The following is a 227,270-nucleotide window of genomic DNA, read 5'->3' on the forward strand; positions in this document are numbered from 1 at the left end:
TTTGAAACGCAGTTAATTTATTTTGCAAATGTTGTTTGGCTTAGGAATATTTGTTTTGCTTTTTCAAAAGATATAGATATACACATATTCTCACAGATGTACACGTGTAACAAATATACGAACAGAACTGCTAGTCCATTGTTTTATGTGCATAATACAATGTGAAAATATAAAAAGGTCAGTACAGAGGAGTTCAATCAGACCCGTCAATGTCACTCGAGGTATGACAATCCCACACTTTGATGCAATCTATGCCTCTCAAAATGACTACTGCTCAATAAATTTCAACTGTTTTGTTGATAACCTGCGTCACTCTTCAGGTTAAAACTCGGCACAGTTTCCCCCTGATGCTGACAGCTGTGAATGACCAGACATGCGGTATGCGCATGTTCTATGTGTATGTGTGTGCACCGCGCTGCGAGCTCCCCGGGTTATTGACAAGCTGAGCAGCTGCGCGTGTCCGCAGATCTCGTTTTTGTTGTGAGAAGAGGGGGAGGGAGGGGGTTGAGTTCTCGCGATATTGGGCTGCCGAGTGACCTGCGCACTGAGGGTATCGGCCGCCATAGAGCCGGACTGGTATTTTCCAACAGATTTTTTTTTATTAAAAACAGTTTCATGGTCGAAGGTCCTGCCGCCTCTCTGCTGAAGGGGTCGGATCGACCCGAACCATCGGCCGGAGATCCAATCTAATAGAGACGTTTAATTGTAGCTTATTCTTTTATCAGAACCTTTCCCCCTTCCCCCCTTTTTTTTTTCTTTTTCTCTTCCCCTGTAAGTGACTCTCCTATGTGAAAGAAGCCATCAGCCAACATGTCAAACCTGGGCAAAGCTGGGACGAAGAAAGACACCAAGATGAGGATACGAGCGTTTCCCGTAAGTAAGGACCCGGCAGCCGCAGCGCAACCACAGTTTTAACAAGAGAGAGAGAAAAAAAAAACAACCCTCCCCACACAGACACAGAGAGGCTGAGAATGCTTCAAATCGAGGGCCCGGGCTTCTGCGGATGTCAACACAGGACCAGGCCCCTTAGCGTTTGATTAATATTCATGGTGCTCCGTGGAAGCCAAACAGGGAGGGTGTTTAATCCTTGGCTGTTTGTTGTGATGCCCTCCCCATTTGGGAGCACGGTGCGCGCTCTTTTGGATACTTTTGTCATTATTTAATTTACTTCCTCCGTCCTCTCAAAATAAAGATTTCAAGTCATTTTATTGGGAGGCCTTGTTCGTGACAGATTCCTGAGACAATAGGATATTGCTAGTTGTGACAGGACATTGAAACACAAGGGCACAAGTTATAAGGCGCGGCTTTAATTTGCTTATTTTCTGTTCAAAATAATTTCATAACTTCGTGTATTTTCGATTTGCATGTGAAGGTGGTGGGATGGGAGTGAGGTGTTGTCTATTTACTGCGTTTTCAGTCCAGTTGAAATGCTCTTAACTTTAACAGATGGTCCGTAACATGAACCATGTCGCTACTGAATATTCCAACTTGCTGCCACACTTATGAATTTTGGTTATAGTCTAAGAATTTAAATGGTAGTGTCTTCTTTGAGACCGGAACTCGTGTCCCCGCTGGATACTTGGTTCTCGAGGCTTTGCACTGTAAACGATTTGAAAGGTGCGAAGAATATTTTTGATTGTCTCCTATGGACCTGACGATAGTAAGCAAGAAACCACAATAGACATGCCCGAATCATTTGCATCAGCTTTGCTCTGTATATTAGGAAATATGTATTTTGTAAATTTAAATACATTTTTGTAGCTAACATTGAAAATTTTTGTATTTTGACACAGCACATTACTTGAAAATAATATTTTACCAAGATTAACAGTAATTAATATATTTTAAAACTAATTTTAAACAGTACGGACTATGCAGCAAGCTGTCTATCTCCTAATCACATGAATTTGAAATCGTGCAGTTTTCTTTGTGCTGTTTTTGTCTTCTACCTGGAAAAATAACTACTTTATTTTGAATGCTCAATTTACAATGTTCAGAGGAACTGTTCCGAGCTCTGCTTGTATAGTAGTAGTTGCAGTTGATGTTCCATTCACTTACATAAAATTCTATACGCACAAGCGTACTCCTATAACATTTGTTTACAGCAATAAGTTTAATAGTGGAATGTGTTTTTGGAAGGAATTCTTGTCGAATTATTTCTGTCACAACTTTTTGTAACATTTCAACACTGCTGATCTTGCACACTATCTCTAAAATCGGTGGTGTTTGATGGATGTTCTTTGACGTGTATGTGCTCAAAGACAATTTTAACTTTAATTACTAAAAAGGGAGTGGAAATAAACATTAGCAACCAAATAATTGGATTTCTCACAGATGATTCTGCTAAGCCAACTGAAGTTATGCCTTAACTTAAATAGTGTAAACGATCACAGTTCATCATTTAGATTATTAAAAAGGAAGAATAGTGTGATGTATTTTCAATGAAAATTACTTGTACTCCTTTGTTACTTAATCTAAAGAAGTTTCACTTTTCAGGAGTAAATGTCCTGTGAAAAGTTCCTAAGTAAAGCCTCCCAGCTGACATTTGTGAAAATGGGCAGTAGTGGCATTGGACAGGGAGTCCACTCATTGAGTTTTGCACAACCACCAGCAGGTGCTTCCCACAGGCTCCCTTTCTGATGTGCTTTGGGATGCCCAAATGCAAATAAGCTGGGTTTGTGGGGAGCACAAATGAAAGGAAGGACTGTAAAATTATATGAGAAGCATAAAGGTAAAGTTTTTTCTCTTGGCTTTTGACATCTTCTATATTTAAAAGGAAATTACCTGCACTGCACACTCTTCAGACAAGGATGATTACGCAACCTGCCTCAAGGCTTCTGCCTATGTTTTTGGGCACAGCAGTTATTGCAGTCTACATTGACTGTCCCTTTTCCCACAGTAAAGCTTGGGATTTTGTATGTGGGAATTGGTGGTGCATACTCGCAAATCTACCACTTTGTGGGTACGAAGTTGAAGTACCATCCATTGTGCCAGCAAGGTATTTTCTTAACAAAACTATAGCTCCAATATCATATATGTTTAAAAAGTAAATGTTAGTCAATGGTAGTTATTTTGAAATACCAAAACAAAATAGCACAACATTGATATTGCTTTACCTATTCAATTGAGTGTTTCTTAAATATACTGCCGTACTATCTAGTCTGCAAAAGCACAGTTACCCAAGTTTTAAAGTAGTTATATGCTGGAAATATGGGTCCTCAGCAGAACATTTGTACACTCGGTGAAAACAGCTGTTGGCCAATTTGTGCATCAGTTTTCATGTGATTCTGATTTTATTGTGGAACATGCATTTTAATGGGGCACAAAAATACATTGTGTGAAAACAAATTGTTTGGCTGCATTGATCCATTTGAACTTGGCTTTAAAGAGAAATCTAGAAAATTGCATTCGTAGCAATAAAGTTATCCAAACCATTCAGTTAGGCATTTCAGTACTGTTGTTGATAAATGACTAGAGTCTAGTACAAGCTGAATAATTTACAGTATGGCCATGCTTATTAGCATTTATATAAAATGGTGGAAAACTTAGTAGTTAGTAAGACCATTTTTAGATTTCTTAGCAGTGTTGGCACTGACCAGGATGATAAATGTGTTAATATACATAAGAACATAAGAAATAGGAACAGGAGTAGGCCATACGGCCCCTCGGGCTGCTCTGCCATTCACGAAGATCATGGCTGATCTTCGACCTCAACTCCACTTTCCCACCCTATCTCCTTATCCCTTGACTCCCTTAGGGTCCAAAAATCTATCTATCTCAGCCTTGAATATACTCAATGACTCAGCATCCACAGCCCTCTGGGGTAGAGAATTCCAAAGATTCACAACCTTCTGAGTGAAGAAATTTCCCCTCGTCTCAGTCTATATGGCCGATCCCTTATCCTGAGACTATGTCCCCGAGTTCTAGACTCTCCAGCCAGGGAAAACAGCTTCCCAGCATCTACCCTGTCAAGCCCTCTCAGAATCTTTTATATTTCAATGCGATCATCCCTTATGCTTCTAAACTCCAGAGAGTAAAGGCCCATTCTACTCAATCTCTCCTCATAGGACAACCTTCTCATCCTGGGAATTAATCTAGTGAACCCTCGTTGCACTGCCTCTAAGGTAAACATATCCTTCCTTAGGTAAGGAGACCAAAACTGTACACAGTATTCCAGGTGTGGTCTCGCCAAAGCCCTGTACAATTGCAACAAGATTTCTTTACTCTTTTTACTCCAACTCCCTTGCAATAATGGCCAACATACCATTTGCTTTCCTAATTGCTGCTTGTACCTGCAAGTTAACTTTGTGTTTCATGTACAAGGACACCCAAATCCCTCTGAACATCAACATTTAATAGTTTCTCACCATTTAAAAAATATTCTGTTTTTCTATTCTTTCGATCAAAAGGAATAACCTCACATTTTCCCACATTATACTCCATCTGCTACCATCTTGCCCACTCACCTAACCTGTCTATATCCTTTTGCAGACTCTTTGTATCCTCCTCACAGCTTAATTTCCCACCTAGATTTGTATCATCAGCAAGCTTGGATACATTACACTTGGTCCCTTCATCTAAGTCATTAATATAGATTGTAAATAGCTGAGGCCCAAGCACTGATCCTTGCAGCACCCCACTAGTTACAGCCTGCCAACCTGAAAATTACCCATTTTTTCCGACTCTGTTTTCTGTTTGTTAACCAATCGTCTATCCATACTAATATATTACACCCAACACCATAAGTCCTTATCTTGTGTAACAACTTTTCTTGTGTCACCTTATTGATTTCTTTTTTGAAAATCCATATATACTACATCCACTGGTAGTTACATCCTCAAAAAACTAATAGATTTGTAAAACACGATTTCCCTTTCATAAAACCATGTTGACTCTGCCTAATCATATTATGATTTTCTAAGTGCCCAGTTAGCACATCGTTAATAATGGATTCCAGCATTTTCCTGACGACTGATGTCAGGCTAACTGGCCGATAGTTCCCTATTTTCTCTCTCCTTCCTTTCTTGAATAGTGGTGTTAGATTTGCTACCTTCCAATCCACTGGGACCGTTCTAGAATCCAGGGAATTTTGGAAGATAACAACCAATGCATCCACTATTCCTGCAGCCACCTCTTTTAGAACCCTAGGATGTAGGCCATCAGGTCCAGGGGATTTGTTGGCTTTTTGTCCCATTAATTTTTCCAGTACTTTTTCTTAATAATTACTTCAAGTTCCTCACTCTCATTAGACCCTTGGTTCCTCCCTATTTCTGGTATGTTTTTTGTGTCTTCTACTGTGAAGACAGATACAAAATATTTGTTTAACGTCTCTGCCATTTCCTTATTCCCTATTATAATTTCTCCTGTCTCGGCCTCTAAGGGATCCACGTTTATTTTTGCTACTCCCTTTTTACATACTTGTAGAAGCTCTTACCATCTGTTTTTATATTTCTTGCTACTTTACTTGCATATTCTATTGGAGTGGAGTTCTTATTTCTCAATGGAATGTATATTCATTGAGAATTATGAAATATTTCTTTAAATTTTTGCCATTGCTTTTCTACTGTTATATCTTTTAATCTAATTTCCCAATCAATCTTAGCCATCTCGCCCCTTATATCTATGTAATTGGCTTTGTTTAAGTTTAGGACTCTAGTTTCGTACTTAAGTTTGTCATGCTCGAACTCAATGTGAAATTCTATCATATTATGATCACTCTTGCCCAGAGGATCCTTTACTATAAAATTACTAATTAACCCTGTCTCATTACTCAAGGCAATATCAAAAACAGCTTGTTCCTTGATTGGTTCCACGGCATATTGTTCTAGGAAACTGTCTCAAATGCATTCCATGAACTCGTCCTCCAAACTATTTATGCCAGTTTGATTTGCCCAGTCTTTATGAAGAGTAAAGTCCTCCATGATTATTGCAAGCTCTTCTTAATTCTTGATTAATTCTCTGTCCAACAGTATAACTACCGTTAAGGGGCCTATAAATTACTGCCACCAGTGTTTTCTGCCCCTTGTTATTTCTGATCTCCACCCATACTGATCCTACTTCCTAATCTTCTGAGCCAAGATCCTTCCTCACTACTGTCCTTATGTCATCCTTTATTATCGGGACTACCCCCACCCCCCGCCTTTCCATTTTGTTTGTCTTCTAAAAGTCAAGTGCCCTGGAATATTTCGTTCCCAACCTTGGTCACCTTGCAACCACGTATCAGTAGTGGTAATAGTGTCTGTAAGCTGCTGGTAACATAACATTCACATGCATCAAGCCCCGTTTATTCAATCAGACTTCATTAGTATAAACTCATGAGAATGAAGAGAGTATTTGGATAAGGGATTCATCTCATCAAGGGTTGAGCTCTAGTAATTATAACTGGTGCTTCTGGTATCAAAAGTAGGAAGTTTGAATTTCCACTGTAGCTGACAGCTGAATTGTTTAATAGTACACAAATAATTTTATCTTCAGTATTTTGCATGATCCAAGATGGGAATTGTTTTTCACTGATTCAAGCCTTGCACACGTGTAAATTTTAGCAACTATGTAGTTTGTGTAGTTTTACTACGTATTTTCAGGAATTTTATTACGATTACTTGCTTTGACTAGTGCCAGCTTGGCTCAGTTGGTAGCATGCTCACCTCCTGAGTTAGAAGATCATGTATTCAAGCCCACTCCAGGACGTGAGCTTGGACCAAAGTCTGTTCGGGTGGATTTAAAACATCCCATGATATTACTCGGAGAGGAACAGGGAATTCTCCAGTGCCCTTCCCTCAACCAGTACCACCAAAAAAAAAAGTAACTGGTCCTGCATCTCATTTGCTAATTATGGAACCTTGCTGTTGCATTCGCCTATACAATAGTGATTTCAAAAGTAGTTCATAGGATGTAAAACACTGAGATTCCTGAAGACGTAAGGTGCAATATTAGTGCAAATTCTTTATTTGGATTCAATAGTTAATTTATTTGACACAAACCAAACAACTAAACCTTGACTTTTGTATGGAGATTAACTCTCCTTTAGTGTTGCGGGAAGAAAACCTACCGGATGCGCACATTAAGTTTTTATTTTGACGTTTTTGAAAAAATTAAATTTCAGTTTTTAAGGAGAGAAAGGCATGCTGCACTTTACTGATCTGGCAATCTAGTAATCTGTAAACTTTCCTCATCAAAGAATAACTAAACTCTATTTAGATCACTTCTCTTCAAGTAATACCTGAGCAGTTGTCTTAAAAGAATCAAGCCAGACTACGCATGAGCAATACCATGGGGACATCAGTTAGTCTCTCAAAGGTTGTTCATTGAGTGCAGAAGATCAGTTTTGCTGAGAATGCCATTTTGCTGTTGCTGTGTGTTCCTGATTTGGCCCAGGTTGAATGCTTTGGTTATACCAATTTTGGGATTTTGTTTTTGAATAATTGTGAACTGGACTTTCTTGCTCTTTTTGGGATTCTCTTCATGCAGTTTTCTGGGATTGTTACTTACTTCCACCAATGGTGATCAGTCAAGCTGAGTTTCATAACTGCTTAGACCATTTATGGTCTACATCCATTCTAGAGTCATAGAGTTATACAGCACGGATAGAGGCCCTTCGGCCCATCGTGTCCGCGCCGGCCATCAGCCCTGTCTACTCTAATCCCATATTCCAGCATTTGGTCCGTAGCCTTGTATGCTATGGCATTTCAAGTGCTCATCCAAATGCTTCTTGAATGTTGTGAGGGTTCCTGCCTCCACAACCCTTTCAGGCAGTGAGTTCCAGACTCCAACCACCCTCTGGGTGAAAAAGTTCTTTCTCAAATCCCCTCTAAACCTCCCGCCTTTTACCTTGAATCTATGTCCCCTTGTTATAGAACCCTCAACGAAGGGAAAAAGCTCCTTAGTATCCATCCTATCTGTGCCCCTCATAATTTTGTACACCTCAATCATGTCCCCCCTCAGCCTCCTCTGCTCCAAGGAAAACAAACCCAATCTTCCCAGTCTCTCTTCGTAGCTGAAGCGCTCCAGCCCTGGTAACATCCTGGTGAATCTCCTCTGCACCCTCTCCAAAGCGATCACATCCTTCCTGTAGTGTGGCGACCAGAACTGCACACAGTACTCCAGCTGTGGCCTAACCAGTGTTTTATACAGCTCCATCATAACCTCCTTGCTCTTATATTCTATGCCTCGGCTAATAAAGGCAAGTATCCCATATGCCTTCTTTACCACCTTATCTACCTGTTCCGCCGCCTTCAGGGATCTGTGAACTTGCACACCAAGATCCCTCTGACCCTCTGTCTTGCCTAGGGTCCTCCCATTCATTGTGTATTCCCTTGCCTTGTTAGTCCCTCCAAAGTGCATCACCTCGCACTTTTCCTGGTTAAATTCCATTTGCCACTGTTCCGCCCATCTGACCAACCCATCTATATCGTCCTGCAGACTGAGGCTATCCTCCTCGCTATTTACCACCCTACCAATTTTTGTATCATCAGCGAACTTACTGATCATACCTTTTACATTCATATCCAAGTCATTAATGTAGACCACAAACAGCAAGGGACCCAGCACCGATCCCTGTGGTACCCCACTGGCCACAGGCTTCCAGTCACAAAAACAACCTTCGACCTCTGCCTTCTGCCACTAAGCCAGTTTTGTATCCAAAGTGCCAAGGCACCCTGGATTCCAAGGGCTCGTACCTTCTTGACCAGTCTCCTGTGGGGACTTTATCGAAGGCCTTACTGAAATCCATGTATACCACATCCACTGCGTTACTCTCATCCACACGCCTAGTCACCCCCTCAAAAAATTCAATCAAATTAGTCAGACATGATCTTCCCTTGACAAAGCCATGTTGACTATCCCTGATTAATCCTTGCTTCTCCAAGTGGAGACTAATTTTGTCCTTCAGAATTTTTTCCAATAATTTTCCTACCACTGATGTTAGGCTCACTGGCCTGTAGTTCCCCGGTTTTTCCCTACTCCCCTTCTTGAATAATGGTATTACATTAGCGGTTCTCCAGTCCTCTGGCACATCCCCTGTGGCCAGAGAGGTTCTGAATATATGTGTCAGAGCCCCCGCAATCTCCTCCTTTGCCTCACACAGTAGCCTGGGATACATTTCGTCCGGGCCTGGGGATTTATCCATTTTTAGGCCTGCTAAAACCGCCAATACCTCCTCCCGCTCGATGTTAATATGTTCGAGTATATCACAGTCCCCCTGCCGTATTTCTATGTCTACATCGTCCTTCTCCATAGTGAAAACAGATGCAAAAAATTCATTTAGAACCCCTCCTACATCTGCTGGCTCTACATGGATGACCAGTTTAAAAAAAAAACTAGGCCCTCTAAAGTTTGGCTAAGTTTGACTCTTAATTCTTGTCTGTAGTGTAGGGTTTAATATGAAGAAACTGTTACACAAAAAGTACCAAATATGCAATGCTGGACAAAGTTTTATAAGTAGCAACTTAAGGAGCTATTTTTCTTCTACTTCAAAGGCACCTAACATTTATACATGTTTAATTATATGTATTAAACTCTTGGGTAGGGCATGCACTTCCTGTTGTCATAATTTCTGGCCATGCTTTTGAATCAACATTTAACATTATAAATTGCTACATCAACATTCCTATTCAACTTTGCTACATCAACAGTCACAGTATATTTGCAACCTCTTGGCCACTAGGTCGTTCTGTATAGGCGAGTTTCTAAAGTCTTTTCCAGCTCCATTATCTTGATTATAGAAGAAACATATAGTCATCAACTGACCGTGGGTAATGCCATGGTCAATTTACTGGTCTTTCCATAAAAACAATGGATCAAAGCATGTTTCCATAATGTTCTTGCGTATGTAAAATAATTTTTTTCAAAAAAGTACCACCAAATGCTAAGTGTTTCCGATCTACAGCCTGAAACTTGGATAAATTATCCAATCTGCACCGTTTCCTCACCAACAATAATTAAACTCTTGACCTGAAGCTGTGTTTACTGAACAGCAATTAGATTTTGTGGCCTAAAAGCATACATATCCGAGCTGCTGGGTTCTCGTGTCAAAACTCATGAGTGGATCATTTGATTTTACAGAAATGAGAGCATTGATACGTAAACAAAATTTGTAAGATCCCATACACACAAGAAATAGGAGTGCCTACATACAAAAGAGCTGCACTGTACGCACATAAAAATTGTGAAGTTTTATACACACAAAAGCCAAGCTCCCCATACACAAAAGATCAAGATCACCCCGCCCCCCCCCGCAACAAAAAGAAGCAAAACCCTACATACAAAAATCCAAACAGACAAAATTCAAGCCCTCCCCACTGTCCTCGCCCCCTTTCTCTTCTCCGCCGCCATCCTCATTTCCAACCACTCTCCCTCACAGACATCCTAACCCTCCTGCAGCAAAAAAAAAACCGGTTTAAAAAAATATCAGCTGTATTTCTTTAAACTTTCTGGGCTTGGTAGACTGGATTTAGACCAATCAGGGGACAGTTTTTTAAATTCTCTAGGCCTGTGACCTGAAGCTAAGTGTTAATTAGATCTCAACCAGGCTACCCAACTGAGACACCTCTGTGGAAAGATGCATGGAGTCAGCCTGAAAACTTCCTTCAGACACTACAAACCTAGTCCGAGATTATAGTCATCTAGCCTGGTGCAGTGAGCCAGCTACAGATCAAGACAGATATTCCAAAATCGAGCAATGGGGGAAGCATGTCACTTCCTGCACTTGATTTGCTCAGCCTACCTCATAGCATCAGGGAATTCCAAATAATGTAAGAAAGGCTTTTTAGACTCAGCCAGAAGTATCTTCACAAGACAAGCACTAATCCATCGCTTTGGATGCTAATAGCGGAAGAAGGGCAGAACTTATCCTAGCATATTTGCAGCACTGCTATTTGTAGGCCAGTAGCAGATGGCAGGCGTTTAGCAACATCCAATTACGGGAAGCTCTGCAAGAGTTAATTGAGTTAGTGCCACTGAAATGCACACATTACAAATACCAGAAAGTCTGATAGAAAAAGGATATGTAAAGGGTAACAAACCCTGGGCCATCCTTGACAAGCTCCAATATTAGTATTAGTTCATCCAGTCCCTGCTTGTATAAAACACACAGCACTGATTTCAACAATGGTTATTTTCAGTTCTCAACAAAACTGACAGTAGTTGTAACTACTTTTGTGTCTTTTTCTGAGAAGTGGGGCTGGCTTTGGCCCTATTGTACACTGCAGCAAAATAGGGACATAGGTTCACTGTAACAGAAGAAGAATATATTGCACATTTGGTGTTTTAACACTCAAGTCCTTTATAAAACAGCTCACCAAGAGCAGTGTCACCTGTGATCTATTAATGTTTTAATAAAACTCTTAACTGGGATTGAAACCAACTTTTCCCTGGTGCTTTTTCTGCTGCACTGCTGTGAGACTGATAGCTACAGTATATGTGAGTCATACTGTATAAATTAGGTATCTCTTTTAGACTGCCCAACAAGAACTGCAGTTCTCCAGCTTAGGAGAGTAGCCTTCTCCATTCAGTTTAAAATTTAAATTTTTGGAGAGTGCAGGCAACTGTTCCACACCAGCTAGGCACTTAAACTAATTCCAAGATGAGATTTAGAAAGTACTCTGAAAAATTAAGGGACTTTATAAACTTTTACTATAAAGCAGTTTTTATGCCCTGTTTGGCACCACATTGGGTAATACTCCATGCAGTGTTTAATCCAAGCAAAGTGGAACTGCTTCATCCATGAGTGTTGCCACTTATTCGGTTCAGGTTGAGCTCAACTCTAGATTTATACTGCAAGTTTAGTGCTGCTGCTGCTAAATGATTTTTAAAAAAACTTTCTTGCTCTTTTTTAGTTTTAAAATGATTTCCCTTGCCATGTGCCCTTCGTCGGTTGAGAGTGGGCAGGCAGCCTGCTTCTAACTGCCATTCTAGGATGTTCACAGAAATGGCACAGGGTAGCTTGGCTTTTTTTTCCCTTCACTGCAGTGTGGTGGAGATTGGTACCTCGCCAAAAGTGAAATCATGTTTGTTAACCCACATCTTGCTACTTCATGACATTGTATGTTGCAATGCTAACTACTGAGCCTCGAAAGCAGAATCTGTGATTTTTAAATTGTCAACCAGTTAGCTCTTACCTGAGTAAATATGCCGCAGCTTAGTTACACTTAAGGAAATTTTCCTGAAAGTATTTTCTGCTATGCTTGTGTATCAGTACAGAGTACAAGCATCCTCCCAATGATTATTTTGGGGCAATTAAAGTTCAACATTTGGATCATGTAATCTTCCTGACAGTTTACATCTTTTAAGTACATGCTGAACAAACTACTGTTTTTTAAAAGCCGATAGCCTACCAGTTGATTTTGATTAGTAGTAGGGCCTTTGGAATTCTGGAACTGAAGTTAAAATTCTACAGTAACTAAAGAATTTGAACATGTTGAAAGAACGCCAGCAGTTATACTGTGATATTTGGTGCAGCCACATTGATATCATCAGTTGCAGTCAGAAATTTGAGTTTTAATTTCCCCCCACCCCCCAATTATGCTGTGTCTGGTTGCTCACTGACTCTGACCACCATGCCTGTCCTTGCTCCTTCCATCCATTGCAAAAGAATGGAAATAATCTAGTGAGACATGTCTCATATTGAAAGGAGTTTTTCCTGTACCACTACCACTGTGCACCACCTACCTGTATCCATGGGTGTCATTCTGGACAGAAGTAGGTACTTTTCAGCAATCCAGGGAGATTTTTTCCCCCCTTTTTCTTTAATTTTTGTGCTCATCAAGGAAGGGGTTGTCTGTGCTGGGTAATGGAATTCTTCTCATTTCAGTCATCAATCAAGTAGGTTTTCCTCGAGCACCCCAATCCTCACTAGTATGACATTTTTTCCATGTTCCCCATCAGCCATCCTTTGTCCACTTTTGATTGAGATTGCCAATTAGAGTGGTGTCCTTAATTCACCGCTATCAATGCAGAAAAATGTGTATGTTCTGTGGTGGGGGGGGGGGGTTGGTTATGAAAAGAAATATACCACAAATGCCAAGATTCTTAAGGGTGGGGCAACAGAGAGATATTGGGGTGTAGATACATAGATCTTTAAAAGTGGGAATGAAGGTGGTAAAGGCAGATGGGAATCTGTTTTTTACATCTAGGAGCACTGAATACAAAAAGATGGAATTTCTACAAGACATTGGTTGGAGTTTTGAGTGCAATTCTGGATCCCTTATTACAGGAAGAATGAGGGAGTAGTGGAAAGGTTCCAGCATATATTTGCCTGGAATGAGAGGTTATAGTTTTGAAGAAAGACTCAAACAATTCTGGCTCTTTCCGCTGGAACAGAGAAGGTTAAGGAGTTTCTGATATTAAGAAAGATTTGAGAGGGTAAATAGTGAAGGATTGTTTTCATTGGATGATGAATCTGTAATGGTGGCATAAACAAAGGAAGAATGAAGGGAGAAGTTACAAGAGATTTTTTCACAGAAGGGTATTCGAATATGAAATGCTTTAAACAAGTAGCTATTGAGGCAGATATTATAACATCATTTAAAAGGGAATTGGGTAACTCTTTGAAAAGGAAAAAAATAAAAGGGTGCGGGGAAAGGGTAGATAGTTGCAGTTGAAGAGCTTGCAGTGGCACAGGCAGAATTGAACAAAAGGCCTCCACCTGTCCTGTAATTTCTGTGAAACTACACCTAATACCTCAAAAGTTAAAATTGACTGTTCTCAATTCAGATTTAAAGATGGCATAAAGTAACTTGCTGCTTGTGTGGTTTTAAAGCACCTTGGAATATGTAATATAGTGCTTTCTTTACTGCTTTTGGTTTTCAAAGCAAAACTCTGCAGTATTTTAAGAGTAATTGTTCTTTCAGTACATTTGATTTTTTTTCCTCGTGTTTTGAAGTAAAACTTGGTTACAGAAATGCAATTCCTGTTGCTAAAATGGTGTTGCCTGGCCCAATTCTTGTTCTTTCTGCCTCAGATACTGGAAGTTTGTACTCTTACTACACATCTAACCCCAATCAGGTTTGGTGTAGGGCAGTTTATCATATCTTAGTTACAAACAGAATTTTCATGACAAAACATTTAGTCTTTCACTATATACAATTGATATCCTTCTGAGATTACTGAAATATTGTTTGATGTTTCACGTAGAATAAAATTTATGTGATTTGTGATATTGAAATGTATTGCCACCTGTTAAGGGTCTGCTTTGAGAGCAGCCTGTGTCAAAGATTTGATTTTTCTATATTTGTCATGTAGAAGTTGTATCGGAATATAGACCATTCTTCACTTTAACTGAGCTTCAAAGCAAGTTTTTTCTGCTTCCTTCTGTCATTTTTTTTACTCTCCTGAAGGGCATATCACCTTTTTAATTATTTGCTCACCACGCTGAAATTAAATTTGTATAATGGTATGCATAGGCTATATAAGTTTTTTGAATTTTTTTTAAGCATCCTCCACTTCAATTGCACAGCTCTTGGGAATGGGAAGTGGTGGTGGGGGGGGTGTAACTTCAGGGACGTAGGAGAATCCTGAGTGTCTTTTTTTTCAGCTGACCTGAAATTACTGCATGTATTGTAAACAAATAGATGTTGCATCTCTAATTTGACATGTTCATGCATATAGTATATACATGTAGCTAGCAACTGCCTAACTCTTAGCTTCTGGGTGGCTTCCAAAAACACTTGACAGCTGAGAGCATGTGCTGATCTTCGTGTTTGAGTTTTCTGGAAATGTACTAAATATATTGCTGCCCTGTATAACCTCTAGCAGTCAGCATTTTAAAATGTGTATTGGACGGTAGACTGTAACCTTTATCGTACTATATTCCATTACAATATATCTGTTTTAATATAATTGAGTGTTCTTATTTTATCAGAGTGAGAGCAAGTGTTTGATTTTGAAACTCATTAGGTCTATACCACCTTTCAGTTTTGTAATGTTCAAGTGGACTTGATGGAAAACTAAAATTGACAATGAAAATTCCACTTCATATGTATTATTGCATCAAATGGTCCACTGAGATGCCTTTTTCTGTGTAGAAGTTGTAGCTTAAAATGGAACGTAGACTGTTTTTCAGTTTAACTGATCTTTGCAAACACTTTTCTTGCTTCCTTTTTGACAATTTTCTCCTCTCCCTTTCTCTCTTGAAGACATTTGCTCTTTGCTGAGTATGGTTCCAGAGGCACCAGTCACTCTATTGTGCGTCCCCCAAATGGCTAAGTCCGCACCCAACATTTGCACTGCCAGCAAAGGTTGTTAGATAGCAAGCAGGGGCAGGAAGCCTGGATGACTTTCCCTCCCTAACCTAGGAGAGCTGAGTTATATTTTAGCACCTTTACTGCTACTGGGGAAATATTAGCAAGCTCAGCAGAGACCAGTGATCAAATCTTTGACCTTTTGGTTTAAATATCTGAGCTAAGAGGGGGAGCGAGTTCTAGATTTCGACTACTCTTTGTGTGAAAAGGTGTTTCCTGCTTTCACTTCAAAATAGCTGAGCTCTAATTTTAAGATTATACCCTCTTGTTCTGGAATCCCCTCCACCAGAGGAAATCCCTTAACCATTTTAAATACCTTTATTAGATCACCCCCAACCTTCTTTCCACACTGTTTCCACTGCCCGAGCAGCCATACTGAAATCCCTTCTTTCTACTGTGGTAATTGTCTTTTATCAATATTGCAAATCCCCCTTTCCTAATTTCCCTGTCCTTCCTAAAGATTCTATAGCCTGGAATATTTAGCTCCCACTCATGCTCTGGTTGTAGCCAAGTCCCTGTGATGACGATGACATCATACCCTCTAAGCTGCATTTGTGCTTCTGCACATTTCCTATGCTACATGCAATTATGTACAGACCTCTCATCTGGGTAACTGCCCCCACCCCGTTGTCCATATGTCTTGCTGTTCTTTTTCTCATACTTTTTAACTTTGTGGATTTTCTTGCATGTCACATGTCTGATTGCAGAGATCAAATTGCCAGTTTAGTGCTGCATTGTGGGGAATTCTGTGCTTTGAATCCACCTATACAAGAAAGTGGGTTGTAATTGCCTAACTATTAGTCTCACACCCCCTGCTCTTTCCCCATAGCCCTGCAAATTTCCCTTTTGAAAGTTACTATTGAATCTGCTTCCAGCACCCTTTCAGGCAGTGCATTCCAGATTGTAACAACTCGGTGTTTTTAAAAAAAAATTCTCATCACCCCCAGGAGCTTTTTGCCAGTTATCTTAAATATGTGTCCTCTGGTTACTGACCCTCATACCAGTGGAAACAGTTTCTTTTTATTTACTCTCTTAAAACCCCTCATAATTTTGAATTTGTTTTTCTGTGTTTGTGTTTGAATGCTAGTTTGTGATGACCTCATAACTTTTATAAATAATCTTCATGGATTCCAATCAGACTTGCCCTTATAATCTCCAGAAGCTATATTTAATCAAACCTATTATTTTAATATTAGACATAGCAAGACTTTTGTGGGTGTAATTTACTCCCGAACATTGTTAAGCTTTATCATTGTTATATAATTCAAATCTGTGTAAATGAACACCGAGCATTCAGTAATGCCATCTTTTCAGCATATTAGCGGTAATGAAGAATTTCCCTGCTACTTGTCAAGGCCAGGGAGTGATTTCGGAAAAGTTTTTTTTTATTCGTTCACGGGATGTGGGTGTCGCTAGCGAGGCCGGCATTTATTGCCCATCTCTAATTGCCCTTGAGAAGGTGGTGATGAGCCGCCTCCTTGAACCGCTGCAGTCCGTGTGGTGAAGGTTCTCCCACAGTGCTCTTAGGAAGGGAGTTCCAGGATTTTGACCCAGTGACGATGAAGGAACGGCAATATATTTCCAAGTCGGGATGCTGTGTGACTTGGAGGGGAACGTGCAGGTGGTGTTGTTCCCATGTACCTGCTGCCCTTGTCCTTCCAGGTGGTAGAGGTCGCGGGTTGGGGGGGGGTGCTGTCGAAGAAGCCTTGGCGAGTTGCTGCAGTGCATCCTGTGAATGGTACACACTGCAGCCACAGCATGCTGGTGGTGAAGGGAGAGAATGTTTAGGGTGGTGGATGGGGTGCCAATCAAGTGGGCTGCTTTGTCCTGGATGGTGTTGAACTTCTCGAGTGTTGTTGGAGCTGCACTCATCCAGGCAAGTGGAGAGTATTCCATCACACTCCTGACTTGTGCCTTGTAGATGGTGGAAAGGCTTTGGGAAGTCAGGAGGTGAGTCACTCGCTGCAGAATACCCAGCCTCTGACCTGCTCTTGTAGCCACAGTATTTATGTGGCTGGTCCAGTTAAGTTTCTGGTCAGTGGTGACCCCCAGGATGTTGATGGTGTGGGATTCAGCGATGGTAATGCCATTGAATGTCAAGAGGAGGTGGTTAGACTCCCTCTTGTTAGAGATGGTCATTGCCTGGCACTTGTCTGGCATGAATGTTACTTGCCACTTATCAGCCCAAGCCTGGATGTTGTCCGGGTCTTGCTGCATCCGGGCACAGAATGCTTCATTATCTGAGGGGTTGCGAATGGAACTGAACACTGTGCAATCATCAGCGAACATCCCCATTTCTGACCTTATGATGGAGGGAAGGTCATTGATGAAGCAGCTGAAGATGGTTAGGCCTAGGACACTGCCCTGAGGAACACCTGCAGCAACCTCCTGGGGCTGAGATGATCGGCCTCCAACAACCACTGTCATCTTCCTTTGTGCTCGGTATGACTCCAGCCACGAGAGAGTTTTCCCCCTGATTCCCATTGACTTCAATTTTACTAGGGCTCCTTGGTGCCACACTCTGTCAAATGCTGCCTTGATGTCAAGGGCAGTCACTCTCACCTCACCTCTGGAATTCAGCTCTTTTGTCCCTGTTTGGACCAAGGCTGTAATAAGGTCTGGAGCCGAGTGGTCCTGGTGGAACCCAAACCGAGCATCGGTGAGCAGGTTATTGGTGAGCAAGTGCCGTTTGATAGCACTGTCGACGACACCTTCCATCACTTTGCTGATGATTGAGAGTAGACTGATGGGGCGGTAATTGGCCGGATTGGATTTGTCCTGCTTTTTGTGGACAGGACATACCTGGGCAATTTTCCACATTGTCGGGTAGATGCTAGTGTTGTAGCTGTACTGGAACAGTTTGGCTAGAGGCCCGGCGAGTTCTGGCGCACGAGTCTTCAGCACCACAGCTGGGTGCTGTCGGGGCCCATAGCCTTTGCTGTATCCAGTGCACTCAGCCGTTTCTTGATATCACGTGGAGTGAATCGAATTGGCTGAAAACTGGCTTCTGTGATGGTGGGGATATCGGGAGAAGGCCAAGATGAATCATCCGTTCGGCACTTCTGGCTGAAGATGGTTGCAAACACTTCAGCCTTGTCTTTTGCACTCACGTGCAGGACTCTGCCATCATTAAGGAAGGGGATGTTTACAGAGCCGCCTCCTCCCGTTAATTTAATTGTCCACCACCATTCACGACTGGATGTGGCAGGACTGCAGAGCTTTGATCTGATCCGTTGGTTGTGTAAATGCTTAGCTCTGTCTATAGCATGCATGACCAGGAACAACAAGGTTTTGAAAGTGGAATCTGTGAATAGCAGTGACTGATGACTGCTATATGTTATTACTGTCTGTTATTACTGTCTAGGAGTTGAGGATAACTCTATTAATCTTTTGGAATGATTTGATTAACATTGATTTGCTAATGCTGTACAAGTGATGCTACATCATTATTCATTTGCAATGTTCTCTCTTTTCCTGAAATGTACTGTGTACTGGCTGTGATCATGTTTGAGAATACATTGTCTCAAATTTCTCAACTCGTAAAATTGATCAACACAAAATGAGGATAACAGAACTTCATAATTCCCAGCAATATGGTGATATTTGAAATACTAAACGTTAAACATTTTCACAGTTAATTTATTTCTTACTGCTAGGTTAGTACTGTAGAATTTGTGTCCTTTATTTAGAGGAACCTAAATTGTATGTGTGGCTGATAGTTTTATTCAGATAGTAAAATGGAAGTTGCAATTGAAATGTAATCTTGTTGCTCCAATTATTAACGGAAAAGAATAAACTCTGTAAATTATGAAGATAAATAGACAACACTGCATCATTTTATCATGGAAACTTGAAATTACTTTAGGGCTTGTTAGGTCTGCGCAATGCAGAATTTTTATAACTAGTTGATGGTTTTTACAAAACGAAAAAGTAGCGATTAATTAGGTCACTGCAGATGTTCAAGAGTCACACAAATTCAACAAACGAAGAGTTGTGACAGTTAATATTTTACATTTCTCAGTTTATCTTTTGGATTTAGTTTTCATATCGTGTCAATCTGGTGGTGCGTGAGCTGAGAAAAGTTAGCCGAAGCTTAGCGAACAGCAATACCCAGGTGGCGCAAATTGGTTAGATGTAATATTTAATGACTTGTGATGTCAAGATACTTCATAGAATATTGATGCCTATTTATTTGTATAAGTTATTTAAATGTGCAAGGCACTTTAATACCTCTAGTATTTAAATGAAGTTTTGACCCCACCCCCCCCCAAACCTTTCAGTCCAGCTTGCACTCTGTTGAGCCTGCCCTGGTCAAAGTCACCAACAATATCCTCCATGGAATTGTGCAGTGCTATCCCTCATCATCCTCAACTTTTCCACGGCAACCATTCCATTCCATTCACCTCCTCTGCCTCTCCTTTGTGAGCCGTGGCTCAGTGGGTAGCACTCTCGCCTTTGAGTCAGAAGATTGTGGGTTCAAGTCCCACTCCGGGGACTTGAGCACATAATCTCGGCTGACACTCCAGTGCAGTACTGAGGGACTGCTGCACTGTTGGAGGTGCCGTTTTTTGGATGAGACGCTAAATCGAGGCCCTGTGTGTCCTCTCAGGAGACGCTATTTCGAAGAAGAGATGGGGAATTCTCCCTGGTGTCCTGGTCAATATTTATCCCTCAACCAACGCTACTAAAATAAATAATCTGGTTATTATCACATTGCTGTTTGTGGGCGCTTGCTGTGCCCATATAGGCTGCCACGTTTCCTACATTACAACAGTGACTACGCTTCAGAAAAGTACTATATTGGCTGTAAAGTGTTTTGAGATGGTCCTGAGGCCATGAAAGGCACTATATAAATGCAAGTCTTTTTTCTATATGCCCTCTTGCATGTTCCAACATAGCTGCTCCTGCATGGACATTTGGCCTCTTCCTTTTCCCTGCATACATGTTGACCTTCAGGGACATCATCCACAGGCAGCTTCTTTGTGTGCTAATCACACCCAGCTTCTCTTGTTCACCACCATTTTTGATTCTCAAGACCATCTACATATTATGCATGTCTGACATAAAGTTGTGGATGAGTTTTAACTTTCTCCAAATGAACATTGGGAATACCGGCCATCTTATTTGGCTCCCACCAAAACTTTCTGTACCCCTGTCTCAGATTTCTACCCCCAACCCAACTGCTTGCTTATGTTGAACTAGACAGTGTACAATTCGTGCCAGGCAATGACCATCTCCAACAAGAGAGAGTCTAACCACCTCCCCTTGATGTTCAACGGCATTACCATCACCGAATCCCCCACCATCAACATCCTGGGGGTCACCATTGACCAGAAACTTAACTGGACCAGCCACATAAATACTGTGGCTACAAGAGCAGGTCAGAGGCTGGGTATTCTGCAGCGAGTGACTCCCCTCCTGACTTCCCAAAGCCTTTCCACCATCTACAAGGCACAAGTCAGGAGTATGATGGAATACTCTCCACTTGCCTGGATGAGTGCAGCTCCAACAACACTCGAGAAGCTCGACACCATCCAGGACAAAGCAACCCGCTTGATTGGCACCCCATCCACCACCCTAAACATTCACTCCCTCTACCACCGGCGCACCGTGGCTGCAGTGTGTACCATCTACAAGATGCACTGCAGCAACTCGCCAAGGCTTCTTCGATAGCACCTCCGAAACCTGCGACCTCTACCACCTGGAAGGACAAGGACAGCAGGCACATGGGAACAACAACACCTACACCTTCCCCTCCGAGTCACACACCATCCTGACTTGGAACAATATCGTTGCTGGGTCAAAATCCTGGAACTCCCTACCTAACAGCACTGTGGGAGAACCTTCACCACACGGAATGCAGCGGTTCAAGAAGGCGGCTCACCACCACCTTCTCCAGGGCAATTAGGGATGAGCAATAAATGCTGGCCTTGCCAGCGATGGCCACACCCCATGAACGAATAATAAAAAAAAATCTGTTTCTTGTTTAACCTGAGATGAGCTTCAAACCTCATATACTGTCCATCACCAAGATAATTTACTTAGACATTCCGTGACATTACCCGCCTCTACTCTTACCTTTCCCCTGCTGCTGTTGAAACTCTTTTCAGATTTTCATTACCTCAAGACTGTTCCAACACCTTCCTCCCCAGTTTCCTGAGCTGAATCTCATACAAACCATAACTCTTCAAAATCTTTACCATCCGCATATTCGTCCATCACCCCAGTTCTTGACCATCTCTGTTTTGTTCCTTATCACTCAGTGCATTGAATTGAAAATGTTCTTCTTTTACAGAACTTGTCATGCCATGCCCCATCCCATTTCTGCAATCGCCTTCAGATTGTGCCCTTCGATCATTTGATTCTGCTGTGCATCCAACCCCCCTCCCCTCAGTTCCACCGTAGGTATAATTAAGCCTTCAGTCATCTTGGTTCTACAATGAAATTCCATCCCCGAACCTCTTGCGAGCTACTCCCTAAATGATGGTACTTTGGTTAAATCAGCGGGCACTGTTTGGTTTCTGTATTGGATGTTCTAACTTCAGGTGTGTTTTGGTATTTGGTGCAGCATACTGTTACCAGAGCTCGGATTTGTAAGATGTTCCATTTACACCGCATGTCTGACTGAATGTGAATCGATTGTTTGCAGTGAGTTTGACGCCTCCTTTTTTACCACGTTTTCAGTGCCCAGCCTACTGTTATTTGCCTCCTGTTTCTCCTGGGTGAAGCATCTTAAGGTGCTACAATGTTGAAGGTGTTTTTTAATTGTTACTTTGTCCTTTTAAAATGTCTTTATTAGGGACTCAAGTAAAAATAATTAGCATATTAAGTCTGAACGTCATGCTTCAACTTGCCATTTGGCACTTTAATCAGCAGTTGCATGCAGTGTCTTATTCTGCATAATTGAACAGTTATCCATAGTTCAAAGTGAAGGATGCAGTGCTGGTGAATGGACCGTTTTCCTTTTGGCGTTCTCTGATCAGGTATAGTACAGGCACGTGAATAGTAAAACTCCTCTGCTCTAACACAGTGCTTGAAATGCCAACATCAGAACAGCTTCCCAGTGTAAGTTGTTCTTGTATCAGCGATCCTTGTGGACTCAATGAGGCTGCCCGTTTCTGTTGAAGTATTTGCAGTTTTGTGGTGCAGTTTCCTACCATGTAAAATCATTTTTAGACACCCAAACTGAATTCACTTTGCACCTTTTATGTCCAACAGAGATGAGACTTTTGTCCTAGTAATTTGGCCTAGATTTGAACTCTGGTCGCAGAGGAGGAAGGACAGTGTTGTGTGGCACTACCACCGTGCTAAATGGGATAGATTCAGAACAGATCTAGCAGCTCAACACTGGGCATCCATGAGGCACTGTGGGCCATCAGCAGCAGAATTGTATTCCAGCACTATCTGTAACCTCATGGCCCGGCATATTCCTCACTCTACCATTACCAACAAGCTAGGGGATCAACCCTGGTTCAATGAGGAGTGTAGAAGAGCATGCCAGGAGCAGCACCAAGCATACCTAAAAATGAGGTGCCAACCTGGTGAAACTACAACTCAGGACTACATGCATGCTAAACAGCGGAAGCAACATGCTACAGACAGAGCTAAGCGATTCCACAACCAACGGATCAGATCAAAGCTCTGCATTCCTGCCACATCCAGTCGTGAATGGTGGTGGACAATTAAACAACTAACGGGAGGAGGAGGCTCTGCAAACATCCCCATCCTCAATGATGGCGGAGTCCAGCACGTGAGTGCAAAAGACAAGGCTGAAGCGTTTGCAACCATCTTCAGCCAGAAGTGCCGAGTGGATGATCCATCTCGGCATCCTCCCGCTAACCCCACCATCACAGAAGCCAGTCTTCAGCCAATTTGATTCAATCCACATGATATCAAGAAACGGCTGAGTGCACTGGATACAGCAACGGTTATGGGCCCCGACAACATCCCGGCTGTAGTGCTGAAGTCTTGTGCTCTAGAACTAGCTGCGCCTCTAGCCAAGCTGTTCCAGTACAGCTACAACACTGGCATCTACCCGACAATGTGGAAAATTGCCCAGGTATGTCCTGTCCACAAAAAGCAGGACAAATCCAATCCGGCCAATTACTGCCCCATCAGTCTACTTTCAGTCATCAGCAAAGTGATGGAAGGTGTCGTCAACAGTGCTATCAAGCGGCACTTACTCACCAATAACCTGCTCACCGATGCTCAGTTTGGGTTCCGCCATGACCACTCAGCTCCAGACCTCATTACAGCCTTGGTCCAAACATGGACAGAAGAGCTGAATTCCAGAGGTGAGGTGAGAGTGACTGCCCTTGACATCAAGGCAGCATTTGACCGAGTGTGGCACCAAGGAGCACCAGTAAAATTGAAGTCAATGGGAATCATGGGGCAAACTCTCCAGTGGCTGGAGTCATACCTAGCACAAAGGAAGATGGTAGTGGTTATTGGAGGCCAATCATCTCATCCACAGGGCATTGCTGCAGGAGTTCCTCAGGGCAGTGTCCTCGGCTCAACCATCTTCAGCTGCTTCATCAATGACCTTCCCTCCATCATGAGGTCAGAAATGGGGATGTTCGCTGATGATTGCACAGTGTTCAGTTCCATTCGCAACCCCTCAAATAATGAAGCAGTCCGAGCCCGGATGCAGCAAGACCTGGACAACATCCAGGCTTGGGCTGATAAGTGGCAAGTAACATTCGCGCCAGGCAATGACCATCTCCCATGAGAGAGAGAGTCTCACCACCTCCTCTTGAAATTCAATGGCATTACCATCGCCGAATCCCACACCATCAACATCCTGGGGGTCACCATTGACCAGAAACTTAACTGGACCAGCGATATAAATACTGTGGCTACAAGAACAGGTCGGAGGCTGGGTATTCTGCGACGAGTGACTCACCTCCTGACTCCCCAAAGCCTTTCCACCATCTACAAGGCACAAGTCAGGAGTGTGATGGAATGCTCTACTTGCCTGGATGAGTGCAGCTCCAACAACACTCAAGAAGCTCGACACCATCCAAGACAAAGCAACCCGCTTGATTGGCACCCCATCCACCACCCTAAACATTCTCTCCCTTTAACACCGGCGCACCGTGGCTGCAGTGTGTACCATCCACAGGATGCACTGCAGCAACTCGCCAAGGCTTCTTCGACAGCACCTCCCAAATGGGACTGAGCAAAGGAAAATAGGCATTTTTTTCCTCCAGGTATAACAATTTAAGCGTGTCAGTGACCTGTACCACCTCGAAGGACAAAAGCAGCAGGTCAATGGGAACAACACCACCTGCACGTTCCCGTCCAAGTCACACACCATCCCGACTTGGAAATATATCGCCGTTCCTTCATCGTCACTGGGTCAAAATCCTGGAACTCCCTTCCAAACAACACCACACGGACTGCAGCGGTTCAAGAAGGCGGCTCACTACCTCCTTCTCAAGGGCAATTAGGGATGGGCAATAAATGTCGGCCTCGCCAGCGACACCCACATCCCATGAACGACTATTTAAAAAAAAGTGTGTTCATTGACTGCACCATTCAGTTCCTCATAGTTATGCGCAATTGTGAAAAAGAAATATGACTCCAGATTGCTGTGAGGGGCACTTGTTGCTTTAATGTTTTAATGGAATTGAATAATACTATTGAACCTTGTAGTAGTTTATATTTTGTCAAAGCATGCTGTGTTCTTGTTACCAGAACACAATATTGTGCAGTCAATGATGATTCTCGTCAAACTCATTTATTCACACTTCTTGTCACAGAAAAATGTTGGATTCTCAAGTCAGCTGTTTGGGAGAATTTCTTCATGGAAGGAGTCTGCCTGCCTCTCTTTTGGAGTCCTTACTGTTCAGTGATAGCTGCTTTAACAAGGCTGTTTCTCCCCTGCCCCTCTGATTCCATTCAATTGCTTCCCTTTCCCCTGCAGACCCAGCATGGGACTGAGCAAAGGAAAATAGGCATTTTTTCCTCCAGGTATAACAATTTAAGCGTTTCAGCTTCCCCTAGAGCAGTGGTATTTTCACAGTCTTAAAACTTAATCTGCTTTCTAAAACACATTCATGGTACCTGGGAGATGCATGTGCAAAACTATTGGGGGAGAAACGACTTTGAATAACGACAATTGCAGCATTCCAGAAATTCAATAAACCACTTTTAAAAGGGGATTAATTACTGTTTGTACATTTTCTAAAACTAGTGAATTCATAATTCAGTTTTTAGAATAAAGTAAAGAAAAAAGGTTCTAAATGCTGGACATCTGAAATATAACAAGTGAAAATGCTGGAAGTGCACAGCAGGTCAGTCAGCTGGGTAAAGAGAAAAGACAATTTATGATGTTTCAGGTGTGTACACTGCATCAGAATTTTTTTTTAAACTTTGAGTTGTTAACACCATCTTCACTATGGGGTTGAACAGTAACATCATAAAGCTGAGAAGATACTATAAACATTAGCTGCTGCATTATCCATTGGTTGTTTTGTTTCCTCCAGAAAAGTAAGCAAAATGCAGGCACTGGAGTATAACTTTTTTTATATATTGGTAGAATTTCCATGGTGTTGCTCATAGTGAGTCAGCGGTTACGCTGTTCGGGTGGTGGGGGTGGAGTTCATATCTCCAGTGACAGTACTTGGAAGGGCGCCTATAAGAGATCTCCCCATGGGCACTAAAATATGTTCTTGATTAGAAAATAAATAGTGTTTTCCTTACATAGTGCAGGTAGATAAATATATAAATAATCCTCTGCATGTAGTATGAGGGGGCAGCTCTTTATTATCAGTCTGTTTCAAGTGTGGCTTTTTGTAGCAAAGATGAAGAAAAAAATCAAACTTCAGTTTAATCTTGTATACATTTTTTTACAAAAATGCAGTGCATTTAAGTACAATCTTTGGGTAAAACATCTGAAATTTAGGACATTTATTCAGCACTCTCCTCCAAACTTAGAATAATATTATAAACCTTCTAATTGTTATTTCCTATTAAGTGAACAATTGTTTCTGAGCACTCAATATAGATAAATAGCAGGAACAGCTGCTTAACCATTTGGAATGATGTGGAGATGCCGGTGTTGGACTGGGGTGGACAAATGTAAGGAATCTTACAACACCAGGTTATAGTCCAACAGTTTTATTTGAAAATCACAAGCTTTCGGAGGCTTCCTCCTTCGTCAGGTGAGTGTGGGATTCCATGAAAGGGTACCGCATATATAGTCAGAGAACAATGCCTGGTGATTACAGATAATCTTTCCAACTGCCCGCTATCAAGGCAATCAAAGGAGTTGAATAGTGTTCAGACAGAGAGACATTACATACCAGACTACTGAATATACAAACGGTCAGAACCCAAAGACAGAGACAGAGACAGAGAGAGAGAGAAACATCCAAAAGGAAGAGAAAGAGAGAGAATGACCAGTTGTATTAAAAACAGATAACTTTTTTTTTGCTGGTGTAGTTTGCCAAGTTCCGCACCCATGAGGACGGCCTCAACCGGGATCTTGGGTTCATGTCACGCTACACGTAACCCCACCAGCAAAAAAAAAAGTTATCTGTTTTTAATACAACTGGTCATTCTCTCTCTCTTCCTTTCGGATGTTTCTCTCTCTCTCTGTCTTTGGGTTCTGACTGTTTGTATATTCAGTAGTCTGGTATGTAATGTCTCTCTGTCTGAACACTATTTAACTCCTTTGATTGCCTTGATAACGGGCAGTTGGAAAGATTATCTGTAATCACCAGGCATTGTTCTCTGACTATATATGCGGTACCCTTTCATGGAATCCCACACTCACCTGACGAAGGAGGAAGCCTCCGAAAGCTTGTGATTTTCAAATAAAACTGTTGGACTATAACCTGGTGTTGTAAGATTCCTTACATTTAACCATTTGGAAGGCATTACAAAATATAACCGCCCAGAAATTGCTGGAAAAAGTATGGTAACAGAGCTCGCCATTACTGGTTCGGAGAAAATCCAGCATTTTGTGGCGAAGAAGCAATACACATTGAGTTCCGATTCTCCACAAATGGCGAAATGCTCCACCATTAGCTTAACAAAAAATGAAAAAATTGTAACCTCGCTGTGAGCCCCCCCCCCCCCCCCATTGAAATTAACTGCATGACATGAAATTACTGGATTTACACCGTTAAAGCAAATGAATCTTGCCGCAGCCATTTAGGGCTGGTAGTTCATATCGTAAGGACCCTGTTAATGACATGACACTCAACCTTGGAAGCCCAGAAAGGGAACAAAGAAGCAGTGGAGTCTCACTCCAGCAGGTAGTGAATTGTTCCTGTAGGCATTTTAAACTTTTTATCTGCCATGTCAGTATTGTTGTGCCAGTCTTGCCATCCACATTGCTGTGAGTGTCGGAAGGCAATAATTTTCAGGATGCAAAGCTGCCTCAATGCTCAAATGCAAATTAGATAGATTTCTTTCAGAAAATAATTTTGGGATACAGTATGAGTGATTTTGAGACATGACGTGGTAAGTGCAGTGTGCTTGGGAGGAACCAGTGACTTCGAACCTATGATTCCCAAAGCTGTCCATCATTGGAGTTTCCTTGTGTCATTTCTGGGTCTGTTGCAGATTAATTGATAAGGATTGTGATGATTATTCAACAACTCCATTAACATTGTATCATGTGACGACCAGGATAGTAGAAGGCAAACTAGATGAACCTTAGTCTATTTTCATCTAGCAGTTCCTATGAAAGCAGTTCTACTGTTCCTGATCATGGTGGACGGGGCTGCTAGTTCCATACTTAATGGATTAAGAATGTTTGTACATTTTGCACACCTACCCTGCCATCCACTCATTAACTTCTCAATTCCCAAACACAGCTGGGTTATAATGTCCTCTTCTGCTTGTTCTCTTTTTTTTTCCTTTTTCTTTTTTCTCGCTCTCTTTCCCTCTCTCTTTCTCTTTCTGTATCTGATTTTACTCTAATTCACCCTATTTGCTTCTCTGTCATTAGCGCTGTTTCTTTATCCTTTTCTTTCATTGGTTAAGGAGATAGACCACTGGGCACGATGTTGGAGATCCCAGATGCGACATTGACATCACTACGCCATTATCAATTCGCATTTCCAGCAATTTGCGGCGCAAGTATAGTGTGAGCTGAAGGGTGAGGTAAAATGTCCAATTAAGATTGCTTGCCATTTGTGCCATTCCAGCAATTTCTGACCAAATAATTTTACTTTACAATTTGGCATTTTCACATCACACGTAACAAAATACTGTGAAGAATACCTTAAATGCAGTCTACTCTTAATTTGAAGTTGCTTAATTTGAATTGTTAATTTATTGCTGAAAAAAATTCAAATAATCACTTTATTGTTTACATTGCATAATTTGAATTACTACAGTAGTTTAGTATTTAAGCTATTGAACTTGCAACCCAGAGCTTGTGAGTACAATAAATCTGGTCATTTGTGAGCTAGCACCAGAAAAATGATGATGAAAGTTGTTGGAGTGTCATAAAAACCCAACTGGTTCATTAATGTCCTTTGAAGCGGGACCTCTCGCCCCCTAACTGGTCTGGTCTATATGCTGTTAAGTAAACCTTGGTTGAGATCATTGAAGGTTTAATTACTATTTCAGCTATAGGTCAGAACTTTGGCTTTGTGTTTTTTAGTATGATTGGTAAGATGAATTAAGAGACTGATTCTTGATTTGGACCCTGGCATTCTCTGTTCCTGGAGAGTTTCCCAATATAACTGCCTTTGCTCTTTTTTAAAAAAGAAGTGTGATGCTTTAAGTGTGAAGGAGAAATGTAACAGGAAATTTACACTAGATGCGCAGATTTTATTATATTACTAGTAAATCTGTGTACTGCTCACAAGAATTTCAAAAGGTGTGCTGCTTTGTAAGGACAGAAGCATTATGCCATCTAAAAAAGAATGTGTCTGTGTCCCTTTTAAGTTGTAATTTCTCTGTATTCACTCACATCCAATTTACTGGTCAATTAAGTTAGAGATAGTGTAAAACCAGTATGTTCTTGAAGAGAGGGAGCTAAAACACAAAACATTTTAAATTGCTTTATATGTGTAAGAAAAAGCAGGAGGTAGACGGTGTACAATGTCCTAATCGTAAGAATTATTACTTAAAAGTTAAAACTATCTAGTGTTTGCATCTAGATTGGAACTATTCAATTATTTTTAGTTTGTTTTAACTTAGTTGGCCATGCTCATCTACTGTTCCTGGAAAAAGTGGAATTTGGGGCTAGGAGTTCATTATATAGGAAGAATAACCAATCAGGTGAAGTAGAATGAAGTTGGTTAGAATAAATTTGAGTATTTCAGGAAAGTGTGTGACTGCACACACTATGCAACATTTTCTATATTTTGTAGGAATAATGGTATGTCTCACAAGCACTTCATATCAAAGACATCAGGTGCTACATAATGCAAATTTAAGTCACACCTTTTTTTTAAGAAAATGTATAATAGAAAGGCAGTCATTTGGAGCATAGAGGTAAAACTGAAGGAGGAGAAAATATTGGAGCAGTAGTTTCTTAATTGAACTTCTCACCAGCTAAGACTGTGATTTGACCTCCAGCCTAGATAGCAATTAACCTTTAGTACCGTGGAGATTTACAGCACAGAAGGCGGCCATTTGGCCCATCACGTCTGTGCCGGTTCTTTGCTAAAGCAATTCACAACTAATCCCACTGCCTCACTTTCTCCCCACAGCTTTGTATCTTCCTCTGCTTCAAAGCTTTTCCTTGAAAGATGCAATGGTCTCTACCTCAGCCACTCCCTGTGGCAAAGTATCTTGTACACCTGCAATTTATTAACCATGCTCTTAAGAGATTTTGTCAAGTGCCACTTCAAAATTCATACACTAAATTCCCTTTATCCAATCTATCACTTCCTCAAAAAAAGTCAATTAAATTTGTTAAACACTTTTTTTCAGCAACTGTGTGTTGGTTGTCTTTGTATGAAGTCACCCAGTACCCTCTTACCAATTAGACTTTGCAACCTATAAGGAAGACGGCTTGACCGTAGTAGCAGAATGATATATAGTGGGTCACATGGTTTAATGCTATGCTCCTCATAAAGCATCATATCATCCCATTGATCATGAACGATAACATAGGATCTTGGGTTATGATATAAAAAATGGTACTTCTAGCACCCTTGTACCGTACCTACACTTCAAATGTCACCACTCAAATTTCTTTACCACACTTCAATAAAATTAGTGTAAAGCAGCAAAGAAACTCTTGAGGAACACAGAAAACTGGAGCCAGAATGTCTTTAGCCTCTTGGTTGACCTCTATAAACTCACTCGCTGTTTACCTTTGAAGAAACGCATGCTCTACACTTCAACAGAAGATTAATACTTTGTGTTCCACACGGTATAATGTTCTTCTCCTTATGCGGTGTCATAATTTTCCAATGTGCTCTTGATTCGGAAATTGTGCTGCTGGATGGTAAAATTGCAAATGTCACTCCATTATTTAAGGAGGGAGAGAGCAACCAAGGTACTATAGACCTATCAGTCTAACATCAATTGTGGGTAAGTTACTGGAATCTGTCATCAGGGACAGAATGATTGATACCTGTCCAAATGCTCAGTCAGTTGATCAGAGTCAGCATGAATTTGTAATGGGTAGATCATGACTGACTAACCTAGTTGAATTTTTTTTGACGAGGTCACTAACATGGTGGATAAGGGATTGTGTATGGAGGTTCCTATGTTCCTATGTTATCTGTATGGAATTCCAGAAGACATTTAATAAGGTTCTGCACATAAGATTATTAGCAGTAATGAAAACACAGAATTGGAGGCAGCCTTATGACATGGATTAGAAATTGGTTGGGAGGTAGCAGACCGAGGGTAGGGATTAAGGGAATGTACTCTGATTGGCGAGATGTGACCAGTAGTGTTCCCCAGGGATCTGTAATGGGTTCTCAGTCTTTCACCATATATATCAATGACTTGGACGAAGGAGTAGAGTTGTATATCCAAATTTGCAGATGACACTAAGCTAGGAGGCACAGTAAGTTGTACAGATGGGAGCAGGAAGTTACAAAAGGACATTGACTGATTACTTGAGTGTGCAAAACTGTGGCAAATGGAGTTCAATGTGGGGAAGTGTGAGGTCATCAGCTTTGGATCCAAGAAAGACAAATTGGAATATTTTCTTCACTGTGAGAAACTAGGAACTGTGGAGGAACAAAATGATTTGGGTGTCCATGCACACATCACTATAAAGCTAGTGGACAGGTACAAAAATAATCAAAAAGGCTGATGAAATGTTGGCCTTTACCTCAAGGGGAGGAAATTGTACTTCAGTTGTACAGAGCATTGGTCAGGCCCCATCTGAGGTGCTGCCTTCAGTTTTGGGCACTGCACCTCAGGAAGGATATATTGGCCTTGGAGTGGGTGCAGCATAGATTCACCAGAATGACACCAGGGCTTAAATGATTAAGTTATGAGGGCAGGTTGCATAAACTTAGCTTGTGTTTCCTTGAGTTTAGAAGGTTGAGGGTGATCTAATCAAGGTATTTAAAATGACAAAAGGATTCGATAGGGTAGATACAGAGGAACTATTTCCTCTGGTGGGGGAATCAAGAATCTTAAAATTAGAGTCAGGCGATTTAGGAGTGAAAACGGGAAGCAGTTTTTCACTGAGGGCTGTGTAAATATGGAACTCTTTTTCCCCCCCCCCCCCCCCCCCCCCCAAAAAAAGGCTGTGGGCTGCTGGGTCAACTGAGATCGGTAAATATTTGTTAGATAAGAGTATCAAGGGATATGGATCAAAGGCAGGTAAATGGAGTTGAGGTACAAATCGGCCATAATCTAATTGACCGGCTCGCGGTTCTGAATGACCCATACCTGTTCCTACGTTCATTCTTTAACATATGGTAAGAAATGCTATAGGAGATTTGATAAACTAGTACTCCTGCATTTATGATTTGTAAGTCACTCAATATAGTGATCACTAATTATACTGCTAGGTTGTGGGCTTTCATGCTGCTGATTGGATTATGACTGGGTTTTTCTCCTCTCCCCTCTTCCAATACTCTCCGAGCCGTCGTCCCACCTTGCATCCTCCATAAACTTGAGCTCAGCCAAAACTCTGCTGCCTGTATCCTAATTTGCACCAAGAGCCATTCACCCATCACCCCTGTGCTTGCTGACCTACATTGGCTCCCGGTCCGACATCGCCTCGATTTTAAAATTCTCATCCTTGTTTTCAAATCCATCCATGGCCTCACCCCTCCCTATCTCTGTAACCTCCTCCAGCCCTACAACCCTCCGAGATCTCTGCACTCCTTCAATTCTGACCTTTTGCATATCCCTGATTTGCATCACACCACCATTGGCCGTATCTTCAGCTGCCTCGGCCCTAAGCTCTGGAATTCCTTCGTTAAGCCTTGCCGCCTCTCTACCTCTCCTCCTTTAAGACGTGTCTTAAAACCTACCTCTTTCACCAAGCCTTTGGTTACCTGTACTAATACCTCTCTAGCTCAGTGTCAAATATTGGTTTGAGAACAAAAGCAAGTTACTGTGGGTGCTGGAAATCTGAAATAAAAGTAGAAAATGTTGGAAATACTTTGCAAGTCAGGCAGCATCTATGCTGAGACAGAAACAAAGTTAACGTTTCAGATCGATGACCTTTCATCAGAACTGGAAGAAGTTAGAGATTAACAGTTTTTAAGCAAGTACAGAGCCAGGGAGGGGAGTGGAGGGGAAGAACAAAAGGGAAAATCTGTGATAGGGTGGCGGGCAGAAGTGAATAAATGACAAAAGGGATGATGGTGCAAGGCGAAAGGGGGTGTTAATGTGGTTAATGGGACAAGTAAAGAAACAAAAGATAGGTAACAGCAATAACAGAACTATTACCAGCACCAGCTGTCCAAAAAAAATGGAAGCAGTTGTTACAATCTGAAGTTATTGAAATCTATGTTGAATCCAGAAGATTGTAGAGTACCTAAATGGAAAGATGCAGCGCTGTTCCTCGAGCTTCCGTTGAGCTTCATTGGAACAGTGTAGGAGGCAAGGTGGGAGTGGGACATAGAATTAAAATGGTAAGCGACCAGAAGCTCAGGGTCACACTTGCAGACTGAATGGAGGTGTTCGGAAAAGCAATCACCCAATCTGCATTTAGTCTCCCCAATGTAGAGAAGAACACATTGTGACCAGTGAATATAGTATACTAAATTGAAAGTAGTACAAGTAAACCACTGTTTCACCTGGAAGGTGTGTTTAGGGCCCTGGAGCGGAGGAGGTGAAAGGGTAGGTGTTGCACCTCCTGCATTTGCACGGGAAGGTGCTGTGGGAAAGGGAGTGGGTGATGGAAGAGTGAACCAGGGTGTCACAAAGGGAACAGTCCGTGGAGGGGAGGGGAAGCTGTGTTTGGTGTTGGCATTGTGCTGGAGTAGGTGGAAATGGAGGAGGATGATCCGTTGATTGTGGAGGCTGCTGGGGTGCAAGGTGAGGACAAGGGGAATCCTATCGTGGTTCTGGGAGGGAGGGGAAGGAGTGAGGGCATAAGTGCGGGAAATGGAACAGACACAGTCGAAGGCCCTGTCAACCACAGTGGCAGGGAATCCTCGGTTGAGGACAAAGGAAGACGTATTGGAAGCACTGGTGTGGAAGGTGGCATCTTTAGAGTAGAGGTGAAGGAGACAGAAAAACTGGGAGAATGGAATAGAGTCCGTACAGGAATTGAGGTGGGAGGAAGTATGATCAAGATAGCTGTGGGAGTCGGTGGGCTTATAGTTGGTGTTGGTTGACAGCCTGTCCCCAGAAATGGAGACAGAGAAGTCGAGGAAGGGAAGAGTTGGAAATGGATAATGTGAAGGCGAGAGATGGATGGAAATTGGAAGCCAAGTTGATGAAATTTTCCAGTTCGGAGCGAGAGCAGGAAGCGGCACCGATAGTTGTCTATGTACCTGAGTAGGACTGGAACAAAGAATGTTCCATGAAAAGGCAGGCATAGCTAGGACCCATACGGGTTCCCATAGCAACACCTTTTATTTGGAAGAAGTGAGTGGAATCAAAGAGGGGCATAGTCTCGGAATAAGGGGCCGCCCGTTTAAGATGGAAATGAGGAGGAATTTCTTCTCCCAGAGGGTCGTGAATCTTTGTAATTCTTTACCCCAAAAAGCTGTAGATGCTGAGTCATTGAATACATTCAAGGCTGAGCTAGACAAATTTTTGATCAGCAAGGGAGTCAAAGGATATGGGGAAAGGGCGGGAAAGTGGAGTTGAAGTAAAAATCAGATCAGCCATGATCTCATTGAATGGCGGAGCAGGCTCGAGGGGCTGAATGGTCGACTCCTGCTCCTATCTTTTTTATGGTCTAAGAAGTAGTTGTTCAATGCAAGAACAAGTTCAGCCAGATGGAGGAGGAGGGTAGTGGTGGATGGGGACTGGTTGGGCCTCCATTCAAGGAAGAAATGGAGGGCCTGCAAGCCCAGGTGAGGGATGGAGGTGCAGAGGGACTCGCCATCCATGGTGAAAAGGAGATGATTAAGGCCAGGAAACTGTTAAGTGGCGGAGGGTGTTGGAAGAGTCGCGGATGTAGGTTGGAAGATACTGGACAAGGAGAGAAAACGAGTCAAGGTAGGAAGAAATAAGTTCCGTGGGGCAAGAACTGGCTAAAACGATGGGTCTATCAGGTCAGTCCTGTTTATGGATCTTGGGAAAGAGGTAGAAGTCGGTTATGGGGTTGGGGGATTGTGGTTGGAGGCCACTGGGAGGAAGGATCCCCAGAGGGGATGAGATTAGTGAATTATTATAGTTTGATAACGCTGCTGTGAAGTGCTTTGGGACGTTTTACTACATTAAAGAGGCTTTTTAATTGCAAGTTGTTTCGGGAGTTAGAAAATGGTGTGTATATTATATACAAACATCAGAACGATCTTAAAGTTTAGACTACTGTTGCTGTTTCTGCTGGCAGTATCTCTGTAAAGTTTTTGAGTGTTGTCCAAAAAAATGCAGCTTTTATGTGTTTTAAGAAAAGTCAGTTCCCACTTTCGTAAGTTCCTCCAAGCTTCTAATTGATTTTTAATAGAAGACTCCTGCTTCCACTACAGGCGGCCAGCATAGCCACAAGTGAGGTGGTAGAGTAGAAGTTGCAATGACATCTGCCTAACCAGTGCCATTGAAGGATTATATAATGACTTTAGTTCACATATTTAGCAAGCAAATGTTTTATGAACTGTGCTAAAGATATGGCATGCTGGGACGGACACCACAGTTACTCCTGTCCAACCACCTTTCTGATTGGCAGTTTGGATTTGTGGCTATTTGTACAGATTGCTGATGGTACATTAAGTTTTGTTGCTTTTGATGATGGCCTTAGAGATGGATTGCCTTTATGCAACATGAACAGTTCTTCTACAGATGATGGATTGACTTGCTTCCAAATCTCTGCCATGAGAGCTGGCTGCTCGGAGTGCACATGAACTGTATGAGGACAATTTCCACCCCTCCCTCCCTCGCCCCCCCCCCCCCCCCCCCCCACATTCCATTCTGACAAAGTAGCTGAGATTAGAAAAAAATTTTGGAAAGGAGCTAACAAACAGCCCAGTTACACATAATTCGATATGTTGAAATTTCAAATTAATAGTAATTTTATGTGCATTTTGTCTTGCAGATGACTATGGATGAAAAGTATGTAAATAGTATCTGGGACCTACTGAAGAATGCCATCCAAGAGATTCAGCGCAAAAATAATAGTGGACTCAGCTTTGAGGAACTCTACAGAAATGCATATACAATGGTATTGCATAAACATGGTGAGAAACTATATACTGGACTGAGAGAAGTTGTAACTGAACATCTGATCAATAAGGTACGTGTGTCTGATTTCTAAAAAAAATAAGTAATTCAGTGTGGGTGTTTTGGAAGAAAAGTTTAGGTTCACTTTGACTGGATTAAATTTATAAACCCCACTATCAAAATTTGAGTAGAACAATGATTGTCTATAGCATGATATTGTTCGGTAGAACATTACGGTAAAGTTGCTTCATCAATGAAAAACTCTGAGGTGTGAGCTCACTGCCATTATTCTCCTTCATTTAATAGTAAACATGGGATGGCAAAAGCAGATGTCTTTGACCCAGTATGCCTGCAGAATCCAAATTTGAATTGATTGCATTTGTATGGTTAGTTTTCAGTAGTTCTGCTAATGGATACTAGTATAAAATGATTACCCATAAAATGTGTGTTTTTACAGGTACGAGAAGATGTGTTGAACTCATTAAATAATAACTTCCTGCAGACCTTAAATCAAGCGTGGAATGACCACCAGACAGCAATGGTGATGATAAGAGACATCCTTATGTACATGGTGAGTAGGCTTGATGGACTTAACCTAAACTAATAAAATGCTACCTTCTTCAATATGCTTAATTCACTTTTACAATTTGTAGATTTGGTGGATATTTTTGCTTCCTAAAAACCACCAGTCACTGAGGTGGTCTAATGGGAATTATTTGGCAACCAAATGCATATAATTTGACATTTGCTGTATAAAAATACAACACTACGTGTTGGTAATGCTTCCATTTAGAAGTTAAAGATGTAAAGGGTCAGAGTAAAATTAATGAGATTTTAATTAAGTATAATGGTATATTCTTTTTGAATGACTTCATTGACATTGCAGTCTCATTGTGCTTCCTTTATCATTACACATCCAGAAAGTAAGCTACTATCTGAACTTAAGTCTTCTGTGCGTGGTGAAATCTGGTTGTGTGGCACTTGCAGAAATTGTTAGACACTTTTGAAAAGTGAAAACTATTGAAATTAGTTGTGATTATCATATGGAAAACAAATAATACAGTAGAATATAGATAATAGATATGTATGTGTTTAAACTCTACCCAGGGTGTTGCCATATAGGCGTTGTGTTCTACGATTAGCCATATGCTAATTCTTCACGTAGTGATACTAATCTGTGGAATTGAGGAATGTAAAATCATAGAATCATAGAAGCTTACAACATGGAAACAGGCCCTTCGGCCCAACATGTCCATGTCGCCCAGTTTATACCACTAAGCTAGTCCCAATTGCCTGCACTTGGCCCATATCCCTCCATACCCATCTTACCCATGTAACTGTCCAAATGCTTTTTAAAAGACAAAATTGTACCCGCCTCTACTACTGCCTCTGGCAGCTCGTTCCAGACACTCACCACCCTTTGAGTGAAAAAATTGCCCCTCTGGACCCTTTTGTATCTCTCCCCTCTCACCTTAAATCTATGCCCCCTCGTTATAGACTCCCCTACCTTTGGGGAAAGATTTTGACTATCTACCTTATCTATGCCCCTCATTATTTTATAGACTTCTATAAGATCACCCCTCAACCTCCTACTCTCCAGGGAAAAAAGTCCCAGTCTATCTAGCCTCTCCCTATAAGTCAAACCATCAAGTCCCGGCAGCATCCTAGTAAATCTTTTCTGCACTCTTTCTAGTTTAATAATATCCTTTCTATAATAGGGTGACCAGAACTGTACACAGTATTCCAAGTGTGGCCTAACTAATGTCTTGTACAACTTCAACCAGACATCCCAACTCCTGTATTCAATGTTCTGACCAATGAAACCAAGCAAGCTGAATGCCTTCTTCACCACCCTATCCACCTGTGACTCCACTTTCAAGGAGCTATGAACCTGTACTCCAAGATCTCTTTGTTCTATAACTCTCCCCAGCGCCCTACCATTAACGGAGTAGGTCCTGGCCCGATTCGATCTCCCAAAATGCATCACCTCCCATTTATCTAAATTAAACTCCATCTGCCATTCATCGGCCCACTGGCCCAATTTATCAAGATCCTGTTGCAATCCTAGATAACCTTCTTCACTGTCCACGATGCCACCAATCTTGGTGTCATCTGCAAACTTACTAACCATGCCTCCTAAATTCTCATCCAAATCATTAATATAAATAACAAATAAGAGCGGACCCAGCACCGATCCCTGAGGCACACCGCTGGTCACAGGCCTCCAATTTGAAAAACAACCCTCTACACCCACCCTCTGTCTTCTGTCGTCAAGCCAATGTTGTATCCAATTGGCTACCTCACCTTGGATCCCGTGAGATTTAACCTTATGTAACAACCTACCATGCGGTACCTTGTCAAAGGCTTTGCTGAAGTCCATGTAGACCACGTCTACTGCACAGCCCTCATCTATCTTCTTGGTTACCCCTTCAAAAAACTCAATCAAATTCGTGAGACATGATTTTCCTCTCTCAAAACCATGCTGACTGTTCCTAATCAGTCCCTGCCTCTCCAAATTCCCGTAGATCCTGTCTCTCAGAATACTCTCTAACAACTTACCCACTACAGATGTCAGGCTCACCGGTCTGTAGTTCCCAGGCTTTTCCCTGCCGCCCTTCTTAAACAAAAGCACAACTTTGCTACCCTCCAATCTTCAGGCACCTCACCTGTAGTTGTCGATGATTCAAATATCTCTGCTAGGGGACCCGCAATTTCCTCCCTAACCTCCCATAACGTCCTGGGATACATTTCATCAGGTCCCGGAGATTTATCTACCTTGATGCGCGTTAAGACTTCCAGCACCTCCCTCTCTGTAATATGTACACTCCTCAAGACATCACTATTTATTTCCCCAAGTTCCCTAACATCCATTCCTTTCTCAACCGTAAATACCGATGCGAAATATTCATTTAGGATCTCACCCATCTCTTGTGGTTCCGCACATAGATGACCTTGTTGATCCTTCAGAGGCCCTACTTTCTCCCTCGTTACTCTTTTGCCCTTTATGTATTTGTAGAAATGTGAATTGAATAGATTTACACAAACACTGCTTCAGACCTTTTGGGAGCTTGTGTGAAGAAGCAGCAGCAGCTTTCACTTGTTGAGAAGTAGCATCACCATAATTTAACACATTTCATCGTATTTTTAATCAAATCTCGTAAGTTACAAGCTACTAATAATGGGTCCCTGTTGAAAATGTGGTTGCTGGAAAGTGGCTTTGAGTCTTGAATATCTGTGTACTACTAATTGTTGCCCCATATATATGGATTGTAGATTTTTTTAATAAGATTTTTATCCAATTCATCAGCTTCTAACTTTATTCCAGAAGTATAAAATGTTGTGAATTATTACCTGTCCAGCAGTGAGCAGTCTATTTTATACATTACAGGTTTTTCCTTCTCGAAATTATATTTTCCTAAACTTTGCAACTTTGTACTTTGTGATTTAAGAATTTTTCGTGGAATCCTTGTAACCAACGCTACTGATTAACGGTTTTCATGGAAAAATGAACGGAAATTAGAAATTTGATCCCCAGTGCACTAGTAAAAAAAAAATTTGGAATCCTGTGGGATAAAAACAAAATTTGATTTACCTGATCAAGAACATGGCCCTAATTGTAAAAGGATAGAATTGCAGAATATGATCTTCAAAACACTGGTAAAAAATCTCTGACTCCCGTCAAGTAAAAACTGAATTTAACACACTCCGTAAATCAGTGGCACTACTTATAACAATAGGGGGCAAATAGTCACTTTGGTCGGTTTGAAAGAATTGTAAAACATAGAAGTGATTGTGTAACTGAAAAAAAAAAGTTAAATGAATATATTTTCAGAAAATAATTACCAAAATGTATATGATATGGCTAACCAATTTAAATACACCCAATATCCTTCAGGATTTTTCAAGTTAGTTTGGGAATGATACTTGATAAGTTAAAGGGACTCAAGACTAACAGATCTCATGGGCCAGGTGGCATTTACCTGAAGCACTGAAAGGTATGAGAGAATAAATTTGCATGGCACTGACTATTGTTACAAAAGGATGGTTGGGCTCTAGTGTGTTCTAAAGGACTGGAAGCAGCAAACCTCGCCAAGTTTTAAAACGGTGACTAATTTCACTCCTATCTACAAGCACTTTAGCCTAATCTCAATAACAAAGATAATGGTGGGAGCTATTCTAAGGGGGATGCTGGAGGACTAAAGCAATAACTTGGTAAACAGCTAGAATAGGTTTGGAAGGGAAATATTCTGCTTGACAGTCTCAACTTTTTTTTTAAGAGCACTACAGATAATAGATAATAGATAAGGTCCTCATGGTGATAGAAATTGGGACTGAAATGGAATTGGTTTACAAAATACAAAGTTGAGAGTACTCGTGAGATGTGTAATGTCAAACGAGAGGCATTATGTTGTGTGCAGTTCTAGAGTGGCCATTGATTGGACCATTGTTTCTAATCTACATTAATGACCTGGGTACTGAAGCCAAATGTAAGCTTGTTAAATTTGTTGACAGCACTAAAATAGGTACAGCAGTAGAGACAGATGTTGTAGCTAAAAATTTACAGAAGGATTGTGATTAGTTGAGAAATTGAATGGACAAATGGCAAATGAAATTTAACATGTTGGACAAAAAAATGTTCATGTGCATGATGAATTACAATGATTTCCACATGGCACAGAGAGGCTTAAAAGTAACTATAAACTCATTTCTTAATAAATTTGTCACATTGAAAGTAAACGAATAGAATGCTGGCTTATGTAGCCAGTACTGCAGAATGCAAGTCTGCAGAGGTTTAGTTTTAGCTCGACAATGCATTGATGAGACCACATGTTAAGTAATGTGTTCAGATCTGGTTGTTATGTCACCAAAAATGTATACCATGCAAAAGGTACAAAGAGGAGAAAGAAAACTGAACCCAATTGTGAAGAGGACGAATTATGAAGAAAGCATAAGCTCCAAAGAAAGTGGTTAAGTGAGGACGTCTCTGAAGTCAGTGCAACCTGTCTGTCAGCTATAATACACAGGTGGCTGTTCTTCGCAGGAACTTATAAAATACGAGCAAATTTGGGCTACAATGCTTAACTGTTTCCTGTAGTGTTAAATTAAGAGCAGGCCTTTTCAGTGCGTTCTCAACAGCAGTTGAGTTGGAGTCGGAGGGCTAAACTGGTTGGATAAAATTGTGGAAGCTCTTAAGCAAAATCTCGCTAAAAATGCATGGCATTAAAATATGCACGCAGTTTCAAATTTTCTACACATTGCATGGAGTGCCATGGTGACCTTTCGACACTAGATTTTCTCCGCTGTCTGCCTCAATTACAATGTACAGGTTGAATACGGTAGAACATAATATATATGGGCAGAGTTGAATGCTGCAATTTGCAGTACATAGGTAAGCGATTTACAAAAGAAATGTGCTATTGATTTCTATTGGAAGTTATTCTGGATTACAAAAAAAAAATCTATAAAGGTGGCTGTATATATCACATGATTATTATCTATTAAAAATCTTGTGTCTGCACACACGTCAAATTTTTCCATTATACATTCCTGTGTCTACATTAATAATGGAAACTATGTAAGCTTGTCATATTGTAATAACACTCCCTCTAATTAATTGATACAGTGCAGTGCCACCACTAGTGGGATGGTATAATTATAGCATGACAAGATGACACCGTCATTTTCTATTGTAAATGTGGACGTGGGAATTTAAAACAAATATTAAAAGAAAGGATATATATTACTTGAAAATGTGGACTCAATTATGTCTGAGTGCCCTGGTCCAATTATCACCCACCCTCTAGCGCCACTTCAGCTGAAGGCTGCACTTGGTCTTGATTCCCCATGTGCAACATCACGGCAGATTGACTAGTATATAAAGAAAAATATTATCTACCTCACTGATACTGAAAGATACACCCCTAACGGATTATATTTATAATACTCTAACCTTCAAAACTTGCATAATATGCCAGTAACTTCATTCCTTTCCTTCTCCCAAACCACCACCTTTCCACTTAGTTGCATCAGATTGATTTTTTTCTCTCTCTGCTTTTCTCCCAGAGTGAATTTTTAGTTTTTGCTTAAGCTGTAATTGATCGAGCTCTGTCCATGGATCTTGTTTTTTGAATTGTTTTCTGTCACTGATTCCTCACAGCAGTTTCTAAACTTTTGGCCTGTTTGTCACTGTACACTGGTAGTTCCATCGGAAAGGAACAAAAATTGCAACTCCTATGATGCATCTCTCATATGTCATATTCCGATTCAAACCCAAAGCTCTGAACAGACTGGCAAGCCTATTTGGGGAAAATTGATTGCGGGCATTTCTAACACGAAGCCATTTTATTATTATACTTATTGATATATTCTCAAAATTGTGTAATTCAGTCACTAGTGCATCACCCATAGCATTGCTCATAGCATGCCAGAGTTGCTCACATGTAGATTCCTTTAGTGTTTGTTTTTGTTTTTCTCGCGTGTGTGTGTGTGTGTGTGTGTGTGTGTGTGTGTCTTTTTTATTCGTTCATGGGATGTAGGCATCGCTGGCAAGGCCAGCATTTAGTGCCCATCCCTAATTGTCCTTGAGAAGGTGGTGATGAGCCGCTGCCGTGAACTGCTGCAGTCCGTGTGGTGAAGGTTCTCCCACAGTGCTGTTAGGAAGGGAGTTCCAGGATTTTGACCCAGCGGCCATGAAGGAACAACGATATAGTTCCAAGTCGGGATGGTGTGTGACTTGGAGGGGAACGTGCAGGTGGTGTTGTTCCCAAGTGCCTGCTGCCCTTGTCCTTCTAGGTGGTAGAGGTCGTGAGTTTGGGAGGTGCTGTCGAAGAAACCTTGGTGAGTTGCTGCAGTGCATCCTGTAGATGGTACGCACTCCAGCCACGGTGCGCCAGTGATGAAGGGAGTGAATGTTTAGGGTGGTGGATGGGGTGCCAATCAAGTGGGCTGCTTTGTCCTGGATGGTGTCGAGCTTCTTGAGTGTTGTTGGAGCTGCACTCATCCAGGCAAGTGAAGAGTATTCCATCACGCTCCTGACTTGTGCCTTTATAGATGGTGGAAAGGCTTTGGGGAGTCGGGGTGAGTCATTCACCACACAATACCCAGCCTCCGACCTGCTCTTGTAGCCACAGTATTTATATGGCTGGTCCAGTTAAGTTTCTGGTCAATGGTGACCCCCAGGATGTTGATGGTGGGGGATTTGGCGATGGTAATGCCGTTGAATGTCGAGGGGAGGTGGTTAGACTCTCTATGGTTGGAGATGGTCATTGCCTGGCACTTATCTGGCGTGAATGTTACTTGCCATTTGTCAGCCCAAGCTGGATGTTGTCCAGTTGCTGCTGCATTTGGACACGGACTGCTTCATTATCTGAGGGGTTGCGAATGGAACTGAACACTGTGCAATCATCAGCGAACATTCCCATTTCTGATCTTATGATGGAGGGAAGGTCATTGATGAAGCAGCTGAAGATGGTTGGGCCTAGGACGCTGCCCTGAGGAACTCCTGTGGCTGCGATGATCGGCCTCCAACAACCACTACCATCTTCCTTTGTGCTAGGTATGACTCTAGCCACTGGAGAGTTTCCCCCCGATTCCCATTGACTTCAATTTTACTAGGGCTCCTTGGTGCCACACTCGGTCAAATGCTGCTTTGATGTCAAGGGCAGTCACTCTCACCTCACCTCTGGAATTCAGCTCTTCTGTCCATGTTTGGACCAAGGCTTAATGAGGTTTGGAGCCGAGTGGCCCTGGCGGACCCAAACTGAGCATAGGTAAGCAGGTCATTGGTGAGTAAGTGCTGTTTGATAGCACTGTCGACGACACCTTCCATCACTTCGAGGGTGAGAAGGTTGGTTCTCAAACAAGCGTACTGAGCTTGAATAAAGGAGACTATGATGGTATGAGAGCGGAATTGATTAAAGTGGACTGGGAAAATAGATCAAAGGGTAAGACGGTACATGAGCAGTAGTGTTCATTCAAGGAGTTATTTTACAACTTTCAAAAAATATATATTCCACTGAGGAAAAAAGGGTGTAAAAGAAATGACAGCCATCCGTGGCTAAGTAAAGAAATTAAGGATGGTATCCGACTAAAAACAAGGACATATATGGTAGCCAAACTTAGTGGGAGGATAGAATGTTGGGAAGTCTTCAAAAGACAGCAAAAAGTAACTAAAGGATTCATTTCGAAAGGGAAGATAGATTATGAAAATAAATTAGCAAAAAATATAAGAACAGATAGCAAGAGATTCTATAGTTATATAAAAAGAAAAAGGGTGGCTAAGGCAAACGTAGGTCCCTTAGAGGATGAGACCGGGAAATTAATGGTGGGAAACATGGAGATGGCAAAAATGCTGAACAAATATTTTGTTTCAGTCTTTACGGTAGAGGACACTAAGAATATCCCAACACTGGACAAACAGGGGGCTCGAGGGGGGGAGGAGCTAAATACGATTAAAATCACTAAGGAATTGGTACTCAGTAAATTAATGGGACTCAAGGCGGATAAATCCCCTGGACCTGATGGCTTACATCCTAGGGTCTTGAGGGAAGTGGCAGTGGGGATTGTGGATGCTTTGGTAATAATTTTCCAAAATTCTCTGGACTCGGCAAAGGTCCCGGCAGATTGGAAAGCTGCTAATGTAACACCCTTATTTAAAAAGGTTAGTAGGCAGAAGGCTGGAAATTATAGACCAGTTAGCCTAACCTCTGTGGTGGGTAAAATTTTGGAGTCTATTATTAAGGAGACAGTAGCGGAACATTTGGATAAGCATAATTTAATTGGACAAAGTCAGCATGGCTTTACGAAGGGGAAGTCATGTCTGACAAATTTGCTTGAGTTCTTTGAGGACATAACGTACAGGGTGGATAAAGGGGAACCAGTGGACGTAGTGTATTTAGACTTCCAGAAGGCATTCGACAAGGTGCCACATAAAAGATTATTGCTCAAGATAAAGAATCACTGGATTGGGGGTAATATTCTGGCATGGGTGGAGGATTGGTTATCTAACAGGAAGCAGAGAGTTGGGATAAATGGTTCATTCTCGGACTGGCAACCAGTAGCCAGTGGTGTTCCGCAGGGGTCGGTGCTGGGTCCTCAACTCTTTACAATCTATATTAACGATTTGGAGGAGGGGACCGAGTGTAACATATCAAAGTTTGCAGATGATACAAAGATGGGAGGGAAAGTGGAGAGTGAGGAGGACATAAAAAACCTACAAGGGGATATAGACAGGCTGGGTGAGTGGGTGGAGATTTGGCAGATGCAATACAATATTGGAAAATGTGAGGTTATGCACTTTGGCAGGAAAAATCAGAGAGCAAGTTATTAATGGCAAGAAACTGGAAAGTACTGCAGTACAAAGGGATCTGGGGGGGGTCCTAGTGCAAGAAAATCAGTTAGTATGCAGGTGCAGCAGATGATCAAGAAGGCCAACGGAATGTTGGCTTTTATTGCTAGGGGGATAGAATATAAAAACAGGGAGGTATTGCTGCAGTTATTTAAGGTATTGGTGAGACCACACCTGGAATACTGCATGCAGTTTTAGTGTCCATACTTAAGAAAAGACATACTTGCTCTCGAGGCAGTACGAAGAAGGTTCACTCGGTTAATCCTGGGGATGAGGGGGTGGCCATATGAGGAGAGGTTGAGTAGATTGGGACTCTATTCATTGGAGTTCAGAAGAATGAGAGGCGATCTTATTGAAACATATAAAATTGTGAAGGGGCTTGATCGGGTGGATGCGGTGAGGATGTTCCCAAGTATGGGTGAATTCTAGAACTAGGGGGCATAATCTTAGAATAAGGGGCTGCTCCTTCAAAACTGAGATGAGGGGAAACTTTTTCACTCAGAGGGTGGTAGGTCTGTGGAATTTGCTGCCCCAGGAAGCTGTGGAAGCTACATCATTGAATAAATTTAAAACAGAAATAGACAGTTTCGTAGAAGTAAAGGGAATTAGGGGTTACGGGGAGCGGGCAGGAAATTGGACATGAATTTAGATTTGAGGTTAGGATCAGATCAGCCATGATTTTATTGAATGGCGGAGCAGGCTCGAGGGGCCGATTGGCCTACTCCTGCTCCTATTTCTTATGTTCTTCTGTTCACTTTGCTGATGATTGGGAGTCGTGTGTGTCTGCCCCTGTCTCGGTGGGTGTGTGTGTGGGTCTGTCAGTGGTACATCAATTGATAGCAGTCAAGAGCCGCTTTATTGGTCTTCAAAAGCTTCGAAGGCTTGGAGAATGGATTGTTATTCCTTCTGTGGATGTTCGATGTTGCAGTAATAATATTTATCGAAGTGTAGACGGGCATAGTCAAATATAAAGATGTACTTAAGATTGGACAGCGAGACAGCTAACAGCAGTGGCCCTTTGCTGCAAGTGCATTCATTTTCAACTACATCCTTTCCAGGATGGGTAAGATGAGAGATTCTGGTATTCCACCTATTCCAGAATTTTCTCTTCCGCAGAAGTTCAATTAACTGGACTGTAATTTCCCATGTTAGCCCTTTCTGAATATGGGTATTTCACTGGCCATTCTCCAGTCCTCCAGCACACATCACACTCAATAGAACCATGAAATACAATTTCTCGGGCCTACACAATTTATTTTCCCATTTCACTCTAGATGCTCGGATGTATTCCATTGGGTTCCAGTATCTCGTCCTCCTTTTGCTTAACTAGCTTCTCTAATTCTTTCCATTTATTTATTATAATATATCTCATCTTGCTTTTAATCAATTCAGGATTTACCTCCTCCCTCATATCTTTTATTGATATGAAGTGTATCTGCCAATTTCTGCTTATCCTCCATTAACTCGCTATCCAATTCTCTCAGGGGTCCCACTTTTTTTTACTGATCTATTTGTAGATGACTGTTTTTAATATTTGCTGGAAGCACTCTGGTCAGGCAGCATCTGTGGAGAGAGAAACAGACTTAACATTTCAGGTCGATGACCTTTCATTGGAACTGGAAGGTGTTAAGAGATGAACAGCTTTTCAGTAAATACAGAGCCAGGGAAAGTGGACAGAAAAAGAACAAAAAGGAAGTCTGTGATAGGGTGGAGGGCAGGAGTGATTGAACAACAAAAGTGATGATGGTGCCAGGCAAAAGGAAGTGATAATCAGACTATAGAAACAAAGTCAAAAGCAAAATACTGGGGATGCTGGAAATCTGAAATAAAAACAGAAAATGCTGGAAAAGCTCAGCAAGTGAGGCATCATCTGTGGAGAAAGAAACAGAGTTTAACTCACTTGCTGAGCTTTTCCAGCATTTTCTGTTTTTACTACGATAGAAACAAAGAATGGGTCCATAGGAGGTGTAAATGGTTACGGCAGAGGAAGCATGGAAAATCTGGAGAGGAGGACAAGGCTCCAGTGGCCTGGGAATATGGATGAAGAAAGGCAGGTAGATTCCAGGTGTGTGGACCACCCTGCTGGCTGTGTACCCGGTGCTTCCCTCCACCTCTGCTATTTGCTGTAACCATTCACCTCTCTTTTAATCCAAACTGCTTAATCTTTGCCCAGTCGGACTCTCTAATCACCATCACTCCATACTTTGTTCTTACAAACCTGTAAAACTCCCTCAGGCTTGGCTTTCAAAATTGTTTCAACTTGTCTTCTAAAACCTTGGAAGAAATAAACACTCCCAGCCAAATCAATTATTAACTTCGAAGACTACAATTGCTCATGCCAGTGCAACTTGCAGTAGCAGGCTCCCAATTAGTGTCATATAGCTATGGCACAATAATTGTTTCACCATAAGTAGGAGCTAAGAAAGGCCATGCTTTAAAGAGGTATCTGTTATAAAGATAATCAAGATTTTATGCCAGTTAATTTTACTAAAATGTAGTTACATGCCTCCAATGTTGACCTCCAATCTTTGCTGCAAGGTTTATGCTAATTATAGAAATATAACCCAGAGGCATAGGACTGTATTGGGAACACATGTTCCTGGAAATGACCTCTGTTGTTAATTTCAAAACGTACTTCGTGTGGCACTGGAAAGATTTTGTTTTGACCACTATGGGGCATTGCAGTTTTAACTTCTAATTTGGCATTGCTCATATTAGGAATTAATTGGTGAACCACTGCAAGTTGCCTTGCAATTATGCTCTTACCACTTCTTGTCCATTGCTCTCCAGTATGGGTTCACGCTTTGTTCACAGTACTAAGTCTGCATTGGCCAAAGTTGGACAGGCAGTCAGTAGTGACTGAGCATGGCTCTCTGTTTCTACTGCTGCTCTCCACCACCTTCAACATGGTCAACCACTTGATATTCGTCCAACTTCTTTCCTCTGCAGTCTACTTCCGTGGAGTTGCTCGCTCCAGATTCCTCTTATACTTGTCTCAATGCCATCATTGAGTCTTCAAAAGCTTCTCTAGTACCCGCTTGGTCCTGTGTGGTATGTGGGCTCTACCCCATATCATTTATATACTATTCCTTGCCAGGATTATCGGAAACATGAGGTTAGCTTCCTGATGTATGCTGGTGAGACCCAGTTCTACCCCTCTCGCTTTTTCCATTGATCCAAAAGCTGTTGCTACACTCTCTGACTACTTGACCTGGATGAGTCAAAATTTTCTCAAGCTTAGTTGGAAAAGCTGAGCACTTACACTTTAGCTCCTATCAGTGTATATGTGCCTCTGGCCTTGACTCCAATCACTGTGATTGGGCCTGAGTTGTAAGATGCTAAAGCTTCACATACAGCTCAACGACCAGCTGAGTTTCCTCCTTCCCTCATCCTTCTCCCCCTCCCCTCCCCCCCCCTCCCCCCCCCCCCCCGCCCCAGTAATCAATACTTTTTTTTACCTCAAATGTGCTTGCCTCTACCTCTATCTCTTTCCCATTGCTGTCAAAACCCTACTCCCCTGGTCCAAGCCTTTATCATCTTGAGGCTCAATCTCTGCTAGCCAGCCAAGACCCTCCACAAATTTCAACTAATTTAAAATGCAACAGCCTGCTCCATTTCCTTTCATCTTAACTAAGCTCTCCTGTTTCCTGTATCCAGAAAACTGACTTTCAGGATTCTCATCCTTGCTTTCAAATCTATCTGGTGCCTCGTCTCACCCTACCCCAATGACCTCCTCCAGCTTTAAATATCCACATATATCCTTTGCCACTAGATTATTCCCTATCCTCCACTCCAACTTTGGTCGCTTGTTCCAGTTGTGCTTTTGTCCTCTGGAACTCCCTCCCTTGAAACCACCACCATGCTATTTCCCTTCCTGTTTGAAAAACCTCCTCAAAACCTTTGACAATATCTTCAGCCCTTGACTCTAACGTCGTTTGTTCTTTTCCCTTTCCTTCCTGCTTGACATCAATTATTTTTCCCCCTTAGCATCCACTGTTTTTCCTCATGATGAAAAAGTGCCTAGACATCTCCTGTACTTGAAATGCTGGTTGTTGATTTAGGCTAGGCTGGAAGGAACAACACTTCCCTCTCAGCTTGGGTTCATTTAGTTTTAGCTGTGGCCAGACCAAATAGGTGCTTTCATATTAGCTCTGAATATTTATTCTGCTAATTGGTGTTAGTGGAGCGGCTTCAAGCTGCAAGCCAGAAAATCCACATTGAAATTTAACTCTGTTTGGACTTCAGATGACTATTTTTGCTTTTCTTGTTTATTTCCCCCAAAAAGGACCATTAGCTACATCACATAGGAACAGGAGTAGGCCATTCTGCCCGACGGGCCTGCTCCACCATTCTATTAGATCATGGCTGATCTGTTCCTCAACTCCATTTACCCGCTTTTGCTTCATGGTCCCTTGATACCCTTACCTAACACACATCTATTGATCTCTGTCTTGAAAATGTTAAATTACTCAGCATCCACAGCCTTTTGGGGGTGAGTTTTCAAGATTTACACTACCCTTTGTGTGAAAAAATGCATCTTGATTTGACTTCTAAAAGGCCTTGCTCTCATTTTAAGGTTATGCCCTTTTGTTCTTGAATCCCCCACCAAAGGAAAATAGTTTCTCTGTTACCTATCCTATCGAATCCTTATGTCAAAACCTTAATAGTCCGTTAATTGTTTGTTTGGAGTTTAAGAGGAAGGTTACCCATTTAATATTAGAATTGTAAATATTGGTGAAAATGTAACTTTCCTTTTCTTAAATTTGTTTTTTGTTCTATTTTTCTTGTCATTAGGCAAAGCATTTATCACTTTTCTTTAACTTGTATTTTGTGGTAATTACTGATTTTTATGCACCTATCTTTCTCAACGGCACCAAAAGCAGTTATGATCAAACTAATGCTTCAACCTTTGTTGGGTTCAGTAAAGCTAGCAACACATTTCTTGTATTGCTGAACTAAATTTTGTTAATTGATGTGTTTTCTTCATGTTGAATATAGCATTTTTGACACTATTTAAACTAGCAGACATGGTTGCCATAGTAATTTGGAATGTTGGTAAACAAAGCGAAGATTGTTTATAATCTCAAGCATTTCACCAATAATGATGGAATGGTTCCCAGGCAACATCTAGGTTGCTGGCATCAAAACTGATTTTTGAGAATATCTATATCTTTGAAACAATGGCAAGGCCCAGGAAGGGGGTGGGGGCATGTGGGGAGAGGTCAGTCCATTTAAAATCCAGATATTCACAAGCACCCCATGCTAGCAATAAATGTGCTGTCCATACCTGTCCACAAGTAACACTTGTGCCAGGCAACGAGCATCTCCAACAGGAGAGAGTCTCACCATCTCCCCATGACATTCAACGGCATTACCATCGCTGAATTCCCCACCGTCAACATCCTGGGGGTCACCATTGACCAGAAACTAAACTGGACCAGCCACATAAATACTGTGGCTACAAGAGCAGGTCAGAGGCTGGGTATTCTGCGGCGAGTGACTCACCTCCTGACTGCCTAAAGCCTTTCCACCATCTGCAAGGCACAAGTCAGGAGTGTGATGGAATACTCTCCACTTGCCTGGATGAGTGCAGCTCCAACAACACTCAAGAAGCTCGACACCATCCAGGACAAAGCAGCCCGCTTGATTAACACCCCATGCACCACCCTAAACATTCACTCCCTTCATCACCGGCGCACCGTGGGCTGCAGTGTGTACCATCAACAGGATGCACTGCAGCAACTCGCGACCTCTACCACCTGGAAGGACAAGGGCAGCAAGCACATGGGAACAACACCACCTGCACGTTCTCCTCCAAGTCACACTCCATCCCGACTTGGAAATATATCGCCGTTCCTTTGTCGTCACTGGGTCAAAATCCTGGAACTCCCTACCTAATAGCACTGTGGGAGAACCTTCACCACACGGACTGCAGCGGTTCAAGAAGGCGGCTCACCACCACCTTCTTGAGGGCAATTAGGGGTGGGCAATAAATGCTGGCCTTGCCAGCGACGCCCGGATCCCATGAACGAATAATAAAAAAAAATGTAATATTAATAGCCAGCTATCCTAGCTTAATTAAACAATGGAAAACTTCTTTCCCCACAGTTGTAATGGTCGGTCCAATTTGAATCTCTTTTTCTCTCTTTTCCCCCTTCCTCCTCCAACAGTAATACAGAATGGGTGTGTAAACCCTGTAACTGAAAAACGGCCATTTAGCTTGGTAATAACTAGGTTGAAAATGGACTTCTGCCTGGAGGGCCAGTAGAGTTGTCATTGTTACGCTTCTTGTTGCATGAAAAATAAGAAATTGTTGGATCTCACTGTGAAAACAGTGTTCAGTTCTTTTACGTATTTTCTGATACCAGCTTGTTGCTTTGCAGTCGTAATGTATCTTGATAGTGCTTCTCAGTTCACCTTGGATAAAGGTAGTCGAATGCACGTGCAATATTACACTAGCCACTATACACAGCAAGGGTTCTACCTTACAATTCCCCAGGTCATGCTGCCATTAGCTAGAAATTGTACAGTAAAAGTTGCACTCCAGATTATAGGGCATGCAAGTTCTTCATAAGGGAGTGATGGGTGATTCTGAACCAGAGACAAACCTGAAAATTTTGACGGTGATATGTTATTTTGTTAAACTGGAAGAAAAGATGCTGCAACTACCAGAAATCAACAGGTTTGCTGGTTTGAAAATAGCTTCAACCAAATTACTATCATTTTTATTTTATTTTCCTTTTCAGGATCGTGTGTATGTACAACAGAATAACGTAGAGAATGTTTACAACTTGGGGTTGATCATTTTCAGAGATCAGGTTGTGCGTTATGGTTGCATCCGAGACCACCTACGTCAGACTCTCCTGGATATGATCGCACGGGAGAGGAAAGGAGAGGTAGTAGACAGGTAAGTCAAGGCAAGCACTCATTAGTTGGTATCAGTGCCTCATAGCTGCTTGTAACATTACTATACATAATTGACCTATTTCTTTCTGTTTTATCAAGCTCAAGTTTCTTTACTAAACTTCAAATATATTTACATTTCTTAATGACTTTGTATTATGCTTTTAAGATATGGCCATATTAATCTCATTAATTGTAAATGCTATGTTGGCAAAACAAAAGTGCAGCTAATAATTATAGAAATTTTGACAATTTTGTAGATATAATCTTTACAGTGCCATTTCTTAAAGATTATGCAGCTTAGTAAGCTAATTATTATCCCTTTGGATGGATGCAAGAAATTGCATCCTCATTTATGGAGAAATCCTTTCCAAACATTAGAATGGCTGGCAGTTACTGGAAATCCAATGTGCAGAGGAACTAAATTCGACTTTATAGTCGTCTCCTGCAATGTTTGGTGTTGAATCTTTCGAATAACATTCATGTTACAAGAGACCCCTTGGAGGGGGTCCAGAGAAGGGCGACATGGCTGATCCCAGAATTTAAGAGAATGAAGTATGAGGACAGATTCACTACCCTGGGTCTTTTCTCTCTTGGAAAAAGACTGAGATGTGATATGATGGAAGTATTTAAAATTGAGAAGTTTGGACATATTGGATCCCAATTTTTTTTCTCTGCCAAGTACAGATATGAGCACACGGTCGTATTTACAAATTATGGACCACAAAAGAAAATAGGAAATGCAGGAGGAACTTTTTTCTAAATGGCTGATAAATAACGGCTAAACAAATTACCGGCACAGGTGGTGGAACAATAATCCTTAATGGGTTTCAAGAAGGAACTAGACAAGTTCTTGTCAACTAAATATGATTTAGTTACTGGAAATGCACCAAGAGAATACTGTTTGAGCAGTAGGCTGGATTGACTAAAGGTCTTCTCCTGCCCGAAACTTTTACAATGTTACTACGAAAATGCTCCAAGACCTGTGGGTAGTCCAACGGTTTGTGATTCACATTTGGCTTGTGGTGGATGTTCACGTTCCAGGATCAATGAGGCTTTAGTGTTGATGTTTAAATCCCTTTGTGGTCTCACCCCTACTTATCTCAGTAACCTCTACAACCCCATTTGCCCCACAATTGGCGACCGTTGCTTCAGCTGCCGAGGCCATGCACACAGGAATTCTCTTCCTGACGCCCTGTACCTCAACACCAAAATGGTGCAAGACACATCTGCATTTTTTTGGCTGCATGGAATTTGCTGTGAAACTCCAGACAAATCAAAGATAATATAAGCATTTCATGGAGGGGACTGTGGAAAAAGGGAAGTTGAGCTATGAGGAAGCAGGACACCAGGCCTAATGCTCCCAGGGGCTGTATTGATCACTTGCACTGGAGTAAGGAAGAAACTTGTGGTGTAAAGAACTTTCTGCATTCACTGCTAAAGGAGCTGAGTGTAGAGCCTAGTAGTGTACTGCACTTTTTCTGTAAGAAGTGTGCTGTCCTTTAATAACAGGTAAAGCATATACTGTCAATGAGCTTATTAACTCCATTTGGAACCTGAAACAAACTCTGGAGTCATGCTTATATTTCCATTTTCTGGAACAACTTGAAGCGAAGTTGTAGAGGTTAGTGGCGATCTAAGATTAGTGAGAATTTTAAAGTTATGGAAGTTTTATAGGGGCAGAAAACAGAAAAGCTGCAGCTTCTGGATTATGTGGTGTGCAGCAAGACCATTGAAGAAGAGAACATTTCATTCTGGTGCATCATAACCAGCATGTTAGCGATTGGGATTGTACCAGTATAATCTAAGTATTCATTTGTTAAACAGGCACTAGTGAAATTTGTCATTTTTGTGAGATTTCAATAGAATGGCTTTAGTACTTGTACTGTGAATGTACTAGCAAAATATTTTCGTTTAGAAAAACTGAAAGTTTAACATGGTAAACAGCTGAGAATGTTTTCAGAAATACTGGTGTGTTTAAATTTTGCAATGCGTACTCGACAATGACGCTTTAAAGGGATGTCACTCTCTTTATGTAAGTGGAGTTGTTCAGAGGAGCCCAGCTTTGTTTTTGTGAGAATGTTACAATTATGTCACTTACAAACAATGCAACTGCACTTTTCAAACCCAGTCGGAAAGCTCCTATACTGTTGACGTTGCCCTCCAGAAATGTTTATTGTGTAAGCTATTTGTTAAGCGCAAAACTCTGCTGTTCTACAAGAGTTTCTTGGTTGTGATTTTCACATGGAAACCTTTCATAAGATGCAACAATTATATAAACTCTTCACCAGCAGTCCTCTAAATACCTGCTGGCAACCTGACCTCAATTTTTTTTGCAAAGTGTTGCTAGTGGTGACTGTTGCTCCACTTGGTGCAATGTATCTCTTTAAAATGTCACACTAGTCCAGAAACCGGCCTCAGGTTAGACATCCTCGACTGATTTTGGTACTGTACGTTTGCAGTGCTAAATATTCAAGCTGTTCAGCAGTGCTGAATATTTGCTAGTGTGACACAAATGCTGTAGCAGCCATTAGTGGTAGAGATTGACTTGTACAATAGTGATTCTGTATAACTGTTCTGGTCCAATTTGTGCCAGGCTATGGAAAAGAAAGCTGACCTAAGGACCAGCTATTTATTAGTTGATCAGCTTGAGCTCATCTTTTCTGCATAAAAGATTCTATATTGTGTTGCACCTAGTGAGCTTTGATGAATTTGAACTTGTTCTTGGAATGCTATCTCTTATCTAATATTCTCCCAGCCAATTTTAATTGTTGATACAGTACCATTTGCTGGTCTGACTTATTCAGATTAGGTTTTCCTCTTCCCTTCATTTTAAAAAGAGAACCTTCTGATAGTTGTATTTTTTTTTAAGAAAGTATATTTTTCTATAATTAGTTTCTTCTGTTACTAGAGGTGCAATTCGAAATGCCTGCCAGATGCTAATGATTCTTGGCTTAGAAGGACGATCAGTGTATGAGGAAGATTTTGAAGCTCCGTTTTTAGAAATGTCTGCTGAATTCTTCCAGGTATCTAATTTTATAATTTGTTTAAAGGTTAAATGAAAATGGCTAATTGTTAGTTTAATTGAGATTCCTTTTTTTTAATAAGGCAATGCATAGTCACTAAAAATCTAGTTTTAAAATCATAATGTAATGTAATTCTTTTTCAGACCTATTGTTAATCATTAAAATGGTCAAATGTATCTTTTTTTTTTACACAGATGGAAAGCCAGAAATTCTTAGCGGAGAACAGTGCATCTGTTTACATTAAGAAAGTGGAGGCACGAATTAACGAAGAAATTGAACGAGTTATGCACTGTCTTGATAAATCCACAGAAGAACCAATTGTGAAGGTGGTGGAGAGAGAACTCATTTCTAAGCACATGAAGACTATAGTAGAAATGGAAAACTCTGGTCTAGTACATATGTTAAAAAATGGAAAGACAGAAGGTAAATTCAAAAGGGTATTAGGGCTTTTTTTTTAAACTACACCTATTGCCTGTTCAGTTGTGTACAAGTTTCATTTTTGGTAGAGCTAAATATTTTCACAATTCAGATTTAGCTATATTTGGATTAATTTGTGTTGAGTTCCTGGTTGCTATTATCCAAACCTTTGGGTTAACCTACAGTGATCATCTTTGCGATGATTCTAATTCAGGATAGAATTAATTTTGTTGCCAGTAGCAGAATTTAATAAGAACATAAAAACATAAGAAATAGGAGCAAGAGTAGGCCATACGGCCCCTCGAGCCTGCTTCGCCATTCAATCAGCCATTGAATCATGGCTGATCTTCGACCTCAACTCGCTTTCCCGCCCAATCCCCATATCCCTTTATTCCCCTAGGGTCCAAAAATCTATCGATCTCAGCCTTGAATATACTCAACGACTCAGCATCCCTCTGGGGTAGAGATTTCCAAAGAGTCACAACCCTCTGAGTGAAGAAATTTCTCCTCCTCTGAGTCCTAAATGGCCAAACCCTTACCTTGAGACTATGCCCCCTAGTTCTAGACTCTCCAGTCAGGGAAAACAACCTCTCAGCATCTATCTTGTCAAGCCCCCTCAGAACCTTCTATGTTTCAATGAGATCATCTCTCATTCTTCTAAACTCCAGAGAATATAGGCCCATTCTACTCAATCTCTCCTCATAGAACAACTCTCTCATCCCAGGCATCAATCTAGTGAACCTTCATTGCACCACCTCCAAGGCAAGTTTATCCTTCCTTAGATAAGGAGACCAAAACTGTACACAGTACTCCAGGTGTGGTCTCACCAAAGCCCTGTACAAGTGTAGTAAGACTTCCTTACTTTTGTACTCCAACTCCTTTACAATAAAGGCCAACATGCCATATCCTTTCCTAATTGCTTGCTGTACCTCCGCGCTAACCTTGTGTTTCTAGTACGAGGATACCCAAATCTCTCTGAACATCAACATTTAATAGCTGCTCACCATTTTTAAAAATATTCTTTTTCTATTCTTCCTATCAAAGTGAATAACCTCACATTTTCTCACATTATACTCTATCTGCCACCTTCTTGCCCACTCACTTAGCCTGTCTATATCCCTTTTGCAGACTCTACGTGACCTTCTCAAAGCTTACTTTCCCACCTAGCTTTGTATCATCAGCAAACTTGGATACATTACATTCGGCCCTTTCATCTAAGTCATCAGTATAGATTGTAAATAGCTGAGGCCCAAGCACCGGTCCTTGTGGCACCCCACTAGTTACAGCTTGCCAAACTGAAAATGACCAGTTTATCCCTAATCTCTGGTTAACCGACAGAAAACAATCATCTGTCCATGCTAATATATTACCCCCAACTCCATGAGCCCTTTTCTTGCAGAGCAACCTTTTATGTGGCACCTTATCGAATGCCTTTTGAAAATCCAAATATACTACATCCACTGGTTCCCCTTTATCTACCCTGCGAGTTACATCCTCAAAAAAACTCTAATAAATTTGTCAAACACAATTTCCTTTTCATAAGACCATGTTGACTCTGCCTAATCCTGTTATGATTTTCTATGTGCCCTGTTACCACTTCCTTAATAATGGATTCCAGCATTTTCCCGACGACTGATGTCAGGCTGACTGGCCTGTCGTTCCCTGTTTTCTCTCTCCTTTCTTGATGTTAACTCAGGTGCTATGTTTTATTAGCCTTATGAATGTCACAATCCACTGTTTGTTTCTATTTGAGGGAACAAGTGAGAATTTATATTTCTGTTTGCAGTCTGCTAAATAAGATTGCACATTTGTGAACTCGTCCATGGAGAAAATGCAATCGAAGTTTTACCATGTATAAATTTAACAAAAAATACTAACTTTATAACACCTATATGTTGTAAGGCACCCCAATCCTTTGCACGGATGTGGAGCTGAATCAAAACGAACTCTGCCTTTTAGCGGTGATAGTGGAAAAGATAAACTCTTGTTGAATCTTTCAACAGGAAGCCACTGGAAAAAGTAAATGGTACTGAACTGTATGTTAGCCCTTAAACTGTTAGCTGCTCTGGGGAATTCTGTTCTTCCCAGGACTGGATTTGATTTTTAACATTTCAGCTACTTTGAGTTGCTTTTATAATGCTATTCTGATATTTTGAATATATAGTTTTTAATGCATCCTCCCCTGTCTTTACTTTCTTCCCATTCTCCTCTTTCCTGTTATTTCTCTTGTGCTTCAATTTTAATTTGCATTTTACATTATTTTATTTAATATCTATATCTAGACACACTTATTTATACTATATATAGATACACATACATGCTATATTTTAATACTTGGCCGTTTTGCTGTGCCTCCTTCATCTTCCCATTTCAGATCTGGCCGGAACCCGTAAAACTAAATTAGTCCCTGGTTTTGCTCAAAATTGATTCCCAGGTGGTTTTTTTAGACAATGAGACTGAGCGTTATGGTTTGACTTGGTCGTGTTGTTGGAGTGATCAGGCCAATTTATGTTATGAAAATCTGAGACATTCAGCAGCATGAATCAACTCAGGTGTCTGATGAGAACTCATTGGCGGCACAGGGAGCTGAGCATTGCTGATCTGATCAGTGCTGCTTGAGGTTACAAATTGGCTGTTTGGAAATGTGTTCAATGCCTATAATAGACTCTCTGGGTTTAGGTGATTGTATAAACTTCTAATAAATTCACAATTTAATGTCATCTAAAACCGTCAAGTGTTACCATCTTTATGCTCCCGGTCACCATTTATTCTCTATTGTACACTGCAGAATTTCCCTTTTATCTGCTAATTTTCCCAGTAAATTGTAATCCTGTCCCAGTGCAGCAACCCAAACCATTTACTATAATTTGGTCCAATTACTATTGTACAAATAGGTTTAGTTAGGACAAGAAGAGGTGGTACCTTAAAGGATGCCCCAAAAATATCTCAAATTGACAAATTTGACATATGTTGACCAGCTACAGAATATGGTTTTGGTTTACGTATATTTTTGAGCACCCAACTAGTGTCTGATCCCTATGGTCTCAATTAATTTTTGGTGCTGTTTTTCAATTAAACGTATTTCTTATAGTATGATAGGAATTTCCCAAAACGTCAGACAGCAAATTTTTAAAGAACTTAACTTATACAAAGGATCTGAGTGATTTGAAAAAGCATAAAAATCTATAGGTATGACAAATGAAGTATAACTATCTTGTTTATAACCTTCATTATTGGCCTCCTTTGTGTAGAAACCACAAAATACCCTTTTGTCACAGTACGGAGACACTGGAACAATCCCAAGAATAGTAAGAAACAGAAATTATTTTTAACTTAAGTTTTTTTTACATAAACTATTAGAGTGAGTTAAAGGCTGTAATTAATCTCGCTCCCAGTGTTTTTAAAGTTCTGTGTATCTCTCATTTAAATTACATTGAGAATAATGGATGGCTTGACACAGTCACAAGGTTGTAACACATGAATTTGCTTGATCTAAGCAATGAGGGCAAAGCTAGAGTCGATTTACAAATATCATCCAAACCCTTAGTGTGCAGCCTTGAACACACTCCAAAAATTCCTTTTAATGTGTACGAACTCCTTTTCAATTTGAATATTTCCATTTCCATTGCCACTGCCAATTTTTTCTTGTATGCAGCTCTGAGTCTTGTGACAGAAAGAGGGGACCTTTTAATTTTTGTGGGTAAATAGCATCAACAATGAGCACTCGTATAGCACAGAGGAAGAATGGAGCTGCTTCTACTCTGTCCTATCAATGTGTCTTCATCCCAGTCTTAAAAGAGCACCCTGACTGCACTATTGTGACAATTTTCTGTTTTCCATAGCAGCCATCCTCTGGCCTCTGTCCAATTGCCAATTAATGCTTAATTAGGAGCTTTTTTTGGCCTCTGCCCACGAGGAACTGGTTGAAGCTCCCCAAACAAAATTCACTTGGGATTTTCATGGCCAGCACATAGGAGTCTTTTACCCCATCAATCTGAGCTGGATTTAAACTGATACTCAAGAGGTGAAAGGCCAGTGGGAACCCACTGCACCACCTGTCTCTAGGAGGGGATGTTTTACACAATTATACAGTTAAGCCAATATTCTTGGATTAGTTGTAAGGATTTAAAGATTTTACTGTTTTTTTTCATTCCCTTTTCACAGTTCTTTTTCAAAAGTTATTTTGTAAAATATAGGCACATTCTGTTGTCTTAGGAGGTTGAGATCATTTAAGAGGCAAATGGTAGTCTCAGGACAAAAATGCACTAATCATGTTTTAGATTCCAACTCTGCTGTTCGATCTTCACAGTATCACAAAATAATTATGAATGAGGAAGGCCATCTCACATGCTTTAGTTCATCAATCCAAAAAGATCCTGAAATCATCCCATTGCGGCATCCAATTATTTCTTTAATGATTCCAGGATTTTCATCTGTGTTGCTCCATTCCATATATTGCTCACTCTGTGAAGACCTGATATTAGTCCTAAATTTACTTTTTACTAGTTTGAATCTTTGCCCTACTTGCAATTTAGTTTAAAGTAATGTTTCAGATTAACCTTTTCCAAACCCTTCACTGTCTGTCTTCTACCTCTATGGGCACCACTCATTACCTCTTGGTTGTTTCTACAGTTTTTACTCATAACTCAGACTTCTAACATTAGGAATCTAGCTTTTGTCTGCACTGTCTACAACTGTTGAATATCTACCTTCTTTCTCAATGACTGGGGTTGAACACAGTGCTTAAGTGTGCTCTGATTAGGAGCACTTATACAGTTTGAACCTGACTTCCTCTGACTTGTGCTCTCCTTATTTGGCTGTACAGTTCAGCATTCTGTTGGCTTTATTGACTGCTACTCTGCATTGGTTGGACCTGTTCCGCATCGGGTCGAAGACTCCTCAGTCTCCATTTCTTCCTTGGCTATTTCATAGAGTAGATGTCTTGCCCATTTTTCTTTCCTGTATACAGTACTTTATAATTGTCCATTTTAAATTGTATCTGCCATTACTTTGCCCACTTACATATTTTGGCCAACTTGTTTTGTAATTTCTGAGTTGCCATCTCTGAATGCACTATAATTTTTAGTGTGCCATCATATAGTGATAGGGGATTCAATTGTAAGGGGAACAGATAGGCGTTTCTGTGGCCGCAAACGTGACTCCAGGATGGTATGTTGCCTCCCTGGTGCTAGGGTCAAGGATGTCACGGAGCGGCTGCAGGGCATTCTGGAGGGAGAGGGTGAACAGCCAGTAGCCGTGGTCCATATCGGTACCAACGACATAGGTTTAAAAAAAAAGGGATGAGGTCCTGCAAGGTGAATTTAAGGAGTTAGGAGATAAATTAAAAAGCAGGACCTCAAAGGTAGTGATCTCAGGATTACTACCAGTGCCACGTGCTAATGAGTACAGGAACAGGAGAATAGAGCAGCTGAATGCGTGGCTGCAGGGATGGTGCAGGAGGGAGGGATTTAGATTCCTGGGACATTGGGACCGGGTTCTGGGGAAGATGGGACCTGTACAAGGGGGATGGGTCACACCCAAGCAGGACCGGGACCGATGTCCTCGTGGGGGTGGTTGCTAGTGCTGTTGGGAAAGGTTTAAACTAGAATGGTGGGGGGATGGGAACCTGAGCAGGGAGACAGAGGAGGGGGAAACAAGGATAGAAACAAAAAGACAGAAGGGGAAGAAGCAATAGTGGAAGGCAGAGAAAACAAGGGTGAAAAACAATTAGGGCCATTGTGCAAAATAAAACTAAGATGACTAGCAATCTTAAAAAGACAAGTCTAAAGGCATTGTGTCTTAATGCGCGGAGCATTCGCAATAAGGTAGATGAATTAACAACGCAGATAGATATTAACGGTTATGATATAGTTGTGATTACAGAGACATGGCTGCAAGGTGACCAAGGATGGGAATTGAACATCTAGGAGTATTCAATATTTAGGAAGGACAGGCAAAAAGGGAAAGGAGGTGGGGTAGCATTGTTAGTAAAGGAAGAAATCAATGCAATAGTGAGGAACGATATTGGCTCGGAAAATCACGATGTGGAATCTGTATGGGTGGAGCTAAGAAGCACCAAGGGGCAGAAAACGTTGGTGGGGGTTGTCTATCGACCCCCAAACAGTGGAGATGTAGGGGAGGGCATTAAACAGGAAATTAGAGACGCATGCAAGATGGGTACAACGATAATCATGGGTGACTTTAATACACATATAGATTGGTCAAACCAAATTAGCAATAATACTGCGGGGGAGGAATTCCTGGAGTGTGTATGTGATGGTTTTCTAGACCAATGCGTTGAGGAACCAATTAGAGAACAGGCGATCCTAGACTGGGTATTGTGCAATGAGAAAGGATTAATCAACAATCTTGTTGTGCGGGGTCCCTTAGGGAAGAGCGACCATAACATGATAGAATTCCTCATTAAGATGGAGAGTGAAGTAGTTGAATCCGAAACTAGGGTCCTGAATCTAAATAAAGGAAATTACGAAAGTATGAGTTGTGTGTTGGCTATGATAGATTGGAGAACTTTTAGTAAAAGGGATGACGGTGGATAGGCAATGGCTAATATTTAAAGAACGAGTACAGGAAATACACAATTATTCATCCCTGTCTGGTGCAAAAATAAAACAGGAAAGGTGGCTCAACCGTGGCTTACAAAAGAAATTAGGGATAGTATTAGATCCAAAGAGGAGACACGTAAAATTGCCAGAAAAAGCGGCAAGCCTGAGTATTGGGAGCAGTTCAGACTTCAGCAAAGGAGGACAGAGATTGGTTAAGAGGGGAAAAATAGAGTATGAGAGTAAACTAGCAGGGAACATAAAAACTGACTGTAAGAGCTTCTATAAATATGTCAAGAGAAAAAGATTAGTGAAGACAAATGTAGGTCCCTTACAGTTCGAAATGGGGGAAATTTTTATGGGGAACAACGAAATGGCAGAACAATTAAACACATACTTTGGTTCTGTCTTCACAAAGGAGGACACAAATAACCTGCCAGAAATGTTAGGGAACCAAGGATCTAGTGAGAGGGAGGAACTGAAGGAAACCAGTATTAGTAAAAAAAAGTGCTAGGGAAATTAATGGGGCTAAAGGCTGACAAATCCCCAGGGCCTGATAATCTACATCCCAGAGTACTAAAGGAAGTGGCCCTGGAAGTAGTGGATGCATTGGTGATCATCTTCCAAAATTCTATAGACTCTGGAACAGTTCCTACAGATTGGAGGGTGGCAAATGTAACCCCACTATTTAAAAAAGGAGGGAGAGAAAAAACAGGGAATTACAGACCAGTTAGCCTAACATCAGTAGTGGGAAAAATGCTAGAGTCTATTATAAAGGATGTGATAACAGAACACTTGGAGGGCATTAACGGGATTGGACAAAGTCAGCATGGGTTTATGAAAGGGAAATCATGCTTAACAAATCTACTGGAGTTTTTTGAGGAGGTAACTAGTAGAATAGATAGGGGAGAACCAGTGGATGTGGTGTATTTGGATTTTCAGAAGGCTTTTGATAAGGTCCCACACAAGAGGTTAGTGTGCAAAATTAAAGCACATGGGATTGGGGGGAATATACTGGCGTGGATTGAGAATTGGTTGACAGACAGGAAACAGAGAGTCGGAATAAACGGGTCTTTTTCCGGGTGGCAGGCAGTGACTAGTGGGGTACCGCAGGGATCAGTGCTTGGGCCCCAGCTATTCACGATATATATCAATGATTTGGATGAGGGAACTAAATGTAACATTTCCAAGTTTGCAGACACAAAGCTGGGGTGGAATGTCAGCTGTGAGGAGGATGCAAAGAGGCTCCAATGTGATTTTGACAAGTTGGGTGAGTGGGCAAGAATATGGCAGATGCAGTATAACGTGGATAAATGTGAGGTTATCCACTTTGATTGTAGAAACAGAAAAGCAGATTATTATCTGAATGGTGATCGATTGGGACAATGGGAGGTGCAACGAGACCTGGGTGTCCTTGTACACCAGTCGCTTGTAGCGAGCATTCAGGTGCAGCAAGCATTTAGCAAGGCGAATGGTATGTTGGCCTTCATTGCAAGAGGATTTGAGTACATGAGCAGGGATATCTTAGCGCAGTTTTTTTTTGTTCATGGGATGTGGGCGTCGCTGGCAAGGCCAGCATTTATTGCCCATCCCTAATTGCCCTTGAGAAGGTGGTGGTGAGCCACCTTCTTGAACCGCTGCAGTCCGTGTGGTGAAGGTTCTCCCACAGTGCTGTTCGGAAGGGAGTTCCAGGATTTTGACCCAGCGACGATGAAGGAACAGCGATATATTTCCAAGTCGGGATGGTATGTGACTTGGAGGGGAACGTGCAGGTGGTGGTGTTCCCATGTGCCTGCTGCTCTTGTCCTTCTAGGTGGTAGATGTCGCGGGTTTGGGAGGTACTGTTGAAGAAACCTTGCCGAGTTGCTGCAGTGCATCCTGTGGATGGTACAAACTGCAGCCACAGTGCGCCGGTGGTGAAGGGAGTGAATGTTTAGGGTGGTGGTTGGGGTGCCAGTCAAACGGGCTGCTTTGTCCTGGATGGTGTTGAGCTTCTTGAGTGTTGTTGGAGCTGCACTCATCCACCCAAGTGGAGAGTATTCCATCCTGACTTGTGCCTTGTAGATGGTGGAAAGGCTTTGGGGAGTCAGGAGGTGAGTCACTCGCCACAGAATACCCAGCCTCTGACCTGCTCTTGTAGCCACAGTATTTATGAGGCTGGTCCAGTTAAGTTTCTGGTCAATGGTGACCCCCAGGATGTTGATGGTGGTGGAATCTGCGATGGTAATGCTGTTGAATGTCATGGGGAGATGGTTAGACTCTCTCTCTTGTTGGAGATGGTCATTGCCTGGCACTTGTCTGGTGCGAATGTTACTTGCCACTCATGAGCCCAAGCCTGGATGTTGTCCAGGTCTTGCTGCATGCGGGCTCGGACTGCTTCATTATTTAAGGGGTTGCGAATGGAACTGAACACTGCAATCATCAGCGAACATCCCCATTTCTGACCTTATGATGGAGGGAAGTTCATTGATGATGCAGCTGAAGATGGTTGGGCCACAGACACTACCCTGAGGACCTCCTGCAGCAATGTCCTGGGGCTGAGATGATTGGCCTCCAACAACCACTACCATCTTCCTTTGTGCTAGGTATGACTCCAGCCACTGGAGAGCTTTCCCCTGATTCCTATTGACTTCAATTTTACTAGGGCTCCTTGGTGCCACACTCTGTCAAATGCTGCCTTGATGTCAAGGGCAGTCGCTCTCACCTCACCTCTGGAATTCAGCTCTTTTGTCCCTGTTTGGACCAAGGCTGTAATAAGGTCTGGAGCCGAGTGGTCCTGGTGGAACCCAAACCGAGCATCGGTGAGCAGGTTATTGGTAAGTAAGTGCCGTTTGATAGCACTGTCGACGACACCTTCCATCACTTTGCTGATGATTGAGAGTAGACTGATGGGGCGGTAATTGGCCTTGGTGAAACCGCATCTGGAGTATACTGTGCAGTTTTGGTCTCCTTATCTGAGGAAGGATGTCCTTGCCATGGAAGGGATTGCAACGAAGGTTTCCCGGACTGATTCATGGGATGGCAGGACTGACTTATGAGGAGAGATTGGGTCGACTCGGCCTATATTCACTAGAGTTTAGAAGAATGAGAGGTGATCTCATCGAAACATATAAAATCTAACAGGAATAGACAGACTAGATGCAGGGAGGATGTTCCCGATGGCTAGGGAGTCCAGAACGAGGGGTCACGGTCTCAGGATATGGGGTAGGACATTTAGGACTGAAATGAGGAGAAATTTCTTTACTCAGAGGGTGGTGAAACTGTGGAATTCTCAACCACAGAAGGCAGTGGAGGCCAAGTCACTGAATATATTTAAGATGGAGATAGATATATTTCTTAATGCTAAAGGGATCAAAGCATATGGGGAAATAGCGGGAACAGGCTACTGAGTTAGACAATCAGCCATGATCATTTTGAATGGCGGAGCAGGCCCGAAGGGCCGAATGGCCTACTCTTGCTCCTATTTTCTATGTTTCTAGAGAAACATAGAAAATAGGAGCAGGAGTGGGCCATTCAGCCCTTCGAGCCTGCTCCGCCATTCAATATGATCATGGCTTATCCTCTATCTGAATGCCATCCTTCCATGCTCTCCCCATACCCCTTGATGCCATTTGTGTCTAGAAATCTGTCCAGCTCCTTCTTAAATATATTCAGTGACTTGGGGCTCGATTTTGGCGTCGGGTTTCCAGCGGGGGGGCCCGGAAAATCCCGATATCCGCTCACGTGACCGGATCGCGACGAAATCCCGGCCACTTCCAGGTACCGCGCTGACGTGCGGGGCTGCGCGCGCAAGCCCCGCTGGTGGGAATCCCGCAGGCAATTAAAGCCAGCGGGGTTCCACTTGAGTGTACTTACCTTGCTTGTTGAGGTCAGTTAATGAGCTGAATCAGCTGTCAAAAGAGGAAGTGTGGGATTTTAGGTTCAAGGCAGTGAGCTTCACACACTGGGGGAAACAGTCTCACTCCAACCAGGCGTGTTGCAGCCAGCAGCCTGTGGCAGGTGCCAAGGTGCACTCCACGGGGGACAGCCCTCACCCACGCAGGAGGCCACCGCGTCACATAGGGCAACCCCTGCCCCCCACCACCCCCCGCCAAGCCAGAGGACAGACCGACACGAAACCGCAGCCCCAGTCCGAGGAACCACCCACCTACCCTGCACAACCCCTCAGACCAACACCTGCCAGATGGGTGGTGTGTGGACACCCTCGGAGGACGAAGAGCATGACCAGCCCCAGCAGCCTCGCAGTCCACGCCGTCTGCCGCAGAGACGTGGATCCCCCCAACACGGTGTTGTTGCACGCCCACCTGCACAGCAGGAGGGAGGGCTACCGCAGAGAGAGACGCATCGCAGAGGGCACTACCCTCGCCACAGGGTCCACAGACCGAGGCGCAGCTCCCCGGACCTCTCCGAGCAGCAGTGCACAGGGAGGCGCAGATTCGCTCGACGTGTCGTCGTGGAGATCTGCAGGCTCTTTCATGCCGAGCTGCTCCTGGCTGGCCCCAGTACCAACTGCTTACCTGTCGCTGTCAAAGTCACCACTGCCCTCCACACCTTCTCCTCCGCATCCTTCCAGGGTGCAGCCGGCTACACCGCCGATGTCTCTCAGTCGTCTGCGCGGACGAGCCCTGCAAATACACCTGCACCTACTCTGCAGTAACACGATGGGTGGCATCAGTGGTGGGTCCTCATAGTGATACCCAGGAGCGGGCATTATTGGACACAACGGACAGGATTCGCGGAGACATGGCAGTGGTGGTGTCAATATAATGTGTGCTGTTTGTTGCTCTGAAATTCAATATAGGTAACACCCATGACAAACCCTCAGACACCCTTGTGCACCCCCTTCATGCTCACGACACGTTTGCCTTACGCTGCCTACTGCACATATGTGATGCATGCCCTGTGGCTGCAGCACAGGTGGTGGCAGGTTGAGTGAGGCTGGCCGTGAGGGAGATGCACGAGAGGGTGAGTATGGGATGGAGCAATGAGATTGTATGAGGATTGGGTTGCGTGTTAGTGGCAGGATGAGTACTGGCGAGGTGAGTAGGTGGAGGTAAGATGAGGATGGGGTTTGAGTGGGTATGAAGGGTGATATTACAGAATAGTGTTGGCGGTACCGAAGGAGATGTGGGGTGGGGGCAGTGTTGTGGCAGACGGAGTGTAGGGGAAAGACTTCGTGTTCTCACTGCGGCTGACCTACTGCGGTCATTGCAGCGCCTCCTGCACTGTAAGCAGGTGGGCCATATGTTGGTGACGCAGGTGACCCCCTCTGCCACCTCGAGCCAGGCCTTCTTGGTGGTAGAGGCAGGCCGCTTCCTCCCGCCCGCCGGGTGGAAGATCTGTGTCCTCCCCCTCCTCCTCACCCCATCTGATGATACCTGGGGCATTAAACTGGGAGCAGCCTTCCCCCTGGGCTGCTCCATGCTGCAATTTGTTCCATTGGTTGCAGCATCTGTCAGTGGAGGACTGCCCCTTTAACTAGAGAGCCTCCAGCTGACAGATCGTACTGCGCATGCGCAGCCCGACCGACGCGCAGGCCAGCGCCGTGGACCCCGGAGGAGCAGGTAATTGATTCCTATTAGTGGGTTGCCTGCTACGATCGCGCGGGCAACCCACTAATTTCACCGAGCGTGTTGACCACGCTCCCGGAGGACCACCTGCTGGGAACCCGCAGGCCTGCTAAATTCAAGCCCTTGGCCTCCACAGCCTTCTGTGGTCGAGAATTCCACAGGTTCACCACCCTCTGAGTGAAGAAATTTCTCCTCATCTCAGTCCCAAATGACATTCCTCGTATCCTGAGACTGTGACCCCTCGTTCTGGAACTCCCCCAGCCAGGGGAAACATCCTCCCTACATCCAGTCTGTCGAGTCCTGTCAGAATTTTATGTTTCAATGAGATCCCTTCTCATTCTTCTCAACTTTAGTGAATATAGGCCTCGTTGACCCAATCTCTCCTCATATGACAGTCCTGTCATCCCAGGAATCAGTCTGGTGAACCTTCGCTGCATTCCCTCAATGGCAAGTCTTTCCTTTTTGGTTTGGAGACCAAAACTGCACACACTACTCCAGGTGTGGTCTCACCAAGGCCCTGTAAAACTGCAGTAAGACATCCTTGCTCCTGTACTCAAATCCTCTTGCAGTGAAGGCCAACATACCATTTGCCTTGCTAACTGCTTGCTGCACCTGCATGTTTGGTTTCAGTGACTGGTGTACAAGGACACCCAGGTACCTTTTTGTACATCAACATTTCCCAATCTGTCACCATGTATCATCTACACCTTTGACCAGTTTGCAACTGAGTTTCTGAATCTAAGTCATGGAGGTAAATCAAGAACCGTAGTGGTCCCAACACTGATCGCTGGGGTCTCCAACATAACTCCTGACACACAGCCATTGTTTTCTCAGAAGTTGAACACTTCCCTTATAGGATAGGCTGCCAGTCTTAAGCGAATGTGGGCCAAAGTAATGTGACAAGCTCTTCCATTTTTCAAGGACCATTAAGGAACATAAACAAATGTGGAGGAACTTCTCTATCTCTACACTATTCAGAAACAGCACCAGCGTTTTGTATTGGCAGAACTCACTGTCCTTTCTCCTCAACACTTTGTAAAGACAAGAGTATCACAGCAGCTCCTTGAGCAGAGATGGACCCAGCTGCAGAAGTGTGCTAGTTACATGGAAACCATCTTTAATAAATGGTTACATGAAAATCTCATGGTTGTTTAGCAACACAGTGCTGAGGTTTTTCTGCAGGATGAAGGATAGTTTACTGTGGGGCTCAATCTAATGTCATAGGTGGAGAAGTTTCACTATACATTCCCAGTTACCTTATACCCAGGATAATTCACAAGATCTGGGTAGAAGCGGCCATCCTTGTAACTACTTGTTAACGGAGAACAACTTGATTCTCAGATCTATTGGAATTCCGTATCAATTGATCCATTTAAATCTTGTACCAAGAAGACCTGTTCTCAGGTGAAGGGTCGGATGTGGCAATGTGCATCGCAGAGCCTCCTTTTGTTGAGATGGCACTTGAAAGGGCCAAGTTGTCTCTGCAGGGTTGTATTCCTTCAATCATGTGTACCTTGTTAGTCTCCAGAAAAGGTTCTGTGTATAAACCTTTTATTCTTATTGGAACCAATTTATTAATAGGGTAATGATCAAGACGCTTGGGGGCTGATCTTGACCATCTTCATTTATTTGCAGTATTTACCCATCACTTGGTTCATTGAGGTTTTTCTTGGCAGTTATTACAACCAATAATTTGCTGATGGAAATTCCATTTGAACACTGAGTTGTAATCGGGATTTTGAAAGCTGTCTGGGAAAAATTGAATGACAAATCAAGCCAATTTGGCACCTGAATCTCTTCGACTTGATGCTGTTTTATTTTTATTTAACTGCAGTATCCCATTCAATAGATTGACAGTGCAGCGAGGGCAAGAGATGTGCTCAACAGAAATAGTTAGCATTGTTGACTTCAAAATTTATGTCTTTTTAAATTTAAAGGTTGCACTGTGTAGAACCACTTTGTAGTGCATAATCAAGCTAGTACAAAAAGTCCTTTCCATCCTGTTTCAGACCTAGCTTGTATGTACAAGCTTTTCAGTCGTGTGCCAAATGGACTGAAAACTATGTGTGAGTGTATGAGTTCCTACCTGAGAGAACAGGGCAAGGCACTGGTGTCCGAGGAAGGAGAAGGCAAGAACCCAGTGGACTACATCCAGGTCAGTATGAGATAGTTCTGTCCTTTCATTGTAATTGCTGTTAAGGAGAATGGAAAAAATAGCCAGTAACCTGAATCAAAATGCTCAAGTAGATTGCAATGCGCTTTTAACAATCAGTTCATCAATCCAGCCCATTTTAGATTTTTGTTGGCTATGATGGAATGTTCATTGTCAATGTTTCAGTTAGCATTATAATTTATAAAGTGAATGCTACTTTGAAGGTTACTTTCAATTAAAAATCTGAAAAGAAACCAGATCTGTATCAGTTTGAATCACTAAGAAGGGTAGGATGAGAAGTGTTTTCAGTATAAAGAACTCTCTCCCTCCACACACTCAACCTAACCAAACCTCCCTTCCCCCTGCCAAAAAAAGGGGAGAAAATATTTCTGGGATTTGTTCCAACTTTTACTAGAGTTCATTACTTGCATTCTAATGTAAGAATCAGCATCCGGGCCGTTGGGGAAGGCCAACTCTTGCTGATTGTAATGCCAACAGATCAGAGATTGTCCAAGTTATATCATCGGAGTGGGATTTTTGTGGTTGAGAGAGACTCTCAATGACCGGTAACATTGCGAGACCAATGTACTTTACAAATCAAGGCACTTTTACATTGGTGCTTGTTTCGTATCTTCATTACTGGGTGGGGGAAGATATAGTTAATATTGAAAGACTGCAACAAAATAGAAGACATTAACAAATTTGCAGAATGGGGGTGTAATTGGCAAATTAATTTCAATGTAGATAAGTGTGAGGTTATACATTTTTAGTAGATGGAATAAGGAGGCCACATAGTGCTTGGATAATAAGAGTCTAAATGGGGTGGAGGCGCAAAGGGATCGAGGAGTACAGATTCACAAATCATTAAAAGTGGCAGTGCAATTAACAAAGCCATAAAAAGTGCAAACAAAGCATGGGGGTTCATTTCTGGAGGAATAGAATTCAAAAGCAGATAAGTTATGTTAATTTATATAGAACCTTGGTGAGATCACACTGGAAGTACTGTGCACAGTTCTGGTCTCCATATTACAAAAAGGATATCGAATTGCTGGAGAAAGTGCAAAGATGATACCAGAACTGAGAGTGCAATGATCAGGAAAGACTCAACAGACTGAGGATATTTTCTCTAGAAAAGAGAAGACAGAGGTGACCTGATAGGTCTTCAAAATTATGAAGCAGCTTGATTGGGTAGGCATAGAAAAGATGATTCCACTTGTGGGGAGTCCAAAAGTAGGGGCCGTAAATATAAGATAGCCACCAATAAGGAATTCAGAAGAAACTTCTTTGCCCAGAGAGTGGTTAGAATGTTGAACTTGCCACCACACGGAGTGGTTGAGGCGATTAGCATAGGTGCATTTAAGTGGAAGCTAGATAAGTACATGAGGGAGAAAGGAATAAAAAGATATATTGAGAGGGTGAGATGAAGTACGGTGGGAGGAGGCTTGTGTGGAGCATAAACACCTGCATGGACCTGTTGGGCAGAATGGCCTGTTTCTGTCTTGTAAAATTCTTTGTAATAAGAGAATGCTGTCCATGTACTGGTTCCATTAATTCAACAGCAGTATTGTTGACCCAGACTTTCATGATCTGTTATTTTGGTGTAGGGATAAATTACCTGGCTTTATTGGTCACACTTCCATGATCTGAACGATACAAGGGCTAGTCTAAAAACACCTCAAGAATTTTTGTCGAAGAACTTTCCATTAAAGCACTTCTCTTTCCCCCTCAAAAAAAAGTTACAGGTCTCACATTTGTAGATTTAATTTTGTTTTATCATCACTGTATACAATTAACCAGTAAAATATTTCAGAGAAAATGATGCTGAAGTTAAGACTGAGATAGTTGGCAGGCAGTTCTTAAAATATTGAATGACTTTGTTGATGGCTTAGTCAATATTAGAATAACTATACCAAAATTATTATGGGGTAACAGTGGTATACAAATAATTAGTTAAAATATAACAATGTAGGTTATTACATAGGTTCTGAAAACTACAGGCTTATTGAAATGGACATGTGCAGAATTGGCCTAAACATATATATTTTTGCTCGAACAGGGTCTTCTCGATCTGAAGGGCAGATTTGATCGTTTCCTTCAGGATTCATTCAACAATGATCGTCTTTTTAAACAGACCATTGCTGGTGACTTTGAATACTTCCTTAACCTCAACTCCAGGTCCCCAGAATATTTGTCATTATTTATTGATGATAAACTTAAAAAGGGAGTAAAAGGCGTAAGTATTTCTTGTGATTTTTCACCCTTTATCCTTCCTCTTCCTTAAGGCACAGTGATGCTGTTCTTTTGGATTTTAGCACCTTTCTGATCGTCCCTCAGTGACTGTTTTAACATCTAAGCCTCAAAAGGCTATTTGAATAATAATCAGTCACTGTTTCCATCTGGTGATCATGTGCAGTTCCATTAAAAGTGTAGGATAGTAGTCAAGAACCAAAACTCTGGCTTCCTTTTCCATAAAACCGTAAAGGTTTACAGCACAGAAGGAAGTCATTGGCTCGTCATTGTATCTGTGCTCATTAGCTAATTATTGTACCTGAGCTCTGCAGCAATCTCTTAACCCCCATCCACTTCTCAGTAAACATGAGATGCTGAAGACAGTTGTGGTGTCATCGCAACAACTTTCATTTGTTAGTCCTTTCAATGTACAAAGCAGTAATAATAAGGGGAATGGAATATTGAGCAATTGGGGAGAGAGTTTAGGAGGGATGTTTAAAAGTTTGGATGAAAAGATGGTTTTTAGAGGAGGCAGAAGTATTGGAGAAGTAGAGGAGTCTCAGATGGGAGTTCCCGAGAGGAGAGCCTAGGTGGCTGAATGTTCTATCACCGGTGGTCGGGTGGAAGGAAAATGGGATGTGCAGAAGGACAGTATAGGAAGACCAAAGGGTACGGGAAGGAGGGAAAGCTTAGAAATCATTGCGGGTTTAGCGTGGAGCAGGTTCAAGGAAGGATTTGAAAATGAGGATGCTGATTTTTTTTTTTGTTTATTGCATCAAGAGACAAGGTCTGTGAGGGTGGGCAACAAGCCTTGGTGTGGGGCAGACTTATGAGGGTGCAGAGGGGTCAGTGTTGGGTTGTGTAAATAAGACTTGGTGATGAAGAAAATTTGGGATTTAAAGCACTGCCCATTGTCAAACATAATGCCACAGTTGAGATTGGCTAACTCAGCAAAAAGCAAGGATGGAATCTGGAACATTACTGACTTTTGTTTGTGACACACGCTGATTTGTTTTGAGTTGGGGGAGCATCTAAAATGCAAGTTTTTCATCTTGAGGGTGTAGTTCTTGCTCGATTTTTAACTCGCCTATGCCACTTGAATAGGGGAATGAGAAGAGCCTTGTCATTTTCTATAAATTACTTGATAAATTCACCAAAAGTAATTAATCTTTGATCACATACTGTGTGAACCACAATTAGCCATTAGCCATTAAATATCTGCAATGTAGGATGTATGTGCAGAAAATTTGGTTAAATGAACGTACTGTTTTTGTATTAAAAATAATGCTGGTTTTCAGTGTTGATGTGGAGATGCCGGTGATGGACTGGGGTTGACAATTGTAAACAATTTTACAACACCAAGTTATAGTCTCAGGAAGGAGGAAGTCTCCGAAAGCTTGTGAATTTAAAATAAAATTGCTGGACTATAACTTGGTGTTGTAAAATTGTTTACAACGGTTTTCAGTGTAACATTGTGCATCAATATTTTTTGGTGAAGAACAAGTGTAGACCACAGACAGTGCTTTTAATTCTCAAAAACGTTGACTTGATGCTTTCTTCCAACTTTCAGCCCCAACATCAAACTTACATTTTACTATTTTTTTTCTTTGTAAATATTTTTGACAGCCATATTATTAGAGACTATACAACCAGAAGTTGTGCTGAGCCTGTTTAGGCTGCTTATTTTGCCACTCTCGTCCTTTCTAAAAAATAGAATAAGATAAGACAAGAGCTGTAGTCGCTTCCTACTGAACTTAAGCAAATTCTGCACTTAATTTTCTGGAGTTGCAACTGAGTTGTTGTCTTCAATAACATAATTGCCAAGATTCTCAGTTACTCTTTGACTGTTGTACCATATCCAATTGGTTGTTTGCTGACTTTGCCTGCCTGACTTTTTGATTCTTAATAGGATTGGCACATTTATGGTTTGCATTTCACAACTTTATCAAATCTTGGAAATTTTTCAGTTGGTTAACTTTCTAATTTTGTCTGCTTTGCTATATGGGCACATGTTCTCAGTTGATGTGTCTTTGATCTTTCAACTATCAAGACTCTTTGGCGTGGAGTTTCCTCTAGCAGCACCCAGAATCTGTTGGACACTGCACTGGTATTGCTAAGGTGAAGTTACGCTGAAGTTTCTATGCAAACTCATCAACGTAAGCCCGAATATGAAATCTCCCATGAACCATCACAATCAAGCAGCCCAAGCGATCGTAGTCGTTTTATGACTGGAACAGAGCTTTCTTCAGCATCAGAGGAGTGGGATTGCCAGGAAATGAGCCATTCTTTCAGCTGACTGATTTAATGCTCTGTGTCTTTGTTAATTGGCTTCAATTGATTGCTATGATCTGTACTTGGTACATAAGACCTGTGACCAGCAGTCAATTGAAGCCACACAGGTGTGCCCTGCACTGTCGTAATTGACTGACTTTAAAGTAATTGCAGCAGCAGGAGAAACTGACCTGGGTAAGGCTTCAATTAACTGCTGGTCACTGCAGCTACAGGTGATTAATGCAGGATTCATTTGACCACGGGTGCCTGGGCGCATTGTGATTAACATCCCCGAACGGGTGCAATCGGAAACTTGTTATTCCGACCTGGGGGCATGGCCAGTTTTGTGAGTGGGAACTGCTTCAGGCGAATAGACTTTTGAATCAGCGTAAAAGATCTCAGATACTCCAATGTAAAGTGGCTATGGACACAATTCACTTCCATTTTTTTTAAAAACGCAATCTTTTGCGCTATTTCATTCGCCTCTGCCCAGATAACCTTGATATCTGAGCAGAAATCATGCAGAAACTTCACGCCCATGTTTTAATATCGACGTGCTGTGATAAAGTAAATAAATTCAGAAATTCCACTTGCAATTTGTTCAGACGGTGGAATTTATATTAAGATTGGGTTGAAGTGTTAGCTCTCTGAGGAGGGCATACTGTGAGCTGTGATTAAGATTTTCAGTTGTTCAAGAGCCAATCAAACTTACAGATCTGTATGGAAGACTATCCTCTGAAAACATTAAATGTCCTGTGTTTAAAACCAAACTCATAAGTGCCTTTTAAAACTGTATTTAATCTAAGCCAAAGATGTCCTGATACAAAGGCAAGATTCACAAATTTTTGATTTATTTTAAGTTGACAGAACAAGAAGTGGAGACTATCTTGGACAAGGCCATGGTTCTGTTCCGATTTATGCAGGAGAAGGATGTGTTCGAACGATACTACAAGCAACATCTGGCCAGAAGGCTTCTTACTAACAAAAGTGTATCTGATGACTCTGAGAAAAACATGATCTCAAAACTTAAGGTGAAAATGTTAATCTAATTTTGGACTATTATAACTTAAACAAGTTCTAGTCATGTTTGCATTAATATTGGTGAACTCTTTACTGTAATCTTTCTCCACTACAAAATCATAATTGTAAATGTCAAAGTTTTATTTGATTTTACTGTATTTAAAGGGAACAGGATGACAGAAATACAGGATAGAGCATGACAAAATTATGTAGTGAATTACATATTCCACTGGTGAGAATGACATGATGCACAAGGATATTGAGGTTCTAAGTAAGCCATGCAGGTTATGTTCACAAGTGGAATATGCCATTTTATTTCACTTTTCACTCTGGTTCATTTAAAATGTATGCACTTTTATTAACTTAATCTTTTGAACAAGTACTGTCTTTTAAAAAAAAAAGTGTGAAAATTTTAATTCAGAAGACTGTCTCAACTTAAAACCAAAGGGATGCAGCACTAAGTCAGCAGTGGAGTGAAGTTTGAAACTTTAACTTGACTCATTCTGGCAAAAATATTTCTGAAATTCTGCTTTATAGCTGTAAGGAATTTGTGTGATTGTTTCAGTTCCACATACCACTTTATATTGAGTTCGCAAAACATGAAATCTGTTGCTTTTGGGGGATGCATTGACAACCTGTTATGAACCATAAATATAAATCTATCATCTGAACAATCAGTAACTTAATTGCGTGAAATTAATTTACCTCTAGTTACTACTAATTTAAGCACAACTTAGTCAAGTGCATACAGTTCAATGCATGAAATTTTGCCATGGTGGTAGTATACTCTGTTGTACAGGCTTTGCCTGTAAAATTTAAAGAAATATGAAAACACCTGGATTTTTAAAGTAAGGTTGTTTATTGATAGCTCTTTATAGTCACAAAGAATATTTAAGTACCCAAAAATACCCAAACTAAATAATGTTCAGAAGGAACAGCAGTATGGGAAAGATGCTGCTCATTTCAGTGGAAGTTCCACAGTTCATAATTGGATTCAACATTATTGAATTGAATGAAAGTTGCTGAATATAAAAAAGTTAAGAAACGCTCAACTAATTGTTTGAAATTGAGATTTTCATTTTTTTTTTTAAAATCCCACTCTGACATTTTAATGTCATTTTATCTTGAAAAGGCCACCTGTTTTGCATCTGTTTAGGTAAAAACAAAGTAAAAAATTTTAAGTAATTTTTGATTTATTTTCCATGTAATCCTGTTGAATTCTGAGGTGTATATCAAAAGTTGTATATCACTCAACTGGCAAAACGTTTTTTCCTTTGGAAGCAACAAAATTGGGACTTGCATGTACATTAAGATTGGTTCTGACTTTTTGAATAATTGCTTTAAATGTTTCTTTCTCTTCCTTCAGACGGAGTGTGGCTGCCAATTCACATCCAAACTGGAGGGAATGTTCAGGGACATGAGTATCTCAAATACAACGATGGATGAGTTCCGACAGCACTTACAAACTACGGGGGTGAGATGGTGTTTCAGCAAAGTGCATTTCGATGTGATTCAAAAGTCAGAAAGTTTCTAATTTGACATATAATCTACTGTTCTGTTATCTATTGGCTGTGGGACTTTTTTATTTTGTAGTCTAGGGTTGAAAAAGATGGTATAATTAGAACTGTAGATGTTCTGCATTCCACAGGCTTTGACCACCTCGTTCCCCCCCCCCCCCCCACCCCATCACCAATAAAATGTAAGCAAAGGGCTGCCAAAAGCTTTGTATTCTGTAATGGTATAGAGAGAACTTTTAAAGATTCATAATGACTAAATCTATTGGTATTTTTTTAAACAATGAATATTTAGCAACAAACTGAATTTTAATATACAATGAACATTATATTCTTCAGAATGCAGTACTTGTAGTTATTGTAATTACAGAAATGTATAAGAATGATCAATACTCTGGTTCCTTTTTTCCCTCAGGTTTCTCTAGGGGGTGTCGACTTGACAGTAAGAGTTCTGACTACGGGTTATTGGCCTACACAGTCTGCTACACCAAAATGTAACATCCCCCCAGCACCACGACATGCCTTTGAAGTCTTTAGACGGTAAAACTTCATAAATAAGCTATTTTCTTTTTAAGAGCATTTTGATAATGATCAAGTCATCTTGGCTTTATTCTGCTTTAATATGAAAGTAGCTTGAGATTTTATGGTCACATAGTTCCAGAATAAAAACTAAAAGCTGGGTTAATCAAATTTTCCTTGCCGGGGAAAAGAGTCTTTGTTTTTGTTTAAGTTGATACTGTAGAGTAGTAGGTGCAGAATTAAATGCATTGTATGTGAAAAGTTTTATTTTAATTTTCACTCCTGCACAATCACTTTTTATCAAAATCTAGCTACTAAGTTGACCTATCTGTAATCATCTTGATTCATTTATATTAAATGTAGAAATTAAAAACTTGTGTTATTTCTTTGTAACAAAGAATTGTAGTCTGATTTATTTTGTGTAATTTTCAAACCTGTTTGAAATTTATTAACTTTTAATTCTGCAAATAATATTGCATGAGCTGCCATTGCTGCAATACGATTAGTTGGTTTTATATTGAGATTGGAGTGGAATTGTGAATTCTTGGAGAGAGTTTTGGTGGTAATTCTTTCCCTTTTAAGAAGCGCTGGCTGTATTGAAATTAAAGGTAGATTTTATTGGTATTTTCGTGCAACGTTAGAAGTGCAGAATGTTACTTGGAGGAATCAGTTTAGTTCATCTTTGAGAATTTTCTGCAAGATGAGCATTGTTTAATATTCCTTCAACTCTTAATACTAGGTATGACATGCACAAATTTACTGGAAGTATGCTTTTCCTGTCAGCTGCCAATGACTATACTTATTTATAGGCAGCTATTTTCTGTCTTGACTTAAAAAAACATGTCAGATTGATCCAATATTTAAGTTTTCACTCTTCTGGCTTTTGAACGACTCAAAATCCAACCTTTGGAGACAGAGTTTTTTAGGCAATCAAAATCAGTATTTTGAAGGCATCGCCACAGCTCAAAAATGGAGAGTAGGAGCAAGGAACAAGCTACAGTACTAAGTAAATAGTGCAAGTTATTTTTAAAAGAAATGAAGTATAGAAAACATGGAAATTTGATGACGTAGCAAAAAAAAAAGTCGTGTTCAATCATAATAGGACAGAGAGATGGGAAGGTATCATGGGACAACTGGATGCAGTGTCTTGGTGGTCAGAACCAGCCAAGAATAGACTAAATCCTTAGTGATCACTTCAGTCGTAATTTATTGCTTGAGCTTAATCAAACTGAAGTATAATTAATGTCTTGCATTTCTACTTATAGATTTTCATAAAGGCTTTTGGAAATTATGATTTTTGTTTTCATTGTAGATTCTATTTGGCAAAGCACAGCGGTCGACAGCTCACACTCCAGCACCACATGGGTTCGGCAGATCTAAATGCCACGTTCTATGGACCTGTGAAAAAGGCAAGTACCTTAACAAATGAGAAGATTCTCCACCTAGAAGCTGATTACAAACTGATTATAGGTAGCAAGGAGAGGAAGGGTAAAGAAATCATTATTGAAATAGGGAGGGAGAAAAGGCAACTGTTGTCATGGTAATCTCAATTGTGTATGCTCGGTATGCAGTGAAAGTTGTGCATACTTTTAGTGGCTTTTGCTTAGCTGCTGAGATAAGCTATTGAAGAGTTTCCTCTAAGATGGTGATGCTTTGATCTTTAACTTTTAAAAAGTACATTTTAAAGGGAAAAAAAACAGAACTATTAAACAAATTCCATTGTGAGTAAAGTCTGAGGGAAAATTCAAGTGATGGAGTAAGCTTTGCCTGGAAATTTGATCTTTGAAAATATGTATTTCAGTACCAGGAGCTTAACCATTTGGTTTATTTTGTGTATATTGAGCTATAAAAACTAGTTGTATAGGGAATCCTACTTAAATGGACATAGTTTAAATGCACATTCTTTTCCTGTTAATTCAATGCTAAATATTTTGGTTAAATACATAAGCGCATCCCATTGAAGTGCACATATTTTTTGCTTTGTCAGACCATTACAGGCAAAAGTTTTTCACGCCTTTGATAGCAAAGTAATCAAAATTAATGATAGCATGCCTGAGGTTGTATTAAGCCTGAGTGACGTCACACAGTGAGAAAATCAATCATGATGCTCCCGGGCAAAAAGGAGGGAAAAGCTTGAGAAATGGGTGCTGACTTTGCTACATAGCAATTCTTTTTGCTAAATTCAAAATCAACAAAAAGGTTGGAAACACTCAGCAGATCAGGCAGCATCTGTGGAGAGAGGAAAATAGGGGTTAACATTTCAGGTCTATGACCCTTCAAGGTTCTGACCAAGGGCCATAGACCTGAAATGCTAATCGTCCTCTCACCACAGATTCTGCCTGACATATTGTGTTTCTAGCATTTTCTGTTACTTTTATTCCAGCATCTGCAGTATTTTGCTCCACCAACACGTTACTGCTTTAAACTCCAGTTGCTAAAGCTATCCAAACCCTATTGTACAAGAAAAATTACTTCTGAGATGTACTTCTTGTGTCTTTCTTTTGTCAAAGGTTTAAACCTGTTCAAGCAAGGTGATCTGTTCCACTTGACTAATATCACATCATTCATCTGCTGCCCCTGCTGCTGTTTTATTGTAGTATTTATATTTTTAAAAAGCCAAACAAAACCTGGCCTTTTGGAAGTCTCCAAAGTACAGCAAGTGAGGACTGTCCTCAGTTTACTATAGAAAGGGCAGTTTCTGTCTACCTCTTGTTTAAAATTAGAGTTTTAAAAAAATTATGTGCTGATGAGTGGAGTGCTTGTTAAATCTACAGCAACCAGCTGGTGGTACATTGAGCAAAAAGCACTCTGCTCACTGATCATTTTGAATGGTTGGTGGGGAGAAATTGCCTTCTCAATAGTGAATTGAGAGTTGGTCTCAATTAACTTAACTACAGTTTAGGTCAGCTGCAGCATTGTGCCTTTTGTTTTGAAAGAAATGTCAACTCACTTGATTTGAAACAATTTGTACCATTGTTTTGGAAGCCTGTTAACATGTAAAATTAGGTGTGTTTTCTTCAAATCACTTGCGCTTAGAACCATACACTCACTGAAGTGGAACCCATTGATTTCAATGGCAGATTAGTTAAATACGCAGCCCAGTTTAGTGCTATTTTTAAGCTGGCAAAATTGTGTGTTTAATATGCTTTCACTGTACTAGAATAACTATTATTTGATAATGTTTCATAAATGATGCAACAAGTTCAGTTTGATGATCTGTATTATATCGGTATGGTTGAATGTTGTAATTGTACATTTGTGTCCAACAGGAAGATGGTTCTGAGGTTGGAGTAGGTGGAGCTCAAGTAACTGGCTCGAATACCAGAAAGCACATATTACAAGTATCTACTTTCCAGATGACAATATTAATGCTGTTCAACAACAGAGAGAAATACACATTTGAGGTGAGAATAGGCTATGGTACAAATCTGATGCATGTTGAAGACTGTTGTATTAGGAAAAAGAAATATTTGCTGACATGCCTTCATAAGATGAGACCTTGGCTTCCTGCAGAAGTGAAGATGCATGTCCTTTTAACAGTAAGACCCACTATGTAAAGAGTCGATGACTGTTCAGATGCTGCTATGAAATAGGTTAGAGTCATAGAGTTATACAGCACGGATAGAGGCCCTTCGGCCCATCGTGTCCGCGCCGGCCATCAGCCCTGTCTACTCTAATCCCATATTCCAGCATTTGGTCCGTAGCCTTGTATGCTATGGCATTTCAAGTGCTATCTTTGCTATTAAAAATGCTTCAATATAGGCTGTGTTGTGTTGTGTTCTATGTTGTGAATGTTTATCAATAGAAAAATCTTTGCAGTGCTGGTAATTGAAACAACTAAATCACTTATTGGGTCCAGAGTGGATGTGCAAGCTAGTGGACTTCAAAATGAAATTTTAGTTGAGACTCCCAAGTAGCAGAGTGTCATGGAAACTTTCTTTGCTACTTAAAGTTAATATTTGCAAACTTGCATCAGTCTTGAATGCAGCACACCTTATTTATAATGATGGTTGCAAGCTGTCCAAAAATGTGTTTGTAAACGGACAGTTGATGTTTCCTTTGTTAATGAATGGGCGGCAAACAACAATATCGAAGATGGTGAGTTATCCTAGGATGTTTGTGAGAGGGCACTGGCCTGTCTCCTCATTGCAGGGTTTTCTATTCTCTCATGTTTGTGCTTGTTCCACTAAGCATTTAGACTTTACAATGATACAGACCAAGAGTCAAAATTAAAAATGTTCAATTCAAATACTTAGATGCTTTTTCTAAAAGTGCAACCACTTGGCTAGTGTTTAACAGTACATTTAGAAATGAGGTACAGTTGTAAGTATACTTTTTTTTAAAGCACAATGATTTTATTTCCAGGAAATTCAGCAGGAGACAGATATTCCTGAACGAGAATTGATCAGAGCTCTTCAGTCATTAGCATGTGGCAAACCAACACAACGAGTCCTTAGCAAAGAGCCGAAGTCAAAAGAAATTGAGCCTGGTCATGTTTTTATAGTGAACGATCAGTTCACATCAAAGTTGCACAGAGTCAAGATTCAAACAGGTTTGTTTTAAAAAAATGTTTTAATTACACTGAGGTAAATATTTTCTGCGCAGATAGAGGTAACTGCACACAAAGAAGTGTTTGGCTAGTAAAATTGATAATGGGTAAGTTACCAACACTGTCCAGACTTGCATGAATTTGGACCCTTACTGGCTTTCAGTAAGGTGACCTATGTCCTGCCTGGATAGGATTTAAATCCCAGGTATCAAAGTATTCAAACCCACTCTGTGCCCACTGGTTATCATTTCAACATCTCAACAGGTTTTTTTAAAAAAAATAAGTTCACTGCACTAGGCATTGCTGTAGATATCTGCAGATAGCATCAAACAAAAACACAAAATGCTGGAAACATGCAGCAAGTCAGTCGGCATCTGTGGAGAGACCAGATAAATTTTCATCTAAGGTCTAAAAAATAAGAGTATTTTCTTTTTCTGATTTGAAAAATAAGAGGTGGACAGGCATATTAATACCGTTCTGGAGAAGAGTCTGCACCTGAAAGGTAATGCTGACTGATCTGTGTTTCCAAATGTTTTATTTTTGTTTGAGATTTCCAGCATCTGCAGTAGTTTGCTTTTATCCTCTGCAAATGGGGTGTTCTGGATGAAAACTACTCAATTACAAATAGCAGCCACAGCTCTCTGTATAATAAGAGAAGGATAACATTGGAAAGAAGTACCTTTTGGTACAAGTATTTTTTCTTCATTTTTCTTCCCTCCCCTCAAAAAGCACCTCCAGGAGGTAATGTGGAAAAAAAAGTTAATAATGTTATAACAATGTTAATCATGGCTGGAACTCCTAAATCGGGGCAACAACTTGCATTTATGTAGCACCTTTAATGTAAGAAACATCCAAAGGTGCTTCACAAATAGATGTTGAGATAGAAAGGGAGAGATTAGGAGAAATGACCAAAAGCTTGATCGAAGTGATGAGCCTTGAGGCTTGTAAAGGTGGAGAGGGGTGCCGGTAGGTGTACACAGGGAGTCCAAAAATGTAGGACCAAGGTGACTGAAAACTCCTCCATCAATGGATACAAGGACAAAATCAGGAATGGAGTTTTTGGGAAGGAATATAGGACTGGAGAAGACTTCAAAGAGTGAGGAAAGCCATGGAAGGATTTATGGGCCAAGATTTTAAATGCAGTGCTTTGGGGAACTTGAAGCCAGTGTGGTTCAGCATGGATGGTGGTGATAGGTGAGCGAGACTTGGAATTGGGCAGGATATGTGCGGCTGACATTTGAACAGGTTGGAATTTCTGGAGGGTGAAGGATAGGAGAGTGTTAGTGGTTAAGTCTGGAGATGACTGATGCATGTGTAAGGGTTTCACTGGCAGTGGGGCTGAGATAGAGGCAGAGGTGGGTAATGTGTAGGTTGAAGTAAGCAGTAAAATGGATGTTTAAGCAGGGATTTCACTATCAAGACAACTTTTTAAGAAGTTCATTACAAATATTTGATTTCTTCATTCATTCAGCCTCCACACATCAATAGAATATTAGTGTCATCCCACAGACGACTTGCCCTGTAAGGATGTCATGCCATTGGGCTGCTGTTTTCATCTTGTCCCACACTATTCTAAATCACATGCTGTTTTTTTTTTCCAGCCATCATTGATCGAATGATTGTTTCCTTCACTGGACACTATAACACTGAAATGTGATGAGGACTAGTTCTAGTCGTAGTGCTCAAGCATTCTTTTTGGAAAATTTACACCAAGTATCTGTTTTCTTCAGTTGATACTTTCCATACCTCAGAATTGGATCACTGAAGTAAACCTTGATCATTTTGGTTCATTCACTTTCCCTCAACCTCTGACCAATGTTCTGTTTCTCAAAGTGTAGAGCTATCTTGGGTATTCTGCCAATAAAAACACCTTTTTAGGCTCCCTGAAAAACAGGGACCTAAATGTAAGGAAAGTGTTTCAGCAAATGTTCAGTAGGTGACTATCTAATGCTGACTTGTGCATTCGCAAAGAAGGCGTAGGGTCCTCCAGTGTACACTCGGGCTACTCCAAAATTAATTGCAAGATATCCACTCTCAGGAGTCTGCAGTGAGACTAGTTCTGGCCAACAATAGTTCTATATAAGTCTTCATTAAACATTTGGTTAGTTTTATCGTGGCCTTTAAACTATCCACAGATTTGCTTTGGGCGGGGGTTTGATCCTAATTTTCATTGCACAACATGAAGGAGCCCTTCCTGCTAAACCTTTTCACTTCTACCTGTCCTGATCAAAGAGGAAGAATGCATTTCATAAAGAGGCTAGAAGAGTTTATCTAACCAATAGGGCAGCTGAATAGTATGAATTTCTTAAAAGGAAGGGCAGGATATTCCTCCATGATCCTAAATCGCATTTTGATGAAAAAGGGAGCAAAATTGGGCTGTATAACCTGCCGCCAGTTCTTGTCCTGAGTTAAATTTCTTGTTCACACCAGAACTGCTGCACTCCTCCTTCCCTGCTCATCAAATGTAAATGGCAGTTGCCATTGGGGCCACCCCTCTTACTGCTGCTCCCTGAGACAGCCTGGTGGAAGGTGATGGTAATGGCTCACATGGAGGGCTCAGTGGAGGCCTCTTCTCTCCATTATAACACCAGTGAACTCAGCTTTTTAAGTCTTGGTCCTGCCTGACACTTAAAAGTGAGTTGTTCCTTCTCTTTAAGGCAGTTCTGTCCTTTTTAAATGCCTGGCTGTCTGTTCTGATGATGCAGGAAAATTGGGTTGGAGGGCTGGCTAGCCTAAAGTGTCCCTTGTTGATTGACCCTTGCTGTCTCTGTCTCTTTCTCCTACCCCCTAAAATGGATGACAATGGCATCCTATTTTTATGGAAGGAGTCTTACAACACCAGGTTATAGTCCAACAGCTTTATTTGGAATCACAAGCTTTCGGAGCTTTGCTCCTTCACTCACCTGACGAAGGAGGAAAGCTCTGAAAGCTTGTGATTCCAAATAAAGCTGTTGGACTAACCTGGTGTTGTAAGACTCCTTACATTTGTCCACCCCAGTCCATCACCGGCATCTCCACATCATACTATTTTTATACAGAGGTTGAGCTTCTTAAGAGTGAAAACAGCAGAAAATGTATCAGTGTGGTGTCTTCATGTAACTAATAGAATAGATAAGGGGGAACCAGTGGATGTGGTGTATTTGGATTTTTAGAAGGCTTTCGATAAGGTCCCACGCAAAAGGTTAGTGAACAAAGTTAGATCACATGGAATTGGGGTTAATATACTGGCATGGATTGAGAATTGGTTAATAGACAGAAAACAGAGAGTAGGAATAAATGGGTCCTTTTTCAGGTTGGCAGACTATGACTAGTGGGGTACTGCAGGGATCAGTGCTTGAGCCCCAGCTATTCACCATCTATATCAATGATTTGGATGAGGGGACCAAATGTAATATTTCCAAGTTTGCTGATGACACAAAACTGCATGGGAATGTGAGTTGTGAGAAGGATGCAAAGAGGCTTCAAGGCTAAGTGAGTGGGCAGGAACATGGCAGATGGAATATAATGTGGAAAAATGTGAAGTTATCCAGTTTGGTAGGAAAAACAGAAATGCAGAGTTTTTTAAATGGTAAGATATTGGGAAATGTTGATGTTCAAAGGGACCTGGGTGTCCTTGTATATGAGTCACTGAATACTAACATGCAGGTGCAGCAAGCAGTTAGGAAGGCAAATTGTATGTTGCCCTTTATTACAAGAGGATTTGAATACAGGAGTAAAGATATCTTACTGCAATTATATAGGGCCTTGGTGAGACCGCACCTGGAGTGTACAATTTTGGCCTCCTTACCTAAGAAAGGATGTACTTGCCATAGAGGGAGTGCAACAAAGGTTCACCAGACTGATTCCTGGGATGGCGGGATTGTCCTATGAGGAGAGATTGAGTGGACTAGGCCTGTATTCTCTAGAGTCTAGAAGAATGAGAGGTGATCTCACTGAAACATACAAAATTCTTACAGGGCTCGACAGGGTAGATGCAAGGAGACTGTTTCCCCCGGCTGGGGAATCGAACCTGTTGTGGTCACAGTCTCAGAATAAAGGGTAGGCCATTTAGGACTGAGATGAGGAGAAATTTCTTCACTCAGAGGGTGGTGAATCTTTGGAATTCTCTACCCCAGTCATTGAGTACATTCAAAACAGCGATCGATAGATTTCTAGATATTATAGGCATCAAGGGATATGGGGATGGTGCAGGAAAATGGCGTTGAGGTAAACGATCAGCCACGATCTTCTTGAATGGAGGGGCCAGACGGCCCACTCCTGCTCCTAGTTCTTATGCCCCAATGTGTTTGATTTAAAGTCTGTGTTCTCAATCAGAAATTTTATTTTTTTAAAAACTATATATTTTTCTAGTTGATTGTACTCTTAAAATCAATGTAAATTTACTCTTTTGTACTCTGCTGTATTTCTGCTTAAGGTCCACTTTGAAGTTAATTAATTTCTTCTAGTTTCATCAAAGGCAAGTTAGATTTACCATGTATTGAAATGCCAGAAGTTCAGGGATTGAGTTTGAAATTATTTGGTTCTTAAAGATTATTGGATTTAATTTTCAGTTGCTGCCAAACAAGGAGAGTCAGACCCAGAACGAAAAGAAACCCGCCAGAAAGTTGATGATGACAGAAAGCATGAAATTGAAGCTGCCATTGTACGCATCATGAAATCGAGGAAGAAGATGCAGCATAATGTTCTGGTAGCAGAGGTGAGAAGAATTTAAATTTGTACTTTTTTTTGAAAAAAGTACATGTGAAATATCTAATATTTAAAACTGGTTTGCATATAATATATTTCATTTAGTATGCTATAATGTCAAAATCCAAGATTGATGAGGTTAATTATTTGTTTATTAATTCCATCACAATTCTGGTAACAATTTAATGAAAATTATAGTACTAAATTGAAGAGGTGATTTTATGAATGTACACTATCAGTGAGGCACGACGTCACTGATGCATATTTGTAATAGTGGCCCTTAAAATACTTGTGCATATATCCTATAACTTGCCTTTCTGTAACATGTTTCTTGTCATGCTAGTGTAGTCCCATTGATTTTACTTACCTTTACATTTCAACTTTGGGCTAAATGGTGCTGTTGTTTGTGCATCTCTGAGACCTCAAGTCTGTCTCAACCAAGGTGGAGGCCTGGGCAATTGCCTGAGGTTTTTACAACTTTAGGATACATTTTTAAAGATTGATTATAAAGTTTAATTTTTAAAGCAGTTGCCATCTGTCCTCACTGTCATTATTTCATCTACACCTCCTGCCTTCACTTCGCCAGTCTCAAGGCACTGGTTCTTGGTTTTTAAAATGCTTATAATATATTTGCTGACTGTACAATTGGAAATATATTATAAGTGCTTTAAAGAACAGCAGGTTTCTCTGCTCAGTGCTGGGAAACGGTATCTGGGATGAGGATGGTCGAAGGGAGGAGACGGGGAAGAAGACTGGCAAGCAAAGGGAAAAGTGGGGACGGGGTGCAGGGTCGCATGAGGGTAAAATACATGAGGAGTGGGTTCAAATAGGATGAAGGCTGATAACCTCCATTGTTTCCTACCTTGTCCTGCAAAATAGTGCCAGATCCCAGACTACTTGCCATCTCATTGCACCTGCCCCATCTCTTCCTCTGACAGTGAGCTTCTGCTGTCATCATTCTCTTCCTGTCTTACTACCAGTGAGGGGTCAGGGAAGTATAATGACAGGAGTGGGAGCTTAGAGGGGAGACTGTGGGTGGGTTAATGAGAGTAGGAGAGCAGGTCTGAATACTGGGAGTGGTAGGTTGCAAAGGGACATGGTGGGGAGGGTGGAATACATGAGATTTTCTGCCTGGCTCTTTCCTTCCCCCCCCCCCCCCCCCCCGCCCCCCAAAGTGCTGTCAGACTTTGGGACCCCCTCTTGTTCTGGTCCCTTTGCAGTGTTAACAGATCCCAGGAGTGTCCCCAATAATGTTGGATATAAGAATCATCCTCCCAGTGCTGCCACAGCCCATTGTAGACCACTCACTTAGTGCTGCCAGGAACTTCCTGGCCCCCCTTTCCAGTGAGTCGAGCCTTATATTCCAATCTCCAGTTCTATCGAAGGCCAGAATCTTCCTCTGCACTGCTTTCCAAGTGCTATAAAATTGCAGAACTCCCACTCTAGTGCTGTGAAATCCCAGGACCATTTCCTCAATGCTGCCAAACCGAACATTCTTGAAGATTTATAGATTTCTGTAGTTCAACAGTTTGAAATTTATTGTAATAACCAAGTTTAAAGAAATTTCAGTAATATTTTTTCAACCCTCCCCATCGATAGGTGACCCAGCAGCTGAAGGCGCGCTTCTTACCAAGCCCAGTGGTTATTAAAAAAAGAATCGAGGGACTTATTGAGAGAGAATATTTGGCACGAACACCTGAGGATCGCAAAGTATACACTTATGTAGCATAAGATGCATTCAACAGGTTTATCTGTTCTGGACTGTATAATCGCATGAACTGGGAGGTTCGTTTTAAAAATATTAAGAAGACCTTCTCCAAATAAATTGCAGTAAGTGTACTAGATTATTCAGATCAAGCCCTCATTCCCTGTGATAATTTTGAACAAAAATGGACCCAACTTCTGGTTGCTCACCGTTTTACCCATGTAGAGATCATCTTTAACAGTTCCTCGGGAAAATGTGAATGTGTTTTCATTTTGTTTTCAGTACTGTATAAAAAAAAAAGGAAATAAAATCTAGAAAACGTGAAATACCATCAATAAAAATAAAATAATTGTTCGAATTTCTTTTTCCCCGATTCTCAATGTTGATGTAAAGGCATTTTTCGAAGTGTTTGGCACCTCTGTGCTTGTAAGGATTGGGTATATAAAGCTGGTTAAATGAACTGCAGCTGCCTCACTTGTATTGCCCTGCTTTTGCGATATTCTCCTCGGAAGAAGCCTTTAATGCAAACTCCCAAATAGAGTGCACATTTATAAAATAGCAAGAATGTGCTTTTTTTGAGCATGCTATATTGTACTATCGGGTACAAATAACTGCGGGAGTTATTTCAGCAAAAATCTTTGGGTGGGGCCCCTATAAAACTACCCATTACGCCGCTAACATTGTATTAAAAAATAGTTTCTTTGTGTCGATGGCAAGTGCAGTCCATACCCAGTTACTTCTAAAGTTGAACAGTTTTATTTTAGTGTGTATAAAATGTATAATATTTTTTGCTGTTGTACTCACTGCTGATAGTAGCTTGTACAGGGCATTGTTTTCATCACATTATTTGTAGACAGAGGAATTCAAAATAAAAAAAATTAGTAAACTAGAGAAAACCCACATTGTACACAAGATGTATACAGTCGTAATATCTTTTGGGATGATTAGCCTATCTTAGTATTCTTCTGAAATGGAGCATTAAGATGGATGTGACAAATGCATGGAATAGATCCTTTTTATGACTGGAGCCATTAAAGAATAACTCCTGTTTAGTTACAATTCTGGATAAGCTGAAAGCTTGCTTGTAGTTTATTTTTGGGATATGTTTGTATCGAAATAAGCAAGGCTGTCTCAGAAAATTGAAAGTTCCCTTTCTTGTTGGGGGGTGGGGGTAGTCATTTTCTTTTTCCAGAATTCAGTGCCCATTTAGGAGGGATGCTAAAGGCCAATAGCTTCAAAGTTTTTTCTTTCCTTCACAGCATTAGGCAACATATGTGCCTGTGGTATATGATCTAACCCATTTCATAGACCAGTTTTTCAGAACTGTACCCAGCAAGTTAATTTGCATTATTAATTGGTAGGCAGTTCTTTGTGCTGCTTTGTCTCAATTAATTTTATATGTTCTCAATGTATGCAAACAAAATGGCCAAATAAATTAACAAGCCCTAAAATGGATACTATGCTGAAAAAAATCTGGGGAACTACCTCAATAACAGCAGGTTGCTGGTTCAGAGACTTTTCAGTATATCCACAATTAAGTTGGAGTTGGTCTTTTAAAGCCCCATCTCGTGCTATAAGTGGAGTGAGAATGGATGCAAGTGATCCCTTCTGGGATTAAATTTTTAATTAAAAAAAATTTAGCAAAATTTTGGGGACACGTAATATATGTATACCTACCATAATTTATGTTTAAAAGGTTAATCTTAATGGGTTATTGATTTTTTTTAAGTTATGAGGTTTGTTATTAGAGGTAAATGTCAGATTGTTTGCTGTACTGCTTTTTAAGGGCATATTACGATCAGTCCAGTTCAGCCAAGGTCTTTGTTACGGTGCCACCCAATGGAATACACATTAAAGGTTCTACACAAAGTATAAAGTTGAATGTTTTGATGTAACTTCTGGGACAATACTGAAAGGAAATGAAGTCCATTTAAAATAAAAGCTCTGACTGGAGAAATTGTTTATATAAACTTCACCTATTTAGATGTGTCAGCCTGCTGTTTTCTGCAGTTCATATTTTAATTAAGTACTCTGTGTAAAGGAACAGAATTCTTTTCTTTACAGAAAATGTTCCTTTTTAGAATTTTTCTTGTCAACTTGATTACTAAACCTGCGATTAGCAAATTTCTATATTTATCTGTAAAATGGAAATGAATTTGGTTTAATGGAAGCCACTTTAGATAGAAGAAACTTTTCTATGTTTATCCTTACCTACTACATTTTTGAACAGTCAAGAATCATCTTTGTGCAGACTGTTGTTTTTAAGAGGGCTGTTGAAATAGCTTTTAATATTTCTTTGAAAGTACGCTAATATTGTTTCCTGCTAATATAGCGTTGGAGGAGGGGGGTTTTGAGACACCTAGGGCGCTAAATTGGGCCTTGTAGCGCCCGTTGTTTCGGCACTACGTGGCCTCCCGAAGTGCCAAGATGGCGTCTTGGCTGCGCACGCACGTTTCCAACGTGCCGTGCGCCAGATGCCATCTTGGTATAGGAGTTAGTGCAGGCACAGATAACGAACGCCAGAAGCATGTATCCATTTTCTCCTTACTTTACAATCAGTGCGCAATGCTGATTTAAAGTGATAGACACCATTTTGGGACTTAACGCTCAACTCAACGCACAGTCTTAACCCCGATCATCTGAACGTGTCTTCGAGAGCCTGGAGGACCCCAACCAGCGCTATTTAAAGGGACCATGCAGGATTTACAGGTTAGTGCTGGATTATTGCTTCTGGCTGCTGAAACATTTGTAACTGTTTCTGGAGGTCTCCTATACTTGAATACAAGGACTAGGGTACATGGCCTAACATCTATAGCCAGGATGTGCAGGAGTGAAGTTAGGAAACGTTTCTACACGCAAAGGGTGGTAGAAGCTGGGAATGTTCTTCTGCAAACGCCAGTTGCTGCTAGCTCAATTGTGAATTCTAAATCTGAGGTGGATAGATTTGTGAACCAAGGGTATTAAGGGATATGGAGCTAAGTCGGGTATATGGAGTTAGGTCACGGGGCCACCATGATCTCATTCAATGGCAGAACAGCCTCGAGAGGCTAAATGTCACTGTCACTTGCTGCCCCCTGATATGCGCCACCTTGTGCAAGAAAGCAAGACGTGTGTCTGGGTGATGTGCCTGTCATGGTAGAATAGTTGCCAGTGTGTGTGGCCTGAGTGTTGTGGGTGGGCGGGGTGCAACAGTGGTAATGTGTAAGGGTGAAGGAAGCATTTGATTGGAAGAGTTGAGTACTGATGGAAAGAGTTTGTTGGTACGTGGGTGATGGGGTGTATAGTGCATGGAGCAGTTGATGCGGCTTGTGGTGTAGCTGGTAGGAGACGCCACTTTACAGTTGACCTCACTCACCTTGACCACTCATGTCAAAGCATTGAACTTCTTCCTGCACTGCATCCATGTTCATGATGCTGTGCGGCTGGCATTGACTTTGTGCCCCGCTGTCTCCCACTGCCTTTTGGGTATATGTCTGGAGGGCATCTTGTGCCCCCCCTCCTCCCCCTTGTGGATATAGGTTGTCCGTCCTTCTGCCCACCTTTGCACCAAGGCCTCTAGTGCATCATCAGAGAACCTTGATGCACGCACTCTCGCTGGCCTGGTACAAACTCAGATCGGCAAATTGGTGAGGTCTGGCGTGCAGTTTGGAGGATGTGGGATTTAGTAGTGCGCAACCTTTATTCAATGTTTTAACAAAACTCATCAGTGTGTAAACATAGGGATGAGAGCTGCATCTGTGTTTTACATGTGCGATATCTGATCTCCGTGCAGACAGCAGACTGTTATTTTCAGCAAATAACAGGTACCAGCTCCCTTTGAGATTTCTAACAGACAGCTTGCCTTTAAGAGATTGGACTTCCCCTTGCTGGTGGAAAGTGCAAATTGCATGGAATTCTCGTTCAACGCTGATTTCCAACGCAGATTGCAGGTAAGACCTCAGGCTTGACATAAATCTCGTCCTGCCTGCGCAGGGGCCATTGGGTGCGGGGTAATAGCGGATTGCGCTACCTCCGCTCAAAAACAGGCCCTGTCCAATTTTTTTCCCCCCTAATATTTTAGAAAGGGAGTGCTCACAACACTCCAAGTTCACACTTCATGTGGATCTGCACAGTTTTGCCAAAAACTCTCTCTGCTCAACAATTTATATTGTCAAAATGTTTAAATTGACTCCTGAGCATTTTTGATGGAACTCAGAGGACCTTGATTTGAGTTACAAATTCTCAAACATTTTGTTTAGCTCAGTTTTAATACAAGCTGTAAAAGGACCAGGAAGAAAGATGCGCCACTTTTATAGGGAAGACTTTTATATCCGTTTGCTTGTGAAATAAGGTGATGGTCATGTAGCTAAAACACATTCTCATTCAGTTGAATTCAATTAGCTAATTTTTCTTCTTCATTCTTGGGATGTAGGTATTGCTGGTAAGACTGGCATTTATTGTCCTTCCCTAGCTGCCCTGGGAAGGTGGTGGTGGGCTGCTTTCTTGAACCGCTGCAATGGCTTTGATACAGCTGAGTGCCTTTCCAGGTCACTTCAGAGGGCAGCTAAGAGTCAACCACGTTAGAGCCACATAGAGGCCAGACCGGGTAAAATTGGCATGTTTCCTTCCCTGACGGATATTAGTGAACTAGTTGGGTTTTTATGACACTCCAACAGCTTCAAAGTGATTTTTACTTCGACCAGCTTTTTATTTTGAGATTTTTCTTCAAAAACTGAATTCAAATTCGCAGATTCCCATGGTAGGATTTGAACTTGCAGTCTCTGGATTATTAGCCCAGGCCTCTGGGTTCCTAGTCCAGTAACATAACCCAGTATGGTTCTACCAAATGCAAATGTGATCATTTTTCCATCTGTATATCTTCAGCCATCCTTATTCTGGACAATAGTGTACTGTCATTTATTTCCCTGAATTACGTTATCAAATAACTAGTGATATCACTCGGTGATATGGTCCAGCTTAAGCTGTGCTAAGATACACAAGGTTATCTTCAAGACTCTTCACTAAACCTGAGCCCTGAAAATCTAAATGTGTGATCATTATCTCTCTTGTATTGTAAACTTTTTTATAACGTTATTTCAGCAAATGAAGAAATGTAATACTGAATATTCCCAGGAAGGTTGGCCCAGGGTAAGTACAATAAAATAGCTCAAAATATTGTTGATACAGCAAAAGTTACCCATCTGCACAAATTAAAAGTTCTGTGATGATTACACCCAATGTTGTGTTTCTTTTAGTATTTCAAAACTGGTGCAGACAGATGTGCAGTAAAAATTGCTGAAGTGTGTTTGTTTTACTGCTTTTGAGAGTTATGGCAAAACCAATAACATTTTCATCTGCCAGCAGTCTTAATTAGAATTTGCAGTTGAATCTGGATAAATTAACTTGATTTGTGTGTAGTTGTAATAGAGATGTCAGAATTTCTATGTACCATTTTAATTTATTCACATTTTGCAGAAGTTTTTATCTAAATAATTCTTGGCAAGCTAGTTGTATCTTAGTACACAACTATGTACTTATTGCATATTGTAATCAGTATAGGTGTGTGCTGAGGTTACATTGTGAGGTTGCATCAAATGCAAACAGGATTATTTTGCCATCTGTATATTTTCAGGCGTCCTTGTTCTGGACAGTAATGTACTGTACTTAGAATACATCATTATAAACAAGTTCACCCTAACGTTTTGAAATACAAACTCATTCACTGCTCAGCACTCTTTGTTGTCCATTCCACTGATGTTCATGTATTAATAAATGGATATTGTTCATATTCCCTGAATGACTTTTATTCTAAGATTCAAATATTTAAGGTGCATCTTGTTACAAACTTGAGAATCAAGTAATAGCCCTTCCTCTAATCAAAAAATTATAATTGTAAGTTTGTAATTACCTATGAGATTTAATTGTATGTGATATTTACATTGAGCTCAAGCACCTTACACTGGCAAGTACAATTTCATTTGGATGCAGAACTCTTAAATATACTTATAAGATAACCAAGCATGCCTGCTCTACATTTCAAGCAAGAACAATTGCATTTCAATTTTAGTGACTTCGCATGATGATATTTCTCTTAAGTAGTGTTTGTGGGAATTTATGTGCAATTTTGTAGAATATAAACTTGGATACAAAACAGAAATGTTGATGAATTTATTGACTGGGACTTGGCTTGCACACCAGGTATGGGTAGGTTCTTCTGTTAGCCAGTGGAATTTTAGCTGTTTAAAAGATTCAGTTGGTAAGTAATACATAATTTTTTTCAATATATGTACACTGGGTAGGAACTTTCATTTTTTTTCAGTTAATCGTAATTGAAAACAATGAATATGCATGTGACATCCTGGAAGATTTCATTCATCATTGAATTTGGGATTTTTAAAAAATAAAATAAGTAAAAGATGAATATTTGATGTATATATTACCGCAGTGCAAACCACTTTTATGTGAAACATGTATGTCAGCACAACATTTCTGGTTTTCTGCTGTAGTTTGCAGAACACAGGCATTCTCTTCCTCCGTCTTTCCCCTCCACCCCCCCCACCCCCCCATTCAGATAAAAATGTATATGGAGTTTATGTACTCTGTCGCAGGCTATCAAACATGTCCAGTAGGGTATTCCAGGAGTTTAAAGGATGATCAGATTTTTGTCTAGTATGAGCCATATGTCGAAACTTAACACTATACCAATGCACTAACACACTCAGACCAGTATCTCAAAGGGAAAAGTTTTACTTTAATTGACTTGTATACAAGGGAAGCTGTATTCTGAACAACGGTCAAAACAACCTCTTCACTGAACAAAGGAAACAGTTCACATTTATACAGTTTAATTAATAATGCCTACCTGTGTAGAATATGGGCGTACATGTACATTCTTGATTGACCAACTACCTGAACCAATAAAGTAGTGAGCCTGCCCCCTCTGGACGTCCATAGCTCATTCCTATATTGGCACGTAGGCCCGAGCACATTTATCCTCCCTACATTCTAAAGCTGGTTATCAGTAGGACTGAAGTCAGTCTCAAGGCCACATGGCCTCTCAAGAAACTGTATTCTCATTATATTTTATAGTCAGCAATACCCTTATCTGCTCGGGGGGGGGTGGGGGGGCAGACAGTACCAAGCACCTGCACAGCCAACTTAATTATCAACATACCAAGGCTTAAACGTAATTACACAATTGTGTCTTTCTGTGTGTTTGTGCTGTAGCTACCCCATTATGTGAGCCAAGGAGTTAACATTGGTCAAATATCCATCATGCATTTCTTCTTTACTATGGTCAAGTAACTGTTCATGCATTTCTACATTAACATGGTCAAGTAACTCTTTATGCATTTCTACACATACCCTGAGCAGTGTCCAGAGTTCTACATTAGATTTTTTTCTGAATGTTTTCACTTACTGGTGCAATTACTGTAAATAACACTAACATTGTCTTTTGGAAGTTGCAGCAGAGGTCTGAAGAAAAGCTAGTATTTTGAGGGTGTCTGCGATATTCGGCCCACATTTAACACAGCCTGCCCAGCAGGAACAGGGCGGGCGTGTAGTTAAAATGGCAGTTAACTGTCCACTTTCCAGCAGTATTGGGGCCACCTAACTATGGCAGGCGGGTACCTCATCAATATTTAAATGCCAGGACATTCTGAGCCCGGCACGATTTTAACTGCCTATCGCGCCAGTGATGCTTTGTGCTTGGCCCACCTGTGAATCCTGGCAGAAGTCAGGATCGTGGCCAGAAGATGCCCAGGTACGTATAATTTTTTTTTTTACGGTTTCCTTGTAGGCTAGGAGGAGCGGGAGTGTCATTCCTGCTGGGGTCAGGTGGGAGTCAGCTTTTGAATATTTAATTAAGGCCTGGGAGTTAAAATTTCGTGCTGCAGGGAGCCAGACAGTTTGCCACCTGCTTCAGCCTCCGCATTTACAGCCACAGTTAAAATGTGACTCTCATTGACCAAATATTTGATAATATACTGTTCTATTCTGCTGCTTTTAGTAAATTAGAACATTCTGTAGAGCACTACAAAAGATTTAACAATGCTCTGATTGTTTTTGTTTTTATTCCCTTATTGATCATTAACATAAACACCACCATAAATGACCACAGACGTTTTGATCTTAATGGTTTTCCAGAGAAAATTATTGATCCTGGAGATTGTACATTTATCTGGGTGGTTTGCTCAGCAACTGAAAGTAAGAACGAGATCATTCATTCATTCCCCTAAATATACTATAGCATGTTATCAGTTTACCCTTTGATCTAACGAAAGATGTATTTCAGATCTAGGCGACCAGTCAGTACTTGTGGAGAAAAGTGGGAAGCCTACATATCAAATATGAGAAGATCTCATCGTGGACTCACCAGGGTGCAGGTCCAAGATTAGCTTCAAACTGTGATTTTTGGAGGGACCGCAATGATTAGAGGATGATCAAATCTGTTTCTACCATGAAGGAACTATCCCTCTTGAGAAAAGTGGAATCTTTGCATAAAGAGGAGTTTTTGAATGTCATTCATTGAGAAAATCATCTAAAATTGAAGGAACATATATCAAATCTTAAACTGAGGTGCAGAAACCTAATCCAGTGAATTAAGGTCAAATATAAGAAAATTAAACTAAACTATCTCCTTCAGAAGTTTAATCCCAGAAAACTCTTTTCATTTTCAACTCTGCATCTATGGAACAAACTGCTTCCTGGCTCATGTATTTCAAATTCCTGTTGAGTAATATCCCATCTGAATGGAAAATCAAATGGAAAATAATGTCATGTGTTTATCCACAAGAAAGGATTGTAGCAGTAAATGGAAATTATAGGATTGGATCTGTACTGCAATGTTGTCAAAACTTATGACAGTTATACCAAAATTGTTGCAACAACCCACTATCTGGCTGCCACTTTGGTTTAAGAGCAAATAGGACAATTTCATTTCATTGTCCAGTAATGGAGTGATTCTTTTGATGGACAGCACAAAGATTAGAAACATTCATTGCTAGAGTCTTCAGTAGGGTGTTGCATATAAAATCTTGAGAAGCTGGTCTCCTGTGGTACAGTTGAGATGTTGAGCTGGACATGCAATTTTCCCAGAAGATGTGATGCTAGGTCCTGAAAAAGTCAAGTTTGTTGATATAACACATCCCCGGACCACTCAGAAGCATTCTAGGTCACATTCTGTTACTAACATGTGCTGGTGGATGTGATTAACTTAGCTGGTAACTGGATAATTTTACTCTCACTGGATCAGCCATTTCTTTAAGTTAAGAGCTCACATATTGTGACACTGAAACATTCGCTAATACTCTATTGAAGCTACTCAAATTTCGGAGATAGCTTTATCAGTGCAATTACTCAATTTTGCGCTTATATATATATATATATATATCGGCAGGGAAATGAGACTAAGTCAATAACTCTTTCAGAGACTCAGCACAGGTGTAAAAAGGCCTCCTGTGCTGTACAATGTAATGTTCCTATGAACATTAAAACATCATTTTAATTTTAATATATCATTTTTTAAAGTTCTTATAATTTTAGCTTCAAATCCCACATCTAGTCCATCACCAAGGCATGATCTCTGGGACACTGCCTGTGTCCATCCCTACTTCACCCCCATTGCCACTGTAACTTTTATCTATGTCTTTATCACCTCCAGGCTTGACTCAATTCCTTCCTTGCTGCCCTCCCAAGCTCCAACCTATATAAACTCCAACTCATCCATCTGCATTGTATGCTGCACAAAATTCTGCATACATCTTAATCTCTGCTAGTCTCCATTGGCTCCACATCCCCTAGTACATTGACTTTAAAGTTCTCACTGTCCTCTTCAAATCCCCTCACGGCATCACCTCTCCCTAACTTTCCAATCACCTTGTCCTCTACTTCTTTGTCTGCACTCTCCCCTCTTCTAGGGCTGGATCTCTATTCTAAACATTGGTAGCAAAGCCTTCAATCATCTTGCCCTCACTCTGGATTGTGCTCTATATACCTCTGTCTTGTTCCATGTGTCTCACCTTCAAATTCTTTAAAATCTACCTCTTCAATAATGCATTTTGGGCACCTCCCTTGGTATTCTCTTGTATTCCTGCTTGAGTTTGATCCCCAATGTGAAATGCCTTTGCTATATTAAAGGTGCAAGTTATTTTGCTTTTTTCCTCTTCTTCCTGGGTCGTGCTGTGGATTTTGGAGGTAAACCCACAACAAAAAAATGTAAACTGGCTATAAAGGCTACTTTTCTGTAGCCCATCAAGGCCTGGCAGTCCATAGATTGACACTGGTGACCACCAATTGACATATAATTAGGTCAATTTTTAATGTGCTAGTGATGGGTTAAACTAAGTGCTACTGTAGTGTAAATTATCCCTCCTGTGGTGACAATAGTCCAATATGCATCAAAAGACGTACTAAATTTCTGCAACTACTGTTTGGTTAAATACTTTTCAATACAAATATTCACCTATTCAGCCGAATTAAATCCTACTTACACTGGGCAAAAAAAGTGGCAATGTAGCAGATGGGAATGGTTGAGAGTTCAGCCTGTCTTCCTTTTGGCTATTAGTGTTGTGCAAAACCTATGTCTGCTCAATCTTGGAATATCGTAGCCATGTTTTGACAGTGTGCAGGGAAATCTTATCTCTTGCCCCTGGGACCTGTACCATCTAGCATCTAGTCCATGCACTATAATATCTGATGTGACCAGGCCTCTGAACGGTTATGACTGAAGCAGCACCACAACAGTTGGTAGCACTTAACCCAGAACATTTTGAATGCTAGAACATAAGCTACAGCTTCATCTAAGTGTTCTATATTCAGACAGTCAGTGGTAAAACTTCACTTACTATGCTTGTGGAACTCACTGCAATAGTGTTATAGTCTGGAATTAAACATGCTGTATGCAGAAGTTCACAGAATTAAATGCTGAATCAGGGTATCTGGGGCATAGGGATCTAAGGGAAATCTGACTATAGCTCATTGCCACTTGCTGTGTGCAAACAAACTGCCACGTTTCCCTACATTATAACTGACGACATTTCAAAAGTACTTAATTGGCTGTGAGATGCAAGTATTGGGGGGGGGGGGTGGAAGAAGAAATTCAAAGAATGAACATAATTGATTTGTTTTTACTTCCCTAGGCTACTGATTAAGGATGTAGTAACAGGGCACTTAGAAAATCATAATATGATTAGGCAGAGTCAACACTTTTATGAAAGGGAAATAGTGTTTGACAAATCTATTTGAATTTTTTGAGGATGTAACTGGCAGGGTATATAAAGGGGTCGGCCATTTAGGACCGAGATGAGGAAAAATTTCTTCACTAGGGTTGTGAATCTTTGGAATTCTCTACCCCAGAGGGCTGTGGCTGCTCAGTCATTGAGTATACTAAGGACTGAGATCGATGGATATTTTGACACTAAGGGAATCAAGGGATATGGGGATAGGGCGGGAAAGTGGAGTTGAGGTAGATGATCAGCCATGATCTTATTGACTGGCGGAGCAGGCTTGAAGGGCCATATGGCCTACTCTTGTTGCTATTTCTTATGTTCTTATTGCTGTGATGAAGTGCTGAAACTCCTGGTGCAAATGTTCTTTTTATTTTCTAGATGTGGGCATTTCTGGCAAAACTGGCATTTATTGTCCATCCCCAGTTGCCTTGAATAGGTAGTGGGCCACCTTCTTGAACTGCTGCAGTCCACATGTAGTTCATTGTAGTGGTTTAGTACAACTGAGTGGCTTGTTAGGCCACTTCAGAGGGCAATTAAGAGTCAACCACTTTGGTGTGGGATTGGAGTTGTGTATAGGCCAGACTGGGTTCGGACGTCAGATTTCCTTTCTTAAAGGGCGTTAGTGAACCAGTTGAGTTTTTACAACAATCCGGCAGCTTCATGGTCACTTTTACTGATGCAAACTTTTTATTTCCAAATTTTTTAACTGAATTCAAATGGGAATGGACATAAGAACATAAAAAACGGAGCAGGAGTAGGCCATACGGCCCATCGAGCCTGCTCCGCCATTCAATAAGATCATGGCTGATCTTCAACCTCAACTCAGCACTAGAGCAAGAAATAGTATGGTAGTAGATGGGACCAGACTTGAGAGATTACCAGAACGTCTAAGATAGGTTTACAGTGCATGTGCGTAAACGCACAAAGCGTGGTAAACAAGGTTGGAGAGCTGCAGGTGCAATTAGCCACATGGGAATATGATGTGGCAATAACGGAGACCTGGCTCAAAAAAGGGCAGGATTGGGTACTCACTATTCCTGGATACAAGGTGTTCAGAAAAGAGAGGGAAGGGAAGAAAGAAGTGGGAGTGGTGGTATTGGTTAAGGAGACTATTGCAGTGCTGGAGAGAGAGGATGTCCTGGAGGGGTCAAGGACAGAATCTATTTGATTAGAGTTAAGAAACAATAGAGGTGCCATTATATACTACTGGATGTATTCTATAGGCCACCAACTAATGGGAAGGAGATAGAGGAGCAAATTTGCAGGGAAATTAGAGAAGTGCAAAAGCCTTAGAGTTGCGATAACAGGATTTCAACTGCCCTAATATAGACTGGGATGGTACTATAAGAGGCAAAGAGGGGGAGGAATTTTTGAAGTGTGTTCAGGAGAACTTTCTTGACCAGTACGTTTCTGGCCCAAAGAGAAAGGAGGCGTTGCTGGACTTGGTTCTGTGGAATGAGGCAGGCCAAGTGTCAGTGGGGGATCATCTAGGGAACGGCGTTCATAGTATCAGAAGGTTTAGAATAGCTATGGAAAAGGATATGGACCACTTTAAAGTAAAAATACTCAATTGGAGAAAGGTCAATTTCAGTGGGATGAGAACACATCTGGCCTGGGTAAATTGGAATCAGTGATTGGCAGGCAAATCTGTAATTGAACAAAGGGCGGCCTTTAAGGAGGAGATGGTTCAGGCACAGTCTATGTACATTCACACGCGGGAGAAAGGTAGGGCAACTGAAGCAAGAGCTCCCTGGATGACAAAAGAGAGAAAGAGTAAGATGAAACAGAGAAAAGGGGCGTATGACAGATGTCAGGTTGATAACACAAATGAGAACCAGGCTGAATTTTGAAAATTCAGAGGGGAAATGAAAAAGGAAATAAGAGGGGCAAGGAGAGAGTATGAGAATAGACTGGCGGCAAACATAAAAGGGAATCCAAAAGTCTCCTTTTAGGCATGTAAACGGGTAGCAAGAAGAGGGGTAGGGCCAATCAGGGACCAAAAAGGAGATCTATTCATGGAGGCAGAGGGCATGTCTGAGGTACTAAATGAGTACTTTGCACCTGTCTTTACCAAGGAAGAAGATGCTGCTGTCAGAGCCTCAATAAAGGAAGATGTAGTTGAGATACTGGATGAGCTAAAAATTGATAGAGGAGGTACTAGAAAGGCTAGCTGTACTTAAAGTAGATAAGTCACCCAGTCCGGATGGGATGCATCCGAGGTTGCTGAGAGAAGTAAGGGTGGAAATTGCAGAGGTACTGGCCGTAATCTTCCAAACATCCTTGGATATGGGGGTGGTGCCAGAGGACTGGAGAATTACAAAGGTTACACCTTTGTTCAAAAAACAATGTAAGGATAAACCCAACAACTACAGGCCAGTCAGTTTAACCTCGGTGGTGGGGAAACTTTTAGAAACTATAATACGGGACAGAATTAACAGTCTCTTGGACAAGTGTGGATTGATTAGGGAAAGCCAGCACAGATTTGTCAAAGGCAAATCATGTTTTTTGATGAGGCAACAGAGAGAGTAGATGAGGGCAATGCAATTGATGTGTATATAGACTTTCAAAAGGCATTTGATAAAATGCTGCATAATAGCCTTGTCATCAAGATTGAAGCCCATGGAATAAAGGGGGCAGTAGAGCATGGATACAAAATTGGCTAAGTAACAAGAAGCAGAGAGTAGTGGTGACCGGTTATTTTTCAGACTGGAGGGAGGTGTACAGTGGTGTTCCCCAGGAATCAGTACGAGGACCACTGCTTTTCTTGATATATATTAATGACTTGCACTTGGGTGTACAAGGCACAATTTCCAAATTTGCAGATGACACAAAACTTGGAAGTGTAGTGAACAGTGAGGAGGACAGTGATAGACTTCAAGAGGACATAGACAGGCTGGTGGAATGGACAGACACATGGCAGATGAAATTCAACGCAGAAAAATGCGAAGTGATACATTTTGGTAGGAAGAACGAGGAGAGGCAATATAAACTAGAGGGCACAATTCTAAAAGGCGTACAGGAACACAGAGATCCGGTGGTATATGTACACTAATCGTTGAAAGTGACAGGGCAGGTTGAGAAAGCGGTTTAAAAAAGCATACGGGATCCTGGGCTTTATAAATAGAGGCATAGAGTACAAAAGCAAGGAAATCATGATGAACTTTTATAAAACACTGGTTCAACTACAACTGGAGTATTGTGTCCAGTTCTGGGCACCGCACTTTAGGAATGATGTGAAGGCCTTAGAGAGGGTGCAGAAAAGATTAACTAGAATGATTCCAGGGATGAGGGACTTTAATTATATGGATAGACTGAAGAAGCTGGAGTTGTTCTCCTTGGAACAGAGAAGAATGAGAGGAGATTTGATAGAGGTATTTAAAATCATGAAGGGTCTAGACAGAATAGATAGAGAAACTGTTCCCATTTGCGGAAGGGTCAAGAGTCAGAGGATATAGATTTAAGGTGATTGGCAAAAGAACCAAAGGTGATATAAGGAAAAACTTTTTTACGCAGCGAGTGGTTATGATCTGGAATGCACTGCCGAGGCGGGGGGGGCGGGTGGTGGCAGATTCAATCATGGCTTTCGAAAGGGAACTGGATAAGTACTTGAAAGGAAAACATTTGAAGGGCTATGGGGTTAGGGTGGGGGAGTGGGAATAGCTGGATTGCTCTTACTTAATGCCAGCACGGGCCAAATGGTCTCCTTCCGTGCTGTAACCTTTCTATGATTCTATGAACTCCACTTTCCCACCCGATCCCCATATCCCTTGATTTCCCCTAGAGTCTGAAAATCTATCGATCTCAGCCTTGAATATACTCAACAACTCAGCATCCACTGTGATCTGGGGTAGAGAATTCCAAAGATTCACAACTCTCTGAGTGAAGAAATTCCTCCTCATCTCAGTTCTAAATGGCCGACCCCTTATCCTGAAACTATGCCCCCTAGTTCTAGACTCTCCAGCCAAGTAAACAACCTCTCCGCATCTACCCTGTCAAGCACCGTCAGAATCTTTTGTTTCAATGAGATCACCTCTCATTCTTCTAAACTCCAGAGGATATAGACCCATTCTACTTAATCTCTCCTCATAGGACAACCCTCTCATCCTAGGAATCAATCTAGTGAACCTTTGTTGCATCACCTCTAAGGCAAGTATATCCTCCTTTAGATAAGGAGACCAAAACTGTACACAGTACACCAGGTGAGGACTCACCAAAGCCCTGTACAGTTGTAGTAAGACTTCCTTACTATTGTACTCCAACCCTTTTGCAATAAAGGCCAACATGCCATTTGCCTTCCTAATTGCTTGCTGTACGGAGACACCCAAATCGCTCAACACCAACATTTAATAGTTGCTCGCCATTTAAAAAATATTCTGTTTTTCTATTCCTACCAAAGTGAATAACTTCACATTTCCCCACTTTATATTCCATCTGCCACCTTCTTGCCCACTTGCTTAACCTGTCCACATCCCTTTGCAGACTTTGTGTCCTCCTTACAGCTTACTTTCCCACCTAGCTTTGTATCATCAGCAAACTTGGATACATTACACTCGGTCCCTTCATCTAAGTCATTAATATAGATTGTAAATAGCTGAGGCCCAAGCACATGTCGAAAACTTAAAACTTATTATTACCTATTATATACAATGCATTAACTCCAAACACTTATTTCAGACAAGAAAGAATTTATTAAGAAAACTTGTATACAAGGGAAGCGTACCCTAAACAATGGTCAGGGCTACGTCTTCCCTGAACTCAAGAAACAGCTCACGTTTATACAGTTAATTGTCAACGCCCACCTGTTGTAGAATATGGGCGTACACGTACATTATTGGTTCAGGTAGTGAGTTAATCAAAATAGGGAACCCACCCTCTGGTTCCTCATGACTGCCTCGTGATGTTGGAAACAGGCCTGGGAAAGTATTTTTCCTTAAACAGTCTTTTTTTATCAGTAGGTCTGTACCTAGTCTCAAGTCTATATGGTCATTCATTTCTGTTAGTCAGACAGTTATCAGCATAAGAGAACAATAGTGCTTCTGTATGTCTTTGGTGAGAAACTAAAATATAAGCTTTCTATTATATTCAGCTGGTCAGTTAATATGGTCAAATATCCATCATGCATTTCTTTTATGGTTTGGGGTATTAGAAAATTAATATGGTCAGGTCCACATTCATGGTTTAGGTGTATTAGAAAGTTAATATGGTCAGGTATCTCTTTATGCATTTCCACACACAGATCCTTGAGGCATCCCACTAGTTACAGCCTGCCAACCTGAAAATGACCTGTTTATCCCTACTCTCTGTTTTCTGTCCATTAACCAGTCCTCTATTCATACTAATATATTCCCCCAACCCCATGAGCCCTTGTGTAACAAGCTTTTATGTGGCACCTTATTGAATCCCATTTGAAAATCCAAATATAGTACATCCACTGGTTCCCCTTTATTTTACCCTGCTAGTTACATCCTCAAAAAACTCAAATAAATTTGTCAAACATGATTTCCCATGTTGACTCCGCCTAATCATATTATGATTTTCTAAGTGCCCTATTACCACTTACTTGATAATGGATTCCAGCATTTTTCTGATGACTGGTGTCAGGCTAACTGGCCCGTAGTTCCCTGTTTTTCTCTCCCCCCTCCTTTCTTGAATAGCGGGGTTACATTTGCTACCTTCCAATCTGCTGGGACCGTTCCAGAATCTAGGGAATTTTGGAAGATCACAACCAATGCATCCATTATCTCTGCCACCTCTTAGAACCCTGGGATGTAGCCCATCTGGTCCAGGGGATTTATCGGCTTTTAGTCCCATTAGTTTCTCCAGTACTTTTTCTCTACTGATACTAATTATTTTAAGCTCCTCACTCCCTTTAGCCGCTTGGTTCCCCACTATTTCTGGTATGTCTTTTGTGTCTTCTACTGTGAAAACCAATACAAAATATTTGTTTAACGTCTCTGCCATCACTATTCCCCATTATAATTTCTCCTGTCTCAGCCTCTAAGGGACCATCGTTTACTTTTGCTGCTACTCTTCCTTTTTACAGACTTGTAGAAGCTCTCACAATCTGATCTTATATTACTTGATAGAGAAAATAGAATATGGAAGTAAACTATCAGTTTCTTGGTCATCTTTTGGTTTCTAAAACTCTCCCAAACCTCAGGCTTACTACTCTTGGCAATATTATAGGCCTCTGCTTTTAATCTAATACTATCCTTAACTTCTTTAGTTAGCCACGGATGAGTCACTTTTCCTGTGGAGTTTTTATTTCTCAATGGAATGTATATTCGTTGAGAATATTGAAATATTTCTTTCAATGTTTGCCATTGCTTATCCACAATCAGACCTTTTAATCTAATTTCGCATTCTACCTTAGCCAACTCACCCCTCATACCTATGTAATTGGCTTTATTTAACTTTAAGACTCTAGTTTCTGACTTAAGTGTGTCACTCACAGAATTTCACATTGAGTTTATTATATTATGATCACTATTCCCCAGAGGATCCTTTACTGAACGATTACTAATTAACCCGGTCTCATTACACAATACAAGATCTGAAATAGCCTGTTCCCTGCTTGGTTCCATGACATATTGTTCTAGGAAACTGTCTTGAATGCATTCCATGAGCTCATCCTCCAAACTACCTTTGCCAATTTGATTTGCCCAGTCCATATGAAGATTAAAGTCCCCCATGATTATTACATTACCTTCATTACAAGCTCCTATTATTTCTTGATTAATACTATGTCCAACGGTATAGCACCTATTAGGGGGCCTATAAACTACTCCCACCAGTGTTTTCTGCCCCTTGTCATTTCTTATTTCCACCCATACTGATTCTGCTTTCTGATCTTCTGAAGCAAAATCCTTTCTCACCACTGTCCTTATGTCATCCTTTATTATTAGGGCTACACCCCCTCCATTTCCATTCTGCCTGTCTTTTTGAAACGTCAAGTACCCTGGAATATTTAGTTCCCAACCTTGGTCACGTTGCAACCATGTCTCTGTAATGGCTATTATATCAAACCCATTTATCTCTATTTGTGCAACTAATTGGTCTATCTTGTTATGAATGCCCCATGCATTCAGATAAAGAGCCTTTAATTTTAACTTTTTATCATTTTTCCCTGCCTTGACCTTATTTGCTGATGCACTATTATTGTTAAACACCCTGTCCCTTCCTGCCACACTCTGCTTATCTTTACCCTAATCACTACACTGCTCTGTTGCCTTGACTTTTCACATTAGATCTCTAAATTTCTCCTCACCTGACCCTTCCCTCCACCACCCCCCCCCCCCCCCTCCTTTTTAGTTTAAAGCCTATCTACCGCTCTAGTTATTCGATTCGCCAGGACACTGGTCCTAGCCCAGTTTAAGTGGAGCCCATTCCAATGGAACAGCTCCTCCATCACTACCTCCTGGGTCCCCATACCTGTCTGACTCACAGTCACATCCTCCTGTCCCTGACCACTGAACAAATCTAAACTACTACCTAATCTAAGGAGTGTGACGCCTCCTGGATCAAAGTGTCCAGATAACAGTTACCCCTCCCTGATGCATCACAAGGTCTGCAACTTGGACTCCACCTCAGCAACTCTGAGCTAAAGTTCCTCGAGGTGCAGACGCTCACTGCAGATATGGTTGCTCGGGATCTCGCTGGTCTCCACCAACTCCCACAAGCTGCAGTTACGACACAGCACCTGCCCTGCCATCCCTATCTAACCTTGTTTTATTTATTTACTGTATTAGATTTTTTTAATCACTGGCTATTCTTAGTTTTATTAACTAATTAATTTATCTACTTTAAGTTATTGATTTTAGCTGTTAGTTTAACCCACTGCCTTAGAGAGAAGAAAAACAGTAATACTCACCAACTAATCACCCACCTGCTGTTCTGTGTGAGTTGACTGTTAGCGAAGGAAGCTCTGTGACCCCGATCCCCTCTCTGACCCCGCTCCTGCTCTCCCTCCGCCCCCGACCCACTGTCTGACCCAGCTCTCCCTCCGACTCGGCTCTCCGACCCCGCTCCACTCTCACTGTCAGGCCTGTGCTGAAGCCGCTCTTTATCTCCCCACTTTCTCACTCAACTCCTGCTCCGCTCTCTCAGACTTAGCTGCCTGGCACATTCAAGGATATTGTACTCCTTGCATCCTGTTGGCAGAAATGTAAACTGTAATTTAATTTGGCAGTGAACTAATAGTCACTGATCCTGTAGCAAGTAGCATGACGGGCTATGTAATAATTTCATGTTGCTTTCAAGAAGTGCGGACATATCTGATTTTGAACTTTTACAGAAGCAAGTAGAACTGGCTAAATTGAGGGTATGCTGCCAGAAAAATATATATTTTTGAAGTACTGGAGGCAAAAAAGAAAGTATAATAGTGGTGCAAGGTTGCTTGTTTCATTGAATAGATTAAGGAATGAAAGTTAAGTCTTGACTTTGTCACTACATTTCATAGAATCATAGGATGATACAGCACAGAAGGAGGCCATCCAGCCCATTGTGCCTGTACCGGCTCTTTGACAGGGTTATCCAATTAGTTCTCTTCCCTTGCTCTTTCTCCATAGCCCTGCAATTTTTCCCCTTCAAGTATTTATCAAATTCCCTTTTTTGAAAGTTACTATTGAATGTGCTTCCACCACCCTTTCTCTTCAATTATGTTGCATTCTTTGAATTTTTCAATGTCCACACCTCCTGAACTCTGTCCATTTCCCTGATACCATTGATTTTGTTATACTGCCATCCTTCCCACTTGGCCCTCTATCTTGTATTGCCATCAATGCTGCTGTTCGGCTGCTGTGTTGCTTGATCTTTGTTCTTCAGTTCTGTGTTTTTTGCCCTCTTAAATGCCATTCAATTTCATTCTTTCCCAATGGACTGCTGACCCAAACTTTCTTATGTTGCAGGTGAGAATTGGTGTCACAAAACAGTACAGGTGTAACTTTATAATTCATGGTAAACTTTTAAACATAACTTTTTTTGAAAAATAATTCCAGTAGTTTAATCACGTCAGGTGATTTTCCTCACCCTCATACCAAATTAGACCCTTGTTATTTTTTTTAAACCTTAAATAGCAGGGACTTGCTGCTGCTCTTTTACGAGAAAGTATTTTACTTCAAAATCAGCCAGTTCCAACTTATTGCTGCTATATTGTTATTCATTCTGTTTAAATTAAAAATGATCCAGTGCCTGATGGTATCAGGCTTCAAATTCTGCACATTCTGTTATAGGCCTTTCTATTAAAGTCTGAAAATGTTTCTCAATTCACCTGCACTCAATAGATCTTAGTTTTTGGAACTTTGGCTGTGGACTGAATTATAAATCAAATCCAAATACTCCACATATCTAACACAAAGGACATTGTACACTGACTAGGTCAAGGCAGGTTCTTTATAATTTTGTATGACTGGGGTACCCAGCAATATTTCTTTCTCTTTGTTCTTTCCTTCTCTGCGCCCCCCAGGGTCTCTGTACTTGCTTAAAAACTGTCTTTAACTTCTTCCAGTTCTGATGAAAGGTCACCGACCTGAACTGTTAACTCTGTTTATCTCTTGATAGATGCTGCCTGACCTGAGTATTTCCAGCATTTTCTGTTTTTATTTAATATTTCTCTAGCCTTGTCCTAAAATCTTTTGCATCATTCGATGCAAATGAACAGTTCTGGTTCCATGTACTACTGAAATATCTGACTCTCTTTCTCAGACAAGGGTCCATTTGTTATTTCAAACTGTTTCCAATGTTCAAACTAGAATCTTCCACACACTTTATTTAACACAAACTTTGACTTTGGGGCTGCAATTGCTCTGACCAGCATTGGTAGTTCCAAATAGGCAAATTATTTGACTTGATAATTCTGTTCTGCTTGACTTAAGGGGTTGTTGCTGTATCTTAAACTCTGTTTCCCAACCTCAGGTTTTGCTTCCTGAGTTATGTACCAGAGCATGAATCATTTTGCATCTCATCAGCTTGAGGATCTTCAATCAAAGCTAGATAGAGTTCCAATGTGAAGAAAAAGCATGTGATCTTGGGCAGAAAAGGCTGGAGAAATTATGGAATATTTCATGTGATATTTTCAAAATCTCAGTCATCTTGGGAACCACCTGAAAGTATATGTGACTGTAAAAGTGGCAGGTAAATAGCCTTCTGAAGCAAAATACATTTTCTTTGCGAGTCTAAGAGGGTCAGAACATGTGCAATCCTCATAGCCCTTTTAGATGCGACTACCAATTAGTGATAATTCATAGCTAACTTTGTGCTCAACATCTATGCAGATCGTAATTTTATTTAACACCTGCAAATGATGAGGTGCTCATTGTAAAAGCAATGTATCACCCTTGGCTGATTTTGAACCTAGGTTCCAGAGGTGAAGGACAGTTCTGACCTGTGTTATTCAGTCCTATTGTTGGAGTTTTGATCATTTTGAGAAGTTGTCTAAGTGATTTAAACTCATTAGACTTTTATTTGGATGACCTAGCCAGAGAGAGCACTAATTTAAGATCAAGTAGCAATGGCTGCAACAGCAATTCTTTACTCAGAAAGTGGTTAGAATGTGGAACTTGCTCCCGTAAAATGTAGTTGAGGCGACTAGCTTAGTTGCATTTCAGGGGAAGCTTGATAAACATGAGAAAGAAAGGAATAGAAGAATATGTAAAGCATTTTTGATACCACTGTGGGAAATTGTTTGAGACGAAGAGCCTTTATGAAGTCTTCCACCTGGGATGACACACATGGCAACCACATATCACTTGTAGGCTTGCAGCATCAGTAAATATTGTAATTGTTTGTAGACTGTTCCTACAATAGGAGCTCTACATGCATGTACAACAATGCTCCAATCAGGAGCTGATGCTGTTGACTGTTTTGCAAAGCCCTTGTTCTGCAGCGAAGAGAATTTTGTGGCTGAGCCCCACCTAGAGGAGTTTTGATTGTTTTGTTTGAGAATCGATTGCTGTGATTGAACATTGTAGGCAGCATTGAAATTGATTTTCTAAACCAGTGATTTGGCAGTGTTGCCTTTTATGAACCAAGTTGATGTCTGTCTACCTTTCCTTACATTTCAGTATATACCTGAAAATTGTTGCATAAAAGGCTTCTTTGAAGAGCAGACTGTGTTGCTAATATCACTGAGGCAAAACTGAATTCAGCCAATTTGTGCAAATAGTTGTGTGGACTATACCATGGATATGCCAGTTTGGCTCCTGTTTCCTGAAGGAATATGCATCTACGGTCGAGAAGCTCCCTTTTCCCTGCTATGGACAATTGATAAAGTTTGCTTTTCATTTTCATTTCTGTCTGATCCTCCATTTTCTCTCCTCTTCGAAATGGTAATTTTGTTGTGTTATGGTTCTACCTCAGGCGCGTCTTCTGGTACCTCAGTAAATTGACCATTCTCAGGTACATAAGCTTGAAATAACCAATGCTGTTCCTACATGCACACATTGCTATTCTTTTTGGTTAGCTGGGTATCTGACTTGCGTGGAAACCATAACCGCTAAATAATTTCCAATCAAAGCCGGTGCGAAATTCACACAGGCCCATACTTCACTAGACAAAGGTGAGAGCGTAGACATAAGGTGGCACCAAGACATGGGTGAAGATTACTCTTGGGTAGTTCCTATCACAGAGCACTGATGAGTTCCCCCTGCTTGCTCAGCTGGGACCAGGTGTTATAGCGTTGACTTGCATGATTAGGTATAGCTGAATAGGAAGAATCTTAACCATCCGTGGCAGGACTACACCATCGGCTTTCATAAACCAGCTAAACTACCCTGCACTATTATGGACCTGCATAGCTTATGTATCAAATTTCTAAGATTGATGGATCTTTGAGTGCTGTAGCTCCGTGTACCTGTAAAGCTTCTACAGTTAATGTTTGCCTGTCCGCAATCCAATTATTGGGCCATTACATCCTGCAGCGATGAGTTTATCTTATTTCCAGTATGGTTACTGTGGAAAAATTAATTTCTTTTTTTTTCTTTCCCTTCCCCCGCCCGCCCCTACTATTTGCGATTAAAATGTAAACCTTATTTTTCCTAGCTGCTCGATAAGCACCAGGAAAGCATATGACTTCAATTAGAATTCCACATCAAAGGCAGTGCCGCCTGTCAATCAGGGGTGGTGACGTCAGTGGGCGGGCGGTGTTACTGTTATCAACCTGCGGGGAAACAATGAAAGGGCAGCTTGTAGCTCCGGGACGGTGACCGTCACACTCCGCCACTGTAACAAATGCTGCGCAGAGACACGATGAGAAGCAGAAGCGGGGCTGCAGAGGAGTGCGCAGATTCGGGAGCTGAGACCGGAGGGTGAGTGAGTGCCATTCTGGGCTCCTCTTCCTGGGCCCGTTGTGTCTGAAAGGGGCGGCTTGTTTCCCTGTTTCCAGGCGGGGCACGACAGAGGGGGAGGGGAAGTAACAACAGCAAAAAGATACAGCTGGCCATGTCAGGGCAAGATAGTTGTAGGAATTGTTCACTTTAATCGGCTCTGAGTTCGCCGATTTTATACTCGAATTTAAGTAAAATGAAGAGGGCAGGGCGCCCCTTACAACGCTGCTTGTTCAACTGATGCTGTCCGCAGGCTTGCTCCACTTAATAGGACCTTTAAGCTGCAGTAAAGTGAACCCGATCCCGGGAAGATAAAAAGAAATGCCCCTTTGAAAATTCAGAGTAAATTATATGGTGTTCGTGCACAGAAGGAAAGATCCCTTTCTGGGTGAGGCTGATGTACAGAAAGTTCCTTTCTACAGGAAGCTTCACACAATGTACAGTAGATAGGCTGCTGGTTGAAGGAAGAAGTTTTCTCAACGATTAGCGTTGTGAAGAAACGGATTTACAACAAACTACTTAATGGGAAGCCGTTGCGCTTTTGTCCCGGACGTTATGTATTTTTGTCTGTCTTTGGGAATGGTGTATCTCGGCATGCATTAGATCATCGCGGTTTGACGCCGCTCATTGTCAGTAAGTCGAGATGCCACAGTCTGAGCCAGAATGAAATTTATAAGGCGCGTCACTCCTTAGCAGTCATGTTGGAGCAGATCAGGTTTCTAATGCGAGAACATTAACAATAAGGAGTCTTACATAATCAAGGGATCTCCACGAGAATGTGTTATTTGCCGGGCGTTTGTGAAGACGAAATGCATTAGCACTGTACACAATATTAAGATGATGTTAGGTTAAAACGATGCACTGTGAAACCAGAAAACTTATGTTTGTGCTGTTTTGGCAAATAATGAGTAGTCGTGCGGTTTAAATAAAAATTCAGAACACAGAGTAAACAGCAGTTGCCCTGGTAACCCCAGACCGACCATTCAGTTCAATTTCTCTACATAGAGCTGGCGCATTTCTCTGTCTCCTTTTGTATCAAACTTCAAACATGAGGAATGCAAAGTTTATTTTTGTAGCCGAAGCTACTTCCAATTAAGCATCAAATAAACAGCTTTCTTTAGGAATGTACTGAATTGGACGTTTCCCTTTCAGACTCCCAATGTATACAAATTATTTGACCTAACGGCATTTTAGTTTGTGACCCTGATGGTGCTTTTCAAATAATTTTCTATCAAGCGTACAACCCGATCATGAACTTGTACTTTACACGATTAATTTTCCACAAAACTAGGTCTGAAAAGGAGCCATAACCAATTAATTAATCTCTTCCTAAAAACATCTGTTTGCTGATTAAGCTACTGTAGTGTTTAGTCCGACAGAACTAGATGCTTTCAGACAAATTCAACATAGCTCTGGAACTCAAATCCTAGAGTTTTTACAAAACAGTAAACAGTTCCCTGTTGACAAAAATATAAAACTAAACATTTAATGCTGATTTTTTTTTTAACATCTTCACAAATATATTTTGTATGGACGATCCCATTTATATTAGTGTTTCAGTACATAGTCTTTTTTTTTAAATGGCACCGGAGGTGGCTTTCAGCCTCTATTGCCTGTGCCAATGGCAATTCCCACTGGTGCTTTGTACTCCAATTCCATTTGCTTGCTCTTTCCCTGTACCCTTTTAATATGTTCATCTAATTGCATCTTAAATGCCCTGATCAACTCAGCTCAGTCACCACTTGCAGTAGAGCGTTTCATCACATTCTAATCCTTTGCGAGAAAAAATCCTGTCCAACCTCCCTTTATGCTTCTGGTGAACTGCATATAATGTGGAGGCTCTTGTATGAAATTACTTTTGTACACAAATCTTTTTTTAAAAAATTGATTACAAAGAATTAATTTGCCATTTGCAGAAGTGAAGTTAATAATTAAAACAGGGAGCTTTCACTTCCTGCTGTTCTAAAACTTAAACTCAATATTTTCAGAAGGGGGAGTGGTAGAATAAATAAAATGATCCAGCTTGCGTGAGATGTTTAAATATTGCTATCTTTCTCGGTTCCTTTATTAGATTAATTTTAATTGTCCCCTTGTTTAGCAGAGTGATCCATTGGCACTAGATATACAAATGTAGTGAGGATTTAATACAGGGCTAGGGGTTAGCAAACTTAAAATGTTAATGCATAATTGCCGATTTAGAGAATTGAGGAAGAACTTTATGTTGGTTTAACTCAATAGAAAGAGAAATTTTATCAGGTGCGGCAAAACTATATTTAAGCAAATGCATTCTCTTTAAAATTTTCTCTCATCAAACCATATCTAGCTGATTAAATTTAAAAATGAATTCGTTCCCCAACTCCATCCCCTCTTTTCCTTCCTCCCTCCAACACCCAACTCTGCCTTCCAGAAAATTCATCAGCAAAATCCAAAGAGCTTCTACAAATACATAAAGGGCAAAAGAGTAACTAGGGAGAGAGTAGGGCCTCTTAAGGATGAACAAGGTCATCTATGTGCGGAACCACAAGAGATGGGTGAGATCCTGAATGAATATTTCACATCGGTATTTACGGTTGAGAAAGGCATGGAACTTGGGGAAATAAATAGTGATGTCTTGAGGAGTGTACATATTACAGAGAGGGAGGTGCTGGACGTCTTAACGCGCATCAAGGTAGATAAATCTCCGGGACCTGATGAAATGTATCCCAGGACGTCATGGGAGGTTAGGGAGGAAATTGCGGGTCCCCTAGCAGAGATATTTGAATCATCGACAGCTACAGGTGAGGTGCCTGAAGATTGGAGGGGAGCAAATGTTGTGCCTTTGTTTAAGAAGGGCGACAGGGAAAAGCCTGGGAACTACAGACCGGTGAGCCTGACATCTGTAGTGGGTAAGTTGTTAGAAGGTATTCTGAGGGACAGGATCTACAGGCATTTGGAGAGGCAGGGACTGATTAGGAACAGTCAGCATGGTTTTGTGAGAGGAAAATTATGTCTCACGAATTTGATTGAGTTTTTTGAAGGGGTAACCAAGAAGATAGATGAGGGCTGTGCAGTAGACATGGTCTACATGGACTTTAGCAAAGCCTTTGACAAGGTACCGCATGGTAGGTTGTTACATAAGGTTAAATCTCACGGGATCCAAGGTGAGGTAGTCAATTGGATACAAAATTGGCTTGACGACAGAAGACAGAGGGTGGTTGAAGAGGGTTGTTTTTCAAACTGGAGGCCTGTGACCAGCGGTGTGCCTCAGGTATCGGTGCTGGGTCCGCTTTTATTTGTTATTTATATTAATGATTTGGATGAGAATTTAGGAGGCATGGTTAGTAAGTTTGCAGATGACACCAAGATTGGCGGCATCGTGGACAGTGAAGAAGGTTATCTAGGATTGCAACGAGATCTTGATAAATTGGGCCAGTGGGCCGATGAATGGCAGATGGAGTTTAATTTAGATAAATGTGAGGTGATGCATTTTGGGAGATCGAATCGGGCCAGGACCTACTCCGTTAATGGTAGGGCGTTGGGGAGAGTTATAGAACAAAGAGATCTAGGAGTACAGGTTCATAGCTCCTTGAAAGTGGAGTCACAGGTGGATAGGGTGGTGAAGAAGGCATTCGGCATGCTTGGTTTCATTGGTCAGAACATTGAATACAGGAGTTGGGATGTCTTGTTGAAGTTGTACAGGACATTGGTAAGGCCACACTTGGAATACTGTGTACAGTTCTGGTCACCCTATCATAGAAAGGATATTATTAAACTAGAAAGAGTGCAGAAAAGATTTACTAGGATGCTACCGGGACTTGATGGTTTGACTTATAGGGAGAGGTTAGATAGACTGGGACTTTTTTCCCTGGAGAGTAGGAGGTTAAGGGGTGATCTTATAGAAGTCTATAAAATAATGAGGGGCATAGATAAGGTAGATAGTCAAAATCTTTTCCCAAAGGTAGAGGAGTCTATAACGAGGGGACATAGATTTAAGGTGAGAGGGGAGAGATACAAAAGGGTCCAGAGGGGCAATTTTTTCACTCAAAGGGTGGTGAGTGTCTGGAACGAGCTGCCAGAGGCAGTAGTAGAGGCGGGTACAATTTTGTCGTTTAAACAGCATTTGGACAGTTACATGGGTAAGATGGGTATGGAGGGATATGGGCCCAGTGCAGGCAATTGGGACTAGCTTAGTGGTATAAACTGGGCGACATGGACATGTTGGGCCGAAGGGCCTGTTTCCATGTTGTAAACTTCTATGACTCTATGACTCTAAAACATTGCAAGGTAGCAAAATGACACGGTAAGGCAATGAGATGGAGCTAATGGTACAGACTTTTACCAGAACATGCAAAAGATTTTTCAATCAATTCTGTGGTTATTGCAGGACCCTTTCTAGCATCATTTTTGGTGCATTGTCCTCGCAGGCCATCCTTCCTGTTTGAAGTCCCACTGTGTCTTTCCAGCTGAAACTGCAATGCAAATGGATCTTTAAATCATCATTGACTCTTTTTCCATGGGCTCTTACTAATTGTAGAAACATTTAATGCTTATTATAATATCTCGAGTGCAAATCCTAATGAAATTTCATCATTAAATATCAGCCTTGGCACAATGATAGCAGTCTTGCCTCTGAATCAGAAGGTTTAGGTTCAAGCCCCACTCCAGAGACTTGACCACATAATCTAGGCTGACACTTCAATGCAGTGCTGAGGGAGTGCTGCATTGTCATAGGTGGTGTTTTTCAGATAAGACGTTAAACAGCTTGCTCCGCTTACTCAGGTGGACATAAAAAGCCACATTGTACTATTTGAAGAAGAGCTGGGGAGTTCTCCCTGTGTCCTGGCCACTATTTCACCCTCAGCAAACATCACCAAAACAAGTTAATTGGCGATTGATCACCTTGCTATGTTTGCGTCTAAAACAACAATGACTGCACTGCCAAAGTAATTGGTTTGGGACATCCTGATGTTGTGATAGGTGCTATATAAATACAAGTTTTTTTTTCTCTTTGCTTTTTTTGTTTCGTGCATTCTGACTAATAGTCAACAGGGATTACTAAATATTGTATGTAGGTTTTGCTTTTAACCTTGCCATAGGATTTTGGCTGATAAAGCATTATTTTTAAAATGTCCTAACTCTACTTAACTTTGGAGTGATGAGGTTGCAATTGGTTATTTACAATTGGAGAAATTTTTCATTCATCATTGACTCTTTTTCCATGGGCTCTTACTAATTGTAGAAACATTTAATGCTTATTATAATATCTCGAGTGCAAATCCAACAGAGATGTCGCAAATATCTTGAGTTCTCAGACCACTTATGTAGTATAAATAGGATTGTGATTCTTATTAATATTGACACCACCATCCAAAGTTGGATCATGATCAAGTTGGATTTGTATGTGGAAGACATGCCACTAATACAGTTTGCAATTTCAATAATTAATTAAATTAACATGTCTTAGAGTATGTTTTCTTTTTCTGTGACAGGAACTAAAGAAAAAGTATTTTTAGGATTATTGCTTAACTGTAGAAAGTATATAAATCTGGTTTGATTTCCAAGTCACAGATTCAGATACAGTAATATACAAGTATTGTAGTACAAAAACAGGCACTGGCCAGATGGATTGCAACAGTCTTTGCTGGTTCCTTACACATTCCTTTATTCCTAAAAAGAATTCTCGCCCCACAGGCCTTTATCTCCTATTTTTACTATTTTAATTTTATTTTCTCATTTTAATTTCCTGTATGTTCTGAGCATCGTTTGTGCTAATTTGCCATTTTTAAAATAATACATGTGTAATGGATCAATATCAAACCATGCAGATCAGTACCAAGAGGAAGTTATGACATTCAACATATCATTTACAAGTGGCAAATTCAGCAATTTTATGTTAACTTTTATATCCTGTAATAACAATACAGATAGTGTGAAAAAAAAACTTTATTGCAAGTGGTCATAAGATTGGTAGTATAATAGAAAATGAAGCATATCAGAGATAAGTATTCTGCATCTGAAACCAAAACTATCTTGAACCGCATTCCTGAGACTCCCACAAACCACTGAATGAATGGTATTGAAAGCTTTCAGGCCTCAGCCTTGCATGTGGCAAAAACTTTGAAACACAGTATACTAAATTCGTTAAAGCATTGCTTTTTTCCCTCCAGTGACAAAATATTTTATGCAGTGTTATTTTCTTGATGATTGTGCAGTACATAGTACTTAATTTTGTATCATTTCATTCCTTTACAGATCTGATTCTAGCAGGATGTCTTCAAGTAGTAAGTACGAATTACATTTGTGACCATTCCATCTCAACATATTCTTGGATCCTTGATAAAGTAAGGGAGAAAGACAAAACTGCTGCTGTTGAAAGTAAGGGAGGGGAAGTGTTATTTATTGCCTATAACCGTAAAGTGTAAATCTGCCTTTGAGTAAATCTATCTTTGTGCAAGATGCAGTGTGGAAAAAATATATGTATTTGTAGAAACTTTTGTGTGCATGGAAGCGTCCCTTTCTGTCCTTTTTGTAATTTTTTTGCGAGCATTAGTGTCTCTTTTTAAATTGAAGATGTGATGCTTTGATGAAGTGAAAGAGTGCAGTACGTAGCAAACTAATAGCACAACAGGTTTTTCAAACTAATCGCAGTAGTATTTGTCCTCAGTGTCATGATATTTCAGTGCAGCACTGTTCCATTTGCTTAATGCTTTGTTTACATTACTGGTGCATTTAAGGGCACCTTCCTTGCTCAAGCACCCTGGTGGTAGTGCTTTGGAGGCACTAAAACCCTCGTCAGCAGGGGACTTTGCTGCTTCTCTCCAGAAGCGAAGTGAAATTAGCAGCAAAGGTAAATGGCTGCTGCCAGTGGCATTTGGCATCTTGATGATTATTTTTATTCTGGTCATGAATTGTCTGATCCCTCAAAGATGAGGGTAGATCAAGACACTCATTATTGCTGAATCCATCCCAGCGCAAAAATTGAGAAAATGTGCCACCAAGGGAGCCAGCTTGCGTTACAAAACTACTTCTGTTTGAATATAAACAAAATAGAAGATCAAGTGCCAACATCAAGAACACCATTATGTTCCCTTCTAATGATCAAGCAAGGAAAGAGTGTGCTTCCTATTGAAATTAAATTGATCAGCATAAATTAACTTTTTTAAACACTTAATACGGTGGAAGCAAGTCTGCGGAGCATTAACCAGCAATTGATGTTTTTCTAAGTAATTCCAAGCATACTACATCTCTAGCTGACGCTAGATTTTACCCTGAAAAACTCTATCAGAACTATGCTGGTAACTTAATGCATTTAGATTACTCTTGTAAATCTTGGAGTGGTTTTGTCGTCATCAAACCAAACAGCATTTGTTTGAAGTGTCTTTGTATCTGGTTTTTCTTCCCATATGTTATTTCTAGTACTGTACTTAAGCTTTTAGAGCTTTGTTTCTTCCACGGGATTGGAAACCATAGTCACATCTGAATCCCCATTCTGATTTTGGTTGCATTGGCAACAATAGTTCTCTTAAACCACATTCCTGGCTCTCCCTGCAGACCACTCAATAGCATCCAAAGCTTCAGCATGAAATGTAGCAGAACTCTAAAAATCCACTACACTAAATTTTTGAGGCCTAGGTTATTTTTCACTGACCTTACTAGAATGATATGGTTGCAGAAATTTTATTTGATTCTTCACAAATCTGTCATACAGTATTGAGGTTTTTTTTCTAAAATCAAAAGTAATTTGCATTCGTGCTCAAAAGAAGTTAAGCAATGGCACTAAAAACCACAATCAACACGTGGCACTGACTTACTGGAAATATGTTTGGAAAACCTCAGAATACTGAAGAGCTGTGGATTGCACAAATGGTCTTGCCATTGAGGGGCAGGCATGCTTTCTGGTCACTGGTGGGCTGAGCAACTCATCCTGTTCAAAAGGCTTGCAAAGAAGTTCTCTGCTGGTTAATCTGTATGCAGTAGCCATTGAGAGGGTACTGACTATGGAGGCCAGAGATGAGTTGCTAATTGTTATTTAAATACAATTGCACAATCTTATTAGCCAGTTGTACCAGCTACTGTACAGAAAATAGTAATGTAATCATTCATTCTATTAAATTTTACAAGTGTCACTTAATTCCTCTCAATATATGTAGATACATGGTACTGACTTTGTTTCCACAGGGGTAAGTGATAATGGATCCTGTTAGGTTTATCTGTAACATTCCTTAACTATGTAAAAGTGTCTCAGCAGCTGTTTAGCTTATAAAAGAAGACGAAAGGGAGTAAAAAGCAGAAAGTACTATTACCATTAGCGCGATGGAGCCACAGTGAACTGTGCCAACCATGATCCCCATATGGCAAGCTTTCAATTTCAGCCTTGCCACTATAGACAAGTGCTTAATAGACCTCTCTGCAGGGAGGAAGGGAAAATATAAAGGAGAATCATTCAGTCGTACACTCGCATATTTCTTAGCAGCTGGTTTCAGGGAGGTATAATAGAGGGCTGAGAGCAGGTCACATTTTGGGCATGGGGAGCTCCAAAAAATGGAAAGAAATAACATAGGACATGTTATCCTTAACAATGAAGTAACTTTATATGGCAGCACTTATGATGTTACAATGGTTTTTCCTTGGGCTATAAGTCATTGAACCTTATCTCCTTGCTTTCACATTATTGTTCGTTACTTTTGTCAATGCTAAAAGATTTTCTTATAGTTAAAATATTCTGTGAACTAGTTATTGCTTCTTGTAATAAAATAGGAACATTTTTCTTTTGAAGAAAACAAATACACTGAAACAGACTTGAAGTTAGTTACTAGGTACTCACTTTTCCAAAGACAACATGAATGTAGCCCCTTGGAAATTCAGCAACATTTTTAAGTTTATCTCTCTGGCTCACAAAATGCTGAGAAGTTTGAACCTTCCACTTGGAGATATTCTGGGCATTGCATCCTGGCTGCTATGATGCTAGTGACTCATTTCATTTCTCATAGCTGGCTTTAGCTCCCATCCCCTCTCCAGTCTAAACAAAACCACTAAAAACAAGTTAAGAAAATCAAACAACCACACCAGCCTGAGACTCTGTCTAATACTGAAGTAAAAAATTGAGCCTGCAATTATGAGTCTACATGATAATGGAATCAATTATGCTTTCATCAGAATGAAGGAGCATTATAATTTGCATGAAGACACCTTAGAGGTTGGCGATACAGGAATATATTGAACAGTAGGAGCATCATTTTTTTTTAAAAAAGAGACTGGCAGAAATCCCAGAAATAATAATCCTCAAAAATCACGCATGCTCTTTGTGCATGAACTGATGGCATATAATTTATGTTGCTATACACAGACCTTCACAGATGGTAGATGTATAATCTCTTTTCCATCCTGCATGAAGTTATAATCCTGGCTACACCATCTGACAACGCAAATGCAAAAACAATTGATTTAATTAGTGCTGCGATCAGAGAAAAAAGCTGTCGACTTATAAGGCATAAATGAGGTGAAATGCTGTATATATTTGCATGCTAATATTGCACAGTATGATTTCACCCCAATATGTTACAATCACAGAATTATTTTTCCAGTTCTAAGAAAAAGTTGTCAACTTCTGCCTCTCTTCAAATAATATAAAAATGCCAGGATTCAGAAGCTTGAAATGCAAAAGATGAACTACCTTTTGTCAAAAAAGCACAGATGATCATGGATCAAACGCACAACCTAACAAGACCATGCTGCTGAATCTCTTGGAAATATAATTTGCTGTATTTTGCTTATAACACCATGCTGATGCTGACTCCCACTCCTTCCAGCAAGACTTTAGCCTACACAGAATAGACTATGGATATTTTCAAGTCAATACTTAAAGCATTCCACCAGCAATTTAAAAAAAGGCTTAGATCCTCATTTATTTCGATCACTTAATATTCATACACGCTTAACATTTAAAAGGAGACAATGCACCACAAATTGAACAATAAAGACTTGCATTTATATGGTGCCTTTCATGACCTCATGACATCCCAAGGCGCTTTACCGCCAATAAAGTATTCCTGAATTGTAGTCACCGTTGTAATGTAGGAAATGCAGCAGCCAATTTGCGCACAGCAAGATCCCTCAAACAGCAATGAAATAAATGACCAGATCATCTGTTTTAGGTGTTGGTTGAGGGATGAATATTGGCCAGGACACTGGGAGAACTCTCCCGCTCTTCTTCGAATGGTACCATGGGACCTTTTACATCCATTGAGAGGGCAGAACAATGGTTCATTGAGGGGCAGACAAGAATCTTTCTGATATCCAACACAAAATTAGTCTGTTTAAAAGAAACTGGATACTTTGTATCTACTTCAGTTATATTCTTTTAAAATATACTGTACAAGAAACGTCTTGGAGATTTCTAAGACATGTTAATTTATCTGAGATGTATTAAACCTTAATCCAGCTACTCCACCAAATCTCAGAAGACGATATGCTTTGGCTTAATGTATAGTGACATCGTAAATAGTTTCAAAAAGGACATGCGTATGTTGCCACAACAGATGGAGGGCATCGCAATTCTCCTGCCTCTATTTTTTAAACTAGCAGTAGTATAATCTCAGTACTCAGTGCTTTATAGCATTCATTGTCTCCAAACAAAGCTTGCAGCAACAGTAAGTATCTGTTGTTTACAGATGTTGTTGGAGTGGCCCTTTTTTTTTACTTAGTTTTACTATCTGTGTCCCTGGTGAGCTAAACCTCTTTCCACCAGGCATAGCCATCTGACATTGCACACTGCTAGTGCATATGCTACAACTAGTTTTAAAAAAATAAGAGGCAGGAGAATTATGGGGGATTTTAACTATCATATTAACTGGACAAATCAAATTGGGCAGGGCAGCCTTGAGGAAGAGTTTATTGAGTGTATTAGGGATGGATTTCTTGAGCAGTATGTAACTGATCCTACAAGGGGGCAAGCAACCTTGGACCTGGTCCTGTGTAATGAGCCAGGATTAATTAATAATGTCCTAGTTAAGGATCCCCTTGGAATGAGTGACCATAACATGGTTACATTCCATATCCAATTAGAGGGTGAGAAGGTTGGTTCTCAAACAAGCGTACAGAGCTTGAATAAAGGAGACTATGATGGTATGAGAGCGGAATTGATTAAAGTGGACTGGGAAAATAGATTAAAGGGTAAGACGGTACATGAGCAGTGGTGTTCATTTAGGGAGTTATTTTACAACTTTCAAAATAAATATATTCCACAGAGGAAAAAAGGGTGTAAAAGAAATGACAGCCATCCGTGGCTAAGTAAAGAAATTAAGGATAGTATCCGACTAAAAACAAGGACAATATAAGGTAGCCAAACTTAGTGGGAGGATAGAATGTTGGGAAGTCTTCAAAAGACAGCAAAAAGTAACTAAAGGATTGATTAAGAAAGGGAAGATAGATTATGAAAATAAATTAGCAAAAAATATAAAAACAGATAGCAAGAGATTCTACAGTTATATAAAAAGAAAAAAGGTGGCTAAGGCAAACGTAGGTCCCTTAGAGGACGAGACCGGGAAATTAATGGTGGGAAACATGTAGATGGCAAAAATGCTGAACAAATATTTTCTTTCCGTCTTTACGGTAGAGGACACTAAGAATATCCCAACACTGGACAAACAGGGGGCTCGAGGTGGGGAGGAGCTAAATACGATTAAAATCACTAAGGAATTGGTACTCAGTAAATTAATGGGACTCAAGGCGGATAAATCCCCTGGACCTGATGGCTTACATCCTAGGGTCTTGAGGGAAGTGGCAGTAGGGATTGTGGATGCTTTGGTAATAATTTTCCAAAATTCTCTGGACTCGGCAAAGGTCCCGGCAGATTGGAAAACTGCTAATGTAACACCCTTATTTAAAAAGGGTAGTAGGCAGAAGGCTGGAAATTATAGACCAGTTAGCCGAACATCTGTGGTGGGTAAAATTTTGGAGTATATTATTAAGGAGACAGTAGCGGAACATTTGGATAAGCATAATTTAATAGGACAAAGTCAGCATGGCTTTACGAAGGGGAAGTCATGTCTGACAAATTTGCTTGAGTTCTTTGAGGACATAACGTACAGGGTGGATAAAGGGGAACCAGTGGACGTAGTGTATTTAGACTTCCAGAAGGCATTCGACAAGGTGCCACATAAAAGATTATTGCTCAAGATAAAGAATCACTGGATTGGGGGTAATATTCTGGCATGGGTGGAGGATTGGTTATCGAACAGGAAGCAGAGAGTTGGGATAAATGGTTCATTCTCGGACTGGCAACCAGTAGCCAGTGGTGTTCCGCAGGGGTCGGTGCTGGGTCCCCAACTCTTTACAATCTATATTAACGATTTGGAGGAGGGGACCGAGTGTAACATATCAAAGTTTGCAGATGATACAAAGATGGGAGGGAAAGTAGAGAGTGAGGAGGACATAAAAAACCTACAAGGGGATATAGACAGGCTGGGTGAGTGGGCGGAGATTTGGCAGATGCAATACAATATTGGAAAATGTGAGGTTATGCACTTTGGCAGGAAAAATCAGAGAGCAGGTTATTATCTTAATGGCGAGAAACTGGAAAGTACTGCAGCACAAAGGGATCTGGGGGTCCGAGTGCAAGAAAATCAAAAAGTTAGTATGCAGGTGCAGCAGGTGATCAAGAAGGCCAACGGAATGTTGGCTTTTATTGCTAGGGGGATAGAATATAAAAACAGGGAGGTATTGCTGCAGTTATATAAGGTATTGGTGAGACCGCACCTGGAATACTGCATACAGTTTTGGTGTCCATACTTAAGAAAAGACATACTTGCTCTCGAGGCAGTACAGAGAAGGTTCACTCGGTTAATCCCAGGGATGAGGGGGTGGACATATGAGGAGAGGTTGAGTAGATTGGGACTCTACTCATTGGAGTTCAGAAGAATGAGAGGTGATCTTATTGAAACATATAAGATTGTGAAGGGGCTTGATCGGGTGGATGCGGTCAGGATGTTCCCAAGGATGGGTGAAACTAGAACTAGGGGGCATAATCTTAGAATAAGGGGCTGCTCTTTCAAAACTGAGATGAGGAGAAACTTCTTCACTCAGAGGGTAGTAGGTCTGTGGAATTTGCTGCCCCAGGAAGCTGTGGAAGCTACATCATTAAATAAATTTAAAACAGAAATAGTCAGTTTCCTGGAAGTAAAGGGAATTAGGGGTTACGGGGAGCGGGCAGGAAATTGGACATGAATTTAGATTTGAGGTTCGGATCAGATCAGCCATGATCTTATTGAATGGCGGAGCAGGCTCGAGGGGCCGATTGGATTACTCCTGCTCCTATTTCTTGTGTTCTTATGTTAATTGGGATGCCCTCCAACTGATTAAGATGAGGACAAATGGAGGCTGGGTACATAATATCCAAACAGGCTTAAGGAGTGAGAGCTGAAAATACTTTACCTACTTCACTCCAATGCACCTACAGGCTGGAAGTCGGTCATATCTTCCTCTTGGTAGAAGATCTGTTTTGGATATTCTAGACCTACCACATTAAGGATCATGATACAGTCTTGTTCCTCCAGGAAATCAAAGACACAGACTCCAGCTTTGTATCTTCAGACTGTCAGAGTCCCTAGCGTCTGTGTAGAGGAAGTTTCATGCCTCTCAACGTATAGAGCCAAGTGCTGCATGCTGGCATCCACTGTGGTCTGTCATGATCCATTGTAAACAATTTTACAACACCAAGTTATAGTCCAGCAATTTTATTTTAAATTCACAAGCTTTCGGAGATTTTCTCCTTCCTCAGGCAAATGTTTCAAGATCTCCTTGAAGCCTACGCATTTATACATATTGAACAATAATACATGGTGTTTACAGACTGCCCCTGCAACTGCCCGTTGCCAAGGCAATCACCGTGTTCAGACAGAGAGGTGTTACCTGCAGAACCTCCGAATACACATTCAACAAAAAAACAAACAGGGAAAAAAAACAGAGAAAAAAAAACACAGAGAGAGGCAGAAACATCCGGAAGGCAGAGAGAGCCAGCAAATGACCCATTATATTAAAAACAGATAACATTTGTTCGCTGGTGGGGTAACGTGTAGCGTGACATGAACCCAAGATCCCGGTTGAGGCCGTCCTCATGGGTGCGGAACTTGGCTATCAATTTCTGCTCGACGATTTTGCGTTGTCGTGTGTCTCGAAGGCCGCCTTGGAGAACGCTTACCCGAAGGTCGGTGGATGAATGTCCATGACTGCTGAAGTGTTCCCCGACTGGGAGGGAACCCTCCTGTTTGGCGATTGTTGCGCGGTGTCCGTTCATCCGTTGTCGCAGCGTCTGCATGGTCTCGCCAATGTACCATGCTCTGGGGCATCCTTTCCTGCAACGTATGAGGTAGACAACGTTGGCTGAGTCACAGGAGTATGAACCATGCACCTGGTGGGTGGTGTCATCTCGTGTGATGGTGGTATCTGTGTCGATGATCTGGCATGTCTTGCAGAGGTTACCGTGGCAGGGTTGTGTGGCGTCGTGGACGCTGTTCTCTTGAAAGCTAGGTAGTTTGCTGCGAACGATGGTCTGTTTGAGGTTGGGTGGCTGTTTAAAGGCGAGTAGTGGAGGTGTGGGGATGGCCATAGCGAGGTGTTTGTCCTCATTGATGACATGTTGAAGGCTGCGGAGAACATGGCGTAGTTTCTCCGCTCCGGGGAAGTACTGGACGACAAAGGGTACTCTGTTGGTTGCGTCCCGTGTTAGTCTCCTGAGGAGGTCTATGCGATTTTTTGCTGTGGCCCGTCGGAACTGTCGATCGATGAGTCGAGCGTCATATCCCGTTCTTACGAGGGCGTCTTTCAGCGTCTGTAGGTGTCCATCGCGTTCCTCCTCGTCTGAGCAGACCCTGTGTATTCGCAGGGCCTGTCCATAGGGGATGGCCTCTTTGACGTGGTTAGGGTGGAAGCTGGAAAAGTGGAGCATCGTGAGGTTGTCCGTGGGCTTGCGGTAGAGTGAGGTGCTGAGGTGCCCGTCTTTGATGGAGATTCGTGTGTCCAAGAAAGAAACTGATTCTGAGGAGTAGTCCATGGTGAGCTTGATGGTGGGATGGAACTTGTTGATGTTATCGTGTAGTCTCTTTAGTGATTCCTTGCCGTGGGTCCATAGAAAGAAAATATTGTCGATGTATCTGGTGTATAGTGTTGGTTGGAGGTCTTGTGCAGTGAAGAAGTCCTGCTCGAACTTGTGCATGAAAATGTTGGCGTATTGGGGTGCGAATTTGGTCCCCATGGCTGTTCCGTGTGTTTGGGTAAAGAACTGGTTATCGAAGGTGAAGACATTGTGATCCAGGATGAAGCGGATGAGTTGTAGGATGGCTTCCGGAGATTGGCTGTTGTTGGTGTTGAGTATTGATGCTGTCGCAGCGATGCCGTCATCGTGGGGGATACTGGTGTATAGTGCCGAGACGTCCATCGTGGTGAGAAGTGTTCCTGGTTCAACTGGTCCGTGGGTACTGAGTTTTTGTAGGAAGTCTGTAGTGTCACGACAGAAGCTGGGGGTTCCCTGTACGATGGGTTTCAGGATGCCCTCGATGTATCCAGAGAGGTTCTCACACAGGGTTCCGTTGCCTGATACGATGGGACGTCCGGGTGTGTTGGCTTTGTGTATCTTTGGGAGGCAGTAGAAGTCTCCCACGCGGGGATTACGTGGGATGAGAATGCGTGGGATGCTTTGAAGGTCTGGATCGAAGGTCTTGATCAGTTTGTTGAGCTGGTGGGTGTGTTCTTTGGTCGGATCTGCGGGTAACCGTCTGTAGTGTTCCTGGTTGTCCAGTTGTCGGTATGCTTCTTTGCAATAGTCTGTTCTGTTCTGTATGACTATGGCTCCTCCTTTGTCCGCTGGTTTGATGGTTCCCTCCCAGTCGGGGAACACTTCAGCAGTCATGGACATTCATCCACCGACCTTCGGGTAAGCGTACTCCAAGGCGGCCTTCGAGACACACGACAACGCAAAATCGTCGAGCAGAAATTGATAGCCAAGTTCCGCACCCATGAGGACGGCCTCAACCGGGATCTTGGGTTCATGTCACGCTACACGTTACCCCACCAGCGAACAAATGTTATCTGTTTTTAATATAATGGGTCATTTGCTGGCTCTCTCTGCCTTCCGGATGTTTCTGCCTCTCTCTGTTTTTTTTTCTCTGTTTTTTTTCCCTGTTTGTTTTTTTGTTGAATGTGTATTCGGAGGTTCTGCAGGTAACACCTCTCTGTCTGAACACGGTGATTGCCTTGGCAACGGGCAGTTGCAGGGGCAGTCTGTAAACACCATGTATTATTGTTCAATATGTATAAATGCGTAGGCTTCAAGGAGATCTTGAAACATTTGCCTGAGGAAGGAGAAAATCTCCGAAAGCTTGTGAATTTAAAATAAAATTGCTGGACTATAACTTGGTGTTGTAAAATTGTTTACAATTGTCAACCCCAGTCCATCACCGGCATCTCCACATCATGTCATGATCCAGCAATTCCTTTCAGATTTCACACTTAGAATCAAGTAGTCTAACCTGAGCCACGCATGATCCCTGAAAGTTATCTCGATTTATATTTAAATGAGAAACTTTTTTTTCGACTAATTGGGAAGTTGACCTGCTTATTCCAAAGAAATAGTCAGTTTATATTTTAATATAGTTTGTATATTGGTGTTTTATTTGTTTTATCATACCAACAGCCTTGAGGGGAATTCTAGACAGAAAATTGCAAAGGTCATTCGAAGAAGGCATTTTTTTTGTTGGGCCAGCTTTTAAACTTTTATAGTAAACAGCTTTTTTTCCCCTTAAAAACACTTAAATTTGAATTATTTTGGAAATTTACTTTGAGCTTGCAATCAACCAGGATTTCCTGATTACTACTGTTGTAATACAGTAACTATTTCCAAACTCCTTATCAGCAGGCAGCAGCAGAGAAGGCATTGGCTCAACTTCAGAAATGATTAACCTCACTTACATATCAAAGATTGGCAGTGCCAAACCTTTCAGAAAGAACTGTTTCTTGAGGAAATGTGCTACATAAAAATGTTTGTATTCAGGCAGTGTTTTCACTTGGGGGTGTGTGTAATTTTACATATGACCATTTGTATTAAAGGGAAACTTATTGATATGGCTCTACATTTTTAATTAAGGCCTTTTCCTTGAGTAACCATTTGAAAAATATAGTCTATGAATATTTTTGAAGCATGTATGTAAAAAGAATGTTTAAAAGCTCACCACAACAAAAGTAATCTCTCAATTAGAAAACTAAAGTATTTTTGCACATGTAGCCTGTTAATACTGCAATAATTCTGCCATAGGACTAATTTTTATTTTATTTAATTGTTTCCCAATTATAAAATAGAGCTTTAGTTTTGTCTATGACTTAGAGCTCACAATCTAAGAAGCATTTCTGCATTATGCTATGGGAAAATCATCAAAATTGTTTGTCACACTTCTGGACACTTCATATATTTAATATAAGACCACAACTCTCCTCTTCTCCCCTTCCCCCCCCCACCCCAAAAAAACCCATCAGCAATTATGTTTAATGCAGGGTAAATTAAAATGCTATATTAGCAACCCTCTACCAATAAAGTGTTCTAGTTTATGTTACTTTACAAACCGCAGAATCTGATATTACTTTTATGTTGCTGAGTAGTAGAGTTTTGCAATAATGTCAAATTCTAGAAAAGTCATAAAATTCTTTTCCTGAATAGAAATTGGGTTGACTCCTTCTTTTCTGCCCCCCTTTTTTCCAGGTCAAATGCAGGCACAGCTGGGAATAAATATTTATTCCAAATCTGACTTCATTAAAGTAGATTTTGCTTGTCTGGTTATTCATCTGTTTTACACTCAAGGAAAGCTAATCTCCTGGAATCCTTTGTGCGTGCACAATAATGATCTGTCCAAAAGATTGAGTCAAATATTTAATTACTTTTGGCAGCCTAAATTTAAAGTTGGCCCTCTCCATAAACAAATTCAAACTTTTAGTTCTGAAGTTTAATTGGCTCCAGATTAGCCCTGTACCAAATGATTTCTGCATTCCCCAATCATAAGGTAGGAATGTTTAAAATGTGGGCGATGACCTGCTGGGCACAGTCAAACAATGGCCTCCTGCTGAATGTCCATGAAATTCAATAACCTTTTTTCATCTTCCCACCTACCCCTTGTTTTCCTTGTACTTCATATTTTAAAAACAAGCATTACAGGGATTTTAATGAAAAAACTTGCAAGGTTAAAATTGATGTGTGAGTAAACATGAGTATTATTGGAATATCGGACATGGTGACAGTCTAGAAATCCATTATTATCTTCACTATAACAATGTTTATGAAAAGATTCAAGGATGGCTAGTTTTCAAAATACTTCACTGGACTTTAACTGAACTTCCATAACTGGCCGTTCTGGAACTAAACAAATTTTTATATAGAATAATGTGTATAGGAGGATAACAGGCTCAGAGATGTTGCAAGGGAGCAACATCGATTGATATAAATCTCAAAAAATTGAATGGTTAGACTAATGATCTGATTCATCCTTGAAATACATTGTTATTTTATGTGATGTTCCATTTTCAACAATTTTTTTAAGCAAGTGGCGGGTTTCCCCCTGGAGAGCAACAGATAGCAGAATCCTGCCTTGACCATGATGGAATTTAATTCAATGGAACATCATTTTAATAACTTTTTCTTGGTCTTGGCAGAAGCTCTATTATGGGTATTTAAGTTTTGTGCTCTGCTACACTCAAATTAAAATACATTTTTTCACACTCATGCCTAGACTTTTGTGCAGAGCATAATTCTAGTCACAATATCTGAACAAGCAAAAGTTCAACTTGTCAGTGCTCCTACCTGCAGTTTTGACCAAACCACTGAAGATTATCACCCATTTCACCGCTGACAAAATTTACAAAGAATGTCTTGTGTGCATATGTTCTTCCACATAGACTGCCAATATCAAGGTACATGTTACCTTTCTTACATTTTATTTTTAATTGAAATGTTATGTGCGCACATATTGAAGGTATTGACATCTGTAATTAATTCTCCATAGGGTTTGGTATTTTACAGTATATGGTATCTTAGATATTTGACATGGTTAACTACTGTGGAATTATCAACTGTTTTCAGTGGTTTGCATTACCATCTTTTAAGTGTTTTTTTATTGTTGCATCAATACCATTTGTTCTATTTTTAAGGTGAATTTGTGCAGGAAGAGAGTCAGGACCCATTCCAGATGACTGTGCATCTTCTTGCAAACCCTGGTGAATCTCAAGAATTACAGCAAACCTTAGACTGCCTATTGCACTGGCTAAGTCCAGATATTCAGTTGTTTCATGTTTCTGAGCGGGCAACCCCAATCAAACGTTGTGAGACACAGCACAGAAAAAACTCTGGCTATCCATCTCTCTCTGTTATTCTGTTCCTGCATGAAGACTTTGGTGAAGAACGAATTTTACAAGTTCATGACTTTTTCCAGGGCCCACCATGGCATTATCATCACAGTGAAAGTGTTGGTGGGAAAATCCTTCCTTATATGATTTGTTGTCAGGACTTCTATTATTTGGATGCCAACATGCCCATCTGGGCTGTAAGACAAGTGCATTATGGGAATGAGATCCTGCGAGTCACTGTGTGCTGCAGCCATGAAAATTTTGAAGATGCTGTCAAACTCTATGAGTTAATTTTGCAGAAGAAAGCTGCTGTGCAGAAAACTGACTTCTGCTGTTTCACAGTGTACTCGAGCCAGAGCTTTTGTATCCAGCTTTCTTTAAAACAGTTGCCACTTGGAGTTCCTGTTGATCTGAAAGAATCAACTGTGCTGCAGTTCAGAGTGCATGCAATTGGGGAGCTGGTGCCACTTCTTCCAAATCCATGCATCCCCATCAGCAATACTAGATGGCAAACTGAAGACTATGATAGAAACAAGATCCTTTTCCAAGTAGGTACTGCATGTTGAATAAGTGCTGAGTGTTTCTGTCAGTAGACTAGATTACCTATAAAGAAGATTGCTGTAATTATGCAAACACTAGGTAATTGAGCCAGTGAGGCTTCTTGTACTCGTACAGTATTACTGAATGGTGTCAAAATGAACACAGTGACTATAAATTAAAATTCATGCTTTATACACCTGTGTGGTTTTCAATTGGAAAAATACATCGGGAACAAGCACTGGTTCATGTAATGATAAACCTCTCCAAACCATAACATTTCCCATGTGTGCACTTAAACCCCCTTCCCTTTCATTGCTGGTACATGTGCTTAGCAAAAAGCAGAAGGAGTTGAAAAGTCCATGACACAACTTTTATTAAGTCATTTGTAGTTTAGGTGCCATATTAACAGCCGTAATAAAGGGATTTGCGTTGTTTCCACATGGTACTGTTATCATGTTTTTGACAGAAGATTATTCAATCTCATGAAGAATTGAATATTCTAGATATGACAGGAGTAAGAGGATAGCTGAATACTACTATTTAAAAATAGAACTCTCTTTAAAAATGATTGTATTCACCTGTCTTGAGTCCCTTGCACCCTCCCAGGCCAGGAAGTGTCCACCTTCCAATGCTCATCTTAGGGTAAGAGGTAGGCTGAAGTTGACCAGGTGACTGAGCCATGACATTTGTTTCCTCCTTACCCTTATCAGTAAAGCACCTTACATCCACTCAGTCCCCTCTTTGTCTCCCATTGTTGAATTCACTATATGAGTCACTGATAAGGACCCAGATCCGACCACTCAATGGCATAGTGCCTTCTGTGCTTCAATATCACTCATTGTCTATAAATGTAAACTTATTTTGGATTGTTAGTCAGAAGAAATCCCATGCAAGTATGTTAACAATTTATCTTTACATGAATTTCTTGTAGGTTCTGTCCATAATTATTTATCATTGTAAACACTCTGGAATTGATTTCCTATTGGCGGACAGTTGCTTTAGTGTTAAGGCGCTGACATTACCCTGTCAATATCTGACCATCAGTCTGTGGTGTTAATTTAAATATTTATTTAGTACGTTGTACAGATCATGTTTAATTATATGGGTTCACAGTGGCTAATGTAAATAGAGTAGAATTTCAGACTACCACTGAGGGAATATCTCTGTTATACTTAGTACAGTATAAGTACAACATGAAAGAGTTTGTTGCCAGGAAGTTTTTGGGCTTGTGAACCAACATGTATTCTGCAAAATGTTCAGAAGAATACAAGCTTCTCGTAACCTTTTCAATAAGACTATTATTGAATTTTTTTCAAAATAGTCCAATCTGTGGAATGTGGCTCTTTCATCAAATGCTTCAAAAGTAGTTGTTGGAAAGGAAACAGAACATTTATAAAGCATTACAAAACAAATTCCTTTCAGTAGATAACAGGTTAAATTGTAGCCAGTGTGGTTTGCCTGCTGTCGCTTTGCAGAATGACACCGTTCCTTTAATTCTCTACTTTCAGTTTTAGCACCAACTCAGATAACTTCCCTTCTGATAATTCACATATATTGGAAGTTACAGAGTGTTGTATTGATCTTTTAAGTAGTGCTTTTATTATTTGGTTACTTCTTGTGTTAAACTGAGGCTCACTGAAAGTGAAATGAGCTTGTTTTATTTGGAGTGCTTGTTGCTGACTAATGTCCTGTGCTGTTTAAGTGTCTTTATACTAACCTACTGACTTTAAACCTCTCAACAGGTCAGAGGGAGCATTAGATACTTGGACAGAAGTTGCTCTGCCTCTCAAGTGCATGGCAGTAGTGGTTTGAGCAATCACTTGTGTAGTTCAGTGCCATGCAATCAAAATTCACTTTCAGATAAGTGGATCTACACCCAAATGCCTCATGACAAGAACAAAATGCTCTCCACTTTGGCAGCAGATGAACAAGAGAGGAGGCGTGTCAAAGGCAAACAAAGGAACAGTTTGCATGGAATGCTGGACAGAAATGAAAGCAACACCTCCGAGAGTTTGTGCAGCACGCCCAGAAGTAGCTCCTGTTACTCATCGCAGCGCAGCAGTCCAGCAACATTGTCTCGCTGTGATCTGGCAGACTATTACAACAACACATCTTCAAAGCTCCGAAACTTTGATCACGAAACCAGCACTGGAATACAAAATGCAGAAACTGATGTTGACACTGGATTCATAGTTACAAAGTCATACTCGTTTACTGATGATGGTCTCTGTTCATTAGACAGGTTTTCAACAGGTTTAAAGAGCAGCCTTCCTAATTCAAGTACAAAAAGCCATGCATTAAAACCAACAGTAAGTGCTGGACTAAAAGGTGGAATGTCCTTTGAGAATAACAGTATTTTGAGCAGAAAGTGTCAGACCGCTAATGATGAGGCGAAGGATGCACGTTTTTGTCCAAAGTCACTTGAAGTCCCCCAACTGTTCTACGAAAGTGGTACAGAGGAAGAAGAATTTTTTATTTAGATAAACAGATGACAGCTATTTGTGAAATTTTATTTTAGCCTTGCAAACTGAACTTTCATTTTGTTATTAAGTCGAAATACTTGCAAGAGTCAAAATTATGGAATAATAAAATACAAATGTTTTGTCGTCTTTTAAAGGAAGAAAGTCTATGTGACTTTTTTTTATTAATTCTGTTAACATTTCACTTGCACTGATTATAAGGATTTGTCCTGTCGAAATAGAAGCTGAAGTCCGGTGGGCATTGGGTGTGCAGAATTCCTGAAATTATTATCTTTAAATTGTAAATCATTCTTACTAAATGAATAATTTAAATCTAATGTAAACCCGGAGTTGCAGAAATAATACATAATTATTTTTTTGTAAAATAAGCATTTTAGCAAAATGTATCTTTTGCCAGTTTGAGTAATCTCCATGATGTATATACATACTATAGTCACTGCACCCTTTAGGGATTAAAGAGAGGGGCTCTACGGACATTGTTTTAAAGAATTATGATGAACTTGCAACCTGTTTCGAATTTTTTTGTGTGTGTTTGTCAAGTTTGGATTTTTGTTTGGCATTGGAAGATTGGATTGCATGGAGGATTTGCTGATGTTGACAGTTACATTAATGTCAGTTGATCTACACAGTTGAAGTACCTTCAGTTAGTGATTTCTGTTAATTCAGTTCGCCTCGACAGTTGGACTCAACAACTTGTCCAAGTCGTTACCTTAATTATGTCATCAGCACTCACTGCTTAAACAAAAAAACAATTGATTTGATAAGATATCAGAAAAATAATTTTAATTATTTTTAACTTTTTTTTTTAAAGGGGTTCCTTGTGGTGAGACTCTCTTCAAATTTACTAATTTTATAGCAATTTCACAATAAGAGACGAACCAGATTAGTTTGGAAAATATGTGATTACCATGATAGCTCTTGAATTCGATACTGGTAGTCCAGAACTGAAAGTGATGTACAATTGATGTATCATGTATATACAATTTATTCTATAAATGAAGATGACAATTCAGTCTTGTGCGTTATCAACTGTTTAAAATAGCGCTATTCACTAATTCTCACCATTGGGGAATACTAGCTGCAACAATGACAATTCCTCATATTAAATGCTTCAACACATTTTGGCAAGTCTGTAGCAAAAACGAATTCACTAGTGCTAAGTAACTGACGTAGAAAATCAATTATATAGCTACCGCCTAAAGTAACCCACTAAAGCATACTGTAATCACTGGCACACAAGTAAACTATATAACTGGATTCTCCAACCCAGTGGCAACTGATAATATTACAAATACTGCAATAACTACTACCTTTAATTATTTTGGAGTATATTCATATGCTACTGTGCACAACACAGGAAAAGACCACACGATGGACCAATTCTCCACTATTTTAAAATTTTTAACGTTACCACACCAATGCACAGATATCGTTTGTGAATACACTACATATGACGCTTTTGAATAACGTTCCATATGTACAGGAGACCCCTAAATTAGCCATCCCTGGTCTCTCCTAGATTTCTTCAAATTTATTTTTGGAATGTGGATGGCACTGGCAAAGTTGCATTTACTTCCCACGCCTAGTTGCCCTGAGAAGGTTGTGGTGAAGCTTTATCTTGAACCACAGTGGTCTTTGTGGCAGTGGTACTCCCAGGATGATTAGGGAATTCCAGGATATCGACCCAGTGACGCCGATGGAATTAAAATACTATTTCTTTCTGTGGTAATTTGATTGCCTAGAAGATTGCTCTGCACCATGAGATCACATCATTCACACGTTGAAAATGTATGCATTTTGCTGTAATTGAATTCTGCTTTTTTAAAATTCTAACAGAGCTCCAATGTATTGGGATATAATATTGTGCTTTGAGATGTATGAGTTTTTAACTGCTGTATTTCCTCAAAATTTTGACATCTACAAATATAGCATCACATCTGAAGAAACAATGGCTATTTGAATCTCCTTTTAAATGAAAAAGTATTAATTCAGGAAAAAAACATGTTTTTGAGATTCCATTTAAACTGATTTATTTATCCTCAATTACATGCTGCCCCTTAGAGACATAGACATGGGGTCAGTTTCCAGATGTGTGCTGATGATACTAACACTTGGTTCCACAGCCACTTCTATGCTGACAGGCTGCCTATTTGAGCAAATAACAGCTATGCTGGAACTTTTCCCACTTATACATCAGGAAGACCGCCAACTTACTCGGCTCCTGCCATAAATTCTACACCTTTGCCTCCTACCCTGTCCCCCGTCGCGGCTACATGCTCAGCCTGAATGAGACAATGCAGTACCTTGGTGTCTTTGACTTTGGTCTGAGTTACAAACCCCATTAATTATCCATTATGATAGCACTACTTCTACCTCTCCAACACTGTCTGCCTTTGCACTTTCTTCCATTGTCTTTCAGGCCCCTGCTAATGCTTTTCTTATCTCATGACTTCTCCAGTGCCCTTCTCCACCTCTGGGCACCACATTGCACAAATTCAAACACATCCATAACTCTTGACACCTGCATCTTGACCCACTTACCTGTCACAACTGCCCTCACTGACCACTACTGACTCCCTGTCTGCCAGCGTGCGTTAAATGCAAAATAGTTTTTCACAAAACCCTCCATGGATTTCTCCCACCCCATCTCTGTAAACTCCTCCATAGTCTGTGCTGAGTAAGCTAACCTCAGAGACAAATGGGACTTCAATGGACCTCACTATCCCCAGGATAAGGAAGGGGAAAAACAACTCGAGTTCTCACTCTTGATCACGATCACTCTTGATCACTATCCAGTGACTGCTGCTGGAAAGTGCATGTGTATGGAAATCATGTGGCTTATGATGCCTGCCATAGTTGAATAGTTTGCCACCACTTACTGTCTGGGCTTGCACATGAGTGATGCCCAAACATTGACTGCCATAAATGTTCTGTAATCTCTATAATCTATATTTTATAATTAACTTTTTTATATATACATTTGTCTTAATTTTCTTACTAATTACATGAGCGATCTAGCCTGACCTAATTTCTTTGAAAGCCCCAAACCAACTCTGAACAATCCAAACTAATAAATGTCCCCAAAAACTGTTGCCCAGGCTTGGTAGATTTGAATACTTCTGACCGCTATAAAGAAACTGCGAGTCAGATATGTAAATGTTTGCATTTGAATTGTGTGGCTTACCTCCTCAAGCCAACACCCCAGAGACATCCAAACAGTCGTCCTGTCGACGTTTGTCTTGATTTCTGAGTTGAGTTGGTTGCTAACTCCTTATGTTCTGTGATTGTATTAAAGAAGCCAATACCAAGCTAAAACTAGACACAAATGCCTCATTTTTGTCTCAATAGTTGCGCTATAAAAATGTGTGAGCCAGTGGTATGGTACTGGTACCCATGATAATCAAAGGAAAAGTAAGGTCAAGAGTGGGACAACTCTTGGGGGTTTTCTGTTACATTGTGGATCTATGGTAAAATTTTAATTAACAAAAACCCCAGAATATTCTGGAAATGCATAGCAGGTTCAGCCACATCATCATTGTGGCTACAAGATCAGGGCAGAGGCTAAGCATGCTAATGAGAGGCTCGCCTACTGAACACTCAAAGCCTCTCCATCATCGACAAGGCTCAAGTCAGGAGTGTGATGCAATATTCACCATTCACCTGGATGGTTGCAACTATAACATCGCTTGAAGAAACTCAGCATCATCCAGGACACAGCAATTTGTTCGATTGGGACCTCTGTGACCAGACTCAGTATCCAACTCCTCCACCACTGGTGCATTGGGTATACGATCTACAGAATGCAGTGCAGCAGTTCACCAAGGTTACTTCGACACCACCTCTTTTTCCATCCTCCCTCCACCCCCCATCCCCCAACCCACAACTCTACCACTGAGAAGGACAAAAGGAGCAAGATCATAGGAACACCATCGCCTCTAAGTCGCACATCATTCTGACTTGGACATATATCATTGTTGCTTCATCATCGCTGGGCCAATATCCTGGCACTCCCTACCTAACACTGCAAGAGGAACATCACAAGGACTGAAGCAGTTCAAGCGGGCCTATCTCCAAGGCAACTGGAGATGGGCAACAACATGCAGCCTTGCAGTGTCACCAACATCCCACAAATTTTAAAAAGTCAGTCGGTTTCTGTAAAGTGAAAAGACATGCTAATATTTCGAGTGTTCCAATGGCAAGTACACATCCGGAACATCGACCTGTCTTTTCTCTTTACAGGTGCTGACTGACCTGTGCATTTTCAGCATTTTCTATTTTTATTTGTTTTCCAGCACTTGCAATATTTTTCTTTTTTATTTGTATGATAAAATTTAATTGCTTTTTATTACTTGTTCTTGGGGATAGGGGCAACTAATAAATTAATTCCAACATACCATAGTTGTGCCTATGATATAAGTGTCAATTAATAAGGTAACCTACATGCCATGGTTGAATACTGCAGCTGACCTAACTCTTGTTCATTATCCATGTAATTTATCTCAATTCAGTGCCAAGCAGCATGAACAAAACTTACTGAGAAACTACACCAAATGTCAATGTTGCTACACTAATGGCAGGAACACAATTGGTATGAGGCTAAAGAGAAACTATTCTAATTGAGGATTGTTTTTTTTTGTTTTTAGGTATCCTCCAAGGTAAACTAATTAGAAAGGTCCTCTGATACCCTGTAAATGGGGTAAGTGTTTCATTTTATTTTACATGTTGAGTTTTTCAGTTACCATTAATGTTAAAAATAAGGGATAGAAATTGTTCCTCATTGTGCCTGTTTTGCAGGCGAAAAACTGAGGCAAAAAGGAACAATTTCGGGTTGCAATGTCCTGCGCCCAAACTGCGCCTGCGTAACGGGAACCGCTATATTGGTAAAGGCGGCTTTCCAGGCATCCCTGGAGGCTGCCTAAAACATGTTAGGCCCCTTGCACATGTAAATGAGAGGGTTAACACCTGTTTAAGGATCCCGCTGGAAAATTGGGCAGGGCTGAGCGGAGCAGGCACTGCGACTGCTGTGCTCAGATTTTCCAGGTTTACATGCAGCCTAACCAGTGATTAGCTGGCGTACACCGCCAAAAGTGAAGTCTTTTTAAAAAAATTACTTTAATGTAGAACCGGCAGGAGCCAGGCTCCATATCATTACTGGGAGCCGCTGCTGGCCCGAGCTAGCCCTCCTCCTGTTCTCCTCCCTCCCCACCTCCTCCCCCATTTCCCAGGACATACTTACCTGAAAACAGACCTAAACCAATGTCTAGCCCTAGAAACTAGAAAAGCCTGTATAAAAGGAGTAACTTCCCAAGAATTGGAGATTAATGAAGTTCTTTAATTTGTGAAATACTTTTATATCCTGCTCACACTTACAGGACCCATGAGTGCTTAAAATTTGTGGAATAATTTTTGTAACCTATTAAGATCTTAAAGAATTTACTGCTAAATGTATTCTGTGTGTATGTGACTGTGTCTGGAATAGGGACTGATAAATTATTTCTCTCACATAAAATGAATTTGCTGCATAAAAATTCCTTCCACATAAAATCATTTGCTTGATTTTAATAAATGTCCAGTCTTGACTTCAATTCATCAATCATTTTTAATAAAATTGATTTTTTTTTCTCTTAACTTGGTTATCATAAGCATTAGAACAAAACACAGAAGCTTTATTGTCGTAAATGTATGTTGCCTTTTAATCAGCTGACTAGTTTGTTTACAAGTTACTGATCACAAGGTTGGTTTAAATGAAGAAGGCTGAGAATACTATCTCCCATTATAGTATCTAGCTATTTATTAAATGAGTCCTAGTCTCAACTCCCTTCATGGCAACCCTCTCATTAAAGTATTACTTTCTTGTTTCTGTCCTAAACCTGCCATTTATGATCCTGAACCTATCTTCTATTAACTAATACCTATTGTATTTGAAAGTATTGTTCTGGGTCAACTTTAATATTGCGTTCCACTATAAGGATGCTTTTTGAAAACTGAAGAGCCATAACTAATCTAGTTGTTCCTTTTAGCTCATTCCTTTAATATCAGGAATCAGCCTTACTACTTTCCTTTGCCCCCTTACATTGCAGGGACCAGAACAGTGTGTAGTACACCTGATAAGAGCACTTTGTAGCTTCAGCATGATTTCTGAGGATTTGAATTCAATTGATTGGGTGATATAACCCAGTAACCTATTTGCTATGTTCATTGAACAATAACTTGCATTTATATAGCACATTTAACGTAAAACGTCTCAAGGTGCTTCACAGGAGCATTATCAAACAAAACTTGAGATATTAGGACAGGTGACCAAAAGCTTGGTCAAAGAGGTAGGTTTTAAGGAGCGTCTTAAAGGAGGAGAGAGAGGCGGAGCAGTTTGGGGAGGGAATTTCAGAGTTCAGGACCTAGGCAGCTGAAGGCACGGCTGCCAGTGAGGGAGCGATTAAAATCGGGGATGTGCAATAAACATTGTACTTTATACTGTTTAGACATATTGAGCAAAGAGTCAACTAACACAACAGGCCATTTCCCCTTGGCAAGTTCTATTCCCCAATGGAATATATGTGCCTTTTATTTTTACTTCCAATCTATGCAGTATAATGCATTTAACCCTTTTAATTTCATTGCCACAATCAGTACAGAAATATACCCTGCCGAGGTCTCTTTGTCAGATAATGGCAGCCTTCTCCATATCCATAGTCCCCTCTTTCCTTCCACCCCTCAAAGCTTGCTCTCATTTAATGATTTAACTACCTTGCATAAAACCATACAAGTCAGTTACTAATGCATGTGCAAGTCTTACTCTTGAAAGTCATAGACCTTAGTTTTTAAAGGAGTGTGTTATGTGACACTTTATCAAAAGCCTTTTGAAAGTCCAGGTACAAGTGATATGTCAAATTAAGATGCCCAGAAAAAAGATTGTTCACGCAATAGCTATCCCATCATTGAGTATCATTTATTAGGTTATTTACACATGGATATTCACCCATTCTGATTATTGATTACATTAGTTTTCTGATTATTGAGGTCAGGCTAATAGATCTGTAGTTATAGGAACATAGGGACAGGAGTGGGCCATTTAGCCCCTCGAGCCTGTTCCGCCATTCAATGAGATCATGGCTGATCTGTGACCTAACTCCATATACCCACCTTAGCCCCATATCCCTTAATACCTTTGGTTAACAAAAATCTATCAATCTAAGATTTTAAATTAACAATTGAGCTAGCATCAACTGCCATTTGCAGAAGAAAGTTCCAAACTTCTACCACCCTTTGCATGTAGAAGTGTTTCCTAACTTCACTCCTGAAAGTCCTGGCTCTAATTTTAGGCTCTGTCCCCTAGCCCTAGACTCCCCAACCAGCGGAAATAGTTTCTCTCTCTCAAATACTGCTCAATTCTCTTCCTGAATATGAGCACAGCATTTATCTGTTCCCAAACGGTCAGAACCTGTTTATTGATTCCCTCTAAATGACCATCTGTGCTTCACAAATTAACTTCCTTGTTTCTTTAAATACCCTGGGGTGTAGTTCATCCATCCCAGGGAATGTTATGTTTTTCAGTTCCTTGAGCCGATCTAGAGGTTATGTATCACGAATGTCAAAGTCCCAGAGCACATGTAATGTGTGTTTGATGTTGGACGGTATATTCTTAACATCCCCTCTGGTTTAAAAACTGCAAAAAGTTGTTGTTTAGAATGTTCACCATCTCCTGTTAACCCTCAAATTTAACTTCAAATGGGCCCCATAGGCTATTGACTTCCTCCCTGATATCCTTATGTTCTTTAGGATCGCGTGTGAGAAATGAGAAGTAATGTTTGTTTAACTAAGTGGATTGAGATCACAAACTATTTTGATAGTACAGGTCAGTTTAAAAATTAGAATTATTTGTAATATATAATTAAAAACCTAGCAAACTCTACATGTACATAAATTATACACAGTAACACAGGTTTTATCAGAGCACTCTTGGTGGGAAGTGGGCATAAGGGTCCTTCTTTGTGCTTACATGCACTCTGTGGCGGTTACCTAGCATCTTGGAATTGTAGATATTTTCTTATAAAAAGTAAACATTAGCACCTTGAATTTCTGACTCCTCGTCTGTTGCAAGCGACCCATGATTTTCCACTCATGGCGAGCTCGGACTTGGGAAATCAACCCTCTGATCCCTAAAATATCCAAGACATTCAGAAGAAGACTCAATTTCGTTGTAAAATGTCTGCTGTATTTTGACCTTGAATGGGAAGACCTGCTGATGGCAGTTTTGAATAGGAAAGTCTATCAGGACAGATGTTAATGGATAACCCTGTAATAACACTAGCATTGTTACTGTTCCTGATAATACCCTAACTCGTATTAAGTCCCATTCACCCATCACCCCTGTGCTCACTGACCTACATTGGCTCCTGGTCTGGCAACGCCTCAATTTTAAAATTCTCATCCTTGTTTTCAAATCCCTCCATGCCCTCGCCCCTCCCTATCTCTGTAACCTCCTCCAGCTTTACAACCCTCCAAGATCTCTGCATCCTCCAATTCTGGCCTCTTGCGCATCCCAGATTTTCATTGCTCCATCATTTGGTGGTCATGCCTTCAACTGCCTTGGCCCTAAGCTCTAAAATTCCTTCCCTAAACCTCTCCGCCTCTCTACCTTTCTCCTCCTTTAAGACATTCCTTAAAACCTACCCGCATCCCCGATTTTCATTGCCCCATTATTGGTGGCCGTGCCTTCAGCTGCGAAGGCCCTGAGCTCTGGAATTCCCTCCCTAAGTCTCTCCGCCTCTCTCTCCTCCTTTAAGACGCTCCTTAAACCTACTTCTTTGACCAAGCCTTTGGTCACTTGTTCTATTATGTGGCTCGGTATCAAATTGTGTTTGATAACGCTCTTGTGAAGCCGTTGAGACGTTTTACTACATTAAAGGTGTTATATAAATGCCAGTTGTTGTTATTATACTTAATCTGAACATAACAAAAACAAATCAGAATTATGATCACTTTTATAGTAATAACTAGATGGGATATTTCACATCATTAGCAATGATGGTCCACTTAGGTCAAGGATTTCATTAAAATAAAATTAGAATGTGGAATATTCATGGAGTCTTAAGCAGCTAGTTCCACATATTTATGGGACAATAAATAAAGACATGAAGTTCATTTGACTTTAATTTATCCTACAAGCAGTAAAATGAACACTTACTATTTCTACTTAGTTCTAACCTTTGATACAATTTATGAAACGAATCATGCACTGGCTTGAGATGTCTAATGCTTAATTTAAATATAAGGAAAAATATTCCAACATCATGGCCTAAATTCCCAGTAACACATTTCTTCATGTTAAATAATACCCAAAGTCTACACAAGAAAGTGCTCCAAGATGTATTTTTAGGTATTATGGCCCACATCAGTGACATACAACTATGTTGAGAACCAGTTTTTCGATCTACATTAAAGTCCTAAATCCCTAACTAAATGACCAGCCAAAAGATTTACATCAATTGGCAGTTATGAGGGACCTTTGAAGTGTGCTGAGTCAAACTTTGACTAGTTTAATAAACCTTTTGTTCTTGTATCTAGAACGTGTGAGAATGTAACCCTTTAAAAATAAATGTTCTGCAATGGTGTGTCCTCTAGCAACTGATTTATCCTTGTAATACTTTTTTTGTTTAAGAATTTTATTTAAACAAAGCCTTCATCACTGTTACCAAGGAAATAGAGGAAGAAAAGAAAGCTATATAAATGGAATTATATTACTCTAAACTTAATCTAAATGAAAAAGAAATGAAACATGAAATGCTAAATAAGACTACAAATTTATAAAATACTAATTGCCGAATTAGGAATGACAAGTTAAAGAAATCTTGGCCTTAATGAGAAAAACACATTAACTCTGTCTACTGACTATTCTGACCAAATAAAAACAAGTGGCTGAACTTCACATAGTATTTGTTGTCTGAAGGGTGGGCAAATCAGAAGGTTAGTCCTCCCCAAGCACTTCTCGCATAAGAAAGCCCCCCAAGAGTGGCACTGGTCAAGGCCAAGGAACAGATAGTGTTGCAAGGAAATTGGGAAAGGGGAGAAAATACCTTAAAAAGTGGGACCATTGCCCTCTGTAAAAAGAGTTCTTAAAAATGTTGCTCCCTTTAAGAATAGACAGTGCAGCGATACAGCACATTGGAGTGTCACTCGCCCACACATAGGACGCATTAGGTCTGTGAAGTCTATTTCTCACAGGATGGGTTATGAAGCTCAGTTGTGTTATCAAGGGATCAAACAGGTGAAGAATAGGCATTTCATCAGAAGGTTGGTAAATTACTGGCTTAATCACCTTGGCGATTTTCATTTGCCTCCTAACAGCTGGTTAGAGAGCAATGTTGAGACCAGCTGTTAAATTTTGGCCAGGGAAGGTGCAAATGGCCCACACACAAAAATGATTTACTATGTGCTACATACAATTAAATAAATATTAAATCACATATTGTTACATTGGGCCATAGTTTACTGTGGCAGGGCATCTAATGGCATCTGCCGTTAGTTAGACTTGCCCTTGCCCATTTAGGTTTTAAAATTTTTTGCGTGACAAGTTGTTGAAAGTGCGAGCTGATAACGTCGCAGCGAGGGAAACAGGGCATCTGGGACCTGAGTGAACAGGGCAAGCAACTGTGTATCTCCTTAACCAATCAGTTTGAAGGATTGTGAAAATAACAGTGCAAGCGCTGAGAAGGAAGTATAAATTAGAATGGGTGAATTCAATATCAAATCAGGTACAGAAAGAGAAATAAAGAGAGGGAAAGAAAGATTGGATTAAGAGAGAGAGAAAAAGACAAAGGAAAAGTAAAAAAAATTAAAAATTTTAAATTTTACTTTTTTATAATCTCCAACAACAATTAAAACCTGAAGGACTGAGACTCCACACTTGTAATAGTTAATTGACTGATTGACTTATCACGTCGTTATGAGGGTACTTATACTGAAATGGACAAGACTTAACTTTCTGTGGCGAGTTTAGTTCGTATCTACCACGCAAATACAGGAACTTCACGCCATTCAATGCATTTCAATGGTGAGGCAGACAGCGAGATGCCATTTTCGTGAAGCTAATGGCGGAGTGGCGCATCTCAGACAGCAACTTTTGGATATCCGCGTTCAACCACACATCAGCCACTTGCCTGAAGTTGCTGTAGCGTTTGTGCATAAGTGCCATGAGCCTCACTGTTATTTTGACAGCAAGTTCTGGCCCATTATGTATTCCCCTATTAACACACTGAAATGGTTCTCACAGCTCTCCTCAGCTCCGATGTAACCACCAAAACCATTTGCTGAGAGATTAGAAAACTTCTCAACAACAAATTCAGAGTACTTGCTACAAAAGGTTCAATTATTGGCTTTTGAAAAACCAATTACTGATTTATGAACCATTTGATAGAACTATTTCTAGCAGCTTATTGTCTTGGATCTGTGCTTTTCTCTAGCAGCAATATAATCATCTATGTCCTAAGACGGATAGCACAAAATCTCACTCCAGCCACTCATGACTTGTTCCTTCATCAAAATAGCCACCAGAAAAACACAAACACGTAAACATTGTTCCATACATCACCATCCATTATAATTTTGAAATAAAAAAATGGGTTTGAGCTACGTTCCAGCACTAACCAGTCTAAACAGAGCTCCTGCTCCTGTTTAATAGCTCCATACAAGGCAGCAAGCTGCATCATCTGACTCCACAGAGGTACAGTGATGTGCAATAGTAAGCACCTTGATGCAGACCCTTATTTTACACATTTGTAGTTAGAATATTAGTGAAAAATGGCAGATATATTTGAAAGAAACAAATGCATGATGATTAAGTTGTGGTTTATGTGAAAAAATGGTTTTATGACTGCGATCTGTAACACATTTATGCCTTTTAGACTAGTGAATTGTTAAACCCAATGTCCCACTGTAAACGATCAGTATATGTTGTGTTCCGTATACATCTAGTAACTTTGTAACAGTCTAGAACTGATGAGGTATTTTTTATGAAATATATGGTCCATAATTGCTATGATACAAACACGAGTTGGACCTGTTTCTGAATTTTGACCTTGAATAAAATGTAAGTATTGCAAAGCATTATCAGGGCCAGAGTAATCTCCTGGACTAGTTTCGATCGACTAAGGGGTCGGAAAGAAATTTCCCAGATTTCTTTTTAACAAATTGGCCTGGGTTTTTATCTTTTTTGGCCTCTCCTAGGAGATCACATGGTGGGAAGTGTAAATATTGTGATGCAAAAGATATCATAATTGTGTGGGACAGGCTGGATGGACCAGATGGTCTTTTCCTGTCCATCATTGTTCGTTCGTTCATATTAGCATTTTAGAGTGGAGCTGATGTGTATTGGATCCATTATAGAGGGATGTTTGAGTCATTAGGGTTAATATCACTGGTGCTTCTGAGTTATTATTGGGCCCAATGATACTGATGTTTATTTCCCCCATAAACCACTCCGATGTGCCATGTATTAATTAATTTGTAACATTTAGAGATATTTATTTTTAACTATTACAACTCTGTAGAATTTCTTGGTTGATATAAAATTATAAAACCTTCAAATATTTCATTTGACATCACAAGTGCAACAGAACAGTTGAAAAAGGAGAGAGCCTTTGTGATATTTGTTTCAGGGACAGGCTTGTTATAACTAACTCAGCAGGAATGCATATTAGGGCATCAATTTAAAGAGCAGCATTGGACAATATTATTCATAGTCTCTCTTGACGTTAGTGAGACCTTGGGCTCAATTTTCGCACCCGCGATTGGGTGCGTTCATGGCGGGGGGGTTGCGAAAATCCGGGATTCCCGGGGCGGGTCTGGAGCCCGGCTCCAACCCGCCCACTTCTGGGTTCCCCAGTGACACGCTGACGTGCGCGCGCAGCCCCCGCATGCGGGACTCCCGCCGGCAATTAAAGCCAACGGGGTGCCATTTAAAGTACTTAAACAGGTACTTCAGGTCATTTACAGACCTGATTGACCTGATATTTTAGGAGGGGTGGGATTTTGAAATTAACTGAGACTGTTTCCCGTACTGGGGGAAACATTCCCAGTTGAAATGATCGTGTTGCAGCCATCAGCCTGTGGCAGCTGCAAAGGTCCATTTGACAGGTGGGGGGGGGGGGGAGACCCTCACTCATTGCAGGAGGCCACTCTGTCACTTGGGACAAAGTTTGGCCTCCACCACCCTCCTCCTCACAATCAAATTCACAAACTTGCACACTTACCCCTGTGTCCAGACACATTTACCTACCTTGCGGACTCCCTCAAACTTCCGGATGGGGGCCGCCGTAGCTGCAGTCATGACCTCCTCGGAGGGCGAACTGCATTGCCGGCCACGCCGTCCACCTCTGACACGTGGAGCTCCACAACACAGTGTTGTGACACATCCACCTACACAACAGGAGGGAGGGCAACTGCAGAGAGAGATGCGTCGCAGAGGGCACTACCCTCGCCACAGGGTCCACAGACCGAGGCTCAGCTTCCTGGACCTCTCTGAGCAGCAGTGCACATGGAGGCTCAGAGTCACTCGACATGTAGTCATGGACATCTGCAGCCTCCTTCATGCCGAGCTGCTCCCGGCTGGCCCAAGCACCATCTTCTTACCTGTCGCTGTCAAAGTCACCACTGCCCTCAACAACTTCTCCTCCGCATCCTTCCAGGGTGCCACCGGGGACATCGCTGACGTCTCTGTCGTCTGCACAAAAGAGCCCTGCAAATACACCTACACCCACTCTGCAGTGAAACAATGGGTGGCATCAAGTGTATGTGTTCATGGTGAACCCCATGAAAGGGACCTATTCCACAAGCCAGTCAAGAATGGGCAAGACGTGGCAGTAGTGGTGATGATAATATTTATTGTGCATGTGAAATAAAACAAATATAAATAAAAAACATGACAAATTGTCAGACATCCTTGTGCATTCCCTTTGTGCTCACAAAACCTTCGCCTTGCATTTCCGGGAACCCTTACGTGGTGCTACCCCTATGGCTTCAGCAGAGGTAGTGGCAGGTTGCTCTTGTCCATGCCCTGACCAATGAGATACTTTGGGCTGACGCCCTCTGGGTTTGGGTGCCCGTGAGGGCCCCTCCAAAGACTGCTCCACCTGCACCTGTGCAGGGGCAGACTCGGCCACCTGGAGAGGGGGCAGCATTGCGGATACTGGTTGAGAGGGGGGCAACGGGTGAGACGTGGAGCGCTTTGAGTGGCGTCCCCACTTCCATGTCCCTTCTCACCATCATCCCTCTCATGGCCCAGGCCCACATCACTCCTTCCATCCTGCTGGACGACAGTTTGGAGGACTTGTGTGAGGCCTTCGAAGGCCACTTGTAAAGTATCTGTCAGCCTGTTCAAGGCGGCAGAATGTTGCTCACCCTGAATCTGAACGGCCGTTGTCAGGGCCTGAATGGACTTATTGTTGAGCCGTGCTTGAAGCTCGATGGAGGCTAGCCTTTCCTCCACCGCAGACATTCCCGCACCTACCCGCGACACTATCTCAGAGATGCCTTCACATCCCTGCGACACTATCTCGGAGATACCCACCTGGAGCTGTGCCACCATTCCCCTCGTGCAGGAGCTGGACTCCTCCATCCTCTGCGCGATTGTGGAGAGTGCGCGTGGCACTTGTTCCAGCACCTCGGCAATGTGCTGCTGCCTCTCGACGACTCTCTCTTTCACGGTTGGCCCCCAGGGTTCAGCATCTGGGTCCAGCTGAGCAGAGCCTGGAAAAGAGTGCTCCCACCGACACGGACTCTCCAAGGCTGCCCCTGCCACCAGGGTCTGCTCGTGCTCACATGTGCGTTGTGCCTCACCATGTGCAAGCCCAACTAAGTGAGGACGGGGACCCACCGAGGTGTATGTATCTGCGCTGGTGGATGCATAGCTCAGATGTGATGATGGACCCTCAGAGGCCGGCAGGTCCTCTGAGGAATCACCCTCCACGGTCACGGCGCTCACAGATGGGCCTGCAAGAGAATAGAAAGCAATATTAGGCATGTGGACAGATGTTGAGGTGCTGCAGATGCCAAGTGATGCTAAGATCATTCGCTATCATGAGTGCTGAGTGTTAGCTTTCTGTCACCAGCCGCTTGTGCAATCCCAGCCTCGGCATCCACGTGCGGCTGATTTCCAATGCCTGCTGCTCCGCGTCTGTTAGTGCCACCTGGTGTGGCGGGCCCCCTCCGGTCCTTGCCCTCTCCCGGGCGTTCTGGCATCTCTTCTCCTATCAAGGCAAAACACAGAGGCGTGGTTGAGTGATGGTTGCATGGTGAGCCGCTGCATGCATTGGTGTGGGTGGGGTTGAGCATGAGGGAGATGCATGGGAGGGTGCGTGTGCAACATAGTCATGATATTGTATGAGGATTGGGTTGCGAGGTAGTGTTCGAATGGGAACAGGGGCGGTGAGTACGTGCAGGCAAGGTGAGGATGATAGTTGAATGGATGTGAGGAGTGATGCGGGAGCATTATGGTGGCAGTGCAGAAGGGGTTGTGTGGTGGTGGAGGTGATGTGGAAGACGGGAGTGTGGGAGAATACATAAGTATACTCACTTTGCTTGACCTGGTTAGGTCATTAAAGCTCTTCCTGCACTGGACTCAGGTTCGTGGCACATTGCTGCTGCTGGTGACCTCCTCGGCCACCTCCAGCCAGGCCTTCTTCGTGGTGGAGGGAGGGCACTTCCCTCCCATCAGACGGGAAAAAGATTTCCCACCTCCTCCTCACCCCATCCAGCAGCAGCTGGAGTGAGGAGTCCGAAAATCTTGGGGCAGCCTTCCCTCTGGCCTGCTCCATGGTGTAGCATTGGTTGTTTGCTGCAGGAGGAGCATTGGTGGACTGCTCCTTTAAATAGGGCTCCTCCAGCTGACAGACCTTGCTGTGCATGCGCAGTCCGCCCGCTGCGCAGCTTACCAGCGGGAAACCCGGAAGCACAGGTAAGTGGTTCCAATTAGCCTGCGATTGCTTGCAGAGCACACTGATTTCACCATGCACGTTACCCACGTGCCCAGTCGACCCCCCGCCGCCTTGCTAATATCGAGCCCCTTGTGTGTATCAGTTACCTTGATTTTTTTTTCCCTCGAGAGTGACCATTCGCTCAATGTTACATTGGTAAATAGTTTAAACAACAACAACTTGCATTTATATGGCGCCTTTAACGTAGTAAAACATCCCAAGGTGCCTCATAATCAGAAAACAAATACACAGAGCCAAAGAAAGAGACATTACGACAGGTGACCAAACACTTGGTCAAAGAGGTAGGTTTCAAGCAGCGTCTTATAGGGGGAGAGAGAGGTGGATAGGCAAGGAGGTTTGGGGAGGGAATTCCAGGGTTTAGGGCCTAGGTGGCTGATGGCACAGCCGCCAATGGTGGGGCAAAGGAAGTGGGGTCAGAGTTGGGGCAACGCAGAGTTCTCGGAGGATTGTAAGGTTAGAGGAGGTTACAGAGATAGGGAGGGGCAAGGCCATGGAGGCAAGTCAGTTTCAGATCTTCTGTCTTAAAACTTTTCAATTACATTTACTTTTTTGAGACAAGCATCCAAATGTATATTCGGGTTGTGTATAAACCGTAAATTACCGTTGTAAATAAACCGGTTAAGAAGTTGCCACCTGAAATTTTGCTGGAAGCAACATGAAATTCTGCTCTTGTACTTGTTATGAGTTTAAATAACGCTAAATACTTACATCATTGTGAAGGTTTTATTTTGTTGTGGTTTCCAAATCCCTAAAAATTGTAGATCATTATGGATAGCTTGCAATGATTATGTTGTACTTCTAGTCCACCACCAATAGGTACAGAGTATAAAGTGTAGCCAGAAAGACCCCTGCTCTATTGTCTGGCTATGAATTGAACTCTGGCTGCCAGAAGAGCTCTGTGCACTTGTGCTAATGAACATGAATAGGGCACTACTCCCCAGTGGTCAATTTTTAAAATTTTAAAAACACAGGTCCCAGTTTATCAAAGCACTAAAAGTGGCTCTGCAGTTAGTTTATAAAAAGCTCGGAAGTTCCAACAGCTTTTAAAACTCAGTTTGTCACTGCATTAGCCCTCACATCACTGCATTCCAGAATTAGAGCAGGACCTGGCTCTGGAGTGTTGCTGCCACTTTTGGTTTGGTGCAGTAATGGCAGCATCACGACAACCTTCATGTCTGGGGGTAATCTAACGTTTGTATTGTGACATCACAATGGCATTCAAGCCACCACATACAATCTGTTGAAAAACAACCCTTTGTGCACTCAAGGTTTTTAAGCTTTCAAAACATGCTTGTAATTCCAATCATCTCCAATAGCTGCAACTTTCTTTTGTTGAATATTTATGGATGAATAGTATATTAGGATGACATGCACAAAATCAGCTTTAATTTCTTAATTGGCATCAGTTGCTAAATAAACTTATTACAATTTTATATACTGGTATAGAATAGTCATCCAAGAATTAATACCTCCTGGAGATCTGTATGTACTGACTACCTCATACTTGATGCGAGAAAACAATAATCAAAGTTAACTCCATTCACTTTTCTCAAAAGGGGTACTTCAGTAAATGTTAATTTATCAATACACATGTAGCAATTCAGTAAAACATCTACAATGCTTATTTCTTCAATTGAGAAGAATCTCTACTTTTCACGGCAATTTTAAGAGCCCTGAAAATTGTAGCTACTTAGAATTTTTTTATCACTAATTTTACCATTCCTGATTACTTGGTGTGATGTGCCTTTTACACTATGATGACATAATAGTACATTGCAAACAATGCCTTGATACAAATTGAAGGGAGTTTAGTGAAAGGTGACTGTGAAATTAGTATTTTGAAGAATTTTATATATTTGCAACCTAGGACTCAGTGTGGAAAGGAAACTTCGAAAGCAGCTCAAATGGCAATGGGTGTAGGAAAGCAAAGCCTTTGTGAAGTTAAAGCAAACCTAATAGGAGGAATGTGAAAGAACAGCAAAAGTGTCAGAACATCCCTTTGGGATGTGCTATAGTTGTCAAAGCTACTGCTGTTCTCAGTCAGAAAAGAAGAAAAAATGAAGTGAGTCCGTTGCATTCGGAGAAAATTATAGTATTTCACAATTTATAATCTACTGATCTGCACAAAATTGTCATTGTCAAATTATTATCAAATTATTATCAAAAATTGTCTTTTCTGTAACAAGCTTTAACTCCTCCCTGTGAAATATAAACAGAATAATTCAGTAATGCATGGCTGGATATTTTTAGGCCAATAAGTTTTGCCTCATGTACCAAAGTAATTTTTTTTCATATAAATGAATGTTCATCACGATCATATTGTTTTCTGCAATGGCTCCATAAGAATGTTATCTCTCTCCTATTGCTTTGCACTTTGTTTCCTGGACAACAATATCATTGTGTTGCTCATATATTACAACACTTTTTCTTTCTGTTTGCCAGTTGAATGGTTGACTGGAAGACAATGTAAAGTTTTCGTGCAATTGCACAATGAAGCTAATTACATACTGATCCACCAGACAAATATTAATTTATTACTAAAAAATATATTTGTCAATTTGTGAGATTGGTCATTGACCGTTTAGGACTGTAAGGACATCGTTCATCACTTTTTACTTTGAGCGTTGACTACTAATTTAATCAACTTTTGCGATCATTTTTAATATAATTCCATCAATATTTAATTGAAAAATGTTCAGTGTTACTGTTCAACTTATACATGTGTGACCACTTGAAGCCACTGTTAAACATTAATTACTCTCTACATGTAATTTAAACTTACATAAAGTTCACAAATTAAAATTCTCCTTTTCCAGAGGTTGTACCACACTCTATTAACACCCTTGCTGTACAGTTTTCTTCAAAAGTGGTGCAATCCTACATGTGTGAACACAGCTGTATGTTGTGATAGTATGTTCATTGTCAAGCAAACTATTCACCCCTGCAGCAAATGTGATCCCCTCCCCCCAACAAACGCTTCTTGAATAAAATAAGGTTTCTGCCTTAAAGACACCACCTATCTAATCCTAATCCAAACTTAAATCTTAATCAAACCTAACCCTAATCCAAAGCACAGAAAATTACATTCTCAAATAAAAATACCAGCAAAGCCATAGAAGAATTTGATAATGCAGATGAGGATTTTTGTCACTTCATTGGGGCCAGTGAGCCAGTAGAGCTAGCAGATTTTGTGGGAATAGGATTCAAGAGATGGAGTTCTGGATTAGCTGTCGTTTGTGACAGGTGGAAGTGGAGAGGCTGGCGAAGAGAGTGATTCAGAAATTGATCCCAAAAGTGATGCAGGATTCAGCAGCACGAGAGTAATTATTATTTAGCATATGGAGACTCGGTATACAATTCCAGCCATCTTACAGCATTGTCATCACCAGCAAGCTAAGTACATAGGCCACCAGATAAGGTAGCTAGTGGGCATGATTCAACGTTGTGGGACATGGTTTGTATTTGTCAGTAAGGATATTTGTCAATGCCGTGAAGGCCCCATCGGTGATTATGCCCAGGAGCAGCTCATATATAATGAATAGGAGAAGACCAAGGATGGAGCCTGGAGGTGACCATGCAGGCATGGGGGAAGACTCCATTTGAGGAAACATAGTAACTGCATTGAGTCAATTGGGAACTATTAGTTAGTGATGCCACTGAGGTGGCCTCTGGAAGGAGAATGGAATGATTCAAAGTGTTAAAGGCAACTGAGAGGTCAAAGAGGGACAGAGAGCCACAGTAGCATAACCACACAGGATGTCACTGATGAATTAAATTAAGGCAGATCCAATGCTGTAGGTCAATCGTAAAGTGATTAGAGGGAATGATAGGCGAGCGGATAGTAAAGTGACAATAATACATTCAGGGAGAAAAAGTGTAGATTAGAAATAAGGCAGTAGTTTGTAAGTATACAAGAGTCGAGAGTGAGTTTTTAAAAGGAAGGGGATAATGCTGGCAATTTTGAAAGTAGTTAGAAAATGTTTGAAGAATGGAATAGGCTGAAAGTGATCGCAAGTATAAGCCGGGAAGAAAATTTAGAAATTCTACTTGGTTTTTTTGTACCTGCTGCTTTACCTGTTGTTGGTTTGAGGGTTCTGGTTGCTCTATAGATTCTGCAAAGTAGTTTAGTGTTCATTTACTTTCTTTGGAAATTGTTCATGTACTTTCTTTGAAAATCCTGTACATTTGGTCGGTTGTTTACTGCAGGTTGATGTCTGAAAGGCTTGTCTCGAAGCTAACGGTCGAGATGGTTCTGTTTGTTGTGTAGTTTTATATTGTGTGGTAATTTCTGACAGGATTTGTGAATATAAAATTTCTAGTAGCTGTTGTTAAGTTTTCATTTGAAAAGTCATTGGCTCAACGGAAGAGGTTTGAAAAAATTGTCATTTTATGTCAAATCCATTTTGTTCACTGACTTTCTTTGATGCATGTAGCATTTTTATTCTTTGCCTGCTTTGTGCTGTATTTCCATGTTTTGATTGCTTTGTAGTATGGTTGGTATGGTAACAAGGGACTGAAGTCATCAGGAGTCATTTATGCAAATTTGTAGTACTAGGGACCATAAGTACTAGAGACCATAAGCTTGATGCGGCTGATGAGTAGATTTTTTTAATTTAATTTTATTATTTTGAGAGTTTTTCTTGAATGTTTTCATGCGTTTAACTTTGTTCAGCATTTTAGAAGTAATGATATTTTTCTTGTTTTTAAATTTGCTTTGAATGTAAAAGAGTGCCATCAACGGCGTGGCATTTGGTCACATGATTGAAGTTAGTCCCATAGAAAAAGTGTTAACACTGGTGTTGAAAGCTATCCATTATGTAAACAGGGGATATATTATGACCAGAGGTGAGATAATAAAACATATCCCTAAATGAGGCTCAGAAACGATGAAGTCACAAGAGGATTATTATTAACTTTATAAGTGGAGATATTCATCTCTCACTGTTGACTATGACAACAGTTACAGCTGTAGTTACAATGTATGTTTTAAATTTGGTATTTTAGTATGCCCATGTTATTCTCACTGTAACTCCAAATAGTGCAAGGATCTGACGCACTAAATTTTGAAAGCTAATATATCAGTGTGATTTTTGACATGCTTTGGTGTCAACTGTTTTTGAAACCTGGATTTTACTCTCCTATGCTCATCCAACACTCCATTTCTCTCGGTACCTCTTCACTTTCACTCTTTCTATCTCTCTCAACTTCTTTTCTCATTTTCATTTTCTCTTTCTCTCTGTCTTTATTGTTCCCTTCTCTCTCATTCCACCTCACTCCTTCTCTCATTCCAGTCTTTTATCCCTCCTTTCTCTGTGTCTCTCTTTCACCTTCCTCTTTCATTCCCTCTCCATGTGAAATGCATATTCCCTCTCTAATTTGACTTGTTTCTGCCACAGAGGCCAATAGCCCTCTGGGTACAGATCTTCAAATATTGCAGCTCTCCACCTATTGTACATAGTTCCCCTAATGGCAGCTAATGGGAGGGAGAGAGCAGGAATAATACAAAGAAAACTAATTTCAAGGATACAGTCATATATTTTACAGCAGCCAATTCGGAACAATACTGGCAGAAATTTGGGAGTGAGTTGCCGTCACAATCTCTTTGCAAATTCCTTGAGGAAATGGGAGGGAGAAAAATGAGGGGAAAGACTGCATATCACTCTTAATTCACTATTAGAATTGTTGAATATGTAGAAAGTGTGCTGCTGTCAAATGTTATGTTTACATTACAGACTTTTTTGCATAACTGTATAGGATTGATTTTGTGACTGGGAAAAAGCCCATTTATCACAGGATCTTCAATATAAAATTCTGAGCTTTCTCTGAGCCGTTTAAAAAAAATTACTCCGAGCAATGGAAGTCAGTATTGCACTGCAGGTTTGTGCTCGTGCACTCCTCCTTTTGCCCAAGGGAGGCTGCCTGTTTCATTAGGCCTAATTGCCTCCTTTTGGGTTGTTCTGCATCTCTTGCATTGAGCTTGAGCGCATGGCTAGGTGCTAAACAAAGCATTCAAACAGCCACACTTCGGTTACAGAAGAGACACGTGCTGCTCATGGGAAGTGAGTTGGCCAGACCTGGTATATATCTCATCACAAAAATCTTTGCATTAAGTTACTGCCTTTTAACTCCCCATCTTCTATCTATTATCCAATAAATACTTCTAGTACTGTGGTATTAAACAGTATTTTTACATTTCTAGGGTAGAAATTTTCTTAAACTTACTAAGTGCTTTATGATGTCATGAAATCAGAATAATTTACTGGAAATAAAGAAATTGATGTGTGAATGAAGCATTAGTTTATATGATGACTATTTCAAATAAGCTCTTCTAACATAACTTTATTTATTGTAGACCCTTTCCAATAAATACCATGCAGGAAAATAAGGACTGATCAAGATGAAAAAAAAGAAAGAAGTCATTGGTACTTTGTATCAAGAACTTACTTGCCCAGCCTGTGGAAAACTTTACAACAACCCATATTTGTTGCCTTGTGACCACAGTTTATGTGGCAACTGTCTCAGCAAAGAAATAAAGCACGAGAAAAGGGGTCAAATAAGTGTTAAGTGCCCTTTGTGCAAGGAAAACTTCTGCTTCAACCAAGAAGATGAAGTTAAGTTCCCAGAGAACTATTTGCTAAACAGTACTGTGACAAGGTACAGACAAGAAGTACTTAATGCTACAGCAGAAAATGTCAAGAAGAAAAAGCGAAAAACAAAAGGAAGAATAAACCCCCAGCAAATGCAGATCTTCTGCCAGCTCTGTGATGAAAAAGACAATCACGTTGCTATGAAAAAGTGTGTCAACTGCAATCTGAACTTCTGTGAAAAATGTCTTCGAAAAATTCACATGAATAAGGCATTTCTGTCTCATGTTTTGATAGATCCTTCATCCTACACTGAAGATCAGATTAAGTGTTTCTTCCATCCTTTTACAAATCTGAAACATTACTGTGTACAGGATAAATTGCCAATCTGTGATGAATGCAAGTTGAGTACCCACAGGAATCACCGTTTATATTCTCTTGACCTAGCGTTCCAATGTGAAATAGCAGAAATGCAGAAGAATGTCTCTCAATTCACAGAAGGTACATGCAATGCAAACCGAGCCCATTTGACACTTGAGCTTATCCATGGTACTTGTTATTAATATACATGAATTAGCCAGGATTTATATAAGAAGCTGCACTTTAAATCAATAACCTCAATGAAAGCCATTGAGGGTGAAATTGGTCTTGGGCGGTAGGACAAAACTTTCCATTGAAGTCAATGGAAAAGAATATCAGGCTACATGTAAAAAGGGCTGCCGATTCACCATCACCTGCTTTATGCTACTGCCCAAGAGCAATTTCACCTTCAGTTTATTGATACCTACAAATGTAAGTTATTTGCCTGACGTTCAATTATGGTAGGTTTTTATTGATTTATTTTGAGCTATAATTATGAATTAAAAGACAATTTTTAGACAATGGATTTTTGTAACATATAGGATTTGCATATTTTCTGAATTGTATTGTCAGTTATAACTTTAGCTTTCTACAGTAATGCATTACTCTGTTCTTATGTATGACAACCAGGTTCTGAAAATACTGTCAACATTTTGTGGTTTGGAAAGTGCTTTTTATTCTCTAATATAGATGCTCTTTTGTTTTAGTCAAAGCAAATTATGAAAAATGTATTCAGCAGCTGAAATTAATGAAAACAGACATGGAACTAAATGAGGTGCAACTAAATGCAGAGGTGACCAAGGAGTTTATTTCACTACAAGAAGCACTTAAATTGCAAGAGCAAGCAATTAAAGATATGATGAAAAGTGAGAATACAAAGAAACAAAATGAAGTTGACAATTTCATTGAATCAGCATCAAAGTTAATGTTAACGTTAGAAGGATTGATGTTGTATGCAATAGAAGCTTTCAAAGAAACTGTCCCAGCTATATTCCTTCAAACATCCGCACAGATAAACAAACGTCTGGCTGAAATTATGCTTTCTGTGACTCCTAGTAAGTCATTAGCTGTAATTCCTTTTGAAGACTTTGAATTAAATGTAGATCATATAAAAGATGCAATTAATGCGCTTCCATCACAAATATGTGAAACTGAGTCAGAACATTTATGTGGTGGAGATTTTCAAAAGGTTCAAAGATTGAATGTTCCATACAAAATGAAAAAGATGAAAGCTACTTGCAATGTACAAGAGATATTGCCTCACCCTCATTGCCCATCATTTACCTCTAAAGTTCATGCTACCTTAATTGCTCCTAATTTGGACCTTTGTTCATGTATTTCACGTTCTTGTACAGTTAATCTCAACTCGGATGCATCCAATGTGGATTCTCATGCAGATTTTGCATGTTTTCCCCAATGCAGCCCAAAATGTGCATCTGAGAATAATACCACCATAAATTCGACCAACATAGACTTGTGCAGTCATACTGCATACTCTAGCCTATCTAACTCGCAATGTGCATCTAAGATGGATGCTGCTTCAAAGGCAGACGATGTGGGCTCATGTAGTTATGCTACAAATTCTAGCAAATGTAGCGAGCAATTTACATCTAAGATAGATGTGACTTCGAATGCGTCCAGTATGGATTTCTGTGAATCTATATCAAATTCTAATCACCATAACCCACAATATGGCAATGAGACTCAAGCCAATACAAATAATAATTTGCCTCTTATGTGCTCTTCTAAATCTGATGAAAGTATTTCTTCAGGTGGTTTTCACTGTGTATGCCTCAAGACCCATGAATTCAAGGATACAAACAGCACCCATTGCAATCTTGTTGGAATTGACCCCTGCAGCAATGTTTCAAATATTCCAACTGAAAGTGAATGTAATGACAACAGCCAAGAATCAGATACATGTCAAAGCCCACCTGAAATAACAAACTTCATATGTATTTCTGAAAATACACAGGCTATACCAACTTGGCAGAGTCACCAGCTGTGTAGCTATGAGAGCCTTATCAGTGGAGATGTATTCACTGCAGACTTAAGTCAGAAAGGAGCATATTCTTCAAATGGCATATCCTCTCCTAAAACAGCAAATAGGAAACATCCAAATGATCATGGCAATGCAGCTTTGTTGAAAGATCATACATTCAGGAGTCTTTCTGAGCAGATGCCAGACAGTGACACTGGAATTAGCTCTTCCTACAATAGTTCTTGTTTGTCATTGGAAAGAGAAGGTGGTGAAAACATTGCACCATTTTACCAGTTTTGTGTGCCTTGTACTTCTACCAATGCAGGACCATCTCAGACAGATTGTATTAAGAATGGATCAGAGCACTTATGCAAGAGTACTTGTTCTAATGGTGAGAAAAGCATTCCTTCAAACTGTTTTGTCATTGATGGTTTATCTAAGAGCCAGGTATCCAACAATACATGCAACACCTTTTCAGGTGTGAGGCCACATGGTGATATTGGAAGTAACCTTTGCTGCAAGAGTTTGAATTTGTCATCGGAAAGAAAATGTTTTGAAAAAATCACACACAGTTGTCAGCATCATCAACAATGCAGTTCAGATGGATACAAAATGGACTGCAGTAAACAAGAAATGCATTGCTTGCTTCAGACCACTTCTTACAGTGCAGAAAGTGCTTCTTTTGACAATGGTGATATTTCCAACCCCTTGGGATTCTGGAATACAAATAATGTCGTTCATAATACAAAGGCAAGGTGTAATTTTGGGGACCGACCTTCCTGCAGGAATCCAAAGTTGCTTTCTAAAAGAAAAAGCTGCATTCGAAGTAATCCCAAAACTCAAACTGGATGCAATGTACAATTTGCACAGTCTAACCTATGTCAATCACAGTCTACAACTAATTTTGAAGTCAATTCAAATACATCCAGCAGGGATTCCACCAAGAAAAGAACATTTTACTTACCCACGATGCCTTCTTATAACAGTGCAAAAAGTAATTCTTCAAATCATTTCTACAGTATTGGTTTTCCAAAGTCCCGAACTTTAAGAAATGGCCACCGAACCTGTTCTAAATTGAGGCCACGGAATGGTATCCACATTAGAACTGTTCACAAGAACCAGCGACATGCATATACATCAAAAAAGAACATTACTATAAACCAAGGTACAAGAAACTTTCCATTGCTGTCTCAAATACATAATGTTACACTAACATGCAATGTCAGGAAACTTCAGTTGTTTGATAATCGTGTACAATTTGATACAGAAAATGATGATTTGGGACAAATATCTGCACAAAGCTTTCCTAATGAACCTATGAATGCCTTAAAGCAAGAACTACCTGAAGCTCCTACTATATACAAGCACACGGTGGCTGGAACATCTGCAAAGGTAGCATTTGTTTTGTTCAAATAAACTTAGTGAAATTATAATATATCTAATGCAACTTTAGCCTCCAGCATAACATCCTTTTCATTCATTTATGGTAGCATTTCATTTTTTAAAATAATCAAATTCAGCTAAACCATTTTATTAAAATACAATTTCATTAATACAAACTTTATTGCTTATAAGTCCTCAAATTATATTTTTTCTCATAGACCTGATGGGTCTCCTCTTCTTTATTTGTTTACCCATTATCTAATCAGAGAACATCACAAATATAATGGGCCGGATTTTACTGTGAGCAGTGAACGAACAGCGCTTGCCGTTTGTTAGACTTGCATCTGCCCATAGAAAATTCATGGGCTTTTGCAGTGCAAGTTCCTCTCATGGGGCCCTCAAACCAGCGCAGTGCCCTGTCCCGGGCATCTGGGACCTATGTGAATGGGTCAAACAACTGTGTATCTCCATTACCAATCAGATTGAAGCATTATTAATGAACAGCTGAGTCAGAACCAGGAAGTGTAAGTTAGAATAGTGAATTCAGTGTCAAATCAGGTATAGAAAGTGAAATAAAGAGAGGGTAAGAAATATTGAATTAAGAGACAGGGATAAAAGTAGACAGAAACAAAAAGTTTTTTTAAAGTTTTAACTTTAATTTTTTTTTAAATGTCCAACAACAATTAAAATCTGAAGGAATGAGACTCCACATTTGCAAAAGTTAATTTTCAGTGCTAGAGAGGTTGTTTGGCAGTCATTAAGATTTACCACACTATTAAAAGGGCGCTTAGACTTGAAATGACTTGACATACCTTGTTTTGGCAAATTTAGTTCGTATCCATCAAGTCAGTGCAAGAACTTCACGCCGTTCCATTGATTTGAATGGGGAGCCAGGCGGCGAGATGTCATTCTCGTGGAGTTTACGGAGGAAGGTTGCATCTGGTACAGCAACTTCCAGATTTCAGCATTTGCGGTCGCCAGAAGTTACTGTCTGATTTGCACAGAAATAACAGTGAGCGCTATTAGCCTCGCTGTTATTTTCACAGCAAAATCTGGCCCAATGTTTTTTTTATAGATTTAATTTGATTTTTCCCACTTCCACACAGAAACTGAGCATAAAATTAGTCCTTAGTTTTTAACCTTCGTCAATTTTCCTATCCCTAGCCCAAGGACATTGAGACCAGTTGCAACACTTCCAAAGCCATGTCACCTGAGATTAGCTAACTCAGCTGATACCAATGATCAAATCTAAGACTTTTTTGGACTATGTGCTCAGTACCACAGCATGTAGTGGATTTGCACCATGCGTGATGGTGGTCGGAGGGAGGTCGGAGTACTTGTTTTTTCTTCAGTTTTCCCAGTTGGGTATCTTCATAGTAAAGGTTAAGCAAGTGGGTAACCTGCTTCCACCTCACTGTCAGTGCTGCTCAGAAAATTGAGAGGGGCAAACGTAGGTCCCTTAGAGGATGAGACCGGGAAATTAATGGTGGGAAACACGGAGATGGCAAAAATGCTGAACAAATATTTTGTTTCAGTCTTTACGGTAGAGGACACTAAGAATATCCCAACACTGGACAAACAGGGGGCTCTAGGGGGGGAGGAGCTAAATACGATTAAAATCACTAAGGAATTGGTACTCAGTAAATTAATGGGACTCAAGGCGGATAAATCCCCTGGACCTGATGGCTTACATCCAAGGGTCTTGAGGGAAGTGGCAGTGGGGATTGTGGATGCTTTGGTAATAATTTTCCAAAATTCTCTGGACTCGGCAAAGGTCCCGGCAGATTGGAAAGCTGCTAATGTAACACCCTTATTTAAAAAGGTTAGTAGGCAGAAGGCTGGAAATTATAGACCAGTTAGCCAAACATCTGTGGTGGGTAAAATTTTGGAGTCTATTATTAAGGAGACAGTAGCAGAACATTTGGATAAACATAATTTAATAGGACAAAGTCAGCATGGCTTTACGAAGGGGAAGTCATGTCTGACAAATTTGCTTGAGTTCTTTGAGGACATAACGTACAGGGTGGATAAAGGGGAACCAGTGGACGTAGTGTATTTAGACTTCCAGAAGGCATTCGACAAGGTGCCACATAAAAGATTATTGCTCAAGATAAAGAATCACTGGATTGGGGGTAATATTCTGGCATGGGTGGAGGATTGGTCATCTAACAGGAAGCAGAGAATTGGGATAAATGGTTCATTCTCGGACTGGCAACCAGTAGCCAGTGGTGTTCTGCAGGGGTCGGTGCTGGGTCCCAAACTCTTTACAATCTATATTAACGATTTGGAGGAGGGGACCGAGTGTAACATATCAAAGTTTGCAGATGATACAAAGATGGGAGGGAAAGTAGAGAGTGAGGAGGACATAAAAAACCTACAGGGGGATATAGACAGGCTGGGTGAGTGGGCGGAGATTTGGCAGATGCAATACAATATTGGAAAATGTGAGGTTATACACTTTGGCAGGAAAAATCAGAGAGCAAGTTATTATCTTAATGGCGAGAAACTGGAAAGTACTGCAGCACAAATGGATCTGGGGGTCCGAGTGCAAGAAAATCAAAAAGTTAGTATGCAGGTGCAGCAGGTGATCAAGAAGGCCAATGGAATGTTGGCTTTTATTGCTAGGGGGATAGAATATAAAAACAGAGAGGTATTGCTGCAGTTATATAAGGTATTGGTGAGACCGCACCTGGAATACTGCATACAGTTTTGGTGTCCATACTTAAGAAAAGACATACTTGCTCTCGAGGCAGTACAGAGAAGGTTCACTCGGTTAATCCCGGGGATGAGGGGGCGGACATATGAGGAGAGGTTGAGTAGATTGGGACTCTACTCATTGGAGTTCAGAAGAATGAGAGGCGATCTTATTGAAACATATAAGATTGTGAAGGGGCTTTGATCGGGTGGATGCGGTGAGGATGTTCCCAAGGATGGGTGAAACTAGAACGAGGGGGCATAATCTTAGAATAAGGGGCTGCTCTTTCAAAACTGAGATGAGGAGAAACTTCTTCACTCAGAGGGTGGTAGGTGTGTGGAATTTGCTGCCCCAGGAAGCTACATCATTAAATAAATTTAAAACAGAAATAGACAGTTTCCTAGAAGTAAAGGGAATTAGGGGTTACGGGGAGCGGGCAGGAAATTGGACATGAATTTAGATTTGAGGTTAGGATCAGATCAGCCATGATCTTATTGAATGGCGGAGCAGGCTCGAGGGGCCGATTGGATTACTCCTGCTCCTGTTTCTTGTGTTCTTATGTCTGAGAGTATCCTGGTGATGACTCTCCCTGTGGATAACTGCCAGGCCTCCACTTGGTGCTTCTCCATAGTGAAGCAGTTGAATTCATTAACTAAATTGCATGGGACTTACAGATCCAAACCAGTGTACATCCTCTGAAGTGCTACAAATTGGTGCTATAATAAACCATGTCTTCTTATTGGGCTTGTCTCACTGCTAATCTGTAGCTTTGGAATTGTTTCTGTTTTGACTCAATTGAAGAAGTTTCAGAATCATATACATAATTCTCCATATTGAAATTATTTTTTTGTTGCTGGGTTACAGTTTCATAGGTGCCGTCTAGTACCTTGCTCAGCACTTATCCTACACGTAGGAGTCCAGACAGTGTGTGTCGACAAGCTATACTCCTCTATCAGTAAAATGAAGCAGTGCTCCATTGCAGCACAGCAAGTTGCCAAGTTTCCTTTTCTTCCACAATTGAAAATCCCACGACATTCCTCATCCTATTCAGTGGTCCAGCCAAGAACTTAAGAAATGCAGTCTTGACAGTGGTAGAGGGACTTAGCAACAGGCATCCTTGATACTCAAATCCATGAGTATGTATTTGGGAGTTATTTGGTACACTCAGGCTTTACCAAATACTAATATCTATTTTCAGTTTACCGTGTATTTTATTTTTGTTTTAAATAGGTGAGATGGATGTTTGGAGTGGAAGAACGCATTGCATATTTTTTTGAGCTGCAGTTCCAAGAGATCATTTCTATTGACAAGGAGATGGCTATACCTCGAGATCAAGCTGGAGTCTTCTCTGGAATCAGACATAAAAACTTTGTTGCTACTAATCTGAACTCCAACTCCGAGTACTTGTTCCGGGTCCGTGCAGTGAATGTTGCTGGAAAAGGGCCGTGGAGTCAGCCTTATAAGGTGCATTGCTTTTATGCTGTAATGTATTGAAAATGCAATTTTTTTTGGATGCTGAATTGTTGATGCTAAAAGAACAGTAATTTCCTGTGTACTTAAATCATAATTGGTAATTGTCTACGGTTATGTTACCAGTTTGTGTCAGTGCACTATGTTTTTGGGTGCACATCAATGCAAAAGTAGCATTATAACTCAGGTGCCCCAGAATCTGATCTGACTTCCACGTGCACGAAAGCCGAATGGTGGGAGACCCCCTCAAGTAGGTCATCTGACACCAAATTGAGTTCTTATCGACAGCTGAACAATTTTAACCCTGTGAAAAATGCATTTTAAAAGTGTTCAGATGGTCCATTTAATATTAAAAATTAGCCACGAGAAGCAGACCTCTATGCCTGACTCCAAGCTTTATAACATTGACCTGCTGGCTGTGAATCATATTCTTAGATCAGAAGATGCAGTATAACTGTAGCCTTATATGTTACATCATTATGATTTCTTCTTTTTACAATCTGAATCTAATTAAAATGAGGACAGATGTATTTTGGAATAGGAATTATTGATGGCTTTGATATGTTTTCAGATTCTGACTGTACATGGCACAGAGCAACGTGACATAGACACCAAGGAGGAAGTTGTTTCACTAAAAGGAGTTAAAGTTACTATTCGCAGAAGCAGTTAAACCTGTTCAGAGCTGTAATAAAGTTAAGCCAATTCTTTCCAAGCTTGCCTTAAGGGTTTAGAAAGGGAGTTGGAATTATTACTGACACAAACTATTGTAGATCTAGATGAATGGGAAGAATATATTTTTCCGAAGTTTTGTTAAAAATTTCTTCTCCACCCACATTTTTCCTCAAATGAAGACCTTATACTGTCATGTGATTTATTTTATATTGGAGGGTGCGACAGTTCAGATTGTGAAATTATAAGCAGTCAGAACCGCTTTGTGGTGAGCTCACATCGCATGCACTTGTAGCAGGGGTAAGATGGAAATCCCATTTTGTCACCCTTATGATGAAACATTTTAACCTTTAAGGTTGTTCACAGTGACCTTGTTGAAGAATTTGCAGTGGTAGCTGATAGATTTGAGTGTGATCACTGGGATCTGAATCTGTGACATTCTGCTTGGAAACCCAAATTCCCAAATTAGTATCTTTTGGGCTACCTGGCCCAGAATTTATTCCCACTTCCAAAGTTAGAGAAAGCAATATTTTCAGATTTTTTTTCTCACCACAAGCTGTAGTGTCTTGCTGTTGCTCTTCCAATAGGAAATGTTCTTGACAATCTTTTCTGCTTCAGAATCTGTTAATTGATTTCAACTGAGATAAAGACATTTTTCTGCTGCTGTACATTTCTCCAGCACTGTTAAAAATCCGAATGACTCCAGATCAATCAGCAGCAATGGATAACACACGAGTGTTACAGAAGTCCGTGAAAATAATGTTGCATACCATCACCATATAGTACCATGATCATTCCACGGTAAACTATTAGTGTGACGTAACTCATACCTGAGATTATCTGTACCATTACAAAATGAAAATGGTGTGGAAAAAAATAACACAACACAATAAAGAAAAAATAAATTGCATATGTACAGTACTTATTTAGTTACATAACATATTACAATGTCAAATTTACAACATACAGTATTCCTACTTCTGACTGTACCAAAACCCCTTTAGAAAGAAAACTAATAACATGACATAGTCAGAGATATATCAATACTTTTTGTGAACTTACAGAAGATTATAACCACTTTTTTGTAGTGTAGCATAACAACTGCTTTTCCAACAATCATTCTACCCATTTCTTTAAATCACCATGGTTAGAACAATGCAGATTGTGATTCAAAGTAAAATGTATGTTGTTAATGTGCTCTGTGAGTCTTCATTTGTGCACACCAAATAAGATAAAATAATACAAATCACTGTGCATGCAATTTTCATTTAGATTGTACTAACGTAAAATGACTTTCTGATTTTTGTAAGAGATTTTTGGACTATGAGAATGCTTTTGCTGTGCTTAATCACAGTTTTAGAATAAATCATTTAAATAACAATATCTACTTAGTACTATTTAGTATTTCCTCCGTGATTGTTTCCATCCTTTCTTCTTCCTTCTGTTATTTCATCATCATTTGTTTCTCCTTAATTAATCAATTAATAATCATCAAATAATGGAAAGTCACAGGAACAGTGTCCCTTTAGGAGTTGTACTCATTGTGGTGTCATAAAAGCCACAACCTTTCTGTACTCTAATGCTGGATGACAGCCATGGCCTCAGCCTTGTCACCCCAGTTACTTTTCTCACAGTAAACAGAATTGTTCTGCTGCTACTCCGAAAGGAAATATACTTGAAAGTTTTTTCTTCAGAATCAGTTGATTGATACTAACTTGTAGTGACCTATGTTGTAGGAACATAAGAACATAAGAAATAGGAGCAGGAGTAGGCCATACAGCTCCTCAAGCCTGCTCTGTCATTCAATAAGATCATGGCTGATCTTCGACCTCAACTCCACTTTCCTGCCCGATCCTCATATCCCTTGATTCCCTTATAGTCCAAAAATCTATTGATCTCAGCCTTGAATATACTTAATGACTGAGCATCCACAGCCCTCTGGGGTAGTGAATTCTAAAAGTTCACAATCCTCTGAGTGAAGAAATTTCTCCTCATCTCAGTCCTAAATGTAAGCACTATGAATATTAACTATTCCAAAATTAGTTTTTGTTTAAATAGAACTTTGTAAATATAAAATATATTTAGTTTGTCTTTGGACTATATGTGAACCATGGGGTTGGGTTTTCACTTGTTACTGCTATTTGTTACACGCAATTTGGTCGGAATTGTCCGAACCAGCGCAGAGGATCGGAGAATTTTAAACTTAAGTGAGTTACATCCAAAACCACTTATGCTCGTGTTTTCCATGATCTTTTACACTGGTTCAAGATTCAATTTGCCTGAATCAGGCCCTACTCACAAAACAGGCCACGCCCCCAGGTCAAAATTGCAAGATTCCGCCGATTGCGCTGGTTCGGGCAGGTTCTTCTAATTGCGTTCATTTTCTTAGGTGCACAGGCGCTAGTAGGCAAGTTTTAAAAGCTTTTTCATATCAAAAAATATTTACTTTACTAAGAAACTGACTAGTGTACATCAATGCTGCAGGACATTCTGAAGGGGGAGGGTGAACAGCCAGAGGTCATGGTCCATATCGGTACCAATGACATCGGTAAAAAAAGGGATGAGGTCCTGCAAGCAGAATATCGGGAGTTAGGAAATAAATTAAAAAGCAGGACCTCTAAGGTAGTAATCTCAGGATTACTCCCAGTGCCACGTGCTAGCGAGAGCAGAAATAGGAGAATAGACTAGATGAATGCGTGGCTTGAGAGATGATGTAGGAGGGAGGGGTTTAAATTCCTGAGGCATTGGGACCGATTCTGGGAAAGGCGGGACCTGCACAAGCTGGACAGGTTGCACCCAAGCAGAACCGGGACCAATATCCTCGGGTAGGCATTTGCTAGTTCTGTAGGGGAGGGTTTAAACTAGTATGGCAGGGGGATGGGAACCAAAGGGCAGGCACAGATAGGACAAATTCAGACCAGGAAGCGGGAAGTAGAAAAGCAGTTAGTGACCTAGTTAGTGACTCAGAAAGCCAAAAGAAGCAAAGGTTAAATAGTGTTCAGCACAGGAATTTGATGGGGTTAAAGGGTATATACTTCAATGCAAGGAGTATCACAAACAAAGCAGATGAGCTAATGGCACAGATAGATACATGGCAGCATGATATCATTGCTATGACGGAAACCTGGCTTAAAGAGGGGGATAAATGGCAGCTCAATATCCCTGGATATAGAGTTTTCAGGCAGGATAGAGTGGGTGATAAAAAAGGAGGGGGGTGGGGGGTAGCATTATTGGTTAAAGAATCAATTACAGTTGTGAGAAGGGATGATATGCTAAATGGATCATCAATCGAGGCCATATGGGTTGAGCTAAGAAATAAAAAAGGGGCAGTCACACTACTAGGACCCCCAAATAGCGAAAGTGAGATAGAAGAACAAATATGTAGGCAAATTTCTGAGTGCAAAAATAAGAAGGCAATAATAGTAGGGGACATCAACTACCCTATCATCAACTGGGATTCAAACAATGTGAGGGGCACAGAGGGCACAAAATTCTTGATCGGTGTCCAGGAGAACTTTTTTAGCCAGTACATGACAAGCCCAACAAGAGGGGATGCAATTCTAGATTTAGTCCTGGGAAATGAAGATGGGCAAGTGGGTGAAATGACAGTGGGTGACCATATTGGGGATAGTGACCACAATTCGGTTAATTTTAGCATTATTATGGAAAAGGACAGAGTTAAATCAGGAGTAAACGTTTTAAATTTGGGGAAGGCAAATTTTACAGAACTAAGAGGTGATTTGGCAGAAGTGGACTGGACACAACTACTTGAGGAGAAATCAGTGGCAAGCCAGTGCGAGGCATTAAAAGTGAAATTCTCCGGGTACAATGTAGACACGTCCCCTCAAAGAAAAAGGGTGGCACTGCCAAATTTAGAGCCCCCGGTTGTCTAGAAGTATACGGGGCAAGATAAAGCAGAAAAAGAAAGCTTATGACTGTCACAGAAAACTAAATACTGCAGAAATCCTAGAGGAGTATACAAAGTACAGGGTTGATGTAAAAAAGGAAATAAGGAAAGCAAAGAGAGGGCATGAAAAAATATTAGCTAGTAAGATTAAAGAAAACCTAAAGATGTTTTATCAGTACATTAAGAACAAGAAGATAGCTAAGGAAAAGGTGGGACCTATCAGGGATGATAAGGGTAACTTGTGTGTAGAAGCAGAGGATATGGGTAGGGTTTTAAATGAATATTTTGTCTCCGTATTCACAAAGGAAAGGGATGATCTGGATGTAGTAGCTAAAGAGGAGAGGTGTGAAATATTGGATAAGGTAAACATAACGAGAGAGGAAGTACTAGAGGGACTAGAATCCTTGAAAGTTGATCAGTCACAAGGGCCGGATGGATTGTTTCCTAGGCTATTGAAGGAAGCCAGGGAGGAAATAACGGATGCTCTGAGGATCATTTTCCAATCCTCACTAGATACAGGGGAGGTACCGGAGGACTGGTAAACTGCAAACCAATTACCATTGTTTTAAGAGTTTTAAAAGGCCGAACAATTATAGGCCGGTCAGTCTTACCTCGGTGGTGGACAAACTATTAGAATCAATACTGAGAGATAGGATAAACTGTCACTTGGAAAGGCATGGTTTAATCAGGGATCGTCAGCATGGATTTGTTCAGGGAAGGTCATGCCTTACAAATCTGATTAAATTCTTTGAGGAAGTGACAAGGAGGATTGATGAGGGTTGTGCAGTGGATGTTTTCTACATGGATTTTAGTTAGGCATTTGACAAGCTCCCACATGGCAGACTGGTCAGAAAGGTAAAAGCCCATGAGATACAGGGAAATGTGGTGAATTGGATCCATTGGCTCAGCAACAGGAAACAAAGATTAAAAGTCGATGGGTGTCTTTGCAAATGGAAATCTGTTTCCAGTGGTGTGCTATAGGGCTCAGTATTGGGTCCCTTGCTGTTTGTGGTATATGTTAATGATTTGGACTTGAATGTAGGGGTCATGATTGGCAAATTTGCAGACGACACAAAAATTGGCCGTGTAGTTGATAGTGAAAAGAATAGCTGTAGACTCCAAGAAGATATCAATGGGTTGGTGGAGTGGGTGGAAAAGTGGCAAATGGAGTTCAACCCAGAGAAGTGTGAGGTAATGCACTTAGGTGGGGGCAAACAGTAAAAGGGAATACACAGTAAACGGGAATATATTGAGAGGGGTAGAGGAAGTGAGAGACCTTGGAGTGCATGTGCACAGGTCCCTGAAGGTGGCAGTAGATAAGGTTGTGAAGAAGGCATAAGGAATGTTCTCCGTTGTTAGCCGAGGTATAGAATACAAAAGCAGGGATGTAATGATGGAACTGTATAAAACGCTGGTAAGGCCACAGCTGGAGTATTGTGCGTAGTTCTGGTCACCACATTACAGGAAGGACATAATTGCTCTGGAGAGAGTGCAGAGAAGATTAACAAGAGTGTTGCCAGGACTTGAAAATTGCAGCTACGAGGAGAGATTGGATAGGCTGGGGTTGTTTCTCTTGGAGCAGAGGAGGCTGAGGGGTGACTTGATTAAGGTGTACAAAATTATGAGGGGCCCAGATAGAGTAGATAGGAAGTACCTGTTTCCCATAACGGAGAGTTCAAGAACTAGAGGACGTAGATTTAAGCTGATTGGCGGAAGGATTAGAGGGGACGAGGAAAAACTTTTTTACCCAGAGGGTGGTGGGTGTATGGAATTTGCTGCCCGAATTGGTGGTAGAGGCAAGGACCCCCAACTCTTTCAAAAAAGTACCTGGACCTGCACCTAAAGTGCTGTAAGCTGCAGGGCTATGGACCGGGTGCTGGAAGATGGGATTAGAATGGGGACCTGGTTGTTCTTCGAGCCGGCACGGACATGATGGGCCGAATGGCCACTTTCTGTGCTGTATCTTTTCTATGGTTCTAATGAAGTTATTAAATGGTTCAGTATAGTTTTTTAAAGTAATTTTCAGTGATTTTAAATCAGGTTACTGACAGGTAGAGGACTGGACACTCCTATTAAAAATGCTGATAAACCCATTTTCAGCTGTATTAATAAAACTGCACCAGGTAATTAATCACTCTTAAATACAGTGAAACCTGTACAAACAGATACCTGCAAAAAATGTACACTTATTGACAGTCCAAATTAACTTACATTGTAACAGATACAAACTGCATCTTGAAATCACGGACAGTTGCAAATTACAAACAACAGATAGCCTTTAATGCACCAAGTCCGCTTATAACTTAAAACATGGGACACACTGTTCAGCATAAGGTGGCAGTGGATGAAAGAAACAGCTTTTGTGGAATGGAGAACTCTTTACCCAGCATCCATCGTGGCAGAGAAACCGCTCTATCTCTGGGATTGAATGCTTACACGGCTCTATCCCAGGAATAGAGCGGTTTCTCTGGATGCTGGATGAAGAACTCTCCATTCAACAAAAGCCCGACACAGCATTGAGCAACACATCTCACGCCGCCAGTGTGTCAGGTACTATTGAGCTGCTAACAGCCCCCTCCCCATCCTCCACTCATCAAACATTAGCAGCTACAGTACATGGAGGGAGGGGTGCCAGACAGGGGTCTGTAGGACATTCAACAACCCAATTTGGCTGGCATTTCCCAGGCACTCTGGCCCTGCAGCAGCCAACATGGCAGATCCCAGGACCCCGGCATCCTCTCTCAATGGAAAAGGACCCCAGGATGGCAATGAACTGGGAAACTCAACAAACAGAAAATGAACTGAAATCACATCCCGCTTGCAGGGCTTCAGAATTAGGCACGATCCCAGGTGAGGATGAAAAAAAGGAATGCTGCAGGAAATACAGCCAATCCCAGGATATTTGGCTCATCCGGTTCACTGTACATCCAACAACCATTTTGAAAATAAGGACACCTGATGCAAGTCCCTTAGGTGTCACTAATTTACAGGTTTCACTGTATATCAAGGAATACTTTTTAATGGAAAGAGAAAAAAAGAAACTGTTATGTTCTATTACACTGTCCAATTGTGCTGGTTCATGAAAGATTTTACATTTGTGATTATGCAAATGAATTTTAGCATAACCTTGAAGCCTAACCAAAGCAGCAGAATTTCAAGTGCATTTTGGGGTAGACTAGAATTCTACAACACCAAAAACAGATGAACTGGTCATTTATCTTATTAAAGTGTTTGTGGGACCTTACAGCGCACAAACTGGCTGTCTTATTTGCTTTCTTATTCTAGAGGAATAAAATTGAAAAGCAGGGAAATTATGTTAAACTTGTATAGAACCTTGGTTAGTACTGTGCACAGTTCTGTTCTCCATATTACAAGAAGGATATAGAGGCACTGGAGAAGGTGCAAAAAAGATTTACAAGGATGATACCAGAACTGAGAGGTTATAACTATCAGGAAAAACTGAACAGACTGGGATCTTTTCTCTGGAAAAAAAGACTGAGGGGTGACCTAATAGAAGTCTTTAAAATTATGAAGGGGTTTGATAGGGTAGATGTAGAGAAGATGTTTTCACTTGTGGGAAGTCCAAAACTAGAGACCATAAATATAAGATAGTCACTAATAAATCCAATAAAGAATTCAGGAGAAACTTCTTTACCCAGAGAGTGGTGAGAATGTGGAACCTGCTACCACGTGAAGTCGTGGAGGCAAATAGCATTGATGAGGAAGTTAGATAAGCACATGAGGGAGAAAGAAATAAAAGGATATGAAGTAGGGTGGGAGGAGGATGTTGTGGAGCATAAACACTGGCACAGACCAGTTGGGCTGAATGGTTTGTTTCTGTGGCCTAAATTCTATGTAATTCTTTGTAGTATATAACAATAACCCCATTTCTAAAAGTAATGACTGTGAGTATTGTGGGATGTTCAGTGGATGTACAAAAATGTTATATGTGCAAGTTCTTTCTTAACGGCCTTTTATCGCAGTCTTTTAATTTGGATCCCAGGAGCTTAGCATCCATTGGCCAGCTCCCAGCATTTATGATGTTAAATCTGCTTTCAATAGATCCTGGGTCTGCAAGTATGACTCCAGGTTAGAGTACTACGTGACCAAGAACAGAGTACACCACAGTAAACAGAAGGATATGATAAATATCCCCCACTCAATTACCTGTGAGATAACCACTAAAGTGTTTACATTTGGCAATAACTTGACCGCTACTGGGGAGTGAGGGGTTAAAGAAGAGACATAAGGTTAAGGACTGATCTGAAGACAGACCATTAACAAGTGGATGTGCTCCATAGGAATCCTCTGGAGGCCGTCACTTTCACTGTTGGAGCAAATGGGAAACTAATCAGATTCCAAGCATGAGGTCTAAATCTTATTTTAATGCGGAAATATTTTTTGGGATGACTGGGCGAGAAGTGTACAGTAGCTGCCTGGTGAGTCGGTGTTTAACAAGCACATTATTTATCCTTAGAGCTTCCTTCCAACAGCTTTGTGATGTCACTTTGTCATTTGTGATGCCTAAGCAGTGCAATTGTGATTGTTACTTTGTGGTATTTCTCCTCGGAGTGTTAACGTTATTAACCACAAGCAGTAAGTTGAAATGAATGTACACGATGCAGCTGCCAGATGTCGCTGTTCTAGTGATCTGCATTTCATCAGCTGATCCAAGCAGGTTTTGCTTTTCATCAGGTTTCATAACTATGATAAACGTCTTCATGTAAGGGCTATGACCCTAAGTGTGTAGTGTGGCTATATCAATGATAAGAATGACTTGTCTTGTGCTATCAGTTGTTCTTTTGGTTTCCTGTGAATGGTGTGCTTTAGGTTTTCACAATTCAAGGTATCTCAGAATTTTACGGCAGAAACCCCGTTTTGCAGGAACTGAGCAATGGTTCGTCCAGAGGCTGGATCATTTCAACGCCGCTGATGGGAGGGTATGGAACCAGGTAATCTTTAATGCAAATGAATGAAAGATGTTTCTCATTCCAGAAATACAGACGGATTGGAATAAATAATGATCTATATGCAGGATATTTTGTCCAGGGTAATCCATTGGTTGTTCCCTGTTTAAAAAAAATTACAGTTACCTACGTATACAATAAATTGTGGCTAAGTAAGAGAGTACATGCACACAGAGCCTCTTTGCTATATTTTCAAAAAATTACGCTGAGGTTGAATAAAATAATTGTTACTGTAATGAGGCAATTTCTGTGCTCTTAAAACATTCTCTACTGGCAAATTCTTGTAAGATATTTTACCAAATTTAACAGATAAATGTACTTATTTGATTCGAACACCTATGTCGGCCTCTAATTTTAACTCAGTTTTAACTTAATATAAACTTGTTAAACAATAATAAAATTGCAATAGTTTGCACTGCAGTCAGTCAATGTTATTATTTCAACAGAATTCCCATCTATATATATATATAGATCGATAAGGAAATAAGTTCCTAAATTCTGTAATACAAGAATAATGTTTGATCATCCCAAGGGCATGGGATAATGTTGTCTGCACAGAAGATCAATGTGGAGTAGCAAAAATTTACACTCTAATGAATATTGTGGAGTTTTTTTACTGCTTTTGTGGATCAGGGAATATTTAGGCAAAAGTTTCCCTGTAGAAGTTAAATGGGTAGGAAAACATCCATGAAAGGATAAACTGTACAAAAGCCAAATGGCATTTTCTCATTCCATTACTGCCGTGGCCTTACCTCAAAATTGTTCAACCTTGCAGTTAAAAACAATGGCAGTACAATTAGCCAAAATTCCAGTGTTGTCCTTTTCTAAAAGATGTTTTTCATAGCATACAGAAGCACTTTTTTAATCATCATGGCTGCAGCATCAGGTAATTGGCTATCAGTAAAGATGTGAACATTTGTCTGACTGATGTACTTAATATCCTTGATGGTGCAGCGTCCTGGTCAATCCATCTTGGTTATGACCTCGTTAATTTTTTGTTGGGGTAATTTCCCAACAAAATAACAGGAAATTATTTTTCAAAAGACTCACTATTGTAGTCATAATTTATTGCTGTTATTGATGACAATGCAAAATTTTAGTCTAGTTCCTTGGTCTTTCATTCAGTAATTTTATTTTTGGATTTAATATTTTTTGAAGTGATAATGAATGGTGTATAAATTTTGAGTAAAATTCAAATAAATTTGGAAAATTAGTACTGCTCCATCTTTGCTTTTATTTTCCCAGAGATTTTATATCAATGATACATTTTATCGGCCCGGGAGTCCTGTCTTTCTGATGATTGGTGGAGAGGGGACTGCAAACCCAGCATGGATGGACTATGGTGCCTGGTTAACATTTGCAGAAAAGTTGGGTGCCCTCTGTCTACTTATAGAGCATCGGTTTTATGGAAAAAGTCAACCAACAATGTAGGTTTAAAAAGTAGTGCTTCATTTTAGTTTTCACTATCTCATATGATATTTGACTAAGATTCACTTTTTTATTTTGTATTTTTATCTTTTTCATCTGCTTGGCCTGACATCTGAAGCTGAGCAGATGGCTATGCAGCCTGCTTTCAGGCCACCACAAGTATCCTCTGGAAGTTAGCTAGCTCCTAGGGGCCACCGGAAACCACCTGGTTATGTCCTCTGATATTCACTCTCTCCCACTTTCCTCAGCTGGTGAATGCCACCATCTCTGCTCTGCATCTTCCTGCATCATTCAGCTAAGGTCAAGAGCTGAGTGGAAAAAAAATACAATTCTATGTACCATTCTATGGCACTGTTAGTGCACTATTATTCAACACCACCACACTGTCCTGTTTAATTTTCTTTACCTGACATCTTTTTATTCTACTTTTAAAGTAGTAATGCTGCTGCACTCCTGAGTTAATCAAAAAGGCAATTCTTTAATTTTCTCCAGTAGATTGTGTAGAGAAAAGTTGACAAAATGGAAGTGCTACAGTAATTGTTGCATAAACTTACCTCACAGCATTTTAGTCCACTTGAATCAATCCCTCTCCTAACATGTATTCCCAGTCGTACAACTGCTGTGATATTTTAATGGTAAGAAGTTCAGCTTGTATCGTTTTGATTGAATGGTAAGATCACAAGGCAGAAAACCAATTGGTCCATCTTAATTTATCCATCCAGAAAGACCATATAGTTCCCCACACTGCTTCATCTAATTGTTTTTTTAAATAATTCTTGCATTTTTAACTCCATTATTTTACCTGGAAGTCAATTTCAATGGTTGATCACTCTTTGAAGAAGAACTGCCTGATAAATTTACTTTTTGCTAATTTAAAGTTGTGTTTCCTTGTCCTACTCTTGCAGTTTAATTTAAAGTAGTATTCCGGATTTACCTTTTTCATTCCCTTAACTGTCTTTTTTCAGGCACGTTTTATGAGGCTGACAAGCCCAAAATTCTCCAACCTTTCCTCATAGCTCTTTGACACTAAAGGTCGGCCTGTGTCCCGTGTTTGAATGTTTCCCTTGTTTCTCAGCAACCATTACCAGACACAGTCCTCGGGTGCACTGCAAATGGAGCATTTTGCAGTAGAATCACAACTTTCTCTGACCTATATTCTCCTACTTTGGCTATGAAGTTAAGCATTCTATTGGCTTTATTAATTGCTACTTTGCACTGGTTGGGCATGTTGAGCAACCAGTTGATGAAGACTCCTGTTTTAATTACCGCTAACTATTTCAACACCATTCTTGGAGTGTGTGTGTTGCCCATTTTCCTTCCCATGTGTTTTAATTTACATTTATCTGTATTAAATTTCATCTAATATTGTTCTGTCCACTTACATATTTTGATCAGCTTAATCTGGAATTTCTGAGCTGAATTAGCTGTTCTTTGGGGAAAGTTGTCTCTGGAAATAGGTCAGTATGGACATATGACAATTTTGTGGCCTAGTTTTTTGGGTCTAGTTTTTGGGGCTTGCTTGGAGCATCCATTTTTTAAATTCATTCATGGGATGTGGATGTCGCTGGCAAGGCCAGCATTTATTGCCCATCCCTAATTGCCCTTGAGAAGGTGGTGGTGAGCCACCTTCTTGAACCACTGCAGTCCATGTGGTGAAGGTACTCCCACAGTACTGTTAGGTAGGGAGTTCCAGGATTTTGACCCAGCGACGATGAAGGAACGGCGATATATTTCCAAGTCAGGATGGTGTGAGTTTGGGAGGGGAAAGTGCAGGTGGTGTTTCCATGCGCCTGCTGCCCTTGTCCTTCTAGGTGGTGGAGGTAGTGGGTTTGGGAGGTGCTGTCGAAGAAGCCTTGGCGAATTGCTGCAGTGCATCTTGTAGATGATACACACTGCAGCCATGGTGCGCCGGTAGTGGAGGGAGTGAATGTTTAAGGTGGTAGATGGGGTGCCAATCAAGCGGGCTACTTGACCTGGATGGTGTCAAGCTTCTTGAGTGTTGTTGGAGCTGCACTCATCCAGGCAATTGGGGAGTATTTCATCACACTCCTGACTTGTGCCTTGTAGATGGTGGAAAGGCTTTGGGGAGTCAGGAGTTGAGTCACTCGCTGCAGAATACCCAGCCTCTGACCTGCTCTTGTAGCCACAGTATTTATGTGGCTGGTCCAGTTAAGTTTCTGGTCAGTGGTGACCCCCAGGAGCCAAGCAAGTGGACTGCTTTATAATTAAATGTCCATTTTAAAAAATATAACCAGAACATTTTTGTGACTATTTTTACAATTTAAAATAGGGAACAGCAAAAATAATTGTCAAAATTTTAATGGTCCACAAAATAATAGCCAGTGCAACATAACCAAGAGGAGACAAAGAAATGGTCACATACCTCCAGTTTCAGAATTTTGTGAAAAAGGATATAGAAAGGCAAAAATGATTTAAAAACACAGCATTTGTCATGATAGTTGTAGTAGAAGGCAGGAGGGTATGGAACTGTGCTATATGAGAGATAATGCGAGCTGCACTTGTCTCACACTATCTATATGTTCCTATCCTGTATTTTCTGTGCTCCTTGAGGTGAAAAATTGTTCCCGGCACAATGCTACTACAATGGTAAGATTAGGTTCATACTGGAGTGTGATGGTTTTAGAGGTAAATAGTTGTGTAACAGAAATCATTAAATATATAAAATAAACTAGTTATTCTTCAAAAATTAACAAGTTTGTTGACTGGAGGCCTCAGTGAGATGGATAGGCATTCTAAGCGGCTTGGTCTAAAATATTATTGAAAAATATATCCCAAATATTTTTGTTTCTTTTTTTTATTCATTCTTTGGGGTGTAGGTGTCGCTGGCGAGGCCGGCAATTTTCGCCCATCCCTAGTTGCTTTTGAGAAGGTGGTGGTCAGCCTTCTTTTTGAACCACTGCAGTCCATGTGGTGAAGGTACTTCCGTAATGCAGATAGGTAGGAAGTTCCAGGATTTTGACCCAGCGGCAATGAAGAAACAACAATATATGTCCAAGTCAGGTTGGTGTGTGACATGGAGGGGAACTTGAAAGCTATGGCATTCCCTTATATTTAGGTAATGGAGGTCGTGGATTTTGGAGGTGGTGCTGAAGAATCCTTGGCTATTTACCGCGTGCATCCCGTAGATAGATAGTACACACTGCAGCCATGGTATGCCAGTAATGGAGGGGATGGATATTTAAGCTCATAGATGGGGTGCCAATCAAGTGGACTGCATTGTCCTGGATGGTGTCAAGCTTCTTGAATGTTGTTGCTGCTGCACCCATCCAGGCAAGTGGAGAGTATTCCATCACACTCCTGACTTGTGGCTCATAGGTGGTGGAGAGGCTTTGGACTGTTAGGAAGTGAACCACTCGCTGAAGAATACCCAGCCTTTGACCAGCTCTAATAGCCACAGCACTTATGTGGCTAATTCAGTTGAATTTCTGGTCAATGGTGACTCCCAGGATGTTGATGTGAGGGACGTGGCAATGGTAATGCCATTCAGTGCCAATGGGAGGTGGTTAGGATCTCTCTTGTTGGAGATGGTCATTGCCTGGTGTAAATGATCCTTGCCACTTACCAGCTCAAGCCTGGATGTTGTCCGGGTTTTCCTGCATGCAGTCAAGGACTGCTTCATTTTCTCAGGAATTGCAAATGTAACTAAACACTCTGCAATGATCAGCGAACAGCCCCACTTCTGACCCTATGATGGTGAGATGGTCATTGATGAAGCAACTGAAGATAGTTGAGCCTAGGACGCTGACCTGAGGAACTCTTGCAGTGTTTTCCTGGGGCTGAGATGATTGGTCACCAACAACCACAACCATCATCCTTTGTGCCCGGTATGACTGGAGGGTCACTGGAGGGTTTTCCCCCCTGATCCCTGTTGGCTTTGGTTTTACTAGGGCTCCTTGGTGCCACACTCAGTCAAATTCTCAGCCAAAAGCCCTACAAGCAATAATTCAAGTTGAGATTTCATACAAACTGCAGAGTGATGATCAACAGTTCTATTTTCAAGTGCCGTCTTCTGGTTTGTTTCATTTGATCTAATGCTGAACTTTAATGTGAATTTTGATATTAATGAGGAAAAGAAGTAATTTCTAAATTTCCTTTAAACACATACCTAATGTTAAAACAGTTAACCCTCTAATGCTGTGTTCGTTAAAATTTTCTTCAAGGGACTTGAGCATTTCAAATCTTCAGTACCTCCGTAGTGATCAGGCACTAGCAGACCTTGCCCACTTTCGAACTATGGTGGATGTGAAAATGAACCTTACACTCAACAAGTGGATTGCTTTTGGAGGTTCCTATCCAGGATCCCTTGCAGCGTGGTTTAGACTGAAGTACCCACACCTGGTCTATGCTGCAGTTGCATCCAGTGCACCAGTGCATGCTGTCGTCAACTTTCCGGGTGAGTACTATCAATTCATTATCCAAGCTATAAGTGTTGCATTTATTTCTCCACTACTCTCCTGAGGAAGCTGATTCTTAACAGGAGTACAGTTCCATGGACCGACTTTGTGACCTGAGGCAGTGAGTGTCAGCAGGTTATTTGACCATTGTGCCTCTAACCCACATGCAGTTCCTAATGTGTAGCTGGATAAAAATCAGGAACAGGAGCCTTAATTGTTTTCTCTTTTTCTTTTTTCAGCACAGAATAGGGTTTGAACCTGGGACCTTCTGGTCTGGATGGCATAGTGGGTAAATGTGTTGCATTTACCCACCATGCCATCAATTGAGCTGTTGTTTCACTGAAGTTCATCTGTCTTTCAGATGAGACGTTAAATTGAGGCACCATCTGCCCCCTCAGGTGGACATAAATGATCTCACGGCACTAATCAATGAAGAGCAGGGGAGTTTTCTCAGTGTTCTGGCCAACATTTATCCATAAAACCAACACCTAAAACAGATGATCTGGTTATTTATTTCACTGCTGTTTGTGGAAGTTTGCTGTGCGCAAATTGGCTGCTGCATTTCTAACATTACAACAGTGACTGCACTTCAAAAGTACGTCATTGGCTGAAAGATGCTTTGGGACATCCTGAAAGGCGCTATATAAACACACGTCTTTCTTTTAACTGAAGACTTGCTACTCACTGTCTTAAATGGGTATAAAATAGCACAGTGTAACTCATTTTCTAACATTGTGCAAATGATTAAATGGATCAGCAGTACATAGAATATGTTAGTTATTTCAGGAAGGTTTTTCTGTCTGCGTTTGTCCATTTATTATGCATACAGTTTCCTCCTTTATCCTCAGTAAATATGGAGTAGAGTTTCCGCTAGATTGCGCTGGTTTTATTAGCGAAATCTGGCCGAATCAGCACAAAAGATCGAGGAATTTTATGCCCAGCGTAATTCACGTTTCCGGGATCTTTTGCACTGGTTCAAAAATCATTGCGCTGAAACCGGCCCCACCCGTAACACTGGCCACGTCCCCCGATCAAAATAACGAGGGTGCCGAGTTTCTGCCAGTTGTGCCCGATCAATGAGGGTCTTCAGATTAAGCCCGTTTTCTTAGGCGCACAGGCATGTGAAGGCACGTTTTAAACATTTTTACATAGTAAATTCAATATTTTTTACTAAGAAACTGACCAGAGTACACCAAAGAAAGTAGTAAATAGTTCAATATAGTTTCTAAAAGTCATTTTCAGTGACTTAAAATCAGGTTATTCACAGATGGAGGTCTGCACACTCTTATTAAAAATGCTTATTTTTTGTGAAACTCATTTTCAGTTATATTAATAAAACTGCACCAGGTTACCACTCAAATACATCTATGAATATTTTTTATTGCAAAGAAAAAAATAAATGATTAGGCTCTGTTAAGCTGCCAGATTGCACTGATTTATGGAAGATTTTAAGTTTGCGATTATGCAAATGCATTTTAGAGGAAACTCGAATTGTAACCTAACTGACATAATTTTCGGGCCCAATGCAGAAACTCTACCCCAATACATTCTGTGACAAGGTTGTGGTCCTTCTGACTGGGCTGAGAGAAGATGGAATTGTGGCTCCTTCCACCTCAAGAAGAGGGGGAGGAAGTTGGGTATATAAGGCAAAATCCAGAAAGTTCCTTCGGGGGAAGGGGGAGAGAAAAAGAAACCAAGTGTTGTTGCAGTTGCTGATTTTACTGGTTATTACAAAATACACTGTTAAAAGAAGTTGAAGATCTTACTATCTGATGCTTTTGTGGGCCTTCACACATGCAACCATGCGTGCACAGATTTCTCTCCTGCACAGGAAATTGGACTTCACTCAGGTAATGTAAATGGAATACAACTTAGCTGGAACCCATATTGAAGCTGCCGCTCTCAGATCAGCAGCAGCATGAATGTAGCTTTAGTATTTACATCACTCCACTGGCAAGCCCCATTGTGTTTACTGAAAATATTTAAAATGTATCATGTGAAATTATACAATATTGCAATTTGCTTTTGATTATTACTTGAATTTAAGTAAATCTGCTAGGTGCAAGATCATTTTCATTTATTTTATACTTTCTTGATAATATAACTCACCAGAGATGATATTGAGTGGAATATAAGGTTAATGCATTACCTCCAGACACCAAGTTTGATTACAGCTCAGATTGATGAGATAAAAATCATCTCTTTCAATGTAGGCTATAAAATTTCTCTTTCCAATGAGATTGGAGCCACTTCATTCAAAGAACAAAGCTGCCATCAATTTGACACAACTTGGACTTCTCCCCCATTGAGGCTATAAAGATGCTGGAGTGGAAAAAAATGTCACAATGATGGGGTGCTTTTCGAGGCTATCAATTAAACATATGATTGGGGCAAGATAGAAGGAACTCATTGTAGATGTAAGGCTGTGCTTTTTTTGTTATTTATTCGTTCATGGGATGTGGGTGTCGCTGGTGAGGCCGGCATTTATTGCCCATCCCTTGCTTTACCTGACTTGGGATGAAAGACAAAGAAAGAAAGAATGAACATATTTATATAACGCCTTTCATGACCTCAGGATGTCTCAAAGTGCTTCACAGCCAATGAAGTACTTTTGAAATGTAGATACTGTTTTAATATAGGGAAATGTGGCAGCTAATTTGCGCACAGTAAGGTCCCACAAACAACAATGAGATAAATGTCCAGATAATGTGTTTCTTAGTGATGTTGCTTGAGAGATAAATATTGGCCAGGACATCTAGGAGAACTCCCCCACTTCTCTTTAACTAGTTCCATGGGATGATTTACGTCCACCTGAGAGCACTGATGGTTTAATGTCTTATCCAAAAGGCAGCTCCTTCAACAGCGCAGCACTCCCTCAGTTCTCCACTCATGTGTCAGCCTACAATATGTGCTTAAGTCCCTGGAGTGGAGCTTGAGCCCACAATCTGACACAGAGGCGAGTGTGCTACCACTGAGCCAAAGCTGATGCCTTAAATGCTGAAACTGATTGCCAAAGTGGAAATGTGTTCCATTCTTCAGATTATCTCAATGGAAAGAGAAATTTTATAGCTCACATTGAAAGAGATGATTTTCATCTCATCAATCTGAGTTGTATTCTTCATTCTGCACCTTCATGAGCACAAAAAGTATATTTTTACAAAGCTTACTTCTGTTGGCTGGCTGCCATTCCCACTGTGATTCTGAATCTAAACATTTCAGATTGGTCTCGTACCTGACTAGCGGCCTTTATATAATTACACTACTTCCAGAGTTTACTGCAAAATTTTACTGCTAAGTTCAATCAGCATTTGAATTCTCAATTAACTTGACACCAGACAAACTAGAAATAAATTTGGGGTGATGTTTACTTTTGACTTATTTTCAATATTTTTCAGAGTATTTGGAGGTGGTTAATTATTCCTTGGAAAGGTATAATACGCCATGTCCTCTGCTAGTAAAGGATGCTTCTGACACACTAATAGAGTTGTTGCCAAAGACCAGCAAGTATAACCAGATAACACGAGATTTCCAGTAAGTATAGTAGATTCTAAAAATATAACTGTAACATGAAGCGTTTTATGAAGTTACTTGAACTTATTTAAAAACGGGTTGCGCTACAAATGGTGCAAGTTCACAGGCAATATTGGAGGCCCTCGTACAGCAACATCAATCTGCTGTCAGACTATCCCTTTCAGAAGCCAGCATTGAGCTGCATTCTGAATCACAGTACATCAACAAGATAATTACAGATGAAGAAGGTCATTCAGTCCATCTTAGTTCATCCATCCAGAATGGCCTTAGAGTCCCCTCCTTGCAGTTGGTTCTTAAATGATTCCAGGATTTTTGCCTCCACTACTCTATCTGGGAATGCATTGAAAGTGTGTGAAGAAAACATTGCTGAATTCCCCTTTTACTAGTTAGAACCTGTGATCCCTGGTCCTACTCAAAGTAATTTTCTGGATTTACCTTTTCTATGCCATTTACTATCTTGTACACCGCTGTAGAACACCCTCAGATGCCTCCTTTCAAGGCTGAAAAGTCCAAGTTTCTCCAGTCTTTCCTCATAACTCAGACCTCTAAGGCTGGGATTAGCCTTGTGGTTAGCCTTGTGGTTCTGCACTGCCTTAAATGATTCCCTTGTGTGGACTCCTGAACGGTTACCTGATCTGTTCTCTCCACAGATACTGTATGATTTGCTGTGTGTTTCAAGCATTTTCACTTTTGTTTCATATTCCCAGCATCTGTAGTTTTTTGGTTTTTAAATTCCAATGGTTTTGTTGATTGCTGCTCTATATTGGTTGGACATGTTGAGCGTTGAGTCTACTATGACTCCCAGGTCTCTTTCAGCTTCATCCTTCTTAGCTATTTCAATACTATTCCTGGAGTAGGTGTGCTGGCCATTTTTCCTTCCTTGGTGCAGTATTTTATATCTGTATTAAATTAGATCTGCCATTGATCCAGCCACTGACTTGTTTTTAAAATAAAGAGTTTTGGAAATCACAGCAAGTCACCAGCATTTGACACTGAGATAGGTTAACATTGAGGGGTGGGACTAAATTAAATTACATCCCCATAAAGTGGTGGCGGTGGCAGCGGAAGAGTCATGGAGATATTTTCTCAGAGAAAATATTCTCCATTTACCCAGAACAGTCTCACGAGGCTGCATGGTGACAGGTCTCCAGGACAGAAAAGACCTGTTCAGATGCTGTCTATGGTCAGCTGTACCAGAGTTGAGGAGAGATTGATATCCTTCTACTTCTTTGATGCTGATTCTAGTGCTCAAATATAAGCAGAAAGTTCAGTGGTTTTATTAAATTAATACCTGATCAGAAATCCTTCCCTTTTAAGCTGATTTGTATAGTTTAAAATTGGACAGGATCGCAACAGAAACCTTAGGTACAAAATCTCAGCCCTGTTGAATATATTGTTTGTTGAAACAGGATTCACTAGTATGAAACAAATAGTGCAACAATTAGTGCACTACAGTTAGCATCACTGCCCTAGCGCTAAAGGATGGGGAGAAACAAAAAGGTTCAACAACAAGTTGCATTTATATAGCGCTTTTAACATAGTAAAATGTCCCAAGGTGCTTCACAGGAGTGTAATCAGACAAAAATTGACACAAGCCGAAGAAGGAGGCATTAGGACAGGTGACCAAAAACTTGGTCAAAGAGGTAGGTTTTAAGCAGCGACTTAAAAAGGAGTGAGAGATGGAGAGAAGTGTTTGGGGGAGAGAATTCTAGCACTTAGGGCCTAGGCAGCTAAAGGCACGGCTGCCAATGGTGGGGTAAAAAGATGGTGCGGGGGGGGGTGGGGTGAAGGATGTACAGAGGTCACAGGGATAAGGAGGGGTGAGGCCATGGAGGGATTTGAACACGAGGATGAGAATTCCTTCTCCTGATTGCTATCCTGTAACTTTTGGGAATGCATGTGGACATAAAGAACATGATTGGCCTCAGCAATGCTGCTTTCAAGGATCAAATAACCTATTGACTCTTTGGATGGAATTTTTTGAGCCTTTTGAGTGTATCAGGGAATTGCAGTACATCTGAGAGTTTCTGATTAGGTGCAAGGCCCTGCCAGTGGTACAGGACCTCAAAATTCTGCCCTCTATGTCTAAGTTCACGTGCCCACTGGGGCTGCCAATGCCAGCAAAGAGTTTGTGGATAATCAAACTGCACTTATGACCACAGAACTCGGATATCTGCCCATGTTTCTGCTAAGTGAAATTTTTTGTTATTCCATTTGAGGGCAGTGTTTCTTCATTAAAGTTTCTGCCATGATCTCAATTTGAGCAGAAATGTTTCACCTTTCCCCAATCAAGAAATGTCCATTTTCAAATGGGGAGTATATGTCATAGTAGGTACAGCACAGGAGGAGGCCATTCAGCCCATCATGCTTGTGCCGGCTCTTTGAAAGAGCTATCCAATTAGTCCCATTCCCCTGCCCTTTCCCTAAAGCCCTGTAAATGTTTTCCCTTCAAGTGTTTATCCAATTCATGTAGTTTACAACAGTAAACAGCTGCTAGGATTGTCTTGGGAAGGAGATCCAAGTTGTTAAAAAAAACCTGTTTTCCAGGATATCAATAAATTTTTGCCTCAGTTGAGTTCTGAACTGCTTAAACCACTCGATGACAATTCTCCATCTGATTCTTTTCTTGCAGGCTCATCGCCTTCTCCTTCTCTAAAATATCATATCCTTTTTAAAATTTTTGTTTAGAATAGCAAGGAGCATCTAAGCCCTCCTTTCTTGCATTGTATGTTCAATGGCTGCAGATATGACTTTTCTGTTGGAATGGACAGCTTAGTTTTTACTGCTGCTATGCTCTCTGAACATTCATGTATCTACTATGAGCCTTTGAGTCATTTTAGAAACCACACCACTCCAACTGAGAGAGGGATTTACCTGACGTCATAAATCACAACCATGAGTGAATTTCATAATGAGATTACTGCACTGTAATATACCCCATTTTTTTTTTACAACTGTAACAAGCTGATGCAGGCCCAGGACCCAGTGGTCAATTAGACACACAGACAAGATCCTAGAACAGGTGAGGTTTACTCACCTACGTGGGGTCTTTACTTGCAGTGATGAAGATAGTGGTAGGTATTCCTTTCCCACCTACCTCTTATCCCTCAATTCCTTCTTCCTTCCACACACGCCTTCATGTCTAAGGTGGCTTATGCTGAACCTTTACAAACTCTGCTCCACAGATGTAGTTGAGTTTGTGACTTGTACCCTCATAGTGCACATTTAACAGCAGCTGAAGCTATAGTGCCCCATCCACCTTCAGTGGTCAATTCTTCTGGATGGTAAGGTGTCTGCTTAGTCAGGGCAATAAAAGTATGAGAAAGTTTCTGGTAATATCCTTCTACAGTTGCAGTCCCATACTACTCCTTGGTATTCTAACAAGAGACCATATAATGCAGCTGTGGGGTGCTTACAAGGCCATAGTCTTAGTGAGTGCCTCAGGAGGAACTTGCCATCAATAACAGGCCTGGGCAAGCTTTGTTTCATATGCCTCTCTTTTTGCTTCACGTGCTTAGTGCTGTTAAAATTCACTGCCTCTCCCACAACCTCTCCTCTTTGGAGAAGTCCTTAAATTGCTTGCAGGGACCTGCAAGCAGGCATAAACAGAAATTCCTGCCGACAAATTTCTTCCTTAATGCTCGTGTTTCAGGCAAGGCTGTCATGGCAAAGAGCTGAAGACAGTAATGAGTGAAAAACAGGTACAGTACACAATTACTGATCTGAACAGTAGGGTTAAGAACCATGGAAATATTCTGGATATTCATTTTTGTTTCAGTTTCTTCTTCAGTGGCATGGACCATATGGATGATAAGCCAAGAGGAGGTGGTAATTGGAGACAGGCAGTTCCTTTAGTAGATGCTAGCATTCCTGGACTTTTTCATCCTCTCTTTTCCACGTGCATCCTCATGAGTTCCTTGGCTAGAACATTTTCAGGCAGCTCATGGAGATTTTTTCAATAGGCTGGCCACAGTGTTTGCATCATAATCCTCCAGATTGGGAGACTCTTCACGATCATACACAACTTTCAGTTCATCAACTTTTGATTTGGTACCTGATCCCCTATAAATGCCTTCACACTTCATTCCATAATTGTCCATGTAGTCAATGTACTCTCAAAAAACTGCTGGCAGCTGGATTCCATGATATAGCATAGTCCTCAGGAGCCTCAGATAGCCCTGAGGGAACAAGGAGTATCCATCTGAACTGCTTCCTGGTTTGGAGCAGGCTTCTTTTTCTCTTTCCACTGATTAACAATCTCTGTTGCTGTTATATCTCTGGACTTTTTCTCCTTGAATTCCTCCCTCATGTACTCCCTTTGACATAGATGTCTGTAGACGTGGAACTCTCCACTGCTTGCACTGGCACGCGATCCCATAACATCACAAACAAATTCTGTTGGTGGCTGTGGAGCCCATCCTGCGGGTTTTAGAGATTGGTGTAACAGATTCGGAGGTGACACCAATTGGTAATCAATGTTTCATTTATTAATAGTCAAATCAAACATGTAAAAATGATCAAATATTTAGACAATAAAGATCAAAATAATATTACCCCGTTTGATCTCTGGGTAGAGGTCGTAATTAAGTTGGCAATGTGGTCCTTCCGAGGTTTCCCACTGTGAGGTAACCTTCTGATAGTCGGGTGTTCTTCTGACTGTAGTGTTGTCGTCGGACAGCTAAATATTCTTTCAACAGCTGCTGGTCTTTGCTGATTCCTCTGCCCAGAGCTCAAAAGACTTTGGGTTTTTATGCCTTCCTGGCGGGAAACTCACTATATATGGAACAACACAAGACTCTTATGGATTAATGAAGTTATTTTTCAAAGAATTCAAGATGGTCAGCTTGTTTTAACATTGTTCATTAAATCACAAGAGCCTTTTCAAGGCCCTGGTCTTGTTGCTATTATTGTTCTGCTTTTTGGGTCATTGTTCCTCTATCACATAACTGCTGTGTCTAGCAGGGACAGTGACAGGGATCAGTCACTAGTCAAAGATTAACAGTTTACAATACAGCAAAATATAAGAACATAAGAGATAGGAGCAGGAGCAGGCCATTTGGCCCTTCGAGCCTGCTCCACCATTCAATGAGACCATGGCTAATCTGATTCTGGCCTCAACTCCACTTTCCTGCTGTTTCCCATATCCTTTAACTCCCTTGTTGATCAAAAATTTGTCTAACTCAGCCTTGAATATATTCAATGACTCAGCCTCCACCGCTCTTTGGGGCAAAGAATTCCAAAGGTTCACAACTCTCAGATGAAATTTCTCCTCATCTCTGCCTTAAATAGGTGACCCTTTATTCTAAGACTATGCCTCCTAGTTCTAGATTCCCCTATGAGGGGAAACATCCTCTCAGCATTTACCCTGTCAAGCCCCCTCAGAATCTTATATGTTTCAATAAGATCTCCTCTCATTCTTCCAAATTCCAGTGAGTATAGGCCCAACCGGCTCAATCTTTTATCATAAGGAAACCCTTCCATACCCAGAATCAACTAGTGAACCTTCTCTGAACCGCCTCCAATGCAAGTATATCCTTCCTTAAATAAGGGGACCAAAACTGTACGCAGTACTCTAGGTGTGGTCTCACCAGCACCCTGTACAGTTGTAGCAAGACTTCCCTGCTTTTATACTCCATCCCCCTTAAAATAAAGGCCAATATTCCATTTGCCTTCCCAATTACCTGCTGCACATAGAAACACAGAAAATAGGAGCAGGAATAGACCATTTGGCCCTTCGAGCCTGATCCGCCATTCAATATGATCATGGCTGATCTTCTATCTCAATACCATTTTCCTGCTCTCCCATTCCCCTTGATGCCTTTTGTGTCTAGACATCTATCTATCTCATTCTTAAATATATTCAGTGACTTAGACTCCACAGCCTTCTGTGGTAGAGAATTCCGCAGGTTCACGACTCTGAGTGAAGAAGTTTCTCCTCATCTCAGTCCTAAATGTCCTACCCCGTATCCTGAGACTGTGACCCCTCGTTCTGGACCCCCAGCCAGGGGAAACATCCTCCCTGCATCCAGTCTGTCTAGCCCTTTCAGAATTTTATACGTTTCAATGAGATCCCCCCTCATTCTTCTAAACTCGAGTGAATACAGGCCGAGTCAACCCAATCTCTCCTCATAGGACAGTCCTGCCATCCCAGGGATCAGTCTGGTGAACCTTCGCTGCACTCCCTCTATGGCTAGTATATCCTTTCTTAGGTAAGGAGACCAAAACTGCACACAATACTCCAGGTGTGGTCTCATTAAGGCCCTTTATAACTGCAGTAAGACATCCTTGCTCCTGTACTCAAATCCTCTTGCAATGAAGGCCAACTTACCATTTGCCTTCCTAACTGCTTGTTGCACCTGCATGTTTGCTTTCAGTCACATCCAGGTCCCTTTGTACATCAACATTCCCCGATCTATCACCATTTAAATAATACTCTGCCTTTCTGTTTTTCCTTCCGAAGTGGATAACTTCACATTTATCCACATACTGCATCTGCCATGTATTTGCCCACTCACTCAACTTGTCTAAGTATCTGTATGATAACTTTGTGTTTCATGTATGAGGACACCCAAATCCCTCTGTACCACAGCATTCTGCAGTCTTACTCCATTTATATAATATTTTGCATTTTCATTCTTCCTACCAAAGTGGATGACTTCACACTTTCCCACATTATATTCCATCTGCCAAATTTTTGCCCACTCGCTTAACCTGTCTGTATCCCTTTGCAAACACTTTACATCCTCCTCACAACTTACGTTTCCATCTATCTTTGTATCAGCAGCAAATTTGGCCACAGTACACTCGCTTCCTTCATCCAAGTCATTGATATAGATTGTAAATAGTTGAGGCCCCAGCACTGATCCCTGCAGCACCCCACTCGTTACAGATTGCCATCCTGAAAATGACCCTTTAATCCCGACTCTGTTTTCTGCTAGTTAGCCAATCCTCTATCCATGAGCTCTTACCTGTGCAGTGACCTTTTATGTGGCACCTTATCAAATGCCTTTTGGAAATCCAAATACACTACATCTACTGGTTCCCTTTTATCCACCCTGCTCGTTACTGCCTCAAAGAACTCTAATAAATTTGTCAAACACAATTTCCCTTTCATAAAACCATGTTGACTCTCCTTGATTTTATTGTGAGTCTCTAAATGTCCTGCTACTACTTCCTTAATATCGATTCTAGCATTTTCCCAATGACAGATGTTAGGCTAATTGGCCTGCTTTCTGTCTCCCTCCTTTCTTGAATAGGGGCATTACATTTGCGGTTTTCCAATCCGCTGGGACCTTTCCGGAATCTAGTGAATTTTGGAAGATTACAACCAATGCATCCACTATCTCTGTTGCCACTTCCTTTAAGACCCTCGGATTAGCCACACACTCAGCAAAATATGCAGCACAGCATGATGATTAGTAGCTTTAAGAAAAAGGTGTCAATTTTTTCCCTATTTCCAATATTCTTACATTGGAACTTGTTTCTCATTAACTCCAGCTTCAGCTGCTGCTCCTCAGCCACCGTCTGTGGGATGACTAGCAGTGGCACTGCTTTCTTCGGCCATGAGGGCTTGGTTTCATCCTCTATCTTGGAGCAACTGTCGCTCTCTCCACTCAATGCCTGCTGATTGCATCTGCCCCTTGATTTGGTCCATCTGGCCCTCCTGCTGGCTTTACCCTTGCACTTTGTCCCTCTGGCCCCAGAGGAATCTGTCTCCACCTTTCTCTTGTTTTCATCTTTATTTGGTCTGAGGAGCTGATTCTTCTTTGCATCCTTCAATTGAAGTTTTAGTGGAGGCTCAATCTCCAGGATACTCCAACTTGATTACAGGTTTATCAGTCACTCCAATGGATAACTCCACATCATCCTCTTTGTGCCTTATCAGCCCTTTCAGTGTCTTTACATTGTTTAGGTACAGCCACATCTGTTTCTTGCCTGAGTTCAATTTGGGTTTCCTCTTTGTTTCCCTCAAGCTGCACTGATTGTGGTGACAAATGTGAAGTCATGCAAATAGCCCCAATTATTTCTGTTTCCACCTTGTTTACAACCTCAGTTATGGTGGTTCCAATTGTTTCGTTGCATATTCATTCAATACTTGGCTCTTGCTCTATAATTTCAGTTGCTGGAATCAATGTTTCAACTACTTATCCTTTCATTCTCTGCTCTTCATCAGTTCTTTCAATCTCTTCCTGCTTTTTAATTTCAATATCACCTTTGTCTTCATGCACAGTCTTACTCTCTTCTACTGCCACCGCCACTGGACTGACTGCAGTGACCTCTTCACCACGTACAACCTCAGTCGCTTCCACTGCTGGAGTGATTTTGATGGTCTCTCTGCATCCAGCAACTTGCTCCACTCCCATCTTCTCAGCAGCCTCTGCAGGAGTGGCATCTATGGCCTCCTCACATTCTGTCTGAACCTTTTCCATACCATTTGCTCAAGAAGCTTCAACAGGCACTTCACATGTAACCCCTGGCTTTTCCCCATCCTCTGCTTGGCTGTCTTTGAAGGTCTCCACATACCATCTCCACTTTTTCCTCCTCTTTAGTTGAGTGCATGGTCTCAGACTATGGTTTCTTCTCATTCTGCTCAGTCCTCTGGAGCAGAAAACACCACATTTTCCACTTCATTTTGCAATTATCCATCTCAGGTCCTGCAGCTATCTCACCATTCACCAACTGCTTTCTCTCCACCTTCTCTGATGCTTGCTTTAATGCCTCATCTTTCACTGTCAGGATCCAATTCATTTCTTCTTAGAGTTCCAGAATTTTGTTAGTCTACTCCTGTTGTGCCAATGTGACCTGTATGAATGCTTTCAGCATTTCCTCCATGATGGTGGGTCTTGGTCTTTCTCAGAGTGCTAAGATCCCACTCCTGACACCACTTGTAACAAGCTGACACAGGCCCAGGAATCAATTTGACACACAAAGCTAGCTCCTACAACAAGTGAGGTTTATTCACCCACATGGGGTCTTTACCTGCAGCAATGAACAAGTCAGTGATAGGTGTTACTTTCCCACTTATCTCTCTCTCAATTCCTTCCATACTCCTCATTCCCTCTGCAACAGAACCATTTCCCAGCCTTTTATTCTGGGAGTTGTTAAAGGGAATTGAGGTCAACGATTTCTTAAAGCTATACCGCCTTTTATATAACTTCTTAAAGTGATATCCTTATCTCAGATACAGAATCTCAACATCCTATGCCTTACATATTGTCACTCTCTCTGTTACACAACTCATAAACTCATAGAGTTGTCCATGGTGTGTTGGAGGGTGTAAAATTTTATAACAAGGGCCTGCTAAGTCCTAACAGTTACTATCCCTTCTGCTCCCAGCACAGCCAGTGATGTCCCCTCATCCAAAAATAGGGCTTCCCTTCATCTCTCTAACTGCACTGTGCTGAATAGGTTTTCTCTCTCCACTCTCCCTCAAGCAGGGTATCTCTGCCTTTCTCTGTTTCTTTTTCCTATGCCTCCCAATAGCATGTCTCTGTCCTTTCATTCCCCTTCGTTAATGATGTCCCCAAGAGGGTCCTTGTCTCTCTTGCATTCCCACAGATCCTCAACAGGAACATTCTTTTTTCCTCTTATCCACTTCTGTGTGTATGTCTGTCTCTCTCTCATTCTCTTTCCTCATTTTCTGGGCCACAAATAAAGTCAGACATTTGTTTATTGAACCTGGATTCTTCCATGTCCTTTCCTCCCTCACTTCTCCTTTCTTTGCACTTCTCCTTTGTACACCTTCTCCTCCTTTGCTTCTCTTGACCCCATCTCTTTTCCTTTACTTTTTTTCTCTCTTTTTCTTTTCAATTTCTGTTTTATTCCTTTTCCTATTTCCTCCCCATTCCTATTCTTCCGTTTTATCTCTCTCTTCTTTTTGTTTCTGCATCATTCACATCCCTATGTCGGGAGACTGTGCAGTTGGAGGGCGCTTCATAGAAAAAAACACAGAGATCAGGAGGGAGCGGGCCATATTAAAAATACACAGCAATCATAAGGGAACAGGTCATGGAGAATGTAGAGAGAGATTGAGAGGGAGAGGGCTATGGAAAGAAACATATTCCTTTGTCCATGCATTGGAGCTCTGGTCACATAATATTTGGTGGGCTGATCTCAACACGGCAATCTCAGCACAGCACGGGATTTTTTCAATTCTTGCTGATTTCTATTAGAAGTTGCTCCAATTACTATTTACCGATTACTATCCACTGGAAGCAGCTCTGATTGGTCCAACTTCCACTTCTAGAAATCAACGGGATCTCATCGCTGTGCTGAGATTACCCTATGCGAAGCTGCATGGTGTATACTTTTTCTTTAAACTTAAATTTGCTCAGTTTCTTTAAAATTTAAAGTAATTCAGACTTTTGATGCAACTCCTCTGGTTGTGCCAGGTTGCATCAGTAGCTCTCCTTCTCAGCCATCCTGTCCTCCTTGCGCCTACCCGATATCCACGTGGGTGGACGCCCCAGTTTAGGAACCTCTTCTTCAGATATTTAACTATATTCAATCCTTCTTTGTTAACGGAAACATTAAACTAGGAAGTGCCAACCAAAATAAAAATACAATGTCTCAATTGCTTATGTAGTAATGTTCCAAAGACTTGACAACATCACCCCCACTTCCTCCAATTGAAAGTTTCATTGGAAGTGCATGTATAAAAAAACAAGTCTATCATTACCAATGTGGAAAGCAAACTTGTTTCCTTTCTTACTAAGAGTGGTTTTATGTGGATCTGGTTCTCTGCTACTGTTTCGTAATGTCACAATTTAGAACATTAGTTGTATGGAAGTTATTTTATTGGATTGTGATTAGAGAGCTGTAAAAGTGCCAGTTCTTTTAAGGAAAAGGTCCAAGGCAAGATTTAACTGGTAAATACAAAAGAAAACAGTTGTTGGGCCTTTATGTTTACTTGCTGGGTTATAATTAACCGAGTAGCTGTAAGGATAAACATTAAAATGTTATGTTTTTCCTCATCTCTCCCTCCCCCTTGAAAAAAGGAACATTCAGTCAGTGTACAATTCCCTTTCAGTAAATAGGTCACAGACTCCAGTCTCACATATAGGTGTAATTCTGGTCCATTGATTTTCATGAAGTAAGACTGAGTATCAGTTTTCATCCTGTGGAAAGCCTTATCTAATAACCTGGCTAAGAACTGACAACCCCTCATAAACTGCAATTAGGAGTTGAGTCTGCAGCTATGGAACGTTGAAATCATTAATTTGCTACACTTTTGGATGATATGATCATGCCACTTTCAAATTTTTAATCATTTTACAAAGTAAATGCCACTACATCCTCATTATAAATACGTTGGAGATGTTTGTCATATCTAATAATGAGGCAGTAGTTATAATGCAGCATAAAAAGACTGGAAAATAAGGGCCAGTTGACTTGTGCTGTAATTATATATACCTCATGACGTATGTCCTGACTCCTGCGGCTACCTTCTTTAATGCAGCTCAATTTTTGTTTGTCTGCATGGTAATGCTCAGATTTTTGGAAGATGCTGTAATATTGAGTGTATATAACTTAGCTGGTAAACTTGCTTATCAGCACATCATCCGTCAAAGCACTGGTAGGTTAGCTATAAATGGTGACATTATGCATTCTGTGGTGTTGTGCTAGAAAACAACAGTGACTACACTTCCATACCAAGATGTTTAATAATATACTAGTTAATCTCCTGTGGTGTTTCACAGGGGGAGTCAAGACCAAATATATTTTTCAGGTGAAGCAAGGCTAGAGGTTGGGGTATAATTGGATCAGGATGTGCAGACCTAATTCAGTACCCATTTCAAAGTCATGCACCATGTCCATATTTTTATACATTACTTTGATTTTGTTTTATTATTCATAGTTAAATAGCAAAACTTACGGCAATTTGGTTAGCATAGGACTTTCTCTACAATACAGGCTGAGGAAGAGGGAATGCAAAACTGAAGTATAATAGTAGGAAGATGTAATGACTGTGTGACAAGTTTACATAGGCAGTTTCCATTATAAATGTGGACATAGGAATTTATAATGGAAAAAGCTGACACAAGAATTGTGCATATATGTAACATTTTTAATATATGTAGATACTGAATTCTGGCTTTTTTTTTACTACAAAAGTCCAATTAAATGCATTTTTACTATCATTGACACTGATTGAAATATTCAATTAATAGGGACACCGAATAACTGATTTTTTATCAATTGTCAACATAGATTATTATGAATGTAAAGGAAGTGCATTAGACACTGAGAGAAATGGTTAGTTGGAAAAGCTGATATTGAGGTATGGAAGATGGATGCTTACACATGATAAAATAAAATAAATCTAACTAATATAATATACATAAAATACTCACCAAACAGTGATGGTTGATTGTGCTGTGGTATCACAAGCCTCTTGGGACTGAGGTAGCCCTGGCCACAGGGCTTCTGAGTCCCAGAAGGACTCTTCAGCAGCCTTCATCACCATTGCAAATGTATAGGCAACCTAGTTCTGTATCCTGACACTTACCTAAGCAGGCATCTGAGGGGGCTAGCTAGAAAGGTCACATGAGCTGTCATCAGGAGAGAGGACAGCATCCTGATGGCGGACTCCAGCCACACCACTTGTGCTGGGTTCTGGAACTGAGTGCCCATTGATCAGCGGCTGGGCAGACCTGATGGTATCAGTTAGGTCCCGCAGATGCTTCTCTGTCTCAAATCTATTATCAAATTCAATCATATCATGGTCACTATTTGCAAGATGTCCTCTTACCGTCAGATTGTTAACTAATTCTAGATTGTTACTCGTCATTAAATCTACTATAGCACGTTCCCTTATCACTCCGAAACCATATTGTTCTAGAAGACTGTCCCGAATACATTTTAGAAATTCTTTGCTTTTATTATTTGAGCTGTTCGGCTTCTCCCAGACTATGTGAAAATTAAAATCTCCCATTATAACCACATTGTTTTTGCTACGTGCTTCCCTAACCTCCATATTTAGACATCCCTCCATGACATCATCATTACTATCAGGACATCTGTAGACAACTCCAACCAGAACCTTGCATCCTTTGCTGTTCCTTAACTCTACTCATAGTGTTTCCACTGCCTGATCACCCTTACCGAAATTCCTTCTTTCTACTGCTGTAATTGTGTCTTTTATCAACATTGCTACTCCCCTCCTTTCTCAGTTTCCTCGTCCTTTCTATAGCCTGGAATATTTAACTCCCAGTCTCTATAATGATTACTACGTCATACCCTTTAAGCTCAAGCTTCTAACTTACTGGTTTTATTTTTTATGCTTCGTGCATTCGTGTACCAAACTTTTATTTGGTTAACATTCTTCTTCATGCACATATGTTAGTCTTTTTCTCATACTTCTTGACTGTGGATTTTCTCCTCCCACCCCCTCAACTAGTTCAAAGTGAGTTAGGATCGGTTCCAGATGATATGGGTTGTTTTCTTAAAATACCAGGAATGTGCACTTACCACCATAATTCCTGTTGCTAGCCATCCTATGAAAACCTAAAAGGAAAAGATGGCTTGTCTCAGTGGGTATTGAAGTTCACAAAATAAATACAAATGTGGAAGACATTGCAGTTCATCCTGGCTCATCCATCCAGAAAGAAACTATAAATCAATCCCAATGTCCAGCTGTTCAATGATTCCAGGGGTTTTGCCTGCACTCTCTTAACCATAAGTCCATTCCATATATTGATCATTTTTTGTGTTAAGATAAACATCCTGGCGACAGTTGTAAATATGCCTTTCATTTCAATGAACCTGCACCTTCTTGTCCTCCTGTCATGATTTAACTTGAAGTAATAGTCAACATTTGCTTTTTCTGTGCCATTTGTGTTTGAGTTCCTTTCTCAGTCACCTTTCTTTAAGGCAGAAAAACTCAAGTTTCACCAGTCTTCACATATAACTCAGTCTTCTGATGTTGGGGATCAGTCTGCTGACTCTTCTCTGCACTCCCTTGGCTTAGATGTCCCCCTTGCATCTCAGCCACCCAACTGATCACTTAAAGTGTATTTAATCTCTGAATTGGTGGTGTTATGCATTGAATGTCTCTGTACCAATATATAAAGTCTTAATCAAAATGAAATAAAATATTTTAATGAATGTTAGTAGATATTTAATAGAAAGGCACAAAGAACATTTAGCATGAAAAATGATTAATGATTTATCAAAATGGGAAAGTTTATATAAATTGATATTATTATGTGTCCTTTCCTTTTTTAGAATTTTATAATACTTTTCTTTTAAATCACAAACTATTCACCTTCTCAGGTTGTGTGAAACACTTGAAATAAAATCCGAAATGGATTCTGCTTATTTATTGGAGACATTGGCTGGGAATTTCATGGATGTGGTCCAATATAATAAGGACAACAGAGCTTTTGAGGTAAGTGCTACAACAAACATGGGGTATTTATTTGAATTAGTTTGTATACATAAGGCAGTGCAGAATTTTCTGAAATATAAATGACTGACTGTATCTGACCAGAAGATTTGGACCAAAACTAGCTGTGCCATACATTACTAACTGTTTCACATACATTTTATGTTTCTTCTAGAATTTAACAAAATCTGCCTTTTTTTCTTTTTCAACCTTAGTAGTTTCATTAAAATATTGCCAAATAGCTTGTTACCTTGTCGCCATGAGCCTCTGTACTGACTCAACAGTTATCATTCAGAGTGCAACTTACTGTGCTTTTTAAGTGTTACCTTTTGATATGGGGATCTTTATGACACACCTAAGTTGCTAGTTTTTGAATTGCCTCTTCCAAAAGTCCTAAATATTTGCTCTGGAATGATAAGAAGCAATTTGGATTTTTGTGGTCACCAGTGACCCATGTTTTAACAAGCACCTTTACAGATGTACTCACTCTCAGGCATGCACCCTTTGTACATATTTTTTCATGTCTTATTGACACAAGTACGCAGATAGCTGATCCTTTTTAAAAGGCTGTTTTTAAAAACTGTAATATTTGTTATTTTAAACCCCATCTAAACCAACAATGTTTAGGGTTACTTTTATTTTTCAAAAATGTATGTCCAGAGCTCATAGGAATTTAAATATGATGATGTTCTGGAGGAGATGCCAAACCGCATAGACCTGATAGACTTAAACCAGCACAATGCTTCTGCACCAGGACCAGCCAGTGAAAAACAGTGACTCAGAGACTATTGATGACATTGTAGTGAGTGCAGTCTGCACATTCTATCCATGTGGCTTGGCTCAGGCTGATGATTTCTCTCTGGTGATTACCTCTGATGTATGTTTGAACTTACTGAAAGAAACTGCCAGTTGAAGGCCTGTTCTGTGACTGGACTATTGTGAAGATCAACTATGCTTACAAATCAAGGCACCTGAAAAAAAATCATGTTTTTAATATATTCAGATTTAACTGTTTTTGAACAGTGACGCTATCTGTTTCTAATTGGGTCAGTGAACTCGAGATGCCAATTTAGTATTATGGCACTGGGAATGTTAACCCAACCAGTCTCTCATCATAACTATATTCAACTAGTCTGATCTTTTGTTTTGGTAAAAATATCCTGTGGTCTAGATACAAAAGGAAGTAAGTGATGATGCTTCTATACAAGACATTACACCACAGTTGGAGAACTGTGTGCAGTTTCTGCCACATGCAACTCCTAGATATCTTGAATGCAGCTCTTTGATCTTTTGGGCAATATTTCATTAGGTGCAGCTTTCTGGGTGATTGCAGTCAGATGCGCTGTACTCGCACTGCGGTAAGGGAGCAGAATTGGCACTAGGTGTGGGAGTGGACGCTGAAGAGGATCAGCAGGCAGTGCGATAAGTGGGCAGTGACAACGAACAAAGTGGTGGTTGAAAGTTATAAATCAAAGATGATTTTGAAAAGTGTCAGCTTTTTGCTGCTAATGGATTGTGGGATTTCAGGCTCAATAACCTCAACATTTTAAAAATGCTATTATTGAGCTAGATTCTCTCCTTTATCAAATCTGAGCCACACAAGCACTTTACAAATATTGTTTCTGAGCTAACATTTCTCCCTCATAAAGCCCAAGGTCAAGAATGTGTCATTGATTGCTTTGAAAGAGTTAAAGCAGAGCCCAAGGGTGTGCCACACAAGTATTCTAAAAATCATAAAAAATTAAGCTCAGAAGGAAGCCATTTTGGCCCATAATGCCAGTGCAACTAAAAGCTGCACACTTGAGCTATCTACTCCAGTCCCATCTTTCTGCTCCTTCTCCATATCCATTAACAATTTTCTTCTTCAAATGTTTATCTATGCTCAGGACCTCTTTCTGAAGTGATGACAGGACATGGGTGTAAGCTCACATTCCTCCTGTCCTCACCTGCTTCTGGGTATTGTGCACCAGCTTGTCCTGCGAGAAAGAAGGGAATGTGTTAGTGGTAGCCTAGTGACATGTCTTGAGAATGTACATGTCAGGGTAGCATAGTCTGGATGTTGTGTGAATGATGGCAGAGGTGTGGGTAAGTGCGGGAAGCAATAGTAAGGAGAGCAGCAGAAGGAGGTGGAGTGAAGTGTGCTACAGTGATTAGAGGAGAGTGTAGGGAAGTGGGGAGGGAAGGCTTGTGAGTAGTGGGGTTACAGGTGTGCAGAGCTCAACAGATTAATGTGAGATATGAGTTAGGAGTCTTACCTTAGCAAGCTTGGTGAGGTCATTAAACTTCTTCCGACATTGCAGCCAAGTACTGGGTGCAGTGCTTCTGGCATTGACATCCTCTGCCACCTCAGGTCACTGCCGCCTGGCCACTTGTCTTGAGACCCTGGTGTTGGGGACACCTGATATTCACGCCCCCCCCCCCCAATTAGGTGAGCTGCCAATGAACAGCACAGCCTATTCCATGTAATTTTATTTTGCCTTTTTTCCTCTAATTTTCTCACCTGCTCTCCTGGAGGTGTTAAATTCTTGGTAAATTATGGTACCTCACCCAAGTGGACATTCATCACATGTGAGCCCAAATATTGCCTGTCTTTAGGCTATTGAACCATGCCCAATCCTGTCCTCACTCGGTATTCATGTATTGCACATACAGCAGGGATTTCTGGATAGTCATCAGAATGGGAACAATGGTTGAATTTCCTCTCCTAATGGAGTTGAGTTCACTTATAACACTCTTACTATTGTTCTGGTTGAGATTGGCTCAGTCAGTATCAACCAGGGCTCGAACTTGAAACTTATCTGGTTAATGTAGCTCAATTATTCTTAACCAGCCATTGAAGGGAGAGAAACAATATGATGCTTTTTAGTCAAAGGTAGGTTTTTTCAAATATTATATCCCTGTTGTTGCAAGTAAACGTGCACAAATGATTTTTTGCACCCAGTAGTCAATGGTTTTTATTTCATCACTAATGTTGTATGTATACAGTGTACTTCAAAGTTGTATAAATTCTAGGTGAGTTTGGGCTGTTTGGTGCAATTTGAAACACTGACGTGCTCTGTGCTACAATGGAGAATTAATCACTGGGCATACCTTATGACAGATATAATTATCTTACGTTAATTATGGTGAGGACTCACCATAATTAACGTAAGCAAATTAACAATAATGAAGAAAATCATGGCACTAAAGAGTAACAAATCCCCAGGACCAGATGGTTTCCATCCCAAGGTTTTAAAGGAAGTGGGTAAGAACATTGCAGAAGCCCTAACTATAATCTTCCAAAGTTCTCTCTATTCAGGAACCATTCCATTAGATTGGAAAATTACACAAGTCACTCCGCTATTTAAAAAAGGTGAGGGGGGAAACCAGGGAATTATAGACCAGTTAGCCTAACATCTGTTGTCGGGAAATTACTAGAGTCTATAATTAAGGCTAGAGTGACTGAACACGTTGAAAATTTTCAGCTGATCAGAGTGAGCCAGCATGGATTTGTAACGGGTAGGTCATGCCTGATGAACCTGATTGAATTTTTTGAAGAGGTGACTAAAGTAGTGGTAGGGGAATGTCCATGGATGTTGTTTATATGGATTTCCAGAAGGCATTTGATAAAGTCCCTCATAAGAGGCTGTTAGCTAAAGTTGAAGCTCATGGAATTGAGAGCAAATTATTGACCTGGTTAGGAAATCAGCTGAGTAGCAGGAGACAGAGAGTAGGGATAAGGGGCAGCTACTCAAATTGGCAGTATGTGACCAGTGGTGTGTCACAGGGATCTGTGTTGGGGCCTCAATTATTCATTGTATTTATTAACGACTTAGATGACTGGATAGAGAGCCACATAATCAAGTTTGCCGATGACACAAAGATAAGCAGCATTGTAAGCAGATGGAAGCATAAAATTACAGAAAGATATTAATAGATTAAGTGAATGGGCAAAACTATGGCAAATGGATTTCAGTGTAGCCAAGTGTAAGGTCATCCAATTTGGATGTAAAAGGGATAGATCAGAGTACTTTCTAAATGGTGAAAACCTCGAAACAGTGGAGGTCCAAAGAAACTTAGGGGCCAATCTACATAGATCATTAAAATGTCATGGACAGGTACAGAAAATAATCAAAAAGGCTAATGGAATGCTGGCCTTTGTAATTTAGAGGACTAGAATACAATGGGGTAGAAATTATGCTACAGCTATACAAAGCCCTAGTTAGACCACACCTAGGGTACTGTGTTCAGTTCTGGGCACTGCACCTTAGGAATGCTATATTGGCCTTGGAGGGAGTGCAGTGTAGATGTACTGGAATGATACCTGGACTCCAAGGGTTAAATTACGAGGAGAGATTACACAAACTAAGGTTGTATTCCCTGGAATTTAGAAGATTAAGGGGTGATTTGATTGAAATTTTCAAGATATTAAGGGGAACTGATAGGGTAGATAGAGAGAAACTATTTCCGCTGGTTGGGGAGTCTAGGACTAGGGGACATAGCCTAAAAATTAGAGCCAGTACTTACAGGAGTGAAGTTAGGAAACACTTCTACATGCAAAGGGTGGTAGAAGTTTGGAACTTTCTTCTGCAAACGGAAGTTGATGCTAGCTCAATTGTTAATTTTAAATCTGAGATTGATAGATTTTTGTTAACCAAAGGTATTAGCCCCATATCCGTTAAGGCGGGTATATGGAGTTAGGTCACAGATTAGCCACGATCTCATTGAATGGAGAACAGACTCAAGGGGCTAAATGGCCTACTCCTGTTCCTCTGTTCCTAGATATCCTAAGGTTTCACAGCTCACAGAATTTTCCATTTGGCTCTCAAATGGTTTTGCAATGATTGCAAAGATAATTATTTGCCCCTAATCAAACAAATAATTTTTGAGATTTTTAAAAAATTTAAATATCAGAGTACAGAAGTAGCGCACTCTATGCAGAACTGCACCAGGGACAGCACTATTCATTGATAAGATGCTTGCAGTTATCTGTTAATCCAGGTAGCTCACAAAAAGCTGCACAAAATGGGAAATTTCTAACTTCCAGCACAGCACCTCCTAGAAGCCATATATAGAACATCATGGGTGGAGGGAGAGGATAGAAATAGGTAATTGTCTTTTTAAAATCTATTTTTCTTGCATTTTCCTATAAATGTCTATAATATTTTATCTGGATGTTTTGTAAACAGGACCCAAAAGGTACCAACATCACCACTGATGTGCTGTGTGCTATAATGGAGAATTCATCACTGGGCATACCTTACGACAGATATGCTAAAGTTTTACAGCTCATACTGAAGACGTATGAAGAGAAATGTCTAGATGCAAGTTACAGCAAGTTTGTATCTGATATGTTGAACACCTCCTGGGCTGCACCAGCAGCAGATGGAAGTAGGAAAGCAATCAGTACTTAAAAACTGCTTTTATCGAGATCTGTTTTTATTGTGTTTTGGAATTTTAAAAATAGTGAAGGGATGGAATAGTTTTACACTTCATTTGCCCATTTTTTATTGGGATCCTGAAGGAATTTTAAAATCTAAATCCTACTGTTGTAGAAACTGCACCTGTTAAATCGTAAGGCAGTTTCTGCTGTGGCCTCATTCATGTTAATGTTGCGTTTATGGGACTGCGATGCTATGGAATCTAGAATTTTGTACTGTGGGATGGATTCTACAGTACTGGCAACAGCAGAGAAATAACTGCTTTTGTGCAGTTATTTGAAAGTCATGATTCCTGACTTCATTTCTAGTTGCCAGATCTTTCCTGATGCTGGGCAAAGCCTGTAAAACCAGAGATGGGGGAAACAATGTGGCCGGTCTGCATGGGTGATCAAAACCATCGCATTAACAGCCCTGTTACCAGATACAAGAACATGTACTTGTGCTGCTCAGGTGTATTGTAAAAGAAAACCCTTTCTTCAGTAGGCTGCTCACTTTTTGAAACCCTCTGATTGGAAAAAACTGAACGTTCACCCACAGCTAACCACCTTCAGTTCTGTACAAACCAGCTTATATTTTGGTTATGCTCTATAGATGCCATAATAGGGTAACTGATATTTGACAGCAGGGCAAGCTGTGTTAATTGTGGAGAAAATGATATGCATTTGCCTGGCCTTTGCGACCACAGTAGCCACATAAAGGTAGATATTTCCTGTACAGCTGGCAAATAGCTCCCACATTTTAAGCCATGTCTGCTGTAGTTGTGTGGTGCTATGTTGTATCCATGATATTGGGTGTTTATGTAATGTTGGGTAAGGTGTAGAGCCTGGTTATTCATGGGTTGTACCTTTGTCATTAACCATTCTTTACTTTTTTTCCATTTTTAATCGTTTTCTTTACACTTTAAAAGCAGATTTTATTTGATTGAATTTATTTAGTTATCTCATGAGTTCTATTTTTAGACTGGATTCTTTATATTTTTGAGAGTGAATTACAGAGAAATGAAATACCTTGGGGTAAATTTTAACCTCCAAGAATGGGTGGGTTGAGGGCGGGTGGGCAGTGAAAATGCTAAGTTTTCAGAGTGGGACCGCATCCCTGCTCCATCACGCCTACTTTTGGGTTTAATCCAGGTATGCTTGTGGAGAGCAGACACCAGGAAGTCCCGACAGCCACTTAAAGCCAGCGGGCTGCTACTTAAAGGGGCAATGTACTTCATTGAGATACTTGAAGTACTTAATATTTTGAATGATGTACAATTAAAACAAATTTAAACTTACCTGTTCGAGTTTCTCATCACTTCCCATTCACGTCAGGTGAAAGCAGGCGGAAAGGGCTGGATCCATGAGGTGAGTGCCTTTATTGCACTGCTTATGGGCCCGGAAGAGCAGGAGTGCTTCATCCAGGCCCAACAAGCTCACCTGGCTGACATGAACCTCACGATCGCCTGACCCCTCCCATCCCCCCCTTGATGGTGGACTCCCCCTCCGTTGATGGACTCCCCCTGATGCTGCACCCTCTCACCCCCACCCAATCTCCGTTGCTGGCTGACCACCCGCCGATCCCTGATGCTTGCTGACCCTCCCGATCCCCGATGCTTACTGGCCCCCCCCCCCGACCCGATATCATCCGCATCCCCCCATCTCCATTTTTTTTCCAAGCCCAATGATCTCTCCCTCCAGCCCCTTCTCTGATTTGCAGCACCTTTCACTGCCGACAGGCAGCTAGCCTGTCAATAGGCTGGCTGCCGGGCGCAAAACCTGGAAGTACAATTGATTGGCCTCATTAAGGTCGCGATCACAGATCACGACCCACCTACCTACTTACCTTCTGGGTTTCGTACCTAGAAATCTCCCCCCTCCCCCACTCCCTTCCCGACTTTCAGTTAAAATTTACCCCTTGTGTATTGAGAGTCTAAATTTAAATTTTTTTTGATTTAAGAAAGAAACGTTCCTTCCTGTGGAGAAAAAGCATTTCCCAGTGGTCTGACTTTAACTAAAAATGTTTTAAAAACATATTAATAACAGTGAGAGTTGACGAACTCAGCAAGGGAACTATTACTGTAAGGGTCTCTGAGTGAATAAATGAACTAGGGAAATTAATTAATGCATGTTTTCGAAGCTGAACCACACTAGGTTAATGACTGTCTCTACTGATAATTTATTTCCCACACACCATTGGACTCAATGTAACTGTCATCAGCCACTTCTAAATGATATTGTCAGCTCTCATTATTTATCGAAATATTAAAAAGATCCTTTTAGAAATTATGTTCAAGTTGATCATTTTAAAAAGTAATAAATGACATTAAGGTCTGCAGAGTAATATTTTACCTTGATGATCCAAATCCCTCTCTTCAACTGACTTCTGTAAAACTAATACCAGTCCAAGTGACAGCACAAAAGAAAAAAAAAATCCAGCAGTACAATGTTCAATTGTTTCTCGCAGTATATGTTATGATTCAATTTAAAGTACCCAGTTCCTGAGTTATGTGATTAATTTTTGAAGTGTATTTTGAACTGGAGTGTTTGACGATGATAAGACCAGCCTGAGAATTTGCATGATATGAATGTGCAGGTGTTTCAGAAATGCTGCATTGTGTGCAGTCAGGAGCCTTGTGTTCAAGAAGTCTGCCTTATGCTTCCTACCTCATCACCACATTTACATGTCAATATTGCAAAGTCTCTGAAAAGATTGTGAAGCTGAAACATACTAACACTGCAGGTGGTACCCGCTGTTGTTTTCTTTTCTTTTGTCCCTCCAATTTTCTCCCTTTCTTTCCTGAAGGCACTGTCTCATGTCGGGGTTCAGTTCCATGGCCATTATATACTCAGTAGCTTGCCCGAGTGGTTTCTCTTCATATGCAAGTCTGGACAGTTTGTGTTGGCAGGCTGTTCAACTTTGGGGAGTAGCACAGTTGAGCTGTCCTAAACCAATGTTGACACATGTGCATTTTGAAGGAGGCTTCATTGGATACTGGTCAGAAGCAGAAAGCCTTACTTTGTTCCCCTCTTGTTGGCCCACAAGCAGTAAGGTCAATTATAGCATCTGAACTGCTGCTGCGGGTGGCTCACCACAGACTGGGAGTCAAACCTGAGATCTTTGGCTTAGTATTACACTAGCTTGTGCATTTACCCACTAAGCAACTGGAGGAGCTTAGACAAATATATTTTCATATGTTTATACATTTCAGATCCATTTTTTTCCATTCCAGGTAGGCAGTGGGCCTATCAGTCATGTGCAGAATTTGGCTATTATCAGACAACTGATTCGTTGCTGCAGCCTTTTTCTGGCTTTCCTCTCAGGTAAGTTGAAGTCTGGGGGACTCAATGCTTATAGTTTGTTTCTATTGATAACTTATTGTTAAATGAGGAGCATTAATCAACAATATTCCTGAGCAAATGTACATTTAAAATGTAACAAAATTGCAGGAGTGTGTTGCTTCTAAATGTACAATTTATAAGAATCTGATTTTGTTTGTGGCAAATAAAAAGTAGCAGCAAATCGTGCCACATCAGCAATAATCTTTTGACACTTCTCAAGCAAGTAACTAGCCATTTAACCACTATAAATTTTGAGAAGTTTGATAACCCAGCTGTGGAGCACACAACTGATGAAGAAATGTCTAAACCTCAACTGTGAAAGAAATAATTTACCAATGAGGTTCTGTAAGTATTGTTGAGCACATTAAAGGAGTGAAGCAAGCACAGTTTTAGTGAAGAGGGCACGTCCCCTAGCATGCAAAGAAACCACAAACTGTGACAACATGTGACCGATGGTGTCAACATTGTCTCCATTTTATGGAGGACCTGACTGGAGATCCAGAAGAAGGTGCAATGACTCAATGAAGAATACAAAGGTAAGGCACAGATATCACTGTAAAGTAATTGTATGAGGGAAAGCACTGTACTGACCCAGAAAAATGTCAGCAAAAATGTAGCAAATAAGATATTAAAAGTGAAAACTGCAGGGTTCTGAAAATTACATTATACGTGTCATGATGGAGGAGAATGTACTGCAGGAAAGAGCTTCCATTGGCCAGACCACCTTAATCTTCATTGCTCTTATGATTAAAGGCAAGATTAGCATATAATAGGACACAGTATACAACATGTGGTAGATGCCTAGACCGTAAGGAAATCACTCCATATGAGGAGGCAATGGTTGCATTGTTCTGAATGAAGAATTTAGAAGGTGTTGTGACCATAGAAATTGGAAGAGAGATAACACTGGTTTTTATGTACCATATTATTTATATGTTCTGTCACTTGAACAACATAGTGCATCATTGTATCCATACATACGGTGTATGTAATTACAATGCAGTATCCAAATGGATAAGTACGTCTGTGTACCCAAAATGTACCATCTGCTCTCTTCACAGAACAAGGAGAACCTAATGGATCACGAGCCACACCTGAAGTGCACCACAATTCAAAGTATGAGCCATTACCACCATCCTCACTTGAAACAGGCGCCAGCACAGTTACACACACTGTGGAAGATCTAGATATTGATGATAAGCAGGCATTTTTGAGGTACTGAGACTAGTGAAGGAAAGGTAACAGTGGTGGTTGATGAGGGGTCAACTGGTACATAGTGGTGACCCAGCTTACTGGGTGCTCATACTGAGCTGTGTATGAATACAAATTAGAAGACCTGCTTTCAAACAAGGCTGGAACAACACCAATACTATATTGAGCAGTGTACTTACCTTTTTTCCCATGTAATTTAAAGTGGACTTGTTTGTGGGAAGAAGCCAACACCCATCTATGCACAGCCATCTCCCACGAGGATGGCGTTGAATGCATGGCCACACCAGTGGCATCTGCTGTATCGACCTCAGTTACATAAGCATAGGCAGTAGAAGTATCCCTCATTTGAATGGTTCTATTGCAACTATTAAGATTTTAGGATACAGATTGCTAGACGCAGTTATGGCTGGCTGCAACTAGCTTAGAGAATGGCTGAAAACAACCTTGCGAGAATCAAAAGGCTCAGAGATGCCCTCTTTCCATGTTCACGTAGATCTGTGAACAAATAGTCTTGCCTATGGATTACAACAGGCATAGATAGTTGGCAGTCAAGTCAGCAGCAGTTCTGTGCTATTGCATACCACTGGTTAGTGGCTGTAGGCATCAGCTCTGAGAGTACCGAGGCTACAGCAACTTTACAGCTAAAGAACTTGGGCACTGATACTGGTGCAGATACAGGTAGCAGGTTTTCTATATCTTCTGCCAGCTCTGCAGTTGGATGTGCTTCCACCTACCACTATTATTTCCTCAACTAGGGGAACTTTTAATAATCGGACACATTCACAATTAGCATGGAGAAGTTCACAATACACAAGGACCAAACACAGCAGCAAAACACAAAGTACTAGCACTGCAAAAATATGCTGACTCCTGAGGCGTCTGTTGTGAATGCTTGGTTGACCCCACAGCATAAAGTTGAGGACAGTGGTGACCATCACTGCCATTGGGAGTGCAGTACACATGATTGACCACCCCTGTAGGTCTTCGTGGACCAGGTAGCACACCTCAGTCAGTGCCTCCCTGATGTGCCTGAGCCTCCTCATTCACTCCTCCACCACAGTGGGCAGGTACTTGACCCTGCCATGATAAATCTGTTGCCTGGGGTAATACTACTGTGAGTTTGTCTCCTGTGCCCTCCAAGCTGCACTGTCCCCCTCCTGCCCCACTGCAGTATACCCACAAATGGACACACCATCAATGCTCTCAGGCAGGAAATTTCTCTATTCACTTGTTCTGCTTTTGTGGTGATACTTGGAATAGTTTCTCCCTCGTTAAACTTATTTATTCAAGTTTGGCACTAAATGCTCACTTTTCAGTGTGACTCTGGACCTGTGGAATGCAGCAGAAGTTCCTCATTAGTGATTTTCAGAGTTTGTTTTGCTGAAAGTCGGCATGCCAAGACATGCCGACATTTATGCCCATTTTTACGCTGAACTTATCTTAGAATTTCATTAGCATACATTGGAATGTAAAACTAGGCGGAAAACAAGTGGAATTCAGCATAAACAATCAGAAAGCATAAAACATATGCCATTTAGGTGTCAGCTATGACTCAGTTGGTAGCACTCTCGCCTCTGAGTCAGAAGGTTGTGGGATCAAGTCCCACTTCAGAAACTTGAGCACATAATCTATGCTGACACTTCATTGCAGTACTGAGGGAGTGTTGGAGGTGCCGTCTTTCGGAGGAGATGTTAAACCGAGGTCCATCTACCCTCTCAGGCGGACGTAAAAGATCCCACTGCACTATTCCAAGAAGAGCAAGGGAGTTCTCCTGGTGCCCTGGCCAATATTTATCCCTCAACCAACATCACTAAAACAGATTATTTGGTCATTTAACTCAGTGCTGTTTGTGGGAGCGTGCTGTATGCAAATTGGCTGCCGCATTTCCTACATTAAAACAATGACAACACTTCAAAAGCATTTCGTTGGCTGTAAAGCACTTTGGGACATTCTGAGGTCGTGAAAGGCGCTATATAAATGCAAGTCTTTCTTTTTTATTTAACTCTATCTTTATCTTACTGATGTCAGGAAAATGAACATTGAAGACATTAAACCATCATTTATGCACATTAAGCACAGTATGTTTAAGAATGTTTCATATGTTTTATCATATGCTGTAAATTCTATCAAAAATTACCCATTTGAAATCCATTTCAGAAGTTCAAAATCAATTATAAATCACCAATTATAAAGAGAGAGCTATCTTTCTCTTTAAAGATCTGCTATAAAGGTTGATGTGTGTGACACACAATAATCTAAATAAATAACAACCAGGCCACATTTTTTCTTCTTGTATTTGTCTTTTGCAATATATCAGTGGTATTTATCTACTACACAATTAAATTAGTGACCTGTTATTTTGCATTCTTATGAAGTTGTATAGTCTTATGAAAAGTTATTATTGATCTTTTGGTTTAGTAAGACAGACAATTTTACACATACATGTTAGGTTTTTTCTCTATTCTGTTATAGCTACAAACTTCAGCAATGTACAGATTTATTCGGTCCAGCGTTTAATGACACTGTAATTGCTGATGCTGTACAGCACACCAATGAAAACTATGGAGGCATTAACATCAAAGGGAGTCGGATAGTCTTCCCTAATGGCTCAATGGATCCCTGGCATATACTGAGCATTACCAAAAGTCATAAAGCTATTTACATTCAAGGTAATGAAATTGTTGACATAAAACATATTGGGGTATTTTATGAAATCTGGGGTGTCATTTACTAGTGGACAGATTGTAGCAATAATTTTGAGTGTGTGGAGGAGATGACACGTTTTTTTTTTAATGTTTTCCATCATCTTGGGTTCCTAAGGCTCTGTAATCTCTCCCATTCTGTTCCTTCTTCATATCATTAATTCTTCCACTGATTACCCAACACTAATCTAGGATGACACTTCAGCGCAATACTGAGGGAGTGTTGCACTGTTGGAGGTGCAGTCTTTCAGATGAGACGTTAAGTTGAGGCCCAGTCTGCCCTTTCTGGTGGACGTAAAAGATCACACGGCACTATTCGAAGAAGAGCAGGGGAGTTCTGCTGTTGTCCTGGCCAACAATTATCCCTCAACCAACACCTAAAACAGATGATTGGGTCATTTATTTAACTGCTGTTTTTGGGAGCTTGCTGTGTGCAAATTGGCCGCCGCATTTCCTATATTGCAACAGTGACTACACGTCTTTGGTTATAAAGTGCTTTGGGATGCTCTGAGGTCGTGAATGGTGCTATATAAATGCAAGTCTTTTTTTTCTATCTATTCTTTTGCTGAAGATTGTACTTTACATTCATCAACTTCCTTCAGATTGCAGAACCTCAGTGTGCATACCCTCACACCTGTCATAGTCCAATGATTGTAAAGCTGTCTCTTGGTATCTTTGATTAGGCAATGATTGAGATTTGCTATTCCTGTACTTTTCATCACAATGCTGTGGAGTTACGAAATCCAGAGTGCATTATGACAACTCATACCATGTAACAACAAGGTAGAAATTTTACAAGTTACAACTGTGAAGCACAAGCAGCAAAAAAACAAGAATTTTTTTTTCCAAAGTTTTATGCTGATATACTTGGGCCTGTGCCTACGACAAGCACAGGATTAGGACAACCAGGCAGATGAGGCAGGAGGGGTGTTCCCGGCTCTTCTCTGGAAGGGCATTGCAGATGCAGGGGGACTTGAAGAAATTGTCATTAGGCCTGAGAAGGTAAAGTCCTACCTGCTTTTGCAGCTTCCTCACGGATCTTCGGGCTTGGGGGTCTCCTGACCACTGTTTCCCAACTGCAGCTGTATTTATGCCGCCTCCTTTTCAGGCACAAGGCCCTGCCAAGAATTGCAACTGAGCTATCCAGATGACTTGTGAAGTGCCCAGCCTGAGGGTGTTGGAGAAACATCAGGATCCATATTGTTTTGGTAAATTCCTACAATAGCTATGTGTTACAGCTGTGAAACACTGTAAGACCAAAATAAACACAGAAACTACACTCCAGATCTTGGAAAACTATTGAACAATGCCATAAGAGAGCTACAGTTTGTTATTTAGGTGTTTGAAGAATCTTAAGCAAGTAATCAAGTACAGAACCACATATTGGTGCTCTGTGCATGGACCATAGAACCATAGAAAGGATACAGCACAGAAGGGGGCCATTCGGCCCATTGTGTCCGTGCTAGCTCGAAGAACAACCAGGTGCCCATTCCAGCACCCGGTCCGTAGCCCTGCAGCTTACAGCAATTTAGGTGCAGGTCCAGGTCCTTTTTAAAAGAGTTGCGGGTCCCTGCCTCTACCACCAATTCAGGCAGCGAATTCCATATACCCACCACCCTCTGGGTAAAAAAGTTTTTCCTCATGTCCCCTCTAATCCTTCCGCCAATCAGCTTAAATCTGTGTCCTCTAGTTCTTGAACTCTCCGCTAGGGGGAACAGGTACTTCCTGTCAACTCTATCTAGGCCCCTCATAATTTTGTACACCTCAATCAAGTCTCCCCTCAACCTCCTCTGCTCCAAGGAAAACAACCCCAGCCTATTCAATCTCTCCTCATAGCTGCAATTTTCAAGCCCTGGCAACATTCTTGTAAATCTTCTCTGCACTCTCTCCAGAGCAATTACATCCTTCCTGTAATGTGGTGACCAGAACTGCGCACCATCCTCCAGCTGTGGCCTCACCAGCGTTTTATACAGTTCCATCATTACATCCCTGCTTTTATATTCTATACCTCGGCTAACAACGGAGAACATTCCTTATGGCTTCTTCACAACCTTATCTACCTGTACTGCCACCTTCAGGGACCTGTGCACATGCACTCCAAGTCTCTCACTCCCTCTACCCCTCTCAATATATTCCTGTTTACTGCGTATTCCCTTTTACTGTTTGCCCTCCCTAAGTGCATTACCTCACACTTCTCCAGGTTGAACTCCATTTGCCACTTTTCCGCACACTCCACCAACCCATTGATATCTTCTTGGAGTCTACATCTATCCTCCTCACTATCAACTACACGGCCAATTTTTGTGTCATCTGCAAATTTGCCAATCATGTCCCCTACATTCAAGTCCAAATCATTAACATATACCACAAACAGCAAGGGACCCAACACTGAGCCCTGTGGCACACCACTGGAAACGGATTTCCATTCGCAAAGACATCCATCGACTTTTACCCTTTGTTTCCTTTCACTGAGCCACTATATGTTCTTTCATCAACTGTTTAGTACATTCCATAAGGATTTACGAGTTAATTAATCATGTTACCACTAATCCATCTTCAAGGCACCAAATTTTCTTCTTCTCTCCTAAATGGATCCTTGACTAATCTTTTGATTGATGAATGATTCTGTATAATCAGCGAGTAAGACGATTAAATAGTGGACACTAACAACATTCACAACCAGTTAATTGTCTTAAAGTTTCAGCTTTCAACAGAATGTAACTATTACTTCTGAAAGGTGGACATGAACAAGTCAGTCATTGTTCACAGGTACTACCTGTATTACCCAACAACATTTTTGTTTTATCAAGCAGCAATGAATTATAAGCACATGAACTATGCTGATTAATATTGCTGTTGAAGGAGTGGTATTTATTATAATAGATTTAAGTATCCAGTGGAAATCTGTTAAGTGGTTAACGGTGATGTTCATTTAAATCTATGATTTTGCAGTTCATATGTGCACACTGAAATGAGACATTTTTATAAATCCTAATGTGTTAATTGTTCAGTTACCTTATCGGTTTAAAAGATGCCGCGTTGTTGGTAATCTTTAGCTTGCAAGCAAGAAATTCCTTTTGACGGGTATTCAGCACTTGGCTGCTTTTAGTGCTCAATTTAATAATTTTAGACATGACTAAATAGGTCAAATGGATCATTGCTCAGTGTTCCTTATCTTTGCAATCTATACAGTACTAACACTGCGGGGGGAGCTTACCTTGACAATGTGTCAGTGTTCACTTAAAAACATTAGCAGTCATTGAAAGAAAAAACATTAATTTAGTTCCAGCCCTGTCAGGCAACATCTGGGTGGGTTAGCATTCCAAGTCAGTCGGCATTGCTGAAACTACACATGAGTAGAAGCTTAATATAAATGTAGAAAAATTTGTCTTGTCTCCACCATGTTGATCAAACAAAGTTACAAAATTACTTTTGTAAAAGTAACAATAACACGATTTCTGTTGAAGGTGATACCAGAGTCCAGATACTCCATCCAGTATACATTTAGAGGTTGACACAAATGTTTATTAAGGTGGAGAAAGGACATCTTACCTGTTAAAACACTTAAGTCCCGATTTTAACTCGAGGCACAAATCCATCCTCACTTCACTCTGCATTCATCACCTCCCCATCATCATTCCATCTTGCTTCTTCTACACCTCTCACCACATGCACTATCTGCACAAGCCCACACGTCTCCATTCACCTTCTCAATGCACACACTAACTCTCACCCTCTTTTTCTGTAGGACAAGACCGTGCATAATGCCAGGAAGAGGAACAGGATGAGTGGAGGAATATTCAACATCATCGCCCTCACACAGGCAGAGCAAGAAGCCCTGGACATCACTGGCCCAAGCAGGGTCATGAGCATCAGGGAAGGACAGACTGGTGGTGTACCCATGCAGGGTGTCTGCATATTACTTGCATCCCTTCATTCAACATAGCACAGACACAGCAAGCTCAGCAACTTCAACCTGCATTTTCAACACTGTAACTTGATCCTGTGCAGTTTCTCTCTCCCATCCTAACTCCTCACCCTTTTCTCTTTCTTCTAGGGCCTTCTCAAAACCAAGAGGCTCCTACAGAAGAACAGACCTCGGAGGACGCCGATCACTATTGTGCATGCCTGTTAGACGCTCCACCCCTCTCAGGCACCAGCTCAGACTTTGGCACTCCATGTTGGCTAGATCATGAACTGGAGGGGTCTGCATGTGGTGAAACAACTAGCAGCATCTACCAGTGGCAGGGACAATTCAGGAGACACCTCGCCAGGCCCTCTCCCTCTGAGAATGAAAGAGATGAGGACTTTGAGGGCCCAGCTATGAGAAGGAAACTGCTGGCCTCATGTAAACAGCAGTACAAGATATTGGAAGGCATGCCAAGGGGTTTAAGCACTATGGCTGAGAGTGTGGTGGAGTCCGCACCCAGTCTCTGTGGTATCACCTTGCATGTTATCACCACTCTGCAGTCTGCCCTGAATAGTGTGGTCACCTCCAGGGATCAAGCAGTTAGGGTCTCATTGCGGGTGTCCATGCTTGGATGCTTTGCAGCTTTGGTGGAAGCTCAAACAGCTGATACGCAGGCTCTAGGCGCCACATTAGAGAGATTGGTGGATCGAAAGGATAGGACCTTTAATGAAGTCAGTCATCATCTGCAATCTGCTCTCCCGTACATCAGAGTAAATGATGAGGCCCAGCCTCAAGGAAGTGGCAGTGGCGTGATGGAAGCAGTATGTGCTGGCTTCTCTCAGGATGTTAGCACATCTGCATATTCGCTCCTCTCGTCCCCCAACCAATACCTGCCATAGTGCCAGCAAGTCAGCTGGGCCAAACAGCTCCAGCAGCAGCCGAATCGTGGCAGCCTGCGCCAGGCCCTCACAGACCCGAACACTCAGAAGTCACTGGCTTGGAGCATCTCAAGGATCCCCACGTGAGGAACTGCAGCCTTCCACCAGCTCCGTTCAGGCCACTGGGGGAGCACCTCGTAGGAGTAGTAGACTTAGGAAACCGTCTTCAAAGAAAAGCACTATGGATTGATCACCAGGGTGACAAATGAATAGAAGGCATTTATTACGTTTCGCATTAAATTAATCACCTTTATCAAATTTGGCACTATGGTCTGCAGTGTGGTTTCACAGCAGTTTCTGAGTCGGCATTGTCAGAATGTCATTGATATCTGAATGGTTTGAATGTTCTTCAATGCAGGATTAAGGCAGTGGGGAAGAACGTAACAAGGACTGTTGTGCAGAGGGGCTTTGTCTGAGTTCTCATGGCAGATGTGTGAGAAGCTCGGCAGAATTGCTAAACTATGAGCTGATCCCTGACATCTCTGTCTGCAAGGCGTTGATGTGGCCCGCCTTCCTCTGCTGCTTCCTTTCTTTCCCCTGGTCTTCCTAGTCTGATGATGACTGCTGCTATTCCCCCTCCAAATGCAGGCCTCTCTGCAATGCAGTGTTGTGTAATATGTATCAGACCACGACGATATGTGACCCTTTATCTGGGGCATATTGCAGGGAGCCACCCGGGCGATTCAGACATCTAAACCTCTGCTTGTTCATTCCCATTATGTGCTCTATAAGGATCCTGGTTGTGCCCTGGCTCCTATTGTATCTGTGCTGCTCGGGCTTGGTGGGGTTGCGCAGGGATATCATCAGCCAGATCGACAAGGGGTATCCTTTGTCCCCATCCTGTCACGTCCTCACAGAGTTGTATAATTAGAGATGGTAGAGTATCTGAGTATAAGAGCATTGTGGCAGCTTCTTAAGTACCTTGCATAGAACTGTTGATGTTCCTGTGACCGGCCAGTAGCTGTACAATGATAGAGTGGTATTTATTTCTGTTCACAAATGTTGCTGGCTCCTATTCCCACCCCCTGATGGCCACATATCTACAGTCAACCCTGCACCACGTGGAAAGCCAGCCACTTCTGCAAAGGCACGACCTCTTGCCTGTTAATTGCTTTAGTCAGTGGGGATGTACTGCTTGGCCCTGACAAAGAAGGGCGTTGGTGACCTGCTTAATGCAGCTGTGAACTTCAGACTGGGAGATGCGGCTGATGTCCCCTGAAAGGATCCAGTGGTGTCAAAATTCAGGGTGGTGGCAATTTTGAAGGCCACTTGCATGGCATGCCCCCCTGTCCAGCTGGCAGAAGGTCATGTTGCAGGAGGTTCCAGAGGTCTGTGACAGCCTGCCTGGAGAAGTGCAGCCTCCTCCTGCACTGCTCCTCAGATAGGACTATGAAGGTGACTCTTGACCTGTAGACTCTGTTCTGGGTATGGCCTCCTGCACGCAGCGCCCTCCCCCCCTCCCTCCCTCCCACTCACCTGTTGTCTTCTGAGAGGGCCAGGTGCTGGTGGAGGTCATCGCTGAGGCTTGTGAAGCTGCTGCTCCTCCAAGTCTTGTTGTATCCAGAACAAAGAAGTAAGGATGGTACCGATAATAAGTCGAGAAAGCCGACTAAAGGGTTGTAAGGCGATAAAGTGTAGAAGTGGTGATCTGGAAGCTGGAAACTGTCCTGGCAAACCAGAGAGCAAACCGTGATCCAGCGAGCAGCAGCTGAGATCCCCCTTTTATACTGCTTCAGGAGCTCTCCGATACCAATCCTACTGAGTCTGGCTGGGGCATCCTTGATGTGGATTTAAAATGCAGTGTGGGCAGCAATTATGCCATTGGAGTGCAACTTTTTAAATTAAACTTATGTAAAGTCAAGCTCCCAAAAATTGGGCTAACAGATGTACTGCATGATATAGCATTTAGTCACACAGACCAGACGTTCAATCTGTGATCAGTGGTGAGGAAGCTGGGGCATTGTGGAGTGCTACAATTCGATTCACCGTTGCCTATCTAATAAGGAAACAACTTGGGTTGCTCCTTCTTTGGCTATTCAGCATCCTGGGCTTCAAATGTGGATACAAGGTAAGATCAGGGTTGAGGTCAGGTGTGATGGCCCTCACAGTTGATCAGTCCACTGGTATTAACCGAACTAAGCTACCGACCCATATCCTCTCCATCACCAAGACCGCCTAATTTCACCTCCGGAACATGACTTGCCTCTGCCCCTGCCTCAGCTCATCTGCTGCTGAAACCCTCATCCATGCCTTTGTTACCTCTAGTTTTGACTTTCCACTGCTCTCCTGGCCGGCCTCTCATCTTGCACCCTCCGTAAAGTTGAGCTCATCCAAAATTCTGCTGCCCATATCCTAACTTGCACCAAGTCCCGTTCACCCATCACCCATGGGCTCACTGACCTACACTGGCTCCCTGTCCGGCAATGCCTCAATTTTAAAATTCTCATCCTTGTTTTTAAATCCCTCCATGGCCTCACCCCTCCCTATCTCTGTAACCTCCTCCAGACCTATAACCCTCCGAGATTTCTGCACTCCTCCAATTCTGGTCTCTTGCGTATCCCCAATTTTAATCACTCCACCATTGGCAGCCATGCCTTCGGCTGGTAGGCCCTAAACTCTGAAATTCCCTCCCCAAACCTCTCCGTGGCACTATCTCTCTCTCCTCATTTATGATGCTCCTTAAAACCTAGCTCTTTGACCAAGCTTTTGGTCACCTGTCCTAATATCTCCTTATGTGGCTCAGTGTCAAATTTTGTTTGATAATCACTTCTGTGAAGCGCCATGAGAAGTTTTATTACATTAAAGGCACTATATAAATGCAAGTTGTTGTTGTTCGGACTCACCAAAAGAGGACTACCCACATTGGCAAGCTACCAACACTTGACATCTGTGGAACTGTACCCAACATTAATTTCTTTTATCAACAGAGAAGAGATATGGGGAGAAAGTTGCAGGAAGCATCATTTTTAGTGGCAAACAGATCTGGTAAATGGCTCAAAAGACATTAGTGAATTGCAGGAGTTGCAGTGATTCCAGGGATGAGGGACTTTAGTTATGTGGATAGACTGGAGAAGCAGGGATTGTTCTCCTTGGAACAAAGATTGTTGCGAGGAGATTTGATAGAGGTATTCAAAATCATGAAGGGTCTAGACAGAGTAGATAGAGAGAAACTGTTCCCATTGGTGGAAATGTCAAGAACCAGAGGTGACATGAGGAAAAACTTTTTTACGCAGAGAGTGGTTATGATCTGGAATGCACTGCCGGGGTTGGGGGGGGGGGGTGGGGAAGTGGTGGAGGCAGATTCACTCGTGGTTTTCAAAAGGAAACTGGATAAGTACTTGAAAGGAAAACATTTGCAGGGCTACGGGGATAGGGCAAGGGAATGGGACTTGCTGGATTGCTCTTGCATAGAGCCAGTGGGGACTCGATGGGATGAATGGCCTCCTTCCGTGCTGTAACCTTTCTATGATTCTAGGAGGGAGCCCATGGTAAAACAAATAGCGCAAGTGAGGAGGAGGAGTGACCTGGCCAACTTGAGGGCTCCTTCAACTGCTAAGCCTAGGGATTCATACCTCACAGGGTCTGCCTGCAAATGCAGTTTGGTAACTCAGCATCAACAATTAATATAGTCATTTGGGAATGTCTATGGAAGAGTCCAAATCTGCACTAATGCACCGCTGTAAGGCCATTTGACCAATGAGCAGACTCCCCATGGAGAATATAGCACTCCAGGGCCCTCTGCAACGGAGTCTTTCTTGACCAAGACACTAAGTTTATTTAATGAATGCTATGCCTAAAGAGGCCTAAAGCAATCTGTTTTGCCTGGCTTTAGCAAGCTGGGAACCAGATTGCGACATAACTATAATTTAGGGCTTAATTGTTGCCAGTTCCCACACAGATCTTTGGCTATGCTGAGGAAGTGCCCAGTAGCAGGGGAATGGCAGGAGCTGGCATAGAAGATGGAGATACCTCTCAGGATGAAGCCACATCCTTATCGCCCAGTCACTCCACTCAAATGACAGATACGTTGCATAGTATACACGCCCAAGTAGCTACCAGATAAATATCTGTAATAGTTATTGGATCATCTGCTGACCTAGCACAGGAGGTACTGGATCACTTCAATGCCGAGAGGCAACCACTGGCATGCAGCAGCTTCCATCTCATTTCATCCTCTTGCTGGGGGAAACACATAGAAAGGGAATATGATTAGGAAGTGGAAGACACACACCATACACTTTCACTAAGGGCAAAACATACTAAACATACCTACACCATACACTGTTAGGGCAATAGGACTCTAATGTACCATAAGACTTAATTTGGTCAGGGCAAAATAAGGAAGTTGTGGAGAAATGCAGAGGTGACAATAGGTCTTGTATGATTGGGCCAATGGAGGCAATGCTTTATTTGGCAAGGGTATTGGGCACATGTGCAGTCTGTGCATTGTCTGTTTCAGAGCCTTACAACTCTTGTTGAGTGGCTGATTCCTTGTGCAGACAAACCTTCTGTCTCAAGGCCTCAGTGCCCCATAATGCAGGGCATGCACAGCAGCACTGAGGACATCAAACATCATTAGCCTAATGGTGATTAGAATAGGGATAGACATATAAATTAATTCTTCCTGCTATCAAGAATGCAATTACAAACTTTTTACTTACAAATTTAAGTGACGGACAGGAGACTGATTTGCTTTGCATTTTGAATGTTCCATGCCAACAACTGTGCTAGAACAGACTACTATGCTAACACAGGTTGAGTTTTTTCAAAAACTCCAGTAGTGTTTCCATCTTCATCCTCTGTACTGCACCTTGTTCATTTGGCATGCAATTCCTTCTCCCACTAAGATTGTCTCCAGCTGATTGGTCTGTCTCAAACTGATAGGGTTGCACATCAAAGGCCCACTGTAATCATCTTCTGAATATTCCAATTAAAGTGTTTATTAATGTAATAGTACAAATCTTGGATCCAACCCTTTTACACTATGCAGCTTTGCATTATGAATTAGCCTTCCAACAACAGAAAAAGCAGTAAATGAAAACAAAACAAAATGACAAATTTAATGCTGTTTAGCTGAGTAAGTGGCTACGGTTATGTCAGCAAAATTATAATTAACTGCTCATTCGGGATTATTAATTGTTGAAGTATTGCAATAAAGAAGAGAGAATTACAGTAATAATGCCAATGTGGTATGTGTTAACCATCTGGTTGTAGGCTTAATCTCTAAGTGGTCTGTGTGGTGTCTCAGTTGGCCCCTATTCAATTTCTAGAAAAAAAGACTGAAATTTGAACAGCTTAAAACTGATTTCCAAACTGTTTAAACAAAAAATATTTATAGCCTCCTGGAAAATAGTTTACATCCAGCATCAAAAAAGCACGTAGAGAAAAACTAGTTGAACAAGATTCCCCACACTTTCAAAGAAAGGATTGATTGAAGAACTTTTATTTTATCATGTAAAATATTTTAGTTTTTGCTTTTTATATCTTGAGAACTGATTTGTTGGGCCTAACACAGTACCTGCTGAGTATAACCCCACATCTGGTGTGACTTGTAAACATGAACAGTTGACAGAGAATTCCAGTAAGGCAATCAGATGGGTGTTTTACAAATGACTCTTGCATAAATAAATTGGCTAGTAACATTGATTTCATGTAACAAAGATCAGTAACAATGAACTAAGGGAAGTATACCTGTGTGCAGGATATACTTGGCATGTTCTTAAACCAATAAATACAAATGAGGGTTTTGTGAAAATATAGTGTTAGTGTTTCTCAGCGATTTATTTTTGTGTGTTTCCCTTAATCACCTAAACAGGTTCAGCCCATTGTGCCGACATGTACCCAGACCGACAAGATGACCTGCCACAGCTCGTGAAAGCAAGAAAAGAGATTTTTCATCGGCTCAAAACCTGGGTTAAACAATGAAGTCTTTTAACTATGTGAGAATGGAACTTATAAAAGGATTCAGAACTTCAGGGATTTAGCAGTATTTTTTTCTTCTCTCGTCCTGGTCATATAGAATGTCAAGAACAAGTGCTAGTTACTTTTTTCCCTCCAATGTGTTAATGCAATGCCTTTCTGTATAAACTAATATATTAAAATGCTCTTCACAATATATCTTCTAACCATATTGATTTATGGTTTAGTCAGCAGAACGAGGGATAAACTATACTTGCAGAATTTTACAAGAAGCTGTAAAGAAATTCAACATATCAAACAGGACATGTGTGCTATTGTACTGTTGTACCATTTATTATAGTTTTTTATATATTATATAATCTATATATCTATATATATATATAGATATAGATATTTAGGGTCTAAGAGTTCATGTTATCCAGATCAGGATGGTGTAGTCAAAACCACAGATGTGAGAAATGTTAAAATAATATATATTGTCTTGGAGATCAGATGACCCAATTGGAACAAATGTTTTCAGTGCAGGTGAGATGAAATTTTATATGGCTTATGTGGATTGTCCCCAGATTTGCAGTACACCTGTAGGCAAGAGTAGATATTTAATTCATCAAGGATGGTGAGCACTAGCAGGATGAGGAAAATGGGAGGGATTAGGGATAAGATAGCAAAATGTTTTTGGAGACTAAAATAAAGCAGAGGCTCCCACTACTACTCCAAGAAGTCATCTTCCAATTCTGATGCTACAATAATTTGTTGGGATGGGTCAAGGGTCCAGGAATCAGCTGCTTCAACGTGTCCAACAAGACTGCCAATTCAAGTCATTTTTACAATGTTTTCTTTTGAGAGTTGCTCTGCAAAAACACTTCTTGAAGTCAACCTTAAAAACAAACTTGAAACAGCTGCAAGTTGAGCATATGTATTATTATAAGAGGAATGATGCCGGGCAACACATCTTTTGGACCTCAATATTTGAGGAATTGTAAAAGAGAATTTCTCTTATGGTCGTGACATAAAATGCCATATGGAGGTAAGACACAATTTTAGAGTCTGAATGTATTCATTGTGAATGTAAGCGATATTTGTTTTCCTATTGTTTGAAAGCCCCATTTGATATGATCCACTAATACTGACTTTAGTTGTTTATAGCTGTACATTCTGTGGGGCTCATCAAGCACGGAGATGACAGATTTTGCAGATGTTGAGAGATTTTGTGCCGTTTTGTTGCTGCAGCTGCCTGTCCTTCACTTTTTTGGGAGAGTAGCAGAGGATTTTGTGATCATCAGTGCAAGGAACAACAACACTGGATTGACAAATTGAACATTTTTCGTGCGATACAAGTTCAGATACAACGTGAACATAAAGTTCTTTCTACAATTCTCATGACTGTTTAAGAGTGATATTTCCATTTTCCACAACAGCCATCTTTATGGTCTCCCTGTGTAAGATTTTAAAATTATTTTAAAATTATTAACCACTTTTGATCACTTGGAACTGAATTGAGGCTGTCTCAACCCCACTGGGCCAATTTTTCTGCGTAGTTACACCAGTTTCACAGTGTAACCCCAGCAGGTGAGGACTATAAATCGAACTGGGACCCTTTCCACCACCCTCTTATAGTTCACTACCATTTCCAGGATTTCTGCCAGAAGTAACGGCAGACATTGTTTATGTTTGCCCAAACATGGGTGAACGTATTCCAATGACATTCACATGACAGGGAAAATACAACATGTTTCCCATCATTAACACCATTAAAAGACTGCATTCTAGGAACACTGGTGCATTTCTCGAATTCAGTATTCCTCTGATAGCAGAAGGGGGATTTAAAATTTAAATATACCCCCAAGGTACTTTAATCAATTACAGGGCAATTGATTACAATCATCGCCTGCTCACACCCGAGGCCTACAGCAGCAATTTCCCACCCACACTGAAGATGACTTCTTAGTGCAGGTGGGAACCCTGCTAAAAGCCACCCAAATTACTTAAATAAGATCGACCCTGGGAAAAAGTCTATTGGTCAGCTGCACTGCCTTGGGGTATGGAAGTCCAACCTGACGAAAGCTGTGATCGTGTTGGGACTGGGGAGGAAAATCCCAACCTTTTTCTCTTCAGATATTAGAGAGGAGACTTTCATCTCAACAGGTCTTGGATCATAGAATGGTTACACACAGAAGGAGGCCATTCGGCCCGTCGAGCCCATGCCAGCTCTCTGCAAGAGCAATCCAGTTAGTCCCACTCCCCCGTCCTTTCCCCATAGCCCTGCAGATATTTTCCCTTCAAGTACTTATCCAATTCTCTTTTGAAAGCCACGATTGAATTTGCCTCCACCACCCTTTCATGCAATGCATTCCAGATCGTAACCACTCGCTGTGTAAAAAGGTTTCTCCTCATGTCGCCTTTGGTTCTTTTGCCAGTCACCTTAAATCCATGTCCTCTGGTTCTTGACCCTTCCGCCAATGGGAACAGTTTCTCTCTATCTACTCTGTCTAGACTTCTCATGATTTTGTACAGCTCTATTAAATCCCCTCTCAACCTTCTCTGCACTAAGGAGAACAACCCCAGCTTCTCCAGTCTATCCACGTAACTGAAGTCCCTCATCCCTGGAACGATTCTAGTAAATCTTTTCTGTACCCTCTCTAAGGCCTTCACATACTTCCTAAAGTGTGGTGCCCAAAATTGGACACAGTACTCCAGTTGTGGCCGAACCAGTGTTTTATAAAGGTTCATCATAACCTCCTTGCTTTTGTACTGTATGCCTCTATTTATAAAGCCCAGTATCCCGTATGCTTTTTTAATCGCTTTCTCAACCTGCCCTGCCACCTTCAACGACCTGTGCACATATACCCCCAGGTCTCTCTGTTCCTGCACCCACTTCAGAATTGTATCCTTTAGTTTATATTGCCTCTCCTCATTCTTCCTCCCAAAATATATCACTTTGCACTTCTCAGCGTTAAATTTCATCTGCCATGTGTCTGCCCATTCCACCAGCCTGTCTATGTCCTCTTGAAGTCTATCACTATCCTCCTCACTGTTCACTACACTTCCAAGTTTTGTGTCATCTGCAAATTTTGAAATTGTGCCCTGTACACCCAAGTCCAAGTCATTAATACATATCAAGAAAAACAGTAGTCCTAGTACCAACCCTTGGGGAACACCTTCCTCCAGTCCAAAGAACAACCGTTCACCACTACTCTGTTTCCTGTCTCTTAGCCAATTTCACATCCATGCTGCCACTGCCCCTTTTATTCCATGGGCTTCAATTTTGCTTTCAAGCCTATTATGTGGCACTTTATCAAACGCCTTTTGAAAGTCCATACAGACAACATCAACCCTCTCTGTTACCTCATCAAAAAACTCAATTAAATTAGTTAAACACAATTTGTCTTTAACAAATCCATGCTGGCTTTCCTTTATTAATCCATACTTGTCCAAGTGACTATTAATTTTGTCCCAAATATTCATTTCTAAAAGCTTCCCCACCACCGAGGTTAAACTCTATTTATAAAGCCCAGGATCCCGTATGTGATCAGGAATGGGAACCCTGATTGATATTTTCTTTACCTCCTGAATGCAGAGCCACTGAGGTCAATTGAGTGCGCCCTGATCACAGCACTGGTTGAGATCAGGCAACTCAACAAAACGGCCATCAAACCCAGGACTTTCCAAGTATGTGTGGCTCAGCCCGTCACTTATCTTAGGGCTGCCTGATGGCTAAGCTGGTTATCATTTTTTAAAGACAATTTCTATTATTTTTCAATTTTTTTTTCAGTATCAATTTTTATTTTATTATTTTTATATGTACCCCATTAAAATTCAGAACACTGAAATTTATGTTCCTTCCTAATTAAAAGAGGTGTCCTCAACCTAACTTTTACAATTCAATGAAACCATTTGACTCAGAAATCCAATTACCAGAAACTGTGCATTAATCTTATTAGTGCTTGCATACAGTATGCCCAGAATTTGTATCTTCAGCAACACTGAAATAAATTAGTCTAAATTGTAACTGTGAAATGAAGTGCATATGAATTGATTTGGCACCTATCCAAATATAAGCATCTATCTTGGCACTGAGGGCAATGCCAAGCTAATTGATGGGAATTATTTGTTTTTTCTATGACTCAACTTCTGGAGCTATTTTTTGTGGCTCTGTAGAAGGGAAGTCTCATCATGGTTACAAATCATCAACAAAATAACATGAAAAGCTCTTGTGTTGACTGTATGAGTGGGTGCAGTGCTACTGGCACATTTTCTATCCGACAGAGTCCAACTAATGAGAGAAAGAGACACACAGACAGAATATAAAGAGACAGAGACAGGCAGGCAGAGATAATTGCAACAGTGTAGGCAATATTATGAAACAAAAGTATAAAAATAGAATACACAACCACAAGTAAGAAAGACAAAATAAGCAGACAAAGAGAACCAAGGGAAGAGATCAAGTGTTGATAGCAAACAGACAAAGGTAATACTGTAAGACACTGAAAAGAGAAAATGCTATTCTGTTCCAGGTCTGAGTCAAGCAGGCCTACTTATTTTTGCATTAAATGACTGCAAAAGTATTCCAAATGTATTCTGGTTTTGTTTCATCTTTGTTAGATTGCACCCTTCTGTCGACAGCCCATTGCTAAATACCATTGCAATATTGCCATGGTAGTTACATGGCTCCCGATCAGCTGCTTCCTCCAATGTCCTCAGTTCCTACACTCCTTTCATTCATTGCTTGCTAAGTCTTTGTGACATCAGTTCCCCCAGAGCTGCACATTTTGTTTCCATAGTGACTCCTATTTTCACCCCAATCTGTATGCAGAGCTTTCTGTGTAATTCCTCCAAGAGTTGTGCAAGACCACTGTTACTAAATTCTTTTGGTTTACTTTAGTTGGGTATATTACTACAATGTATAAAATGGCAATAAAAATTCATATCTAACTTAGCCAAAGCTGATTCACAGCAGGGGGGCCCTGTGTGCCGAAGATCTTAAAATCAACATCACAAATGTAAATATTTTTCAAATGGCTAAAAGATGTTCTAAGAAATTTAGAATCAAATTTTAAAATTTTGCATCTTAACAATCAATAGGATGACCAGATCATAACTTGTCTTTTAGCTACTACCAAACTTATTAGCTTGTCTGAGCTCAGCATAAACTGTCAGCCATTACATGAACAAAGAGACAAGACTATTCTGATATTCCAGTCAATCTTTTTGGCGAGTTTTATTTTTCAGAATACAAGATTCTAGGACCGTTCGCGTGGATTGGAAGGTAGCAAATGTAACCCCGCTATTCACGAAAGGAGGGAGAGTTAGTCAGACATCAGTAATAGGAAAAATGCTAGAATCTATTATTAAGGACGTAGTAACAGGGCACTTAGAAAATCATAATATGCTTAGAAAGAGTCAGCACTGTTTTATGAAACGGAAATCATGTTTGACAAATCTATTAGAGTTTTTTGAGGGTGTAACTAGCAGGGTAGATAAGAGGGAACCAGTGGGTGTAGGATATTTGGATTTTCAAAAGGCATTTGATAGGGTGCCACACCAGAGGTTGTTGCACAAGGTTAGGGCTTATGGGATTGGAAGTAATATATTAGCATGGATTGAGGATTGGTTCACGGACAGAAACAGAGAGTAGGAACAAACTGGTCATTTTCAGGTTGGCAGGTTGTAACTAGTGGGGTGCCGCAAGGATCTGTGCTTGGGCCTCAGCTGTTTACAATATATATCAATGACTTAGATGAGGGGACC

The 227,270-nt window shown here is 41.0% G+C and overlaps 5 protein-coding genes across 9 annotated transcripts; all 5 read left to right on the plus strand.

Moving 5' to 3' along the window:
• The first annotated feature begins 786 nt into the window (after window positions 1-786).
• cul3b (cullin 3b) lies at window positions 787-90,303 on the plus strand. The gene is given in 16 exon segments (XM_067995404.1): window positions 787-873; window positions 35,836-36,033; window positions 36,418-36,531; window positions 52,053-52,213; window positions 55,121-55,235; window positions 55,430-55,658; window positions 69,792-69,937; window positions 71,991-72,167; window positions 75,295-75,465; window positions 76,821-76,928; window positions 77,384-77,508; window positions 78,800-78,896; window positions 80,757-80,891; window positions 81,853-82,039; window positions 86,587-86,732; window positions 88,322-90,303. Coding segments are annotated over 16 exon segments (2,328 nt in total). The 3' UTR covers window positions 88,454-90,303.
• Window positions 90,304-111,800: 21,497 nt separating this feature from the next.
• On the plus strand, window positions 111,801-135,346 carry LOC137331548 (protein FAM124B). 4 transcript variants are annotated; one of them, XM_067995406.1, is made up of 4 exons: window positions 111,801-111,939; window positions 118,189-118,217; window positions 131,122-131,864; window positions 133,599-135,346. In XM_067995406.1, exons 1-4 carry the CDS (start codon window positions 111,863-111,865, stop codon window positions 134,334-134,336), a joined length of 1,587 nt encoding a protein of 528 aa, XP_067851507.1. In that variant the 5' UTR covers window positions 111,801-111,862; the 3' UTR covers window positions 134,337-135,346. The 4 variants fall into 4 exon arrangements, with proteins under 4 accessions (XP_067851507.1, XP_067851508.1, XP_067851509.1 ...); XM_067995407.1 differs by lacking the exon at window positions 111,801-111,939 and adding an exon at window positions 112,196-112,345 and having other exon boundaries at window positions 118,189-118,221; XM_067995408.1 differs by lacking the exon at window positions 111,801-111,939 and adding an exon at window positions 112,284-112,345.
• A 3,633-nt stretch (window positions 135,347-138,979) lies between these two features.
• On the plus strand, window positions 138,980-158,471 carry LOC137331134 (tripartite motif-containing protein 42-like). Its single transcript, XM_067994737.1, has 4 exons — window positions 138,980-139,032; window positions 156,678-157,410; window positions 157,977-158,338; window positions 158,430-158,471. Exons 2-4 carry the CDS (start codon window positions 156,723-156,725, stop codon window positions 158,469-158,471), a joined length of 1,092 nt encoding a protein of 363 aa, XP_067850838.1. The 5' UTR covers window positions 138,980-139,032; window positions 156,678-156,722.
• Window positions 158,427-166,746, plus strand: LOC137331072 (serine-rich adhesin for platelets-like). 2 transcript variants are annotated; one of them, XM_067994676.1, is made up of 4 exons: window positions 158,427-160,415; window positions 160,518-160,642; window positions 164,559-164,792; window positions 165,370-166,746. In XM_067994676.1, exons 1-4 carry the CDS (start codon window positions 158,486-158,488, stop codon window positions 165,466-165,468), a joined length of 2,388 nt encoding a protein of 795 aa, XP_067850777.1. In that variant the 5' UTR covers window positions 158,427-158,485; the 3' UTR covers window positions 165,469-166,746. The 2 variants fall into 2 exon arrangements, with proteins under 2 accessions (XP_067850777.1, XP_067850776.1); XM_067994675.1 differs by having other exon boundaries at window positions 158,427-160,642.
• A 5,390-nt stretch (window positions 166,747-172,136) lies between these two features.
• prss59 (serine protease 59, putative) lies at window positions 172,137-222,858 on the plus strand. The gene is made up of 10 exons (XM_067994738.1): window positions 172,137-172,224; window positions 174,118-174,326; window positions 175,587-175,768; window positions 179,951-180,183; window positions 183,580-183,715; window positions 197,990-198,104; window positions 203,270-203,471; window positions 206,733-206,823; window positions 210,526-210,722; window positions 221,419-222,858. The coding sequence occupies exons 1-10, from the start codon at window positions 172,137-172,139 to the stop codon at window positions 221,526-221,528; spliced, it is 1,563 nt and encodes a 520-aa protein (XP_067850839.1). The 3' UTR covers window positions 221,529-222,858.
• Window positions 222,859-227,270: the final 4,412 nt, after the last annotated feature.

This window comes from Heptranchias perlo, chromosome 13 (assembly GCF_035084215.1).
Source record: "Heptranchias perlo isolate sHepPer1 chromosome 13, sHepPer1.hap1, whole genome shotgun sequence".
Classification (NCBI taxonomy): domain Eukaryota; kingdom Metazoa; phylum Chordata; class Chondrichthyes; order Hexanchiformes; family Hexanchidae; genus Heptranchias; species Heptranchias perlo.

Excerpts from the sequence above, each read along its gene's own strand:
- LOC137331548 (XM_067995406.1), top strand. The coding sequence starts at position 111,863 with ATGCTGCGCAGAGACACGATGAGAAGCAGAAGCGGGGCTGCAGAGGAG. Across the intron at positions 118,218-131,121 it reads TAGCAGGATGTCTTCAAGTA|GTGAATTTGTGCAGGAAGAG; the intron begins GTAAGTACGAAT and ends TCTATTTTTAAG. Across the intron at positions 131,865-133,598 it reads GAAACAAGATCCTTTTCCAA|GTCAGAGGGAGCATTAGATA; the intron begins GTAGGTACTGCA and ends ACCTCTCAACAG.
- LOC137331134 (XM_067994737.1), top strand. The coding sequence starts at position 156,723 with ATGAAAAAAAAGAAAGAAGTCATTGGTACTTTGTATCAAGAACTTACT. Across the intron at positions 157,411-157,976 it reads TGTCTCTCAATTCACAGAAG|TCAAAGCAAATTATGAAAAA; the intron begins GTACATGCAATG and ends CTTTTGTTTTAG. Across the intron at positions 158,339-158,429 it reads CTCCTAGTAAGTCATTAGCT|AACATTTATGTGGTGGAGAT; the intron begins GTAATTCCTTTT and ends AAACTGAGTCAG.
- LOC137331072 (XM_067994675.1), top strand. The coding sequence starts at position 158,486 with ATGAAAAAGATGAAAGCTACTTGCAATGTACAAGAGATATTGCCTCAC. Across the intron at positions 160,643-164,558 it reads TGGCTGGAACATCTGCAAAG|GTGAGATGGATGTTTGGAGT; the intron begins GTAGCATTTGTT and ends TGTTTTAAATAG. Across the intron at positions 164,793-165,369 it reads CGTGGAGTCAGCCTTATAAG|ATTCTGACTGTACATGGCAC; the intron begins GTGCATTGCTTT and ends ATATGTTTTCAG.
- prss59 (XM_067994738.1), top strand. The coding sequence starts at position 172,137 with ATGGCAATGAACTGGGAAACTCAACAAACAGAAAATGAACTGAAATCA. Across the intron at positions 183,716-197,989 it reads CAGATAACACGAGATTTCCA|GTTGTGTGAAACACTTGAAA; the intron begins GTAAGTATAGTA and ends TCACCTTCTCAG. Across the intron at positions 203,472-206,732 it reads TGCACCAGCAGCAGATGGAA|GTAGGCAGTGGGCCTATCAG; the intron begins GTAGGAAAGCAA and ends TTTCCATTCCAG.